Here is a 288,358-nt window from a genome sequence, read left to right as displayed (position 1 = left end):
AGGTGGCCTGCTTCCTTTTTAATTTGGAAACTATTTACGCAGCTAGTCGGGTGACCTACAATAAAGGTTTCCACTGTTATCACAGCGGAAAATCTCGATTTCCATGAAGTGCGCTGTCCCAGCCGTTTATGAGCAAAAACGAACGGCCATAACTGCTGCAGCTCACAGGCTTCCACCTTCTGTCCTCGGACCAATTATAGATCAGTGACGCGCGTGCCGTCTTCTTTACTGCACAGAATTAATACGCTTTTCAAACTTTGAACAGGGAGCAGCAGATGTGAAACAGACTCCAACTTTGGACCAAAATAGAACTAAATTCCTACAATTCTTCACAGTTCAAATATCACCATATATTTCCTCAGGGGACTCACTTATTTTGTACATTTTACATAGTTTTGAATGTGTTAAAAAAAAAAGTACGTGCAAGAGGCCCCGAGTTTTTGCTATGAATCCGCCGTTAGTTATGCCGAATGCCTGGGCTGTTAAGTACTAAGGCAGCTTGGTTTTAATTCCACTTCATGCCTCTTTCTTCCAGTGTAGACACTTCCTGTATCTTTATCGCACTTTTGCAGAATCATTTCATCCCTGCTTTCTCCCGTTATCGCTGCTTTCTTATCGTTTTTTTCTTTCCTTCAGTTATTCGTTTCTCTCTGTTGCTCAGGGGCAAAGTTTGTTGATGAAAAATATGTCTCGGTCCCAGACATGAGTGTGGTGGAGACAAGCTGGAACCACCTACACAAATGAAGCTTTGCTTTTTTAGTAGGAAATCTTGACTAGACCCCTGATGGAAACTAAGCAGGTTATATCTATAACCCTCCTGATCAGTTTCCCTGTTCGTGCAGCCAAATACATTAAGTATACTTGTTTCATGTTTCTTTCTGCTAAAGGCCCTCATATTGTTTTGTATATCATAAACTTTCAGATTAAAGTCGCATAGCATTAGCTAGTTTGCTACTGAGTTTCCTGCCACAGTGGTTCATCTGATTGGTCTGTGGTTGGCAATCACCTCCCTGACTTAACATCCAAGGAAAGAGAACACTACCACCCTCGGCAGTCTGTTTGAACTTCTACCACTGGTGGTGGCAAGGGTCTTTAATTAACAATCCCTCACAAGAAATTAAGACATTAGACATTACACCAGGAAGCGGAATACTGGTACCCCCATTTAATTAAATACAGAATTTCCTTTGCAAAGCTAGAAACGCCTTTATTTTCTGACAAAATTAGAATTACTCAAACACAAAGAGATGATGGATGGAGAGCTGAAACTTTTAAGACACTCCCCCCCAGTCACAGATCTGGGTTGAATCCATCATCATTCTTTCGCTCATTTTCCCACCCCAGTTCAGATTCAGCTATTTGCAAATCAGTCTTGACCCTGTGCCTCACGGGAACAGCCCAGCCCGAACTGCCAAGCCAGGTTTTCCCTGGACCGGAAGCAATCATCCTGGGACTGGTTTTGGGGTAACACCTCTCATTAGCATGCCTTGTGTTTGCAAAATTAGAATTGCATCATGGTTTTTTAAAGGTGTTTTGCACTGGAATTATGCATTATTAGTGACTTGGCACCAACAGTGTTGCAATGATGTAAAACTTTCTACCAGCAACCACTAAAATATACATGCCTTGCTGGTCTCTGCGCCGCTTAGTGGATTTCCCATAAGGCTAGGCTGTGTGGGACATTTGAGTGGGTATGATTGGCTTTTATCCTGATATTTTAAACATGTGCATTGTTGATCCGTGAAATATAAAGTAAAGTAAAGTTTAAGTTCTTGCAGTGATCTGGATATAAAAATAAGACGGACCCGATTTTGGCTGCAGAACAATGAAAAAATAAATACCTTCATATTTTCGTGAAGACATACCACTTAGTTTTTGACATTGTCAAGTGGTAATGTTTAAAAACAAAGCATGCACAGTGTTTCAAATAGTATTACGCAAACAGTCATCCAGTATACAAATTGTCCAATTCTAAATTATCCATACTGTTAAGATGCCACATGTCTTCTCTGGGTGACTTCTTCCAGATGTTCCCTGGTGTCCTGGCGCTTACAGCTAGAGATACTGCATCTGTTATAGCACGTTCATTAGTGCAGTCTCAACTGCTCTGACCTTCCACTACCCTATAAATAACTACCCACCCAGGGCCCCCAATAAGGACACTCCCATTTGCTTGTCAGGAGGTAATATGACAGCACAAAAAATCTCAGCATCTACCCCATGGTGCTTGGCAGTATTGTTTATGCCATTTATTTGGCAAATATGTGTACTACATTGACCCCTGATAACATAAACCACTATCATTACCATTCCCTATCAATTTCGATCTCTTCTCCCTATTCCAGCATCTCCCTGTCTAATCTTACTGCTACTGACTTCTTTATTTTATCTCTTTAAAATAAGTCATATTTGGTTAAACTGTCAGCATGTTCTTGACTTCACCACATCCACCATCTACACTCCACCCCACAACCTCCAACATGGCCCATCTTACTTAATTCTCTCACACTCCACCTGTGTAACTGCCCTAATATTCTGATCAGCTAAACTGGCATGTGCTATATGTGGCCATCTTACTACCAAACTTGACTAGACTGCTAGCCCTTTCACTCAGTGTTCAGAAATGTGTCTTCACCCTCTTCATCCATTACCTCGCCTCTGGAACATATCAGAAACACGTTAGTTCTACATTCGTCCTCCATCTAATTAAAAACATGACCACAGAACCAATTTGCTATCCAGCTACTGCCTTCTCTCTATATTTGCCTTATTCTGGAAAACTCTTGATTGGTATTAAGTTAGATCTCCTGATATCTCTCTCCTTCCAGACTACTTAAGCCACAGTAATCTGGCTTGTAATATTTCTCCACTGAGACAACTCTCCTGTTCAAATAATATTCCATCTGCTTATAATAATAATTCATCTATTTTTTGGCCTTGATCTTTCTGCTTCTTTCCACTATATCAACTACCCTGCCATGCTAACTCTCTTTTCAAATTAAATGCAGGGCACTAAAATGGTTGACTGCTTACCTCTCCAACTACTTGCTTGGGATCTGCTCATCGCCTTTGCTTTCACTGCTGCCACCCATTAGTCTTTCAATAATCACACTTATTCATGGAGCCTTTCAATTTCTCCCTTTACATTACAGCTATCGGTGATGTCATCAGCTCATTTGGTTTCTCTAATAATCTGTATGCCATTATTATGCATGTTTTCTTTTCTCTTCCCTAATGCGTACCTTTCCACCATATAAGAATCTCTTATTGTCTCACAGTACCAAGCACTTGATGTTAAATTGTCCATGAATGTTCAGCTTCTCTAATAACAAGATCATTTGCTTCCCTTCCTATTTTTCCTCTCTCAGTACCTTTTTGTTCATGTACTTTGTCGCCCTCATTTTGCACCAAATGCCATGGAGATCATCTTCTCTCCATTTCCACTGATCCTGCTGCTCATTTCTAACTACTCCATATTCGGAAACCCACCTCCCCACATTTTCTGCGGATAGACCCCTGATCAATACTCTAGTGATGGTTAAACTTGAATATTGCAATAGTTTAATCAACTTAAAAGCCATGCTGTTATCTTTACCCATCACTTATCTACCACATTTAACCAATGTCAATTAGGATGTCTCTTTGACAAATATAATGTCTACCACAAAAAAGTGTACAGAGATATTTGCTGTATTGTTCCCCATTAACTACTTGACCTAACTTCATGTCGCATTCCTCCTTGGCTTTTCTGGTCAACCAAATTTCATCTCCTAGTTTTAACCAATCCCCACTTTGCCTCAAAGTTTTCCAGCCTTCCCAGTCAGTTAGCATTCTACTCTAGAACCCTCTCTCCTACCATCTCTGAGGTGGCCACTTCATTACTGATTTCAAACAGACCATGAAAGCTGACTTCATGACTTTGTTTAATGTGATCTGTTTTTGTCTGCTTCCCCATTATGTGACCACATGCACCCTCCATTAGTCTGTATGTAACCACCCAATCTCTATTTGATCTTAGGCACCAGTTTACCATGTCCAACACTTCCATTTGAAGGCCTTTCAAGTCTCAAGAAATACAAACACAATCTTTGTCAGTATATCATAAGACTTTCAGTGACATCGTACAAGTCTACGTATAGATGGCAAGATATTTGTTAATTAAATTGACCCAATTTCAATATTGTTTGAACATGCTGTGTTGAATATGAATATCTGTGGACCATCAAATGGAAGTATTGGTGCTCAATAAATCCTCCTCGTTCAGTAGCTTGTGGTCAGTTTGATCACACCACTGGTTCCATTGGAGTGCCTCTTCACACTCTCATCATAGTGTGCTTTATCCTTTGATGCACACAGGTAGGGGTGGTTGAGTCTTGGGTAGCTGTGGTTGAGTCTTGCGTATCAGCTGATTACTTTTCCCATGACCAGTAAATTCCAGCCCACAACCACATTAGGAAGGACCGTTTTCTTTTAGAGAAATTCGCTAGCTTTCCTTCTCAGTTTTTTTTTAACCGCAAATCCCACACCAGTTTATTTTGTATTTCACTGCATATTTGTTTTTGATAGTGTGGGGTTCCAGTTTTCACGACGGAATGCTAGGGATCTTGTTTAGCCACCTTTCATGAAGTTACTATTTCTCTTCACTAGGTATATCTATGCAATGGGTCCCTTTCCTCTGTTAGTAACACCTAATTATGATCTGATGCAATAAATCCCAAAAAGCGTGTTTGGTGAGCTCTTAAGCTTTTCACTTTCATTTTAACTCCTTTCCTATGTCAGCACAGACAACAGAATCTATTGGAAGAGACCATGCAGCAAGTTCAGAGCAAGCATTTTTTTGTTGCAGTTTTAAATAGCGCAAACTTGACCCAAAGGTATTGGAGTGCTTTACATGAGCATCAATTACATAACACAAGAGAACATTAATTTTTGGTAGGCATAGGGAGATTAAGTTATTTGCGCACAATCACAGGATGTTAAGCCAATGCCGGGACACTAAACTGTTACCCCAGCTCCAAGCTGGCAGGTCTAGCCGTTACACCATACCCTCATCCCATTGTCTGCAATGCCTTCTGATAAGCCAGAGCTGGATAGTATCATAACTTGTATGAGGTGCAAAATGGTAACATTTTAAAGGTGCAAAGTAAACCATATGGAATCAACTCTTTCTTTTGTGAAACATCCTTAACCTTTCAATATAACGTTTTTCCTGAGCGCTTTTCTGGCACTATCAAAATTACATCATATGAGCGCAGTCATGTAGTGTCCTTCGTTGGTAGCAGTGGTAATCCGCGTTTGTTGGTTTAGTCTTTCTTTGAGATGGCAATAGCATACCATTCAGATAAATAACCTTGTTGGCTTTAAGGTGAAGTTCTGAATCATGGTCTGGTTTTCTTCATTAGCTGTCTAGGACAGAGATGTGAATGACAATGCAGAGCTAAGGGAAGGGAAGAGGTGAATATCAGTTCAGCCTTTCTCGAACAAGTCACCTTAACATTTTTGTATGTTAATGGATTTAAAATCTTAATAATGGAGTTGTTATACTGGATACATCAAGTTCAAGAAGTCTTTATTCGATTAGTTCATCATAAAAGACATAAAATACAGTTTATACATATAAAAGCAATTTAAACAAGTATTAAATCATTGACAAACTAATCAGCTTCTTGTTACATATTTACAAAATTTACAGTAACACTCGGATACAAACATATTTCAGCAGAATACTGGGCCTAGTTGTAAAACAATCACATCTTTTAGGTCCCCGATAAATTGCTTTTAATGAACCTAATTCTAAGCAGCCAGGCCCACCCCAAAAATTTAGCAACCCCCACAACAATTAGCGGGGCCAGATTGGTCTTTAACATTCTACTTGCTTCACCAGCCGAGCTGAAACTTTTCATAGCTAGAAAAAATATTGTACGAAATTCTAATGAAAGAAGAAACAGCATTTTTACGTTGGCCCTTGTGTTCTTGATAACTGGGTGGGTGGAAAGCTCGGATAAAAGTCATGTAAGTCCCAGATACGAATTGGGCCATCCCCCTCTTTATACTCGCAGGATCGTAAGTAAGGGGCTGTTTTCCTTTGCTTGAATCTAATTAGGACCAAGTCCCCTGGAATGTCTTTTGGCAAAGTGCCCAACCACCCCACCCTCCTAACACTTAAAATCCCCCCATCTAGGTCAGGTGGCAGGGGTCTATTAGTCTGCAACCAAAACATGGCCTTATGTAGTAAATCTTGGCGTGTTTCAACTTTTCCGTGAGTTAGTGGAGGAATCCCAGAGACAACGGTCACATAGGGGGCGGCTTCGGGGGGTAAGTTTATTCGTGGCATTCTAATAGGTTCAAGTTTGGCCTCGAAGTGGTTTGTTTGTACCAACGATGTAGTTTGGGAATGCGCATTCCTGCGGGGAATCAGTTTGGGTTTTTCCAGGACAGTAAGGGGGATAGGAGGGTCTGGTGATGCTGGTTTGGTTCCGGATGGAATGTGTGTTTTTAACTATCAGTTCAATGTTAGATATCCTGTCCCCCAGATCGTTGATTTTTTCCACCAATGGTGAAATTAGGGAGGTTAATAGATGCTCGAGCTGGGCCAATAGAGTTAGTTGAGGGTATGATGGAGAGTTTTCCTTTTTTCCATGCTCCATATCCCCCGACACAGAGCTGACATTGGAGTGGTGCTGAGAGGGACTGGGGCATAGATTAGGAGTTTTGGCTGGCTTCCCATTGATGATGGCATCATCGGTCTTTCTCTTGGTGTTAAGCCCACCCGATGGTGCTATGAGTGGAGATTGGGGTTTATGAACGCAAAGAGGTGACATCTGCAGGGTGGCGTTAACATCGGCTGGGTTGGTGTCTGTGCTTATGGAGGGTAAATGGTCAGGGATATATTGAGTTCCACACATGGCATTAAGCTCCTCCCAGATAGACATGGTATGATGCAAAATACCAAACAGTGGGCTAATAGAAATGGTAAGGGGAATCACAGTACCTCTTTGATGAAATAGAATGGAAAGGGTGGTGGCCCGTCCCGGCCTCTTTGTGCCTCTGAGGGCCACAGAGGGCCCGCCCTTTGCCCGGGCTTAGCCCGGCGCCGTCCCGCGCGCGTCCCGCGGGGCAGGAGGTGTTCCGCGTTCTTGAGGCGCCTCCTGGCGCAGCGGGAGCGTCACGAGCGCGCCAGGTCCCGGGGCTGCTGGGAAATGTGGTTCCTGGTTCCCGGTTTTGCCTGGAGCGTCCCTGGTTTGTTGTCGCCTTTGCCGTTTCCCTCACGGCTGGATGGGTGAAGGGTTTTCTTGGCCGTTCCCCTCACGGGTCCCCACTGCTACAGGTAAGGTTTCTGCAATGCCCCCAGGCACGCTCGGTGCTCCGCGTTCTTGAGGCGCCTCCAGGCGCAGTGGGAGCGTCACGAGCGAGCCAGGTCCCGGGGCTGCTGGGAAATGTGGTTCCTGGTTCCCGGTTTTGCCTGGAGCGTCCCTGGTTTGTTGTCGCCTTTGCCGTTTCCCTCACGGCTGGATGGGTGAAGGGTTTTCTTGGCCGTTCCCCTCACGGGTCCCCACTGCTACAGGTAAGGTTTCTGCAATGCCCCCAGGCACGCTCGGTGCTCCGCGTTCTTGAGGCGCCTCCAGGCGCAGCGGGAGCGTCACGAGCGCGCCAGGTCCCGGGGCTGCTGGGAAATGTGGTTGCTGGTTCCCGGTTTTGCCTGGAGCGTCCCTGGTTTGTTGTCGCCTTTGCCGTTTCCCTCACGGCTGGATGGGTGAAGGGTTTTCTTGGCCGTTCCCCTCACGGGTCCCCACTGCTACAGGTAAGGTTTCTGCAATGCCCCCAGGCACGCTCGGTGCTCCGCGTTCTTGAGGCGCCTCCAGGCGCAGTGGGAGCGTCACGAGCGCACCAGGTCCCGGGGCTGCTGGGAAATGTGGTTCCTGGTTTTGCCTGGAGCGTCCCTGGTTTGTTGTCGCCTTTGCCGTTTCCCTCACGGCTGGATGGGTGAAGGGTTTTCTTGGCCATTCCCCTCACGGGTCCCCACTGCTACAGGTAAGGTTTCTGCAATGCCCCCCATACATCATACATTTTGCTTGGAAATTCCCAAATATACATATTGCATGACATCCAGTGAGGGAATGCCCTCTAGCACCGGGGTCTCCGAATTGTTCTATAACACCACCTACTTTTGGTCAATTAAAGATCTTCAGAGCTACTTATGACTTTTACAGTTGATGCCGTAGTGACCACATCAGGGACAATCACAATAGTTCTCATACCATACGGGATTACCAGTTGTGACCACCTAGATATGTTGCAATATTCAGTGATGCCAAAATATCAAGATTTACTGTTCCAAACTGCCAGCACCATGGAAAAAAAAATATATATGTGTATATATATATATATATATATATATATACATATATATATATATATATATATATATATATATATAATGTATATAATCTCGGCACCAAATCTTGCACACATAAAGCAGGCCCAGGCACTCGCAGGGCTTTGCTTGCACACCTTTATTGGATCGCAGACGCGTTTCAGCCGTAGCTTTCATCAGTGCTCAAAGGTGTAAGAGTTCTCAGCGCACGGCGAGTTGTTTAAAAAAGAAATAGTCTCTCCTGATTCGTGCTACAATACAGATAAACGAAGAAGGACTCCGGTGCAATGTACCTGTTCTGGCTGCCATATTGATGAAGTAGTTGTGCCTTTAATCCCCACTGCATAATGGTCTTCACAAGTGGGTAAGTGATATGATTATATATATATATATATACACATTGCAGCAACTCCTTCGTGAATTCTTTTGAAAAAAGAACGAAAGAACCGAGCCCAAACTCCATATGGGTGTGAATATTTTTAATCAATTAACATTGGCAAATCCTTGCCCGACGCGTTTCAGAGCCCAGCTCCTTTGTCACGGGTCAACAAACATTTGTCTCAACAAAGTAGATAAAGAAAACATAAGTGAAGACATTACCAAAAACATTAATATCGACATAGGACTCTTGCACCACATCAATGGGTAAGTAAACATAGTCGCCATTTTGTAATGTGTTTTACATTACCTAGGGATACTGTTTGCACACTGGATATCTTGTGTGTTCAATTAATGCAACAATGTTGGTTCTGATTTTAAATATTTCATCAGTTCACTCAATATGTCTATGATTTATAAATGATCATTTATACGTGTAAATCAAAATTCATTATCACACATGGTATACTTGTGTTATTTGACGTTTTTTTGCGCTTTTTTACGTTTTTTAACGATTTTTTATGTCAATTCTGCCCCAGTGGGCTTACTAATCGTAGATTAACAATAGGCATACAAATATTATCGTTCAGGATTATTGCAGTATACATTTTATATACATTCTTTCCAATTCTGCCCAAGTGGGCGGTTTTGTCTGGCAACACTGGCTTCTTCATCAATTTCCCAATTTTTTAAACAGATGATGGTGTGTGTGTGTATATATATATATATATATATCAAAATAATGGACGAGTTAAAATGTATATACAATGTACCTAAATATACTTACATTTATGCTTTTGTCATAGCATATATTCTGGATGGAATGTTTTGGCCAGATGATATTTAAAATTCGATATTGTAGTAGAACACGAAAATTGGCAACATTATGTCAGAAACAGACTCAATTGTGCCCGAAAAGAAACCCTAATATTTGGTTGTCCAGATACATTTGATGTTCCATGATATCCGGAATGGCTCCTAGGAGAGATGTTTTTCAAGGAGAGACACAACACATGCATAAATGCACACACCACATATGCGTACACACACATACACTGAAACTTTTAAACAAATACGCATACATACGTGAACACACCTATCCCACTTTCTGAAACAAATGAGGCTGTTACCTGTCTCCACCCTAAATCCAGACTTTGCTCTCCTTATAGGATTGCTAATGTATGGTTTGCATACGCTTCCAGTCTGCCTCTGAAAGTCACACACTCTAGCGACTCCAGTCTGGGTATTGCTGGCATTTCTTTTCTGGCCTAGCTTTCACACACATAGATCGACTGGTAGAGCTGGGCTTGCAAAGTGATCATTCACCAGGCAACTTTCCTAACTTGAACTTGGAGAAAAGTGGTCATGTGCAGGTACTGCAAGGCTGCCACAGTGCCTGTAAGTGCCGCCCTGCCAGTGCTTTAGTTGGAGGTCACTATGCCTTGAAGAACCTTGCCCTAGCATTTACCTACATTGAAATGTAAAGAAGGCTTCGTATGGTGGGCTTCACTACTCTACAATATTTAATGTTAAAGCTTCATTGGATTTGCCTGTTTGGAAATGCATTCTTCGATACGTTCATATTGGAAAGCAAATTTAGACTTCCCAGGAGTTCCCGATGAATGTGCTGTTTCAATCACACCTACGTTTAGAATAGATCCGTATCAACCCTGTTAGGATGGTGAGCCTCCTCGTGTTCAGTAACCCATTCACTCTGGCCTCTGCCTTTGGGCCCTTAAAAAAACCTTCTGCTGCTCAGATCGTAACGCGCCTTTTTTACTGTTAACTTGGCTGTGATTCTAGGTCGTAGAATGTGTGTACCTTTCACTTCACATCATTAAAAATCAGAGTATTGTAATAGACCCTGTCAACATGTTGGGGAAACCATTGTTAAGAATTGCTTTCCCGGTAGCCACTAGCAGAAGCATGAGTTTCAAACCTGGTTATTCGCTGCCTTGATGCCAGAGGAGTGGAAAAATACGTTCTGTCTTTTCACTGCTCTGAACACTCAGCAATGAAACACTGAGCCGCAAAGCCTTTCTCTCTGTGATTTTGCTCCGCTGCATCCACTGGGACTTTAGGTCCCCAGGGAGGTTGGAAAAGCAGGCGACACCCTGGTGTCACTGTCCTACATCTCGACTGTCTTCTTGGGGTCTCTGCAGACCTTTGCTAGTGGGGGAAATGGAGGATGAACTGACAAGCGGCTCACACACTGATGTTGTAAACACAATGACGGCTTTTCACTGTCCGTGTGAGTGAGAGAGCCTGGCTTCTGGTAGAGAATGGTCGGCTGGTTGGCCAGGAAATGTTTTAGGGCGGTGGGGATTGAGGAGGGAGGGGGGAGGGGGTTTGCAGGACACAAAGTATTTTTAATTCTAATTTGGTGGTGGGAGTGAGGAAATGGCAAGAGGGTGGTTGGGCGAGTTGTAAATATTGAGGTAACATGGGGAAGTGTAGCTGAAGAGACGAGGGCCTGAGATGCGTCGCTACCTCATGACTCTAACCCTCCACTGCTCTTCTGAGCAGGAGACAAGGATGTTTGGGCCTATCAAACATAACATGGTACGTGGTTAAAAGTGAACAACACATTATTTCTCTTTGAGGTTTGCTCTTACTCTGTATTTGTCGCTGAGAAATCTCGGTTATTCAGTTATCCATCTATAATATTCTATGTTGTGTGTGCCTTTTGTTGAAAACCATCACTGTGACTCTGGGAAGAAAATCCTGTTGTTCTCCCATTTTCTGTCACATCACCTTGGAAGCGGCTGGAGGGCAGCAGCAGATCTGCCATCTTCCTATATTTTCATTAAAGTGGCGGTGCTATGACCTGTGATGTAGTGTGAAGATTTTTCACTGTCGCTACTCCTTTCTGTGTGTTAGTCCATGCCTGTGCAAGACTGTGGATATTTCTCTGTTCAGAAGAGGTCCTAACAAGCCACTGCCAACCATGGTGCCCATGGTGTCTCCTCTGTGCGGAACAGTGGAAGTAGTGTGCTTCGGAAGGGGGAGGAATGCAGTGAAATGTGGTATATAATTCTATGGGAGGCGGCCTTGTGAGAGGTAGGATAGGGAGGCAGGATCTGGTTAGTTAAATGATATATAAGAAGAGGGGGGAAATGTTCTTGGAAGTGTTGGTAGATTGCAGGATAGCAGGTAGATTCTTCATTAAGTATTGCAGTGGATGGTGGCAGTGAGGGTGAAGGTGTTCTTAAGCGGGGGTGCTCATAGATTCTAACCCTGAGCTGTCCATGCAATCCGTACTGGGGCGTAGGAGTGACTGAGAAAACAGGGAATGTTCTTATGAGGTTCTCAATGACCTATCCAACAACCGGAGCTTCACTCTTTTACTGTACGTCACTCGGAACCCCTCGGTGGAAAACATCCATGTTGATGACTCGGAAGGCTGGCCTGAGGTTCTGTTCTACCCAAAGCAGGACATTGTAATCCTCATATTGTGTGCTAATGAGGTTGCTTTCCTGAGCCCTGTACTTTATTTGAAGTGATTTCGTCCAGCCTGGTTTATATTATTGTGTGAAGAAAGGCTCTACAGTTAGGCCATCCTCCCCTACATATTGAAACAGACAAAATGAAGGTATAGACCAGTTCAGAAATGCTGAAGTCTACAAAAATAATAATCGGTATACTCGGCATTAGTTGGCTTTTCATATTCAGTGTCCAAGCAAACTGTTACCCAGGTCTGTCATGGATCGGCCTGACAGTGAACTTTGCTCCGTTCACAGAGTTTGTGGAGTTCTCTGCACTCCGTGGAGCTCGCAGAGTGCAGAGAACTCCACTTGGCGATGTGCAGCAGAGTTTTTCCCCGCTCGCGAACGGTAAGTTCGCGAGCTGCCACTCGGGTAGAATTTCTACCCGAGTGGCAGTAGTACCATCACAAACTGCAGTTCGCACTGCACTCTACCACTCTCAGAACTTCACAGAGTTTTTTTGTAACTTCGCTGAGTTCCGCGTAGCAAAACTCTGCAAACTACGCCCAGGCCTAGTCATGGAGCATTGATCAACTGTCCATGCCAATGACCGGGAGATGTGCTTTACTACGCTGACTCACACCATATTGAGCCATACGGTGCCAAATGTGTGTTACATTTGGATTGTGTATGATTGTGTGCATTGGCGTTGCGGTGATATTAGAACAGATACATTGAACAACTGCGTTCAGAAAAGGAAGCGGTGTCCGGTTTACACTTCCTTTCAGCCCTTCTATAATGGAAGGAAGTAGCTAAAAATTAGAATATATACATTTCAGATCAGTCCATGAGGCACTTCGTTTGTGAAAATTAACTCGGTATGCAGCTGCCATCTTCGTCATTTAAAGGACATTATCTGGTTGCACAGTAGGCTAATGCATCTACCTCAGGGATGTGTTTTTAACCGCATGTTCACACTCTGGTGGGCCCACTCAGCCTATACTCCTTCCAGGGTGCATAATATGATTGCAATTGAGTTGGGGACCAGTAAACTTCTGTTATTTCAGTGACCAGATACTCATTAGGTTGAACGTGCACTTTACAAATACACGTTATGTTATCATTTAACCAAACTGTGATCATTTATGATGGAGAAGTTATTTTGTGTGACTGTCAAACGTTTGTGTGAACATTTTCTCGACCAATGAGCTCTATTTCTTATTATTTTTATTAGGCAGAAAATAAGTGTGCACGTTTTAATCACTGATGTTTCATGCATCAATTGAGGATGAATCTGTGTGGACCAGTTCATTGGTTCATAATTTTCTACAGCCTTTGTTTTTTTGCATTTGATTTCCACTTATTTTATGATGTCATTGTTTTATCTGTGATTCTTTAGTATAAACTATGATCATATTTTTATATAATAGTATTTACTTATTTTTGGTACCTTACCCCAACCGTAATATGAATACGATAAAATGTGCAGCAAAATAAATAAAAATACATCTTTTGGTTTTAAGCCAAAACGTGAAAACCAAATCGACTGGTTTTACTGAAGTGTTGTCCTGGCATGAGAAGGGGTTTCAACTCCATATGCTAGGACAAAAACCCTTGTAAATTGGTGGAATTGTTCCTTTCTTAAACAGTCGTAAAACTCTTTCTTAAGTCAGTGAAAAACTTTAGGAAAGAAGGCACATCGTTCAACACTCAAAGCAGATTGAAAAATGTTGAATGCATCATCATATCTGTGTTTGCTTCTGATTGTGGCTTTGCCTTCTGTTAGAAAGCATTATTGTACACCACTAGACATAGCCAAACAAGCTGATTTCAAATAGAATGCAACATTTGCCTTTCATGAGTTCAAGTTCTGTTCTCCCAGTTGGGGATTTCTCTAGCTGTGCCCTTATCTCTGATCCTGATTGGTTCTCGTCACGGTTTAATTTATGCTAACATCAGTGTCTGTCTTTTGATGCTGCAGTGGATGCAGGCCTCAACAAGGGACCCAGAAGTACTTTGTTCATAGGGAAAGACCAATTATGTGTTTCAGTATGGACACAATCCCTTAGGACACAGCAGGAGATGGGTCACACCATCCGCCCACGTTCAATCTACTTACCTAACTGCTATCAGTTCTCACTTTGCTCATATCTGGGTGTCCTGCTAGGCATCAGTAGGTTGATGCCATCACTGCCTCCCTGCTGCTCCAATGGGGTTATCCCAATCTTCCTTCAAGATAGATGTAGAGAACTTCTGGCCTGCCTCGTGGGGTCACTTTCTCACAGATGGGCCTCACAAATGAAGAATGCCTCCTTATTCTCCCACCACTTCCACTGGGGTTTTCTTTTCCAGGTAGATTGGTGGAGTGGGGAAGCGAGCCCTGCTCCCGTCTGCGTGGCATCTCCTCATGTTTGGCTTGGATTTGGACACCATCTTGTTTATGCTTCTGGAGAACACACCTATGGGTTTCTTCTCTCTCTTGTCCTTTTATGGTGGTAATCGCAGCTTTTTTGGATCTTTGCTCGTTCCTTCTGTCTCTTAATATATTAGGTTATCTACAATTTGGCTAGTGTCCTGCCGGATGATCTGGATTTAGACTAGATCTGGGTAGGCCCCTCAGCCACATTTCTGAGTAGGGTGGCGTCATGACCACACCCTCTTCTTTTGTACCTTTAATTTATTATTTGGGACCTAACTAATTCAAAGAATGCTCATTTGTAACCATCAAATATAAAAATGTTCTGCCACCATGCAGTTAGTAATGATGTGTTTGGCGATCCACCTAAATGGACTCAAAGTTGCATCTGGGAGTTGTTGACATAGCCATGGGGGAGCATTTGGAAGTGGCAGAAAACAGTGAATAAGAGAGAGATCTTGACAACAAAGACCTTTCCTAAACATTGATTACTTCTCGGGCACTAAACGTTAGAGCCATGTCTGTCATACCAATATTAAGGCTGCTTCTGATATAAGCATTATTGTGCACATTGTGCCAAGGGACATATTGTAAGCAAGGAAATTACTGTCTGGATCTATTGAAAAATATAGCAAATGTCACCAGACAGTAGACCCCTCCCAGCCTTGTTCCTCAGTGTTGCACTAATGATAGATGCACCTGTATAACCAAACAAAATATATGGCAAGAAGGGCAATATTAAAAAAAAAAAACACAAGGACCTTTGCCTGAACATTTCTTTGTATTTTTGTAGCACAGGTTGGATGGTGTTTATAGTAGCTAGATAACCATAACTAAATGTGTTGCCAATGATGCTTTGTCAAATCTATCTTTTCTTTCTTAGATATCAATACTTTAGATAAAATGATAGACATGAAAAAAATGAACATATTTGAAAGTATTGTTGCTATTTCTTAATTAAAATGATGAGAAAATATCAGCAAAATGTTTCATATAAGCAACAAATCTCATTAGAAGGCCTAATATTTTTGATATTATCAAATATTGTTAAAATTGCAATTAAAAAAGGCAAAACCTGGAAAATGCAGAATTGGGTAAAAAAAAGTAACTACAGACCATACAAAGTATTCTTTAATTGCCACACCAAAAACATGATTTTTATGGATGCCATTTTTACTTTAAAAGTCTACAGAAATGCAGTTTAATGAAAATCCTAAACTGTATTCACCAAGATAATTTCCAGGAGTACTTTAAAAGGAAAAATTTAAGCAAACTGAATTTCCACCCGGGCAAAATACATGCAGATGTGCATTAGAATGCATGTTTTCTTCACAAGGTCATCCTAGGTCTGAATCCTTTCCCTTACATAGACATTACCTATGAGCAGGTTCCCTGGAATTTTACAATTGGTTAGTTGCGTGTTTTTCCCATTGTTATAGATTTGCCACATTATCCATCATCTGCTACATAATCTGCAGATCTTTACAAAAAAATACAGCTTAATCAGTTCAAAAGTCATTAAAAAACCAGCAGTGCCGTGCAGTGGAAGGCCGTTTTAGAAAAGTTAACTAGTCTCCTTTTTGTTGCCTATTGATTGCTGTATTTGTATGTTAAACTGGTACTAATGAGGTGCAAACAACGTCAAGCCAAGACAATATTAACAAGTGTTAAAATGTCAAAATAATGAAGTAATACTATTACAAAATGTGTTGCATTACACCGCATAATTTGCTTTTTCTTGCTGCATAGTTAACTCAACGCTAACTCATAATTTAGCCCTCCCCTGCCACTTCATTTCAGTGCCCCTGCCTGTGAGTTTGTTGTTTCTGTTTTACAACCCTGGAAAATCACTTACTTTTGTCTTTGACCCATGCAATGTACATATATTTTCAGGTTGGTAAACAATACTCCAGGCCCGTGAATGCAGAACCCTAAAGTTACACGTGTGCTATCACTGCCATAGTGGTATAGGAATTTGTAAGTGCACCTTCCAAATGTAGAATTTTACCAGTTCCCTTTCTGTAAAATAGGATGTGTTATAAAGCCTGTTATTGAGTTCTTGTTAAAGGGCCTCTGCCTGAGGTATTGTCTTGTGTTGCAGGACCTATAGCAAGGAACAGTATGTAACAGCCACTTTGGTGAAAGGCAGAAATCCTTCAATGTTGTTAGAACATTCCACGCACTGAGGGTAGAAAGTAGAAGTTAAACAAGAGAAAGAAAAACAATGGTTTGTTGGCGCAGAAAGTGCATTGCATGAATTTTTGGGCATGCTTCCATCTCTATTGTATTCAACCGAGCTATCCATACTCTGATGTCCTAATTTCCATTTCCAAAGCAGTTTAATTGCATACCTACTTTTATACAGCTTCGGGAATCGGGCCCATGCCGGCTCTCATCTGTAACAATTATTTCCTTGCACCAATACCCCATATGAGAGAGTAGGGAGAATATTTATTTAAAAAAAATGAATGCCAAACTGACTATTTCCTTTGTTTTTTACCCGACTGTTTTATTTTTAACTAAATCTATTTGACATGACTTGGAATCATGTCAAGAACTGTTGCAAAAATACACCAGAAGGAATTATTTAAATGGCTTTGGCTGTCCCGCAGGCGGCCCCGCTTTGTGGCTCTGGTGTAAGGAATTACTCTAAATTGAAACGTTGATATCCTGGGAGGACTTCTGACAGAAATCATTAACGTTCTGCCCAGCGGTGCGCTTAGCTCCTGCGAAATCAGTAATCTTACCAATTTTGTTGAATTTGCAACGGTATGGGCGTGCGCAGCCCCTGATTCGTTGAGGAAAGCAGCTTTCTGGGTTGAGAAGCCTCGCGAGAATAGACGAGATGCCCGTGACCTCTCGAGGCGCCAACCATCGTGCGTGTGTATTGATTATTGACGTAATGAGCTCTCCTGCGGCCCCGCTGATTGCACGCGCTTAGGCTTGACCTAGTTTCCCGTACAGCTTTCCCGCCTCGGAGCCCTCGGAGTTGTGGTGGTTCAGCACAGGCCTACAAACTTGGAGCCCGAACAAAGACGGTCTGGTTTATTTTCACTCTCCTTTGGTTTAAACTTTGAATCTGCACTTGTTTTGATGTGCTGACGTTCTTGCTACAAAACGTTTATTTAAGTGTCTTACCAAAGCAACATTGTTTAAGTTCCACACTTGGCCATGTTGTAAATAAAAACCCTTTCAAAACCTAAACAGAGAATGCAAGATGCAGATAATAGATGTCGATTTAGCTCAACTTTGAACACTTTTAGTAGGAGATGAATATTATTTTAACTTGGGGTTTGAAATTTGCAGAAACGTATGCTCAGATAGTTTTGTTAAGAGTGAACCCTACTTGGTAAAGGTTTATAGTTGAGCATAAGCATATTTCAAAGCAATTATGTTCATACCAGCTGCTACATTTACCTCTCTCTTTGCAGAGAAACCCCAGTTCTTAATAGTTGCTGCCATGATGTGTTTCACACCTACATACTATGCACTAGTCCCCCTTGTAAAATATGTTTCTTTTCCCGTTGTTTGGATTCTGCAGCCTGCAGTCCTGCCAAGTGTCACTCATCAGGTGTGACACTCACGCATTTCAGTGCGGTATTGCGCATCACCGCACTGAAATGCAATGTCACGCATTTTGCTGACTCGCCAGCTCGCGCCACTCAGAGTCCGAGAGACGTGCTGCTGCCAGTACCAGCAGCTGCTCTTAGTTCATAAATAATCATGTATGTTGTAACAATGGCAGCTCTCAGCTTGTGGGCTGAGTGAGAGCGCAGCAGCGCTAGGCAGCTACAAAGTAACGATCCTCGACGGTGCTGGCGCTATAAGTTCCTGCCGCGCCACGGCTTAAATTTGACACACTGTAATTAATTACGATGGGCTGGCCGCCCTCTCAGCACGATGCTGGCTTACACTGCTAGGCACTAACCAGGGGCGCAAACGTATTCTCTCTCGCCCGCCGCGGTATTCACTAAAGAGAGGACGAGTTTAAAAGACGAACTGCACGGCCACGTAGAGCGGGCATACGGCAGTCAGACAGTGATGTTAACTGCCTCACATTCCGCGTTGAGGGCCGGCCGCGTCATGGCCGCCCGCGCCGGGCATCAAAGGCATCGTGGGCGCTCCTCTATGCGCTGCCGCTGCTGTTTTGCTGCAGATTCAATAAAACACCCCGAGCACTGCAGTGAGTGACTGATTACCGACAGGATACTCAAGGCCGCCAGCGCCGGGCATCGGAGGCATCGCAGGCGCAAAGTGCTGCCGGGTGGGGGACGAGTCAGGGAATCACTCTGCTGGGAGAAGAAGAGTGCAGAGTGTATGATCATGCAGTGTGCTGTGCTGCCGCGGGTCCCTGTCGATTCAGAAAAGGGGGTGGTGATGGACAGAGTATCTGAATTAAGCAGAACACTCCTACCCAGTCCAAAGATCAGGGCTTGATCCATCACCGTTTTTTAGCTCACTGCACCATCCCAGCTCAGAACCTGGCTACATGCAAATTAGTCTGTCCCTGGCCCAGTGCATCATGGGAACAGGGCAGACCAAACTGCCAAGCCAATTCTTATACTGGGAAGGAAACAAGCTTCCGGGAACCGGTTTCTGGCATTTCAGCCGTCTTCGGCCCGGCTTGCTTGAATCCTGATGGTGCAGTGAGCAAGGGACTCACATCTGAGTATACCTTTCCACGCTTATGGTGGACAAAACGATTCAGAAAAGGGGGTGGTGATGGTCCAGCAGATGCAGCGGCCGCCAGACAGACCGAAACGCAGAGACAGCAGCAGTCTAAACTCTAATTCATTAAGTAAGTGTTTTTGGCCAACGTTAAGAGCTGCGCGCCAGGCAGTCTTAAAGTGTACATAACGCAGTTTGATAATTAGTGCTTGTGTCCGCGGCACGCACAGTCTGAACATGATCTCTAATAAATTATTTCAGTCACACACAATCATTTTAGTCTCATCATTCTTCTGAGTGCCCCTGGTTTATCTGCAGATCTGATTTATATTGCAGGCTCTGTCGCAGGGCTGCTCTGTCTCCTCATCCTTATCATGGGCGCCCTGACTAACTGTGTATCTTCACAGACTACGGGCCAGTGCGTGACTGTTTTACCAGCCTGGCTAGCTCTCGCTGCTCTCTCGGCAATGGGGCTAGGCCAGGGGGAGGGGGTCCGGGTTTCGGAGGGGGTCCGTTAGGACTGGGGTTAGTGTTCTTCCATTTCTGATGCTCTGAAGCAGTTTCAACAAGCTCTTGTTGCTCAAATGTCTGTAATTTCTTATATTTAGAAGTTTCCCTAGTCTTCATTGCATGTCTTTTGCTCGTGAGAAAGTGTCACTCATAGTCGTTGGAATGTCACTGATAATTTGACTGAAATTTTAAAAATGTCACACATGGCACTCTGAAACCTTGGCAGCTATGAGCCTGGCTTCAATGTTGGGTACAGCACAGCTACCCAGATGGTTGCTTCCTGAATTACAATGGGCAGGATGATGATTTCAGTTTTTGGTAAATAATAGCGAATTCCTGTTTGCTTTATTTTCAGAGTTCAAGGTGAGGAGGTAATCCCCAGCAAATGTTGGATTAATCATGTTTTCTTTTTGGCTATAATTGCTACCCAGACTCTCCTCCTAAACCCTGACTGCATTGGATGATGTATAGCATTCGTTTTACAGAGAGGCAGGTGTGGCTGGTTACTGGAAAGCACTTGCTTCTATGGTTAATAGGTCTAATGCAAACTAAGTACAAATAGTTCATCTCGCATACATTTTTTTTAGAGAGCATGAATTGACGAAAGGTAGCCAGAACTGTTGTGTTGCAAGTTCCAACCTCCTAAAACAGATTAGAAAAGCTTGTTAAACAGCTTTCAGGTAACTGTTAATTCTAATAACAGATTTAATTGTCTCCTGCCATATAGAAACGGTTATTTTTTACCTCTTGTTACATGTTATACTATTCCTAAAACCTAATCCGAGGAAAGGAGTTGTGAGTAAAAGTTGGATCTTCAAGGCCACGTAGGCGCAGAGCGTTGTTGATGTTGGGGAGTTTTTATGAACCATGAGATCACCACTTTGTGGGACTGGACAGGCTGAGCGCTTAGTAGCACATCCTATCCAGCGTGGCTTACTGCAAAGAATATCTCAGAAGTCTAGGCACCACTGAGCAGTAGAGAGCCACCGAGCAAAGTCTCAAGGATAAATCATGAGCTAATCCTTTAGTAAGAAATGGGACAGGAGAGTCTAATCCACATATAGCTTGATGGGCCACGCACAGGGACTTAAAATTCACTCAATGCAGTAATGATAACCACTGCCTTGACTACAGGTCCATTAACGCGCCTATCCAAAGAGTAACTCCCGAGTATCTTTGCTGCTGCATTTTGCAAATGTATACATTTATCACCTAGAGCACAATACCAATGTGCTAGTTGCATTATCCATGCTGGAAAATTACTGGTTGAATACTATGGGGAACATTCAGAATGTGGAATATTGTTGTATGTCACCAGAGACGCAACTAGAGCCACATTTTGGGGGGGGGGGGCTGAAACTTTAAGCAATAGGCAGAGTGAAGCTGCAGGGGCTCTTGGAAGGGGTGACACAACATCAAAGCACCATTAACATGCATATGGTCTTTTAACCCGTTGGCTGCTGCAGTCGGCCAACGGTCGTCGCGTGAACTACCTTGGTAGTGCTGCGCACGTCCGTTGGCCGACGCTGCCCCACCCCTTTTTCGAACATTGAGCACTGGTGGTGAACGTTCGACGCAGCCAACGGGTTAAAGATCTGTGAAGTGTTCGGGTGTGGATGTGTGTGTGCCCGGGAGCCGTCTGAGCCCGGGCTGCCACACACGACGGGGGGCGCTGAAGCCCTTTGATTCCAATGGGTGTTGCGCGCCTGCCAGAAATACTGGAAACTGGTTATTAGAAAGTGCTCTGCTGGGGCGCCTTGGCAGGTCATCATCTATAATTACCCAAAGATCTTTCATTTTAAGGGTGCCTTGCATGAAAGGGAAGGGTGGGCCTCGCAAGGGGGTGCACTTGCAGGGCAACATGGCAGTGTACAACTGCGTGAACAGACGCTGCGGTGGCAGGTCTGAGACATGTTTGCAGGGCTACGCAGGTGGATGGCACAATCCGTGCTGCAGGCCCACTAGTAGCATTTGATTTACAGGCCCTGGCAAACACAGTGCACTTTACTAGGAACTTACCAGTAAATCAAATATTCTAATTATGGATAACCAATCCTATCGCAATTTGACACTGCTGATCAGTGTCAAAGTGCCCAAAGCATCTAAGTCAGCGAAAACAGAATCCAGCATACCATCAAAAATACAAGAGGTAGAGGCAAAATTTAGCGGAAACCACGTTCAGGATGGCAGTTTCTTTTTTTTCTTTTCTTCACCCATCGTGACTAACAAATAAGCATGAGGGCAGAAAAATTACTAGGTGTTCGGTCCTCCTCTTTTCACTGTCTGCGGAAGTAACAACTGGTGGATGCAAACGTTAAGCAAGTCAGGCTAAATCTCAAATTGTATCCTTTTTCTTACCCGTGCATGCGTCCCATAAACCTGAACAACCACGCCACGCCTATGTTTGTAGAAAATTGTAAGGTTTTATTTTTAAACTGCTTAATTTTTTGGGCTTGGGCATTTTGACTCATGGGAGTGAGCATAACAAAAGAGTTCATGTTTGGTGGCCAGCATAAATGACTGCTGACTGAACTCCTGTTTCTTTCTCCTAACGCTTTATGCTTGCTTCTCAGAACAGTTGGTATTTACCCATGTGTGTCGTAACATACCATTGAATGGTGATTTCGGTGTGGTTATATCAATGGAAAAATCAGTCTAACGCAGTAATTATCTACTCCATTGGGTACAAATTATAACTGCACCATACACATGAGATTTTGTTGGGCCTTAACCCTTCGGTGCTCTTGACGAGACCGGCTCGTTATGAGTCACGGTGGAGCTGTGCTCATGACGAGCTGGTCTTATCATAACGGCGCCACTCCGCCCACGCACGAATAATTCCCTGCCTGTGCGGGCGAATTAATCAGTGGGCGGGGTCGTGACGAGACCAGCTCGTCATGAGCACATCTCCATCATGACTCATGACGAGCTTGTCCCGTCATGGGAACCGCGGCGCTGCGCTCACCCCCTACCCTGGGGAAATTACCCCCGCAGGGAAGGGGTTAACGGTACTGTTGCCTCCATACTGTGCAGCTTGTAATTAGGGCCAGAGTGATGTCTTTCTTTGCTGTGCACGTTCATGCCTGCTAGCATGTACCCGTTACAGGTACTCTGGTCCTATAATGTGTCGGGGGGTTACGGTGAAGTCGGCCTTGAGACTGTACTGTAGGTTTCACATAATGAGTACCCATTACTGTTCCTCGCATGGGGTAAGACTCAAAGAAGCCCTATAATCTGGTAGTATGATACATTATGAGGTGAGTTTTGATTAAATCATTTAACTTTTTTATGTTTAGTACATCAATGTATTTTTAAATTCATAGGTGAAGTGATTCCTATGAACCCTGCTTTTGAAGAAACAAATCACAAAAAAGTAATGTTTATACACTTTTACAACTGCATATCTAGCATGACGTCGTAGTTTCAATGAAAGCTTAGAGCACCAGGTCTGTTGCAGCATAGTGAATAATATGAGACATACTATTCCTAAGAATGCAGTGGAATCAGGTGCGACGCTGCTGTTGAATTTCACTTTGCCTGTACATCACACTGATGCCACTGGCAAGGAAAAGGCCGCGGTCTAAATAGTCGAACAAAAGCTCTATAAACAGTGCGCAGACCCAAGTGAGAAAGGTGAACTGGGAAATTGGCAGAGGTGCAGTTATCACTGAATGGAAGATTGCTTGTACGGGCATGCACAATGAGAGAACAAGCATACAGGATTCTGCAAACACAAGGGTGAGCCTTTCTGTTACTGCGGAAAAAAAAACACCCTGTGTTGCTTTGGACTGCGGTGGTTTCTATAGAGGACGCATAAAGAACCGATGTTTACCATGTTTACCTTCAGTAAACATTTGGATTACTGTGGTAGGAAAATCATGGACTTGCCTTTGTAACGTACAAACAGTGTTGGGTCTGCTCTCTGATTGCAAACAGTAGAACTAAAACACACAGAACAAACAAGGACAGATTGTCTGAGAGTCCTTTATAAGAATACATCAAATGCATTTTCTTCCTAAAATGTATTTTTTTGTAAAAGCAGCTGGAACATAAATATCATGCAATTTTATGAATACATTTTGAAAATTGTTTTTGTCTCTTGGGTTTTGTGTTCTGGTTTAATAAATATTCAAGTGAAGTCCCGTTGTTTTTTTCCTTTCATCCTACCAGTGGAAGTTCTTTTGCAATTTTGTAGTCTGTATAGTTCTCGAAAGTGGGCAGCTGTTGCAAGTCGCTGTTGTACACGTACTTCTCAGTGGCAGTGGAGTCGGAGTGTTGGTGTTAGTAGGCTGCTAGTCGTGTGTGGGCCTGGCAGGAGCATTCAAGGATCAGAAATCGGCGGGGAATGCGAAACACACACTTACTCGGATGTAACTTTGTTGTCGTTGACACCATTTGTTAAGTCAAAGTGTCGAGCTGGCTCTGCGTGTTTCGGAGGCAAATCTTCATTACCTGGAATAGAAGAGGTTTAGCCTTCTGGCAGTGGTGACATTCCGACTCCTGTTGAACAATAAACATTCAGCAGGCGGGGAACTGCAAAATCTCAGGGGGAGTATTACCTTAACTAGGACTTTACAGGACCTCCCATTGCACTGCCGATCTATCCCAACTATCTAACGTCTTGCGTCATACACAGGTTAGCGGTTCTAATTCTCTAGCCACTATACATTGAGATCATTCCAAGATGGAGCATTCTACAGCTTCATTCCAAGCACAAGCATACTGCCACCTCATTCCAAGCTAGAGCATGTGCCACCTCATTCCACATCAATCCAAGCAGTAGCAAAGTGCGACCTCATTCCAAAATAGAGCGTACCGCCACCTCATTCCAAACTAGAGCAATCTGCCACATCATACCAAGCTAGAGCATACTGCCACCTCATTCCATGCTAGAGCATACCGCCACCTCATTCCATGTTAGAGCATACTGCCACATCATTCCATGCTAGAGCATATTCCCACGTTATTCATAGCTAGAGTGTACCGCCACCTCATTCCAAGCTACCGCATACTGCCCCATCATTCCAAGCTAGAGCATACTACCACATCATTCCAAGCTAGAGCATACTCCCACGTTATTCATAGCTAGAGCGTACCGCCACCTCATTCCAAGCTACCGCATACTGCCATATCATTCCAAGCTAAAGCATACTACCACGTCATTCCAAGCTAGAGCATACTGCCACATCATCTCAAGATCGAGCATACTGCCACCTCATTCCAAGTTAGAGCATACTGCCACATTATTCCAAGTTAGAGCATACTGCCACATCATTCCAAGCTAGAGCATACTGCCACGTCATTCCAAGCTAGAGCATACTACCACCTCTTTCCAAGCTAGAGCATACTGCCACGTTATTCCAAGCTAGAGCAGAGCATACTGCCACATCATTCCAAGCTAGAGCATACTGTCCCGTCATTCCAAGCTAGAGCATTCTGTCCCATCATTCCAAGCTAGAGCATACTGCCACCTTATTCCAAGCTAGAGCATACTGCCACCTCATTCAAGATAGAGCATACTGCCACCTCCTTCCGAGCCAGAGCATACTGCCACCTCATTCAAAGCTAGAGCATACTGCCACCTCATTCCACATCATTCCAAGCAAGAGCCTACTGCCACCTCATTCCACATCATTCCAAGCACTAGCATACTGCCACATCATTCCAAGCTAAAGCATACCGCCAGTTCATTCCAAGATCGAGCATTCCGCCACCTCATTCCAAGCTAGAGCGTAGTGCCACCTCAGTCCAAGCTAGAGCATAGCGCCACCTCATTCCAAGCTAGAGCAAACGCCACATCATTCCAAGCTAGAGCATACTCCCACATCATTCCAAGCTAGAGCATACTACCACGTCATTCCAAGCTAGAGCATACTGCCACATCATTCCAAGCTACAGCATACTGCCACATCATTCCAAGCTAGAGCACACTGCCACGTCATTCCAAGATCGAGCACACCGCCACCTCATTCCAAGCTAGAGGGTACCGCCACCTCATTCCAAGCTAGAGCATATTGCCACCTCATTCCAAGCTAGAGCATACTGCCACGTCATTCCAAGATCGAGCATACCGCCACCTTATTCCAAGCTAGAGCATACTTCCACCTCATTCCAAGCTAGAGCATACTGCCCCCTCATTCCAAGCTAGAGCAATCTGCCACATCATACCAAGCTAGAGCATACTACCACGTCATTCCAAGCTAGAGCATACTGCCACATCATTCCATGCTAGAGCATACCCCCACCTCATTCCATGCTAGAGCATACTGCCACATCATTCCATGCTAGAGCATACTGCCACCTCATTCCACATATTCCTAGCTAGAGCATACTGCCACATCATTCCAAGCTAGAGCATACCGCCACCTCATGCCAAGATCAAGCATACTACCATGTCATTCCAAGCTAGAGCATACTGCCACGTCATTCCAAGTTAAAGCATACCTCCACCTCATGCCAAGATCAAGCATACTGCTGCATCATTCCAAGCTAGAGCATACTGCTGCATCATTCCAAGCTAGAGCATACTGCCACATCATTCCATGCTAGAGCATACTGCCACCTCATTCCACATCATTCCAAGCTAAAGCATACTGCCACATCATTCCAAGCTAGAGCATACCGCCACCTCATTCCAAGATCAAGCATATTACCACGTCATTCCAAGCTAGAGCATACTCCCACGTTATTCTTAGCTAGAGCGTACCGCCACCTCATTCCAAGATAGAGCATACTGCCACGTCATTCCAAGCTAGAGCATACTGCCACGTCATTCCAAGCTAGAGCATACTGCCACGTCATTCAAAGCTAGAGCATACTGCCACGTCATTCCAAGCTAGAGCATACTGCCACGTCATTCCAAGATAGAGCATACTGCCACGTCATTCCAAGCTAGAGCATACTGGCACCTCATTCCAAGCTAGAGCATACTGCCACATTATTCCAAGCTAGATCATACTGCCACATTATTCCAAGCTAGATCATACTTCCACCTTATTCCAAGCTTGAGCACACTACCACCTCATTCCAAGCTAGAGCATACTGCCACATCATTCAAAGCACGAGCATACTGCCACATCATTCGAAGTTAAAGCATACCTCCACCTCATGCCAAGATCAAGCATACTGCTGCATCATTCCAAGCTAGAGCATACTGCCACATCATTCCAGGTTTGAGCATACCGCCAGTCAGAAAGAAATTCCCTTTGGGCAAGATAACAATAGTACATAAGTACTCACAGGCATACAAACAACCACTTAAGCAACCCACATATCACACGGAAGCAATGTAGACAGGTGAAACTTTCAATGTACGTGAAAACACTCTAAAAATATTTCAAATTATTAAAACAATTTATTAAAGATACATTATATCAAATAAAAACAGAAATTGGGAAACACACAAGGACGGTGCAATAATCAATAAAAACAACATTCAAGTAAAAAAGGAGTATACAGGGAGAAAGAATAGAACTCAAACAAAAGACAGTAATTTTGAATTCCTCCTTAATTTGTATTCCCAGATTTGCTCCTTAGGCGTTGACTCGTTTCGGCGGTGCATTCATTTTAATCCGCCTTCATCAGGACAATATAAAAATAACGTTTCCCAAATAATTTCTCAAGCAAGAGATAACTGTAACAAATATTATAAGGGGTGTTCAGCCTCCTTATCGTCAAGTCAAGATATTCGTCCAGCGAATTCTTTTTTCTATATGTACAGACACTAGTTAAAAGTTAATAGTATAAGGCGTAAACACGTCTTTCAGAATCATGAAGATCTCCAGCTAGCCGGGAAGACGAACATAAGCACGCAGGACGTTCGCGATCAAGACACCTAAGGGCTTACAAAGAGGAATCCCCTCGTACAGCGGGTATCTTTGGACCACAACTCCCTGAACCCATGCTATAACTAATTTGTGTAAAAGCCTGATTTAAAAGAGACCGAAGTCGGAATTGAACATATCACTACTGCGTGCTGACGAACTAGCTTTTTAACTGTTTCTACCAGTCATTTAGCTGGAGATCTTCATGATTCTGAAAGACGTGTTTACACCTTATACTATTAACTTTTAACTAGTGTCTGTACATATAGAAAAAAGAATTCGCTGGACGAATATCTTGACTTGACGATAAGGAGGCTGAACACCCCTTATAATATTTGTTACAGTTATCTCTTGCTTGAGAAATTATTTGGGAAACGTTATTTTTATATTATCCTGATGAAGGCGGATTAAAATGAATGCACCGCCGAAACGCGTCGACGCCTAAGGAGCAAATCTGGGAATACAAATTAAGGAGGAATTCAAAATTACTGTCTTTTGTTTGAGTTCTATTCTTTCTCCCTGTATACTCCTTTTTTACTTGAATGTTGTTTTTATTGATTATTGCACCGTCCTTGTGTGTTTCCCAATTTCTGTTTTTATTTGATGTAATGTATCTTTAATAAATTGTTTTAATAATTTGAAATATTTTTAGAGTGTTTTCACATACATTGAAAGTTTCACCTGTCTACATTGCTTCCGTGTGATATGTGGGTTGCTTAAGTGGTTGTTTGTATGCCTGTGAGTACTTATGTACTATTGTTATCTTGCCCAAAGGGAATTTCTTTCTGACTAACGTCAATTGCGGAACCCTATCCCTTTGGTCTTGGGGTCCCTCTCTCTTTTATTAGAGATTGAGCATACCGCCACCTCATTCCAAGTTAGAGCATACTGCCACCTCATTCAACATCATTCCAAGCTAGAGCATACTGCAGCATCATTCCATGCTAGAGCATACCGCCACCTCATTCCAAGATCAAGCATACAGCCACCTCATTCCAAGCTAGAGCATACTATCACATCATTCCAAGCGAGAGCATACTGCTTCGTCATTCCAAGCTAGAGCATACTACCACCTCTTTCCAAGCTAGAGCATACTACCACGTTATTCCAAGCTAGAGCAGAGCATACTGCCACATCATTCCAAGCAAGAGCATACTGCCATGTCATTTCAAGCTAGAGCATACTGCCACGTCATTCCAAGCTAGAGCATACTGCCACGTCATTCCAAGCTAGAGCATACTGCCCCATCATTCCAAGCTAGAGCATACTGCCACGTCATTGCAAGCTAGAGCATACTACCACCTCTTTCCAAGCTAGAGCATACTACCACGCTATTCCAAGCTAGAGCAGAGCATACTGCCACATCATTCCAAGCAAGAGCATACTGCCACGTCATTCCAAGCTAGAGCATACTGCCACGTCATTCCAAGCTAGAGCATACTGCCCCATCATTCCAAGCTAGAGCATACTGCCCCATCATTCCAAATTAGAGCATACTGCCACCTCATTCCAAGTTAGAGCATACTACCATCTCATTCCAAGAACGAGCATACTACCACCTCATTCCAAGAACGAGCATAACGCCACCTCCTTCCGAGCCAGAGCATACTGCCACCTCATTCAAAGCTAGAACATGCTGCCACGTCATTCCAAGCTAGAGCATACTGGCACCTCATTCCACATCATTCCAAGTTAGAGCATACTGCCACATCATTCCAAGATCTAGCATACCACCACCTCATTCCAAGCTAGAGCAGAGCATACTGCCACATCATTCCAAGCAAGAGCATACTGCCACCTCATTCCAAGATAGAGCATACTGCTGCATTATTCAAAGATAGAGCATACTACCACACCATTTCCCTATATTCCACATGGTTCTCTAGGCCCAGCGTTTGCTCAGATATGGGCGATTACTGTGGTGATAATAGTAGGAATCACAGAGCAGTTCAAGACTTCAGCATTGGGAAACCTAAGAAATGATTTTAGTTTACTTTCAAAGAATATTGAAAAGTCCTACCTACTCATCCTTATAGAAATTCCATTAGCATTTAGAATTAATATGCGATGTTGGGTTGATGAACCTTTTGGCTTATTCAAGTCCTAATACACAGCCAGATAACATATATTTCTTACAATTTTCTAAGAAAACTGGCAAAGTATAAATATCCTTAAATAATGTTCACATTATAAAGCTAGATTTAATAAACATTTCTTAAGCGCCAAACTGTTTTGGAGTATCTTGAAGGTCTGTGAAACATCAGTGCGTCTCTCATTTGCAATTTATTCAGTGGGTCAAAACACTTACTGTCTACAATTAAACCACTATCCTTGGTTTGGGGCAAAACCTCTTGATCAATGCTGTATGATCGCAAGTTGCTCAGGTTTTGAGGAAAATTCCTCAGTAAACAAGTTCAGTAAATGCAATTCCCACTGAAAACGTTTTCTAGGTGTCCTGTACGTCTCAGTTGAAGTTCCCAGCTTTATAAACAAGTTATAATCAGTTATAACTTTCTTCTGTTCAAGCACCCTTCATTCATGAAAAGGGAATGAAGGTATTACGAAAATGTCAACCGATTATAAATCATTTTTGGCTGTAAATAATCAAAAATAGGAAGGAGCGTACTAATCTAAATTCACATTGAATAATTTGAATTCACAATAACAATTCTCCATAGAGACGTCTTCTGAGTTGTTCACAGATTTCTTTATTCTTTCAGTTCAACAATTCTCAAAGTTCACAATACAGATTCTACAGCCGACGCGTTTCGTCCCGGGATGGGACGTTCTCAGGGCTGCAGAAAAAATTGTATATAAACACTAGTCACAGACGTGTTCATTTCAAAATAAATCTAACAACAAAGAATTTTTTTTTACAAACCTGATAAGTCTAAATATGTATCATTTAAACAAGGAGTAACATGAGCAGAAAATATATTCCGTTATATTGTGAATAACCACTTACCACAGAAGGTGAGCAATGGATAATTGTATAGTATGAAATGTGTTTAGAATAATGAAGCTAAAACTGGCTCAATAGTGGAAATATATGTGTAGCCCTTTTTTGTTTTGGGTTCAGAATTTTCATTATGCAGGCTGCATCCGTAAGTGGTTATTCACAATATAACTGAATATATTTTCTGCTCATGCTACTCATTGTTTAAATGATACATATTTAGACTAATCATGTTTGTAAAGAAAAATTTCTTTGTTGTTAGATTTATTTTGAAACGAACACATTTGTGACTAGTGTTTGTATACATTTTTTTCCGCAGCCCTGAAGACGTCCCATCCCGGGACGAAAAGCGTCGGCTGTAGAATCTGTATTCTGAACTTTGAGAATTGTTGAACTGAAGGAATAAAGAAATCTGTGAACAACTCAGAAGACGTCTCTATGGAGAATTGTTATTGTGAATTCAAATTATTCAATGTGAATTTAGATTAGTACGCTCCTTCCTATCTTTGATTATTTGCCTGTTTTCTGGGAGGTTGGGCGGTACCTCTGGAGGGGGTTGAGCGTAACAACATTAGAAAGTTTTGTAAGACTGCTCGTATAGTGCGGCCAACTAGGTAACCCCATTATCACCAAGTTCGTCTTAGTACATTTTTGGCTGTAACTTGAACTATCGGTTGAAGCAGTGTGGATATCACAGGAAAGTTTATTCCTCACACTTATTACAAATCTAGGGATTTGTCTGTTTCCTTCACCTTTCAATCATCTTGCAATGAATCAGCAACATTTCTTTGAGAAGGTATTATTCTTTTTTTTTAGAATAGATGATAATATGGTGCATAGAAATAGATGCTATTTAAATCTTTTGAATGTTGGTATTATATAACTTTGCCATTCATCAGAGAGAAGGTGCCTTATTTGTCATCTCAGTTATTGACTTACTATGTTTTTTGAGTCAGTGGGTTTGTCAATGCCTTCTTTTCACATCATTTATATTGTGCCAAGTTACATTGTGAAGAGTTTTTAGACCTTGTTTTTTCGTTGCCTGAGATGATATCCGACCTTAGTGAAGACCAATAGGAGAGAATGGAAGTTGATATTTTGAATCGCAGCCCATGCCCTCTGTGCCGAGTCCCTTCTCTCCATTCAGGAATCACCTACTTTTAGGCTATTTCTGATGCCACACTTTCACCCACATGTTCATTTCTTATAATGTGAGCTGTAATCGGGTTGGGTCTAGGATGGGATCAGAACACTGTCTAGACTTTATTGCTTCAGCAAAGCAGAGGTCAAGAGACCGCAGAAGCCTCGTGCTCAAGTGCAACATTTGCTCTCCTTGCTGAGACTTTTCTTTTGCAACAGCATGCTGTATCCCATTGTCCACTGAGTTAGTTTACACCTTCTGGGGTTTCATTTTTTTTCTTCTTTAAATAGAATGTTATCACAACACAATGATGTGGTGCAATATGCAGATTACAAAGAAAAAGCGGCAACGGACATGATTACCCCCACTACCCCTCCCCCCAAGACACATATTTTCCTCCCCAATGCCCATATATTTGCGATAGAAGAGGATGTGACTGATTCATGACTCGGAGGATAACATCTCCAGCATCTCGCTCCAAGTAATGGGGCCTGGTGCCGGTGCGTTTCCCTGATATTCTTTGGATGTTCTGCTTCTATGCCCATATACACCTCTTCAGAATCCTACATCCAGGATTTGCTGGGTGAACACATTTTTGAAATTTTTCTAAATCTTCTGGGATTGTCTCCCCTTTCCCTATGTTAATAACATTGTTCATCAATGTTTGATGCAGATTTTTTAAAAATAGATCTATTGGCATGCCTCCTTGCCATAAAGAAATTGTTTAGATTTCCTCTTCATTTAAGCTAGGAAACCCTATTTTTGACCTTTGTTTACACTGTCAAGATAATCCCTAGAAACATAACCCGCTTTGTACCCAAACACTTTTCCATATATAATGTTTAGGCTTTCCTGTTTTCAGTTTCAATTGTTGGTAAATTTGGGTGCAGTTTAACAATGTTTTCAAGTGATTTAAATACCAGTGGTCATCAGTGGTTACATATTTTCGCACCTTTAAAAACAACAGAAACAGGGGTTTTCTCTGTTTTGCTTTTATTATTGTTTGCTTTTTGTACTGATAGAGCATGGTATATAGACCGTGTACTTGCAGTGTATATGAGGTCCAAATATATTTTTACAAATCAAACTTAATGTAGTACACCATACAATACTTCTTCAGTGAGTCTTTGGTCATGCGTTCTCTCTTTCCTTACCATGTAGACTTTTATCTGTGAAAAGGTCTTCTTAGCATTGGCACTTGAGACCGGCAATGCCAGGCAATGTCAAAACGGCCATTACAGAATTTGCTAACTCTGGCCACTAACATACCTTTCCATGCCAATACCGGTGCATCTAAAAATTGTGATTCTCTCGGACAGGGTCTGCAATATATGCGTTGAACTGGGTGCAAACAGAACTTTTGAAACTTCCCCTTAACAGAAGGTATCTAGAACTTGTGCAGTGTACTACAGTGAAGCTTCATTGACTTTGAATGCCATAGTTAATGAATGGACATTTCTATGCATCATTGCAAGCCATTATCATACATTGTAAATTGAGAGTTCAAGAATTGCTCCTCAACATTTCTTTGCTTACCAAGTGGCAATCATTCTAACTCGGAACAAGATGCTGAGCTAGAGTCACTAAAAGTGTTACCCAGTCTACTCTCAAGGAGATGTTTCACATCTACACCAATTAAGCAGAACACTTGGTAGACAAGGGTGTTTTCAGACTCCTAGTTTTTTTTATTATGTTCACTATAGTAGTCCTGTTTTCCTGTAAAAAGCTAAGAATGCAGTAGAGCGTACTTTTTTCACATCACTATTCATATGCAACCAACGATTCTCATTTCTTGCCTTTGGCATCTTCACTCAGCAAAAATTCTGTAAATGGTTGCCACATGGATAATATAGCATTCACTGCCTCTACGACTGAGAACCACCAGCTAAGTGACATAGTTGGGAAGTCTCTTTCTTTTTCCTTTAATGCCACACAAATCACAAAATGAGAAATATTAGCGTTTTAGTTCCTGCACATGACAAAACAGTTCACCAGAATGGACTAAAAACTCAATTGCATTCTTAATTCACTCTGAAGACTGTAAAGATGCTTTCAGCATACCATCTAGTAAGTGGCATGGATTTCTTACAGGGAAGCACTTCAGCTCTGGTATCGATTTTGACAGGCAATCTCACTTTTTTTCATATACGTAGCTGAATCACTTTAAATACAAACAATATCACTCCAATCTTTGGTGAACTTGGTAAGAATTTTTTTGCTTCAGCATTCTTTGTGACAACTTTCCAAAAGTTTGGTGTCATGTTCTCACCACTATCCCAGATGCTTGGTGACACCACATTTTACACATACACCCATCACTACACCTTGCATTGAATGTTTAATGCTTGGGGTGTTTGGCAATTCACCTGCTATCAATATTGACTCACTAGAAAAGGGGGCTGATGTATCAAGGGTTTTTACCCATTCTCTGTGGGTAAATGTGATGGTACATATTGGGAAAGATTCTTTTGAAACCAGCCATTTTACCTATCGGTGGAAAGAAGCAAACGTAGCCAAAATATCAAATATGATTTTGATGTTTCCTGATTCTCCGCAGTTTATAAAACAATTAAGCAAGACCTAAAACATGCTTCTAAACCCTGCATCTTTAGACCAAAGACCACAAAACTGAAAAAAAGCAGAAAGAAGAAACAATGTTTTAGTGACATCCCTAAACAACAAAACTCAAGCAGAATAACGTTAGCCCAGTCTTTATTGCTGCTACCTTGTATAATAAAGTTACATTGTATTGGCCCCTTCTAGAGGTAATAAAAATGACTCTTTCACTCTCCTTTTCCTTTCTTTGAATGGCATTTTGTTTGTGGTTGTACAGGTGTTTTTTTCGGTGTTTATATGTTTACACTGGTGAGCGCTATTTCACTGTTGGTGGGATTTTATCAGTTATTATAGGGTTAAACCTAAAACAGGACAGCCTAATAATGTTTTACAGTAATGTGTAATTTTTTTAAATGTACATTCAGTGTGTCTGCTTGCGTGTAAGGACAGGATTTTCAAAAAGGAGATGGTAAATATGACATTGCCCAGTGAAAGCATTGGAAATTTACCAACTTGGATTCTTTGTTTGAGGTAAGGTGGTACACAGATACTGGTGATAATTCTGACACTGCAGAAGCTTATTTCCCACCCTTATCATTGTAGAAAGAAAGTGTATATTGTGGTGTGATCAGCGCTTTTAATTTGTGCCCATGGTTCCCGGGTCTCGGCACCGGCACTTAATTGTCAACACCAGCTCTCATGACACATGGTGGCACTGTTAGGTCTAATATAGAGACAAAGCAAAACAACAGTTGTTTATTTATTCAATGTACATTAAAAATGGCTAAAACCGAACCTTCCAAGCCATTCTTATAGCTTTGGGGGCCTTAAATAGTTGGAATTGTCACGCTTGAAGGAGTGTGATGCTTAGTAGTTGTGTTGCTACTGGCATTAGTAGTGCTGACACAGGCAATGGGCTGATGCAAGCTGCGATGGGCTCCTGTTAAGGGCCTTGGCACTTATATTTCCCAAAATTAAGCACTGGGTGGGATAGTTTAAACGCATAGATTGTATCAGGAACTTTTATGTGTTTCTATTTGTTATCGCTGTTAAGTTACCATCACATTTTTGTTTTTGACACTTCCCCTCCCTCCCCCTCCCTATCTCCTCCATCCCCCACTCACAAACCCCATCTGTGTAGTGGAACAGGCAACATTTTATTATTATGTTCTTGGAAAACTGTTCATGAAATGCTATGTTTTGAGCAGTGCTATTGTCTTTAATAATTTTACCGTCCTTCTCATGATAAATTAATTTCAAACCTCTAGCTAAGCAATCATTCGAGGTCTTCAGTTTGTTTGAGCCTTGTGAAAGAGCAAATTCTAATTCTGCTCAAACAGCCTAATGCCTCTTGTGAAGAGGTTCTCTCTCGCTGTGGGATGCAGCACATTTTAATCTTTTGGCTTGCATCCCTCAAATCCTTAATTTTTCCAATATTGCTTTGTGTGCTTAAACCATCCTTCCAGTGAAATCCCTATATCGCAGCCTGACAGAAATGGTATGTATAATTTTCCCTCTGATGTGTTCCGTGGATTCAGATGAACTCTGCAATTGCATGAGTAATCCAAAAAAGGAAAGTAACAGCGGCGGGTCCTCCGCTAAGGCAGAGGAGGGTAGCCACACTGCATTAATAGCAGTGTAAAGGAAAAGTGAAATAATGGAATGTTATTATCATTTTATTTTTAGCATTGAGCTTGCAGTTGCAGCCTGGTTAGGATGGGGTGGGGCTGGGCTCTCGTGACCCAGAGGAAGGAGGAGTGGTTGCTGCACCTTAAGTGCGCATGACTGTTCGGCTGGCCATCTTGGGTCAGCCAAACCATCATTCATGCACACTTTCCATGTTCTCCACTGGCTATATTGCACAGCCTGGGTGATGAAGATACTCAGCCTCCTAGCGCCAAACCACGGTGCTCATACCAATCACAATTCTGATGTAATGCAGTGTTATGATTGGCTAGGGGAGTCTGGGAGCCTGTGTGCTTCCTGGTTCCTGCATTGGAGGAAAGGCGGCAGTTGGCGACCAGCAGGTCACATTTTTCTTTTTTCTTTCTTTATTTTTTTCTCGCCACCCCCATCCACCCCCTGCCCCCGCCACCATTCCCTACCAAGCACTACTGGAAATGAAACATTTGGTCTTTCTTATTGACCTGTGAAGAACATTATAAAACAAACTAAATAACTCAGGATATTATTGGCAATGTAAGCAGTTACACTTTTTTATATTTCACCCCAGTCCATATTAAAGAGAGGCAAGCTGGGATTTCAGGCTCTGCGTCTTTTTTTTTTTTAGGCCACTGTGCATTTTTCATGATGCAGTGAACCTTGCTAAACCACCAGGTGGCTCAAAGAACGTAGTTTTTTCTCTTTCTTGCCCCCTCAACTAACATTTTCCCCCAATTAAGAGGTGTCTTGAACTGCTGAGGAGATCGGCCCCGAAAAAGATTTTCTCGGGCAAAATATTCTGATAGTTCTCATTGCACCTAAAAGAATATGTTGATGGTGCAAAATTAGTGTGTGGGGTATGTTCATTTTGCTCCCTTGTGTTTTGTCAAAATGCTTAATGAGGAAATTACCTCAATCATTAAACTTTTTTTTTTTACAAGCGACTCTGTTTTTGTTGTCTGAGCCCCTTCCCTCCTACCTCTTTCTCCTGTTGAAAAACTCTGCATGTGTTTTAGTAGATTAAAAACCATATATGTGGGCTACAATTTGCTATGTTGTCTATCATTCTTTTCATCTCAATATCTTATTCTATTCACTAGCCACTTTTATCTCTGGTTCATTTTCAAGTCTTGCTGAGTATATGATTTTTAAGTTGGGTGTGCACGGAATAATGAGAAAGTGAAGATGTAAGCATTTGTTTCTGGAGCCATAGGTTTCTGTGACAAACCAGGACCATTTTTAACAGTGCGCATTTAGGGCCCGATTCACGAAAGTACTTGTGTGTAGTAAATTTACAAGTGCGTAGTTTCCGCCCTCGAACTGCTGCGTGGAGATTCTGCCCCGAGTATGGAGATTCCGCCCCGAGTGTGGAGATTCGGCACTCGTCACTTTACTGCACATAAGTACCTTTGTGATTCGGGCCCTGACGGTTCACTCGGGTACACAGTGATATGTGGTATCAAAAATAGAGGGGGAGTAGAGTAAAGCTGGGGACAGGAATATACATTATTGTGCTAGAGAACACAGTGTGTGCAATGTGAAGTTTGTGTAAATGGTGCCAGTTTAGGAAGCAGATATCAGATAGCCTCTAGAACTGTAAGGCATTGCTTTGTGTGTTGCCAGTACATACAGATGTACTGCTGTGTACTTTTGGCAGTGAAATGAAAAAGCGCGAGTGCCACTGGTAAGTGACGTTCATACCTGTGCGTGTTATTGCACCGGATGACCTGGGAAGGGATTTCAACCGCTAGCTAAGCAGGGGCAATGCACTGCCCACCCATGGAAAAAGGTAACAATTCTCAACTGTTTGTGTGCGGCATATTTGAGGAAAAAATAATAGTGACTGATTGAGATTATTTCTTAAATTTTCAAACAATAAGTGCTTCTTCTTTTAAGTAACATAATATGTCGATACTATGACTGATTTTAGAACAACATCCCGAATCTTGCAGTCTCTTAAGTCTGAGGCTTTGTGATTTTTTTTTCTTTTTTTCTTTCTAAATAGATTAATTTGCTGCTTTGGCATCAGGTGGAACAGTTCTGTGATGCTGCTCATGGTTGCTTCAACTCTACGCTAAAATACTGGCCACACGGATGGGGAGAATTATCGCGGGCCTCGTCTCTCCCTGGCAGCACGGTTTTATTCCCGGAAGGGGTACTACCGACCATATAAAAAGAGCTATAACTCTGTTTGATATGCATGCAGGGGAAGGGGAGGGGATCGCGATGATCCTCCTCGATGCCGAGAAGGCGTTTGACCGGGTTAAGTGGAGCTTTCTATGGAAAGTGATGGAGGGCAGAGGATTCGGCCCCCGATTTCTGCAGGCAATTAAGGCCATGTATTACACTCCAACAGCTAGTATCCAGCTAATGGGTGAGGGTTCTGACCCGATCCATATTTCAAGAGGGACAAGACAAGGGTGCCCGTGTTCGCCTATCCTATTTGCACTGTATATCGACCCCCTGATCTGCCACATTATGGGCAATATTAATATAAAACCAATTATTACCAACGGATTTGCAACCAAAATCCTTGCATATGCGGATGACATAGCCATCACCACTGTGGATCCTGCTAGAGCTATGAGGGAATTAATTAACATCACCTCCGATTTTGGGAGTGCTTCTGGATATAGATTAAATGTGGCAAAAACACAGGTTTTATGTTCCAGTAAAACAGTCAAATTGGATGACAGATATGTGGACTCTGTTGTCTATTTGGGAATCACAATTAATGCCCAGACACAGGAAATTATTAAAGATAATTTCTCACCATTATTGATGAAAATGAAACAGGATCTAAAGCGAATCGATACTCTTCATTTATCAATTATAGGCAGGGATAATGTCATTAAAATGACAATGTTTCCAAAAATCTTATATAAATTTAGGTCTATCCCCTTTAAAATTGATGATATTTTGATTAGGGAAATGGAGGCAATTTTTATGAACTTTGTCTGGCAATATGGTAAGGTGAGGAGATCAATCAAATTTATGTCTCTACCTCAGGAACAGGGCGGATTGGGTATACCTAATCTAAAATTCTACCACTGGTCTTGTCTCCTTACAGATATGGCTATACTTTTCTTCCCTGCCAACATGATAAATTGCCAATGCGGTATTCCGTCTATATACAAGCTAGTATTAGGGAATGAAGCTTATGGGGTACTATTAAGGAACTATGATAAACGTTTCTTTAAGTCCCAAGGGTATAAAATATTGGAAGATATCCGGGCGATATGGCTGGCGATACAGAAGAACCAGAGTATTCCGAAGTTTAATAAGCACACTCCACTTTGGAACTCAGGGCTATTCCCTCACTTGAGCACAGATGGGTCTTGGAGACATTGGGAAGGACAGGGAATCACCTCATTGGGTCAAGTGATGGTAAAGGATGCTCTGAGGCCCCTCGATCTCCTGATGTCACGGTATGCACTTCAAGGCTCTCAAGAGTTTAAATACATACAATTGACTAATACAATTAAATCCAAGAGACCCATCATAGATGTATCAAAAGAATGCACACTTTTAGATTATATGAAGGGAGGCGGCCGCCGCATAAGGAAAATGTATGCACTATTTTTGGGGACACTGCCAGATGATATGCTTAAGACAGAGGCTATCTGGGTTGGGAAACTGAATGACCCCGATATCGATCTAGACAGAGCCATTCTTATGGATAAAAGGTTTTTACGATCTTCAAACCTAAGAGCGCAGCATTTTAAAACTTTATTTAACTTATATCACACACCGGCAAAACTGTTTGACTGGGGAAAGAGAGCAGATAACAACTGCCCTAGATGTGGTAAGGGCCCTGCCGATCTGCTTCACATGTTTTGTGGTTGTGAGAAATTAGGGCCAATTAAAAATGAAATTGTAAAGTTTTTAGAGGGTCTGCTAGATGTCAGGATTGACCTATCCCCAACACTTTTAATATTCGGGGTTGACGCCAAAATGGGTTTGAGCATAGAGTCGGAGGCACTCGTTTTTATAGCAACAGCAGTCTTTAGAATACTAATTGCTGCCGCATGGAAGGACACTGAGGCCCCAACCTTTCAGATGTGGATTTGTAGGCTACTAGGGATCCATAACATAGAGTCAGAGCTGTATGCACTGAAGGGAGTGAAATCCAGGGATATGGGATTAAGGCTCTGGGCGCCCGTGGCATCATGGAGGTGGTCAAAAACCACAGGCTTATAGCTTTTTAATATCCAAAGTGCTACTTCCCTCTCGATCTTAACATATTTCTTGTACTTTCTCTTATATTAATGGTTTTAATCTGTTCAAACATTCTTATCAGAAGTTGAAAATCTGTTAGGCATATTTATATCTCTGTATGTATATTTATATGGTACTGTCATGTCAGTGTGTGTTTTCTCCTATGTATTTGATATGATATTGTCATGAACTTTCAATAAAAAGAAAAAAGCAAAAATAAAAAGCTCATGGTTGCTTCAAGACACTTAATTAAAAAGTGTGGTGAAGCTGTAGGAGAACTGTGGCTTTCACTTAGATTTGCTTAAAATCCGTTCACGAAGAGCTTATTCAGACACAGAAAGTGTATGCCCCTGTTGGGGCAAGATGTTGAAAAAAGGTAATGTGAGATATGCCATTTTAGAACACATAATGTGGGAGTGTAAATTAAGGACCTCAAAGTGAAGCAGACAGCCTCTCCAAATAATTTTACAGTACTTAAAATTCTAAGCCACACTACCATCTTTATATTTTTTTTAAAAATCGTACTGAGGTAGAAATCCACTCGAAAATAATTTGTGGTTGTTCGTAGTATCCACATTCTTTTATTCTGACATTTCTATGTGTGATGATTTTCTCATTGTTGTGGGGGTGAGCTTGGTTTTATAGTCTGGTAGTAAGAGCTGGTAACTATTCTTCTAATTATTTTCTGTGGAATTTTTATTCACATTTTCTTTTCATATTAGAATTAATTCTCTGCTATGATAACAGGAAAGAAAACACATGTTTGTACGCAAACGCCATTAGTAGAGGCAGAGCTAGACACAACACGATATCTGGGAACTTGGTAAAGTGGATCATATCCTATTTAATGTCACCTTGTAGCCTGGCAGTAATGATGGTGCGTAAATCTTCCTGTTGCACTGCCGGCTCAAGATAAATATCCTATTTTCTGAAGATTAAGGGTAGACATAATGATTCCTGTGCCTTGTTATCCTCTGTAAGTATAACGGGTCAACCCTCAAGAAGTCGGTTACGTTGCGTTCCATTAACAAGTCAGGAATTGGAATGGTGCCACCCCTAATGTGTAGTCACTCAACTATTCATTTCCTAATTCAGACCCGATTTGCATCGCAAGGGGCTATGATGTCCTGTTTGGCCACTAAATTCAGTAGGAACGCCTTCCACACTCAATGCTAGACGATCCAAAGCCCCCACTCATTTGCTGCAACGTCCACCCATCTGATGAGTTCTACCTTCCATTGTTGTGTTTGCGTCACTCTTCCATGAGATTTTTTGTTTGACAAGAACCGCCAATTTGTATCCCATTTTATATCTTCTTCTAAGTAATAACACCATTCACGTTTGTAATGTATTCTGTTTGTCATTTACAAGAGTCTTCTTTTCATAACTTCTCCACTTTTGGGACCTACCAATTGAAGTACTTTAAATGACACAACATTGCTTATCTCTCCTTTGAGACACAAACCTACTGTCTGTGTATGTCAAACTGGTGGTGCTTTTGTGTGTGGGGGGTACTTATGCTGAAGGATATACTTCACAAGACAAAGGCAGCCTTTCTGAGACATTGCAGCCTTTCCACTTTTATATTTTGTGGATTCATCGCAGGTAAAGGTCGGCATTCAGATCTGTCATGTGGGATGAAATGCTTGTAAAACAGTCCCTTCTCATGCAGAACCATTAACGGTCCCATATATTTTATTTGATGTAATGATGGGGTGTTCGTTCCATGGCTCCCCACACACGGCAGTGGCCCCAGTGGTGTCTGGCCAGTAGCACATTGCAAATTGTGTTGTTCAAATCTACCAGTGTATTTGAGAGATTTTTCCCTGAAGAATATTAAGCAAATGATGAAATCTTTCTACCAGCGCCTCCAGCACCAGGTCCTACACCAGTTGCTCATTTAATAGAACAACCAGCTACACACGGACCAGAGCACCAAGCCCAAAAACATAAGATTACTGAGACCATGGGCTGTGATCGTGTAGGATATGCTAATGACAAACTGCGGGTAAAATAAAAAACAGCATTGTAAAAGCAGTTAGGGCTTGCTTCTGGGACCAGTTGGCTTTGCCAACTGTTTTAGCAATAGGTTATTGTATATACATTGCCTATGTTACGTAAGTAAAGCCTTTGATTTTGTTAAGATTTGTAAATTATTTGCTTTAGTGCAATTTTGTAATGTAGTTGAGATTACTAAGTATTGATAAAATCAAGGGGTATCTACTCTAAAATGCTGAGCTATTGAGTTTTCCAATGCATGTATGGTACATGTGAATCAAGTCGCATTTAGGTGTCCGGGTGCGTTCTGATTGTTCGAAAATGTACAAAAAAGGGCATGATCGTGTGCTGAGGCTGAAGGTCAGTGTGTGTCAGTGGCCCATAACAGTGCTCAGATTGCATGCTTATCCAATCCATGACCTCTATCCAGTGCACACATGGTGTTGGTCACTGGTGTACCATTTCTAATTATTTACAAAAAAAATCATTGTTACTCACTTCTATAAAACTGTTAACAAGCCCTCACAAAGCCAATAGGCCTGGCTTGTTTTAGAATTATGTTTGATTGTTGTGTGACATGTCTGGATGCAATTGCGGAACACTCACAAAGTAACTCCTAAATGCTCATCATGTGTCGTTGCTGTGTAAAGCACAGGGTTATATTTCAAAGGTTTAAGACACACCCTTAATTACTTAGGCCATGCTCCTTTTAGAACCCCACCCACTCTTTTTGTCTCACTTAAAGCACTGTGGTCCACAATAAGCTTTTGCCTACAGACAGCTAAAAGTTGTCTCATAGAAAATACTGAAAATTGTGACGTAAAACTGTGGAGTTCTTGAAGTGACTGCTTTGCTCCTCTGTGTAGGGTGACCAGGCGTTCCCGATTTGCCAGGACGGTCCCTGTTTTTGACAAGCTGTCCCAGCAGATTTCAGGAAATTTTGCTTATGTCCAGGTTTTTAGAGAGGGTCGGCTGAAAATGGCGGGAGGTGCTTTTTTATGTTTTAGAAAGCAGGGATAGCTAGCAGTCGTTGCAAGAAAATAATGTAATTAACAGGCAAGCTACTGGGTTTAAAAATTGCATTTCATGTGTGTTCTTACAGCCTGTTCTGTGATTCTCTGCTGACGAGCACTGTCACACTGTGCGCTCGCTTGAAGTAAAATTGTAATCCTTCTATTTTTGTTAAATGTCCCGTTTTTTTGCTTTAAAATTCTGGTCACCCTACCTCTGTGGCTCAATGGTTAGAGCGGCAGACCCTGATGCAAAGGTCTGGCCCGGACCAGGGTTCAATTCCCCGCCTCGGCGGGTCTTGGGCTCAATTTCCCCGGACCTGATAATTCTCGCCTCGGTGCCTATTCTAATCATGGGTCCCACTCTGCAACTCTGGGCAATAGCTTGCTTAATCTCCACAACGGCCCCAACAGCGCTAGGATGCCTGGCTTCACCTTGGGAGTGCCCAGGAGTGGGCACTTCACAGGGAAAGGCCAGGAAGGGTTCCACAGTGGTATGTGCACAGCGCCTGAGAGACCCCTTCGGGGTTGATTTGGGCGCTATATAAATGCACTACATTTACATAACTGACACCCAAAGAGAAATCAAACACACAGAGCAGAGGTTGTTGGCACCAAGAGAGATCCACACAAACAGTCACAGAACTGGGATTAATGGCTCAGAAAGCACAAACTGAGAGCAAACATTAGATGTGACGTTTCGCTGAACTGGCCACTTAAGATCGCTGCGAAGAAGAGTGATGCTGAAGCCGAAAAAATGGTACGCAATGGAGTGCATTCAGCCCTTTTTAGGTCTCGCCCTGGAACAGGGACAGAGACTCTATAGCTGGCGGATGCCGGGGAATGAGGGACAAGAAACTGGCACGATTTTTAGCATTCGGATTTGGCTGCGCGAACGCGCACGTTCCGTCCTGCGCCGCCCTCCCAGCCTACTGCGCATGCGCCGCCCTCCCAGCCTACCGCGCATGCATGCACACAGACACAGACACACACAGACACACACACACACACGTCGCAGACAGACACTCGCTCACACACACACCCCCTCCCCCACAGTCACACACACGCACTCCAAGACACATACACACACGCACGCACACACATACACACACATACACAGGCCCCCCCCCCCCCCGCGCCTACATGCTCCTCTCCCTCCGCCCGCACGCCGCTCAGCAACGCACTCACCGGCTTCCTCTCCTCAGCTGCAAGGCCCGGCAGCAGGACTCTTCTTCCCTCCTTCGGCACCGGGGCGCAGGGTAGGCTCCTGCCTGCTCCGGTGCTCCCTGCTCCCAACACGGCTCCAATCGCGGCTCTTCCGTGGGAGGCGGGGTAGGCTCCCGCCCTCCTACTTCCTGTTTCCGGGTGTCGCGCCGGCCTGCCTGACTTCCTGGTCGCAGGCCAGCAGAGTAACGAGGATGTTTTGCGGTATGTATTTATTTATTTAATTATGCATTTTTATATAGCGCAGACTTTACCCGAAGGCGGTATTTATTTATTTATGTATTTATGCATTTTTATATAGCGCGGACTTTACCCGAAGGCGGTATTTCTTTATTCATGTATTTATGCATTTTTATATAGCGCGGACTTTACCCGAAGGCGGTAATGCTTGCCTTAGCGTAATGGTGTTCCTTCTTAATTTATTGGTGGTGTCCCTGTTAGAATTATTCCCACTTTTAGTCTAGCAATGCTTGGCATGATGTTGGCATCTTTGGCATTATTGAGCCCATCCCTGGTTTAAACAATAGTGTCTTGCACGCAAGAGCGCATGTGCTTGCGCATGGCTCACACAAGCTCTACCCTCAAAATAGCACCTGAAACATGAGCAGTGGGAGACACAAGTAATGCACCATGCCACAGGGGAGGTACAAATACCAGATAAAGGAAAGTCTTTACACGCTAAAGAATAAGAATCCATGAAATGAGAGTGCCAATGAAGACAACCCATGCCAAGGAGTGGATGGACACTTGGGCCAATGTAAACTTACATTATCTTTCACAATAGATAGCACGTGTCCTGTATAGTAGATGAGATCTAACCAGTAACATAACCAAGAAAACTTAAAAAAAAAATAGCAAACCACACAAACTATGATAACAGCAATCTATGTTCAATAAACCAGGACAATAGCTAAAGTGAGTTAACTGTTTGTTGCCTATAACCTCTATCTATAAGCTGTTTGATTTATCCCCTCGAAAACTAATGTACAGAGTAAGAAAATCTCAGTTGCAGCACTGTGGAAAGTCAAATTGGCAGTTGCTTGCTCAGCCTGAAAATAAATAGTATGATTAGAAGCAGATTCTCTGTTGAAAACCAAAATTACATATCTATATGAAATTGCTAATTCAGAGAGCATAGTGCATAGGCCAGTGTCTAATTCCGTGAAATGACATAAAATGCTTATTTCCATTAAGCAATGAGACAGATTTGTTTATGATTTTGACAAAATGTGGAAATTGTGGAGAAAGTCATGCCTAATTCCATAAGACCTACTCATAGAACACTATTGGGCAATGAAGGCTACATCATCATGACTAATTACCATTCTAATGACCACTGAAATTATATTTAAATAGCATCACCCAGAAACGATATATTCGCCAAATTATTAAATTGTTATGGGAAGTTGTTTAGGTGCGCATCACCCGAGAAGAAGCTCTGCTCCTGAAGACATGACCACCGGCCTTATATTGTAGCGTAATTGGACTTTGGTTACATGCTACTCCGTACCCAAGGTAAGTGATTACTCCAGTGATTATTGGCTATTGATGGTTATGGGTATTGGCCTTGTGCTGTCGATGAAGCCCCTCCATGCGTCTGCTATGCTGTTTCTGTAGGACAGTCTGAAAAGTGGGACAGTGCAGATACATTGTCCAAAGGTGCCAGCTTGGAAATCGCGACTGACCATGAAACACTAATGCGCGGTTTTAGTAGATTGCAAAGCAAACCACTTTGGGTATAAAGCTATCTCCAAGGTGCAACTGCATTAATTCAAGTGATGAGAATCAAAATGGGGTTAACTAGAATATGGTAGAATTACTATAGCCTTTTATTGGATCACTAAAATGAAAGCAATTTGTAAAGGGAACCTTATTTATTTTTCTAGAGTGGAGGATGAAAACAGAAGCACATTGGGTTTGTGTCTTCATCTTGAACCATGCAGTTCATCTGCTTGTTTTTACTCGAGCAGAAATTTCTTGAACTTCTTAGATTGTGTCTTCGTGACTTCCTGACTAGTCCTTGCGATCTGTGACTGCCCCCAACCTTGGTGTCTTTTGGGAGAGGTTGGTGCAGTTAAGGTCTGCCAGTTTTTAGAAGCCCCACAGGCTACTGTCATAGCACGGGTCTCATGAACTGTTATGCTAACATGGAAGATGAACACCTATTCCCCCGCTGCGTAGTAAAATGAAATTGTAATTGGGGTGCTGGTCCCATTGCACATTGCATGGTTACATCCCTCCACTCGGCTTCATAAAAGTGTCATAATGTGTGCACATCATCAGGTATTTTCAATACTAAAATTGTTGGGGTAGAGGTTCTGTTCCTTTCTAAAAAGTGAAGTCCCCACTAAAAAATGAGAAGTTGCTCTTCATTGTCTCTTCCATAGCTTTTGTTTAATTTTTTTGTGCTCCCCAAAATGAGATGCATGCACAGCTGCAGAGTAAAACCAGCTGGAACCCCTTTACCCTACACCAGGCCACATCCCATGTGTGCTGCCTCCGGGGCACTGCTCTGTTTATCTACTTGGCCTTCAGGAATGGTAGATTATTCACCTGCTGCAGGACTTTATATGAGGCGTTCAGAAGGAATGCAGTTGAAGCACCACAAAGACATCCTCACTCGTGGGGTTTCAGGTCACTCCTTTCAGGACCAATGGTTAAGGTACTCCTTATTCCGATTCTGAGGGACACATTTTAAGATAGCTCCTAGAAGTTCAGGGCTACCAATTTTTTTTTATATCTTACATATCTAGCGAGGGAAAAAAGTGCTAAACTGTCAGTGTTTGAACCGGTTTAATTTCTTTTTTTAAGCATTTTTTAAATCAATTCTTTATTGTCATTTCAATTGTAACAGAAGTTACATTTAAAGGATGCACCCCGGGATTTCACCCCAAAGACATACTTCAGTTGTACATTTGCAACCTACGTTTATCATATATTTTAGTTCGACCCACGATAACCAAATCCTAGTGCGCACTTGCAGTGTGGACTGCTTATTTTCTTTTACTGCAACTATATGATAGGTGTTCACAGTTACTTGCATCAGGGCTGATAATTATTGCCTAACAATATAAATCCAAAAAAAGAGTATTAATTCCCCCCAAATTAGACTGGATTTGGCCATTTTCAGTGTATGGAGCCAGCTTCAATAGGGTGTGGCCGGCAGGGAAGGGGACAAGGAGGCAAACATTCTCTGCTAAATTCTACTGAGTTTTGAGGGTTCTATGGAGTTCTCGTCAGTAGTTTCGCATGGGCGCATCAAATGTTAACAAAGTGTTATGAATGGGTCCACCCATTTACTAAATCATGAGTTTTTTGTTTTTGATCACCCGGTTTTTGGAACTTTTGCGTGGATGTGTCTCACTACCCAACAATGACTGATGATAATTTCATGGTGATTTGAGTTGGCATGCTCACTGTCACTATCCACCTTTTAATAGGAGGCTGCTGCGGTGCAGCCATGGTAAGGGGCACAAGGTTGGTTATACGTGAATGCATGTGTGGGTTGCTTGTGAAAAGAAATGCTTCTTCCACTCATATTAATTGTAGTTTAAACACCTTTTTTATGGTAAAGTTATATTTTAAATTATTATTTTGGAAATGGAACTTTTAGAAAGTTGATATATGCTTGCTTAAGTTTCTTGGGCCTTTCTGTGAGTGGCCAGGTGCCTGGGCTTGTGATTACTTTTCCAGCGGGAAATGTGTATTTGGGGCCAGACAAGTGACAAAGGGGTCTGGGTGTAGAGGAGAGTGGGTCTTCCTAAATATGGGTGGGGAGGAGTAATGCCCTGCCTTGATTACACTTTAAAGGAACCTGGGACCAACACACATAAAGGAACCTAACACCAGGTCTGCCTCTGCCTTTGTTTAAATAGCCTGGTTGGAGCGAAACACAGGGAAAAGGGAGGAACTGACCAGAACCAGCTTTAGTGTTACACAATTGGGTGTTTCCCACCCACATACTGGCACTGGACATAAAGCTGGCATCCCCAGAACCTGAAGGCGAGCAAGACCCTAGATCTGGACGGCAACAGGGTCTACTCTACACCACCAGGTGCCCTGATGAACTTAGGACCCTGTCTGCAGCCAACCCTCAGGTCTAGATGGGTCTCTCCAGGGGCTAGTGATACAAGTCCCCTTCACCCCAGAGGACTAGTTGGTGGACTTTTGTGCCAAAAGTAAGACGAGAGGAGCACCAGGAGCCAGGCAAAGGAGAAGAGCTGTCGCGAGGAGTCTTTAAAACCACTCTCTACAGATTGTACCCTTTTTAAGGTGAGGCCAGGAGGCCTGCTGATACTGCTCCAGGTGGCAAGTGCAAGTCACCTGGAGCAAAGTGAGCCCAAGATTAGAAAACAATATGTCAAATGGGGCCCGAGATATGGAGGAGAAGAAAATATTTACCTTTGGCCAATGACCGGTTGGGCCTTCGCTGCAAGTGTCTAAGAAAATCCCAGGGTGGCCAATGCCTGGGAGTCAGAACAAGGTTCATTAATGATTCATGTAGGAATGGGGTATGTGTGGCACCCCTCCTCAGAGTCCAATGAGCCCGGGGATCCCATCCCCCAGGCCACACAGATTTGACCCGGGACCTCTGGCTCGGAAGATCAAGGAATGATCCCTTGACCAGAAGACCAGGGCGAGAATGCTGCTGTCATCGCCAAAAGGAAGAGAGAGAGCTGGCTCCTGATGGTGGGAGCCAAAAAGTGCAATGATGGCTCCGGCATTACGTGCTGCTCAAGAGTGCAGCATATGTGGGGAGCTGGCAGGGTCATGACCGCTTTGAAGCTCCCACCTTGATCCCGCAACGATGCTGCCAGCACTGGGCTCCCCAGGGTGGGACCTGTACACTTAAGATGGAAAAAAAAAAAATAAACATGGCAAAGCGGCACAGCAGGAGAACATGCTGCTATAACATTCGCTGCTTTAGTGCTGGGAGCACCCCCGTAGGGCTCGGCAAGGGCCTGTTTATACCTTTTCTGTCCTTGTGGTCCCCATGGACGGGCAGGGGCGCCACCAATGTAAAATGTAAGTGCTGTAGGAGCTGCAGGGAATGCATCAGCCCCCCACCACCACCAAAATAGTTTTAAAACGTAACCCTGCGTCTCCTGGGGTTATTCAATTCCTGAAATCAGGAGAGGTAAATTGTGTTTTTAAGTGTCCTTGAAGCCTTTGCTTTAGTGTAGAGCATTAGGAGTGCTAGAACCTCTAACGTTTGATCCTACGTCTGCATTTTAAGTGGCCTAAAGGTGTAAAAGAGAGACTCAAACATGTTATGTTGATTTTCAAGCTTTACTGAAAATCTATTGCTAAAACATGAATTATTGAGTAACATGGTAATGTCTTTATTAGCATAGAAATGTCTTTAATAACAGTGATTGCTTTAAAACATGATTTTTCTATTCAGTGATAAGATGGCGATTAACATGATTATTAGTTTTACTTGGTGATATTTTCACAAAGCCAGTAGGGTTGCCTTATATTTTAATATGGTAACCTCACAATAAAGTTTATAGGCTTGCCTTATATTTTGATGTAGTGATCCCTTTACAAAGCCACTGGGCTAGCCTGATGTGGTGACTCCCTGACAAAGCCATAGTACTGCTTTACCTAACCTGACACCCACTTATACTGATCTGTTCCATCTGGTATAGGCAGTGGTGTAACGCAACCCAAAATTATGGAGACCTCTTACAAAATGTAATTGGGGGCCCCAAGTCTTCCATAGGTCACAGGTATTCATTGGCCTTCGGCTGAATGGGGCCCACTCACATGGCTGGGGGCCCACTGGAGTGTTAATGGCCCTCCTGCGCTTTGTGTTTAGGACCCTACGTTATGCCCATGGGTATAAGTGGGGTTATTTAGATTTTAGGGGTCATTACCCGCCATGGGTCAAATGGGATATTAGAATGTCACCAAAGAGATTTCAATCTGCCTGATATATATATATTTGTAAATTAATATATAGTATTTACTAATAAAGGTATTGTTTTCTTTTTCAAAGAAAAAGCCCTGACTGGACAATCATTTGTTTGTGTTGCTATTGCTTGACAAGGAATAGTGATTGCTAGCCCACACCACTTCCCTTGAGTATGCCTTGGACTGCTCTGCTTCGCTACCCTGAGAGACTCAAATGCTAAAATGGGGTGGTTGGATCCCATAAAGGAGCCCATAATAGACCCATTACGTATGCAGGCCCCACGTCCTGCTCAACTAGTTACTCATTTTGCTACATTTAGAGACTTTACAGATGAGTTTGTCTGCTTGGGCTGTATATTTTGGGTGCAGAGTCCCCCTATGGTAATTTGTGATCACAAATAAGCCCCTACGGTTAGGAGGAGCTCCTCCCATTTGCTAGCAATCTGAAATTTCTTGAGGTCTCTGGCTTCTTCTCTCTGGAAATTCTATGCTCTATCTAGCTTCAAATCTATTTTGCAACAGCAGTGTACCACTGTTTCATATGGGGATCTGAGCCAACCTTCAGATGCATGGCAAAGGCAAATTTCACCAGTTCCAGGAGCACAACACTTTGTCCCACTCCTTGTCATGCGAAGGAATGTCAATTCTATTTTCCACTTAACCTTTAATTTGCTCGGGAACAGCCCCTCACATGTCTAGCAGATTCCCCTATATGCAAGTGATTAGCCTCCAGCCACAGCCCAATGTGAACAAACCATGTGTGTATTCATGAATCTTCCATTCTGAGTCTGTAATATCCCACTGCTTGTCGAGTCCCACCGTCATGACCCTGTTCTACAAAAATGTACCTGGCGGAAGCCCAGTTGTTTCCACAAAAATATCAAATGGTGCTGTAGTCCCATTTTAGAAAGGGTCCTCAGCATATATATCCAAGCTCCTCAGTTATCTAAAAGCCAGTGCAATATTAAACTGGACTTCAAGAGCATAGGGTTCTTAGCCACACACACGCTGCATTGTTCGACAGTGGCAGTGTTGACCCACCAGCTCTGGATGAGGCAGGGTTTTACACAGCCTGGCAATGGGTAGTAGTTTTCTTTCTGCATCAGGAGTTCTCAGTTTGCCCACAGCTCATCACATAGTTCTTGGGATCACACCAAACCAGCATCTAGCAATTCACTGGTTATGAGCCACAGTATAATGCAGCTCAGTTTCTGGGACTGCAATGCCCATGCAGCCTTCTTGTCTTTTAAACATTCCTAGTGGGCATCAACACCTTCCCTCGCCCCATATTAACTCTAGAAGCAATCTGTTGAGGTTCTTACAGGCCCGTTTAGAAAAAACTAAAGGCAGGTTTGCAAAACCAGTGGCACAACAGCATCACCATTTTTGCTTGGCTATCCTTCCTACAACCATAAGAGGCAGGGTCCTCCAACAAGTTATCGGCAGATTTAGGGTCCTAATGGTGCATTCTATGTTGCATTCCAGGTAATCCGCTTCGGCACAGTTTAGGTCTGTCCCAGATATCTAAAGGTGGTGCTCTCCCAACTTATATATTCTCCTTTACAGCCCACCTAATGTGGTGTGCCCTCTGAACCCATTGAGTAGAAACAGGACATCCTCCAGTCCATTTTTCACCCCAGTAATTGTCCAAAGATGCATAGGACTTTTGCGATGGATCGGAAGTCAGTCCTCACATTCTAAATGTACAACAGGAGTTGTCCACTTAGAGGTAGACAATATTAGTAATTTCCCTATTTGTAATCCTTCTGCTCCCACGTCAATTCTAAGCCATCTCGCAAAAGGTTTTATTGCCAGTGCAACAGGGAGTGGTGAGATAGGGCAGCCCTGCTTTGGTGCTAGATTCAAAAAAGGGGGTGGTGATGAACAGAGTGTCTGAATTAAGCAGACCACTCTTACCCAGTCCAAAGATCAGGGCTTGATCCATCACCGTTATTTAGCTCACTGCACCATCCCAGCTCAGAACCTGGCTATATGCAAATTAGTCTGTCTCTGGCCCAGTGCATCATGGGAACAGGGCAGACCAAACTACCAAGCCAATTTTTCACCAGAAAGGAGACAAGCTTCCGGGGACCGGTCTCTGGCCTTTCAGCTGTCGTCGGCCCTGCTTTGGTACTCGGCTTATGTTATCTTGAGCCAATATCACTTCTCCTGTGCGTACTCTGTGCGAAACCGGAAGTGCGGGCTGACTCCATTTCGTGCATTGCGGTTAGCAGTCTAGCTGCTGATACTGCATAAATTAGGACGATGGCCCCGAAGCGCGCAGCAGACGTGCGCAGCGGGCGCGCCCCAGGCTCCCCAGTGGCAAGCTCGTCTGCGCCTGGCCCGGGCCTAGGGCCAAAAACCCTGGTCGCCCGTCCAGAGACTCGAGGCCTCTCTCTACTCGAAGACTTGGTACCATGGCACAAACTAGCAGACTCAAGTATGCCCCTGAACAATTAACAGCTGTTCCCACACCCTTAAGTCCAAATTGCATTAGAGCACATTCTTTAGAAAATTCAAACTGCGCCGACTGTGGTTTCCATTTTTCCCCCAATCTGGAAGTTAAGATGGGAAAGCAAATATCCAGCTCCAACACATTAACTCCTCAAAATAAACTTTTCTCCTTTATCAGTATAAATTGTCGTTCTTTACCCAAACACAAATCAGACATCTCCTGATCTATTATCAAATGACCAACCTGATGCAATTTTCCTTACTGAAACCTGGCTCTATGAAAGCTCAGGCCCAGATATTGCTACAGCATTACCTGTAAATTATGCCATAGTGAGAAAAGATCAAAATTTGAACACCGGTGGTGGAATAGCAGTTATCTTTAAGAAAGATTTCAAATGCGATTTTGAACATCTCCCTTTCCCTAATTGTGAGGCCGCTTTTTTTAAGTTGTCGCTTTCCCCCAAATTAACTTTTTCTGGTATACTCGTTTACCGCCCACCTACCTCCTCTTCATTTTGGACCTCAACTCTCACGGAACTCATCGCTCCTTTAGCTATGAAAACAGCAAATTTCTCCCTTCTAAGAGATTTTAATCTCCACTTAGAAAATAAAGCATGTAAAAACAGCTTAAATCTTATTTCTGATTTGGCCTCCTTGAATATTCATTTACTAAATTCTGGTCCTACTCATGTAGCTGGGCATTTCCTCGACCCCATTTTCTCCAACCTAACAGAGATCTCTTGCTCCCCGGCCTTCCCAATAAGTTGGTCCGATCACTTTCTTATTAAATTTAACCTAACACTCCCAGTACACTTATCAGTAATTTCCAGCTCTCTAGTTTCACAAATTAGAAATTGGAAAAAGTTAGATATCACTTCCCTTAATACTTTTTAGGACTCCAATCTACCTTGTTCCTCGCAACAAGTAAACCAGCTATCATTTTTAGTGCAAAACTAGTTAGTAGACGCCATAAACATAGGTTTACCCCATACCAACAAAAAAATTGATATCCATCGACCACCGGCTCCATGGTTCAATGAATCACTGAAAATTGAAAAAACAAACTGTAAAATATTGGAGAGAAAGAATTACACTTCCTTATCTAAGTCGGTCTACAAAAATGCCTTAAAAAACTATCATAAACTCTGCAAATTAGCTTGTGCAGATTATGTTCCCACTACCATTGTAAATGCTGTCGATTGCTCCAAGATGCTTTTTAACACCGTCAAGGAACTCGCTGGTTCCAAAACTCAAGCACAGCCTCCCACACTAATTAAACCCAAATGTGATGCCTTGGCCTCTTTTTTTTTTTTTTGTCCAAAAAGTTGATAAAATATATCAAGACATTGTGCTGAAACTGGCAAGAAATCCCCCCGCTGCTCCCTTGCCTCAACTCTCTCTTGGTATTACTGACCCATTCCTAAATCAAGCAGAGAAACCGGATCTCCCGGACCATTCTCTTGTGACCTGGCCTCTACTTACTACAGAAAGCTTAACTAAACTCTTGAATAATATTAAATCTGGAAGTCCAAATGATCCATTATCTGTTTCAGTATTAAAGCAGTTGAGTTCCTCTGCACTATCTGTGGTAACGGATCTCCTTAATACCTCATTGCAAGAAGCCATCATTCCACCAACATGGAAACATGCTATGAATCCATCCCCTTCTTAACACCTTGGCTGCTGTGACTTTTCCCCTCCTGTGCTGAACTTTTTTGAATACTATAGTTTCATGACGAGCTCAGCTCGTCATAAGCACAGCTCAACCGTGCCTCATGACGAGCTGAGCTCGTCCTGAGCATCGAAAGGGTTAAAAAGGCAAATACTGACCCTGATATGTCCAGTAATTACCACCCTATATCTCTACTTCCTGTCTTTTCAAAGATCCTGGAAAGACATATCCACTCACACCTAACTCAGTACGTTACAACACACGGACTTCTTCATCCCTCACAATCAGGCTTCAGAGCTGGTTTATCCACCGAAACCACCTTACTTGGGGTTACTGAAAACATACGTCACCATCTGGACAATGGAGACACCGTTGCCCTCATTCTACTAGATCTAAGCGCCGCGTCTGATACAGTGTCTCATGCTGTATTAATAAATACACTAAAATCACAGGGTATTGACGGACCCGCTTTAAATTGGCTTATTGCTTTCCTTTCAAATCACACTTTTCAAGTCTTCTCACAAACAGCCTGTTCTAAAATCCACTCTTTTGCCCATGGGGTGCCACAGGGATCCATCCTCAGCCCCTTGTTATTCAATCTGTATGTAAGACCACTGGCTGAGGTAGAAGAACATTTTGGGTTATCCCTTTTCTCTTATGCCGATTATTCTCAAATAATTTTCTCCCTCTCCTCACATAACACAAACGCTCCTTCTATTCTCAAAATCGGCTTGAACAAAATAGCATCTTGGATGCAGCAACATTTTCTCAAAATAAATGGAGAAAAAAACAGATATTGGTGTTAGGAAACAACAAAGATCTCTGGAACCCCTTACATTGGCCTTGTGAAATGGGTGATCTTCCTTCCCCTTAAGTTCGAAATCCGGGTATCACGACTGATGACTCACTCAGGATGCACCCCAATCAGTCAAAGTCTCAGCGACTTGTTTCACCATTCTTAAATGGTTAAGGAAAATCTGTTGGATGCTTCCAGAATCTATCAGAAGAACCGTAGTCAATGCCCTAATTACATCTTGGCTTGATTATGGAAACATAATTTATATGGGCTGAAAGAAATCTGTAGTCCACAGACTACAGATGGTACAGAACGCTGCTATCAGACTTCTGTGTGGAGTCCCAAAGTTCACTCTCATTTCAACCTATCGACACAAGCTACATTGGTTAAAAATTGAAAATCGAATAAAGTTCAAGGCTCTGAGCTATATGCACAAAATGTAATCTTGCTGTGCTCCTCGTTATCTTCAGTCCTTGGTCAGTCCTTACTTCCCTAAATTCAAAATAGCCTGGATGGGTGGTAGATCTTTCTCTTATCTTGGCCCCTCATTCTGGAACTCTTTACCCACAGCACTCCGCAATGAGACGAACTGTACTCAGTTTCGTAAGTCTTTAAAAACCTGGCTATTCGACAGATAAACTGCGTTGTCTTTTCTCCTCCTCTGAGCCCAGACTCGTCCTTTGCGTCGGGAAACCCCTTTTGGGTAGCTGTTGCGCATTAAAAATGTAAAAACTAAACTGAACTAAACTCTTGCCACAGATGTTTTTCTGCAGTGCAGAAAATCCTATATCTCCTGGATGTTCCATGTTTGAATAGCCAACTCCCAAGCCAAAAGCATTTTTTAATTTTGTTAGTTCTGCTGCATCAAACTATACTTCGGGAGCAGCTTCCATCATTTTAAATAGTGGCCTGATGTTCTGTGGCATGCTGCACGCTGGGATGAAACAGTTTTTTATCACCGTGTTTGAGTGTTGCCATCTGTGACAGCAGTCTACTGGCCAAAATCGTTGCCCAATAATTCACATTTAGAAGGAAAAGTGGCCGATATGACCATCTCCTATGAATCTTTCTGTACTTTAGGGAGGGAGGGAGAGTATTTAGGTTTTACTCACTGTAGGAGGCAATCTACTAAGTTCAAATGCAATAATGTACAACTCCGCCAATGGGGGTGCCAGTTGGTCTGCAAAGGAGGTAGCACAGAGTTCTTCGGAGGCCATTAGTGCCTTACAGGGCCTCTTTGACTCTGTCTCTGAACCAGTGTGGCATGTGCCTCTAACCTCTGCGAGGTCAGCAACTTTGGAGCCCTGTACCACCACCTCGAAATCTAAGATTCAGATGTTGTTTTTCTTATTTCCTGGCTGAGTTCACTGATTGCTTGTGGTTTTTATGTCTTTATATAGCACAGGCCTTTTGCCAGAAATTTTGTTTTACTCACAATTCGCAGATTGCCTCTTTTCACCACAGTACAATTTTTAGGGATTTGCAGATCAGCCACAAAGAGTGACGCTGACTTGTCCCCCGGCCTTATGCACTACACTCTATCCCTCAAAAAGAGGCAGATAGCAGCCCTAGCTAGTACTGACTGCAGCTGTTGAATGCTATTCATCCTGATAAGCCCGGGTTCCAAAACGCCCCAAAACAGCTATATGAAGGTCCACCACGCTGGTATTATACTGTTAGAAGTTCATAATGTACGTTGTGCAATTAATCCTATCTATCCGAGATGAAACTTTGATAAACCCAGACGATTTTTCGAGAGAGAGTCCCTGAATTGTTATATTGGGTAGACTAACTGACGTACATGCGCCTCATGATGCAGCCTGCGTCTGGTTAAATTATCTAAAGAACTACTTATCTTACCTTGCCAGTGATGCTTCGCTAATCCTGCATTGCTCAGAAATTGGCATTCTTACCCTTCTTCATAATCGAAGTTAGACGTACAGTTCACAATTGTTTTATCTTGGCATCATATACAGGAACAGATAAACCACTAAACCACCTTGTTTCTTGCTCATCGGAAATCTAATCAACTGTGCGAGACTTTACTGCTGAAACAATATGTTACTGGTCTCCCAGTCCTCAGTTATAGCAGTGCATTATTGAAAGAAGGCACCGAGATGCATATTCAGGTGAACATTGCGACTAAGGGTTTTCGTTTCATTGTACAAATACTTTAAATTTGACATTGAGGTCCTATAAGTCTGTCTTTTCATCTGCCACCCTTAAATTTGTATTCGATTATTCTCGCTGACGTTTACGGAGTCATAGTATGAACCAATAATTGCTATGAAAATGTATGCATTTTAAATTTCTAAAGCCAGCGATTGTAAAGAGGAATACTTTAAAAGGTAGCTTAAATAAAAGTAGGGTTGAATAAATGTAACTGCGCTTTTCTTGTCGAATTGAAATAACATTGGCTTATCGGTTCTGTACATATAGCTCAAGATATCTATGAGTGTGTGTCGGAGAGTGACATTATGCACAAGATTGCACATGGGGAAGTGACGTGACATTGTGCACAAGATTGCACATGGGGAGAGTGATGTGCATGACATTGCACACTGGGAGAGTGACATTGTGCATGCCATTGCACACTGGGAGAGTGACATTGTGCATGACCATGCACATGGGGAGAGTGACATTGTGCATAAGATCGCACACAGGGAGAGTGCACGGTGCATAACATTGCACATGGGGAGGGAGATACTGTGCATAAGACTGCATATGGGGAAAGTTACGTGCATAAAGTTTCACATGGGTCGAGTGACATTGTACATATATAAGATTGCACAAAGGGAGATTGAAACTGTGCATAAGACTGCATAGGGGGAAATCGACATTGAACATAATATTACAAATGAGGACAATGACAGATCTGTTCTGATGACAAAGCGAAGGCCAGATCATTCCGGCATTCAGACTTCACTCCTTAAGTTGCTGCCATTCATTGGCTCAGGAAGCAAAACCACCACTCAATCTTGGTTTTCATTTCCGTCCCAACAACAGAATAAAAAAAACCGCACACACAGACTCCTGCAGCCAAAACACGTGTGCACTAACATTTTCAAAGAATGACAGGATATTTCACCCTCGGGCCATTTTGTGCGTCTGTCTGGCAACCATGGCATACTAGACCAGAGCTGTGGCTACTGTGCGCGCGCACAGGCAGTGACGTAGCAGCACCGTTCAAGCAGTGCGTTTGGCCGCGCGGCACAGAGAAGCGTGCCTGTTAATAGTCATTTAACTGCCAGCTTTATCTAGCAGAAACATGAGCCTTTCACGCGTGGGACAAAGACGGGCATTGTTTTCTCGTAGCATTTGATGGTTTTCATGGTTCATTGATTCCTGTCTCAAATACTGCCAGCAGGTGAGATAAGTACTTTGTGGAGTACATTTAGAGACACCTACTAACTCTCTTAACTGAGTGGAACATTTGTCGCATAACTTAAAGCTCTAAATATCCCTCTTGGGAGGTTTGTAGTAAGAGCAGTGAAAGTATTAAAGTTGCTGCAGCATGCGTAGCCACTCCTACTCCCCCCAGACAAGCAGCGCCGGACCTCATAAGGTGAGCTTGGCAATGCTTTTATTTGGCAAGGCCTGTGACATGGCTTTAGGCTGATTGGTGTCATGTAAAGACGTAAAGCTCAAGTGGCAGGGGTTTAGCATTTTTGGCCGTGGGTATTGTTTTGCACTTGAGGTGAAAAGGAATGTTTTGATTTTATTTAGAAACGTACCAAAGTTGGAGTCTGCCAAGAAAACAACACGACATTGACAACGTATTATTGCTACAAAAACATAAGACAAATCCCTTAAAAAAAATCACAAAAAATCGGTAAGAATCTGACAGAATAATATAACACCTCAGTAGAGAATGAAACACAATGCAACACACCATAGTCACAACACACATAACAAAAGAGCACCCAACAATGCAACAGAAAACCAAATATATTAATATAAGGTGCCTTTGTTGTGTTAAGTGTATGTGTTGCTGTCTTGTTGTGATTTGTTGTGTTATTTAATTGTTGTGTTGATTGAAGGTAGTGGTTATGTTCATTTCTTGGTGTCTCAGTTTCTTTTGCTAGTTTGTTATTATTCTGTTGTGTGATTTTTGGGTTGTATTTGTTTGATCTTTTTTTCATTGTATTTCATTGTTACTATTTGGTGCTGGTGTATGTCAACTGAAATCAATCTGCTTAAACAAGCACAAACTTGTTGTCTCAATGTACAACCATTGCACACACATTTTCATGATACAGTGGGTTAAGGTGTTAGCACCAAACACAGCCTTGCTTAGCACCAAGCAGCGGCAGTTGCTGCCAATCCAACATGTGGGGAAAAGGGGTGCCAGAATATAAATAAATAAATATATATACTTATCTTTTCTTCCGGCCACCGCAATCTTCTGCTCTCACTCCGCGCTGCTCCTCTGCTCCCATCCAGGCACTGCAGTTCACATGAGCACAGACTCCCAGACCTCATTAAACCCCAGGACTTCTCTCATGCTAATACTCCCAGCATGAGAGAAGCACTAGGATTGGGCAGAGTTGGCGGTTTCGTGCTCCAGTAGGGACTGGGAGCCTGTGTCCCTGAGCACTGCAGATATCTCCAACATTTATCGGGATTTCACTTGCGCGAGTAACTGTATCTACATGATTAAAGACATACCATTTTATGAGGATTATACAACTAGGAAAATTATTTAAAAATGTGGCGTCCCCTCCACACCCCCAACGAAAAATAAGTCGACCTTAGAGATAGTAATAAGCCGTCCTCTGCCGGGCTCTGTCCCCTTGTATACAGTTCAGGTTCCTAAAAAAACAGCTGCCTTATCCATTAATAAAAAAGGAATATAAATCTGGCCTGGTGAACATCTACGTATCTCCAGATCGGGCTTAAGTGTTTGGAAACGAGTAGAAACACCCTTAAATGCCTGTACGTGTCCTAGAAAGATCTGCACCCCAGGTTGAGAGATCCTATACCATACTGTCTGTTTGGTCCTGATGAAGGTGGTCCCTTATGCGGCATTTCCACCGAAACGCGTCGACCTTTCTTCTCCTTTTGAAATCTAAATGACTTTGGTCATTTATTGGACTACAGTCTCAATGTTATAGGAAATCTCCTTTTTTTGCTGTCTTTGTGATGGAATGGATGTTTAGGAGGATGTCTGTGGTGTGTGCGTGGCTCTTTACCTGGTGTGCTTATTTAATTGATTTCATGTTTTGCATAAATTTGAAGAAATAAGGACAATTTGATTGTGTTGTAAAATGTTTTTTTGTAGCTATTGTGCAAAATGTATATATTTTTTATAACTGATGAATTTTGAAAAATATGATATAAAAAAGGAGTAATAAAAAAAAGAGGAGGAAAAAAATGACTTTTTAAACTGCTAAAATGAAATAAAATGAAAAAAACTTCATCTTGTGTAGACATTGTTGGTATATGCCCTATGTTTGAGAGGTTACTCCTATGGTTTAAGTAGTTATAGGTCAAGAGGGAGTTCTTTTCTTGTTCTGGATGTCAGTTTGGCCCTCCTACGATGGCTGGCCACACCGACATGCGCACTTTCAGTGCCTACCACTCCTCCTCCTCCTCCACCTGCTGCAGATGCTACGGCATGGCCCTGCTCTGCCCTAGAATCCCGACTGGAAGTGAAAATAAAATGACAATCAAATAGTTTGATTGTCATTTAATTTTTCTTCTGTCTGCTGCATTTTAGCAGTGGGGCAACCTTCCTCTGCCATTGCGGAGGAACGGCCCCGCACCCAAGATGTGCGGTAAGGAAAAACCCTTAACATCTGTGTGTTTCCACCAAGAGAGCAGATGAAGAACTCCTAGTCATAGCTGATGGATCAGCAGAACATTATACACATGCAAAACTATCAAACGTAATAGCCTACCTTTTAAGAAATCGAGCCAAAGGAAGACGCTTACAATTGAAATGTGTGTGTGTTCTACATTTTGTTGAGAGGTGGTATTGGTTCCTCAGAGGCAAGCTGGTGACCAATTTTCAAGTGAAAGGGGAAGCTTTGCAACTGTGGGCAACACATGTGAGTCACATTGGGCTCCGTTAACGTTTTTTTCTTACTCCTGGATGTGTGACTTGTGTGGCTGAATTTCCAGGAGTAAGACAATAAAAGTGAAAACACTATATTATATGTACCAGGCTCTTCAAGTCGGTATTGAACAAATAATGTCATCTCAAGGGGATTCTTGGATGTTTATTGCTAGACTAAAGAAGTCAGCAGAGTCTTTCACCCTTCATCATTCCGATTTAAAATACATTGAGTACATATGTGATCGTAACATAACTTATTTACTGTTACATTCAGTAAAACGTTGGTATTAAGTGCCATTTAAACGGATTCTCAGTGTCTTAATACAATACGTCGTGTTGACGTTAGTGAAGATGTGTTTGACCAGGGTGCTCAAACGATTGCAGATTGCAGTGCAGATCCATTGTCAGAACCTGTGGTGCCAGAGAATACGGCCACAGTGGCAAGACCAAAGGCCTATGTTTTTGGACAATCAGCCATCTTAATTTGCAGAGTTAGTGGAAACACTCTTGTCTATGCATTTCTTTAAAACAAAGGAACACTTGTAACACAATACTCCATGTAGTCTAGATGCCTGAGATTAGAGGGTGTGATTACAGGATGTAATGTTTTCACTGTGTGCCTGCATTAAATCTCTGTGAGAAGCAAAAACTAATGGTTGATGCGAGAGACTTTTTAGTGTTTCTTGTTAAAGGGGGGAGGGTATGACAGTACTGTGTAGTTTCCTTGAACCTCCGCTTGCAACTGTGCCATATTTTTCATGCCAAAATAACGTTGTGCCCCATCACGCGACCAGTTTTCACACAGGGTCAACCACTGCGGGTGAATGACTGGGTGGGGCATATGACTGAGGAAGGCTAAAAAGGAGCAGCATGGGTAGGTTATTCCCTCATCTTGCAATAAAGTTGCACATGCTTCAGAAATCCTTCTGCTTCGCATGGGCATGATATAAAATGGAATAAGATACTCCATGCAATGGTTTTCAACTGCGCCATGTACTTATGCTCTCAGACCAGGCTTTCTCCAGGCAGTGCATTATTTATATCCAGAGCTGAAGCTTGCTGCCCTCTGTCAGTGATAATTTAAGAAAGAGCTCATGGGGTTAAGAGGGAGGTGAGACCAAATCCAACCACGCTTCCTACTCAGTGAAAAAAATGCATCCAAAAGCAGCCATGGAGATGCCATGCCCGAGTTGGCCGGGATACCATGGTCATGCTTTATAGGCTGGAATATGTCACATTCAGGTGATCCGTTAACCCCTTCGATGCTGATGACGAGCTCAGCTCGTCATCAGCCACGGGGGGCGTGTGCGGATGACGAGCTGAGCTCGTCATCTAACGCGGCTTTTGCAAAAAAGCAGCGTAGCGCAAAAATCACCGCAGCAGCGATGCGGTTAAACGTAAGAGGGAGAAGCTTCTGTCTGGGCCTTTGTGTGGAGGCAGAAAGGCAACTCAGACTTCTGGCAAGTTGTGGCACCGACTGAGATAGTCTAAATAAGTGGTTTGTGTGAGGAGCATTTTCATATGTGTGCATCATTTATGAAGAACTAAATATCCATATCCTATGATGGCGTTGCTTTTGTGTTTTATAGACATTAGGTCTTTCACTCATTTGTTAAATGGATGGATCACAGATGCAGATGAAGAGAGCATTAGAATATGCCTATGTTCATGTAACCAGACAATGCACTGCTCCAAGAGTAACAAGCATTGGCATATAGCCAATAGGTCTCGCCTTTGGGAGCGTAGAAGTATTTAGCCATTCAGCACATTATCCTGGTGCCATGTGTTTTGTGGGAGACTACTTCCTCAGGGCTGTGGATACCAGAAAATATCAAGGTATATGTTCATATTTACAAAATGTTAATGGTTGATAATCCCCACTACATATTGGGTCTTCAGAAACCAAAGAAGGATGTGCGAATAGTAAACGTGAGAATACACTGCATTTTTCACTATTCTGACCCCTCTTGTGATGATGATTGAAATACAGAAATGTGAAAAGAACACCAAGTTAGTGTTGCTATTGAGAGAAAAGGTCACACAGAAAAGTATATGCCAAAAACGAAGAAATGTAAAAGACGAACCTTTCAGACAAATATAGATTGTGTTGCCACCAAAGAGACTGAAAGACTACCATTAATAGGCGAACTGAAAAAGGAAAAGAAGTGATTTCACACGTTGTGATGTAGCCCAGATGACGGTCTACCACATGGATGGCATAACAATCGATAAAGGAGTACGCAGATCTGGTTTAACAATATGACAAATGAAAATACAATTTGTTTGTGTTTTTTTAAAACCTGGTTTAAATAGAAAAGAATTGACCGGATGACAACAAGTGTGACATGAGTCACTGTACATGGATGAAGTGCACTTACAATATAACAGTAAGTCAACAAAGATAATAGCTAGTTGGTATAGATGTATTATTCCTTCAGTCCAAGTTGAAGTAGTACCTCCGTTGGGGACTGAGTTTTTAAAAGTTCATCCGTACCACCATGATAAGGGGTGCTTTCTGAAAGGATATGAAATATGTAACAAAAATTGTAGATGGCTAATATAGGGACCGAAAAAAGCACAATATCTGATTCAATCGGGCTTGGTAGATTTATACCAGTGTAGAGAGGATGCTTGAGTTTAGAATATTGATGTCAAAAACCTGTACAGAAAAAGAATCATGGATTGCACAAAGACTAATAGGTGCTTGTCCTGGCAAAAGCCAACATGGATTTGTCATAATTTTGAATGAGGTTTGATTGTCCCCATAAAAAATAAGACAGGGACTGTGTAGTGATAACACTAACAAATCTGTTTATGAAGCAATTGGTAAAAATAGATACTTTTTTTCTTCAAAAAGCAGCAAAGGAACTATAAGATCTTGTGCGTGATCGATTCCTTCTGGTAGGTAGTGATAAAAACTATCCCATATAGTTTCGGGATAGAAAGTTTTTTTATGAAGAGCATAAGGATCATCCTAGATATTAGACATATGCAGCAAAGTTGGCAATTTATGGAAATGTGCACGAAAAGGCATTTTACAGTAACGTGGAAGGTCCTACTCTCCTGAATAGTGACTGACCTATGTGTGCACCGGAAGATCAAAATGCAAATCATGCAAGAGTGCTGTTTAGCTGGTACATAATAAACAGTAAAACTTGTAACGCTGGTGTAGTAGCCAAGTAAAGGGACGCTGGTTGTGTGTAGACATAAAAGACATACATGAGTCCCCTCGCATCCATCGCGCGACAACACAACCTTAACATCATTTCTTACGCTGACGACACCCAGCTGATCCTTTCCCTCACCAAAGACCCTAACACCGCCAAAACCAATCTCCACGAAGGCATGAAAGAAGTAGCCGAATGGATGATAAACAGCCGCCTAAAACGTAATTCAGACAAAACGGAAGTCCGCATCCTAGGATCATCCTCCTCTGCCTGGGACGACTCATGGTGGCCATCGGCCCTGGGCACGGCACCCATACCCACAGACCACGCACGTAACCTAGGCTTCATCCTAGACTCCTCCCTCTCGATGACCAGACAAGTCAACGCCGTCTTTTCCTCTTGCTTCAACGTACTTCGTATGCTCAAAAAAATCTTTCGCTGGATCCCCACCGAAACAAGAAAGACTGTCACCCACGCACTGGTCACTAGCCGACTGGACTATGGAAACACCCTCTACGCCGGAACCACAGCCAAACTACAGAAAAAACTCCAACGCATCCAAAACGCCTCAGCCAGACTCATATTAGACATCCCACGCCAAGCTCACATCAGCGGTCACCTAAAAGACCTCCACTGGCTTCCTGTCAACAAGAGAATAACGTTCCGTCTCCTCACCCACGCACACAAAGCCCTCTACAAAATAGGACCCGAATGTCTCAACACACGACTGTCCTTCTACACACCCACCCGCCAACTAAGATCCTCCAATCAAGCCCTCGCCGCAGTTCCGCGCATGCACAGATCCACCATGGGAGGAAGATCCTTCTCCTACTTGGCGGCCAAAACCTGGAATTCTCTCCCCACTCACCTCCGCCTTTCACAGAACCACCTCTCCTTCAGAAAGGAACTTAAAACCTGGCTATTCGATAAATAATGCACCCCCCCCCCCCCCCCCAAGCGCCTTGAGACCCTCTGGGTGAGTAGTGCGCGATACAAATTCCTGAACTTGAACTTGAACAATGTATTAAACGCCCAGCACTAGTGCTGCAATTCCTGCCAGGTGCAGAGGAAACAGATAGCAAGCATGAATTGCTAACATCGCAATGGCTGAATACACAATGTACATATATGGCGTGAACAGGCCAAAGATGTCATGTGTCGCACCAAAAAAAAAGTCAAAGGCAAGTAACTCATGACGATAAGAAAACAGAACAGTCATAACAACAATGTTGGAAAAAGTAAATTGACGTGGCAAGATAGAATGCACTTTAATGGAGGAGGCCGAACACAGAATCCCCCAATGGGAATTTGTACTGGCTAAGCGACAAATGGAAATAGGAGAAAAAGATGATTGAGCGTACCATGGCACACAACTAATAAGAACGGAGCTCTTGTATTGTAAACAGAACACAGGGAAATATGCCCTGGCTGTATTTAAGAAATGATCCATGGCCAAAGAAATAGGACTAGGCTAAGTATGGTGGTAAGGATATCAAATTCATGGGAGCTATCTTAAAACACATACAATGCTGTGGCAAAAGTGTGGCCAATAATGTAGAGAATATGGAAGTTGTCCAAAAGGATAGTATAAAAGCATCCATTAAATCGAATTGTACTAAAAAAAAAATATCTGTGCACTGAACTGTAAGTAGGACGAGATGTGGAAAATTAGATGGTTCTTGTTAGTGCAGAGACCATATCCATAGGACACTCGTTGCCCCAAGAGGTTAATGTTCTGATGACAAGATGAAAAAAGACTGTCTGTGCCGCACAAAAGTTGCACTACTCAAAAGAACGATCCGGTAGTTTTTGTAATTAAATGGAACGGTACATTCATTGGCCCTTTCACAGTTGCATGCCCAAGTCTCTGATTGCATTGCCGCACACTGCCCGTGACACACTTGTTTGTCCCTCACATTTCTGATTCCTGAACACATGGGCAGGCCGTCAATAGATTGTCTGGGTCTCGCGCTGACCCGCTTCTAAGCAGCCTGGGAGCGCATGCCAGCACCAGCTAATAATCTGCGGCACTGAGGGTATGCGAGCAGATGACAGATGCAGACTAATTAGGGGAGCCACCTTAGAGAACATTGTGTCAGGCCGTAATGTGAAACTGGATGGGGGCCAGTCCCACTGAAAACATGCTGAGGTATTTAAGGTTCTGGCAGCCATTTTAGGCACAAGACCATCAGGGACGAGGAGGACGTGAATTAAAGGCGTCAATCATTCTGCTATAAAGTGAGAGCGAGAGAGGTGCTGAAAGAGAAAGATACGCGGTGCAAAAGGGGGTGGTGATGGACGGATCTGAATCAATCAAACACTCACACCCAGTCAAAAGATCTGGGTTTAATCCATCACCGTTCTTTAACCCACTCTGCCACCCCAGTTCAGACATGGCTATATGCAAATCAGTCTGACCCTGTGCCTCATGGGAACAGTCCAGCCCGAACTGCCAAGCCATGTCTTCCCTGGACCGGAAACAAGCTTCTGAGGACCGGTTTCTTGCATTCCAGCCGTCTTCAGCCCGGTTTGCTTGAATCCAGTGGCAAAGTGAGCAAGGGACTCACATCTGAGCATACCCTGCCACACTTATGGCGGCCAAAAGCGGTACAAAAGGGGGTGGTGATGGACGGAGCATCTGAAACAATAAAACACTCACACCCAGTCAGAAAGAGAAAGATAGGCAGAGGTGAAAGGGCACTGCCATTTATAGACCGAATGAAAGAACAACCTAACAAGAGGAACGAGACCACAGAAGTGGCAAAATAAACCTAAACACTGTGCTGCAGAACAAAACGGGCTTTTCAGCTGACCTTGAGACGAGCAGTGAAAGAAACTGAAAGCAAGCATTGGCCGCGCGGCCCTGAAAGTGTTCTACTTAATGAAGAGTTGTGTGCGCGCGCGCGCTAAACCGAAAATAAAATACATGCGAGTGGTAACTCGATCTGTGGTGGGGAGGGAATTGAAGCGCAAGCAAGGCAGAGAGAGGCACGCAAAAACTTAATGAGCCATGACACAAACTCACATCGCGGCTGTGCGTGTGCACGCATGCTTGAGGCCAGCAAAAGCTTATGGTAGCACTTTGAAAAGCCCCTTATTAAATGTCTGGCAGACAGCGCATGCGCTGACTCAGTGAGACCTAAAAATGGAGGAATGGTTATTTAACTTATGTGTACCGCATCATCATTTACTGCTCATAGGTTTGCTGCATGATGCTTAAATGTTCCTCAGTCTTTTTTTTTTTTTGTAAAATTTTTATTTTGCATAGTACAAAAGAACAGTAAACATAATGTACCACAGCGGGCGCATAGATGGTCCCACACAGTGGGAAAAACAGTAGATCAGGACGAGGCAGTAATATAGTGCAAGAAAAAGAAGCAAACTCTAGGCTCAACAGTCGCAGGGTAGAGGCAGTCTTATACGTAGCTCCACAGCTGGAAGTCTCTGCTAAGCAAGCTGGGAATAGGCCAAGAGTCACAAAAAAGGGGCCTCGTCCATGAAGCATAGGCGCCCCTACTGCAGACCAAAAGGAACACAAACATAACTTCCCACACCCCACCCTCTCCCCCCCGTGACGGTGCCACATTCTTTCCCCAATCATCCGTCATGCATACTTAAAGCTGAAAAAGGTGTAAGGTCCTCAATGATGCTGGGCATACTGCCGAGGACAAACCAGTAGAAAGAAAGGACACCAAGGGACCCCATATGTGTTTAAAGTTTTTGTAGTTGCCGAGGAAGATGTCCGCCATTCTCTCAAGACTCAGGAGCCTCCACAGTCTCGCGTGCCAGAGTGAAATCGCCGGTGCCTCCTTCCGCTTCCAAGCTGCAGCCAGCGTGAGCTTGGCAGCGCCTAAACAAAGCCATAGAATCTTCTTGTCCGCGCGTGTCTGGTGCTCAAGGCCGGGGTCCCTCAGGCCCAGGAGGATGAATGCTAAAGAGTTGTCAATAGGATACCGCAAAATATCTTTAATATGTGAGAGAATCTCATCCCAGAAGGGTTTGATGATTGGGCAGTCCCACCAAATGTGGCGGAAATCCCCCAGAAGGCCACAGCCCCTCCAACACCTATCCGAGACAGCCGGGTAGATACGATGAAGCCGGGTCGGGACCATATACCACTGTGTGAGAGTTTTTAAGTGCGCCTCCCTCAGGAGGATCGAATGATTAAATTGAGTCAGATCCCTCCATAGCGCCGACCATTCACCATCTGTGATGTCCCTCCCCACCATCTCCTCCCATTGCTCCATGTAACGCGGTCTAGGAGAAAGGGTGGATTGAAGCAGCAGTTGGTATAGGAAGGAGATGGCTCCCTTCATAGTGGATGTTTGTAGCAGGAAGGCCTCAAATTTGGAGGGAGGCCTCGTGGCTGCCTCCCGCACTCCCGGCGACGTGGCCCAATGAAGTAGTTGTAAATGCCTGTATTTATCAGTTTGCGGCACCTGATAGTCCCGCATGCAATTCTCGAAGGTCAAGGGGTCAGGGCCATGAAACAGATGGAGCAGCGCACGGCATCCTCCCTCCCTCCAAGCATCAAAGGGGCCCTCGGTGAGAGCCGGCGGGAATGCCGGGTTAAAATGCAATGGGGTGAACGGAGATGGAAAGGTCGTCCACCGCTCATCACCTACCAAAGTGTCCCACACTTTCAGTGTAGTCCCCGTGGGCGTGCTGATGTACGCATTCACCGGGCGGTCTCGCTTCGGCCTCCAGGCCAGATCCCAAATGGACCGACCAGCCACGCTTCGGTCCATATGTAGCCAATGTTTCTCGGAGAGTTGTTGCGACCATTCCACCATGACTCTGAGTTGGGCAGCCTTATAATAGAGGTGTAGATCTGGGAGGCCGACCCCCCCATCAGACCGTAGTCGTCGTAGGAGTGCAAACGAGAGACGTGCCCGACCACCCTGCCAGACAAAGTTCAGGATCAACGTTTTGAGCTGGCCAAAGAAGGAAGTACCCAATGGAATCGGTAGGGCCTGAAATAGATACAAGTATTTGGGGAGAAGGACCATCTTAATGGCATGCACCCTACCGAGCCAGGACAGGAATTTCGGCTTCCACTTCTCCAATTCGGCCCGTGTCTTAGCCAGCAGGGGTGGAAAGTTGGCCGCGAACAACCCACCCACCGTGGGGGTCAGGTGGACTCCGAGATAAAGAATCGAGCCCGAGGCCCAAGCCAGTGGTGTTGAGGCCCTTGCCTGAGCGACTTCGGCCTGTGATAAGGTTAAGTTCAGAACATAAGACTTGCCATAATTAACCTTGAAGCCAGCCACCCTTTCAAATTCTAGCAGAATATCCCGAACGCATGGAAGAGAGCTAGCGGGATCAGCCACCGAAAGCAGGACGTCGTCCGCAAAGAGAGAGATTTTGTGTTGCTCCCCTGTGAACGGTATACCCTTCACCCCTTCATGTTCCCTCACTGCTATTGCCAATGGCTCAATGCTGAGCGCGAATAGCAAGGGGGAGAGGGGGCACCCTTGTCTGGTGCCACGCGAGTGTTGGAAAAAGGCGGACAGGTGGCCGTTCACCGCCACTCTCGAACGCGGGCTACAGAAGTTCGCCTTCACCATGGTGATGAACCTATCGGAGAAACCAAATGCTTGCAATGTGTGGAATAGAAAGCCCCAGTCCACACGGTCGAAGGCCTTCTCCGCATCTAGGCCCACCAGCACAGCTGGAATGCGGAACCTATCTGCCTTCTCAATAAGGTGAACCACCCTACGGGTATTGTCGTGCGTCTGGCGGCCTTTGATAAAGCCGGACTGGTCCGGGTGTACAATCGCCGGAAGCAGGTCCTGGAGACGGCTTGCCAGAATCGCCGAATACAGATTCGCATCAATATTAAGTAAGGCTATGGGACAGAACGAAGCACATTGCTCCGGATCCTTCCCCGGTTTCGGCAGGACCGTTATCACCGCCTCCGCCAGGGTCCCTGCGTTCGCACCGGATGTAGCCATGTCGTTAAAGAGGGCAACCAAAAAGTCGCACACCTCAGTCGCATAGGTCTTGTAAAAGACCGCAGTGTACCCGTCCGGGCCGGGGGCTTTATGTAATTTTAGATTTTTGATGGCGGAGAGAACTTCCTCCCTTGAGATCGGCGCTTCCAACAGGTCGTTCCACGCACTAGAGACCTGCGGGAGCGGCAAGCGCTGCAGGAGCGCCCGTTGTGACGCAGCATCCAGCGCGTCGCCCGTGTACAAATCGGCGTAGAAGCGGCCAAAAATGTCCGCCTTCGCCCCGTCGCGATGATGGAGCACTCCCGTGGAATCCCTGATCCCCCCTATGTATTCTCGTTCCCTCTTGTCCCGTAACTGTCGGGCCAAGTGTCTGCCAATCTTATTGCCACTGGAGTATGAGTGCCGCCCTAGTCGAAGAAGAGTAAGCTCGGCTCTGTTGGCATAGTGTGCCTTCAGCTTACCCCTAACCGCCGTCAACGGGCGGAGGGTCACTCTCGAGGGGTTAAGTTTGTGAGCCCTCTCGAGCTCGAGCACCTCAGCTTCCAGTGCTTCACGTTCCTTCCTACGCAGGGTGTTTAGCTGCGAATTGAGGCCCAGGCACGTCCCTCTTATCGTCGCCTTAAAGGCGTCCCACGTATTCGTCAAAGAAGTATCCGACGGGGGGTTGAGATCGAAAAATTCACGGATGGCCAGACGCAAGGCTTGGTTGGAAACCTCGTCCCTAACCACCGACGCCGGAAAGTACCACTTTCGATTCGCGGTGTCAGGCGGCGACCAGCGGAGAGTAAGCACCAAGAGACTATGGTCCGACACCGAGATCGGAAGAATGGCGGCATCCAGAATATTCCCCCTGAGGGACTGACTAAGGAAGATGTGATCCAAGCGAGAATAGGAGTGATGCACGTGTGAGAAGAATGTGTAGTCTTTCGTGGTAGGGTGAAAAAATCGCCAGCCATCTACTAGACCCAACTCCCCCACCCCTTGCTGTGTGGAATCAGAAAAAACCCCTGTATCCGCTCTGCGCCCCCCCGAGCTATCCAAACCCCTGTCCCACACCAAATTGAAATCCCCCAGCAGGAACAAGAGCCCCTCCGCAAAGTCCCCCACCTTTACCAACAGATCCAACAGATCCTGCAGATACTTGTTCTGGCCCGCATTGGGCAAATACACCACTACAAACGTGCACAATCGACCATGTATGTGCCCTTTAACCATCAGCCAACGGCCTTCCCTGTCGTGGCGAACCTCCACTGGTTGAAAGTGCAACGCCGCCCTGAAGAGGAGTGCCCCCCCCTGTGTTTCGTGACAGCAGAGGACCTGTAAATAATGGGGTACGCCCTATGGCGGAGCCTCAACTCATCCTTCCGTGCCAAGTGTGTTTCTTGCAATCCAACTACATCAAGGTGGTGGTCCGTTACATACTTCAGAACCCTCTGCCGCTTCTGTGGCGAATTCATGCCCTTAACATTCCACGTTCCTATGCTAAGCGGCATAGCGAATATACACCCCAGAAACTGCTCTCAGCAAGCCAAGCGCCCCCAACCCCGCATCCAGCCCAGCCCACAAGCAACCGATGATCAGTAGCCTCCAGAACAACCGCAGCAAGACATCTCCAACAGTGAAGTACACACTCAGCAGCAGACACGCAACACACATCCCCTTTGGCCACCCGTCACGGGTCCCCCCCCAACTTCCCGAACCCCACAACACCCAACCCCGCCCAAAAGGACATTCAATCAAAAAACGGTGCAAAAACAAAAACAAAAGTGCAGAAACAATACTCATCATGTCCAGAAGGCCGAAGTCCGTAGGAAGCCTCCCGTACAAGAAACAGGCCGGGGGGACTAACACACTATCCCCCAAGGCCATAGTCGAGGGTGTCTCCTCCAAGAGTACTTTCATACCCCACAACCAGAAGGCCCGGGCCCCTCCGGCGCCGATCCACCAACTCCATGAGGTCACGCCGCTCCAGAGCTGTGCTGCGTGTCGGCCAACGTGACCGACGCCACCGATGCAACTGCTTCACCCCGTTCCTGCAGGCTGGCAGAGAGATCCGGCCGCTGTCGGGTAGGCGAATCGCCAACCCTTTGCCAGGAAGACGAACGGCGGCGCCTCCGGGACGGAGAAGCCGTCACGGCCTGCGAAGGCGGCATATCCTCCAGGCCTAGAAGCTCTTTTGCGGCTTGAAGCGTGCGAATTTGAGCAAGACGATTCTGCCACCTGAAAATGATTCTAAAAGGGTGCCCCCAGGAGTAGGCGATGCCTCTCTCCCTCAGGAATGCAGTTACCGGGCGAAACTCCCGCCGCTTTTGCAAAGTAGAGGCCGCCAGGTCCTGGTATAGCTGAGGTCGATGATCCCGGAACTGCAGCGACGTGAGTGTTCTGGCCTTGCGTAGGATCCGTTCCTTAAGCTGGAAATCGTGGACGCACACTAGGATGTCGGGGGGGGGGGCCCCCGCGCCGGGGCAGACCAACCCTATGCACTCTGTCCATCTGGATCTCCTTCGTGTCTTCTTCATCCAATATGTGAAGGAACAGGTCTTGAACATATCCCCGCAGGTCCCCAGCCTCACCGTCCCACGGCACCGCCCGTATTCGGATGTTGTTTCTACGGGAGTGTTTTTCCAGATCCTCCGTGTGCAACTGCAGATCTAGGTTTTGCTCAGTGAGGCGAATGATGTCCTGCTGTAGCAGGTGGACGTCGGTGGCCACACTCAGATCTCGATCTTCCAAGGTTGCCACCCTCTCGCCTAGGCCATCCACGTCTCTCCGCACCTCCCGCAAGTCGGAGGCCAGCTGCGCTCTAAGTTCGGAGATGTCCTCCTTAATGGAGGCAAAGAGTTCGGTCATGAAGGCTTTCGTCGCCGGAGCCTCATCATCCGACTGCTTCGCTGACCCACTGGCTCCAGGGGATGCCGGCTGCTGGGAAGATTTCGGGGCATTATCCTTCCCCTGGCCCCGTTTGCGTTGCACATTAGACATGGCGGCTCACAGTGCTCCGGCCCAGTGCCACGTGGTCAAGTATAATGGCGGGCCGAGTCGGTCAGTCCAAACGCACTTCAGCTCACGCTCCGCAGTCTCCAGCTGTGCCCAGCCCCGCATGCACAGCAGTACGATCCGTGGGCCCCACCGGTGTCCAGGCAGGACAAAGTCCAGGTGCAGACGACTGCCCCCAAGCACCCTCCAGGCCTCCGTGCGATGCAAGCTTCGCCGGGATCCGTTGGCTAGTACTGCACCCCTACTCCACAGCAGACATGGCGGCTCACAGTGCTCCGGCCCAGTGCCACGTGGCCAGGTATAATGGCCGTTCAGGTCAAACGCACACCAGTCCTCGCTCCGTAGTCTCCAGCTGCACCCAGCCCCACGTGTACAGCAGTATGATCCGTGGGCCCCACCGGAGATCAGGCAGGACAAAGTCCAGGTGCTGACGCCAGTCCCCAAGCACCCTCAGGGCCTCCGTGCGATGCAAGCTGCGCCGAGGTCCGTTGGGCCAACACCGTTCCCCCTACTCCATGCCAGGGCAGGGAGAGCCCCGCCGCTCAAGGCCAACACCTTCGGAGTGCAGGTGTCTCGGTAACACCCCGGGGGCCAGTGGAGTCGAAACTATATCTGCCGCCAGTTCTATTGTTCGTCGGAACGCAGCGACCCTCCACCTTCCACCAGCTCCGACCTCTTCGGACGAGCTTCAGGGCCCCGCCCACTACTCGTGCCGGGCGCCGATGTCAGGAGAGCCCGGGGTCTCGCAGGCCGCGGAGTGCACTGGATCTCAGGAGCAATCTCGGGGCCACACCGCTCCAGCGGTCCCACCAGTGCCGACCGCTCTGTCAGACGGGCTTCCCCACCGCTTTTGAGGTGGGTGCGCTCCCCCAGATTCGTGCTATTAGAAGCTTTGTCGGATCAGCGCCGGAGCGGCACGAAAAGGCGTCCTACTCCGCCGCCATCTTGGCCACGCCCCCCATGTTCCTCAGTCTTTGTATTGGGAGATAGTGCAATCTCACTAACCTCTGAATGGTTTTGTGTGCTCATGGCAAAGGCCAGCTAGGATTGTTTTTTTCCTGATGTAGTACCATCTTTCTACTGAAAACTGGTGTGAAACTGTGCACTACCATAAAATCTCTATGAATTATAAGAGGACGGCACTTTACCATTTGGAAAGCATATCCATTAAAAAACAAAACAATTTTTAAAGCCTGTGGTTGATGTCAAATATTTTCTTACTCTCGCCTTACTACAGCTACCTAAATCCACCACGGCATGTGCTTTTAACGAACACTGGATTGGAGACAATTGATTACGATGAAGTACAAGGAAAACCGCAGAATTATCACTCCTCTTTGGAGGTGTTAATGATTGTCAATTGCCAGGGTGGATGTAGGAGAAAGTTTGAGATAGCAAACAGCAGGAAAGATAAAGCTGGGACCATCATTTTAGGTCTGTAGATGCTTGAGCCGAGTAGAAGATTATTCTGGATGCATAAACATATGTCTAAGACTAACAATACCTACACCCCCAGACTTCTCCTCCATTGTCACCATCACTACTACTACAGGCCATGGCCTAGTTCAATATAAAGCTCCTACATTACCATCACCCCATGCCTTTATAACTCCATGGAGGCCAACAAGTATTGAACCATGATTGCTGATTGGCATAGCTCGATATTCAGTTTATAAAGCAACAATTTGCTTCTTTTTTATATACTTTTACTAAGAAAGACTGGAGAAAACCAGTTTCTTAAGATGTTTGTAGCAGGTACAAAATCCCCAAAAGTATTATACAGTGTGTAGAGCCATTACATCAGAGCTGCAGGATGCTACCCATCCTCATCCAGGGTAGAGCCTTCGCTGTTGCTCCAAAGACCCACTGTCACAGTAGGAGGTAACAGTGCCTTGCTTCTGCAAGATCAGTTTGTCCAGGTAGCTTACCCCATCACACCAAACAAACTTCCCCACCTTTAGGAAGTGGCTCTCAAACAAACCGCCAAACTGAATTTCTTTATTCATGGCAGTGTTGTGTTTGCTTTCCAACATCTTGAAATCATGCATTAAAATAGTAGGGAGATGGAAGGGGAAAGAGGAGAGACAATTATTGAGTTCAGTTCATTGTTCTGTATTTTTGATGGATTTTGTCAATATAAATTCATGATCTGCAAAATAATCCAAGTCTTCATTCAATTTAAATGGTGTGATGTGGCCGATCCTGTGCACATTAAGTCAAGCAGACTAGCTATTGACATAACAGTCTATGCACACCGGGGCCAATTACCATCCTCTTACAACACATCATGTGCTGGAATTTAGAAGGGCTCCAGCGTATTTAATTCAACATTATTTTATATGGGTTTAATTTAAGCCCATAACTGCACTGCTTTCTATGGGAGGGTGTACAGTACCAGTGGTTGGCCATGTGTGGTGCTGGAATTACCTCACTTTTGAGCTGGAGTACTTTACCACAGTTGTAGGTCCTTTTTCGGCTTTAGTAACTTTAGAAGTGCAGTTTGAGAATAGTAATAGGCTTAATCATTTGAGGCGGAATAGACATGCCTCCCTGAACCCCTACTTGAACCTCCCATAACTCTTACCTATTCCCCACACCTTTAGTTGTAAGTATTCCCCATTTTCCAGCCACTCCCTCCGTCCCTCCCACAGTGATCACTAAAATATATGCTTACATGTGTGGAGACTCCCCCTTGGAGGGTAGATCTCTACACAGAAAAAGATAGCGGAAGCTTGGGTGTAAATTCCACCCTTAGGTTTGTGAATAGCATTTTGTAGTATGTTTTGTAGCACTCCACAACGGACTACAAAAAATAGTTTGTGAAAAGGCCCTATGTACCTGCTTAGAGGACATGAGGACACCAATTTCTTTCCCAGAATCTAAAGGTTAAATAAGAATAATGGTTCTGGCAAATTAAAAATGGCCATTTAATTGATCTTTAAGCTAAAATATATAAATATATTTTATTGTTTAAAATTGTTGTTAATATATAGGAATATAAAATGACGGTACATTTTTAAAATGTAATTATAAAACAATATACGTTTTTGTATTCGTAAATTAAGGTAGTAATGCATTTTATTAAATATAATTACATTACTTTTATTTTTATACATAACTTTTCATAATTAATGCGTAATAAAAACATTTTTTTTTACATTTATGTGGGGATGAATTGTTTTATTTTTTTTCATAACCAATTTTTATTATGGGTCCAAGCAAAGCTCAACACAGCCCTCCACAGACAGGAGGAGACTGTCAATGACAGATAGAAAGAGACACATTATTAGCACAGCATCGAACCCAACGTTATATAGTGAATGACATCGAACTACCCCACCCACCCAACCCCAAAAAAACACCAACTAGCCCCGCCCCCAGCTACCCACCCCTTATCCCACCCTAACCCAGTGCACGTGATCATAGTCCAGCAACATGAGAACTTACAAAGGTGGAGCCGGCCAGCGGCCTAGAGTGCGGGATCCACATCCAGCTGTAATGCATCAACAATGTCCACGGGGGGGTCAAGGAGCAGGCCCCGGTAATCCGCCCACCGTTTCCAGATTTTGTAATGTTTACGGGGACATCCCCGGGCTTCAAAAACGGGCTGCTCTAGACCCATGAGAAAATCCAGGCCCGCCCTCCAAGCCCTGAGTGGGGGGGGGGCGCGCTCGCTCTTCCAGGCCTGCGCCAGGTCCTTCTTCGCCACCACCAGCCCCAGCAACAGCAAATGGCGTTTATATATATTGCCCCCAACATTCTCTAGAACATGAAGAAGGCCCAGCCTGGGGGTACGGGGCAGGTCCCAACCCAACACCTCTGACAGGCAGTCCCAAACCCCAGCCCAGAATCGAGTCAGTCTCTCACAGGACCATACTGTATGAAACAGGGTGCCTTCTTCAGAACCACACCTCAGGCATTCCGGAGACGCGATAAGGCCTGCCCGCCATAGGCGGTGTCTAGTATAATACGCCCGATGGAGGTATTTGAACTGGATGAAGCGAAGGCGGATGGCTATAGCAGCACCTCGGGGAGATTCCAAGGCCTCACGCCAGTCGTCATCATCCAATGGACCAACATCACCCTCCCAAGAGGCCCTCAGCGCTGCGAGTGAAGGGGAACAGTGAGTGACCAGAGAGCGATAAATCTGCGAGACCTTCTTGTCACCTAGGTCTCCCATAAACAATTTAGCCTCGATAGGGCTAAAATCAGGGAGCTGTTCCAGGCCCACCAGACTAGGGGTAAGCGCGTGGCGAAATTGAAGGTAACGGAAAAATGTTGTCTTGGGCATGCTAAATTCGGAGCTAAGTTCCTGAAAGGACTTTAGGGTAGTACCAGAGAGGACATGACCTAGGGACGAGATCCCAATCGCATCCCAGCCGTCAAATTCGGACAGAGACGCCAGCGCCGGTAACAGGCCATTGCGCCACAACGGGGTTTCAGCTGTAAGCCGACCCCACCAGCCCACCCGGTGCAGGGCCCGCCGCCAGACAGCGAAGACCACTTGGGTGACTTGCGGAAGCTGTCGCCTCCGCCTAGCCGAGTACAGCAGGGTGTGGAGGGAGGCGCCACCCATCAGTGAATGCTCAAGGGCATAAGCCGGATCACTACGGTCTCCATACCACCACTCGTTGAGCACAAGGACATGGGAGGCCTGATAGTAAGATAAAATATCCGCGGCCGCCAAGCCGCCGCAGTAGGTAGAGAGGAAGCATGTGCGCAGCGCCACCCTGGCAGCACCGCCGGCCCACAGAAACCGGCCCAGCACAGAATCAACAGTACGGAACCACTGCGGGTCAACCTGGAAGGGATGATTCTGCAGTTGATATAGCAGACGGGGCAAAGCCACCATCTTGAAGATGGCCGACCGGCCGTAGATATTAAGTGGCATGCGCGACCATGTCTTGACGTCCAGTTGGACCCGATCCCATACCGGCAGGATGTTCCGGTCCCATGCCACTGCTGGCGAGGCAGAGAGGAAGACACCCAGGTACTTCACACCCTCCACAGCCATCTGAAGGGATGCAGCCCAAGGGCAGTCCACTGTGGCACCCCCCAGCACCCACATGGTTGATTTGCGCGGGTTAAGGAAGAGCCCCGATGTCCGACCAAACTCCTGCATCAACTCCAGGACGCGAGGACCCGTACGCTGCAGGTCGGTCATGAAAAATAGCACATCATCCGCATATAAAGCTATGCGGTCCGAGTGATCCGCGCCCCAGACGAAGCCACGGTAGAGCTCATCGCGGCGCACCCTGGCGGCCAGCGGCTCCATGGCCAGCGCGAAAAGGTAAGGGGAGAGCGGACACCCCTGACGCGTGCCCCTGGACACCGGAAAACGAGCAGACGCCGTTCCCGAGATACGTACCGAGGCCGTGATCTCAGTGTAGAGCAGCCTGATATAGGAGAGGAATACCGGGCCGAGATTCAGCAGCGGCAACAGAGCAAAAAGAAAGGTCCAGCTGACCGAATCGAAGGCACTATCAATATCAGCCAGCAGGAGCGCCGCCGGGTCCTCTGAAGACTCAATCGCTTGTATCGCAGCCTGCGCCCGTCGTATATTGTGTCTCGTTGCCCTGCGCGGCATAAAACCCGCCTGATCCGGGTGGACAAGGGCCGAAATGTGTGGGAGTAAGCGGTTCGCCAGCGCCTTCGCCAGGAGCTTGGCCTCGAAGTTGATGAGGGATATGGGGCGATAAGAGTCATGGCGATCGGGGGGCCTACCAGGCTTCAAAAACACCACTATTTCGGCATGACGCCAGACCGGTGGGAGGCGGCCATGCTCTCGCGCCTGTTCCAGGGCCCGCAAGTAGTGCGGCCCGAGCTGCAGATGGAACTTCTTATAAAATTCGCTGGGGAAACCGCTCGGTCCCGGCGCCTTGCCTACATTCAACTGACCCAATGCATCACCCAGCTCCTCAGCCGACAGGGGAAGGTCCAGGGCCTCGCGCACCTCATCAGATACAGCAGATGGGGGAACAGATGCAATATAATCTGCGATAATGGCAGGGGAGAGAGTCTCCCGAGAGGCATATTGGTGCCCATAATAGCGCGCAAAGCTCGTTGCAAGAGTTGCCGGATCTGTAATCGCCACTCCTGCATCATCAACAAGGCCCGGCAGTGTAAGAGGCTGTAGGTTCTGTTGGCACAGCCTATGGAGCATGGTGCAAGACTTGCCGCCCCACTGGTAGACCCGACTACGGGTGGCTAACCACGCCTGACGAGCCTCGTCCAACAGGACCGAGGAATAAGACTGTTGCGCCTGCAGGAGTAGCCGCAGTGACATATCATCGGGTGCCTCACTGTGCCGAGCCTCGAGCTCCTCCACCCGCTCTGCAGCCGCAGCAATGCCTCCCAGCCGAGTCCGGCGAGCCGACGCACACCAAGCAATATCTATGCCCCGCAGGGTGGGTTTCATAGCCTCCCAGACTGTCACCGCATCCATCCCTCCGGTAAGGTTGTCCTGCCAATAATGGGCAATCGTGCTACGCAGATGCTGGGAATAATCAGGGCGCTGCAGATGCCACGCGGACATTCGCCATCGGAAGGGGGAGCGCGCTTTGCACAAGTCAATTTGTACCGCCACTGGGGAGTGATCCGAGAGCCCGCGAGGCCGAATCGCCGCCCCCTTCACCCTGGCAAGGAAGGCCCTCGGGACAAACACACAGTCCAAACGTGAAAGGGAGCCATGGACAGCCGAGACAAAGGTGTACTCCCGCCGTTCCGCATGCAGATGTCTCCATACATCCACCCAGCCCAGACCATCAACCATAGCCCCCAACCGTGTAGGAGAGGATACAAGTGCCACGCCCGGCCTCCTCTGCCGGTCTAAAGCCACATCCATCACATCATTCCAGTCCCCGCCAATCACAGCCATGGAGCGGGGGAACTCAGCCCACAAGGAAAACAAACGTTCAGCTAAGGCCCACTGCAAGGGGGGGGGGGGGGGGCATACACACAGCCAAACACAACCGGCTCCACCCCGACCTTCCCCTGTACAAAGACAAAACGTCCCTGGGGGTCAAGCCACTGACGCTCATGTACATATGCCAGCCGTCTATGAATAAGAATGGCCACACCCCTGGAGCCCCTGGTAAATCCGGCATGGAACACTTGATGGAAGCCAAAGCGCTGCAAACTCAGGGCTTTTGTACCTAGCATGTGCGTTTCTTGAAGAAGGAGCACATCTGCCAAGTCCCTCTTAGCCCAGCGAAGCACCGCCCCCCCGTTTAATCTTGTCCAATAGTCCTCGTACATTCCAGCTAAGAATACGCATGGATGCGCCATTGGGCGCCAAGTGAGGAACATCAACCATGATCACAATGCTCCCAGCCCCACACACCCCGACCCCCGGCCCATGCCCCAGATCCCACAGTTGCAAAATACACAGAGACCACGTGCACCCCCAGAACCAGAACCCCAGACCCCACAAACCCCGAATCCCCAAACTCTACCACCCCTCCGACCCCGACCCAACTCACAAGCAACCAAACACCCCGGTTCCCCCCACTCCCACCCCCATACCTCAAGGAACAATGAAGTATCTGTCGCGGTATACGGTACTTCAGGCCCAAAACACAGCGCCCAAAGCCAGCCATACCAATGGATCCCAGCTAGTCCCCCCCGAACTAATCAGGCACACTCCCAGAACCACCCCCCAGTCCCAACAGGAGGAGGCAGCCCAAAGTACGTGCCCTGAACCCCAACAAACATACAGCAGAGTCATAAGTAAAACACCACACGAAAGTCACAGCCCCCGAAGGCCCCGGCATTCGCCAAGAAGAAGTAGTCAATACTGCACCAGCCATTGTATGTCCCACCGACCATAGCTCAGCCTCCGCCAGATACAGTCACATATAGAAGGCAACCAGCAGACAGTCCCCATGAAGGGCGATCAGGAGCCTCCATCAGATTGGTCCGCAGCAGGCTGTGTGTCCCCCAGGAGGGGGTCCCGGGACAGGGACCTCCGCCGGGAGCGGGACTTGCGATGACGTTTCCCTTTGCCAGGCGGGTTGCCAGACAGGTTGCTCCTGTCCTGAGACGAGCCACGCGATGATCCAGAGTGCAGCCCCGGTTGGACGTGAGGTCGGATTCTGACTGTTTCATCGGTCCAGTTGAAGACGGCCTCCGGCGTATCAAAGAAGAGGGTCTTGGAATTGAAGATCACCCGGAGGCGGGCCGGGTAGAGCAGCGAGTATTGGATCTTCAGGCCACGCAGCTTGGCCTTGGCATCCAGGAAGGAGTGCCTCTGTTGGTGGACCAGTTTGGTATAGTCCAGGAAGATCATTATTTTATGATTGTCATACAGCAGGGTGTCCTTCATCCGCGCTTCCCGGAGAATGACGTCCCTGTCGTGGAAGTTGAGGAGCCTGGCCATGATCGGGCGGGGCCTTTCCCCGACTGGCGGCTTCTGTGTCAGGGCGCGGTGGGCACGCTCCACTATGAAGCATCGCGACAGGGAGTCCGGTGGTAGCCAGCTCTCCAGCCACCGGGACAGAAAAGCGTCCATAGGCCCATTCTCGCAGTCCTCCGGAAAACCAACGAAGCGCAGATTGTTCCGCCTCGCCCGCCCTTCGGCATCCTCCACACGAAGCGCCAGGCCCCGTTGGATCTGTTCCATGTCGGCAATCTTCTTCTTAAGGGTACCAACATCTCCCTCCACCGCCGTGACCCTGGTCTCAGTCGCGGTAATGCGGGCGACTGCATTGCGAAGATCTTGACGCAGCAGCATCACATCTGCCCCCACCGCGCCAATTTTCGCATCCAGCATGTCGCGGGACTGGGTAATGGCCGCCATCAACGCCGCGTTGTCTGGTCCGGCCGGATGACTCCCACCAGCCGCCCCGGCTCCTCCACCATGGCCAGTGAACTTGTCGATGGGTCCTGTCTTAGTGGCGGCCGAGCCCCTCGTCATGGCGGCCGCTCAGACGGTAGAGCAGTGACACGCACCTGTACTAGGGCCGCTTCTCGCAATAGTCCACCAGCTAGGCCCCGGCCGAGACGTCCCGAACACACCAGGACGCTCGAGAGTCCCTTGCCACCGGCCCACAGATCGGGAACAACCCAGGCAATGTCGTCCCGCCAAGGTGTATGAAGTCGTCTTCGCGCCCACCGGCACTCCTGGCACGGCGCAGATATGGGCCACTCTAGTGCAAACCACAAGTTCTCCAACCGCCGCCCCAGGTACCACAGGAGCCGGATAGGACAATTACTCGGGCCAGGCGCCTGTTTAACACCTCAGTTCCCGGGGGGCCCCGCCGTGTCCACTCACCAGGGCTATGGATCCGGGCTGGTGACTCCGGGCGGGGATCACCAAACTAGAGGTCCCAGCTGCACCAAGGCCAGGCAGGCCGCAGATCTTCCGACACCCTTTCCAGTCGCAGGCCCCACCGCAAACACGGTGAGGAAAGGCAGGGGATCTCACTGTAGGTCGTCAGGAGCAGGCAGCCCCGGATCGTGGCCAGCCCAGGCTGCAAAGATCAAGGTCCCGGCTGCGCCCGGGCCACCAGGCCGCCCCTGCCGCTCCGGCCCCTTCGCCACGTCCACACCACCTGTAGGTCCAGCCAGGCCCCGGGAGGATAATCACTGGTCAAAGGTCCAACGTCAGCAGCGACCCCTTCCAGCGCCTCAGCCCCCACAGCGCCGGTCAACAAGAATGGAGGATGCAGCTCCCACCGGCAACGGAGCCGCCGCCAGTCCCAGTGGAGGGCAAGGTGTCTGCCCGCGGTGGGGGGCGCCGCGCCCCCGGAAGGCGGAGGGTGCCGCGGACAGCAGTACCAGAGTGTCCCAAAACCAGCGTGTATGTCCTCGGGCGGGGGCCGCCAAACTCGAGGCCCCGGCTCCGGCGAGGCCAGGCAGGCCGCAGCTCCTCCGAGGCCCCCCCCCGGTCCAGGCCCCCACCGCCGGCAATGGGAGGATCGGCAGGGCACTCCGCTGTGAGCCGCCGACGGCAGGCAGCCCCGGAACGCGGTCAGGGAGCGGCAGCGCCGGCTCCGTGTCAGGTCCCCACGTCGGGTACGCCAAAATTGAGGTCCCGGCTTGTCCGGCGGGCACCAGGCCGCTCGCGGCACTCACTCGCCCCACGGCCGCTGACGGTCTAGGCGCGTTGTCCCCAGCACCGGACGGTTCCCGGTGTCCTCCGCCAACACCACCCTCGATGCGGTGCACTTTTCGGGGTTCAGGCCCAGGATAAGTCCAGGATAATCGGCGGGCCGGCGGGAGCTCTTAAGCAGCCACGTCCGCCATGCTCGCCCGCTAAGCCACGCCCTCATGAATTGTTTTATTTAACATTATAAAAATAATTAAATATATTACCTTAAAATATTTTAAAGTCAAAATATAGTAAATAATGTGGTATCATTTTATTATTTCGCTCTACGATTAAAATAAATATATAAAAAATTATTTACATTCATATTTTACATGAAAAATTATTTACATTTATATTTTACATGAAAAATATGTTCAAATTTTTCCAAGTCATCTAAACTTTTTATTTCTCCATATACTTTACCTTAGGGAGACTGCATTTAGGTTGGAGATCGATGTATGGTAAAGTATAGGGAAATGATGCCTATATTGTACCATAAATACCTCTCCACCCCAGTAGCATAGTTGTCAATCTGGGAACTTTTACAGAAAAGTTCAAAAACGTTTTTCCAACTTGAAAACATTTTCTGAAAAAAATGCTTGTTAAAAATCCATGTAACTAACTTTATATATTTATTTTAAGTTTAGAACTAAAGAAAGAAATGCTTCTGAGTATTCTTAGAATAGGGGTTTCTGGTTGGCTAGGTTATGCACCTAAGCCTGGCAGAACCCACCTCTCTACTCAGGGCAAGTAAGTTACGTATCAAAGATAACCCGTGCTCACCCTCTGGTAGCTTAGCACAGAGCAGTCCTGCTTATCATCAGAGGCAATGTGTAAAGCGTTTGCACAACACACTCACACAGCAATACCATGAATACAACACAAAAGAGGCTTCACATAGGATTACATGAAATATGTATACAGTATATTATACATAAAACACAACCAAAATGACATGAGTCATAAATACTGAACATTGAAGGGAAAAAACAACATAAATAGGGAAATGCTAAGGGCATGATATGCAGCAGATTATGAAAAAGCACATGAATCACAAAAGATTACAATAAGCACATGAATCAGCAAAAATCATCATAAGGACATAGGACGCAGTGCACCTGCACTCCTACTAACCTTTGCCTGGTAATCAGGGATCCCACATAGGGCACAGAAGCACCTGCACGCCTACAAATGTACTAAGGTAATCCAGCCAAGTTTATAAATTAGGTAGATTCTTAGTGGCGAATGAGAGCCTCTGCTGAGGTTTCATCTCATAATGCCGTTGAGTTTTTTGGAACAAAGGTTCTTAGCTTTTTGGGAATTGAGCAGATAATAAACAGACCACAATAGGCTGCTATAAGTTTACCTTCCTTGTCCAGCCGGGCAAGGAATTTATTTATCAAAAAATAGAAGGTAAATGATTATGATGCATTTCTACAACAATAGCAAGACACAATCCTGTGCTGTACTAGAAGGGAATGGAAAAATAGAAGAGAGTGAAAGGGGTGTTTCGGCAAAAGAAAAGAGCAGACAGGGTACTGTTATAAATAAACAATATTGACAGTATCGCCTGGAGTAGCACATACAACAACAAATATAAATTATTTTCATGTATGCCCACTCATGGTTGTCGACGTTTCAATCCCTCGCTCAACAAATAAAGGGGATCATCTTCAGGACTTATGTAATAAGAATTGCCTGAATTGAGAACGCCTCTTGGTTAGAGGTAAAGGATGGTAAGGTTGGCAGAATGGATCTTAAACAAAACCATCTCATAATGCCGCCAAAGACCAAATACCCCAGAGGTACGTCTCAACTGTGGGACGGGGTACGCACTCTGCAGAATTCAACGTAGAGCCCTCGCTGGGTTCACTGCTTGCAGAGTAGGCAAATGTAGCTGCCCGCAAGCGTGCAGTGCAGCTACCAACAACACACTGGAGTTCAGCCCAGATGTCGGTATTTCTTCTGCGGCGACTTGGCTTCACACTCACCTTTTAATACCATTCAGGGGCAAGGGGAAAGAGAGTTCTGCAGGCACAGGGTCTCCCTTCGTATGGGCACACCAATGTAGTGGTCTTGCTCCCAGCTGGCCCTGCCCTCCCACAGCACAGCTTTGGCTGACGTCACCCCAGCGACGATGCGATATGGGCCTGCACACAAGACTTCTTGTAGCGCTGCAGCTTCGGCCCTCACCCAGGGTGGTGTGTACAATCGGGGCATTGCATAGCAAAGCACTCGCTCTGATGAAAGACTGTTAGCCTGATTAAAAGCCTGGCGGTCCGAGGACTACCAGACTCAGGGTGGCGCCGCGGTGGTCTTACGGCCACTACATTTCGACCCTAGTGGTTGAGCGGCATTGGGACCGCCGACTCTGCCAGGGAACCGCCGTTCCCTGGAGCTGGTGCTGCAGTCCAGAGGCACCTATATGCTTGGTGGGACCGCCGCAGTCTTGCCAAGCATGTTACGACTGCCATCACCACCACTGAAATCATGGAGGTCTTTCCTTCATGAAAAGAGTGGCGGTGAGGACAGAAAGCTCACGCCTTGTGGATGCACTCAGCAGGGCACAACATGTTACCCCCGTGTGCATGCACAGAAGTTCCAGCACGGCATAGACTTTTCAGTCATGAACTTCCTTTAATGTTTCATGGCGTTGCCAATTTTACAGGCACTGCCATGGGAGCGGCAAAGGAAAATGCCCACCTATTACAAAACGTCCTCCTGCAGGTTTGGCGGTGTGGTGGTCGCAATGCTGCATCGTCAAACTCAAAATCGGGCCCTAAATCTGCTAATGCTTGGAGTTCCTATATTTAAGAGGTTGTAGAGGCCACTCCCCCCCCCCCCCCTCTTTCTACAAGAGGCGGCAGGCAGTAAGCTGACACAAAAGAGCAAAAGGCAAAGTGGCAGCCCTCCTCCTCTTCTTTGTAGAATCTTTGGCATTGAGATCCACAAAAACAGGAGGCAAGCAAACAAGCTCTTGGACTGCAGTGGTAGAGCACAATAGGAGGTAGGCAGGCAGCAGGCCAGCACATAAGACAAGTTGCAAGTGGCAGTCCCTCCTGCAGCCCAGCAATCAGTAGGCAACAGGCCAGCACAACAAAAGAAGGTAGTTCAAATGGCAGTTCCTCATGGCAGCACAGCACTCTTCTGTGAATGTGCAGAATATAAACACAGCAGCGTCTGGTTACAAGTCCCATGCAGTGTCTGAAAACAGGGGGTCGGAGCCCAGTACTTATACTCAAAAATGTCCTTGAAGGGGTGACTTTAAAGGAACCCTTACAAATGCACAACAATCCCTTTCAACCCAGCCCTGGCTCCAGATGATAAGTAGGAGGCAAATCAACCCTTTGTGTGAGGGCAGGACACAACCTATACAAATGCAAAGTGTTAACCACCTCTACCTCTCTCAGCCCAGGAAGTCTTATCAGTATGCAGATGAATGCAGATGTATCCCCGGTCACACCTAGCTCTTCCTGTATGGTCACCATATGGGAAGTATGCACCAAATGTAGCTGTCACATAACCCAGATGTGTATTGGAGGCAGGCTGCAAAGCACAAAGAGTCTTGAGCACAGAGAAATGCCCACTTAAAAAATATATTTCTAAAATAGTAATTTAAAAACCAACTAAACCAGTAAGTAGGATTTATCTCTACTCTTCTAAACATACCTAACGTGGCAACCCAACTCCTTTCAGTTCAGGAATTACCACTTACAAACATATAAGGGAATTCCCAATGCTAGCCTATGAGAGGAGTAGGCCTCACAACAGTAAAAAGCTAAATAGGCTGTTTGACACTAACCGGACATTCCACACATAAAGGCACATGTCCTACATTTTACTTACACACATGGAGCTACCTAGGGCCTACCTTAGGGGGTGACCTGTGCATATTAAAATGGGAGTTTAAGGTTTGGCAATAATGTTTAAATGCCCAGTCAAAGTGGCAGTAAACTGCAGTGGCAGGCTAGAGGCAGGTTTGAAAGGCTACTTCTGTGGATGGCACAAGCAGTGCTGCAGGCCCACTAGAAGCATTACATTTACGGGCCCTGGGTATATAGAATACCACTTTAAAAGGGACTTGCAAGTTAATTAGATATGCCAAACAGGTGTAAACCAATCATGCCTTGTTTAAAGGAAAGTTGCAAAAAAACACAGTTGATGGACAGAATGTAGAACAATGTCATACATTCACCCCAGTACAAGGATCTAGGCCTAAATCCATCGTTTTTTTGCACTCCACACCACCCTGGGAAAGACACTGGCTATATGCAAATCAGCTCTGACCCTGTGCCTCATAGGAACAGTCCAGTCCGAACTACCAAGCCATGTCTTTCCCAGACCGGAATCAAGCATCCAAGGACCGGTTTCTGGCTATCAGCCTTCATCAGCCTGGATAGCTTGACTCCAGTGGTGTGGAGAGCCTGGGACTCACGTCTGAGTATACCCAGCACACTCGGGGTGAAAATTGCAAAAAACACAGTTGATGGACAGAATGTAGTACAATGTCATACATTCACCCCAGTACCAGGATCTGGGCTTAAATCCATCGTTTTTTGCACTCCACACCTTTTAAAGGAAAGAGCACACACACTTTAGCACTGATTAGCAGTGGGAAAGTGCCTAGATTCATAATGCCAACAAAAAGAGGATCAGAAAAACAGGAGGAGGAAGGCAAAACGTTTGGGGATAACACTGTAGAAAGGGCCAGTTTCAACAAATATTAACCACATTCTGAATGGTGCACCCTAAAAGTGTGCATTATGTGCATAAGTGTCTAGGATGATGAAAATATGGCTACGTTGCAGATGTTAACAACTAATTTAAAAGATTTATACTATTGAAAAAAGTACCTGTATTAGCATCAGTGTACACAGATGGCTGTTGTGCGGTTCTCATTTTCATTTCATCTTACATAATAAACCTAACGCATTTTACTCTTTAAGCAGATGTAAATATTTGTATATAATCCCAGTTTTCATTTTGCAACTTGCCCAAACTGTGCTGGTTTGATTTGCTTGAAACACGTTTGTATAAGTTGGGCCGAAATGTCTAATTTGATTTCTAACCATTGTTTGTGCACTTAATGTGATTCAAAAGGTCCTCCCATAGAAGACTAATTCTAAAGAGTTATAGTTTAAAGTAGTTATGTTTTTTCCAATGTAGTATAGATACAAATGTGTGGAGGGCAACATGCTAATTATTACCATTGTCATCTCAAGCAGTTAAGCCTCAAGTGAGCTGTAATGCCTTGAGTGAGCCATGATGTCCCTCCCCTCCCTCAACAGTGGTGATTAGTTGCATAGAATGCTCTGCAAATCTACATGTATGGGTGATACAGGACATTCTTTCTTGTGTTTTGGTTAAAGAAATGTGTATTTTCAAACCAGGGATGCACAGCAAAATCACATTCAAGATATATATGACTATTCGGAGGGTTGTTTCCATGTGTAAATGAATCATTGTTTGCATTCTGAGGCAGAAAAACAGGTTTTTTCCGTGCTGCTTTTGGTTTACTGTTATAATGTACTCTAATTTGACCTTCCTTGTAGTATAAAATGTGTGAATATTTGCTTATAGGTACAGTTGCTCTGATATATCCCCAGGGCCTGTAAAGGCATAGGGAGGGGAGCCACACCTCCTGCTTTAATAATTATAAACCAAAGGGGAAAAAAGACCTGCTGGCTCCCAGGATGGGTGCTGGCAGGAGAGCTAGAGGGGCAGCGGGTGTCCTTGGGCTCCCCCGTGATCCCCAGCAAACAATAAGGATCTAGTCTCCTCCTCCTGCTTCCACACCCTCCTATGAAAGACCCTCAACTGGATTCTTCTCGAGTACAGGAAAACCGTCACCCACGCCCTCAGCAGCAGACGGGACGACGGCAACGCACACAAGAACCTTCCCCGCAAACTCAAACATCCAAAATGCCTCCACCAGACTAGTCTGATCCTACCTCGTCACTGTCACATCACTCAACACCGGCAGACACTACATTGGCCCCCTGTTGAGAAGAAAATCACCTACAAGCTTCTCATCCATGCCCACTAAGCCCTCCACAACACCGGACCCGCCTACCTGAACCACCACCTCTCGTTCCATGCACCCCAAAGATCTCTCCGCACAGCCCAGCTCTCCCTTGCAATGGTGCAGCGCATTAAGAGGACCAGAACAGGAGATCGCTCCTTCTCCTTCCTCGTGGTTAAGGCTTGGAACACCCTTCCTCTCCACTTCTGGCAGACACCAGCACTCTCCAAGTTCATGAAGGACCTCAAGACCTGGCTCTTCAACGAATCCCCGTGAACGTCCGGGAGCTGCACCCCCCTAGCATCTCGAGACCATTTTGGATGAGTAGTTGGGCTATACCAACCTGATGATTGATTGATTAGATGTCCCTTGTGGACACCCAGATCCTTTTGGAGCCTAGTGATTTCCCTAAAACCAAGCTGTACCCGGCTGATGAACCTATAAACTAGGGTGATACCAGTCTTGGGTTGCTTGTGTTTCAGTTCAGGGAGGACCTCGCTTGACATATTAGGCTGGACTGTTCCGATTGGAGCAAGGTGAAGACTTATTTGTATATGGCTGTTGTTTTCAAACTGAGGTGACATGGTGATCAAAATAACAATGGATTGGGATGCGGCTCGAGTAATTACCAGTGGTTGAGATTTTTTCAAGCATTCCATCCTATACTTTTTTAAGTACCCTAGAAGGGGTAGGGGCACCACCAAGCATTTTTTTTAATGTGGGCTGCAGGGAGTTCAAGAGCCCCCAAACAACATAAAAAAACAGAAAGTGTCCTAGGTGATTAAATCCATGACCCCAGGAGAGCTTACAATATGTTTTTAAAGCATCCTAGCTGGAGCTGTAGGCTCTTGAGCTGAAGTGCTGAGCCCAATGCGGTGGGTTCTATGGATGCACTTTACAGCTTGACATTTTTTTTAAATGACTCAAACTTGTTTTTGTTTTTTTTAATCCAACTTTATAAATTCTTTTTTATGATAATCACCTTTATTAAACATTGCACTGCATAAATTGTTTAAATAGACGTTTTATAGTAATTATAGATCCTTTTTTAACAAAAACAATATTTGCTTTAATTATGCTAATATCCTGATCGCTTCATAATGCCAATAGGCCCAGTTTTTATATTGTGGTGTTCTGATGCTTTTACAAAGTCAGTGGTATGCATTGCTTAACATGACTCACAGGCTCTGTACTGAGACCCCCCACCCTCTGCTGCCCATGGCTCAGGTGGAGGGGGGTTGGGCACAGGGCTATTCCTGCGGCCAATCCCTCCCCACACCCTAAAGTAACTATGACTCACGCCCTCACCATGAACTGCTAATTTACCTCCCATAGTCTATCACTTGTGACATGTTCTATGGCATCATTGTTAGGATGACCGCAACGTCTGAAATCTGAAATTACATCATTGATGACTACACTGTGCATGGCTGGGACAGAGTTGTAGTTAATTTAGGGCTTGACGTACACTTACTTGAGATAACTATAACTGTTGAATTTCAGTGGTTTTGTTTGTTTAAAGCGGTATGTTTAAACTGACATTTTCACCCAACTATAACGTCCCTTGAACCATTTTTTTTTCAGTGACATAATAGAGTACCAGTATTAGCAACGCAAGATTATTGTCCAAGCCAAGTAAAATCTTTGAGGCACAGAAATGAGCAGACTAGATAGACAGTGGGTCTTTAGCTGCCATAGTGGTTTTTTTTCCAAACTCTTTAATGTTACCCGTGGAGGCATTACATTATTTTCTTCCTTGATTGATTCCAAGAAATCATACATAACAAATGAAGTCAACATAGCAATTTTTGATATGTCCTAAAACATGGAGAAGCTTTCTTTGGGGTAAGGAAGCCTGCTACAACATCCCATACATGATTTTCTTTAATTTCAAATGAAGGATGTCCTACTTTCCATTCCGTAGTTTGTTTACACCAATTTTCAAACCATTGGGTTATAAAACCAGTACGTTTGCACCGGTGCAAACAAATCATTTTTACTCATGTTGCTGATTTTTTGTTATAGTGAGTAGAGCAGACTGTATTCACTGCCATGATGTTTTGTTTAACTTTAAGATTGCACCCAGTAAAAGTATTAAGTAAACATATTTACATATATTTCTGCTGTTTCTGTGATAGAAAAATGTTTATAGTGTGTGCCAACATTTCTGAATTGAAGAAAAAACTGTTTATTCTTTATTTTTTCTCTGGTAGCAAAAATGGTACAAAATCAGTTCTTAGCCTTGAAATAACTTTAGTTGCCAGCCTTATGTTTTCCAAATTGTAATAAAAATACATACAGATATATATTTATTTATTTATGAAGTTTTATATAGTGCAAACCTGACCCTAGGGGGTATCCGAGCTCTTACAGATTAGTTAAATAAGTAGAAAATAGATAACCAAGAAACATAAACATACATATAGGGACCTCTTGTGAGCCGTCTTCATCCATTGATCTGTCCAAGAGTCATTCATATTTTGGTCTCTCAGCCACAGTCTACTGTATGGGGCAGTGGGTCAGCCCACTTTACACATAGACTGTTCACTGAGAACATATGTGTAAAACCATCTCAGTTGAATATTAGGGCTGGTAGGCCAATCTCTGCTTTGATTTCTTTTTTAACTTAAGCATTGGATAATTTTTGCAATTGGCCATTTTTTATTTACATTGTTTGCAAACATACGAACGCCACTTTTAGATATTTCTACCTTTTTACATTTTGCTGGGTACTTCTACGCTTTTAATGTCTATAGCAAACACAAGTTACATATATTTGCAAAAAGAAAATAAATTACAATATTGAAAATTGAATGGTTTGCCAATGCCACATCTATGGACTTTTAAAATACTTCTTCTAACAAGAATTCAAAAAGCATTAACCAGGTTTTTTTTGATATGCGATCACTTACAAATGGATTTTTTTTCTTACAATAAGTTTGTTTAATATGTATAGCAATGGTTCAGCAATATATTTTCCACATTTTTGTCAATGAGAAAATGCTTATGCTGCATTCCTTGTTACAAGAAAATCAAATAGTGCAACATTGATTTGCATTGTTTTTTGTTTTTCTCACGTGCAAAGTTGTAGCAATATTTATATTCTGTTAAAATATCTTGCTGTATTTTTCCGTTAACAATGATTTATGTTTATAAGCTGGTTAATCCTCGAATGTCCAGGGACAGGGCTTCCCCTCTCATTTTCTTCTTCAAGAGTTGTAACTTATTCCAACCATTTTTCTCCCAACAAATCTGATCTTTCCTCAGTTCATCACGTAGTAGAAATAGTTTTTTCCAGGTTTCTATTACTTTACTCTTTTTGGTCACATAAGGCATTTAAATCAATGTTTTTTCCTGTTTTATGCAGTTTGTACAGTGCTCATGGGGGAGGGCCTTGGCGTGGCAGCACTGCTTGTAACTAACGCTCCCCCACCAACTCGCTTTCTTCAGGTAAGTACTGTAAATAAAGTATGAAGTGGGAAATGTACATTAACATACAACATTCTGTTAGACTTTTGTTTGTGTTGGTTGAATTTGATTATGGCTATTGTAAATGATTAAGTGATAATTACCTTTTTCTTAGCTAAGACATTGGAGAACCAGGATGTTTTTTAAAAAACATCTGAGACAGTAATATGATGCAAAAAACTTAATAAAACTTTTAAGAGTAGCCAGTAAAGAAGCTCTGTTAAAAATAGTTTTGGACTAATTGTTATAACATTACTGATATTCTAGAACACTTCCCCTTTTCTTTGTATCACTTAATTGGAAACAGCCTTTTAAAACCGAATGGCTCTAGAAGCATTGGTTTTGAAAACTCTGCCATTATGCTTCCAACATTTAACACAAACCATGCTCTTGTAAAAAAAAGTTAATCTGTAACTGATGTTATTTTTGTAACCTGTAACTCACTGATTCTCATGTGAAGCGCTCTGAGACTCCGGGTCTAGCCAGCGCTATATAAAACTTTTTTCAATTCAAATCTGCCTCGTTTCCTTTTATTTTCTTTCTCCCATAGTTAATTCATGTGGAAGTGTGAAAAATTGCACAGGTACAAAGAAAATATAATTTAAATAGCAAACCAACCATAAGCCCAAATTCATATACTATCGGCGAAATTTGATATAGTATTGCAAAACAAACCAGTATGTGCTGGTCACTAATTTTAGACCTCATTCCATATGAAAATATCTGAGGCACTCCATCAAATTTCTTTGAAATGTATGTCTCGAAGGTATTGTAAACAGTACACACCACCTTATCTGTAATAAAAATAGATTTCCCGGTCACAGTATTGGGAAATGTTCCACTTTATGGTAAGACCGGTATAACAATAGCTGGCTTTAAATACAGTACTCCAAATTCCACTTATGCCATATACCGACCTTTGGAAGATAGAAAGTTGAGTCTGCCTTTCCTGGGAGTCAAACGTCTGAACTTCACATCACTGCAGATCTCATCAGCAAACATCAACTAATTGAACCATCTTATCATATTACTAGAGGTGCGCTTTATCTTTATGTTCAAAGATTATCAATAACATTTATTTATTTTATTTATTTTATTTATTTGATTTGTATAGCGCGTTATAGCCACCGGGGCCTCTAAGCGCAATGCAAAGAAGTATCTTTGTTTGGCTTGAAATGAAAAGTAGTATTAGTTAATGAATTTCACATATAACATGTTATGACATCCTGAAATCCTCCTCATGAAGTTTCAGCTTTAGATGCCACAGTACCTCTGACTGAATGAGTCAAAATATTCCAAACCTTTTCTGGCATTGCTGTCTTGGTTAAAGTAGTGTGGCCACAAAAGACGACAATGTTTAACGTGATGACTTTCTGATGTGAACCTTTCAGATTTGTTTTTGTATTTCTGCAGGCAAATTTCTGCAAAACATGGAAGGTGATGCATGTAATAGATACAAATTGACCCTCAGGAAGCCTTTTTCTGATAAAGTAAATAAACAGATTATACCCTTGGAGATCAGTCTCTGCTTGCGTAACCCCTATAAATCACTTACCTAAGCTTTTGACTTGTGTGGGCCCCCACTTAATCCTTATTGGAATCCAGGACCCCCGGTAAATCATCACTGGGAGCGGAGGTCCCCAGGGTAAGCAATTACAGGGTTTTGAACCTCAAACCAATACAGAACAATGCAGAAACAAGCTTTCATCAAACAAAAATATAAATGATTAAATATTTTATTTAATTCGCAAACAAATATAAAAATAAAATTCTAATTTTAATGGGGAGCTTGAGACATTTCTTAAGTCAACTGAAGCCACCCATCATCCATACTTTATTCTGTTTGATGCATTTGCACTGCTCCCACAAATTAATCTGAGGACACAAACTGAATTTTTGCCTCCAATTTCAAATTCATTCACCTTCATGGAACATTTACAGTTTTACATTTTGCCTCTTTATTTAAAGACACTTTAATAATCTGTAGATATTGTTTAATTTTCTAAGCTGTTGTTGAGCTCCACTGGACCTCCGACAACAGGTTAAGAACCACTGACTCATGTATGGTGCATAGAGTGTGTGAGAAGTAAATATTCTCTGGAATGTATTTGACAAAGCCATCTGAAAAATTGTTTCTAAGTCACTCATTGCATTTAGCAATTTATCTTCAAAGATTTTAATGCATCGCCCATATTTGGTAATGTGTTCTGTCCGTTGAACAGTAAACCATGGATCCCCTTATTAGTGCATCTGAATGTCCTCAGGATTTAACATTTGACACTAATTTAAAATTCTCATTTGGCTCCTCCCTTCCATCCTCATATTGGTTGTCATTCACTGAAAAATGTGCCTTTCTCTAATGCTAGCCATCATCCAACTATTAATCAAAATGAGGTATATATTGTTTTTCCTTCCATTAGTATTACGTATCTCAGGAATAGAAGTCTTGTTCTTCACATTGGTTCCACTTTTTACCAGACACGTATATACTCCTTTTTAGAACATCTGTTTACTGCATGAAGTGCGACGCATAGGTATATGATTTTTCTCACAAGGTGGTTTCACACTCTACTTGGTGAATATTTCGCATTTCCTGCTCGGTGACTCAGCTGTCAGTAAACATGAAAATATTCTCTACACCTCAATTTTCACTAGAGGAAATGTCTCTTAAGTGACTTCTTTTAATAAGTCACTAACCATTTCCTTTCGAACTACATTTATAGCCCAATTTACAGATCTTATAATTAGATTTGCTGTGGATTGTGACCTCTGGTATTTAGCAGATGAAGAGTACCATGTGTCCCCTTCCATTCTTATGGTGAGAAAGATCATAATGAATAGATTACTTTCTTAGACTTTCAGTGAGCTTCACACCAGGGGGCAATAACTCACAATGTCAGCATAATCTAGATTGTACAGGAGATCCCCACTAAAACATTGCTCCCCTGGTTACCTGGATCTGAATAGTTTCAGAGCAGCAGCAAAATACCCACAATGAAGAAGCTAATGGAGTGACGGTCGTTTATTTTGATATCGGTTTCAACAGCCCATTGTGTCTTTTACTTTTAATGTACTTGTCTATCTTTTTGTTCTGTCAACCCTAAGTACAGTGCTCTGATACCCTTGGGCCATGTTCATGCTTTATAAAACATTCTAAATAAAAAATATTGTCCTCGACCGTTTGAGTTTTTGCTGCTTAAAAACATTATCATGACATGTTTTATCGAACTGTATCAAGATGTACCTCATGATCATTTTGTGTGAGCTGGTCATTTTCACAAGAGGATGATGACATCCATCTCACTATCGGTATCAGTGACTAAAAGGGGAACCACAAGGCCAACTTTCCATCGGAAACAAAACCGCAAGTGGGACACTCATGCTTAGGAAAGCGAACTGCACCTATAAGCCCACTGCTAGATTGCATTATTTTTCCTTGCACTTCCACTGACAAAAGTGCATGCTCCCACAGATGCACTCCTACTTCATCGTAAACAAAGTGAAATAGCCAATAGCCAATGACCAAAGGCAGAAAGCAAAGCACTCAAATGCAAAAGGGCAACTGTTCTTTAATCCAAAAACATTGAAACGAGACATTTAACAAAAATTCAGATGTAGATAAATAAAATACATCTCTTTCGAAATCTACTAAATAGCTTTCTTCATATTAACACCAGGAACTGCAAACCCAAAACGAACACTAAACACCAAATTGAAGGTGAAACGAGAGCAGGTATCTACCTTCTCAAGAGGTATCAAACAAAGAGGAAGCATTATGGAATGTTTTTATAGCTGTCGGTTCAAGAACATTTTTCGTGCATATTTATATGCTACTGCTAATTGAATGAATATTAAATACATGTAGTTTTAATCATCTGAACGTTTCACTCATTATTTCTTTCATGACCTCTGCTCAGCGTAGGTCTGGCAAATTGATTGCAGTCTAGATTAAATATCAGAGTCTGTCTTGATATTCATGTGAGCAGTGGAAATAATTATTTGGGGTGCGCATGAATACTATGTGAACCCCCAATATTTAACTTCAGCCCTAGGCGCGATTGGTATATATGAAGACACAGCTCAATCCAAAATACATTTTAGAAAAATATTGCCTGTGCAAATGCTTACCATAGACTTTTGCACCTTCCTAGGGCATAAGGTTAGAGTACATGGACTAACTTGTTGTGTAGTTACTGTTCATCACCAGAGTCTTAATTTTAACAGTGGGTCACTGTAGATTTTAGATGTTGTAGAGCCTCGTTTACATTCATGATGTCTTAAGTTATTTTGAGGCTTGAAACATGCTAAATGAGTTGCAAATGGACTATTATACCTTCCTACTGACTAAGCTTTGTCAGAAGACTGGTGTTCATCTAAATGTGAATCTAAAAATTACATTAGTCATGGCTCTTATTTAAGATGAGCTTGCCTCATACTGTAAGGTCTCCAGAAAGAGATTGCCATGGGCGGATCTAGGCTATTATCGGTGGTCTGAGATCCAAATTCAGGAAAATCGAATTTGAGAGCTGACTGAAGTTGTTTTGGATTCCACAATGTAGCAGTGTGTTTGTGTCAAACTCTTTAATTCTGATATTGACCTTGAATCTCCATGAAGTGTATAATGGACATTTTCCTATAGTCTTCCTGAAATTTGATTAGAAATTAAAATGTTTCTGAGATTTGGGGGAAAAAAAACAAATACTTTCATGTTTAAGTAATTAGAAACTCGTCATTCTCTTGCTAGGTTGACTAACCTTTGTAAATATGGTTCTAGAAGGTTTCTGATTTGATTTGAAGGAGATAGTCCAATTCTATAAGTTTTAATGAATGTAAACATTTGCCTTTCAAAATTGCTTCAAATCTGTGTTCAAACAGACCGTTTTAACCGGAATGTGTGATTCTAATGGTTAAAACACTACTCATGTGCCACAATGGCATTTGTGCTTGCTTTCCTAAAAAGTGTTTTATTTCTAGGGATGTTTGTGTAAAAATATAGCCATCTAAGAGACAGGATGTAGAACGCCGAATATTTTTGACAGGAAGGCCCCTCTATCAGTCAGTCAGAATAATCCCTAAGGGTGGTTTAAAGATCTGTGAGACTGACTGTTTTCATTGCTTACTATATAAGCATTTAAAAAGTTTTCAGCTGCACATTGGTGTCTCCCATTTCTTTTTCAGTCTCCTAGTCTTTTTTTTTCACTGTAGTGTCATTTGCATTTGTTGCACTTTTGATTCTTTTGCTTGCTTTAGGGCTCTGACTGTAATGATAAGGTGGACCTTCTCCTCCGTCTCCCAGGAGAAGATCTAGATTCTCCCAAACCAGTGCTTTATTTGAGCCGGTGGTTTCTGGTGCTGAGCACCAGCACTTAATTGGTTTCCGGTGCTCAGCACCGGCACTTAATTGTCAACACCGCACTTTTGACAGTGTGCCACGTGGTGGCGCTGCTCATCTAATTTAGAGATGATCAGAACAGCGGTTGTTTATGAATACAGTTTACATTCAAAATTAATAATACCTGCCTCTCCAGCTATTCCAATAAGTTTGGGAACCTAGAATAATCTGAACTGTCGTACTTGCAGGCGAGAGGGCTGGTTTGTAGTTGGTTTGGTACCACTATTGGCAAGCTGCAGTGGCCTCCTGGTCAAGGCTCTTGCACATATTATTTTAAATAGTCATCACTGTCCCAAACATGTTACCAGGCTGTCAAAAAGCATGATATTATTCACTTTGCACATTGTTTGTTGACATAAGATTAAACATATTTTTGGAACTTGATTTCAAATGACATTTTTAGGTCGAGCCTGGGCAGCGCATTCGCTACTCTGCGAGGCCTGCTGTATTCAGGTAGAAACTTGAAGCTCTGCCCATTTCCTGCCCAACTTCTCAATTGGCTCCTGTTTCTGGCCTTTCTAAATCATTGCATTTGATTCATGAATAGGTTTAATAGTCCCTCCATGGTACTGCCTTGGCTGCCATTGTAACTGCCCATGAGGACTGGACTTATGTTGTTACACGGTCTACTTTATCTAGTCTGTGAGCATTATTTTCTTTAACAAATTTTCCCTATTCCACCCATGATGTGCTTTCCTACAAGGAAGCAGGCTGCCCGCTTTTATATTTTAATTAGTAATGGTGGTCTCTTTAACTATAGCAGCTGCACTTCTTTTCCTATTTACTTTGGCAGCGTGGTCCGCTTTAAATATAGCAACCGCGCTTCTTTATTTTTTTGATTTGCCATTGCGGTCCGCTGTTACAGACGCACTTCTTTATTGTATTTGTCAGAGCAGTCTTCTTTAACTTTAGCGGCCGCACTACGAAACCATTTTTTTTTTCTTTTCAATGAAAGCACCCCATAACTTGCTTTCACTTTAATGGTGACCACGCCTCTTTCCTTAGATGCTGCTCACCGTATTCAGGTTACAGCGAGTCGTGTATAAACAAAGGGCCGCTGCCACTATTAAACTAAAAGCAAAGCTTTGAGTGCTTATACAGAAAAAAATTGTGAACTTCACAAATAAATGGTTTTGTTGTTGTAAAAGCACCCCATGCTGTGCTTTCACTTCAATGGTGGCAGCGCCCCTTTCTTTAGACGTGGCTCGCTGTAACCTGAATATGGCAAGCATTGTCTAAAGAAAGGGATGCGGCCACCATTAAAGTGGTCTCTCATTTGCGTGACATTGAGCTGTTGGCATTAGAAATGACAATGCCTTTTATATATGTGTTGGTTTGCAAATCACATAAATAAAAGGCAATTTCATTTACAATGCCAATAGCTTAAGCTCTCCCAAATGCGAGACCTATTGAATTTCAAATGTTTGTTCTGTTTTGTTCTTTTCTTACTAGAACACTGGGAAAAATAAGTAAAGTTAGCAATTCTTATAGTATTCATACGAAGTTCAAAATCACAGAATGTTTCAGCTTGCTAATATTTTAACTTTTGGAAAGAAATCTATCTCCAATTGGACTTGTTTTCACATTATTACCAAGACAGACTTAGAAGTATTTCCTTTATTTTTAACTATCCATTTGACAAATAGAAAGGGATAAAATCTGCAATATGGGTCTGAGATGAGATCAGTACAAAATAATATATAGTTTTCCTGTTTTTGCTTAGTCTAGAGCGATCTTTTCTGCCACCAAGTAGAAAAGCCAGGCTTTTCTGTCAAAGAGGATCTGCTAACTTTTATTTTGCTTGACCTGCTATCCTCAAAACTATATGTGGTGCTCCTAAATTTAAGGAAACGCTTTCAACATTTAAAAGCCTCCTTGTTTTCATGCATACATTCAGGCCACTTTTTGTCATGATATATAACGTCAATTGGTGCAGTAGTTTCTTTTACAATACTATTACGGCCTTATCTTGTTTATTCTTGTATATATCATGATCATCCTTTTTAATTTTCGCAACAGAATGCTAAGATATGGCGCTCATCATTTCTGTTCCCATGACCGTGTGCTTTAAGTAATTTCTGTGGCATATTTTATTTTTCAGTTCAAAGTAAATATGCCAAACCCTCGAGCTAAAGCATGCAGATGTTTTTGCCTGAGTAATACATTTCTAAAAATATCTTAATTGCACATATTGAAATGCATTTCATGTTCTAGTGGGAAAATTGTTTATTTGCGCAGAGAAAAAGTGTTATTGTTAAACTCAATATTTCACACCTTAAGGCCATCCGACCTATCTGCTCAGGAATAGAACTGCCATTGAAGGTGGCCAATGATTTATCAGGAAGCCATAACACTGTTGAAGCCCTAGCTCTGAAACCAAATCTTATCAGCATAAGTGGTCATAAAGGGAAGACATTTTTATTGTGTTTATCTTTCTGGACCTGGAATCTATTGACATTTTAGGCAAACATATCCAACATGTTTCTTTTTTCCGTGTTGCTAAATTAATCATATGAACCTATAACCCTCCTTAATGGCAGTTTAACAGTTTACTCGGGCAACTGTGATAAATCTGAGTTTACAGTGAAATCACTTAGGTCTCACCCTTCAATTGTAACCATCACATCTATTTACCTGGGTCTCAGCCCCTCATTGGGTAGTACAGGGTGAACAAAAGCGGATATCCCAAAGCTTCTTCTTTAAGTGTCCTAACAATAGAAATGTGCTTAATGTGGCAACGTTAGTTGGCTTATGTAAATGAGAATCTTAGTTATTGGGGACACAATTTGAATCCTGTGTAAATGGTTGGTGTGTCGGAATCCAGAGGCACATAGTACTGTCCAAGGTTTTCTACTACACAATGAAACTGTTATATCCTATGTCTCCTATTCCTTGCCGCTCAGCCTGTGTGAGTGTGATGTATTAGAATGTGCATGAGTGCATGGTTTGGGTGAGTGGTCAGTTGGAATGAGTGGGGCTGAGCAGCAGGATTCTGTTCCCGGTGGGGCTTGTATCATCTTTCTTGCAACTGAATAAACTACATAATCTACACTACTGGCTACTGGACTGATTACCTACAAGGTACCTACTTTGTTTACAAAAATGACGATGATTTTTAAAGAACTACGCGTGCAGAAACAAGAAATAACCAAGAAACTAAAAAGAAGATTGCCAGAGTCTGTAAGGAAGCTTGAAACTAAGCCTGTGCAATGCCTGAAAGCCCCACCGGTGTCTTATTCAACAGACAGCCTACAAAGATATGTTTTTTTTTTGCCGTTTAACTTTATAAGACTTGAAAGTTGCCAGACTACAGTGAGTCTACTTAATTGAAGATCAGAAGATTTGTAGTATCACCTCATATTTGAAACCTGCCTACCAACAAACTTTTGAGTATTGCGTGTTTAACCTGCCTGATAATTATCTTAAGTCATCCAGAGCTTTTGAAAGTACATTAGGATCGTGTTGTGAACTGCACTTCACAAGGAGTAAACTGGCAGTGTTTGTCAGCAGTTGGCAGCAGGTTAATGTTTGAACAACTTTGATTACTACCAATGTACTGCCTTGGATATGCGGTGCACCAGCAGCGTATGTTTTTGATGCTAGCCATGCATGGACGTTGTGAAGAAATGCAGTTAAAGGGCAGCATGTATTTTTGAAGCTACCCATGAATGGACTTTGTAAACATTGACTGCAGTGTTGTTTGACAGTGCGCGGACTAATCTGGAGGCATTTCGCTGTCGGGGGCATGGGTAGAGCCCGAGGAGTGTTTTGAAAAAAATTTCATGGTATCGGTTGCAGTGCAGTAGCAACTTTAAGCAGTGGAGACAACGGTGGACAGTTGTATCTTGGTGCCTGCCTCTGCATGTGTTTTGATTCAAACACCTACCGGCATTCTGTTAGCGGGCGCGAGGTTGTCCTGAGAGTCGGAGTTACCACGAGCGGAGCCCTCTTTCCGGTCCCAGTCCGTTGTGCGTCATTGTGAGAGACATGCACTGAGAACATAATGCTGTAACCCCGCAGCGCTGATGTTTTTGGCAAGAACGCCGGACATTGCCTTGGCAACCAACAGCGCTGCGTTATTGAAGATGGCAAATCTGCATGCGGCAAGGCAGGACAAAGCTGTTCTTCAAGAAAGTAGTTTTGTGGCAACATATCATCACATCGCAATCCAGAACTATGCCAGGAGGAGACTACATCCGATTCTTGACCAACAGTGACTACCTTAATTGTTTTTTAAAAAAAAGATTGGGTCACGCGCGGCTTGCAGTGTTCTCAGAAACCCGTGCTAACTGCTCCTGCTTAAAGATGATTGTGCATGCTCTGCAAACAGAAGTATCTCTAACATGAATGGCTTTCAACACAAACACGGATGTACACTGCATTTTACTGGGCCAAGCGTACTGGTCAGTTCTGGATATTACTTTCATATCGTGGGTCGAAGTGGACTCATTCTGGTATATTTGTACTGTAGGCTCGGGTGAGAGGTCGCTCACCTAATATTTTGATTGTTTTGACCTCGTCCAAACTGCCGTTCCAGACAGGCAGCTTCGACTATTCCGTGAATTGTACAGACGGCAAAAGCCGCTCTCAACTGTCCAGCATTGTCCCTTATACATGAGCCATCTACAAAGAGAATTTCACCTGGGTCTTCTAAAGGCTCATCAACAATGTCTGGTCGTGGCTTGGTGCATAGTTCAGTCACTTCAAGGCAGTCATGGTCTTCACAATCATCATCTAAAACATTTGGCAACGGCATCAATGTAGCAGGGTTCAAAACCGAGCATCTTTTTAGGGTTACATTCTCTGCAGCCAGTATGACCTGCTCATAACGTGTGAGCCTGTTGTTAGTCAGGTGCTACGTTTTGGTCCTTGTCATTAACAATTCTACCGAATGTGGAACGTGTACCACCAATGGATGCCCCATTACGATGCTCTCACAACGCTCAATGCTGACACCTGTTGCCGCAACGGATTTGAGACATCCGGGCAACGCTGCGGCTACTGGATCTAAGGTAGCCGAGAAATATGCAACTGGCCTACGGGCACCTCCGTGATCTTGGGTCAAAACTGCTAACGTGCAGCCCTCTCGCTCGCAGCAAAACAGTGAAAACAATTTAGTGTAATCAGGCATTCCCAGGGCCGGAGCCTGGCATAAGTCTTTTCTCAACGTTAGGAAAGCCATCATACAGTCTGTGTCCCATGGTACCGGATCACTCACGTCCTTGAGCGTCAGTTTCTGTAAAGGCTTCGCTTTCAGTGAGAAGTTGGCAATCCACTGGCGACAGTAGCCAACCATACCTAAGAACATTCTAACCTCCCTTTGTGTGGTAGGCACCATCAGCTTCATTATTGCCTCTATTCTGTCTGGGGACACTTTTCTTATCCCCTTCTCTATCCGGTGTCCCAAATACTGTACTTCTGGAAGACAGTATTGTAACTTGCTAGGAGATACCTTGTGACCATTCTCTGCCAGATGGTTCAACAACGCAATGGTGTCTATTCTACAGGCATCTTCTGTCTCTGACGCAACAAGGAGGTCGTCTATGTACTGTACAAGAACCGAGTTCTGGGGCAGTACTAGACTTTCAAGATTCTTCAATAATTGATTAAAGATCGATGGACTTTCTGTATACCCCTGTGGGATACGACATCATGTTAATACACGGTTTTCCAGCTTAAAAGCGAAAATAAATTGGCTCTCTTCGTGTAACGGGATAGAGAAAAATGCCTGACACAAATCGATCACGGTGAACCACTCAGCCTGTGCTGGAATCTGAAACAGTATCACTGATGGATTCGGTACCACTGGACAGCATGGAACAACAATGTCGTTTATCTTTCGTAAATCCTGCACAATCCTGAACTTCCCGCTAGGCTTCTGCAAGCCCATAATCGGAGAGTTACACGGACTGCCCATTATCTCTTTTTATTCCCTGTTTGATCATGGACTCAATCACAGGTTTTATTCCCGCAATTGTTTCTGGGGTCAGCTTGTACTGGGGTGTTCTTGGAAATTCTGCATCTCGTCTTACTTGTATCCTGACTGGCTCTACACCTTTGATTAATCCAATCTCTTCTCCTGTAAAATCCCAAACCTCCTGTCTGACTGTCTCTCTCAAGTCCCAGGGGAGTTCCTCCACTGTTAGTGCAGGATACAATTCTATGCACAAACGTGTGTTTGCGACCTTAAAGGCGGCGTCATCGTCATTTGTCTCCATCTCTACTCCCTTTGGTGTACAATAGATAGTGCAGTTGAGTTTGCACAACAGGTCCCTTCCTAACAGACACACAGGACTAGAATCACATACCACGAATTGATGGTTGTCACAGAAGTTTCCTATTTTCACTGGAACTGGCTCGGTCAGTGGATTCGTCATCTTCCTATTCGCTACACCCACAACTTGAATGGTCTGACCTGACAGAGGCAGGTTAGGAACCACTGCTGACCGCATAGTAGAACGAGTCGCACCCGTGTCCACCAGAAAGGTAGTGGGGTGTCCAGCTACCTCCGCATCTACAAAGGGTCCTCTCTGGTCTATCTCTAAGGCCGCTCCTAAGGTGCATTCTTCCTCCCCTTCCAGACACCTTCCTGTTACTGGGTTGAAAGCAGAGTATTCATCTCCATCTATCAGGAGGGGCATCCATATCCTATTTCCTGCTCCGATCTTCAGTGGCTGGGGAACGGGGGCTCTAGGAGCGGAAGTCCCCCCTTTTGCCACTTTGAGCTTGACTATTGTGGACCTCGGAGTTTGGGGAGTCTGGCTCTCCTCTTCCTCTTCCTGTACTTGATTCTCTGGGTTATGGGGACACTCACGCCTCCAGTGCCCGATCTCGTGACACTGATGACACCTTGTTGTCTTTTTCAGAGTCGCCAGATCCACCCTTGGCCTTGAGCCATCCTCACTGTCTCTTTTCTGGCTGTTCGATCTTCTCCCCAGCGTTCCACTTCCTGACTGACCCTGTCCTCCCGATTGCATTTGGACTAGCATCAGTTTATCTTTAAGCTTCTTAGTCTTAGAGTCTATCTCATCACTGCAGTATCTCACGTATCTCAGGATCTCATCTAGAGGCTTGTTTTGCCAGCAAATCAGATGTTGCTGTATCCTTAGACAGATCTCGGGTCTCAAGCCCAAAACAAACTTGGACACAAACTGTCCCATATCCTTCGGATCATCACATCCAGACCACTGCACTGTTCGAATATCTGTAGCAGTCTCTCATAATACTCATGAACTGTCTCCTTTGGTTCTTGTCTAGTTCGATCTATTTTCACCCAATCTATGTCTTGTGCTGGCACCTTGGTTTTCAACCACGTAATCACTTGTTCATATTTTACCATCACTCTTGGTGAAGGTCCATTCGTGTGTGCATCCCGTTCTGGTTCCTCCGTGGGCCACTCGACACTGACCTTGCATGCTACCCACAGATCTCCCGGAACCACAATGTCGAACAGTGTGTTCAGATCGACCCACAGTACTTTTGAGATTTTGACAAACCTCTCTACCTGCTTGTACCATTCCACTGGGTTTTCCCTCAATTTTGGAAAAGTGTTTGTAAAGGCAGCCAAATCCCCCCTACTCCAGGGTACGTGCACATATCCTTCATGGGCTACCTCCCTCAAGGGGTATGCCTCTGCATGCATTAGCCCCGTTCCTGTGGGAGTCTCTATGGTGGTCCGTCTAACACTTTTCTTTCTCGACCACTTTTCCTCCCACTTGTCCAATTGGACCCAAATTCGAATTCCCACTACTAGTTCTCTGATGTGGGTTTTTAATCCGATCACTCTTTTCTCGTCAAGATCTTGGTCTGTATACTGCAACCTATGGCCGCCTTGGAACGCCTTTGTTCTGGTCAAGTCCACTGAATATTTGTTCGCTAATTCTGTTAGTTTCTCGTGAGCTGCCCTAGCTCGACGAGTAACATCTTTCGCGACAAACAGTTCATCTGGATCGTAAAGTTCTATTCTTTCAAGAGGGATTGTACCTTCCACTATCTCCTCTACTTCCGACTTCAGTCTTAGTACATCTATTCTCCTGGCCTTTATCACTGCTCTCAATGTGCCTTGGCTAGAAGTTTCGCTTGGGTCTTTCCCTTTACATTCCTGACTCACTCTTCTGTCTTCCTCGGGGGTGTTATGAGGAACAATCCCTCTCTCCCATCTTTCACAGTCCCATGTTTGTCGCCTTTCTGCAGTTCCAGGGGTAAACGTACCTCTAATTTCCTCACTCCCACGGTCCCCATCTTGTCTACTTCCATTTGACCTGCACTGGGATATTTCCCTGTTCTCTGAACCCCACTGTCTGCAATCGTCCCTTCTCCTGTCGCTCTGGTTATCCACAACCGTCTCCCAGGTTCTCAAATCTGGCCTCAATTCTCTAATGAGCCTGGGCCGTGGTCCTCTCAGATCCATCGGTCTTCTCAAGCCCCCCTGTTCTCTTGAGGAGTCTGCCGATGCTGCCAAAGGGGTGCTCCTTTCTATCGGTCTGGACCATTGATTCCACTCATTCACCACGTTATCCCTAATTTCACTGGCGTTTCTTTCCCTGTCCATTTGTGGCAGACTCTCGCTTTGGGTCTGTTCTGGGTTGTACACTGACACTATAGGACCTATGGTAACTGGTACCGTAAGGGCATCTGGTAACCTCTGAGCATTGGCCCCCTCCTCACAGTGTACCTTCTGTACCGTGAATCTTCCCACTACTCTTGCTTCCGGGGCCAGTTGAGGTACCTCGCTTTCCACCGTGACGGCCCTGTTCCCTACCGGACCTAAGTCACTTTCTCTTAGAATCCCACCGTCCACTGCCGATGTTCCCCTGTCTGTTGGTGGTGGTGAGGTCCCTTCTACTTCTGGATTATATGGAGGTGGTCTGTCCGACAAAAGCCTCTCTATCAGACTATCTTCCGTTTCACTATCATCGTCTTCTGTATTCCTTCTCTGTGCTTCCTTCTCACTAACCAACAATGGGTACAACCTATCCCCTTCTATGGTCTGTACTCCCATCTCTTGGCTAGTGCGTCCCACCTCGCATCCTGCACTGCTCTAACTGATCTATTCACTCTTTCTTGTCTTCTGTCCCTGTTTTTTTCGTGGGCTGCCCTGATCCATGCATTCAATGCTTCGAACTGTGTCGGCCTAGGCAAAGGTCGCAAAGAAGACATAATCGCTTTGAGCTGGTACAACACCTCTAATCTGAACGTCCCATATTTGGGAAACGTTAGTTCCTCATTCCCCTCAGTCATCTTACACCAGTTCTCAAGCCACAATATAGTATGTAACCCAACGTTCGTAGCCATGTAATGAGCTGGCGTATCCTCGGGAGGAGCCTCCTCCCCACCCCGAGGTTCCAGCCTCTTCTCTCCAGAAAAACAACTTTGCAATCCTATTAAACATTTCATGATGAAATCCACAACAATTCCTTGTTTACTATGCTCGTTTACTTTACAATGACAATCCACCAATCCCAGCGCGGCTTCACTCTGGCCGTCCTATCCTAGCACGGCTCTTCGCTGACGTCACTCACTTCCCGCTAACCGCCCTATCTCAGCGCGGCTTCACACTAACCGTCCTATCCCAGCGCGGTGCTTCCTGATGTCACTCTCCTCCGTTTGCAGCAGTTCCCCTCCTTTCTCCGCTCGTCTCTCGGTCATGCATGCGTCCCAATCATACACTTTGAAATGATCACTTCCGACCAAGCAATCACTTCTCTGACTGTACGTCCACAGTCTGACTGTAATTGTCACCGACTGGCAAAGGTCTGTCTGATTAAAGTTCAGACAATCGCCTCTCTGATAGGTTTCATACACACGGTAACTTCCGACCAGCGTCCGTTACCCACGCATTCACACATTCGTTCCCCCTATCTCGGTCCTGCGGGAAATCAATGGTACCTCATGATCCCCTTTCAATGGTCGACAATTACTGTGAGTGTTCGATACACCCGAACCACTTAAACTCTCCTTGAGCCTAAGATTTTCACCGGTTGCGCGCGCTCACAACCTGATCTCCTTTCACACTACAGGCACTCAACTCCGCTAGACAATACAATACGACAACACACTACACACCGCAATCTAACACGCATGACCCTTTTTATACTCACACTCTTACGACCTGCTGCTTTCTGCCACACCGTCACTCTCCGTCATCTTCTGTGGATCGCCATTCTCCGTCCGCTGCTCTATGGACGCACATCTTCGGATGTCTATGGGCCTTGGGGAAATCTTAACCTATGTGGATTACCTTCACTCCAGAAGATAAACCATCCTACTCTGCTACCAACTGGAAAGGCGGGAAATTCAATCTAGAATTTGGACCTCAACTCTAGAATCCCGTCACAGGTCGATTAGACCTTTGTACCTGTCATAGAGTGTAGAAGGCAATCTTTTTCAACAAATCAATTCGGATCACTTCCATTTCCTTCCCCAAAGAACCACTGACAAAAGGTCAAGTTTGAAGATTTATTATAAAGCCAAAAGCAGTTGTGTATATAAACACCTCAGTAAAAGGTTCAGCAAATACACAGGTACTAATACAAACATAATCCTACGGAAAAGTCTCAAACGACTGAGAAACAGCACTAATATGATTTCCAGGACCACTAAGCTTGCAATAATTGCTATGATCTGGGTCCTGGTAGGCATAGAAGAAAAGAAGAAATACATCAGGATAAGTCTGTCCCTACACTATACTAAGTGTCATCCCTACAGCCGGATTCTCCCCTAATAAAAAGGTGTCAGCCGTGGTGACTTCCAAAGAAGTTCACTCACTCAGTTCGGACTTAGCCTCTTAAGTTCATCTCGCAAGCAGCTCTCTGCCTACCCAGCATCTTTCTTCGCCCTTGTGCGCTTCTACTCTGCTCTCCTCCCGGGGTGCTGTCCCTAATACGAAATCCACAATTCAGTTGACACGCCCCAAGAGAAGCCCCCCTTGGAGAGTTGGATTTCAAAGGGTCGTCATCTTGATGTCTTCATCCTTGTTCGTTGAAAAACGGCCTTGGGTCTCACAGTCGTCTCCTCTTGAAGTTGCTTCCCTAAAATTCCACATCCACTCCTCCAGGTCTACAACTATTTCCTAACTTTCACATACAATGGGCCCTTCTTTACTATCTCTGGCTAACCTTGCACCTGCAAAGGAACGCACATAAATTGGTTCACGACAATATGCTACTTGCAATTAATTCTGTAAGGCAACCTTCTAGGAAAGGGGGCAGTTCCATGATTTAAGCTAGCAGTCACATTCCTGACTCGGCCTACACAACCCGTTATCCCCAGCTGGGCCTCTGCACGTTTCGAGATGTCACCCCCTAACTTTGGCGAACAGTTTTACTCATTAGGCCTGCATCATTATAGAAAAAGAAAAGAATACATTTCCCAACTAAACACTTCTATGTCGTTTACATGAATACAATAATGAATTACTAAGCATACATTGGAATACATGATGTTTCTTTAAACACACTTTAACTGGACTAACATTAATTTCACAAATACATTTCTAGATTACATGACATTAATACTTCAAGAAACACGTTATATTACCGCTAGGGGAATTCTGATACATGCGTTCATAGCTTTGGGTCACACTTAAACAGGATTATAAACCTCTATATATGCGGGTGCGAATTACTCGTGAATATGGTGCACACCTACAAATTCTAACACAGTTTTGCGCTCTCTCACTTGTGAGCAGAAATAGTGAGTGGTACATGTGAGTGGTATTTGAGGGTGTTATTTTGGCATAGGATCGTTTTATGTCATTCAGTGGATTTTCTGGTATTTAGTTGTGTTCAGTGTATAAGTGAATCGTCGGTGTGGTTGCACATTTGGATATGTGCAGATTTTTTAAGTATTAGTACGAATTACATTTCAAGGTGCACAGTGATTTCTGTTTGTGTTATGTACCTTGTTCATTTCTAGGTGCACTGTGTTACCAGTTTTGTGTTAAGTGCCTTGCCCAACGTGAAGTGCAGTTGTAGGAACATTAGGGTTTCTTGTCCATCAAGTGAATTTGCAGTAGTGGGAACATGTGCGTTCCTTTGTCCAGCGAGATGTATGCTGTAGTGGGAACATGGAGGTTCTTTTGTCCAGCGAGATGTATGCTGTAGTGGGAACACAAGGGTTCCTTTGTCCAGCGAGATGTATGCTGTAGTGGGAACACGTACGTTCCTTTGTCCAGCAAGATGTATGCTGTAGTGGGAACACGAGGGTTCCTTTGTCCAGCGAGATGTATGCTGTAGTGGGAACACAAGAGTTCCTTTGTCCAGCTAGATGTATGCTGCAGTGGGAAAATGTACATTCCTTTGGCCAGCCAGATGTGTGCTGTAGTGTTCTGCAGTACGTACAGTGGTGCGGTGTGAAGTTGCATCCTGCCTGTATGGGACAATTGCGTTCATTTGCCCAGTGAGATGAGTGCTGTAGTTATTCTGCAGTGGGGTGTAGAGGTTGCATCTTGTTTGAAACATGTGCTTTCCTCTGCATAACGAGATATAGTGTATAATAAGCAAAAGATATATAATCTGTGAATTTATTTAAATGTATAATAAGCAGAAGATATGTAATATGTGATTTTATTTAACTGTAATCCTATGTCATCCTTTTTATTTTTAATTCTAAGAATTTAATGATTCATGCATTGTGACATAATCTTATGTTTTATTATTTACAATTATAAGAATGCAATCATTCATTCAATGTGACCTTATTTTATATTTACAGGATGTATTTTTAATGTGATGTAATGTGATATTTCTTTGGGATTTAGGTTTGGTTACTTACGTTGTCAGCAAGTGTGAATATGTATTCCTTTCACTTTGCTTCCTGTTTTTATTGGTTCCTAAGGAAAGGAGATATGTTGTATCCTATGTCTCCTTCTGCTTAGCCTGTGTGAGTGTGATGCAATAGAATGTTCATGAGTGCATAATTTAGATGAGTGGTCAGTTGGAATGAGTGGGGCTGAGCAGCAGTATTCTGTTCCCGGTGGGGCTTGTATCCTCTTTATTGCAACTGAATAAACTACATAATCTACACTACTGGCTACTGGACTGATTACCTACAAGGTCCCTACTTTGTTTACAAAAGAAACAACTTTGTGTCCTGTGGTTTTTCCACATCACTAATGCTGTGGAACTATATCACCATTGGGGCAATGAGTGGACATTTTCGCCACCTAAGTGCTACTTGTAAATGCACTGGACAGATGTTCAAAAGGGGACAGTATTGGTCCTAGGACGCTTCTGTTGCTTCTCCCTCGGAGATCAGAACTGAGAGGTGAGGCCCAGTGTTAATAGCAATACTGCTGCCAGATTTAACCTCACACTATCGAGAGTGTGCTCCGAGGGAGTGCCGTATATACCTCATCTCTTTGGAGCACTTTTAAAGCCAAGCATACAATATGATAAAATTGCATTACACAATCTGAATTGGGAGACGCTGGGATAGCAGCCTTCCTCACTAGGATAGACTTGGTTGCTTGATTTAGAATATTTATTGTTCACACCTCTTTAATATAAAGTTAATAGTTTCATATATTTTGTGATGCCTCAAATAGAATGTAATTTAACTATTTGTACCAGGATAACTGACAAGATAAATTCTGAATGTTAGTTTCTTTTTGCTTTTTCTTTCTATTATACATCCTAAGTCTACACAGATAAAATAATTATACATGAAATATGTTCTCTCTGTAGATAGTTTTCAAGGTATGCTTTAAATTTGTATTAAAAAGAATTAAGGTTACCAATGTATTTGTCCTCTGAAATCTGGTATGCTCTTATTGGACGTCAGCTGCCTTTGTTGTTCATCCATTATTGACTCTGCCTTTGCCACAGAAGTAATTTGCTGTATTACAAATGTATGCACACAGTAATCTGTCTAGTAGCTCAATAAAGGCACATAGATGCTTTAGCATATTTCACAATGTGAAATCTGCATTCACTACTTTTTGTCACCTTTCTGTAGATATCTTAGTCACCAAGGAAAACAGCATCTATTTTGACTATGGTGAACTGCTATTGCATACTGTGGTGCTATGTGCATGATGCTGGGCCCTGGCTTAACAATTCAGCAATTTTGTCTCCACTGTTTATGGGTACCATTCCTCCCAATCAACAGTCAAATAAAGTCAATTTCTGACTACATGATTTTTGACTCTCACACCCCAATTCTGGGCTGCATCGTCCCCTCTGTACTGGTGCAGAGGTCAGTGTAAAGGTGGGTGCAATCATGTTTGTGTGCAGTAATGACATTCACCAAAGAGAAAAACGTAATGTGATTTTTTTTCAACTGGACCCAGTGTCTTCTCCTGCCTTAGAGTGGTGTTTTTAATTTCTTCCCACTGTGCACTCCACATATCAAGTACAAATTAAACCTGTGTTAAGGACAAACTCACTCTTATTTTTCTAAAGTTTAGAGTGGTAAAAATTATTATGCTACTCTGTAGGTGGCATATCTGGTACCTTCTACTCTCTTAGCCAACCGTTTTGCCTGTTTTGTGTCAGAGTTTGTAACCAGATTCCCATATGCTCTGAACTTCTTTTTAATAAATTTGAAACGGGAAACAGACAAACTCATCAGGAGACCATTGACTCTACTTAGGCCTGCTGGTTAGCAGATATGACTAGGAAGAGCCTGAATACAGTGTCCTGAACAACCAAATACATTGGCATTGTCAGTAAGACCACACCACTACGCTAAAGGCCACATTGATGCTCTTTAGAAGTATTTCCTCTGGATCTAGTTTGGAGAAGCTAACTTAATTTGAGAGGATGCCATTCAAAAGAAAGTTCTTATTTTTATTTATTTACATATATTTTTAAACACTCACTTCCATAAATGCAAGTCAAAGGAAGAAAACTCAATAAATAATAAGTTACATTGACAAAAAGGAATTAAAAAATAAGTATGATCTAATCAACTTATTTACAGAATCCGCTTTATAAAGTAAATTAAGTCTTATAATGCAGTAATTGTTCTCCTCTGGAATATTGGTAGCAACTCTAGGTGTCACTAAGCCATGACACGAAAAAAGAACACGCATCATATAATGTAGGGGACAGTGACACAGAGTACCTGCCCTTGTCACAATTTACCGCACTCCGTGCAGAATCTAAGATTGCAGGTCTTCCCATCATAAATTTGCCATAAAATCCTTTAACTTTTATCTATAAATATGCTGCATGTTAAAATTGCAAATGACTCAGTTACAGTATGAGATAATAAACGTAAACATCTAATAACCACATATTTTGGCAGCTTTTTTTAGCCTCGGATCTTCAAAATAAGGCAGCTGCCTTTCTTTACAATTTGATTCAAATCAACACCCAACATAAAAACAGCAAATTTGTCTAATTGGCAAAATACATAATAATTATTTACCTGTAACGGCGGGACTAGTAAAAGGCAAGAGTCTTGTTTTAGTTATGCCCGGATTTAATCTTTCATATAAAGAATCAGTACATGTCTTCCTATCTGCTCCTCTGCGGGGTGATCTGCTCCTTTCCCGCCTGGTCTTCCTGATCACTCCCTCTTCTCTCCTTCGTACGGGGCTCCTCCTCCTGCTGGGCTCCGGAGGCTCCGTGCTGTCCACCCTCGCCGACACCGTAAAGGGGAAAGAGAAGAGAGGCCGGTATCAGTATGACCGCGCAAGTATTTACTAGAGCTCAGGGGGGGGGAAACCGTGAGGGGAACACCCAGTGATACACACAAACAGGAATCTAGTTTACACGTCTCTGAGAGGGTAGGTGTCAGTGTAGGGGCCCCGGGTCCTAAGCGAAACACAAAGCGTTCTACGTATTGCGACTAATTCGCTTTTTGAACCAGCCTATGAAGCGATTACGCACCTCAGTGAGCCGTACCCCTCCTGGCATACGGCTGGGCGGATCGTGGGGTTGGCCTCCGGGCGTATCCAGTGCTTCCTCGGCTCTCCCGTCTTGTCCGCTTCCCTGTTCCTGTGTTCTCGGCTCTTCCGTGATGCAGTCTTCACTGATCCACGTATAGCTGTGGTCGTGCTCTCGTCCTCCGCTCCTCCAGTCGTCCTCTCTGCTCCCTCGTCCTCCGCTCCTCCAGTCGTCCTCTCCGCTCACTCGTCCTCCACTCCTCCAGTCGTCCTCTCCGCTCTCTCGTCCTCCGCTCCTCCAGTCGTCCTCTCCGCTCACTCGTCCTCCGCTCCTCCAGTCGTCCTCTCCACTCGCTCGTCCTCCGCTCCTCCAGTCGTCCTCGCTGCTTCCCGCCACTCCGCCCTGCACCTCACTGACCGCTCCTCCGGTGAAATAACACACCTGGGTCTTCTCGGATACGCCTTTTAAGGGAGGTTCTGACTCCAGCTCCTCCTCCAGGTCTTTGGTCCAGTTAAAGGGCCCGTCTTCCTCCTCGTCGCAACTGTATCTCTCCAGACCAGGCCATCTCGTTGTCGGTACAGGCTGAGGAAATAAGAGGGGGGGTCACAAAAGGTCAGTTCGCGCCCTATTGCGGGGCTTTTGCTGGGAACCCGGTTACATTACCACAAAAGCAAGCTCTTTTAGAACTAATTTACGAACCTTGGTTGAACGTGTCGAACGAAGTTTGTATGAGTACCATATAATTTGTGAGCAATTCCTATATTAAGTCCTTCTGTACCCAAATCCAATCAAATGACTTACACTGACAGACCCTTTCTAAAAAATAAAAGCATTCTCTAAAAGTGGCGCTTGTGTTTATTTAATCTGTCCAAGAAGATTGAAATACTTTAGAATTATGCATTCACTGCCATATAGAGTTATAGCAAACATTTTGGCAATATAGGTCTATGTGGTGATAACTTGTTCCTACTCATACTGGCAAAGTATAATAATAGACAGTTTTCTTCACAGTTGGCATCGGCAACTTGGTTTTCGTTGTTTAAACAAAAGCAGATCTTAAAAAACAATGCATCAATAAGTATGCTGCCTAACCACTTCTAATTTGTTATTGTCTATTTTCCAATTTCTGAGGGATTTAACTTGTCCTTTAGTAAAAATAATAATCTTCATTATCTTAATATCATTGTCGAATGTAAGCAAGTGTTGTAGCCCTATATGAGTCTTACCAATAACTTTTGTCAAGTATATAAAATGGCAGACATTTGTCTGATAACCAGTTTCAGAGGTTAGGATTGAGTGAGAGCCAAGCCAGAGAAGAAGAAAAGTACATTTACAATGGAAACAATACCTGAAGGAGCACAATTGTTTATGGACATCTTGTATTCTCATTTTTAAAGAGTATTAATTTTGAGCAATACTCACACTGAAATAGGTGGAATTGCGTGATTACTTTCAGAAGCCCAGGAGAATTTTTCATGTAAATGTAAATGTAAATGTACATGTATTTATATAGCGCAAATCGCCCACATCGCAGGCATCTAAGCGCTTGCTTAGGGAACCCGTCCTGGTATTCCCCTGTGAGATAACCCCGGCAGGGTATCCACAAGGTGAAAGTCAGGCATCCCGCCGCGAGGGGCCGTTGTGGAGATTAAGCAAGCTATTGCCCAGAGTCGCAGAGTGTGAACCCGTGAGTCGAGTAGGCACCGGAGCGAGAATTATCGAGTCCGTGGAATTATTGAGCCCAACCCCCATCGATACGGGGAATTGAACCCTGGTCCAGGGCCGATCTCAGCTTCCGGGTCTGCCGCCTCTAACCCCTGAGCCACACTTCTCCACTATTATTCATAGCTGAAAGCATAGTCCAGACGACACAGCAATCTATTTTGTTGAAACAATTCACAAACCAGTAAATACAGTGTAGAGCTTCTGACTTCTTTTCAAGGTATGCTACAAAATTAATTTCAAACCCAGCATACTAACTATTGTACATCATTGGTCCTTACACCGGTTTGATGGAATGTAGTTAATTGGTTTTCATTTACCCAATTCTGCAGATTTTGGTGCTGGTAACTTTAGCAAATAGTTTCCCCGTCGCATCCAGTAGAGCACCAGGGTGATAATTATATTCCTTATTTCTAAATCCTATTTTATAGATTGGCCAATCAGTCTATTCTTCCCTGAAGATGGTATAGTAAAGGTTTAAAAGCATTCTTCAAATAGTCTGGAGAAAATCTTTGCACAATAGATGCATATTGATAGACTGTTATCGCTTTCCCATCTGCACCTTGAACTATTAACTTCTTGGATTTTTGATTACTTGATCAATATCATAATTGCCACCAGATGAGCCATTCTTGGTCCGATGAAACATTCTTATTTATGTTTGCTACTGTAATTTTGTAAGTGGAGGCAGTAGGAGTAGGGTGATACAAATGTTGGGGCTATTTTTGCCATTATCCTTCATTGATCGAAATAGACATTTGAGCACTACTTTTGGTAATCACTCCGGCCACTATTTGCCAAAAAGACAACATTTTGTCAATACACACTGATTTTTGAATATCATTTCAGTTGCATGCCTCGATCAAATCACAAGGTGATGTTTGAACCAATAATTAATTTTCGTGCAGCAAAATATAACCTTGCCAAAATTCTGTCTACATTTTTGAAGGAGCAGGTTATCCGATACAATATTCAAAACTATATTCCTTAAGACAATTGAATCATGCAAAACCAATGCTGTGCATATTCTTGAGGTAGATGCCGATAACTGTTAGATTTTGAACTAAATCAATTACATTTGTGTATAACTACATTTTATAATATATTTATGGCACACTAAATTCCCTGGGCTAAAGGTGTAATATCCAAAACATGACTAATTCGTTAACCATGTCCCATAACAGGCATGGGATCCCATGAGAGGGTATCCAATATTTCATTATAAAAATTCCATATATCATATGGGACAAAAAATGCTCTCTTTACACAGATAGGTAGACTAGCATGTTTCCATTGGGAACTGTTATTCATACAAAAAGGTCTTACATATACCAGTAGTGGAAGATATTTTCACATAGCCCACTCCTGAAAGGGTTGATTATGATGATTTTTGCATACTCCTTTGTTTACCAATATTATTGATTTTAATTTCAAGGTCCCTGGTGTTTAAAATATATTAAACAATGTCTCTAGCTTCATTTGATACCCCCATTTCCTTTCTCTTCGTAGGAGGACAACCTTATAAGCCAACTTATCCTATCAACCGTTCCACTTCAGTTCTAGTAACCTCCAGTAATTCAGTAGGGGACTTTTGTTCAGAAAATGAACTGTTGGATCTTATGACTGTCTTTATCAGATCTTGCTAAACTCCCTCCAAATACTGGAGTGTCCCTCACACTAGCCACACATAAAATGAAAAATGCTTTGTGGAAACCTTCTATTATCTTCTTAAAAAAACAATTGCTTACATTCTCACATTTAGGTTTATTTTTACTTTGTTAGATTAATTAAAAGCATTACAATAAAACCTTATACATAAATCTAAAATAAGGCAAAGGCAACTTCTGGCCCTGAAAAATACAGAAATTAAAAATATGCTATAGACATTGCGGAGCCGGAACTTCATTTTTCAAACAAGAATTTCTGAAATGAAATGGTGTACTGTATATTGCACCTCAGTTGTCTTAGGTGTACATTTCAAGAACGTTTTTTAAACTTCAATCATCCCACTTAAAATATGTTACTATTCCAAGGCTGAATGGGAATCTGTCCCCTGAGACCTAAAGCCCAACACATTCTAATACTGTTCTAACTCCTAGAGCGTGAAACCGTGATCAGAACAGATAATTTGTTTCATTTTTAAATAAACGCATAAAACAAACAGGTGGATGATGGTATCCCTTTTGTAGCAACTTAACTACAGCAGAAGCTACAGAGGGATAGTGTCTTCCTGGATAGCCTAAGTACTTCTATGGGAACGACTATAACATGGAGGTGCAAAACACCTCCCTTTGGTATCCTATCAAGTCAGTCATTATATAATAAATTTGGGTAAATGATATATAAATGCATTAGTTAAGAGCAGTTATTTTCTTTTTTCAACTATGCAAAGTCTAAATCACAATGAATTTATTTTACAATACGTATAATTGTCAACTAGCACCCAAAAAACATAAATAAACATAGGATACCTTTGGCATATAGTCACTTCTAAAGTCAATGCAGCTCAATAACCAGGCTTTCAGGATAACTCCTTGTGCTTGCCTCAGTTTGATTGTGCTATCTACTCCACTCTAGTTGGAACTGTGCCTGGCTAGTTGTATTACCCATTTGGAATGCACCCACTGTGATGCCTTTGCTGACCTGTAGTTGCACCCACCACACTTCCTTTTGGAGAGTTACTTGATATGACCACTTCTGAAATATTGAGACTGAAAGTAATTTATGTTAGCATATTAAAAATTATGTTTCCCTGCCACACTATTCTGAGTATGGATGTGCAAGTTCTGAAATTGTATGTTTGACATTAAAAGAGTCAGGCATGCACTGAGCTGATTATTTTCTAAATGATTGGACTGCTAATGTAATATAGGCCAACGTGGGCCTTTCATTGTTTGAGGAAGTCCATAACAACAGTCAGTGACTGTAATTGCTAATCTAGACCTAGGCAAATGTGCAGGCTGCTCCTTATCCTTCTCATCCAATGTAGAATAGGTACAGCCCGGTCCTCTGACAGCCAATTGTACTATTGCTTTTGGATGAACAGAAATGTACATGCATTTAAAATAAGGTGGCCAATTGCTGGTCTCTGATGACCCCCAAAATATTAAATAGTCAACCTTGAAAAGAGTAAGAAAAACAGCTCTTGGTGGCAGTAGACTTCACAGGGAGGGCAACAGATTGTCAGTTGTGACAAACTCTTTTCTACTAGTATTCCCTCATGCATGATTTAGAAGGGAAGTTCACTGCGTATTCCTTTAAATGGACAGAACATAGGTAATGATTAAGTTGGTGGGAGGGCTTATGTCCGCCCCCTACCGTATTGGAAATGGGGCCGCCCAACATGCAGTCAGCGGTCCCGTAAGAGACTTTACAATGTGAGTGCCACCACGGGAGTCGCACTACCTAGGTTTTGCATTGCTGGGGGTTCTGCTGGCTGCAGCACCCACCACAATGCAAAACGGGGACACCATACATATACCTGCACTACGTGGCAGGCACTATGCTGTGCCTGCCACATGATGCAGGGATATGTAGCGGGCACCATAGGAGCCCCCAGTGTCCATGTACCAGCCCCATAGAGTAAGGGGGGCCCACCATGGGCCCCCAAATCCGTTTCCGCTGTCCGTTTGTTCCTCTGACAGGTGGACTGGTATTTCAGTTGGAGGCCGGACCCCTGGTGGCGGCGGTGGATGATTTCCTGCAGGATTGGTCGGGGGGCAGTGGTATACTCCTCTCCCCTTCGCGAAGATCATGAGATTGTCCACACAGGTGAGATGGCATGGGGCCCAGGTAGTCTAAATAACACCATATTAGAAATCGCAAATTTGGTTTACAGTTCTTCTGGAACGTTTTGGGATTCTCCAATCTGTCTACCCCTGCTCGAGTTCTCCTACGGGATCCTTTAGGGATTCCTCACCCATTGAACCTTCAAGAGCGGCTTCCACTCATGGCTTGCAGGATTACAAGGAATGATGGAGAGCCCCTGGCCTTTTAAGAGAGGCTGAGAAGATGTTGGCCACAGCCTGGGCCTACAGCACTAATAGAAGTTATAAATCTGTATGAGCGAGATGGGGTACGTTGGTGTGTACAACAAGATTCTGATCCCTTTGGATCGGATGTTGTCCATATCATGAATTTCACAGCATCTTTGGCCTCAGAAGGTTTGTCTTATAGAACGGTCACTACCTTCTGGTCCCCTATTTCAGCTGGTCATGCTTCGATTCAGGGTCGCCCGGTCGGGGAGCACCCATTGGTCTGTAAACTGATGCAGGGCATTCATCTCTCACTGCCCCCAGATCCTAGACATTCATCCTTATGGGATGTTAACAAGGTGCTACATCTTTTTACTTGATGGCCACGTAATAATTTTTTGTCTAGGAAATATATTTCTGGTAATTTGGCTTTGTTCTAGGTTTGATTTACTGCCAAAGGGTTTTGGATGTCGGAGCCCTTGATGTGACCGGCAGAGTGTTCACACCGGATGGGGTGACTTTTCACATTTCTTGCAGGACAAAGTCCAACTCTCTGGCAATTTCCTACCTGGCATTTGGTGGCTCGCCAAAAGTGTGCATGGTGCGATGTTTGAAGACATATGAAAGTATGACGTAATAGTTGAGACATCCCAGTGAGAAACAATTGTTGATATCCCTTATGACACTGTTCAAGGCAGTGACTTCCCCAACAATTGCAGGATGGATACGTTGGGTTATGCAAGAGGCCAGTATTGATATCTCAAAATGTTGTGCTCCCTCTGAGAATATCCATGGCCTCGAAAATGTTCAATCTGGTAGCTCGATTAGTCAATGTCCTGAATGCAGTTTATTGGTCTTCGGACTCCATCTTCAAGCGGTTTTACTTTAAACCAGTTTTGGCGTCTTTGGTGGTTGACAAACTTTTAACTGTCATAATTCTCACCTCTGTCCCTGACATAAAATAAAAAATGTCCTAGCATTTATAAAGGAAAGTTTAAATTCTATTTAATACATGCAGGCGAGGATTGTTCCCACTCATGGTTTCTGGGGATACCGCCCACCCATTTGTGCTAGAATTTGTCAGGATATGTCTCTATGGGTTTGGGCATGGTGTTACTCCATGAGGTATAAATACTTGTTGCTGATTTCTCTTGTAATGTTTGTTATTTCCACTGCTGTGGTGAAAGATTGCATCCCTGCCTGCTTTGGTAGTTTCTGTGCTGTTTTTTGAAAAAAAAGCCACGTTATGGTAATCTGGATCTCAGTACATTGCTTGTATTTCAGCTTCTGACAACAATAAAAAAAGAATAGAGAAGGCACTGGAAATGCCGCATGTTGCAATACTGAAGGAGAAGGTATCAGGAGGAGCTACTCATAAGGAAAGATAAAGACTTTGATTGGTTAACATTTTGTAGTCCCTTTCTAGTGGGTGTATGGGGAAGGTGGTTTATTGTCTAAATGTTGAAGTCTGCTGGAGATGAATAAAGGACTGAAAGTTGAGCCTAATCCTCACCTCTGTGTCCTTAATAGAATTGAATCTTTCCTTTACAAATGCTCAGAAGTTTTTCATTTTGCTGGACGACTGGAGGAGTCCAGTGTATGGTATTAAAAACTTCAAGTTAAAAACAATTTGTTAAAACTAAATTTTCATTGGCTTCTTAAAATGAATATGTATGCCTAAAGTAGATTGGGAATCCTAGCTTACCAGTAATGAGAGAAACTAGTTAATCTAGTCCCTGGTTATCGCTACAGTTGATCACTTTGTCTTGGTCCGCACTCAACTCCTACAATATCTGGCCATTGCAGATATAAAAGCCCATGTCTTTACTCAATGCAAAATCAGATTTATTTAGATGCATTGCTTTAAAATGTATAATATGTAATGACACGTAAACATAACCATTTGTATATACAAAGTATCAATTTATCAGAAGGAGAAAAGAGTAGAGCTAACCTGCATAATTGTGTAAATAGTAATGCCTATTGAGGAAATAAACCAACAGTAAGTTCATTATGACAGCAGTGCCCAAAGAAGAATGTTAAACCAAAAGCAGTGTGCCACATTTATTCATTCGACTCTCAAGGTTTTATTGAGAGCTGATGGATAGGCTCCATCAGATCTTAATAAAGTGTGAATTATTTCTGGTTGAAATGTTTGATTTCTATACAGGTAATTTGCAAAGACCTTCATCATGACAGTCAGGAACGCCTTTCTGGTCTACTTTTCAAGTGCAAAACAATTAATGTTGTTTGTGAGTGTGATCCCAATAAAAGACACAACTATATATGCTTAATTTTTTATGTTTTTACCTGTGTTGACTGCTGCCAACCAATCAGCAAATAGGAGGAAAAAGAACACCCATAGTACTGAGCGCACAAAGATCTTTTATAAGACAAACAATGAATGTTTCCATCATGCTCAGGTCTTTAGAAATAGTTCTCCCTTTCACTATATTATTTCAATACAACCTCACATATAATCCTTCAAATGTGGCATGTGAATTGTAGTCCCCAAATGTTATCATGTCCGAATGATTCCTGCTTACCTGCTAATCTACTACCTTCTTTCACCCCACATGGTACAGGAGACCATCTTTTCAACACAATTTTTACATTTCAGTGCCTTTACCAAACAGTTATTATCACACAATGTTTACCACGTAAAGGCCTTTACAATGCATGCCTTTACCAGGTTTAAGGTAAGTATGGGAGTAGCAAGGTCTCCACTCAAAAATATAAAAAGTAAACACACTCGCACACACACACCCATCTATATATATATTACCTACTGGCGGTCGCCAGTAAGTAGTTATAGTTAGGACCTCGTTTCTATTCAAAAAGCATTTTTTCTTTTACCAATATCTTGCTCCTCCAGTAAGTCCCACACAGCAGGATTGCTTAGTTCACATAGCAGGCCACGCCCCCCTTTCCCCTCCTCTCTGCAAACGCACTTCCTGGCACGCTCTTGGATGGGGATTAAAGTCTCCTTCGCTGCAGGGGGTCTTCAGGGGCCAACTAGCCTACCTGATACTCCTTTATATCCCAGATTGCAGACTGGTTGACACAGGCCACGCCCCCTTTCTTCACAACTCTGGAAACGCGCTTACTGGTACATTCTGGGTTGGGGGAATAAGTCCCCTTGCATCCTGAGGGTGCCTAGGGGCCAACTAGCCCACCAGGTACCTCCAGTAAGCACCAAACAGCTGGATTGCTTTGAGTAGTCAGAGGCCACACCCTCTTTTTACACCACTCTGCAAATATATATATATATATATATATATATATATATATATATATATATATATATATATATATATATATATATATATATATATATATATATATATATATCCAAAACCTCCTTCCAGAAAAAGAGCAGAGGCCACAGGAGGGGAAAACCTTATGGAAGCACTTTATTTGTTGTTTGGCGAATGCATTTCGGCATAATCTCTGCCTTCTTCAGCGTCCAGGGATATTAGCGGCCAGCTAATGGTGAGTTCTGCCTCCTGCTCGTTGAAATGACTCAACCGCTCCGCCCCCTGATGATTGCCTGCTCACCTGTGTACTATCACGGGAATGGAAGTGAACTACACAGCCCAGAATCCTGTGTTGCGGCTCCAGGTAGGTGATGCAAGGGGGTGGAATGAAAACCAAATAGTAGTGCGGGGATGCAGGAGACGATGCGTGCAATTAAAATATTCCTGCTTGTAAGTCCAAACAAAGTGCCTCCTCTGGCCCCCTCACCGCTTCAGTCCCTGAAACCAGGAATCCTTGTGGCGGGGGCTTTCGTAGTGCACAATGCCCAGCATGAGGTTAGTCACCTCACAACCGCTATATCGTCTCCCGGTATGCGAGGCGGGCTGCAGACCATCCAACACCTTGGAAAAAGAAAGAACTGCCCCGGCTGTAGCAGAGCCAGTTAAGTCCGTGCCCAAAGCGAAGCGGGGGCCTCCATAACTCGTCTCTGGCTGACGCGATAATATGTCCAAAACCTCCTTCCAGAAAAAGAGCAGAGGCCACACGAGGGGAAAACGTTATGGAAGCACTTTATTTGTTGTTTGGCGAATGCATTTCGGCATAATCTCTGCCTTCTTCAGCGCCCAAGCGTCCAGGGATATTAGCAGCCAGCTAATGGTGAGTTCTGCCTCCTGCTCGTTGAAATGACTCAACCGCTCCGCCCCTGATGATTGCCTGCTCACCTGTGTAGTATCACGGGACTGGAGGTGAACTACACAACTCAGAATCCTGTGTTGCGGCTCCGGGTAGGTGATGCAAGGGAGTGAAATGAAAACCAAATGGTAGTGCGGAGATGCAGCAGACGATGCGTGCAATTAAAATATTCCTGCTTGTAAGTCCAAACAAAGTCCTTCCTCAGGCCCCCTCACCGCTTCAGCCCCTGAAACCAGGAATCCTTGTGGTGGGGGCTCTCGTAGCAGTGCACAATGAACAGCATGAGTTAGTCACCTCACAACCGCCATATCTCCTCCCGGTATGCGAGGCGGGCTGCAGACCACCCAACACCTTGGAAAAAGAAAACTGCCACGGCTGTAGCAGAGCCAGTTAAGTCCGTGCCCAAAGCGAAGCGGGGGCCTCCATAACGCGTCTCTGGCTGACGCGATAATATGTCCAAAACCTATCTATATATATATATATATATATATATATATATATATATATATATATATATATATATATATATATATATATATATATATATATATATATATATATATATATATATATATATATATATATATATATATATATATATATATATATATATATATATATCCGACCTCGGTCGAGGAAAAGCCCCCCCCACTACCAAATGGGGAACAACTGTATGCCATAATACCAACAGTGGCAGGAGGTTCGTATTGCAGATGGAAAGCAAGGCGCAGAGTTAATGGGACAATTTCCAAGCCCACTCCGGGTTTTACAATTCTGAATAATTTTTCACTACGTGCAAGCAGCTCACTGGAGTTAATTGATTGAGACTACCTACACCAGCAGGCTCAGGGAGAGCCAACGCCCACAAGGCGGGTGTTTAAGGTTTGAAAGCCGATTGCTTCACGTAATGCTGTCACAAGCCTCTGAGGAAATGCTCTTCCGAGCATGAAACGCGTCAGGCTTTTTATTTGAATTTGGACTCTGTTCCCTTTGCATTGTGCTGCTGAACTGCAAATTAAAAACGAGGAATTCACCTACCTGCATGGTGGCTTTTCTGAATGAGGTAACTCTTGTGTGGCAATAAATTTCGGCCGACCTCGGTCGAGGAAAAGCCCCCCCACTACCAAATGGGGAACAACTGTATGCCATAATACCAACAGTGGCAGGAGGTTCGTATTGCAGATGGAAAGCAAGGCGCAGAGTTAATGGGACAATTTCCAAGCCCACTCCGGGTTTTACAATTCTGAATAATTTTTCACTACGTGCAAGCAGCTCACTGGAGTTAATTGATTGAGACTACCTACACCAGCAGGCTCAGGGAGAGCCAACGCCCACAAGGCGGGTGTTTAAGGTTTGAAAGCCGATTGCTTCACGTAATGCTGTCACAAGCCTCTGAGGAAATGCTCTTCCGAGCATGAAACGCGTCAGGCTTTTTATTTGAATTTGGACTCTGTTCCCTTTGCATTGTGCTGCTGAACTGCAAATTAAAAACGAGGAATTCACCTACCTGCATGGTGGCTTTTCTGAATGAGGTAACTCTTGTGTGGCAATAAATTTCGGCCGACCTCGGTCGAGGAAAAGCCCCCCCACTACCAAATGGGGAACAACTGTATGCCATAATACCAACAGTGGCAGGAGGTTCGTATTGCAGATGGAAAGCAAGGCGCAGAGTTAATGGGACAATTTCCAAGCCCACTCCGGGTTTTACAATTCTGAATAATTTTTCACTACGTGCAAGCAGCTCACTGGAGTTAATTGATTGAGACTACCTACACCAGCAGGCTCAGGGAGAGCCAACGCCCACAAGGCGGGTGTTTAAGGTTTGAAAGCCGATTGCTTCACGTAATGCTGTCACAAGCCTCTGAGGAAATGCTCTTCCGAGCATGAAACGCGTCAGGCTTTTTATTTGAATTTGGACTCTGTTCCCTTTGCATTGTGCTGCTGAACTGCAAATTAAAAACGAGGAATTCACCTACCTGCATGGTGGCTTTTCTGAATGAGGTAACTCTTGTGTGGCAATAAATTTCGGCCGACCTCGGTCGAGGAAAAGCCCCCCCACTACCAAATGGGGAACAACTGTATGCCATAATACCAACAGTGGCAGGAGGTTCGTATTGCAGATGGAAAGCAAGGCGCAGAGTTAATGGGACAATTTCCAAGCCCACTCCGGGTTTTACAATTCTGAATAATTTTTCACTACGTGCAAGCAGCTCACTGGAGTTAATTGATTGAGACTACCTACACCAGCAGGCTCAGGGAGAGCCAACGCCCACAAGGCGGGTGTTTAAGGTTTGAAAGCCGATTGCTTCACGTAATGCTGTCACAAGCCTCTGAGGAAATGCTCTTCCGAGCATGAAACGCGTCAGGCTTTTTATTTGAATTTGGACTCTGTTCCCTTTGCATTGTGCTGCTGAACTGCAAATTAAAAACGAGGAATTCACCTACCTGCATGGTGGCTTTTCTGAATGAGGTAACTCTTGTGTGGCAATAAATTTCGGCCGACCTCGGTCGAGGAAAAGCCCCCCCACTACCAAATGGGGAACAACTGTATGCCATAATACCAACAGTGGCAGGAGGTTCGTATTGCAGATGGAAAGCAAGGCGCAGAGTTAATGGGACAATTTCCAAGCCCACTCCGGGTTTTACAATTCTGAATAATTTTTCACTACGTGCAAGCAGCTCACTGGAGTTAATTGATTGAGACTACCTACACCAGCAGGCTCAGGGAGAGCCAACGCCCACAAGGCGGGTGTTTAAGGTTTGAAAGCCGATTGCTTCACGTAATGCTGTCACAAGCCTCTGAGGAAATGCTCTTCCGAGCATGAAACGCGTCAGGCTTTTTATTTGAATTTGGACTCTGTTCCCTTTGCATTGTGCTGCTGAACTGCAAATTAAAAACGAGGAATTCACCTACCTGCATGGTGGCTTTTCTGAATGAGGTAACTCTTGTGTGGCAATAAATTTCGGCCGACCTCGGTCGAGGAAAAGCCCCCCCACTACCAAATGGGGAACAACTGTATGCCATAATACCAACAGTGGCAGGAGGTTCGTATTGCAGATGGAAAGCAAGGCGCAGAGTTAATGGGACAATTTCCAAGCCCACTCCGGGTTTTACAATTCTGAATAATTTTTCACTACGTGCAAGCAGCTCACTGGAGTTAATTGATTGAGACTACCTACACCAGCAGGCTCAGGGAGAGCCAACGCCCACAAGGCGGGTGTTTAAGGTTTGAAAGCCGATTGCTTCACGTAATGCTGTCACAAGCCTCTGAGGAAATGCTCTTCCGAGCATGAAACGCGTCAGGCTTTTTATTTGAATTTGGACTCTGTTCCCTTTGCATTGTGCTGCTGAACTGCAAATTAAAAACGAGGAATTCACCTACCTGCATGGTGGCTTTTCTGAATGAGGTAACTCTTGTGTGGCAATAAATTTCGGCCGACCTCGGTCGAGGAAAAGCCCCCCCACTACCAAATGGGGAACAACTGTATGCCATAATACCAACAGTGGCAGGAGGTTCGTATTGCAGATGGAAAGCAAGGCGCAGAGTTAATGGGACAATTTCCAAGCCCACTCCGGGTTTTACAATTCTGAATAATTTTTCACTACGTGCAAGCAGCTCACTGGAGTTAATTGATTGAGACTACCTACACCAGCAGGCTCAGGGAGAGCCAACGCCCACAAGGCGGGTGTTTAAGGTTTGAAAGCCGATTGCTTCACGTAATGCTGTCACAAGCCTCTGAGGAAATGCTCTTCCGAGCATGAAACGCGTCAGGCTTTTTATTTGAATTTGGACTCTGTTCCCTTTGCATTGTGCTGCTGAACTGCAAATTAAAAACGAGGAATTCACCTACCTGCATGGTGGCTTTTCTGAATGAGGTAACTCTTGTGTGGCAATAAATTTCGGCCGACCTCGGTCGAGGAAAAGCCCCCCCACTACCAAATGGGGAACAACTGTATGCCATAATACCAACAGTGGCAGGAGGTTCGTATTGCAGATGGAAAGCAAGGCGCAGAGTTAATGGGACAATTTCCAAGCCCACTCCGGGTTTTACAATTCTGAATAATTTTTCACTACGTGCAAGCAGCTCACTGGAGTTAATTGATTGAGACTACCTACACCAGCAGGCTCAGGGAGAGCCAACGCCCACAAGGCGGGTGTTTAAGGTTTGAAAGCCGATTGCTTCACGTAATGCTGTCACAAGCCTCTGAGGAAATGCTCTTCCGAGCATGAAACGCGTCAGGCTTTTTATTTGAATTTGGACTCTGTTCCCTTTGCATTGTGCTGCTGAACTGCAAATTAAAAACGAGGAATTCACCTACCTGCATGGTGGCTTTTCTGAATGAGGTAACTCTTGTGTGGCAATAAATTTCGGCCGACCTCGGTCGAGGAAAAGCCCCCCCCACTACCAAATGGGGAACAACTGTATGCCATAATACCAACAGTGGCAGGAGGTTCGTATTGCAGATGGAAAGCAAGGCGCAGAGTTAATGGGACAATTTCCAAGCCCACTCCGGGTTTTACAATTCTGAATAATTTTTCACTACGTGCAAGCAGCTCACTGGAGTTAATTGATTGAGACTACCTACACCAGCAGGCTCAGGGAGAGCCAACGCCCACAAGGCGGGTGTTTAAGGTTTGAAAGCCGATTGCTTCACGTAATGCTGTCACAAGCCTCTGAGGAAATGCTCTTCCGAGCATGAAACGCGTCAGGCTTTTTATTTGAATTTGGACTCTGTTCCCTTTGCATTGTGCTGCTGAACTGCAAATTAAAAACGAGGAATTCACCTACCTGCATGGTGGCTTTTCTGAATGAGGTAACTCTTGTGTGGCAATAAATTTCGGCCGACCTCGGTCGAGGAAAAGCCCCCCCACTACCAAATGGGGAACAACTGTATGCCATAATACCAACAGTGGCAGGAGGTTCGTATTGCAGATGGAAAGCAAGGCGCAGAGTTAATGGGACAATTTCCAAGCCCACTCCGGGTTTTACAATTCTGAATAATTTTTCACTACGTGCAAGCAGCTCACTGGAGTTAATTGATTGAGACTACCTACACCAGCAGGCTCAGGGAGAGCCAACGCCCACAAGGCGGGTGTTTAAGGTTTGAAAGCCGATTGCTTCACGTAATGCTGTCACAAGCCTCTGAGGAAATGCTCTTCCGAGCATGAAACGCGTCAGGCTTTTTATTTGAATTTGGACTCTGTTCCCTTTGCATTGTGCTGCTGAACTGCAAATTAAAAACGAGGAATTCACCTACCTGCATGGTGGCTTTTCTGAATGAGGTAACTCTTGTGTGGCAATAAATTTCGGCCGACCTCGGTCGAGGAAAAGCCCCCCCACTACCAAATGGGGAACAACTGTATGCCATAATACCAACAGTGGCAGGAGGTTCGTATTGCAGATGGAAAGCAAGGCGCAGAGTTAATGGGACAATTTCCAAGCCCACTCCGGGTTTTACAATTCTGAATAATTTTTCACTACGTGCAAGCAGCTCACTGGAGTTAATTGATTGAGACTACCTACACCAGCAGGCTCAGGGAGAGCCAACGCCCACAAGGCGGGTGTTTAAGGTTTGAAAGCCGATTGCTTCACGTAATGCTGTCACAAGCCTCTGAGGAAATGCTCTTCCGAGCATGAAACGCGTCAGGCTTTTTATTTGAATTTGGACTCTGTTCCCTTTGCATTGTGCTGCTGAACTGCAAATTAAAAACGAGGAATTCACCTACCTGCATGGTGGCTTTTCTGAATGAGGTAACTCTTGTGTGGCAATAAATTTCGGCCGACCTCGGTCGAGGAAAAGCCCCCCCACTACCAAATGGGGAACAACTGTATGCCATAATACCAACAGTGGCAGGAGGTTCGTATTGCAGATGGAAAGCAAGGCGCAGAGTTAATGGGACAATTTCCAAGCCCACTCCGGGTTTTACAATTCTGAATAATTTTTCACTACGTGCAAGCAGCTCACTGGAGTTAATTGATTGAGACTACCTACACCAGCAGGCTCAGGGAGAGCCAACGCCCACAAGGCGGGTGTTTAAGGTTTGAAAGCCGATTGCTTCACGTAATGCTGTCACAAGCCTCTGAGGAAATGCTCTTCCGAGCATGAAACGCGTCAGGCTTTTTATTTGAATTTGGACTCTGTTCCCTTTGCATTGTGCTGCTGAACTGCAAATTAAAAACGAGGAATTCACCTACCTGCATGGTGGCTTTTCTGAATGAGGTAACTCTTGTGTGGCAATAAATTTCGGCCGACCTCGGTCGAGGAAAAGCCCCCCCACTACCAAATGGGGAACAACTGTATGCCATAATACCAACAGTGGCAGGAGGTTCGTATTGCAGATGGAAAGCAAGGCGCAGAGTTAATGGGACAATTTCCAAGCCCACTCCGGGTTTTACAATTCTGAATAATTTTTCACTACGTGCAAGCAGCTCACTGGAGTTAATTGATTGAGACTACCTACACCAGCAGGCTCAGGGAGAGCCAACGCCCACAAGGCGGGTGTTTAAGGTTTGAAAGCCGATTGCTTCACGTAATGCTGTCACAAGCCTCTGAGGAAATGCTCTTCCGAGCATGAAACGCGTCAGGCTTTTTATTTGAATTTGGACTCTGTTCCCTTTGCATTGTGCTGCTGAACTGCAAATTAAAAACGAGGAATTCACCTACCTGCATGGTGGCTTTTCTGAATGAGGTAACTCTTGTGTGGCAATAAATTTCGGCCGACCTCGGTCGAGGAAAAGCCCCCCCACTACCAAATGGGGAACAACTGTATGCCATAATACCAACAGTGGCAGGAGGTTCGTATTGCAGATGGAAAGCAAGGCGCAGAGTTAATGGGACAATTTCCAAGCCCACTCCGGGTTTTACAATTCTGAATAATTTTTCACTACGTGCAAGCAGCTCACTGGAGTTAATTGATTGAGACTACCTACACCAGCAGGCTCAGGGAGAGCCAACGCCCACAAGGCGGGTGTTTAAGGTTTGAAAGCCGATTGCTTCACGTAATGCTGTCACAAGCCTCTGAGGAAATGCTCTTCCGAGCATGAAACGCGTCAGGCTTTTTATTTGAATTTGGACTCTGTTCCCTTTGCATTGTGCTGCTGAACTGCAAATTAAAAACGAGGAATTCACCTACCTGCATGGTGGCTTTTCTGAATGAGGTAACTCTTGTGTGGCAATAAATTTCGGCCGACCTCGGTCGAGGAAAAGCCCCCCCACTACCAAATGGGGAACAACTGTATGCCATAATACCAACAGTGGCAGGAGGTTCGTATTGCAGATGGAAAGCAAGGCGCAGAGTTAATGGGACAATTTCCAAGCCCACTCCGGGTTTTACAATTCTGAATAATTTTTCACTACGTGCAAGCAGCTCACTGGAGTTAATTGATTGAGACTACCTACACCAGCAGGCTCAGGGAGAGCCAACGCCCACAAGGCGGGTGTTTAAGGTTTGAAAGCCGATTGCTTCACGTAATGCTGTCACAAGCCTCTGAGGAAATGCTCTTCCGAGCATGAAACGCGTCAGGCTTTTTATTTGAATTTGGACTCTGTTCCCTTTGCATTGTGCTGCTGAACTGCAAATTAAAAACGAGGAATTCACCTACCTGCATGGTGGCTTTTCTGAATGAGGTAACTCTTGTGTGGCAATAAATTTCGGCCGACCTCGGTCGAGGAAAAGCCCCCCCACTACCAAATGGGGAACAACTGTATGCCATAATACCAACAGTGGCAGGAGGTTCGTATTGCAGATGGAAAGCAAGGCGCAGAGTTAATGGGACAATTTCCAAGCCCACTCCGGGTTTTACAATTCTGAATAATTTTTCACTACGTGCAAGCAGCTCACTGGAGTTAATTGATTGAGACTACCTACACCAGCAGGCTCAGGGAGAGCCAACGCCCACAAGGCGGGTGTTTAAGGTTTGAAAGCCGATTGCTTCACGTAATGCTGTCACAAGCCTCTGAGGAAATGCTCTTCCGAGCATGAAACGCGTCAGGCTTTTTATTTGAATTTGGACTCTGTTCCCTTTGCATTGTGCTGCTGAACTGCAAATTAAAAACGAGGAATTCACCTACCTGCATGGTGGCTTTTCTGAATGAGGTAACTCTTGTGTGGCAATAAATTTCGGCCGACCTCGGTCGAGGAAAAGCCCCCCCACTACCAAATGGGGAACAACTGTATGCCATAATACCAACAGTGGCAGGAGGTTCGTATTGCAGATGGAAAGCAAGGCGCAGAGTTAATGGGACAATTTCCAAGCCCACTCCGGGTTTTACAATTCTGAATAATTTTTCACTACGTGCAAGCAGCTCACTGGAGTTAATTGATTGAGACTACCTACACCAGCAGGCTCAGGGAGAGCCAACGCCCACAAGGCGGGTGTTTAAGGTTTGAAAGCCGATTGCTTCACGTAATGCTGTCACAAGCCTCTGAGGAAATGCTCTTCCGAGCATGAAACGCGTCAGGCTTTTTATTTGAATTTGGACTCTGTTCCCTTTGCATTGTGCTGCTGAACTGCAAATTAAAAACGAGGAATTCACCTACCTGCATGGTGGCTTTTCTGAATGAGGTAACTCTTGTGTGGCAATAAATTTCGGCCGACCTCGGTCGAGGAAAAGCCCCCCCACTACCAAATGGGGAACAACTGTATGCCATAATACCAACAGTGGCAGGAGGTTCGTATTGCAGATGGAAAGCAAGGCGCAGAGTTAATGGGACAATTTCCAAGCCCACTCCGGGTTTTACAATTCTGAATAATTTTTCACTACGTGCAAGCAGCTCACTGGAGTTAATTGATTGAGACTACCTACACCAGCAGGCTCAGGGAGAGCCAACGCCCACAAGGCGGGTGTTTAAGGTTTGAAAGCCGATTGCTTCACGTAATGCTGTCACAAGCCTCTGAGGAAATGCTCTTCCGAGCATGAAACGCGTCAGGCTTTTTATTTGAATTTGGACTCTGTTCCCTTTGCATTGTGCTGCTGAACTGCAAATTAAAAACGAGGAATTCACCTACCTGCATGGTGGCTTTTCTGAATGAGGTAACTCTTGTGTGGCAATAAATTTCGGCCGACCTCGGTCGAGGAAAAGCCCCCCCACTACCAAATGGGGAACAACTGTATGCCATAATACCAACAGTGGCAGGAGGTTCGTATTGCAGATGGAAAGCAAGGCGCAGAGTTAATGGGACAATTTCCAAGCCCACTCCGGGTTTTACAATTCTGAATAATTTTTCACTACGTGCAAGCAGCTCACTGGAGTTAATTGATTGAGACTACCTACACCAGCAGGCTCAGGGAGAGCCAACGCCCACAAGGCGGGTGTTTAAGGTTTGAAAGCCGATTGCTTCACGTAATGCTGTCACAAGCCTCTGAGGAAATGCTCTTCCGAGCATGAAACGCGTCAGGCTTTTTATTTGAATTTGGACTCTGTTCCCTTTGCATTGTGCTGCTGAACTGCAAATTAAAAACGAGGAATTCACCTACCTGCATGGTGGCTTTTCTGAATGAGGTAACTCTTGTGTGGCAATAAATTTCGGCCGACCTCGGTCGAGGAAAAGCCCCCCCACTACCAAATGGGGAACAACTGTATGCCATAATACCAACAGTGGCAGGAGGTTCGTATTGCAGATGGAAAGCAAGGCGCAGAGTTAATGGGACAATTTCCAAGCCCACTCCGGGTTTTACAATTCTGAATAATTTTTCACTACGTGCAAGCAGCTCACTGGAGTTAATTGATTGAGACTACCTACACCAGCAGGCTCAGGGAGAGCCAACGCCCACAAGGCGGGTGTTTAAGGTTTGAAAGCCGATTGCTTCACGTAATGCTGTCACAAGCCTCTGAGGAAATGCTCTTCCGAGCATGAAACGCGTCAGGCTTTTTATTTGAATTTGGACTCTGTTCCCTTTGCATTGTGCTGCTGAACTGCAAATTAAAAACGAGGAATTCACCTACCTGCATGGTGGCTTTTCTGAATGAGGTAACTCTTGTGTGGCAATAAATTTCGGCCGACCTCGGTCGAGGAAAAGCCCCCCCACTACCAAATGGGGAACAACTGTATGCCATAATACCAACAGTGGCAGGAGGTTCGTATTGCAGATGGAAAGCAAGGCGCAGAGTTAATGGGACAATTTCCAAGCCCACTCCGGGTTTTACAATTCTGAATAATTTTTCACTACGTGCAAGCAGCTCACTGGAGTTAATTGATTGAGACTACCTACACCAGCAGGCTCAGGGAGAGCCAACGCCCACAAGGCGGGTGTTTAAGGTTTGAAAGCCGATTGCTTCACGTAATGCTGTCACAAGCCTCTGAGGAAATGCTCTTCCGAGCATGAAACGCGTCAGGCTTTTTATTTGAATTTGGACTCTGTTCCCTTTGCATTGTGCTGCTGAACTGCAAATTAAAAACGAGGAATTCACCTACCTGCATGGTGGCTTTTCTGAATGAGGTAACTCTTGTGTGGCAATAAATTTCGGCCGACCTCGGTCGAGGAAAAGCCCCCCCCACTACCAAATGGGGAACAACTGTATGCCATAATACCAACAGTGGCAGGAGGTTCGTATTGCAGATGGAAAGCAAGGCGCAGAGTTAATGGGACAATTTCCAAGCCCACTCCGGGTTTTACAATTCTGAATAATTTTTCACTACGTGCAAGCAGCTCACTGGAGTTAATTGATTGAGACTACCTACACCAGCAGGCTCAGGGAGAGCCAACGCCCACAAGGCGGGTGTTTAAGGTTTGAAAGCCGATTGCTTCACGTAATGCTGTCACAAGCCTCTGAGGAAATGCTCTTCCGAGCATGAAACGCGTCAGGCTTTTTATTTGAATTTGGACTCTGTTCCCTTTGCATTGTGCTGCTGAACTGCAAATTAAAAACGAGGAATTCACCTACCTGCATGGTGGCTTTTCTGAATGAGGTAACTCTTGTGTGGCAATAAATTTCGGCCGACCTCGGTCGAGGAAAAGCCCCCCCACTACCAAATGGGGAACAACTGTATGCCATAATACCAACAGTGGCAGGAGGTTCGTATTGCAGATGGAAAGCAAGGCGCAGAGTTAATGGGACAATTTCCAAGCCCACTCCGGGTTTTACAATTCTGAATAATTTTTCACTACGTGCAAGCAGCTCACTGGAGTTAATTGATTGAGACTACCTACACCAGCAGGCTCAGGGAGAGCCAACGCCCACAAGGCGGGTGTTTAAGGTTTGAAAGCCGATTGCTTCACGTAATGCTGTCACAAGCCTCTGAGGAAATGCTCTTCCGAGCATGAAACGCGTCAGGCTTTTTATTTGAATTTGGACTCTGTTCCCTTTGCATTGTGCTGCTGAACTGCAAATTAAAAACGAGGAATTCACCTACCTGCATGGTGGCTTTTCTGAATGAGGTAACTCTTGTGTGGCAATAAATTTCGGCCGACCTCGGTCGAGGAAAAGCCCCCCCCACTACCAAATGGGGAACAACTGTATGCCATAATACCAACAGTGGCAGGAGGTTCGTATTGCAGATGGAAAGCAAGGCGCAGAGTTAATGGGACAATTTCCAAGCCCACTCCGGGTTTTACAATTCTGAATAATTTTTCACTACGTGCAAGCAGCTCACTGGAGTTAATTGATTGAGACTACCTACACCAGCAGGCTCAGGGAGAGCCAACGCCCACAAGGCGGGTGTTTAAGGTTTGAAAGCCGATTGCTTCACGTAATGCTGTCACAAGCCTCTGAGGAAATGCTCTTCCGAGCATGAAACGCGTCAGGCTTTTTATTTGAATTTGGACTCTGTTCCCTTTGCATTGTGCTGCTGAACTGCAAATTAAAAACGAGGAATTCACCTACCTGCATGGTGGCTTTTCTGAATGAGGTAACTCTTGTGTGGCAATAAATTTCGGCCGACCTCGGTCGAGGAAAAGCCCCCCCACTACCAAATGGGGAACAACTGTATGCCATAATACCAACAGTGGCAGGAGGTTCGTATTGCAGATGGAAAGCAAGGCGCAGAGTTAATGGGACAATTTCCAAGCCCACTCCGGGTTTTACAATTCTGAATAATTTTTCACTACGTGCAAGCAGCTCACTGGAGTTAATTGATTGAGACTACCTACACCAGCAGGCTCAGGGAGAGCCAACGCCCACAAGGCGGGTGTTTAAGGTTTGAAAGCCGATTGCTTCACGTAATGCTGTCACAAGCCTCTGAGGAAATGCTCTTCCGAGCATGAAACGCGTCAGGCTTTTTATTTGAATTTGGACTCTGTTCCCTTTGCATTGTGCTGCTGAACTGCAAATTAAAAACGAGGAATTCACCTACCTGCATGGTGGCTTTTCTGAATGAGGTAACTCTTGTGTGGCAATAAATTTCGGCCGACCTCGGTCGAGGAAAAGCCCCCCCACTACCAAATGGGGAACAACTGTATGCCATAATACCAACAGTGGCAGGAGGTTCGTATTGCAGATGGAAAGCAAGGCGCAGAGTTAATGGGACAATTTCCAAGCCCACTCCGGGTTTTACAATTCTGAATAATTTTTCACTACGTGCAAGCAGCTCACTGGAGTTAATTGATTGAGACTACCTACACCAGCAGGCTCAGGGAGAGCCAACGCCCACAAGGCGGGTGTTTAAGGTTTGAAAGCCGATTGCTTCACGTAATGCTGTCACAAGCCTCTGAGGAAATGCTCTTCCGAGCATGAAACGCGTCAGGCTTTTTATTTGAATTTGGACTCTGTTCCCTTTGCATTGTGCTGCTGAACTGCAAATTAAAAACGAGGAATTCACCTACCTGCATGGTGGCTTTTCTGAATGAGGTAACTCTTGTGTGGCAATAAATTTCGGCCGACCTCGGTCGAGGAAAAGCCCCCCCCACTACCAAATGGGGAACAACTGTATGCCATAATACCAACAGTGGCAGGAGGTTCGTATTGCAGATGGAAAGCAAGGCGCAGAGTTAATGGGACAATTTCCAAGCCCACTCCGGGTTTTACAATTCTGAATAATTTTTCACTACGTGCAAGCAGCTCACTGGAGTTAATTGATTGAGACTACCTACACCAGCAGGCTCAGGGAGAGCCAACGCCCACAAGGCGGGTGTTTAAGGTTTGAAAGCCGATTGCTTCACGTAATGCTGTCACAAGCCTCTGAGGAAATGCTCTTCCGAGCATGAAACGCGTCAGGCTTTTTATTTGAATTTGGACTCTGTTCCCTTTGCATTGTGCTGCTGAACTGCAAATTAAAAACGAGGAATTCACCTACCTGCATGGTGGCTTTTCTGAATGAGGTAACTCTTGTGTGGCAATAAATTTCGGCCGACCTCGGTCGAGGAAAAGCCCCCCCACTACCAAATGGGGAACAACTGTATGCCATAATACCAACAGTGGCAGGAGGTTCGTATTGCAGATGGAAAGCAAGGCGCAGAGTTAATGGGACAATTTCCAAGCCCACTCCGGGTTTTACAATTCTGAATAATTTTTCACTACGTGCAAGCAGCTCACTGGAGTTAATTGATTGAGACTACCTACACCAGCAGGCTCAGGGAGAGCCAACGCCCACAAGGCGGGTGTTTAAGGTTTGAAAGCCGATTGCTTCACGTAATGCTGTCACAAGCCTCTGAGGAAATGCTCTTCCGAGCATGAAACGCGTCAGGCTTTTTATTTGAATTTGGACTCTGTTCCCTTTGCATTGTGCTGCTGAACTGCAAATTAAAAACGAGGAATTCACCTACCTGCATGGTGGCTTTTCTGAATGAGGTAACTCTTGTGTGGATATATATATATATATATATATATATATATATATATATATAATATATATATATAATATATCCAAAACCAGTCAGGACAATGAAGATGATTTGCATTTAACACTGCCACGTTTGTTATGAAATAAATCTTTGGGAACTCCGAGATGGCTTCCGAGCAATATATATGTTCCCAAAGATTTATTTCATAACACGAACATGGCAGCGTGCAAAATGCAAATCACTTTAAGTGTCCTGACCGGTATTGGCTCCATTTTGAGCCATGCTCACAGGTGAAAACAGGTTAGAGTAGTAACCATGTGGGTGTATGCAGGCTGCAATTTGCCCTGTACTTTTAAAACACTACACTTCCCAACATCCCTTTGAGTAAAATACTTAAGTCACGGTATGTGCACAGTGAATACATAATCCAGGTTTAAAAACGTTCCGAGCATTTGGAAACATAGTGTCAAAGTTCATGATACTTGAAAGGAAAATGACTATTTGCATATTTATATTGAAATCTTTTGCGCACTATGTCACGTTTTAAAAAGCAAAAGTTGCACACAAGGGCCCACGTCGGTGGGGTGAATTGATCCCAAGTTGCACACTTCCTTCTTGTCACAGGCTGTGACAAGAAGGAAGTGTGCAACTTGGGATCAATTCACCCCACCGACGTGGGCCCTTGTGTGCAACTAGATAGAACACGTATAACCAGGTTTTTGTGGATAGGCAGGCAGTTGCTTTCCTCCTTGTATTCCGCCTGTCCACCGGTATTCCATTCAAAGGACTGGTTTCATTTTGATTTTTCATGTTATATGTTCTTCATTTTCAATTGATTTGGATTATATGTATGGAATTCTAAGCTGTTTTATGGTGTCTATTTAATGTATAATGATTTATTATTCGTGCCTGTATATTCTGTATTCATGGTGCACACAATTGCATGTTTTTGTTTTTTGATTTAACTGTCTTGACGGTGTGTTTTTCCTTTGATGTCATGTTCTCATGAACTTTGAAAATGTGTCTTTCCACTAAAAATAAATATTTTGCTAAAAAAAAGGCGTGGCCACGCAGCACTTATTGGCTGTGTGTGTTCTAATTGTAACTTTAAGCAGTCTGGCCAGCCAATTGCTTTTCTGTTTTAATAAAAAGCAGGCAGAGATGCGTGACAGGAAAGCCAACCCATGGTAAGCAACGGGTAGTACTAACCCCTTGTATGTTTTTGATGGATGTACCATGTTACAACGCATACTATTACAACTACCTACCGTTACAACGCGACCATTACAACGCATACCATTACAACGCATAGCGCTTTGAGGTGCTGGATAGTGGTAAGTATAATTTACTATCCTAATCCAGTCCCCGTGGACCCTAGGGAAGGTGTTGGATAGTAAATTATACTTATTCCCTATCCTAGAGCGCCCCCCAGCGCAATGCGTTGTAATGGTATGCGTTGTAAAAGTCGCGTTGTAATGGTAGTGCGGAGTAAAAGATGCGTTGTAACGGGTGTATACCGTTTTTGATATACCCACAGTATGTCTCCTAACAGACAATGCATATGTTGTTTAGTATGCTCAACCTTAATATTAACATTGCTGACTGCACCAGTAAGAAAGTGAAGGAAGAAAGCAGTTATTACAGAAATGGCTTCTGTTCAGAAGAGATTTTAACTGTACAAATGCAAAATACACGGACATGAAAATGGAGCATCAGAACTGCCTGTGCTTTTTTTCTTGTCTGAATGCCATAAAGGAGAGCAGCATAGGTTGTCTACAACAAAGTGTTTATTGACTTTGTTCTGTCTTTTTATGAGCGGCAAGTTACTGGCCAACTGGACTGAGAAGTTTCCATACAGAAATGTTGCACTGGGTTTTTTCTTGCTGTACAAAATGTTCCATTAACTGGAGTCAAACCTTATTGTAACTGAGCGCCCCTTCTTGACTTAGTTGATGACCGTGTACCTGGATCAAAAGAAAGAACTGTTAAAATGGCGCATTGACAAATTAAATGAGAAATGTTATTAGACTCAACCTGTAAAGCGTTATATTGCAGACAGTCATATATATATTCTGGTCATGTACGTGTTGCAAAAAAGTTTGTCTTTTTTTCTCAAACCAAAAACCTAGCTCCGTTCCTGTAGCACACATACTCACTAAACCTAAAATCCCCCACCACCCAAAGAAGGGTGTAATCCCATAACAGAATTCCCTCATTCTAATCTACTCTTGCTGCTCTCCATGCCTTATGACCCCAGGATCCCTGTGTGTTGTAACCTCCTAACCCCAATGGGCTTGTGATTCTTAAACCCTAGCTGTCTTTTGACTCCAGTCCTCCAGTGCCTTTTAATACTTATAAACCAAGTATTTGAACACATAGGTGTGCTTCTGTGCTCTACTTTCCATTGTGTATACTCTAAGTAGAATACATTCTGGATAATACTGATTGCCTTCCTAGCAGGCTGGTAGAACTACTGATGCAGGCACTTTTTGCTCCGGTCACCACGACTCCTGGCCACCGCATTCCAGGGCCCATGTTGTTGTGAACGTATCTAGGACCCTAATTAAATATTCCCGATTTATGCCCATATGTGGTTATAACAAATCATATCCTTATAAAGGCATAAGAATCCATATTTAGAAATAGCCAATGCAGTCCAAATATGGCAAGGCTACTTCCTTAGACTCCTAGAAAGTACAACAAGTTCTTTAAACAAACCAAACCTCCAGCAACCTGGAAATTCCCCATGCTTTTGTTTTGATTTGTCCTAGAACTCCTGCGAGCCCTGAAAGAACTGCCAGTTCTTAGTGACATCTTTTATTGACGTCTTATGTCCAACCTTACGTCAAACACTGCACCTTCCAGGTATAAATATACCAGCGTTTGCCTTAAGCAACACACGGTGGTTTGGAGCAGAGCGGCTATCTACTTATACGAAGCCCAGCTGATCCGAGTGCCGAAGGAAGCCGTCCCTCCCATTTGACGCACTGAGAAAGACGCTGTCTTTTTCTGCTGCAGAGAAAATCCAGCTCCAGTGTTTCCAGTCACCCTTGCGGGTTACTGGGAGATCGAGTCCTGAAAACGAGATACAAGACCTCCTTCATTCTAAAAGCAAGGTACGGAGCTGATTAGACCCTTAGAGAATTCTTGATTCAGATTCTTGGCAAAACTAACTTAACTTAAACTGCAACTCCCTTACTCCTTCCCACGTACTAGGCTTAGGTTAGGTACACTGGGGTAGGAGTATTTTAGAAGCACCAGTTGAGTACGTTTAGTCAACTTTTATCATTGTATGTAATTGTATATATTTTATCCGTTTTAAGTATCATATGGCTCAGAAACCATATCAATGCTTTTACAGTATTTCATGATACTCCTTTTAATGTACGCACTTTACTTTATAACAAGTATTGCAATTGTGGCAATTCATTTCTCTTTCATGAGAAAGAAGACTGCTCAATAAATAACACCTTTTATTGAAAACGCCCGTCTCTCTATTTCTCTGCACTCTGGTGAAAGTAAGTATGCACGGTTGACTGAGTGAAATAGATATCTATTGTTTTCACATGACTCTGGAGATATACTCCTTATTCTGGGGGAGCAAAGTTGTCATGTTTATGCGGTTGTCAGAAGCTAATCCCTTCTTGTCTAATCAGGGAAGTTAACTCCTCCCTGTTAATTCGAGAAAGTTTCTAGTGATCTCTGAGCTAGCTGGCATACCTAATTAAGTCTAACATATTCAGTAGAGACCTAGTCGACCTCAGTCCTACTTCTAAACTGCCTTTTATGTTATTTTAATGTGCAGAGCCTATTGGGAATATAGGAACTACACTACATGGCGCCCAACGTTTGGTAAGGCGATAATCTAACGCAAGATACTAGAGTAACTCAGTCGTGCTTTTTCACACAGACCCCATTTCCCGTAAAAACTCCAATAGACGTCTGGAGTGGGTGAAAGGTTAATATCCGCGAAACTTAGTAGGAAGAGATTCCTATGTATTAGTTTTCGGTATAGTCAATGTTGAAGGATACAGTGTTCCAAAATATTTTGCACCTATTCTTTGTTTCCTCAAAATTTGCTCTGCAAACTTTCTGTCAGTAAAAATGTCACAGTGAGGACGAAAGAGACAGAGCTAGACTAGTAGCTCAACTCGTAGCGGACGACACACTTGTCCGAGATAATGACCCGGATGCAATAATCTTCCCGGTCAATATAAGAAATACCATAACTATAAAACTTATAGAAAATGGAGTAACATCAAGAGGTGGTACAGTCGTATTTGTGGTAGAGGCACATGAATTTCGGCAGACAGAAGTATTCTATTCCGGTATAAATTTTCCAGCAGCACATGCTGTAACACATGAGTTCCACTGCTACAAAATAGCGGAAGCTCCAGCGGAATACTCTCCTTTCGAGGAAGTTGAAATTCCACTAACATACCAAGAGCACCTGCTCTGGTTGAAAGGCGCCCTAAAACATCAAAATCACTTTACCAGGCTTGGTCCACTAGGTAGACCAGGAGCCACATGGCCGGTTCTAGCCAGCTACACACCACATCCCGACATTAAAAAAAATGTAAAGTGAAGAACTCTTAGTTAAAATAAAAGAACTAACAAAAGCACATAGAGATTTAGTTCAATTAACATTAGACGGTACAACATACCGACTATAACCCCAACTAATTGAAAATCCTGAAAAGACTTTCATTAAAAATAATCTCAATTCTAAAAAGAAGTAGTGGGAGGGTAATAAACAAACCCCTCCCAGAGAAAAACAGTTTCAGTCCAGAGGAAGGTCTCCCCAATGAAGAAATAGATCTCCAGAAGGGGGGGGGGCAAGTCTCCCCAAAGGGAGCCCTCTGAAAAAAGATACAACCTTAGAAATAGGGACAATTTGAGAAAACCTGACAGATATCAAGATATTGATACACGTCCCTCTCGTCTTTTCAGACTTCCCCAAAGAAATCGAAAAGAAGAGGACGGTCAGAACATAAAGAAGAGCACGTCAAGTCCAAAGACAAGGAACCTGCTCCTCAAAGTAAAAAATTACAATTTCCCAGAAAGAAGGTAGCCAGTATTAAAATAAAACATGCAGAGAATCCTGAGGACACAACTAAAAAACGGAGAGTGGGCCCAGACAATGCTAGACAGCGTGGCGGAAGTGACCATAGCTCGCAAGATCCTGATGAATCGTCTGGAGACAGTGGACACGAATGAATACATTCAAGTGGAAACTGCAGACACCCGAGTTAGCGTGCCCCATAAACTATATGAAATAACATTACGTATAGAGGGAGATAAAACTAGGAAAATAAGAGGTCTCTTTTGGGAGAATCTATCTAAAGGCTATGATATCCTTCTAGCAGAGAAAGACTGGCCACCAGAGTTTGTCAGGGAGTGCCCACATGGCGAAGAAATGATTATGCCTGCCTTCTCAAATCACATTCCAATTCATAAAAAATACACACTTGCTAGAAAATGGGCAGTGTCCCAAGCTCCTGCTTTATATAAAAATCATGTAGGATGGGATGAAGATTCTCCTCACCATAAAATCCAGTTAAAAAAACAACCTACTGCGCAGAGGCAGTATCCTGTAAAGCAAGAAGCTAAAAAACAAGTAAAAGAAATTTTAGATCAACTTGAATATCCGGGGGTGATTGAAACATGCACCTCACAAATAAACAATCCTTTGTTTCCTGTCTCCAAGCCAGACGACTCATATCGTCTAGTTTTGGACTACAGACACTTAAACTCCTGCTGTAAAACTTTTGCAGTACAAAACTCACACAGTGCAGCACTAATGAATAACGTTGTGCGGAAGAAATATAAAACAACATTAGATATTTCAAATGGTTTCTTCTGTCAAATCATAGCACCTGAAAGCAGATATTTGACCGCTTTCTCTAGCATGGGGACCCAAAAACAATGTTGTCGTCTCCCACAGGGATTCAAGAATAGCCCAGGCTTATTTTCAGCCAGGGTAACAGAGTTACTAGAAATTTATGATGATGAGACATTATCTTATGTCGATGACATCGATCTTACAGACGATGACCTGGAGATTCACTTGAAAAGAGTGAACACCATAATACTTGGGTTCACATCTGAAGGGTACAAATTTAACTTTAAAAAATCACGAAATGCCCATCTAACTGTCCTATTTTTAGGATATGAATTATCAAGTGAAGGCAAAAGCCTAGCAGACAACTTCTTAGAGAAGGGTGCAGTACTCCAAGCTCCAAAAACGCTGAAAAACTTACAATCAATACTAGGTTTCCTGAATTTCGGAAGAACATACATTCTAAATTATGCTGAGAGGGTTAAACCTCTCTATGAACTAATAAAACCTGATTTTAAATCAATTAATTGGACTCAAAAACACACAGAAATTTTAAGATCATTACAGACAGACATGTTAACTAAAACAAAACTGCAAACACGCGCAAACGAACGCAACCTTGTAATCCGTGTCATCCCAGGAAGATGCGGATTCACATACTTGACCTCTAATGAGGGAGAAACTGTACCAATAGCTTACAAATCACACTTGTACACACAAGCTGAAATTAAATCAGTTCTACTGAAAAAATTCTAACTGCGGTTCAAACTGCTGTAGCAAAAGAAAGAGCCCTAGCCCAAGGGAAGAGGGATATCTGTTTTAACAGCAGTATCAGCCCTTGAGGCAGTAACAAGACCTGGCATTCCAAATGCTATAGCTCTAGATCCAAAATGGATACAATGGGAAAATTCTCTTGCTACAGAAGAAGTGAAACACGCTTTTGATCCGAAAATGTAAAAACTATAAGATCTGGAATATGAACATGAATGCCCTCTGTCAGTAGAAATTCTGCCTCTCGAACAGTACACCTGTGTAATCTACATGGACAGATTTGCACAACACTATGTTGTGGAAAAACAGATTTACAATGCAGCGTGCGCGATTGTTAAAGGTCGCTGGCGCTTAGGTAAATTCAGACCGATGGTCACTAAAATTGAATCACTCAGAAACTGTACAGCTCAGTGAGCTGAAATAAGATCTCTAAAGATGGCGCATGAAAATGCTGATTGCGTCAAAAAGGTTTCATATACGTCGGTATATACGCAGCTTACAATGAAGCTTGGAAGGTAACACAAATTGAAACTGCAGAAAAATTACGAGAAATTGATCGTATTAATTTGGAAAAATCCCTTTCTGTAGTGGACAATGGGTTAACAACTCTGTTCTCCAGAATTTATTCACTGGACAGCATTGTATCATCAGCTATTGATATAATAGAACAGTATATGATAATGTTACAACACGGTCAATCCCAATTGCGTTCTATTGTACAGCTAGGCTGGACGTGCCATGACGTCTAATCAACATAACGTCATTATTTTCTATCTTTAACCTTACTGATAGACAAATCTTGTTGGCACAAAAAGGAGCAGATTATACAGTGCTGAGAATTGAAAAACTAGAAAGATTACCATTGACAATGTCAGAAAGACCTGTCCTTGAATGGATAATACATGGCACCATTACAATCCTGATAACAACTTTTCAGTTTCAATGCTGCCAAAAATATATACCAGCCGGCCTGTATGAAAGGTTGGGTAAAAGATACATCAAATCAACCTGGAATTTACCTTTTACACATAAATGTTATAGTGAAGGGAAAAATGAGGTATTTCTTAGTGGTAACAATTGTAAAAAATCACTAAGCGGTACACTTCTGTGTCAAGGTATAAACTTGCATGGAGCCTGCGAAGGTTCATCAAACAACCTTTCATGTCATCTGCACGGCACCCCACCAGATAGAGCCTTTTTTCAGACAACTTTCCAAAGGTAGCTACGTTATATTAAGTGACCATAGCTGTTGTGGCATGATGCCAGGAAAACCCTATCCCGTGAGCGTCACTTCCAGGGACATTTGTTGTATGCAAGTATTGTATCCAAACAGCAATCCAGACATGGAGGCAGCATTATGGCCTTCTGTGAATATCTCTTCTATTCGAATTGATACTTTAAGCAGAATGAAGTCTATTCTTTTACAAACAACTGTGCCTTTAACCTCATCCAAAGAAACGTATGACCTGCAAGTTGCTAGGACAGCGGCAGAGATACATACCCTATTATCGACAAATTGCCCCGTGCATTTCGTCGAAATGTTAAGCCAAATCTTAAACAGGTCAGATACCAGTGGCATCGCACATGTATTTAAGACAATTTTTTCAGGACTGTTAGCACCCTTTAAAACAGTTCTGGGCATCTACCTGAATTTTGTGCATTCTCTTTTCGGTGGCCTGCCTCTTATTTTGGGACTCGTAGCAGGAATTGTATTTTTGTTCCTTCTGCTCCGATATGGTAAGCCAAGTCACAGACAAAACTCAGGCTACGATGGAAGAAACGATCCTAGCAATACGATACCGAGACCGTATCACTAAGGTCCTCGGATTGACCCGGCTAAGAGATCTGAATACTACCTGGTTTCTTTCATTCAGACTGATCTGGCAAAATTGCATCTTACCTGTGCTACGATGTCTGCTATGCGGAGAAGAATGCGTGTTGGACGTCTGTCTTACACTACCATCAGCAGTACAAATGGACATCGACGCATTGCTTTGTCCGGTAACGACTCATGCAACGTGTTGTCCCCAGCGGCTACCGATTCTGATGACGGCATTCGTTGAGACTTCACCATTACGATTAGGTGGCGGTGAAGTATGAGATGAAAGCGGCACCACACAGGTACAACCTTCTGTGAACATTGCTGATCTGAACATCGATGATGGCAATGCATCGCATATATGCACTATTTCAGATTTTTTAGCGTTGGCCCAACTTTCATCTACTGTTGTAGACAAATTTTTTACCGGTCTAGCTGAGGTAATGTTCTCTCCTAACAACGAGAATAACATTTGAAATAGCGAGCACACAGCGTTCCCTGAACTCTGAATTCGGCCTTCCGTTTTTATAAACAGCACTGCTGAAAACATTTGGAACTATTTGTTCCCATGAAAGCGAAAGTATTTTTTCCCAATTTCCAAAATATATATATATTTTTTGGCACATGATACTCTGCTTAAAGTAGAACTATTCTTAGAGAACAGAACTTCTATTCTTAGAGACTCTAGAGACAATATTTTTTAAATCAGCCTCTATCACATGTACGATCTTGTATGAATATGTGATGAAATGGTCTTGACCTTTTTTTCTGTATTAAGAGCCATTTCATGAATGTAAATTTCGTGATTAATTCAGTCAACATTCTAAATGTACAAAATTTTATCTGAATGATACCACTGCTTAAAGCGTACAGTATAATACTCATTTTCGTGTATCTATACCATTTCAAATGCATTTGATGTATTTTGGGGTGGGCTGGAAAACACATGCATAATTATATGTTTATATATTGCTTAGTATTTAGTAATGATGGACATTATACCCGGGGTGAGTGCTGTGAACGTATCTAGGACCCTACTTAAATATTCCCGATTTATGCCCTTATGTGGTTATAACAAATCCTATCCTTATAAAGGTATAAGAATCCATATTTAGTAATAGCCAATGCAGTCCAAATATGGCAAAGGCTACTGCCTTAGACTCCTAGAAAGTACAATGAGTTCTTTAAACAAACCAAACCTCCAGCAACCTGGGAATTCCCCATGCTTTTGTTTTGATTTGTCCTAGCACTACTGCGAGCCCTGAAAGAACTGCCAGTTCTTAGTGACATCTTTTATTGACGTCTTATGTCCAACCTTACGTCAAACACGGCACCTTCCAGGTATAAATATACAAGCGTTTGCCTTAAGCAACACACAGTGGTTTGGAGCAGAGTGGCTATCTACTTATCCGAAGCCCAGCTGATCCAAGTGCCGAAGGAAGCCGTCCCTCCCATTTGACGCACTGAGAAAGACGCTGTCTTTTTCTCCTACCAAGAAAATCCAGCTCCAGTGTTTCCAGTCACCCTTGCGGCTTACTGGGAGATCGAATCCTGAGAACGAGATACAAGACCTCCTTCATTCTAATACCAAGGTACGGAGCTGATTAGACCCGTAGAGAATTCTTGATTCAGATTCTTGGCAAAACTAACTTAACTTAAACTGCAACTCCCTTACTCCTTCCCACGTACTAGGCATAGGTTAGGTACACTGGGGTAGGCGTATTTTAGAAGCACCAGTTGAGTAAGTTTAGTCAACTTTTATCATTGTATGTAATTGTATATATTTTATCCGTTTTAAGTATCATATGGCTCAGAAACCATATCAATGCTGTTACAGTATTATTTCATAATACTCCTTTTACTGTACGCACTTTACTTTATGACAAGTATTGCAATTGTGGCAATTCATTTCTCTTGCATGAGAAAGAAGACTGCTCAATAAATAACACATTTTATTGAAAACGCCCGTATCTCTGTTTCTCTGCACGCTGGTGAAACTAAGTATGCACGGTTGACTGAGTGAATTAGATATCTATTGTTTTCACACGACTCTGGAGATATAATCCTTATTCTAGGGGAGCAAAGTTGTTATGTTTATGCTGTTGTTGGAAGCTAATCCCTTCTTGTCTAATCAGGGAAGTTAACTCCTCCCTTTTCATTCGAGAACGTTTCTAGTGACCTCTGAGCTAGCTGGCATACCTAATTAAGTCTAACATATTCAGTACAGACCTAGTCGACCTCAGTCCTACATCTAAACTGCTGTTTATGTTCTTCCAATGCGCAGAGCCTATTGGGAATATAGGAACTACACTACAATGTATAGGGGTAAGGAACCTGGACTTAATATCAAAAGCATTGATAATTGCATCCTGTGTCCTAAGGCACTGTGTGGACTGAGAATGAGATCCCCCATAAAGCCTCAGTACAGTAGCAGGGGATGGACTTTGGTGTAACATGCTGCTAATAGTGGGATAGTTTTCTGAAACAATTTTGACAAACAATGATTCCTCTTGGACTTGCTCTTTTGCAATCCCTTTTATTTTGGAACTTCGATGCAGTTGATTAAGATCCTAGCCAAAAGCCTGCATTGCCATATTACTTTAATGCCAAAGGGGTGTGCGTGCTTTACCTCATCATCTATGTGTCTGTTTCTCCTTTTCACTACGCATCTATTAGCAGAATGAAGAAAAAGTGAGTGGAAATGTGCAAAACATTGTCATTACCTGTCACTCCTAGAAATTATCAATTTTACTTTTATCACTTTACTTTTTTCCCAATTAAAATTGAGAGGAGCCTGTGAATGTATACCATTCAAGCTTAGCACGAAAGAGAACACGTTCCATGAGTATCGATTCAAGATGTCTGACCTTTACAAATCCTACCTCTAGTGCTTACTTTAGTCAAATCTTGCCACCTTTAGGGATATCCTACTGTACCCGTAGTCATTCATTGATAATTCAAACAAGCAGACATAATGGAAGATGTCAGTGCTAAACGGTATCTTAGACTCTCCGTGTACATTCTGCGGAAAATCATGTGATAAGCCCCCATAGACAGGATTTTACAGAACCTAGCCTATTTATTGAAGCTTGCCTATGAAAGATAGTTAGGTCATACGTCTGTTCTTTGATACACCCGTGTGTTCATAGTGATGGCTAAACCATCTCCTACCAGTATTGGCTGTAGCTTAATTTTACTTTTCATTTTTGTATGGCAAATTGATGCATTATAGAGCTCACTTCAGTATTCAGCAGACCACTACCACGAAGAAACAGAATCACAACACAATTCGTGGCACCAGAGATGGAGAAGGGGAATTATGTGATCATTGCGTAAGTGGTTTTAGCTTTAGAGAGGATACTATAGTTAGAAGGAGAAGATTGAGCTATGCTTGTATTGCTTGGACATTGAAATTCAAGTTTTAGGATATTGTTTTATTTTGTAATTATTATTCTTATGAAAGTGTGGGTGATTTTGAATGTTTGGGGTAATGAAAGAACAGGAAGCATTGATGTGGCTGTACTTCTCTTTTGTTTATATTAGACGTACTATTTATTACAAGACTGCCTGAAGTGCGAAAGGGATGTGTCAAGTCATAAAATCTTTATTTCGGTTCCCCAGGGGAACCATGAAAATACATCAAGATCACATTAAAATACTCACAATAGGTCATTACAGAGAGATAAATACATCAACAAATATATAACATGGTTTTAAAAAATGCTTCCTTCTCACAGCTACAGTAATAGCGAATAAAGTGCACGTGACAAGTAACAAAGGGTTACAGGAGACGACCCAACTAGCATATGCCAATAATATTTTTAGTAAAGAAATAAAATGTACAGCATCATCACAACAGTAATAAAAGCAGTGGCCAATACATTGCCCCTTCCGATAAAAAAGAAAATCTAGGGGCCACCCAAAAGAAATATCCTCTTCAGTTAAAACAACATTGTTTTCCTTCTGTTAATAGCACATTATTTAAAAACTGCAAATATTTACACAATTAAATGGTGAATCAAGTTGTTGCGGATAAACAAGGGCTGCCACATTGGCTTCTAATTCTCCTGTCCCTGGTCATAGGTATTTAAAAACCTTTTAGTATAATCAATATAAAATTGCCAGAAAAACGTAAAATGCAACAGACTCTATGGAGAGGATTAATCACAAGAGCAAATAAAAAATTTGTTTGAATCAGCCTCTGGAGGCTGTGCCTCTCTGTTATCTCCTTGGTGAAGGAGTTGGACTGCTGGCCCTGGCTATAGTGCTGGTCCACTTACAATCCTCTTTGGCGGCGTCTATTCATCTGAGGTGGCAGTCCCACTGCACTCTCTCTCACAAACTGCTTCAAGTATCAGCTTGGCAGGTGGGACTAGTAGGTGCTGGCCTTCAGCAGATGCAGCTTATGGGCTGGGCACCCGCAGCAGATGTGGCCTCTTTCTGGGCATACCTGGCAATTGCTACATTTGGGCTGGGGTGCACTTTTCACTTCAGTGGTTACTAGACCCTCCTGGTTTTTCTGCATGCTGACAGCGATCGCACCATTCCTGTGATTGTAGAATTGCGGGGTGTCATGTAGTTATGTTGTAGAATTGCGGGGTGTCATGTAGTTATGTAGTTGCAATTCTTTATGTAGTTTACCACCAGAACTGTGCTGGGGAGACCAAACAACCTCTTAAAGCACAGGCCAATATTGGCAACGCTCCCACTGGATTGACATTTTCAACTGGGTGTCCGAGCAGCAAGGGCACAGCTTGGCTTCTCCTCCTGAACAGTCTCTCCTCCTGCAGAGCCAAGTACTTTCCTTCCCTCTATGAACTGGAAGACTGGCTTCTGGGAGCTAGGCAGATCTCAACTGTGCAAGCAGGCAGCAAATTCAGATGAGTTTCCCCTCATTTTGTGGAGACTGGCTGTCATGTAAACCCGGGGTTTGGTCTTACAACAGCTCTTCATGTAATCTGTGGAGCACTCCTTTCTTTGGGCAAGAAGGAACTGGAACAGAGTGGTTTCCTCATTTATCTTAATTTTCCAGCCTGGGAATGAGAAACCACTGTCTAAGGCCCTGGAACCCATTTAAGGTTGTTCACCACAGGTGTCAATTTTGTGGCAGCAGTGAAGTTACAGTTGCAGTAGTATTCAGAACATGGGCACAATGAAATGTGAAGGCCCTGCACCTCGCTGTTATCCGTCTTATTGTAGTAGCAATCGGGGACAGACAAAAATGCAGGCCATGCCTTGGAATTTCACCACCTTTTAACAACAGAATTCACCGACTGCCCCAGCATCTAACAAATGAGAGAGTACAATCCCTTGCTATAAAAGGCCTCATCTAATTTATGGGGTTAGCTTTACTCTTTCCTCCATCACTACAGTTTCTGGGTCTCCACACTCTGGCTTCGGAATGCAAGTAATCCACTTCCACTGTGTAGGAGAACCTGTGCTTGTCCTTCATTTTGCGGCAAGCTAAACCATGGGCCTTCCAAAATGAAGCCCACTGACCCCAGCAAACCAATGCGCATCCCACAGTTTCACTATCATGTATTTGCCACATATGCACTGTGTACACACACTATCAACACACACAAACTGGAAGCCAACACAACTCATTTCTAACTTAGAAAAATATTTTGTCAAGGCTATTACTTCAGAAAACATTTGTATGCTACAACCACAGCTTCATACCAACAACCCAGGGCATTGTCCCATGTGATTCAATGGAGGGCACTCTTGGTATAAAACACCGGGTCACAACCATTTGTGGGCTTTGGCATTACGAGGGACAGACCTAGGCAGCCTCAGTGTGCATGCTAGATTAGTTTGATTACTTAGCCAGTAAAACCCAGAACACTAAAATAATATCTTTTCTAAATTCAATTGAGGCTACTCATTGTTCATACTATATTCTGTTTCAACTTGCACATTTCCCATGAGTCACTCTCAGAATACTAACTTATTATTTATCCTCCAATTTCAAATTCCTTCACATTTGCAGACTGTTTTAAAATGTCAGTTGTACATTTTGCTTCTGTATGTGCACTTTATTAATCTGTTATTATTTGTCTAGTCACGGACACCCCAGGGGTCACCGGACCTCAGGTTAACAATCATTGATCTAATATGTCAAAAATATGTGCTACCTATTTGGTACTGCAGGGCAAGCATATTAGGGGCACACAACTCTATACCCCTCTGACTTGGATTATTCTGCAGTATCACTCAATTTCAGAATCTGACAACAGGCCCCATTCTTGAGTCTTTGCCAAGTCTTTGTATTATTACTGTCTTGTAGTTCTTTAAATTTCATATCTCATCTCCGTCTTTACCACTTACCAAAAAAAAAAAAATCCTTTCAGTATCAAGATGATGCCCTGATAGTTGCCTGGGAGCTCTAAAGTAGTATCCTTTGTCAACCAAGGTGGTACTGGCCCAAGCACCTACACTCTACTTTCTCACATGGGGTTGCTGGTGATGTGCTTTAGCTGCGTACAAATGCCCGTGGGAAATAGTCTCCTTTAGGATGTCCCAGTGAGTTGTAAGACTCGCCAGTTTTGAAAACATTTTAGACAGTCACTCTCATTAATTTTACTAATAACTTGAGTTTTTCCAAAAATGTCACTTTTATCAGTTTTGCAGCATCCACCCCATTCATTTTCGTAGTATGAGAGATTCCCCGCACAAACGCTCTTCAGAATCAATCCGAATTCCCTTTATTCGTCTGCAAACAGCCATAAAAGCATGGTGATGTGCAGAATAGCAATGTAATACATACAAATTATTGAATAACCACGCAAATAAAATACATAAAATCATCAAGTTTGGGAAACTGACCAACAATCTAAATAAAACAGGCTAGGGTGAACAAAACCAAATGCTCTTAAATCTAATGGCGGGCAGTCAGACATCAATTTTGGAGGGATTCTTTGCTGAATATCAAGTCACACGTTCAGGTAGTAAGAGGGAGTCCCAACTGACAGCCTCTATCTTGATCAAACAACCCCTCATTGACTCTAGGAGTAGCGTTTCCATTCTTCAGTTTGGGAAAGGCTGGAATGGAGCTGTGAATATACTCTGTGGTGTGATATTGTCTGATTGTGTATACCTACATGGCCAATAATATTGTTGTATGCGATCCAGGGCAGAGGCATAATCAAAGAATGCAAATTGCATCACTTCTAATTTATCTGATGATAGAACCACCCCTATCTGATGATAGAACCACACCTTTCATCTAGCATTACCCGTTATTTCTTTCAGTCAGTCTAGTGAGTTTTAGAACAAATGATTAGAGGATGGAAGATTTAGGTAAAATCCATGAAAATGTTTTCTTAGTTTGTTGTATGGGGGGAAAACACTGGTGCATTGCCACACAAAAATAAATCAAACATACGAACAAATATTCTGTTAAGATTACATTTTCGATTCTGCTCCCTCTGCTGGAAGGTCTTTATTAAAATAGAACACAGTATCAAGATAAATTAAATATGTGATCCTTCATAGAGCGAGTCTATGATCCAAGCAGAACATAATGCTAGATCAAACATGAAAAGGATCGCACTCTTACCAACGAACCATTGAAAGCAAGTAACTAAGGTTATAACTATTTTTCGGCCATCAAAGTAGCAGTAGGAGAACTTGTGTGAAACTTAGTGTATTGTTCAAATGCTCCATCGCAAAGTGGCAGACTCTCCCTTTGCCCCATTGCATTCTCATAAACTCCCCTCAGCCTGTGGCTCTTGTCTAGGGACGAGGGGTGACTGAAGAGCGGAGGGAGGATGAAAGCTTGTGCTGCCTTGTTCTAAGAGCAGAGACCTCCCCCCTACTACTCCGTAAACAAGTCTGTGACGATTTTCTAATGCAAAGTGCTGCAAGTTGACAGAAGGTGCCCTGTGTGAATTTGCCTTTACTACCAGTTTAGATGACCACTATTTGGTGGTCAGTAAAGCCAAGCCATAACAAGCACTGGCAGAGCAAATAGATCTTGCCTTGTTGACCTATTGTCTTTGCCAATGCTTTTTGTCAATACTCCGCAACATGGGGGAAAAATGAAATGGATTTTGCCGATGTTATACAGCATTGGGCAATAAAATGCAAAATATAAATGTTAACAAATGCAATGATGCGTCTTCAGTTGCATCATGGTGCTGCTGCACATGATTGACCATGCACTTATGTGCCACCATCTTGAAGCGATTGTCGTTTTATTGCATTTATTAATTGTCCAATATGACATATGCCCCATGAATCAGTAAATAGAAAAAAAATCATTTTCTTTATTGCAAAAATGCTTGCACTGTGTAGTGACCTAGTACCAAATAGCAGCTACAGAGCTTGCCAAAAATAATTAAAAAAAATAAGTGAGAGGTCCTTGGGGATTTCGAGATGCCATTGAGGAGCAGTTGAGGGGAAGCAACGGGGAGTGGGAAGAAGGAAATGAAATAAAACTAAAGGCGGTTGGGGAGAGGAAGAAAATGGCACACAAGGAGGAGAGCAACAAGGAGTATGGGGAGAAGCACACGAGGGGGTTACAATGGGGGCGAGTGCAACACATCGCAAAAGGAGGGGGGAGAAGCAACAAGGGAGAGAGCAACATATAGCACAGGAGGGGAAGGACATGAGGGAGACATATGGGAAACCCATGCACTTTCATGAAGTGTTAAACCAAAAAGAAAAAAACAATTCTCTAAAAGGGAGCAGGGAAGGACACAAGGGAGCCAATCAAATGGACAGTAAAGAGGCCGTGCTACAGGAGAGGGACAACCACGGGAACTAACAAGATGGACAAGGAAAGCCATTGAATCAGAAGCAAGGATTGGATTAAACTAGAGCAATTCAATGGTAAGAAATGGACAGGCTTTAAACCCGCTGTACCTTCTTGTTAAGCCCACAATAGGTCTTTTGCAACCAGATAGTTTTCACTATCTAGTAGGAAAGCCCTAAAAAGTGAGGTTTCTACCATCTATAACAATGAATAAGCTACATCTCTAGTAAAGTTAGCACAGTTTAAGTTTCTGTATTGTCTCATTGTTTCATGTCATTTCTTGTCTCCAAGTTATTCTTTGAGCATGTTACCCAAACGATATGCTACTTTGTCAGTTCTGGGTGGCAGTGATGGTTGTATGCATGTTTAAAAAAACCCACAAACATTACATACCTAGCAAACATACTTTGGTGGTTCTGCCTTCATACCTCCCAGCTCAATGCTTTAAAACTTGATTTGCTTGCTTAATCAAAATACCAATTTAACCCACAACCACCACTTGCAAGCCAATTAAAACCTAAACCTAGGAATAACACCTGTCCTGCACAAAATACACTTTTAATAATTTTAAGACCGTTTGTTCCACTTTACAATAACTGTAAATTAGAAAAGAGAGGATCCAGAACTGTAGAAAATATTGTTTTGCCTCTCAGTCCGTCGGCAAACAAGTGAATAAAACTCAAATATATATTTTTTTAAACAGCCTTCTTCCGTGCCAACTTTAGGAGCAAACATTGATTTTGAAGTTTCTGACATATTTTTGCTTATTTTCATACTTTGACAGTGGAGGTCCACAATCCTATCAAGGCTTTCAACATTTTTCGTTCTATTTCAAGTGCAGGTGTGCAGCTGCTTCAGATGCTCATGTGATGTGTCACCAGCATGGCTGCCATCTCCTGAGCCTCATCTGGATCTTGAGACAACAGTAGTTCTGATAAAGGCATTAAAGCAATGCTCCTTGATAGTATTCTGCAAATGGAATAGAAGCATGTTTTCCAGTTGCATAGGATGCTACTTTGGTAATGGTCCACACAGGCCATTTGTGTAAAGTGTAATCTTTTTAACAAACCTCCAATTATCCAAGTGTTGTGTCATGCTTAAATATAATGTATTTGCAGGGAATGAAATCAAGCTGAGACTCTTACCACTTAATGTAAACTGCATTTTACAGGAATTAAGTGAAATATGGATATTTGTACCAGTGCGTTTTGTGCACGCAACCAAGTATGAAATATGTAGTGCATATGCAGGTGTGCAAAGTATATTACACATTTTCTTAACAGTTTTCAGTGAGGGAAGGGGGTCATAACTCATGAGGCGATGTCTGGGGGACTTCATAATGCTCCTCCTCTCCTTCAACAATGGTAATACATTGTATATTGCATTCTGTGGCTCTGCATATATATTGTATATGTGTAGGCATTTTTTTGTGTTTATTTGTTTTAAATACTTTATATTACTAATACAATGATGCACAAGGTTAAATGTGTTCAGCTCGGTAAAAACACATTGAATAAGGCCTTGAATCCATTTACATATTTTTTTCATAAAGTAATTTGTATATGTAATGTTTGAGGCAGTTAACAGTGTTATCCCTATATAAAGTTCACTCTACTGTGGAAATACTTTGTAATTTGACCTTTGCACTTTAGTAATAAATGTGTGAATGTTGTCATTTGTGTGTCATTTGTTTTTACTGCCATGGCATAAACATATATATTTTATACAGGGAGTTAGTGTAATAATCGGTTTGATGTGAGTATTGAGTGTGGCGAGTTCCCATGACCCTTTTGGTGAGTTGAGACAGAAGCCTAACTTAGATTTTACCTGTCTTTTTCATTTATTTTTTTATGAGTATTTTTTGTAATTTATTGTGCATAGGCATTTAGCTCTCCCCTTCTATGTCATTTTTTTCTCTGGCTCTCAATTTCTCTGTATCTCACTGCCTCACACCCTTCAACTACTTAAAAGGAAGGCTCTCACGATTGCGTTTTGAATCAAAAGTCACACTCTGTTTTCTAAAAAGAATTCCTAACCTTCTGCCCCAGTTTTCTATGTCATCTCATCTCATTGCTCTGGGGTCAAACACTTGTTATCATGTCTCCCCTTTCCTGTGGAAATTTTGCACCACAGCACGAAAGTCCAGATTTGAATTCGAAGTTTCACCAGCCAATTACATTTTTTTTTTTAATTCAAATATGGTTGACATTCATTACAAATCACCGAATCACAACTAAAATACTAGAATTACACAAACTGTTAACGATTTCAAGCCCATTTGGCACCTTTTTCATGTGGCTATTTCTCAGAAACTGCTCAACTGGTTTTAACCAAAGCAATGCATGCATGCTTTCTGAAAAGTCCTACTTCTATACCAATTTTATTCCGGGTGCAAAATTTCCTACTAGAGCTAAAATGGGAAAACACATATTCAACCACCCCTCTCTTATCTTTTTTGTCCTTGCACACAAGTGCATGAAATTTGGTATTCCAGAGCTTAACTGACTACTCTCATCGATTGACAAATTTCATGCAAAATTAGTTGTCTGGAAGAGTTATAAGTGTGTCAATAAATAACTTTTCAATGGAAAGTGTTGAGTGAACCGAACAATATAAAATAAAATATGTAAATATATATCCTCCACATTGGTGGTTGTCACTGGGTAGTTCTAGTTGGGCCATACTTTCCTTAGGAACAGAATTGTTTGTTCCGCTAAAAAATGTCATGATTTTCAAAGAATCTTCACTGAAATTTCCAATAAAAAGTTCATCCAAGTCAGCTCCTTACTGGAATGTTTTGGGTTGATCTGTCAAGTGAAGACCGAGGAAAAAGGGGAGCCCTGAAACCAGTTTCTCCATCCAATTTCCATAAGGAATTTTACACTGCTCTACAGCCAATGCAGCTGAAATAAATTACACCAAATTTGTCAGAAAGCTAGATCCCTACCCAAAAAGTGTGCTTTTTGCGATTTGGTGTAAATCTGTTCAATAGTTTTGTGGAACGTAAGGTACAAAATTCCTACAGTTGGGCTGAAATTCAAAAATTCAAACCTACTGATTGACTGAGGGGGCTTGTTTGAAACAAACACTCTATTTGATTGGCTGGCCGCAATATAAACAGAAATGGTACCCTGGGCATTACAGGACTTACATTTTCACCTAACTTAAACGTCACTTTAACCTTTTTTTCTTCAATGAACGTCTACGTTTTTTAAACGTAAAGTAAGCTATTATTACTAGACCCAACTATAATGTCACTTTAACCTTTGTTTTATTTTATATACAAACATTGTGGCACACAGGGAGGTGCCGATAACTGAATTATAATTGTGTTGGCCACATTGTTCTTAATATCTCTTGCACTAAGATAAAAAGTATTGGTGACGTTTTATAAAATATGCCATTGTCATTTGTTTGTCACTTATCAGCAGCAGGACCAGTAATACAAATAAACTGACAATGGTTGTGCTGGAGCATACCTTTCCCAATTGAGGGGTAGGCAGAGCTTCATGGGGTAATAAGTCAGTTTCTCTGGAATCCTTGGGCTAGCTTCTGCTTCCACACAGGCACTGTCAACAGCCACAGCAGGGGTCAATGAACTTCACAATTGTTACTATCCAAGATGTAATGTATAAAAATCAGGTCCACGTTACAGAAGATCAAAATCTGCAGAGTCCATGCATGTTAAGCCACAAAATATTTTCGACAAGCTAATGTCAACCCCAGCATAAATTTCCAAATTTAGGCAGCCAACCAATGACTCTCTATCAGAGTCATTGCACTCCTTAATTCAAGTGGTGCAGCCATCCAGGTTAAGTACACTTGTTCCCCTCTTCTAATGTGGGCTTGTCCAGAGACTATGAATGGGGCAACCTCGTTCAGACTTCCTTGTCATGGTTTACCCTGAGAAGCATCAATTGCTCTTTGAGGGATCTCCGTGTCAGAAGTCGATGAGTGTTACGGCACCCATAGGGGTCTTGGCACCCTCTCACTATTTTTAACTAAGCAACCCACCTGACTACTAAAAATTAAGAGTTGAGCTCCTCTGCTGGCTGCAAGCAATCATAGCCCCTGCTTCACCTGGCCTAGTTTTCCTATGCTTGCTCCTGTCCTGGCCATGTTTAGTGTCAGATCCTATTCCACAGAGCACGCCTCTTCCAAGACTGCAAGCACTGGAATGCTGCTTGCTACATATAAAGTATACTGTGTGTCGTTCTCCTGGGACAAGAGAGAGTGATGGAGAGTACAGTAAGCCAGGTGGGGAAAGTAGCATTTCAGACCTGGCTATAAATCACCTAAAGATAGAATTTTCGTCCTCTGGTTAGTGTTTCAGATATGTTCAAAGTCCAACAGAAGGTGACATGTTTATGTGGCTTGGACTCCAAGGTTATTGTAAGCTAGGCCAAATTAATGCAGACCGAAACGTGTGTCAGGGTTATGTGGATTGTCACGAATTGATTCACCTTTATTTGCATGCACTAACCGTCCTAGGTAAAACTAGGGTACATGACATGAGAATGAAAAAAGCCAGGCTTGGTTTTTATTATTTGGAACCACATCTTTCAAGCTCACAATCAATGCAATAATGGAAGTGTGTTATGATGTATTATATGGTATGTTTCTCTGAGGAAAGCAAAGAGCTTGGAGGCGTTTTCTTTTCTCTAAAATATTTAGGCTACCGACACTGCATCATTAAAATGGTGAACCTTGTTTCAAACCGCCCTCTAAATCATTTGTGCCCGTTGAGGCCATCTTTGGTGTTTCTGAAGGATCTTCGAGGTGGTGAACATGCATCAGCTCGTACAGCATAGTCATGCTGGTGATAAAATAGCATACTCGCAGGTAATGAGGTTGCAGTATATGCACTGATTTGCCCGACAGGTGGTACACATTTAGAATATCTTACTGTGGCACATTTTTACAGGTAAACAGAAGTCGATTTGTTCCCCCAAATGTATATCCATGTTTGTTGTGTCCTCACCCACCTTAAAAAGGTAGATTGGTCTGCTACTGAACCAACACATTGAGGTAGGGGCATGCTGCTGGTACCTGCATGTGCATATCGGCAGACTTCAAAAAGCTTCTTAAGGAGGGCCACATTACCACTCCATGGTGGACGCCATTTTAGAATGGCCTTACCAGCATGAGGGCTTTCAGAACATCATTCAAGGAACCAGGTGTTGGTCCGCACAAAGACACATTGCAGACACTGGATCTTTACCTTATAGGCTCTTGCATGTGGTAAATTTCTTAATAATTGAGTTTTAAATACTGCTACAAAACATATCCCTTCCATTTCCAAGAGCTAGAAAATGGATGTTATTACTGCCCACTTTATCGACCTGCAGGAGGATGGAAGGCTGAGTCTGCCTTGCTGAGAATCCAATTGATATTGATCCAGCGGGCCAAAGGAAATTCTGTCTCATAAGCACATCTCTACACCACGATACCCACCATTATTCACAATTTTAACACTAGGCCCATAAATGACTGAGACATGAATTGACCAACTGAATCATATGACCTAATTAATCAAAACTCTTAAATGAACATTTAATTAAGTCAAAAACTTTAGGCAATGGATTAACTAATGGTAAATTAATACGAAAAGAACAAGTCCAGCTTGTCATTTCAAAATCTATTTTATTAACTTTATTATCAAGCAAAGAGCATTTTCAAGAAATTAATTCTTTTATTTGCAATTAATAAACGTCATTTTATTTAGTAAGGCACATTGGTCTGTCAGCTTAAATCAAAATCAGCATGAGAAATGTTTAAAGCATTTCGAGTCTCATCCCCTAAACCTATTTCCCTGTCTAGACTAATGAAACCTAAAGGGAAAATATAAAGATCAAAGATGTCTTACGTGAGTCAAAAGTCCGACAGCATCTCACGAGAACAGGAATGAGCCAACAAAGCTCCTTTCCAAGGCACCAAGTTTTATACCTTTTCTCTATCTAAAACTAACTAAAAGAATACAAATTACAGACCAACTCGCAAAGTGATTGGTCGTCAAATGTCAGTCCATGAAGTCATCGCCTTCTCATTCAAAACCATATTCTTAGAAAGCGGCATTGTCCTTTGTCTACGTGTGACACAAGCTCTTCCGAAGAACTTGCAACATTTAATAAAAAATCAGTTCGTTGCTTCCTCAGCTCAAGCTTTTCCGCCGCTATGTCCTGTCCTTGGCAATGAAAGTTATACAATGCTAGGCACATTCCGCACAGTTCAGCTTCCACGTATTTGCTTTTCGAAGATTATGAACAGAACACTTTTTTTTTATTCTTTGTTGTGCATGGCCCATCTCGACAGGACTTCGGACATCCATTTTACAATAGGCCACAGGCCTCTTTTACCGAGACTCTAGTATGCAAGGAAACACAAGACATCAATTAATTCAAGTAATGAAGAATATTCTGTTACCAACCTTCCTTACTAATGTTAACACATTAGTCTATGTTACCTAGCTTTAAGCACAAGAAACGAACAAAACTCTGTCACATAAAAAGACACAACATAAACAAGAGCACATTTAAGAGTAAGCACATGCTATTATTTAAAACAGCCGCAGTTAATGTTGACAAAACAGAAAGACAAAGTTAATATATTATTCAAACGTAGTGACAAATACAACAAGAGCACATATTATTAGTCCCGCGTGTTTATGAAGGTGCACATTATTCTAGGTTGAATTAATACAAAAACATGCAACACTCATTAATATATTAATAATTATGGGAGTTTAAGTCTGCTAACGGAAACTAAATACATTTTAAAAGTTCGCTTCATCAACTCCCTCTGGCACACTGCTGGTTTGTGGTATATGTTCCGCTCAACGAGCTACCCTGTGACTTAAACTTAAAGCTTCAAAATTATCAGTGCTTCAAAAGGGGGATCTTCAGGATCTTCATAACAAAAGCAGCAGGTAAATGCAGGTTAAGATAAAATCATATTCAACTAGCTAGAGGAAAAACACTAGCAATATGCGTCAAAATTCAGGCAACGAGGCAATGAGCTGCTGCCAAAACCGGAGCAGTCCCAAATTCAAAGGATTCAGCCCTCTAGGCTGGTTACACAGCATCCCTCCTGTGAGTAGTCTTGTAAGGTCTTTTCCCAGTAATGCAATGCAATGCATCAGTCACTACCTGTGTGCAGATGATCAGGTACACTCAGAACTCCATTTGTAAAAGAGAATAACTGCTAGGGCCCAAAATTTGACTCAGAAGCACCCATTCAGCACTATTGAAAGTTGTTATGTAGAATCCTAAGGCTGCAAACACTTGAGTGCATCTCGTGGCTCTTTCATCCACCATTAGACACTTCCTGTCCCTTTGTCTCACTAGTTCAGATTTTTTTCAATCCTGCTTTCTTTCTTTGTCACTATTTTTCTTTCTCCTGCTTTTTCCCCCTTTTGTAGTTTTCGCTCTCCTGCTGTGGAACAAAGTCTGAAGAGGAAAATTAAGTACTGGCCTCCAGAAATGAGTGCTGGCGGGACCCACCTTCAGTCTCTGTCTCAAATTCAGCACTGGGTACACCTTCTACACGGCTCCTCTATAGGAAGCATTATGTGTTCTACCCAGACTCCCCTGGAAAACATAGAACCATAGAGGAAGAAGAGGTGAATGATGAGGTTGTCAGTTTTACGTGCAGCACTGAGCTCCCCACCTTAGTAACCAACATTTCTTACCTTCATTACAAGTGCGCTGGCAGGGTTCGTGAATCATTTACTACGCGTTCATATTCCAGTGACCGATATCAGTTATTGCAACCGTGATACCCAGGCCCGATTCACCGATAAAATTGGAAATGTAGTGGGGGAGATCTCAGCCTCCCACTGCATGTATTTTTCTGACTTTATTCAATTCACAAAACATCTCAAAGAGTACTCCTGGAAATCTGCACCAGGCCCAGGTTTCCAGGCATTCTCCGGGAATGTCATGGGACTGTTAAATCAGGGTTATATTCTCCCAGTACTGACTGCTCCATTGAGGGTAACTCCACAGAGGGGGCATAGGACCCCCTGTGTGAATGTGTACTTGTATCTCCAGGACAAATATTTGTCACTGTGGAGAAAGCCCTTCATCTATGCATCTTGCAAGTGCTGGGGGATCATTTACCTTCCAATCCTGGAAATGGATTGACACCAGCACCGTGCTGGAGTAGGAATACTACCATTTCACATGCGAAAATGTGAAGTTTCTGAATTTGGACAAACACACTTGTTTCGGGTGTTGACCAGCTCCCAAGGATATATTCATGCCTTGGAGCACCCATTTAATTTGAGTGAGTTTTACAAGTGTTCAGAACTCGGCACTCTTGGCTGAGTTCTTTGCTTTGCAGGCTTACACCTGCCAGGAATGCTTTAGTCAATTACTGGCACGTGATAAAAGGAAACTTGATCATAAACCTATGTGCCTGTCCAAATTTATCTTTGTGATAAGTGCCTATAATATTTGGAAACATCTCAAACATGCAAACAATAATAAACTTGAAGGGGCCACTGTCTGCCCCAAGCCTCTGGACTTAATTTGCAAGCAGAGGCCCGTTGACAGCACTCCGATCTGCAGGTAAGCACCTCAAAACATATAGACATGAGGCCATCAGTCCAGACTTGTGCAGAGATTGTGAAGAGGGACACCTCTTTCAGGCTCCCTTGTCAGGGTACATCAGAAGCATGATTGCATGGTCCCAAGAAGCACCAATTTGCACTTTAGGATTTGAAGTTCTAAAAACTGATTTCAAAAAGCTAAAAGACGGGGTAAATTTTTGAAACTTAGTATTGTTAGAGAATAAATAGCTGCACTTGTAGGGGACTTGGCACCTCCTCACTTGCATTGACTTATGCAGCAGACATGACTCTTAAAAAAGGGAGTTCAGCAGCTCTCCTGGCTGCTCGGGCACATGTTAAAGCAACCATCCACAGCCCCAGATCCAGGATGGCCTAGTGTTCCTGTCCTTTGCTCCTGTCCTGCCCATGTTTTGTGTCAGATCCTATTCTACGGAACACACCTCTTCCAAGACTGCAAGCACTGGAATGCTTCTTTCTACATATAAAGTATACTGTGTGTCGTCCTCCTGGGACAAGAGAGAATGAAGGAGAGATCAGTAAGCCAGGTGGGGAAAGTAGCATTTCAGACCTGTGTATAAATCACCTAAAGATAGAATTTTGCTCTTCTGGTTAGTGTTTCAGATATGTTCAAAGTCCAACAGAAGGTGACATGTTTATGTGGCTTGGACTCCAAGGTTATTGTAAGCTAGGCCAAAATAATACAAACTGAAACGTGTGTCAGGGTTATGTGAATTGTCACGAATTGATTAATCTTTATTTGCATGCACTAACCTTCCTAGGTAAAACCATGGTTCATGACATGAGATTGGAAAAAGCCAGGCTTGGTTCTTATTATTTGGAACCACCTCTTTAAAGTTCGCTATCAATGCAATGATGGAAGTGTGTTATGATGTTACTATGTGATATGTTTTCAGTGAGGGAAGCAAAGAGCTTGGAGGTGTTTTCTTTTCTCTAAAATATTTAGGCTACTGAGACTGGATCATCAAATTCGCGAGCCTTGTTCGAACAGCCGTCTGGATCATTTGCAGCAGTTGAGGTCTCCCTCTGGATTACCACAGGGCTTCAAGGTCCTTCTGTCACACTGAACATGCACCAGCTCGTAGAGCGGGAGCACATTGTGCATGCTGGTGATACAAATGTATGATCACAGGCACTGGAATTAGGCGATTTTGCCGTCTCAGTATTTTACGCATAATTATGGATTTGAAGCAGTTGCCACATTACCCATCGTATGCTGCATAATCTGGATTTTAACCAAAAAATGCAATGTCTAGCTCAAACAGATGAAAAGTTACTAAAAATACAGCAACATGTGTTAGGTGCGCAGTGGAAGGCCCTTCACAAAGGTGGACTGGTCATCTTTCTGTAGGTTATCCTGCAAAACTGGTACTAATGAGGTGAAATCCTTGCCCAAATAGAGTAAAAATGACAAAATAATTAGGTAGTACTATTACAAAATGTACCATATTTTGCCACAAAATTTATCTTTTCTTGCCACATAATTTAGTATATCCAGCTGAATAATTTGGTCCTTCCCTCCACATAATTCCATTGGCTATGCTCTTGGGTAATGAGGCTGCAGTAGACGCATTCAGTTGCCCGTAAAGTGGGACACATTGAGTGCATCCTACCATGTTGCTTTATGAAAGGAGTACAGAAGTCTCTTCAATCCACTACTCTTATTCCCGTTTGTGTGATGCCCTCGCCCACTTAAAAATGTAGAAAGGTCTATTCATGAACAAACACATTGTGAGTAGGGGCATGCTGCATATCGGCAGACTGCAGCTAAGTGTTTGAAGGAGGGCCTAACGGCACCAGAAAGGTGGGTGCTGTTTTAGCCTGCACTTTCCTTCATGGGTGGCTTTCAATGCATTCGTCGATTCCGCTATTGGGCCCTTTAAAGACAAGCTGCTGTTGCTGTGTATACTTTGCAGTCTCCTGCACATGTAAACCTCGCAATAAGTTGTGTTGTATATAGACCTTCGTACAACACTTAGCATTTCTAAGAGCTGGCAATAAAGGATGGTAATGTTACCCTAATTATTGTACTCAATTTAAGGAACTAGGGAAGGATTGAAGGCTAAGTCTGCCTTGCCAGGAACACACTGATTACGATGTTGGGCGGACCGCCTCCAACAGGCCATCTGTGGCGATCCACCCGACATCCAGTGTATCGGTCTTCCTGCCGGATTATGATAACGGCAGTCATAGTGATTTGGGCGGGGGGAAAGACCGGTGCCTTCGACAGGCTCAGGGAGCACATTGGGTGGGGATCGGAGCCTAATTCCCTACAATAGAGACAGTGCCTGAGGAGGCACTGCCGTAGGGCTTAGATGTCAGTTTCCGACAGCCTTTTCATGGCGGTCCGACTGTTTTGGAAAGGCTGTCAGAAACGAACTTTGGGGACCCCTCGCAGAACCCTTCTCCCCCGTTAGCCTCCATGATGTGGCCTGAGGGGCACATGTGGTGCCCCCCAAACATCCTTGCACTGTGTGCCAGGCACCAAATGGTGCCTAGTGCATGGTTGTTTAAAAACATCCCTTTTTCTATTGTGGCTCATGCTGCGGCGCTTTTCTGGGCCGCAGCACAAGCCGCAATAGAAAAAGGGATGTTTCCAAGCACCCACCCAGTGGATGCATCCGAATCTGTCCATGATATACCCTGCAGCGCCCCATGTTATCTCAAGCATTCTCGGTGTGTGTATTCAAAGCTGCACTGGATGTGGAGAACTAACCCAGCCACGGATATGGCGAACTCGCCCTGCTTCAGGTGTGGAAAACTCGCGCAGTTTCTGATGAACTCACGCTGCTTCAGGTGTGGAGAACTCAGTCTGCCCTATCAATTAGTGAATTGCAGATAGGGATGGACATCTGCGTCCATAACCGCCAAGGTGATGTAAGCAAGTAGGGGTGTACACAAATGCACAGAAAGGTCTGACTGAAAAGGTTCAGGTACTTAAAGTTATTAGTGCTGCCTGCATAATCTATATATGGCACAGTTTCATGTTATCCTGCAGCAAGATTGCATTTGTTTTCGTATTCTCTTGGGACAATCAATCAAAAGATGGATTACAAAAACCTGCACTGGATAATTAATGACAGCAAGCCCTCTGATATGAGCAAATAATTATAAAATGAACATATAACTGCTGCATTAATTAAAAGAATTGTGCCGAGTCCTGCCCTAAATAATAGGTCAATAATAGGTTGCCAGCTTGTATTCTTTATGGGTTCATTTCGAGTTTCATGTAAATATATTGTTTTTGCCTCCAAATCAGAACTTTTAATATTTGAAGTAGAATGAAAGAAGCACAGTTTTAAGCTTTTATACTTTCCTCCTCTCTTATTAACAACAGAGGGATTTTGGAAGATAGTTAAACACTTACAGGAAAACAGTTTTCATATACGAATAAATGGGACTATGAATGTGGTATGAAGTGATTGCCTACTAAACTAATTTCACAGATACAAAAATAGAAATTAGCTTTTTATTATCTTTGTTAAATAGCATGCTGACTAAGTAGGTGTTATGGCTGTCTTTTTGCCAGCCCTCTGGAGAAGGAGAATGATGGAGAGTGACTCCAGCCTATCACCCCCATAGCATAGGGATTAGGCCGATAGACAGGGACCCTGTCTTATAGATATAAAGGCATTTTCGTGCCATTTCCCTTAGAGTAAGGCTTATGAATTTAAGTGAGGGGTTAGATATATAAGTATTAGTCATGATTTACTCATTTGCTAACATGCCGATCTGTTTCTCATGGAGCTATGCATATTATGGACTCCGTAGGCCTTAAGCGAGACAGACTCCATTTTGCTTTCTGCCTGGTAGCTCGAGAAGGCTTTCTAGGTTAAGAGTGATGTTTTAGTTTTAAGCTGTTGTTCGCTTGGAGAGAACCGGTTCAGGCTGACCCTTATCGAAGGAATGTATTTTTCTCCACTCCGAAGACACAACTTCAGGCTGGCCAGCTGGGAAAGTGTCCTTGGTACGGGGAGGTACAAGAATTTGGTGGGCGGCAGGCTACTGGCCGTGAATTTCCATGAAGGAACGGGCTTTGATATTAGCGAAGGTGTTAGTCTTTCAGTCAGTCAGTCCGTAGGCGGCATCTAGCCGTTAGCATCTCTGCCATTATTCATTTTCATGGTGGACAAGTCGCCATCTTTGAAGTCGGGGAAAGATTTAAGACCGAAACTCTCTGAAGATAGACTGAACGAGAAGTGGCGCGGAGCGCACTAATACAGAGAGAGAGAGAGACGGTAGCTAATAAACAGCAAGGTTCCGAGGTCCTGAGGGAGAGCAGACGAGATTGAGCCTAGCAGTGCAGACGTGTACTTGTGACGGCTGAGGGTGACTGCAAGGCGAGCCAGGACCCAGAGACGAGACAGGAGCCTAGATGACTGCCGAGTCCCGATTTCCCATTAACCAGGTGAAGTCCGACCGATTCTTATAGTATGTGCACCCTAACCTTTATCTTTTATTCCCTTTGCAAATGTAATGCTGCATAGTAATGTGATTTATGTTTATTGTTAATAAATACCCTAATTCATATAGAATTATCGTGTACCTGGTGCTTGTGTTCAATCTTGGTAAATGCCATTTCTAGTTGGGCACTGTTTAGGCGAACGGATGAGAAATCCCGATCAGACGAATGGTAACCAAATAAAGAGGGAGTGAGTGGACCTTTGATGTCATGAGCACGGAGTACACTATACAATCTGAATCCATATCCAAAGTTATTATTTTAGTTTTATCCTAAGTAGATTGCTGAGATATCATCCCAATAATGTTTCATAGGAATGTGGTCGTCGTTGATATGCGGCGTTAATGAGAGCGACGGGAGGGACACCGTCGTGTAAATCCACCAGATTGTGGCTTAAAATAAGTGAGAGCGTCAGGAGGGACACTGACGTGTAGGTTTCGCAGGATCGCGAACGATTTGGAAAAGGGAGCATTGGGTTCTGCAGGCCCGTGTGTAGACACGCCGGATTGTGTGTCAGATCTGCCCTAGGGTAGAACGGTCTGGGTCGGGGTGACCGCGAGGCCAACTGATGTGAATAAGATATTGTAGAAAATCCATATATGTATATTGTCATTCCCCATTCTTAGGTGCAATCTGTATATTTATCTGTATAGCTACTCATTGTGAATACGATCTAAGAAGGGAAGGTGAGTACGTTTTGGCTGGGTCACAGGGGCCCCTGGGGGCTGATCCCATCTAGACAGAAAATCCAGTCATTACAGTAGGATACCATGGCAAAAACAGTTTTCTTCACATGTTTGGCTCTCCCCTGAGACAGAGCATACGCTGTTCCATTCAAGACATTTTGTTAACTTACATGGGGTGTAGAGCCTGCACATGGCTTACCATTAGTTGGCTTCATCATCACTATCATTTCCTGGTTTCGTTTTGGTCTACACATGCCGGCTTCACTTCCTTTCTGTGTGTTTGTCCCTCCCCTGAATCATAGCCCAATTACTGCTTCCTTTCAGTGCACACTGTCCTTTTACTGCTCACACACCTTTGGGGGTACTTTTTACACTTTATTGGTAGCCCTCCATGAGTGCATATGTTTGCAGGTTGTCTCCATCACCCCTTACACACCATGTTGTTGTTGCTTGGCCTGTTCTTTTTTCATTTGCCCTGTTGTTGCAGCTTGCCCCCTTGTTGCAGTTGCTTACCTCGTTGTTTGTTGTCCAGTTTTTGTTTCCCTTTATCCCCCCCTTCTGCTTTTTTTGCTTGCACTATAACTCCCACCATCCTCCCACGTTGTTGCTTGCACCACCCCCGCATTCTTGCTTCCCCTACCCCTTCCTGCTTTGTTGGTTTCAGCATCCTCTCCTTCCAGAAAAAACAATCATTGGCTAAGTCAATAGGTCTCGCCTTTTTTAAGATCTATTGCTTTTGTCAATATTTTTCCAGCCAGGTTGTGTGGCAGGACGGCTACTGTGCAGTATAGCTGAAAAGTAAACAAGTCATCACTTTTAATTTTCAACCTGCTGGAATCGAGGGTTGTTCTGCCTCCCAAACTGTGAGCCATGAATGAATTGTATTCTTTAAAAAAGGTGCTGGAAGTTGCATGTTTTAGAGTTCTCTGGCAAAGTCACCCAGCTTGGCTTGCTAAATTCTGGCTGTTGTTTTCTGAGTACAAGCACCTGGAAGCCTTGGTGTAATTGCTTCATAAATTAGGTTCGTAAGTAAATATTGAGAAATTGTGATTAAGAAAAAGAGAAGCTGTTTGAGATGTACTGCCTGCTGCCCTTTCCTACAATGAAGCGTGTTTTGGCAAGCTTTGCTGTCATTCATCCAAGGCTTCCATAAACAGCATCTGCCACTGTAATAACAGCGCGGTGCCCCTATTTGGTACTATGTCCTGGGTAGTGCCAGTGGCTCGTGTGTACTCCTGCTTATTGTCTTATTGCAGTTATTGCTGGTTGGTTCCTAATCATGTTGCCATTATCGTGGTTGGATTTTGAGAAAAGCGTGAGAAGTGGCTGTGGAGAAATACTGGTGCTAGTGAGGAGTGGAATAATCAGGGAAACCGGAGCCATTTATAAGGCTAACGCCTTAATTGTTGAAGAAAGATACTATACGTAAAATACCTTTTTCCTTTTCACGTATGGCTTTGAAAAACCGCAAATTGATAGGAAATTGTCTCGTTAGGTATGCTAATACGATTTTATCATTTTATACATTGAGTCAACAACTGCTTTTGAGTACTTTTCTTTTGTCTACGCAGTTTAACCCGCCTTATTCGCTCTTATTCAACCTAAAACCATCCTATTACCTACAATTCAGCGTGTGTAAGAATGATCAGGCTTTACAAAGAGATACATTGCACAGATACACATTAAGAAGTGAAGGAAGGTATTTTTGTCTGGATTCTGTGTATGTTGCCTCGGGATTTTATGCACCGATACCCGAGATAATGCATAGGTAGAAAGTGCAAGCACAGGAATAAATATGACAAAATAATTGCAGTGGGATATTGGCAAGTCTGTTCTCTATTGAGTTCATTTCACAGTTTAAAAGGGAGGTTCACAAGAAGCCTGAGAGTCAGAAACACCCCAGTGAATTAGTGCGGCTAGAACAGTTGAACACTCATGAATAATCAACATCCATTTGCAATTACAGCTCAGCCAGGTCTTCCACTATCTTTGAAGATTTCTTAATGTGCATGGAATTGGGTATCTGTGTGTGGTGGGCAAGAGACGTTCCCGTTAAATTGAGAAGAGATGTGTTTCATAGCTGAGTTTGATGATTTAAATTTTATTTGGCGGCCATTTGATAAGAAACAATAGCACACTTTGAGGCCTGTTGCAGAGGTGTCTCAGCCCAATTTTCAAGGCATTTCACTCAGGTTTTGTGAGGCACCATATCATAGGCATGCTAATATATAACCATTCTTTTTCAAGTATGGTAGAGCTTTTAACTTCACCACAACATGCGCAATAAAGTAATATCTTTATACTTTTAGGATGTTTTGTAAGAGCTCAGTGTGATCTATCCTAGATAGTTATTTTTTTGTTATGAAAACTTGCTAATAAAATCTTGTTGAAATTAAAACCTGTTATTTTACCACATGGTTTGCACCTCTCACTCACCAGTTTTTGCTGATGTGTGCATTTATCATTGCTAAAATCCTAAGTGGTTTAGTAAATGGCAAGCTCTAAGTCACGAGATGAATATGAACTTCAAGATTTGGAATGTATGTTTTTTTAAGTCTTCTTGACATGTGCGCCAGTTGGAAAACCACCATATGTCCATTATCTTTCTATCTAAAATTTCACAAACAGTCATCAATTTTCTAGGTTATTTGGACAGCATTGTCATTGGTCATTAAACATAAATTAACAGTTTTCTTGCATTCCAAACGACATTCCAAGCTTATCACTCACGTAGGTGCATTAACCCTTTCGCTGCTGATGACGGAACGGTTCCGTCATGAGCATCGGTCGAGCTGTGCTCATGACGGAACCGTTCTGTCATGACCGCACCCATTTGCATGGGGGCCCAGCACCGGAGGGAAATATCCATCGTAAGGATGAGGTTAAAGTGATATTTTGAAGTGCCTTTGATGATCACCATAGACAAAGCATGCACTTTAGCACATGCAGATATGTATTCACATAGGTGCTGTGTTCAATCCCATGGACGTACTCTATCACCAGCACACCCTATGAATTCTAGAATCTAAAATAGTTATGACAAAGTAAAATAATGAATAAGCTCCAGAACAGATTCCAAACTGTCACACTTGCTGTATACCTTCCGTCTCCCCTACTCCCTCCCGAGCTAGGAAATCATTATATATTTGCAAACTGACTCTACCTCATTGAATCTCGACAAACCTCAGTTTAGTCTCCAATCTTCAGTGGGTCCACAGCTCACCAGCCACCCTACAATTAAAGCTTCACTCCTGATAGTCTTCATTGCACATCAAAGATGAAAAGGAATTGGACAAAGCTTGTTCAGTAAACGTTTTGTACCTACAGGCAAGGCAAAACCTTTGCTCAAATTTCCTACTGCAGGTGGAAATTCCTCTTTCACACAAGCCTCACCTAAGATGCTCCACCTCCCATGTCCAAGTAACCAAATTATACAAATGCGTGCTCGAAAAAAAAGACCATCTCACCTTCCAGAGAGCTATGAGAACAGAGTTGTTTCCCTGCTACCTAATGAATGCCTCAGTGGCTTTTGTATTTCAATCGTGGGATAGATTGATGTGGTTGCTTAGCTGGCATTCATAAAGACTGAATACATCATCATTATAGAACATAGTGCATCACAATTTGTTAACATTTTACTCCTATAACGGGTGCAATTGTAATGCATGCACTTATTGGTAAATCAGAATTTCCCAAATACTAATCAGCAAAAATGTCTTCAAAGTTCCCAAATATTATTGGAACTATGGGAATTAAGTTAACATTTCTGTTTAAATTCACTTTACTTTGTGTCAAATTTAAAAAAAGAACACATTTTTTTCCTGTAAACAAAAACACATTTGATTTTAATTTAAGTGTAACGATGAAAAAATATTTTTACATCAAACAAGTTTGGGCTGCTACAACAAATGGTGGGTCCTCCTTAAGTGCCTTGAGATGTTTGATTCAAATAATGGTTTCACAACGAACTGAAAGCCTGGAATCTGGGCATTGTAAACTACAGATGGATCAGAATGCAAATTAAATCTTATTTTTTTAGAATAGTACTCTGCTTATCCGTGTTTACTCCAATAGATGATGCACAGCTGAAAATAAGGTGCAGCTCCTCAGTAAGAAATAAGTAATTGGGCGAAATGTGGAAGTTGTGTTCCCTATTTTTTTGTATTTGATACTTGTTGCCTTCTTTGTGGAGTGATTACATGTTTGAAAACCTATAGTCTTTCCGAAAAAAGAGGTATTTGCCTCATTGATATGCCTTAAAAAGGGAAAGGTTCTCAAAAATATAGTGGGACCGATTCAGAAAAGCATACAATAGGTTGGTAAGTAACTATGGTAATACCACTTTATGTACTCACAAACTTTTGTAAGACACCTTCAGAGTTCTAGAATGATTGGAAATATATAGATGTAAAGTCAAATATACAATGCTCGAAATAATCTGGGAATATTAATAGTCATATAACAATTTAACAAGCTTGAAGTGGGGAAAAAAAAGGATACCATAAAAAGGTATGTTTTACCCTAATGAAAACAATCCCACAATGGCCAACTTTTTTGGTAGCTGCAAGTATTCTTTAATTTCTACCCACCCTGGCTTCTGGCACGTCATTGAAATGGAGTATTAACGGTATGTTTTTTGTGAAAATGCCATTGTGTCGTATGATATTCCCAGAGTTTGATTCCTTGGTAGTAACCCAGTTCCCAGATATATTATTTTTATTCTGCTGTCCGAGTACTGTTTTGTCACTGTCCTCTCTGTCCCAATGAACCAAGGGACTGTATGCAGGCTTCCCTGTTTCTTTCCAGCATTTGCATCACTCTGGAGGCAGTGTATGAAGGTTAGTCAGGGGTCACCACGAATTGCAGCTCTTACATCTAGCTTGCCTATTGCGACATCTCTCAACTTACAACTCCTGGCCTCAGAGGTGGCAACATTCTTGTCAAGAACAGAAAGTACACAGTGTCTTGATGAGCCTTGTTTGCTTTCTTCACTGCCACTGAGACTGGAACGTTACCTTTTAGGGTCTATAAAATAAAGTCAGCTGTGCAATGTGTACTCTTCTGATTAAATACAAAATTAACAAAAAAAAACACATTTTTACCCTAGTTGTTGCCACTTTTAGTATTGTGAATGCATAAAAAATTATATATTTGAAAAAGACCTTTACTTTGTGACATTGCTATATAAATGAACATGAATCAAAATGTATTAACAATAAAGAACAATAATAAATAATAATTTCAGCCAGTAACATAATTCATATTCAACTTTAATGCATACCTTTAATTTATAATATTTTTGTTAGATTTTACAATTTTGGTATGAATATTCTACAGGAATCTATGCATGCGATCATTGAAGATCAATCCATGTTCAGCATTGTTATACATTTCAAGAGATTGTACATACAATTTACCATCTTCTTGTAGTAAAATACTGTGATTAATACCAAGAGGAAAGGGGGCACCCTCAACATCACCTCATCCAACCTTAGTATACTCAAGGCTAACTTTCTACTTTAGTAAATGTTGAGAGTATCTTTATCCACATATCCACCAGGGATTAGGAGCATATCAATTAATATAGGTGGACATAACTGCTATTTATTTTTAAACCTTATTTTTCCTTCTCATTGTGCTGTAACAATAGATTTATCATTGAGGTATACGACGCAATTAAATAAATAGTGTGATAGAAATAATTAAGGTTTACGGTGCTGTACGGCAGTTTGGGCAGTATATCTTCCTCTTTAAACGAACACATAATTTTTCTTCTGAGACAGCCCATGGCATACATATGCTCCTTCCCTTCTCCAGTAGGAAAACACTAAAAATTTGCCTCTTCTAGCACCCAAAGAACAATTGAGCTCCAAACAAATTACAGACTGACACGAACCACCACAACAAAACCATTCTCCCTCAGATGATTGTTTGTTTATGGTGTGCATGCCACGCTTTTTGGAAATAAATGAAATATATGAATATATGCATCCGCAAATTAATACATAAACACCAAAGTCCACAGTTTATGGAACATGCTGCATGGCTTACTCCATGCCTTCAATCACCACCGGCGGCAGATCATTCTCCTACCTCGCCGCCAAGACATGGAACACTCTTACCATCCACCTGTGACAGACCAAAGGTACCTTCAGAAGACTTCTTAAGACCCGGCTGATCGAGCAGTAACAGCATTCCCCCCCTCCCCCTTCTCCCAGCACCTTGAGACCCTCACGGGTGCGTAGTGCGCTCTATAAATGGACTGATTGATTGATTGATTGATTGAATCCCTAGACAACTTTCCTGCAGTGAATTATGTGATTAAAGTCTATTCAACCCATTCCACTTTTTAAATTAAGTAATTGTATATTCAACCAGTGGCAATGCGTCCTTTAGGACGCTGGGGCGTTGCCCCACTACACACAATCAGGGTGCTGTCAGTGTCACTAAATTAACTTAAACAACAGTTTAAGTTAATTTAACTTACTTACTCCAGAGAGAGTCCACTCGAATAATTAATCCATCCGAGCCGGCCGGTCACCGGGCCACGCCCGAGGCAGTCAGGAGTGCAATGGCTCTGAAGGGGGTGGGGCACGCCCTGGCAGCAGGCACAACAACATGCAGCAAGGGTCAGTGGTGGTGGTTTAGTGCACATGTTCGGTTTTGGGCTGATATTTTTTTTTGACCTGCCCGAACATGCACACTAGTCTGCACATTAGGAGACCAGGTGGTTGTTTCACGTCGCAGCCCTCAGTCTCCTAATGAGCGTGGAGTATCCCCTGCTCAAGCCAATCCTGGTGCTGCTGGAGCAGCGTCTGGATTGGCTGAGAGGCAAGTGTCGTTTGCCAATGCCAGGCCTCTCTGGCGCCGGCGCGCAGTCCAGAGCATTGGGCGCTGAGGCAGCATGAGATCCGGTAACTGGTAAGTTTCTAAAAATGTTAGTTGTAACCCTCCACCTTACCCGCGACCCGAGTCATGCCGGCCGCAAGTGAGGTGCCTTTAGTTTGTTTTCTGCCGTTGGTGTTGGTAATACCAAATACGCATGAAGAAGAGTTATACCAACTTGGTATAACTCTAATTCATCCGCATTTGCCACCGTGAGAAAGTAAATGCTAGCTGACTCTCTTAAATTGCCAATATGGACTGCTGATTGTCCCCAGAAAAGCAGAAAGGAGAGAGAAAAGTTTGATCTGGAGACTTGTCCGGGGGCCAGTAACAGACGGCAGGTCCTTTGAGAAAGCCACACGCCCAGATCCCCAGAGGCCGTGCAAGCCATGAAACGTCCAGTTAGTGGCAATTTATCGGTCAATTCGGGATGGGACTATTTTGACTGTCGGCTGACAAATGATAAGGCAGCAGTCTCTGGGGGCCTGGAGGCAAGCTGGGGCATAGAGGCCTCACATTGCTGAAGGCTGTGAATAGGCCTTTCACCTGAAAAAGGATCCTGCCGGGCCTATAATGTTACCCTCAGAGAAGTGACCGAGATTGGGTTTTCGGCTTGGCTCTTTTCCACCACAAGGACATTGTTACTGGTGCCTTTAAAATGGCCTATGTATAATCAGACCCGTTTAATTTCTCTCTGTCGTGACTAAATAGGCTAATAGCTGGATAAATGCCGTGCACAAACGGCTATCACATCGGCCGACCTTGAAGCTGGCTGGGGTTTAAGGGTTCAGATCTCGGCGGGAGGCTCAACATCCTGTGGTTCCGGGCAAAATCAGTAAGGTGATATTTCAGTGATTTGAAATCACTTAAATCTCTCTGTGCCTAACAATGAATGTGCCAACCTTTAATGGAGTGCAGTTGGGGGTTATGTAAAGTGCGCCGATACCTTTGGGTCGAGTTTGTGCTATATAAATAAAAACATACATTGGCCCCCTGGTTTGTTTCTGCTGATGGTATGCTGCTCTCTTTGTCAAAGAGACTTTCTGCCATTATGCGTTTACCAGCACCACGTCATTCCACTGATTGCAGTGAGCCAGGGAGAGGAATGCACAGGGTGATCGAGGCAGCGAGGCATGTAGGAATAGCTTGATGGCAGTGCCCCTGCTAAATGACATTGCAACGTTAACTTAGCATGCCTGTTTGTGCAATCCGTTTATTATTTCTGTGCTGGTGAGAGGAGTCGGTATGTGTTTATCCTGCTGAGAGCATGTGTGACTGTGGATCTGAATACATGAATTCACGGAGTGTGCAAAATGTTTCATTGACTAGCGTGTGTGGGTTACTCTGTGCTGTCAGGTTTGCAGGAGAATACCTGAGCACCAAGGGATCTAACTAGCACAACACAGTAACTGGAGCCCATCAAGAGGTTGGTTGGCATATGACGTGCACATGGAGTATATCATGCCATTAACTGGTATAGGGAAGAATATCTGTAGCATGTTATGGCCATTGATTACCTGGAGCACATCACAGCTTTAAACGTCATTCCAGGCTAACGCTGGCATATTATATCCATATAATGGTTAAAAGGCGATCCTTGGAGTACACTATAGCTCTAGGGGCTAGATGTAGGTAAATTAGATTTACCGATTCATAAATACCGAATTTTACCGATTCGGTATTTATGAATCGGTAAATCTAATGTAGGTAATCATTCGGTATCAAATACCGAATCGGTATTTACCGATTCTGTAATTACAGAATCGGTATTTGCCATTGATTCCTATGGGCCTTAAAGCCCAAAGGAATCAATGGCAAATACCGATTCGGTAATTACAGAATTGATAAAAATACTGAATTGCCAAGAGGGACAGGGTGTCACTTTCACACCCTGTAGCACCCCTGTTTCTGGCTTGTGTGCCATGTGACACACATACATGCCCTTAGGGCATGTATGTGTGCCACATGGCACAGGTGTACATGCACAGATGGGCATGTACACAAGTATTGGTAATGGAAAATTATTTACCTCCCACAAGTATTGGGTGGTAAATAATGAATTCTTAAGGGCCTATGGCACTGTTTACTGTGCCACCTACATCTGGATTTACAGAATCGGTAAATTTATCGATTCAGTATTTTACTGATTCGGTAAATTTACCGATTCTGTCAATTTACCGATTCTGTAAATCTCAAGCCCCCTACATGTCAAACACCGAATACGGTCCGTAACGGCCGAAATCGGCCGTTACCGACCGATATTTGGTCTCCTACATCTGGCCCTAAGTGTTGTAAGTTAGAGGTCTGAGGCACATTATTGCACTAAATGGCAGACTGGGTATGAGGGGCACACCATGGGGTTGATTGGCAAATGGCAAATCACTTGAGTACATCATGGCATTGGCGGAATATGTGGGAAATATGAGACTCATCCAATGGCACCGATTAGTTTGTGGTGGTTAATTAGTTACATGGAGTGTATGTCTGCCATATTATGGGGTAACTGTGCATATGATGACAATGACTAGTGTGTGATGTGCCACTTTAGTATATAAAAGCAGTAGCAATCATTGATGCAGGCTGTTACTTATTAAAACTAAGTAGCATATGTTAAAACAAATTTGAGTGTATATCCTAGAGAAAAGTGGTGTCATTCTGTGGTTATACTAAATAAGCAGCTACCTATATCATTTTCATGTGAAATCTTTTTTATTGATGTCATCACTACGCTTTCACAACTGCCTTATTCACCTTCTTACTTTCTGAAATATGCTTGAAAATGCCCCATTTGCCCAACCTTTTTTTTCTAAATGTTCTCAGGGGAAGAACACCCCTCCCTCAACCAGGCTTTATGACAGTAGGGCTAGCTCGCTATGCCCGCTTGATACACATCAGTCATCCGTTATTTTAATCCTCACAACTTTCAAATGTCTCCACCTGCCAATGTATTTAACCTAAATTTAATTTTCCCAACAGTGCGGTATTGAATAAGAATCGTACAGCAACATATCCCTTTTGAAAATCTCTGATTCCCCCCTTCGCCCTCATATGAACAACTTGCTTTGTCAGGAGAGATTCACCAAGAGATTTCAGATCACTCGGATGTCCTCCTTGGATCACTAAGGATTTTGAGGTCTGACTACAGCTATGAAGTCAGAATTCACATTAATAGCATTTTGCATTTCAAATTGGCTGTGGATCACTTCTCCCAAATTCTCCAGCAGAGATAATTAGGAATATCCATATTAGACTGGTCCCTGGGTTGGTGTCCTAAAGACGGTGTCTGTCGAGAGCTGTGAGTGAACTCCATTTACATGTCGGGGTGAATAATGCTCAGCTTCCATTCTGCCGCAAATTGTCAGTTCCTATTCTCCTTCGGCTGTCCCACACCTTTTCTAAGTGTGGTTTATGTACTTGCTACACTTGCTACCCATCACACACATTTACTTTCAGGGATGGTACTTCAGAAGGCGGGAAAGGGCAAAAGAGTTAGGGTGTCAACTTGTGATAGCATTCAAATTGCAACAAAAGCTAAAATAAATCTCGTTTAATCAGTGTGTGGTGAGAGCTCCAGCAAGCAACATGCTATTGACTGCTTAAAATCTTTTCACCTGTGTAAAATGGTCTCCCCACTCAATGAAAATTCTCTCAGGTTTGTGTAGGGTTTTGAAAAGGTATCCAACCCAGAGAAGATGCTGGTGGCAACCCACTAGTTTTACAACGTGAGGTGTACCAGTGGTGCCTTGATGACGTCATTTCAGGCGGAGTCTCCTCTATTCATGGGGCCATCCCACTTTATTCACTAGTCTGTAGGTATTCAACTGTGCTGGAAGACATGCAGGCAAAGGGGACCTGCTGTTCATGCGGGTTCCCGCTCTGTCTGATTGATTTTTTTATGTTGTGCAGGTCTTGTAGTGTGTTTCTTTAGTTTTACCATATACGCAGGCCTGCACTCCGGTGCTTAGCACATGGATGTGATACCCGAAATGCTTCTCCGTAAAAGGGGATGCAATTACACTCTTTCAGAACAAGCACTTCGTGTGGTCATTAAACGAGTGTGCCTGAGGACAGGGCATTAGGTAACGCGTTTGTTGTTTTTTTCCCACCAGAGATCATTAGTTCAAGTGCATCTAATTCCGCTCTGTGGGCCGGTGTTGAGAGCAGAAAGGATAATGCAGCATTTGTTAATGAAAGCAGCTACTGTTCCAATGAGACTTTGCTTTTGTTCTCACAGAGGGCCGGCTTTGTGTCCCGACAGAGGCACATGCTCACATCCCACCCAGCAGTTTCCTTTAGTGCTTTAAAAATAGTTCAGGTCATGGCTGTGGTTGTCGAAACCATTAGCCCTGGAGCTGCTGACTCAACGTTGGTCACTTACACACGACACTGCTAAGTGCTTGTCACGTCACGTGTCTGTTACTCACTGCTGTTAGGTAGCAGGCACCCAATCTTTTTATGCAAGCACGGAATACTAACTTTTCTGCCTTTTCTTGTAAAACACACCCATGTATTATTTGCCTCTCTTATGCAGGGGCAATTCATTGATCTAGCGGTTGCATTAATGCCAAGAAGGATACAGTGCCTACGTTTAAGCATTTAATAGCATTCAGGACCCGATGTAGGTAATTCCTATTTACCTACTCTTAAATACCGAATCATACCGATTCGGTATTTAAGAGTAGGTAAACAGGAAGGGGGCAGAGGTAGGTAATTCTTATTTTAGAATTACCGAATCTGTAAGATTCGGTATTTACCGATTCTGTAAATACCAAATCGGTATTTCCTATTGATTCCTATGGGCCTTGAAGCCCATAGGAATCAATGGGAAATACCGATTCGGTATTTACCGAATCGGTAAATACCGAATCCTGCAAGGGTGAACCGGGTGTCACTTTGACACTCTGTAGCACCCCAATTCCAGGCTTGTGTGCCATGTGGTACACATACATGCCCTAAGGGCATGTCTGTGTGTCACATGGCACAGGTGTACATGCACAGATGTGCATGTACCCCTGAATTCGGTAGTTTACCACCCAATTGTATTGGGTGATAAAAAACCGAATTCTGAAGGCCTGTAGCACTGTAAACAGTGCTACCTACATCTGGGATCTACCGAATCAGTAAAATTACCGATTCGTCATTTTACAGAATCAGTAAATTTACCGATTCGGTAAATTTACCGATTCAGTAAAATAATCGCCCCTACATCTCAATCACCAAATACCGGTCGGTAACGGCCGAATTCGGCCATTACCGACCGGTATTTGGTGACCTACATCGGGCCCTTGGTGCTGAAATTGCCATGTTCTATACATTTTCAAAGCTTCAGTTGAAAAATTATCAAAAGGAGGGCTTCGCTCAAATTCTGGCTTTATTAATAAGGCACATTGTTTGACCTTGAGAGCATAAATGCTTCTACATACATTGCTGTTCTCCTTTCTGGTAACACTGTGAGCCCGTGAAGAAATTAGCTTTGTCCAGAGTGTAATATTAATGTGTTCTAACAAAGCACCCTATCATCACAGAAGCCTCTTGCCACTACAGATTGCTGCGTGAGAAAAGGCAGGGGTGCTTGAGGATCAGAGGGAGCTAGATGAAAGATGTGTCTTCAAGTGCTATCTAACTGTAGTGTGAGAGGTGATATTGCAGAGCTCCCGAGGGAGAGAGTTCCACAGGGAAAGACAGTGGAGAGAGAAGCCAGGCCGCCACATCTAAGCTTATGGAACCTGTGAATGCACAGAAGGTTCTTTTTACAGCTGCAAACAGAGCATGGGGGAACATAAGGGACATTGCATTCAGAAATAAACAGCAGGACAGAGCTAGAAAGAGCGGAAGAAAAAGTGTATAGAGTTACAAAGGCAATCCGGGTTCAAACAGGCAGCCAGTGGAGGTGTGCAAGCCCCTTGGTTTTGAAAGAATTGTAGTTGATTAAGCACAGCTGCATTGGTTACAAGATTGATGCTATTGCTGTCGTCAAACCAAGCCCCTGTTGTGGGAGCAACCGTTGCACATCTGCCATCAGTGGTCAAGAAGGGAGGGTTGTTTCCATAATTCACATGGGTGACTCGTACAATAAGATGCAAATGAGGAGGTTTGAGGGTACAGGTGAATGGTATGATCCAGTTTGACTGTGAGGTGTTTGAGTGAGGTAGATTAGCAGAAACAAGTTCCAAACTCCGCAGGACAAAGAGAGGGTGGCTAGAGAATGGGGTTATTGCTGATCACCAGGAAAGCTTTCAGGAGGAAGGTGCACCCTGATAATGGGGTTACATTGTTGAAATATGGTGCACAAGATGTGCCGTGAACGCTAATTAGCACGTGCCAACCATCCTATAACACAGTCATATCTCCAAACTAGCGCAATTGTTTTCTTGTGGCTTTTGGGAAATGATGTCCGCCATTTTGAACTTGCAATAAAAGATGCCTAATCATAATGTCAAGATTAAGAGCTACTGAAGAAATTAGATGTTAATTAAATCACTCTTAACAAATATAAATAGCCTGAGGAAGCGGTATATTGGGCCCTGCGAAACATGCAATGGCTGTTTCTTTCTATCCTTTCATGTGATTTAATGAGCCACTTTGTACAGATAGAACTTTGAATCTCAGGAAAATGGGCTATTGAGCAATACTCTGGATTGTGGCATTATCAATTGATCATTAATCCATTACAAAGGAATACTTGCAGTGATTCTTGTATGAATACAGAATATTGGTTCTTCTTCTAATATACCTGTTTGAGCCACTGATTAATTGTGGTCTGCGTGTATATATTTGTTTGATATTTTTTATATTATTATTTTTTTAATATGACCAGTTGTTAAATAATAATAAAAATGTATCACAATTTTATTACATCATTTATTTGATATTATTTATTTTGACTCCCACAAATAAGAATACCAATTTGTTGGTGTTGGTGAGGAAATATTGAATTAATCTTGCATGTGTGTCTCTTTCCCTGTATGACCCTTGATGGAATCCTGACAGTAAAGTAGATTTTCATGGGAGGGGAGTTTGGAAATTGAAACAGTTGATGGCTCGGGGAAGGTATGATGGAAAGCTACAAGCTCTTCTCTGGGATTTATAGTCCAGTTAATAAGGTGTTTTTCAATTAGGACCTGCCTTGATGAGTCCAGACAGGCTTGCTCTCGGCTTGCTCTCTGCAGGTGTCTGTTGCAGATGCTGCATAAAGATGCATGTGGGTGGTGGTCATGTAAGGTGTAAAGGAAAAGGAAAAGGAAGAAAGTGGGGTAGCTCTTGGTGCTGCCTGGTTGTGGCCTCTCACACACTTACAAGGAAAATAACATATAATCACATTAAATTAAATAAATATAAGGAAAGTTAATAAAAAAAATTGAAATTTCAGTCCGAATAAGGCCAAGAAGCCAGACACCATTAAGTGTAAGAAAAAGAAAGAGGGTTCAAATAAAATGTATGCAGCTTAGTGCATGAACTGGTCACCCGAGGTGATAACAGCACTGGGCTTACTATATGTTTAATGTATTTCATATGGATGATTTGCATATTGACTAAATTGTAACATATATAGACCACTCCGGCAAGAAACAGGTGTGACCGAGTGGCATTGTGTGATGTTTAAGAGTATCTATTAATAAAAACATAGATCAACCATACTGATGTATGATTCACAATTTTTCTTTGTTTTTAGGTCTCGCCTGTCGATGTGCATGCGCATCGAGCAAGCGAGACTATGGGGGCTTATCCACTCTTTATCCAACTTGCAAGGAATCGTGGCGATTCCTTGCAGTGCCCGTGACTTTTAAGCTCAATGCGCATGCGCATTGAGCTTAAAAGCGCGTGCACATCAGTTCCCTCAGCCGCACTAGGCCCCCGCTCCGCCCCCTCCCCTGCCCGCCGTGTCGCATTTCTCCTCCCCCCTCCCCTTATCTGCCTTCCCTCCGTCTGTTCCCTCTCCCCCCTCCCCTGCCCGCCGTGTCGCATTTCTCCTCCCCCCTCCCCTTATCAGCCTTCGCTCCATCTGTTCCCTCTCTCCGCTCCGCCCCCTCCCCTGCCCTAACTACCATGTTTGCCACCTGCCTAACATCAACATTTACGATCTTGTTGCAGTCAGTCACTCTTTCCGTATCACAGACCTGAATCAGTGCCTCTTTCCTCCCTGCCACATTAAGTATACATGTGCCCTGTATTGCTCTCTCTGCCCTGACTTCTCTACAACGCCTCCCCAACCTCTGCTGCAACTCTGCCTCCTGTTCCAAATTGGCACACTTTTCTATCCGACGTATGTCTTCGGTATTTCTAAATCCCTAGCTCTCCTGTACCTCACTTACCCTCCGTTTACTCAATCGGTTAGCGATAACATCCTACGCATTAACTTTCCGGATCCAGGCGGAATGTTCCTGCATGTAAGCCTTACCTGAAAACTTCCAAATGAAGATCACAAACATCCGGGCGTCTCTACTTTAAGTCCATTTCTATTAAACTTCAATTTCCAAAACAAGAGAAGATTATCGGAAAACTGGTGTTAAACAGATTGACAGGATGATAGGCGGAGCTTGGAGAGTCTTTGTGGCTGTATTTTCCAGTTTACCCTGCCATTGGTTAGAAAACACATAACCCGCCCCAAAAAAGGTGGGCCAGCCAACCTTTCTGCAGCGGAAGAGGTCTCTCTCTAGCTGCCCCGGAACTGACCCTTGATTATCAGGAAAGAACGACCCAGCCGCACAGGGCCGGCGCACGCTGAGGTCTGCGCTGCCACGCACCACTTCCTGACGAATGGCCCTGTGGACTCTGGCATGCGGGAGGGCATTGGGCGTTCTTGTATAGAGGTCGATTAACTCACCGCAGCGAGGCCTCCTGTAGTGCACTGGGAGCTGCTGGCTTCCCGGTGCTTCTCTCGTTCCCTCGCTGACATGGTAGCTGGGGCAATAATCCTGTAAGCTCCCAAAGCGTCAGTGATAGAGTGTCTGACTTGGGACTAAGAGCAGTGTTTAATTTATTTTAAAAACAAAGTGTCTATGCCCGAAGCTCTGCTCAGAAGCCCACGGTTGTACGAGTAAATCTCGTCTCGCCTGATATCGAGGCGGATGGTCTTAAATACAGGTCATGACTCATTAATCCACTGCGAGACACCTTACATTCCAACCCTCCCGGTTCAGATCGAAGACTACTGATTTCAAAGCTACCCCCCAAAAACCGATTTGAACCCTCACTCACCCTCACTCACCCTCACTCACCCTCAACCCCTCACCCTCACTCACCCTCACCCTCACTCACCCTCAACTCCTCACTCACCCTCAACCCCTCACCCTCACCCACCCTCAACCCCTCACCCTCAACCCCTCACTCACCCTCACCCTCACTCTCACTCCTCACTCACCCTCACCCTCACCCCCTCACCCTCACTCACCCTCAACCCCTCACCCTCACTCACCCTCAACCCCTCACCCTCACTCACCCTCAACCCCTCACCCTCTCACCCTCACTCACCCTCAACCCCTCACCCTCACTCACCCTCACCCACCCTCACTCACCCTCAACCCCTCACCATCACTCACCCTCACTCACCCTCACTCACCCTCACTCACCCTCACTCTCACTCACCCTCACTCACCCTCAACCCCTCACCCTCAACCCCTCACTCACCCTCACTCTCACTCATCCTCACTCACCCTCAACCCCTCACCCTCACCCTCACTCACCCTCAACCCCTCACCCTAACTCACCCTCAACCCCTCACCCTAACTCACCCTCACCCTCACTCACCCTCAACCCCTCACTCACCCTCACTCACCCTCAACCCCTCACCCTCCACATCAACCCCTCACCCTCACTCACCCTCACCCTCACTCACCCTCACTCACCCTCACCCTCACTCACCCTCACTCACCCTCACTCTCACTCACCCTCACTCACCCTCACTCTCACTCACCCTCAACCCCTCACTCACCCTCAACCCCTCACTCACCCTCACTCACCCTCACTCACCCTCACTCACCCTCACTCACCCTCAACCCCTCACCCTCACACAGTGCAATAGGTCTCGGAGCATTTGAGTTAGAGCTTTTAGAAATGTTTATGGCTTTTTTTGTAATTCTTTAGCATTGGCTACAGGAAACAAAAATGCTAAAGATTTACAAAAAAAAACCATAAACAATTCTAAAAGCACTAACTCTAATGCTGCGAGACCTATTGCATTTCCAATGCTTGTTTAGTTCTATACTCTATAGCACTAACTCAAAGGTATCAGAGCACTTTACACGAGTACCAGTTGGCTTACAGATATACACATTAATTTTCTTAGGCACGTGGAGAATAACTGATTTGCTGAGAATCACAGGATGTTGAGCATCCCTGCCGAGACTCGAACCCGGTTCCCTAGCTTCGAGGTCGACCACTCTGTTAGGTTTTGTTAAGGATTGCGTATGAGAACATGAGAAAGGTAGTCCAAAACCGTGGCCACGTGCTTTTCAGGTGCTTTATACCACCGTAATATGCAGTATAAAAAGTGGACATTTTTAAGCACACCAAGTTAATCAACTTTGACCCAGCACATTTATGAACACTGAGATATCAGAGTGAGGTGGAGAGGAGATGCATAGAATATTAGTTTTCACTAGGGTTGCCACCTTTTCTAGAGAAAGTATTTCTCAGTTCATTTCTCATTTCACATTTTACGTTTTTGCAAAGCTCCAGCCATGATGCTTAAATAAAACTTTATATAAAATCGTCCCTTTTCCCACTTGTCACCTGTAAAACAAATTTTAAAGTGTTTTTTTTCATATATTTATTGTTTTGAGTATGTACCGACAAGTGGGAATAAATGCATTCTTGCATGATTGCAGAGATGTGTCTAATGTTTGGTCCGGCTGGGACATTAAAATACTGGTCATGCTGTTAAAAAACAAAAACGACCATGTAGAAACCCAAATTCTCACTTGTAATAAGCTATTACACGTGTGTAGTGAGATAATCTTATTATAGGCATGTTCCGATGTCAGAACGTGCCTGGAATAAGAAAAAAAGGTACTCCTGTTTATAAAGTGATTAACCATTCTAACTTATTATAAAAATAAAATAAAACAAATAGGGCATTCTCAAGCTGACGGTCATGGATTTTGGGCATGTAGGCAGGAGTATTAAATAGCTTAGATCTGCAGACAACTTATCCTTGTCTTTGCAGTACCTTGCTTACATTGCCAACTTTTTCAAATAATTAGGTGATTTCTTGAAAATTACCTCCTGAATAGATTTTATAGGGATACTGAACCAAATAATTCCGAATAATGAAAAACTAAAGGAAAAAATATAATTTGACTTATTTAATATATATCCTTTGGCCATCTTGCAGTGCTCCACATCCCAGTAACCTCTCTATAAAACATCTCCTCATACAATAGATATTTTATTCAGAGATGATGAAATGTAGCTTTAAGTGGATGCATGCCTCCAAGAACGGCACTGCACTAAGAGCTTTCTGGTATTTTCTGACACATGCCAGATTCTGTCTGTGGATATCAGATGCCAACCCCTTAAGCAGGTTCCTCTCAATTGCCAAGCACAAACCGACGCCAACTATTGAACTTCTCCAGAGAGCACCTCTTTCCACTTTCCTGTACCGTGTGCTATTTTGCATAGCTTTTCTCAAAACATATTTTTAATGTAAGATCCGGTCACCAACTTAACTCTAGTTTCATATTGTTTCACGTACCCAAATTCTGTATTTATTTATTTATTTATTAATGACATTTATAGAGCGCGAACAAATGCCCTTGGGCGTCTCGGCGCTATGTCTGCTTATTTTGATCTAATATTATTGGCCTTATCTTTTATAGGAATAACAAATGTGCGTAGAAGATAAAAAAAAAAAGTTTTATGAGCGTTTTTCCCAGCAGCAGTCTTCGCAAAATTGTTTACATGTGGCAAAGACCACTAAAAATGTACAGAGCGCAATATGTGTTAAGTAAAATCCATATAGGGTAACATAGCAGCATAATTTAATGGACCATCCTTCTGTTTAATTTATAATTATGTTCTGTTTAGCATATTTTTTTGCAGCTTAACAATAATGGCGTTTATAGTTGCCATTGAGTTACTAAAGGACATTTTACTGCCCACTGCAAACGTCAGTAAACTTCCCAGTCTACCTGCATCCTCCAACCTTGTCCCTGTCGCTCAACCTTGTGTAAGCCTTCACCCCGGGTCCCTTCCTACTTTTCTGGACATCACCTAGCTTTGTGACTGGTTTTCACCTGCTGACGTCTCATTACCTGCAGTACACAGGTAACAAACCCACGTTTTGCGTTCCTCCCTAACACCACACATTCAAACATGGATCTTGTATCCTAACAATGGATTGCCATCCACATGCTCATAGGAAATGCTTCTAAAAGGGATATTATCTCTTTCCATACATTCTACGATCCTACAATTCTACCCATCTCCATATATTTTTTCCCCAATCCCTTTCTCCCACTTGGCTGATATTCTTGGCACATAGTTTATTCACACTTGAATTTGGAATCTTCCATCATCAAGTAAGGTGGCTCAGTGAATTAACTCTCATTACCCGCGTTTGCAGTGATTCGAAGGTTACCCGTTTGAATCCTGATGAGGCTGATTCAGCCTTTTATTCTTCGGAGGTTGATAAATCGAGTACCATTACATTAGGTAATTGGTTGTTTATTAGTAGCACCTGTTATTATAGAAATATGGTATGAACAGTATATATAGTCACTTTGCTGCTATCCTTTTCCCTGAAGAATGCTTAGCCTTTTTCTTTAAATTTGGGTGAGGCCTCCATTAAGCCTCTACAACCTTTTTTTCCTAGATATATATAAAGATATCCTGGCTAAATGTATTTCCTTTTTTTCTCACATGGTGATAATTTTACAGGTTATCAGGGTTTGTAGATTTCCATGGAGGTACATAGCCAAAATGTAGCATTTAAAAAAAAAAAATAGGAAGAAGTGCTGCTCAAGAAAGTGTGTGCTATTTCTGAAAATGTTATCAGCAACTTGTTTTCTCTGCTGATATTACAGACGTTACAGTTTAAAGAAGAGACAGTTTTTGAGCTTGGAAGTGAATTTTCCTATTTTTGAGATGTCTGCCTACTTGAAGTTTGTAATAGCAAGAGGTGTGAAACAAATGGGTGATCTCTGAAAGCCATTAATTTCTGAAAACTAGAGAAAATTCAGCAATACATTGTTGGTTTTCACTAATAATTGAATTAAAAAACTAATAAAAGTAAGGAGGAAAATATTAAAAATACGTGGTAATGTTTTCATCTTTAATATTTTGCCGCCACAACTGACGTACAAAAGTAACATACCATTAGTTGGATAGATTCTTCTAGTCCCAAGGACATGTTGTAATTTGTTGTCAAAATACTACACCCAGAGCCATCAACCAACCTGGAGCTTCTAATGATTTTTCAATGTATATCGACCATGTATCAATTCATAAGGCAAAATCTAATGAATGAAAAATGGATATGAAGGAATGCTTGGCCTTTGTGATATGCACCTTGGAATCTGAGTTTAGGAATAGTTTTGGAATAATGATTTTTCTTACCATACAGATTGTGTGGTTGTTCATAATTTCATGTAATTGAGAGGGTGTTTTGCAAAATGTGTTGTTTCATATATACTTACTTACAGTTATTTGAAAAAGCCAACATAAAAGAAAATTCAATAAATAACAAATGTTTTATGCATTTGGGAGCTGGAATAAAAGAAAATTCAGTTAAGAAAATAGAAATTGTTCTACAATTTCGTGTTCTCTATTCAACCTTTGACTTTGTGCACACAACAGGACTGAAAGGCTATTAGACCACCAGGGAAAAAACTCAGTTTAGAAAAAGAGTGTGTGGCTGACAGACATTCTTTCTCTCCTATTCGGAGGGCAGATTGGAGGATTCACATCTAGTATTCCTTCCTCTGTGGGGTGAAAGGCCACTAGACACCACTGATTGATTGCTAAAAAAAAGGTAAGGTGTAGGGTTTCCACCCTCCTTGGCATTATGTCTCACCCCCAGGCACCAGATAGTCTTTCTGCCACAGGGCGGCGGGGGCAGTATTAGCAGATAGCCTACTCTTCACTAGCTCATATGTCAAGGATAGATGTTCGATTGGCTGCTCTGAGGCTGTGAAGTTGTGCACTGCAGGGAGCTGCTATTTACGGAGTCACTCTGTTTTTAACCTCATAATTTTTAATTATCTGCACTTACTCTTGGTTGCTTAGGGGTGAGAGTGCTTTTCCCCCACCTGCCACGTTCTTGCCGCGCTCCTTGCTTTGAGGGGTCCGTCCGTGCGAGCGGACCCGCCATCTTGGAGTCAGCGGTCTAGTTCTTTTGGGATCTTCACGCCTGGGCTCTATAAAGATAGACGCTGGTGCATGCGCGCCAGCGGCGCACTGAAGGCGTGCCGAAGGCAAGCCCATCTGCACCCGCTCGCGCTGAGGACGCACTCAGCGCCAGCCACGCTGCCCTTTTTGCTGCCGGTGTGGGACCGGATGGGGGGTCTCACCCTAGAAGCTATACCGCAGAGGAGCTTTATCATATTGGGGAACTCGGTAGAGATAGGGGGTTTCTTCGGCTTGCTGAGGCTGCTTTTCCTATCGCGGACTTTCTGGAGAAAGGTCTGTTATCTTGTGGGCTTTTAAATGTTAGATCTTTGCCTAAGCACAGTGTGGAAATCCAGCTATTGCTGGAATTTCACGAACTTGATGTCCTATTTCTGATAGAGACCTGGACTCACTTAGATTGTGAGGTTGACCCCGGATGGGCTTGTCTGCCTGGCTAAATAATTAGTCACAAACCAAGATTGAGTGGGAAGGGGGTGGGGTTGGGGTGATTTACAAAGAGTCTTTGAACGTGGTTGCTATTGATATTGATAAGGTGGTATGATTTGAACTTCTTGGCCTTGCCATTAAGAATGACCATGGTCATATTTTAACGGGTATTATTTGTTATACACCCCCTGGGGCTTTTACTGTGCATCAGCAGCAATCAGTGTTGGAGACTCTTACTAATATGGCAGCTACGCACCGTAGATTGGTGATATTGGGTGATTTTAACTTGTGGTTAAATGGCTCCCTTGATTCTGGCTACTGTAATGTTCTCCACCCTTGTGAAGGCCTTGGCTTTTTTCAACAGGTGTCCAAAGCCACCCATAAGGGTGGGTACCTTCTTGACTTAATTTTTTCAGAAGCCCATTTTCTTACTATGGGGGAAACGTTGCCGATGGACTGAACTGACCAATTTCTGATCAAATTCTTTGTGAACTCCAGTATTCACAATACTCAGGTAGACTGCTTCAAAAGGAAATTTGTTAGTAGAGACTGGAAGGCTCTTGTACGTAGGGGAGACTTGGCCCCCCTCTTTCAGGTTGATGATTGCTTCTTGTTTGATAAGCAAGTAGAGGAGAACTATGCTTCTCCCTGCCTGAAGATTACTTCGGTCTTGCATTCTTTAGCCCCTTTGAAAAATCATAGAGGCAGGGGTAGACCCTCGGCCCCTTGGTTTAGTGACAATCTAAAAATGTTGAAATTAGCATGTAAACAGGTGGAGACGAGGCTATAAGGACAGGGATAAGCATATGTGGAAATCTAAAATTGTGGACTACAAAAAGGAGATTAAAAGGGTCAAGGCGGAGTATTTTTTCACTATGATTCTTAATGCCTCTAATAGCTCCAGAAGTATTTTTAACATCTTGAATAGCCTCACCAGCCCAGAATGTTCTAAGAATATGATTCCCCCTCTCAAGAACTTTGTGAGAACCTGGCTAGGTTCTTTCACGATAAAATTAAAACTATTATTGATGACTTGGGGGGGGGGGGGATGGGCCTCATCAGCAACATGTTGCTGTAGTTACAGAGACTGTGGATACTGCTGTTACTGTGGAGAGTGGCTTAGAGGCCTCTGGCGCTATTTATGAGCGTGTGACCGTTAACCATCTATCGGAGTTCACGCCCTTGGCAGTGGATGACTTTGGCAGGGTGGCAAGTGGTATTCTCTCTGGCTGTCCCCTTGATCCTGTGCCTTATAAAATCTGGAAAGAGTTTGAGGGAGAGCTGTTTCCTACACTCCTTTTGGTTTGTAACCAGTCTCATACTAACTGGGTGGTTCCGCCTCAATGGAAACAACCGTTGGTGACACCTCTGCTAAAGAAGCCCTCTCTTGATCCAGAGTGCCCTATGAATTATAGGCCTATTTCTCTGCTGCCTTTTCCAGCAAAGAATGTGGAACGAGTGGTTAGTAGCACTCTTTCTAAGTATTTAAAACAGCACAATTTGCTGGATGAGGTTCAGTTTGGTTTTCGGTCGTCCCATGGTACTGAGACGGCCTTGGTGACCGTTATGGACGAACTGCGGATGGGGGCAGACAGGGGGCAGGCAGCTGTGCTTATTCTGCTTGACCTGTCTGCCGCCTCCGATACGGTTAACCATGGGATTCTGCTGAGAAGATTGAGAGAGGTGGGAGTGACGGGTTGTGCTCTTCAGTGGTTCCAGTATTTTTTACTGGGTAGACAGCAAGCAGTGTCCCTCTCTCCTTTTCAATCTGCCTTCACCGATATTTCGCATGGCGTGCCACAGGGCTCGGCTATCAGCCCTATTTTATTCAATATCTGTATGAAACCCTTGATTGCGGTCATCAAAGTACACAATATTAATATTGTAAACTATGCCGATGACACGCAACTGATTCTCTCCTTTAAGGGAGATCAGTTGACTTCAGTGGAAGTGTTTCATAAATGCGTGTGTGATACGGAGGGTTGGTTGAAGGAAGATTTGCTGTAATTTAATGCTGGCAAGACTGAGGTGATCTACTGCTCAGCGGACAGGGTTCCTCCTGCCTTGCCTAGTAATTTCTGGCCCACTGATACTTCGACCGCTGTTCTGCCAGTTAAAACGACCCGCAACCTGGGCTTGATGCTTGATAATAAACTCACTATGGAGGCTCAGGTTACGAAAACGGTGGCTTGCTGCTTCGCTATCATTAGATCATTGCGGAAACCTTTTCCTCTACTGCCCCCTCAGGTGCATGCATTAGTGGCACGTGGCACTATCCTTAGTAGACTTGATTATTGTAATGCTCTTTTACTCGACTCTCCTAAATTTCCTCTGGATAGACTGCAGAGGATTCAGTCAGTGGCAGCCAAGTTAGCCCTGGGGTGGCCCAGAAGGTCTTCGTCCTCCTCGGCCTTGGCAGAAAAGCACTGTCTCCCGCTGAAACAGAGAGTTCAGTTTAAGTCCCTTTGTTTAGTATTTAAAGCCCATCATGGGCAGGGGCCTGCGATTTTGCAGAGAAAGTTTGAGTGGTATGTGCCTGCGAGAAGTCTCCGGTCATCATCAGCGAACCTAGTCAAGATACCGAGGTTCCGGAGAGTCAGGTCTGGCGGTAGATCCTTCAGGGTGGCAGCTGCCTAACTCTGGAATGAACTCTCATTGGAGCTCAGACAAGTCACTGACCTCCTTCCTTTTAGACGGAGATTAAAACCTTGTTGTTCCCCAAAGCTTAGTTGCCATCTGCTGTAGGCAATTTTTTTCTGCTTCACTCGGAGTTTGCTAAGCGCCAGGATGCCTGTTAGGTTGCAGTGCGCTTTACAAATTAAATAAATACATAAATTATCCCCCAAAACCTCCAAATTTCCTCTCACTTGCTGTGCTGCTTGTCTGCAGAATTAAATCTCTGGGTTGGCCAACAACCTCAAAACCAGAACTACCCTGTTGTTTCTGCAAAGGGGTAGCTGGTGGGGGGGTGGGGCAGCCCTGTGCTTTGAAGGCACCAGACCTCATTTTTAATTTTATGTTTTTCTGTTTCTCTTGTGTCTAGTGGTGCTTTCTGCACCCCGTTGGAACAATATTGGGAGCAAATAAACCCTCTGTCCCAAAGCAGGCAGAAAAACTGTAATTAATTGAAAGGGGATTGGGATATCAAAGAATGCTTTGTGGGGCCAGCCACCATAATCCCATATTGTATTTGCTTTTTTTATCTGTTGTATAATGGGACTTTCTGCTCCTCGTGGAGTCAGATTAGAGACCAACCCCCATTATGCCCTTATGCATGGACAGCAAAAGTGGTGTGCAATGGGGCGACTCTTGTGATGGGGCTGTGTCCCTCAAATGAACCCCCCCCCCCCCCCTCCGGTGCTCTAGTGGGGGATTCCTGCTTGGGATCATCGCTGCTGCAATGATATTCTAGCAGGAATACAGTTTATAGAGGTACTGTTGGAAATGGGAGCGCCTCCCGTTCCCAACAGTACCTCTCCCATCCTCATAGATTTTCTGGGGGATGAACTGTGCCCCAGACCGACCTCAGAAGGGTGAAAGTTTGAGTCGAGCTTCCAGGATTTGAACCTAAATCCAACACAGATGCCTGGAGTGGATGCAATAAACAATCAGAGCTGGCTAGTGTCTCCATCCCATTCTGGGATTATCTTCAGAATAAATTCAACATTGCCTGTGATGTCATTTTAATAAAGAATCCCCAGACAATCTTTCAAGTGGTTTGGTGTGTGATAGCATCTCTACAGATTACACCTTCCTCTGAAGGCTATCTCATGGTTTTGGTTTACATTGCCAATTCAAATGTATCCTGCTAGACCCTTTACCACCGGCTTATCCAAAGAGTAGCTTGAGAGCTACTGGTTTCTCTCTGGTTACCTAGAAGTAGCTCTTCTGTGTGCCGCCTAGCTTACTAAAGTAGAAACGTGCTTGGCTGAATTAATAAATGTGTGTTTTTACTCTTAAGCTGATATTTGGGGGAAAAATGGTTGAATATCTAAAATATACATAAAGCTTACATTTGAGTGATAAATCATGATGTGCTGGGGAGAAATATTTCTGTGCTTAATTTGAGTAAGTGGCTGCCAGTGGGAGCCACTGGCACTCAGTTTTGGAGACTAGCACTTATTTTTCCTCTTCATACATTTCCTGAAAGCGAAAGAGAGAAAAGAACTCAAATGGTATAGAAGGAGGAAGGGAAAGACGGGCAAATTGCCACAAAGGGAGAAAGCCGGACCATCTAAGAGTGAGACAAAGGGCAGGGAGTGTCTGGCAGTGGATTAAAGAGGTCTCAGGAGGGTTAAGGACAATACAGCCTTGGTATTCAGTGGGCTGACATGTATTAGCATTGGCAGCCCGGGCTGGACTTGGAACCCAAAGCAGCTCTGGTAATTTTGTTGCCCCCCAAAACACCCCCCACCCACCCCTGAGTGGGTTTGCGGGCAATCGTGAAGCAGTTCTGCTTTTGTTACTGGTGACCGATATTGCAGCATCACTGCAAAATCTGCCCCCACCACTCCAAAACTGGCTGCACCCCTCCAGCCTCCCAGTCAAGCGCCCGATGCCCGCTATGGCCAGTCCGGCCTTGATCGTAGCTATAGTTGTTGTGTATTACCAGCAGGCATTCTGTATTGACAAAGTCTGTTTTGCATTACTGATGGCCACCTTGCGTGATGAACTGAAGTGATCTCTAAGATAATCTTGTCTGATGTGTTCACTATAACATGTAGAGTAGCTAGGGATGATTTTCATGGAGTAGAAGTAGATCTCACCACAGAAAAGGCTGGAGGCACTTGCTTTAGAGTGTATGTGCATGGGAAAGAGTTTCCTCTTTTTTCAAGACCAAATGGATTTTTGCCATCCTTTATTGCTTTTGCTCAGTGCCTATACTTTGTGGATGTTGTTTCCTCAACCCACATTTTCACCTGCACCCCTGACGAAGTCAGTGTCTGTTCCTGAGAATGTTATGTTACTATTCAATGCATTATATGCCGTTTTTCCAGGTAATAACTCAAACATTTTCTTCCGGGAAATGTTGACGCGCTGAAGGGCTTGTAGGTTTCGAATGTATCGAACACGACTGTTCCATTTGAAAATAAAAGCGTTCCCTTATAATGACACGTTTGCTCTACGTCCGTCAGCGCGCGCGCTTAGTTCTCCCCGTTTGAAATGAGGCTGCGGATGCCAGAAACATTAATACCATCAGCACAGCTGCGCCTGGTGTTCTCAAACAAGCGTGCCCTCGGACTTATTTTACTGTCAGCCTCTTATTTTAATACCAAATATGTATGTGTTGCAAGTGGCCCTGTGAACCCAGGTGCCTTCCCAGAAATAAACCTCACTCGCCCTGGATTAATGTGGACGAGGTTTGGACATGGGGCCAACCCGGTGTGCTGGGCAAAAGGTGCTTGGTTGCTCATTTAATTGGCACATCAGTGGCACAGCCTGGTCTCTTAAATCTGCTTTTCTTGCTCTACTTAACGTTTTTAAATCCACTCTCAAGTATGAAGAGAACTCAAAAACAATAGGCATGCATTTCGATGTTATATTTTATTTATGCTTCATTAGCAGAACAGCAACCAAAGGTGAAAGGAATGTATATTCTTAATTCACAACCTGTGCTTTTCTATGTTTTTCATCTGCTTATACACTTCCTATTTGTGTCTGCATTCTTTGTTTTGGTTACCAGCATCACAACATGACTTTATCCATTTTAGACCTAGGAAAGACCCCCCCCCCCCCTATATATGTCCCTAGTGGGACTTTTCTTTCAACATGATAGAAGTGTTAGAAACATCTTGACATGTCTGTTGGTCCTGGTTGTGACGTCACTGGCCCCGAGGGCACAGATGAATCACCGATCACAGCTCCCAGGAAGTGACATGGTTTAGGCCTAAAGGACTTTCAAGTGCTTTTCGAACCTTACTACGGCTTAAATATATCTATATAAAGAGCACTGCGGAGGCCGTGAGACTAAGGAGTGTGGTTTGTGGAAGAGAAAAAAAACCCTCCTGGAGTAAAGGGAACCCCCTATCTTTTTTCATATTACAATAATCTTGGGCACAACCTCTCTGGTTCTCATTAGGTTGGTGGTTCTCATGTTTAGGAAGTAATGAAAACTATGCCAGCACTAAAACAGTAGCTATAATACTTGGAGGTCGGTAGCTCTTTCTGAAAGTGTTACCCTCAAACTAGAGCAAATAAGTACGAGCACACGCAAACACAATGGTAATGATGGCTGAATGCAGTATCACTGTGAACAGCGTCAAACATAATTGTGTGACGCTGATAACCATTTATAACACAACTTGAGAAGTGAAATGCTGAAATCCAGGTACTTTGAACAGTAACTCCTTTGTTAGTAAAAAAAGGAAATAAATACAACTTCCAGAAAAGTAAGTACATATCATTTTTTTGACAATCAAAGGATTTCTATTTTATAGGAGGTAGTTTATCTTCTAGTGTTCTGCTACGTTACTTACTAATAAAACATGACAAAGAAAGCTACAGCTTAAATATTTTCTCTGGATCAGAATTGCATTTTATGACAACAAGCCTGGAAGCTGTTACAAAGTTACTCAGATAGAACTCGTGCTTCTGTGTTTTTCTGTGTGCGAGTTTTACACGGAGTTTGAGATTTTCCACAGTTTAAGATTCGTGCTGGCAATAATGTAAACTTTTTAGAACGTGCTGTTTGCTCTTGCATCAGGCGGTTTTAGCAGCTAAGAGTTTGAGCTCCCTGTTGCAGTTCAAAAACCCAGTTTCTTTGATTCCTTTTGTAAAAAGAAGTATTTCTGTCTCAAGGCGTGCTCTGTTTCAGTTGGCAGAGCAACAGTTCTCACATTGAGCCCTCTTGGGTTATTTTTGCTGTGGGTGTGTTTGCTAAATGTCAGCAGCTTGGCCTCCTTAAGAATGATGTAAATCGGCTTGAGATAAAGTTTGATGCTGGTTTTTACATGAAATATTTCATGTATTCTTGGTTTGGAAAAACGTATAAATGAAGTGGTTGTTCGCGTGTTTAGTCACATACATACAAGGGTAGCTCTATAATGCATTGTAAGTCCATACATCTAAATACAATTGGATATTTATTGATTCTTCGTGTTTTCTGAAATTATTTAAGGATGTTTTAAACTTTCTGGCCTAAAGATGCTCATGTTTTGAATTGGTCCTAAAGGAGGTGAAGGGTCGAATACTTTTGGTGAACATTGGATACTGGCTGGGGGGCTCCAGGGGCACAAGTTCAGCCACCAGTATGCAGAATTGTTACACCTTTTCAAAGTCCACTTTTTAAGCACTTGATAAAACCCAAAATAAAAACAATTTTTTTTCTTCCTCTTTAAGTAAATGTAAGAGCATGGCTAAAGATGTTGGATATGTAGGTCCAAGTCATAGTCCTTGCGTCGCTGACTGAGCAATTTTGCACCAGTAACTAGGCAGTATTGCTCCTGCATCTACCGACCAGGAGAAAATTACACTTGTACTGATCAAGCAATGTAAGAAGGGCATTTGCACTGATTTAATATTAGATGTATTAATTTATAAAAATAACAGGCCATCACCCACAGGTGGCTATCTAGATTGTAATTGTATTTTAATTGCATTTATATAGCGCTTTCTACCCCGTAGGAGTGCTTTTTTGGAAAGTATCACGCTACTTAGGAACCCATAAAGGATTAGTGTTTAGATAGTATAGTAAAATATGAAAGTAATTTGAGTGATGGATAGGTTAGTCAGTTATTTGGATTCAGAAGAATAGCGGAGGGATAGAAGAGGGAAAGTGGTTTGCATTTATATGGCGCTTGTTACCCCTGATGGGGTGTTAAAGTGCTTTTTTCGGCGAGTAGCACGCTACTCCGGAACCCAATAAAGGATTAGTGGTGAATTAGTATAGTGAAATATGAAATTCATTTAAGTGGTGGATATTAGTCAGTTGTTTGGATTGAGAAGGATAGCAGAGGGATAGAAGAGGGGAAAAAAGGTTTGCATTTATATAGCGCTTGTTACCCTAATGGGGTGTTGAAGCGATTTCTTGGTGAGTAGCATGCTATGCCAGAATCCATAAGGATTAGTGGTGAATTAGTATAGTGAAATATGAAAGTAATTTGAGTAGTGGATATTAATCAGTTATTTGAATTGAAAAGGATAGCGGAGGGATAGAAGAGGGAATAGGTTTTAATTTATGTAGCGCTGATGGGGTGTTGAAGCGTTTTTTTTTTGGTGAGTAGTTTGCTACTCTGGAACCCATTAAAGGATTAGTGTTGAATTAGTTTAGTGAAATATGAAAGATGCACAAAGCAGATCATAAGACAAAACTACAGAAAGATGGGACAAGGCCAAGACCAAATAATAATGAAAAAAACAAAAAAGAACTAAAAAGTCAGAAATCCAGTTTTTAGATAATCAGAACGCAAGCTAGCCCAGAAAAAAACTGTCCCTAACAAAACAGAAAGGTTTTGAGTCTTTTCCCCAAACAAGAGATTTTCAGTAGTATTTTTTAGGTAGTATGGGAGAGAGTTCCAACGTTTAGGTAACACAACTCCCAATGCCCTACCTCCAGTTCTCTATTTGTTTAGGCCTGGAAGTGTGCGACATTTAGAATCCATAGATGAAAAAGTTCTATTTAGGTTATACATTAAAATATACACTTTACTAGAAGAAACATTTTAGATCATAAAACGTCCTCAGCATTTAGCACAGATGCATTTAATAGAATCCTCTGCTTGACGCCCAGCCATTGAAGAGTCTATTTTTTAATATCCGGTTTGTTTGTTAAATGTTATAACATTTAGTTTAAGTAAATCTGGGATTGATTGCTAAACTGTTAGTCAGTGTATTAATATTTCCCAATCAAATCCTATCTTTTTGAAAGGTTTTAGAAGTTATTTAGGTCTCTAGAAGACAGGAAGAAGTGCTTACTGAGGACTATAAAGTAACTATATAAAACTTTAAAATACTCATATATTCAAATGTGACTAGGATAATCCCAGACCATGATACTTATGATATAGATGAAAGGTGTACATTCAAATTTGGGAAATAACACATATCAATCATAGTTATAAGAACAAGAGCAGCGGCGGTGCGTCCATTGGGGCGTTGCCCCCCCCCCCCCAATGCGCACTGCCGCCATCCGGGACCGCCAGTATGCCTAGTAAAATAAAACATTATACATTATTCAGCAACTAGTTTCTGGTCGGCCGGTCACCGGGCCGGACCAGAAACCATCGGGAAAAGGGGGGGTGGGGCTGTGCAGGGGCGCTAGTGCGCGTGTCCTCTTTCGGACAGGTCATTTTTCTGCCCGGTGGGAACATGCGCACTAGCCCCCCCCTTTGCATACCGGGGGTTGCCTCATGCCGCAGCCCCCAGCCTCCTAATGGGGCGGGGAGTTTGGCTGCTCTAACCAATCCATTCCATGACCTGCTTGATGACGTCTGGGATGACGTGACGTCACTCACCTCCTTGGTTACTCTCACCCGCACCCGCAGCCACTTCCACACACAGTGCTGCTGCCTGCTTCAAACGTGGTGTGCCTGGCGTGCTCCTCCTGTCCTCCTGATGGTGACTACCGTAACAACATCTACACGACAAGGAGAACTACTGAGGTGAGTCACAATGGTGATGGTGGTGATTACCGCCCTTTTGAATTTTATTTCAAACTCCCACCCGTTACGTATTACCCATGATCCCACAGCTGTACCCCCCTGAGAGTGCCATGGCGGGTTTGGCCATCCGGCATCGTTTCGGTCTGTGTAAGTATTTTTTTGTAAATACAGCGCCTTCTATGGCAGCTGGTTTGATGTTTTCACTAGTGCCACTGCCGCGACTCTTGAAGTCATGCCAGTGCGCAGGGAATTGAGGGGGGGCGGGGGTGGGTGGGAGGAGAGTGAGTGAGTGAGGGAGAGAGAGTCTGTGAATCTGCTGCATGCATCCGCGTGATCAGCTTTTACTACTCGCGTGCAACCAGGCGGCCGTTAGTCCTCACCCGAGTGTGATGTGTAATTCCGCCATTGTAGAGAGCTGCATGTAGGAATGAGAGCTCAGTAGGTCCATGCACCTTCTGCTCAGATTTGAGTCAGCCTTTATTTCGTTAGGAAGGTGTCCTGGTTAGTTTGCAAGCGAGTCGTGGTAGTGTGACCAGATTTCACGGATTTGCCTCGACATTCCCGGTGTTCAGAGGACTGTCTCGGTGTTCTCTGTAATTGTTAAAATACATGGTTTTGGGAACAAAGGCCAGGTCGTCCTGCAAATGAGAGTTGAAAGGTATACTCTCTTTAAGTAATGTATCTGTTTCAGGGGCGCAGGAGGACGCCAGCTGCGTGCACGCGGCAGCAGAGGGGAGACAGAGGGGGGCTCAGGGTGAAGGACGTGCCATAGGTAATGTTATGTACGCCGCCGCGTAGCTGGGAATACACAGCTTTTCAAGGCAACGCAAAAATCGGGACAGAAGTAAGTCTATTTTTATGTCTGGATATTCATAGATGTTGCTTATCAAAATCTGTTCCCCCTAGTCGTGGGCATAAAGTTTTAAGATGGCCCTCACATCAGTAATATCGGGAGGCACGTACATGGTTATTGATGACATCTACCAAAGGGTTTCTAATTAGCTACTTAGTCCCACAGTGTTGATTTTAGTACACTTTCCTGTGCGTAAGTGTGTTTGTGTAGCCCAGGGCATTACACATGCATCACATCCTCTTTCATATATGCGCACATTTGGTTAAATGTGTTATTGACCACAATGCTAATTGACCAGTACGTAATGCCTCACATCCTCTTTCATATATGCGCACATTTGGTTAAATGTGTTATTGACCACAATGCTAATTGACCAGTACGCCTGCTGGGGGCATTTCTTCGTAGTTGCCCTGGTTGGTCCTTTTTATGGTGATTATTAGATTGTATTTCTGCTAAATGTTGTGGTAACTTGCATTAATCTATTCACAACTGCAGCGGGCTGGTCACATTGCAGCTTGTTTCTTTCTGCTTGTTACCTCAGTGCAGTGCTTAATTTGTCAAATATTAAGTGCAGGTGCTCCCACATTTTTTTAACCTGTCTTCAGAGCCGTGACTCGGTCTTTAGGCACTCAGCGCCAGCTCTCACAGTAACTGGCATAGCCGCCAGCAAACCTCCGAAAGCAGAAGGGCACTCAGGGCAGCACATGTCAGGAAGGGCATGGCTGTTCCTTACTGCAATTCCTCTGGCTGCAGCAGCAGTTCCTGGTGGCAAGAGCAAGACAAGAGTGCTCGTGCATCGGCCTGTGCCCAGCCACAACAGAGGCCTGAGGGGCTGGCAAACCATGACTTCCAGGGGCTGCTGCAGCAGCAGGCCAGAGAGGAGTGCATGGTTTGAGGTGGCAATGCCCAATCTAATCAAACTGGGTCGCAAACAGCACAACTTGTCCGGTCAGAGGCAAGCAGCACTTAAGAAAATTGTGAATCCAGCCTGAGACTGCCGCCTGGACATTCAACAGGAATGTGCGCTATTCTGTCTCTGCATCCAGGGAAGAATTCACCCAGTACTGAATGCACCGGAACCACTTGTCCCAGAGGCTGGGGTCGGCCGGAGCAATTTCGAAAACAACGTGTCAAAAGACACAGTTCAGATCCCTGAGGCCATCTACTGTGAACTCCGAGGCAGGTAAATGAATTGCACAGGGAACGCAGCAGCAGTGCTTTTCATTCTAATTATGTGCCGGCCGCAGTGCTTCATTCGCATTCAATTTGTAGATGTGAATGCATGACTAATGCATTTTAGTGCAGTGATACCAGCTCTAAAATGCATTAGTCTAATCCCTGATGGGTGGTACTTGGTAGGGCTACCCAATGCCCAGTGAGGAAAACTGATTCAACAGCCCCGGCCCTGGGAATTATGTGCCGGTGCTGAGCACCGGAAAGCATCGGCACAAATTAAGCACTGCCTCAGTGAGGCAGTCGGGCAGCATTGGCGGTGGCGGGAGCAGCCTATTTTGGTGGGGGCAATATCAGGGCGAGTTTTGCATCTTGGGGGGCGCGTCACCTGGGTTGGTAAGCACATGCAATGGCTGGGTGAAAGCCAAGCAGCTTTGGGCTGGGTTAGTACCTCACTAGGGAACCAGGTTCGAGTCGCAGCAGGAATGCACAACATCCTGTGATTCTGGGCAATTCACTCAACCCCCACCCGTACATGACAAATAAATGGGTCAAATATGTATCAAAACTGGTGCTCAAGTGAAGTGCGCAGGTGAGTGAGTTAGTCAGAAATGCATTGTATCTCAAAGTCTGTTATGAAGCCACATATTGAATAAGCAGGTAGCTTCCTATGTTGTATGACATCTCTTTATTACTGTCATATCTCCACTTTCACAATTTCTTTATTAACCTTCCTTCCTTCTCAAAATTGCTTGCAAATGCACCATTTGTCCATTCGATTTTCAAATTTTTCTCGGTGGGGGGGTTGGGTGGGGGTGTTTGGGCACGCGCGCCGCGCTCGCGAGCTACAGTGCGGAAATCATTTTCCGCCCCACCAGGTTCAAATGTCACCAGCCGCCACTGAACAAGACATCATTCGGTTGTCCTGTCTGAATTCTAACTTATATCCTGTACTGTGTAAAATATCTCTTCAATGGTTTCAACTCAAATTACCCTTCTGTACTGGTTTCACTTTCATTCTTTGGCCTACTGATGAGTGGTGTGAGTCAGATCCAGTTATTTACGTTTTTTCTGGGAGCACTAAAACTAGTCGTTGGGTGACTCTTATTTTTTGCTGCTCCCAACCAGGCGCGATTTGTTATAATAATAATCCACATTTGTAAAGCGCACAATCACACGTAGGGGTCTCTAGGTGCTGGGGGCCGTCGGGAAGATTAAGCAAGCTATTGCCCAGAGTCACATGGTGCTGGGCTAATCTGCCGCGGGTGCTGGGTATCGAACCTTGATCCCCAGATTCCGGAGTCAGTCGCCCTGCTGCGGCGCATTACATATTGTTGCAAATCTTTCAAGAAAAGATTAAATTTAACTACCTTTTGTTGCATTGTTCTAGCCCTTTCTCACAGGGTAATGATGCTTTGTAAGTCGTACTGCCATAAAACGTTTTAACCAAGAGTTTCCCTACCCTGCTTTTCTCCCTCCACATCACGATTTTGAATTTATAGCATTATATTTTACCTCTAATTCTTTGTGTTAAATTTATGCGAAGATACAAAATAATCTACGAATTTTGACCTCGAAACTAGAAACAGTCCTTGTAAATCTTTTGCATAGAATTATTACTGTTTTATAAATAATGTACAATGAGTTGAATTTGGCATGTTGTACACCAGTGGGCGTGCATTTAAAGCTCGAAAAGTGGAGCATAGAACGGCACCACACATAGATAAAAGATACATCTCAGGACACAAATTGGCATATTTAAAGTATGGCAGATTGTACTCTGTTTTGCTAGGTCACTTGTTGGGTTGTGCTCGCCGTATGTGTATTTCTCCGCCAGACAGGATGATTGATATCTCTGTGCTCTCAGCAGAACCATTACCACTACAGCTCCCCTGAAGACACTGAAGCTTTGCTTTAGAGGGCCATAATCAAATCAGAGTAAAATGTTTTTTTCTATGAAATAAGATCCCATAGTGGAAGCTTGTAGTCGGAAAACAATAAAATTAATGGTCCTTATGCGCTTGTTTTTGTTGTTCCAGGCCAAGTGTTTGGACTGGAGGCACTAGTCTTTTTTTCCTGTTCAGAAGTACCAAGCTGTCTCACTGGTGCTTCCAAACATAAAAAATGTCAGAACTTTACTCTCTATAGGGCCGGTGAGCTGAAATCTATTTACCAATCGCCCAATGTGAGTCGGACAATTTAGTCAAAGACTTCCACCTGTAGAAGCAGTGTACCTCTGTCGGCAGCTCTTTTTACTCTATAAAGAGCCACAGAACCCTGAGTGTGGGAAATAGGGCACTTTTTTTAAGGAGGCCACGCTCCACTCTACTGTCTCCAGTCTATGCATTCAGGTTTGGGCTCAGAGGCATAAATGAACATGTGGCCCCCTTTGCACGAACATGAGCTGGCATTAGATAGTTCTGATCCGAGCTTTTGCCAGGTTGTAGTCCTTGCATTCCCCCTTGTCTACTAGAGGTTCCTGCCAGTCCTATCCTCACTATTCTCATTATCAGGGGCACCGTCCAAGTCAACGGTTGACCTTTCACAGTTCCCTAGTATCTCTGACCATAAAACTGAAATTGGGCGCCTATACACCCCTCTCTTATCTTCCCTAATGAGGGCTCTCTTTCGCCCTGGCCCATGTCGTAACGTCCCACACCCAGCCATCTAATCGGGGGCCCATTTCAGATCACCATACTAGTATTGTCCGTTTCCATGCCATATGTCTATAAATTGGGAATCCACTCTCTTAGGGTTGGTGTTGTGAATAATCCCTACTAGCAGACATCTTAAGAACAAGCAAGTTGATGACCCAGCATAGCAGTCAATCTACGCACCACACCCAACAAAATGGGCACAGTCTGGGGCAGCTCCAAGTCATGTGCTTGAAGTATGCGTCCAACACAGCACACCTAGGACACCGTTGAATGTCACCCCCGCAGGTGACTTCAAGCTTATGTGGAATCAAATAAGGCATATGCAGGTAGTTAAACCGGATAAACTTCAGCATATTCCTAGAAATCCGCTTAGGGTGTGTCAAGACTCTACTCCGTTCCTGTTTGACAATTTGAGCCCCAATCAAGCTTCCCACATAGTCTTAAGGGCTATACGAGGCCTTCTGATCATAGCCAGCAGTGCTCTATTTGTCCATTTCACCAGTTGTCTGGCATCTCCCATGGTCAACAATAATTGTAGTACACTATGCATCTTGGGTTCATCCTGTCAAGACTTCCAGAACCATAGCCAGCATTGGATCAGTGCCTACAAAACCTCAACGGTCATTACAGCAGAGCTCCAAGTATCCACGTTGGCGAAGGCAGCATAGAGTCACCACGTTGTTCCTGCGGCGCTGTGTGCAGAATCTGAAGAAGCGAGTATCCCAACATGGCCGCCGCAGGGTATTAGAAACAGCGAGGAGTGAGCGCTCTAGTCTTCGAGAGCGCGCGAGCAGCTGTGGAGATGAGGCGCACTGCCGCTCAGGAATCTGCGCACTTCAACTGACCTCTTCACCGGAGTCACGGCGCAGCTCTGAGTGAAGTTCTTGTTCTGAGGAAATTCCTGTCAGCGCTTCTGTTTGGTTTGTTCTTATCGCATGCGCAACGTGGGATTCTGGCAAGTGACTTCAATTTTGTAGAATTCGTAGCTGTATTTAGTTGGTCCACTTCACGAATTCCAAGTTATTTACCTCTGTTATCAGAATTGGGGTCCGTACTCCTTCACAGTTCAGTCTGTTCAATAGGACTATATTAGTTTACTCATAGCTAGGGTTTTAGTCATTTTAGTGCCTACTTCAGTTCATTCCATTGAGTCGGGACTTGCTTCATTAATTCCTCAAGAGGGTTGTCATTCATCCTACAATATTCCTTTGCTTGACTCTTGTGAGGATAAAACAGAATATTGCCTGTCATCAATCATCCTCCTGGGGACTTGTGCCGACATCCTGAGGGTAAGAGACACCGCCTGTTATTTTCCAATTAAATCACAGCAAATAGTCCAGAGTGTATCTTGAGTTCCTTTTCAGAGGTGGTGGGCATAGAATTAGGGTTGACTCCAGTGTTACTTGAAGCTTCTGACAGATTGAAGTGCCAATCTTTCACTTGAGTCGACATGACTGAGGGATTTGACATGAACTCCTTGGCGGGAATCCTAGAAGGGTTACAGGCCCAACTTACACGTTCCACAGAAGAGAATAGAGTCCTGAGGGATGAGATAAAAAGGTCCCAACAAGAAACTCGTCACGTTCAACAGAAATTAGAAGAACTCTTAGCGGGAACTACTCCTTTACCTAGCTTCGACTCCTCTCAGAACTCGGGTGCAGAAGTGGCCACGCAAGTAATTCATTCAGTGGCACCTATTGTCCCCTTAGCCAATCCAGAACGCTTTAGCGGGGACCCCCATAAGGCCCAGATTTTCCTGACCCAATGTTCTCTACATTTCTTGTGCAGATCAGTAGTGTTCAAAGAGGATCAAGCCAAGGTCGCATTCATGTTGTCTTACTTGAGCGGCGACGCCGCAGCCTGGTCTATGCCGTTGGTCTCTCGAAACGACGCAGTTCTGTACGATTTCGACCGTTTCAAAAAAGAATTTCTACGAATATTCGACAGAAGAACGGCCAACCAAGCCACCGACAATGAACTTCTAGACCTCAAACAAGGCAATCGAGAATTGGTAGCATATATAGCTCAGTTCAACAAACTAATCGTCGAGACAGATTGGCCCGAGAGTAAACGTGCGGCGATATTCTATCGTGGCCTCAAAGATGAAATAAAAGATGCATTGGCGCAGATCCCGAAACGTCCTCAGGAAATCTCAGAACTCATTGATTTAGTTCTTCAAATCGAGCATCGGTTGTTTGAAAGAAGATCAGAAAAGAAGCGAGACTACAAGCCGTTTGTGCCACGCCTAGACCGCATGAGACCCGAACCCTCAAAACCTGATACGGGTACCGGAGAGGAACCCATGCAAATAGGTTCCATCAGGGGCCCTCTCTCTCAAGAAGAGAAAGATAAAAGGCGAGCAAATCAGTTGTGTTTGTATTGTGGTACCTCAGGACATTTTGTGCGGGAGTGTCCGAAGAGAAACAAGAGTAACCAGGGGTTAAAAGATCGATCCCACCAGTAACAGGAGTTGCCCTGGTGGGATGTTCCGAACAGTCAACTCATGAACCTCAGCAACTGATCAACACATTGCAGTCAGCGGCTCCCCATCTTACCGTATTTTTTACAGTCAAATTTGGAACCCAGACGTTGGAAGAAGTTCCAGTCATGATTGACTCGGGGGCCACTGGGAACTTCTGTGACCTGAAATATGCGCAAGAAATGGGCATAAAGGCGATCAAGAAGAAGAATATCGAAGTCGTGAAGGCAGTCGACGGCTCCAATTTGACTTCAGGACCCATCGTAGAAGAAACAGAGACCTTAGAATTGGAAGGGTTGCAGGGTCATCGAGAATTCATTAAATTTAACCTCATAGACGCACCCCAGTTCCGGCTAATTTTAGGGTTGCCATGGTTGACCACGCATAACCCGATGATTGATTGGGAGAGGAGAACGGTCAAGATGAACTCGGAATTTTGTCAGAGGAATTGTTTTGCTAAGAACTCAGAAGAGTGCGAGGGATCGCCGGCTACGGAGTTGGCCAAGTTGTCGCTCCACATCTGCACAGTTAGCGCAGTGGAAATACCAAAAGAATATCAAGATTTGGCGAGTGTGTTCGACAAAAGGAATGCTGAGAAACTACCCCCACACAGGAGCTATGATTGTAAGATCGAATTGGAAGCCGGTGCCAACCTGCCCTGCAGTCGAGTTTACGCACTTACTGAAAAGGAGAACAACTACCTCAAAGAGTATCTGGATGAATTTACCAGGATGGGATTCATCAGACCATCACAGTCTCCAGTTTCGTCTCCGCTTTTCTTCCGGCCTAAGAAGGATGGGACTCTCCGCACGTGTATCGATTACAGAGCATTGAACCAAGTTACAGTGAAAAATCGGTACCCGTTGCCACTAATCAATCAACTATTGGATCAAGTCAAAGGAGCAAGGATTTACACCAAGCTTGACCTGCGTGGAGCTTACCATTTGGTGAGAGTGGCCGAGGGTGATGAATGGAAAACAGCCTTTCGGACCAAGTACGGGTTGTTTGAGTATCAAGTGATGCCCTATGGGTTGAGCAACGCCCCAGCAGCATTTCAAAACTTTGTTAATGATGTTCTGAGAGAATTCTTGGACCGAGTGGCTGTCGTCTATATTGATGACATATTGATTTTTTCAGACAACATGGGAGATCATGTCAAGCATGTGCGAGCTATACTCCAGAAGCTTTTGGACAATCACTTGTACGTGAAATTGGAGAAGTGTGCTTTTCATGCCGAGAAGGTAGAGTTTTTGGGATTCATGTTGTCCGCAGCTGGTGTCGAGATGGATGACTCAAAGGTCCGTGCCATTCAGGAGTGGTCATCGCCAGGAAATGTGAAGGAAATCCAAAGTTTCATTGGTTTTGCCAACTTTTACCGGAGGTTCATTCCTAATTTCTCGGCTAAGGTCACTCCCATCACTCACCTGTTAAAGAAGGGACAAAAATTTGTGTGGACTGCCACTGCAGAACAAGCCTTCCAGGACCTGAAGACGGCCTTCATTAGCGCCCCCATTCTGATGCACCCTGATCCGGAACAAGCCTTTTTCGTTGAAACTGATGCATCAGACTTCGCAACCGGAGGAATTTTGTCACAGAGGAACAAAACTACAGGGCAACTGCATCCAGTGGCCTATCGGTCCAGGAAGCTGTCAGACACGGAACGCAATTACTCCATCGCCGACAAGGAATTGCTGGCTGTTCGAGAAGCATTCCAAGATTGGCGGCACTACTTACTGGGGGCCAAGCATACGGTCACGGTGTTCACAGACCATCGCAACCTCCAATTCCTAAAGTCTGCTAAAACGCTGTCGCCCCGTCAGTTGAGATGGTCTTTGTACTTCTCGGAATTCGACTTCGTGATCACGTACAAACCAGGTGCGAAAAACGGTAAGGCCGATGCGCTTTCGCGCATGAATCCCACAGCCGAAGAGAAACCTTCAGTTGAAGAACCCATAGTTCCATTGAAACAAATAATCGGAGCCATGCAAATGAAAGAGTTCAATGAACAAATTCAACAAGTCTGCTCAGAAGAGGATCTTCGTAAGTGGGCCGAGGCAGATGGTAAAAGAAACCTTGTCGAAGGACTCCCATATCATGAAGGCAAGCTATATCTTCCAACCAGAAAACTCCAAGAAGAAGCTTTGAGAGGTTGTCACGATGATCGAATGGCAGGCCACAAAGGGGTCAAGAAGACCGAAGAACTGGTCCGGCGACACTTTTGGTGGCCAGATCTGGCAGCCCAAGTAAGACAATATGTTTCGACCTGCGAAATCTGCATCAAAGGAAAGCCCAGTCGTCAGGCCCCACAAGGGTTATTGCAACCCTTACCAAACGCACCCTACCCCTGGCACACCGTGACATTAGATTTAATAGTGGATTTGCCCTCTAGTCAAGGTAACACAGTGGTTTTAGTGGTGGTGGACTCATTTTCCAAAATGGGACATTTCATTCCTTTCAAGACTGTACCCACAGCTTCGCAATTAGTACAGACATTCAACCAACACATCATTCGGGCACACGGAATTCCTCAAGTGATCATTTCCGATAGGGGGTCACAGTTCATGTCAAAATTCTGGAAGACCTTCATGCACAATTTAGGGATAGACGCACGTTACTCCACTAGTTATCACCCCGAGACAGACGGTCAGACCGAGAGGTTGAACCAGGAGCTAGAACAATATTTACGTCTGTATCTGTTAGAGCAGGATGTTGAATGGTCCGAATTACTGTGGACTGCGGAATTCGCATACAATAACGCAACACATGATTCCACAGGGTTCACTCCATTTTACTTGAACACAGGCAGACATCCAGCTATCACACTGGGGAAGCAGATTGGGGAGGTTCCTGCCGTGGCTAGCGTGATGGAAGAGCTACAGAGCGCCTACAAAAGAGCCTTGAGCAATTTAATCAAGGCCAAACAATCCTATAAAAAGCAGGCAGACAAAAAGAGAAGGCCAGGCCCACAGTTTAAAAAAGGTGACCAGGTGTGGCTATCCACAAAACACTTGAGATTAAAGGGTAATCGGAAGTTTCAGCCTAGATTCATAGGGCCATTTAAAATTCAGAAGATCATCAATCCTGTAGTGGCGAAGTTACAACTACCAAGGTCATTGAAAATTCATCCGTCCTTCCATGTTTCCCTTCTGAAGAAAAGTCCAGACCAGGTCAGGTTAAAACCCTCTCCACCCGCCATAGTGGTAGAATCAAGCGAAGAATACGAAGTCAGCAGAATCCTAGATTCCAAGGTGGTGAGAAACAAACTGTATTACTTGATAGAGTGGAAGGGGTACGGACCTGAGGAGAGGTCGTGGGAACCAGCAGTCCATGTAAATGCCCCACGACTAGTTGAAGCCTTTCATCAGGCACACCCGAACAAGCCCGCTGTGGAAGGACCATTCTTGAAAGGGGGTACTGTCAAGACTTCCAGAACCATAGCCAGCATTGGATCAGTGCCTACAAAACCTCAACGGTCATTACAGCAGAGCTCCAAGTATCCACGTTGGCGAAGGCAGCATAGAGTCACCACGTTGTTCCTGCGGCGCTGTGTGCAGAATCTGAAGAAGCGAGTATCCCAACATGGCCGCCGCAGGGTATTAGAAACAGCGAGGAGTGAGCGCTCTAGTCTTCGAGAGCGCGCGAGCAGCTGTGGAGATGAGGCGCACTGCCGCTCAGGAATCTGCGCACTTCAACTGACCTCTTCACCGGAGTCACGGCGCAGCTCTGAGTGAAGTTCTTGTTCTGAGGAAATTCCTGTCAGCGCTTCTGTTTGGTTTGTTCTTATCGCATGCGCAACGTGGGATTCTGGCAAGTGACTTCAATTTTGTAGAATTCGTAGCTGTATTTAGTTGGTCCACTTCACGAATTCCAAGTTATTTACCTCTGTTATCAGAATTGGGGTCCGTACTCCTTCACAGTTCAGTCTGTTCAATAGGACTATATTAGTTTACTCATAGCTAGGGTTTTAGTCATTTTAGTGCCTACTTCAGTTCATTCCATTGAGTCGGGACTTGCTTCATTAATTCCTCAAGAGGGTTGTCATTCATCCTACAATATTCCTTCGCTTGACTCTTGTGAGGATAAAACAGAATATTGCCTGTCATCAATCATCCTCCTGGGGACTTGTGCCGACATCCTGAGGGTAAGAGACACCGCCTGTTATTTTCCAATTAAATCACAGCAAATAGTCCAGAGTGTATCTTGAGTTCCTTTTCAGAGGTGGTGGGCATAGAATTAGGGTTGACTCCAGTGTTACTTGAAGCTTCTGACACATCCCTACCGCTAGACCACGTTGTCAAATTAGCACATAAGTGCTTCATAGGTCAATAATTGACCTTGGTGCAACTCATAGCTCCCTAGCAGGTCCTCTAGCGGAATGAACGTTCCCAGAAGATTAACATTCAGCTATTGTGAGAAAATGGTTTATTAATTGGGAAAGGGGCACCCGTACCAACTTAATAACCAGTCCCTGGCTTGGGCTGAAAACAAGCCTTGGTGAAACTCTTCTCAGTAAAGCCAAGAAAACACCTCACTAAAGTCCCAAATCAATTTCGGAAAATAGTGGGAAAAAAATGTAAAAGGCACTAAAACAATGACAACTGGACAAAGGGTCAGAATTCTTTCAATTTTGAGACAAAAACCTCCTAAGAAAGAGAAAACGCCAAAGAGAAATATCAGTTGTCTAGCACCTTGGCACAATTTCAAGCTGACCGTAATGGATCTGATTTCGGATACTTGGCTACCCTATTCAAATTCTTGCTCGTCAGTAGTCAATCTCATATTTTAAATGATGCGTTCTCTTCTCTGTCAGGATAAAAAACGTGTCTTCGATCCTGCTGGAGTTTTAGCCAGAGTGCCTTGGGTCATCCTGGAAATGATTTAGCATCATTGTGTCATAAGAAGACGCATGCATGAATAAGAAGACGCATGCATGAATAAGAAGACGCATGCATGAAGTATGTGCTTTTGCCAAATGTTTCTGTTCCCCTCTCAGGTAGCTAACACTTGTTAACCCCTTTACTGCTAAGGCATTATTATTCTGATCATTTAATTTCCATTGAAATCAATGGAAAGTCCATGACGAGTTACCCTTGTCATTAGCAGCCAAGAGGTTAAGGGACCAGCAGTTGACAACACCCCAGCCTTTCTAGGCCCAGGGGCAAAACCATTGGTCAATGGGACCAGGATCTTTAATGTCAGTGAGGAATGTGTAGTGAGTCTCTAGGGTGGCCTGAGATGCAAACTCTTTTTCTTTCACTCAGACAGCAGAAGATGTGGGTTTTTCCCCTGAATATTTCTAAAGTCTAGTTTTTACCATTAGTTAACATTTTGAAAGTAAGTGGGAAATAACTTTGAATCAACTGCTGGCATTTTTCCAAATAAAGATATAAAATAAGGATTTTATTTACACCTATCCTAGTCATGAAAAGTCTAGCCTTAACTATGAAGTGAAAACAGCTTTTGGGTAATTTCACTGTGTCTGCATACTAATCTCAATATGTATTATGCCACGTTTTTATTTAAGCCCCCGGCCATGTGAGCTAACAAGGCTTATTTAGGTGTGACATAAAATATATAAAGGTGGGTTTTCTACATGGCAAAGGCACTCTCCCATGCAATGTGTCACTGCAGTGCTTCTAAGATGCTGCCCAGCCAGACCAATATGGTGGTCCAGACAGCCATACCGTAGCCATGCCATATATTTGAGTGGTATAAATACACACTGCAGCCCACATATGATATTTAACAGCCACATTATGCATTTCTTATGCCATCTGTTTTGGTCTTACAGTAAAGGGAAGTAAACAAATTAGGTAAATCTAATTCACAGTAAAAGTGTGAGGAGAAAATCACAGGTGCTATGCCACTGTTTAGTAGAAGCATAGTGTACACTCTTAATACAGCAACAAAATCAGGCAGGGAAAACATGGGGTCTATGACAAAATCGATGTCCTTTTTGTACCTATGCTATATTATTTTATCTTCAATTTAATTATTTTTCACTTTTTTTATTGTGCTTGTGAATGCGGCAACCAAGTATTTCAACGGCATACACTTTAGCTGTCATTATGAGTATGAGTCGGGTGGACCGGTATTTCCGTGAGCAGTGGGGATACTGCCACAGCCGATTCTGTGGCCACCATGTATGTGTACCTGAAATGACTGAAGAATACTGGGCATACATTTTCCAAGTGTTAAAATGCAGCCCTTGAAACCTCTGGGGTTATGGGAGAGTCGGAGGGCAGAGAAGTGGAGTGGTTCCCCCGGTCCCCGTCAGCAACACTGCGAGAGCCCGCCGCAGCACAGCAACTAGCTGTGTCGGCTGCTCATATTTACCTTCCTGTAGTTTTCACCCAAAAGCCTGTGTCTGCATGTTATTCTGAAATCGAGGGACTTTAACTCTTGAGGCCTGCAATTAGGGATACATAATACCGGACTGAATGGGCATCTCCAACCTGGTATCACCAGCCTTTCATTTTGAACATCTTTTAATGAGGTCTTGTATGTATACATAGCAGGATGACATTCATGTCATTGGCAATACAGGGAGCCAAATAGCCCATTCCTCACCTTTCTGCAATGTCCACCTTCTGCTGTCAAATCTAATGTTACTTTAATAGTTAAATCAGTGGAGGCTCGAATCTGTTTTTTCCTTCTTTTTAAACAGTCTCAATATATGTACCCTATAAGTCTCTGTGCAACCAAATCTTCTACAGGAAATAACATTCAACTGAGTGCATTAGACATAATACAAGCCACACACCTAACACAGCTCCAGATATTCCACTTAATTGGGTAACACGTATCTCACAAAAAGTACTAAACATAGTAAACAAAAATCAGTGCCACCAGCAGAACACTTTGGACAGAAAATATACACCCAACATAGATGCTTCATACAGGTTGGAGGTATCTGAGCCTGCAACAACAGCTTACTCCCCACAAACAATCTAACACTCCAAAACAGCATAATAAGCACTAACCCTTATACACTTTCCACGGTTGATATGGTTAGAAGGTTACTGAGGATCACAACAGGACTACCATACTCTCAATTACCTCTGAATGTATACTTCAAGCCAGGCAGTATATATACATATACATATTACTCTAGATGGCACGTGACCACATTGGTAAAGTTGTGCGGCTAACAAAGTGAACAGCCACACAAAATGTGTTTATTAGTGATACTCACATAAATGTTGTTGTTCAACAAAAAGAACCATAGAAAGACTATGGTCTTTGAGTGAACTCTGGAGATAAGGGCTTGGAGGTACACAAACCCCTGTAGCAGAATAATTTCCATTCAATTTACTTAAACAAGGCATACATAAATATATCAATTTCATCTTCCTGCATGCATAAATATAGCTCGCAAGTATATTTACACTTTATAACCTTACACCCCTGATATCTTTGGATTTAGTTCCTCATGTTTTCAACCTTGATAATAGATTTACCACTGGCTTTGAAAGGAGCCCTTTCATCATGGCAACTGCAAACAAAAGGTTGAATACCTACCAAGCTCAGGCTTGCTCTAGAATACCAACAACCTTCCAAGTTAAGCACATTTAGTTGCTCTTAAATGTTCTCCATAGTGGTTTGAGTATAAGCAAATGTGAGTAAACACATTTACAATGCCATTTTGGTTCTGCTAATCTGAAATACATTTTTCAGTTACACATTTACAATTTTTACCCCAGAGTTACGCTTTCACAGATAGTTTTGTGAATGGGGTCAAGTGGCTCCTGATGATTCTGCTCCAACTCCGTGATAATATCCTGCAAAAGAATTCAAAAACTGCAGAATTGAATCACATATTTCTTTTTTTTTTTGTCAGCTTATCGTTATTGAAATGTAATTTAATGTATTTGGAGACCACCAGCTACGGCTCGTGGAGGGAGCTTCGGTGAGGCGGAGAGGCGGGGCGGCTGGAGGGGCAGGGTGGGGGTGCTAAAAACCGGATTATGGATAATTGAAGCTAAGTAAACAATTTAATACATAAAACGAATTTCGTAGCACACCCTGCATCATATTTTGCGTTGCAGGGTACGCTACGAAAATCGTTTTATGTATTAAATTGTTTACTTACCTTCAATTATCCATACTCCGGTTTTTAGCACCCCCCACCCTGCCCCCTCCCCCGCCTGCCTCTCCGCCCCGCGGAAACTCCCTCCACGGGCCGTGGCTGGAGACCACGTGTGGCATTAACAGCTAACCTATCAGGATATTTTCATAATCATTAAAGCGTCACCCAAATCCGGGGCCTATTCAAATAGCATTTCTTCTCGCCTCTCTCTGACACCTAGTCTTAAACTTAGCTCCGAATGAAGGTGTTGCTGCTTCACAGTAATTGTGAACTTTTAGCAGCACTGCTGGCTATGAGAATTCCTATTTTCAACATCTAGTTGATGCATCAACAGGCTCAGCATGTGACACACTTCTGTATCCTCCCGAATGGTATGCTTTTCTTGTCCTCTAAGTCCTATTGCCGCTCCATCCTGCCCTCTTATGGATCTGAAACTGCTTACCTGCAAATCCCTGAACACACCGCTTCTCTCAAATCCAGAACTACTTACCCACTGCAACGGCTTCTTGCACTGCTGTAGTCTTTGGGCATATGCCACCAGAGACGTTTTACACAGGAAGTGTTCCTCTTCTGAATACATTTATTTCCCTGTTTGCTGTCAAAATAGCCCTCAATAACCACCTCATGCAAAAAGAAGTACCTCAATGATCAAACCAACATCTACGCTCAGAAACACCAACACTGAGGAGGGAGAGCACACTGCAAGTGTGTCTGTCTGTTTACCCCAAGTCAGAAATCTTGATTTATGCTATCTTTCTTTCCCTTATAATGATGTCGATTGGACCGCCGCCAACATGCCGGCGCCAGTCGTGGTCCACCCAACATACAGGGCTTCTGTTCGATTGCCGCATTTCGATGCAAGCGGTCAGAGTGATAATGTCAAGGGGAAAGACAGCCTTCTCCAACAGGATCCAAGATCCTGGTGGGCCGGTGTTCCTGTAGGGATTAGGATGTCCCTTTACCACTGCCTCTTCATGGCGGTCCCACTGCCATGAAACAGCAGATGGAAGAGACTTTGGGGGCCACCAAGCAGGGCCCCCATTCCCCCTAAGTGGTCTGGGGGGCACATGTAGTGCTCCCCCAAACATGTTTACACCATGCCAGGCACCTCATGGTGCCTGCGACACGGTGCATGGATGTTTACAAAGTGACTTTTTTTACTGCGGCTTGTGCTGCAACCTTTTTCCTGGGCCGCAGCACAAGCTGCGGTAGAAACATTTACTGCCCGAAGTGATGGCGTTCGGTGGTCCTGACAATCACCGTCATAATAAGGGCCTTATTATTTGTTCAGCCTTTCTGTACAGGACCCTAATTGGTTATTGAAAGTGGAGGTGTTAATCTAAATACAGCAAAAGTTTAAAACTTTATTTATCAAGGAGAACCGATATTATATGATGTTGAATATTATTCTATTACATAACGTTTGTTTCTACTACTGAAATCTCATTTCTTGTTCTAACAACTGGATAAAGTTTGTGGTGGTGTAGTAAAATGTATAAATACTTGACAAGAATTTTTTGTAAAATTCACATATTGCATGCACTTCAAGGAGCTGATCTCATTAATTGAGATTGCCTTGTTTTTGGTGAATATTTTTTATTGACGGCACTTAGAAGTTAGTTTGTGTTCCCCTGTAGCATGCTGACTATGACGTTTATCTCCCGGAGCCAAATTGCTGAAAATTGCTTTTGGCTTAGGCATCAGTTAGTTATTGAAGTTGACAAAAAAGTCGCACTTTTATAGTGTTTCTTTGCGCGTCAATGTCTATTTTGCTACCATTTTAAAACTCACAAAATACAAAGATGGTGCTCTTTTTTGTTTTCTGGACCACATAGGAGTCCGATAAATCTCTCAAGTAAACATTTGGAAAGGATATATTTTCGGTCATAATGCAGTGTTACAGTGTTGAGCTCTCAGGTGTGCATTTTTCCTCTGTTCACACTTTAGTTTAAAATTGTGTACCTTGTGTACAGGTGCCATCTCTCTCTTTGTGTAAACCTGCTTACGTGCCAGAAATTAATATTAAGGTTAGTTTCGTAGATGAAAAGATGGTCTGCTTCATATAGACTTATATCATCTACTACTATGTAACAAATACCCTTATTCACAGAATGATATAATGAATATATTAATCATGGTTAAGGCTGAAAGGAATTAATTAAGAAACTATTTGCTTTTACAGTTTGGACACTTACAATGTGGAATATTTTCCCTGTTGATATGCAACATTTAATCACAGTCAATGTTTTTTAAAAGTCGCTTTGTAAAATGCCCTAACTGTTCAAGGCATTTTTGAGTATTAGAGTTTTGTTGTAAAATAACCATAAGCGAAGTTCTAGAGATTTCATTGTGCACTCTGTTTATATTTAGAGCTTTCTTTTGCCTTCCAATTCTTGAACAAGATTTTCTATGGAAGAATTGTATTGTTTTTAGTTGCTTGCAACTAGGACATTTTCCAAATGATTTCAATTATAAGAAAATTGATTGTAAAAGTGATATTTCCCGGTATATAATAGTGCCTAAAGCAGCACCGTCATTTCATTAGGTCTCGCCTGTCGATGCGCATGCGCATGCGCATCGAGCAAGCGAGACTATGGGGGCTTATCCACTCTTTATCCACTGCAAGGAATCGTGGCGATTCCTTGCAGTGCCCGTGACTTTTAAGCTCAATGCGCATGCGCATGCGCATTGAGCTTAAAAGCGCGTGCACGTCCGTCTTGTTTTACCCGCTCCGCCCCCTCCCCTTCCCGCCGTGTCGCATTTCTCCTCCCCCCTCCTCTCTCTTCCCTCCGTCTTGTTTGTTTATTTTACCCGCTCCGCCCCCTCCCCTTCCCGCCGTGTCGCATTTCTCCTCCCCCCTCCCCTCTCTTCCCTCCGTCTTGTTTGTTTATTTTACCCGCTCCGCCCCCTCCCCTGCCCGCCGTGTCGCATTTTTTTTTAAATCCCCACGTCCCCCTCTTCATACTGCGTACAGGATGTTGTTCACTTCATCCACTGCACTGATCTATAAGGCTCCGTTGCCCACATACATGTGGAAGCCCCCTCTATCCTTCACTCCCCGCCTCAGTTTCCGTCGACCCTGAACCCGCCCCCTGATGTGTCCATGTCCGTGTCCAGCATGTCTAGCTGCCCTTCAGAGAGGTTCGTCTTCACGTTCTTGGCTCTGTGCTTGGTGCGGTAGGTGTTGGCGAAGATCTCTGGTTGTAAACCGGGATGGCCACTGTGCCTGTCTGAACACACTGACTTTCTTCCGTTATGCTTTGCAGTCCTAAAGAGCTTACCGTTCTTTTTCCACTTTAGCTTCTGTGACTCGTAAAGATAGTTCTACGTTTAGTAGTGAGTGAGTAGTAAAAAGTACACTGTGTTACTGCTCACCAACTCCTAATTAGCAGGTTGAAGTTTCTGCTACTCTTGGTAAATAGCTTTGTGCATCCGGCCCCGGCTCCTCCTTTGACGCGCGTCATTCATTTTGGACTGTCCGGTACTCCGCTGCTGCGCTCTTTTGCCATTCGAGACCCACTCCGCACTCTTTAAAACTATGAAGTGCAATGAGTGTTCCGCGAAGGGAAACGACGCGCATAATTCATGGCTGCCTCCTGTGATCGACTATGGTTCACGTGTGTCGACTGCCGGATTCTCGCCCGCAGCTGCAGTGTAAGGTCAGATCACACGGCAGAAGGACGTGGAATCGATTGAAAATGTGTCCCTGCTCAGTCGGTGTCCAACTCTCAAAGCATTTCCTTTGCAAACCGCTGGGAAGACAAGGCAAGGGGAGGTCGACGTGACACGTTCAGCTGTTACCATGACCTCGCTCTGAGCACTGTCTCCCCACTCCAGTGCCCGCCGCCTATTCATGCCTCTCAGTTCACTGAGTACTCTACGCTCAGACATCATATGTTGACCACCTCACTCACCCTCAACCCCTCACCCTCAACCCCTCACTCACCCTCACTCTCACTCATCCTCACTCAACCACCCTCAACCTCACTCACCCTCAACCCCTCACCCTCACTCACCCTCAACCCCTCACCCTCACTCACTCACCCTCAACCCCTCACCCTCACTCACCCACCCTCAACCCCTCACCCTCACTCACTCACCCTCAACCCCTCACCCTCACTCACTCACCCTCACTCACCCTCAACCCCTCCCCCTCAACCCCTCCCCCTCGACCCCTCCCCCTTAACCCCTCACCCTCACCCTCACTCACCCTCACTCACCCTCAACCCCTCACCCTCAAACCCTCACTCACCCTCAACCCCTCACCCTCAACCCCTCACTCACCCTCACTCTCACTCATCCTCACTCACCCTCAACCCCTCACCCTCACTCACCCTCACCCTCACTCACCCTCAACCCCTCACCCTCACTCACTCACCCTCACTCACCCTCGACCCCTCCCCCTCGACCCCTCCCCCTCGACCCCTCCCCCTCGACCCCTCCCCCTCAACCCCTCACCCTCACCCTCACTCACCCTCACTCACCCTCAACCCCTCACCCTCAAACCCTCACTCACCCTCAACCCCTCACCCTCAACCCCTCACTCACCCTCACTCTCACTCATCCTCACTCACCCTCAACCCCTCACCCTCACTCACCCTCACCCTCACTCACCCTCAACCCCTCACCCTCACTCACTCACCCTCAACCCCTCACCCTCAACCCCTCAACCCCTCACTCACCCTCACTCTCACTCACCCTCACTCAGCCTCAACTACTCCCCCTCACCCTCACTCACCCAAAACCCCTCACCCTCACTCACCCTCACCCTCACTCACCCTCAACACCTCACTCACCCTCACCCTCACTCACCCTCACCCACCCTCAACACCTCACCCTCAACCTCACCCTCACTCACCCTCACTCACCCTCACTCACCCTCACTCACCCTCACTCACCCTCACTCACCCTCACTCACCCTCACTCACCCTCACTCACCCTCACTCACCCTCAACCCCTCACCCTCACTCACCCTCACTCACCCTCACCCTCACTCACCCTCACCCTCACACAGTGCAATAGTTCTCAGACCATTTCAGTTAGAGCTTTTAGAAATGTTTATGGCTTTTTTTATTTGTAATACTTTCGCATTGGCTACAGGAAACAAAAATGCTAAACATTTACAAAAAAACCCATAAACAATTCTAAAAGCACTAACTCTAATGGTGCGAGACCTATTGCATTTCCAATGCTTGTTTATATGTTGTTATTATGTAGCACAAACACATCCCGGAGGCCAATGGAACATCTTGAATGAGATAGAGTTTTTGCAGATGTTTTCAGAAGAGCTCTCTATCTGGAGTATATTTTCAGTAGTAATGATGTGCAGTTAGTTACACAGTCTATGCAGTAGTACTTGAAGGAGAAAGGGATAAAGCGTGTAGGTTTAGCACTGCAGCACTCACATACTAATGAACAGGTGAAGTGATTAAACAGGGCAATAGAAGTGCAAACAGTGGGACAATCACTGTGGCATGTATGTAGAGTGGATCTACAGCCGGGTTCTCCAGCAAGTAGCTCAGGAGCTACTAGTTGCTCTCCATGTACCTGTGAGTTGCTCCCATATGTGTAGCCCAACCTAGTGAAAGAAAAGCTTTTGTTTGGTTGAATTAGATGCAGTTCCAAAACTGTAAAGTATATATTCCATGTTGCAATTGTCTTGTAATCAGCGATCATTCCTGTTTTTACTCCTACTTGATGTAGATTTTACATTCATGTCCTTCCTTCTTCCTAATGTAAAGCGCTCTGATATCCTTCGGGATCTTGTTCGCGCTATATAAAACTTTATAAATAAATACATGGACAGCCCTTGAGTAGGTAGGTAGGTGAAGCCTGCCAATGGGATCCTTGTACAATTGGAGACTTCACGTCTTAATTAAAGTTGTTCTTTTAGCTGCCAGTGAGCAGTGAAACATTGTTTAAACATTTACAAATTTCAGAACTTTCCTGACTTCAGAAACACTTGATCTATGTGCGGAGGTAGTAAAAGTCAGCTGGCGCATGTGGTCGTTTGTGCAACTCATTTGGCCCAAATAGTTGCTAGGTGGACTGAGAATCTGTTTTGGTTGAGATACTTGAGATACCTTGAGCTATATAGTAATATATGTGCTCATTGAAAAGATCCAGGCCCTCTTAGCCATTATATCCTAACAGTCTCCCCCATGGTTCTTCTTTTTTCAGGTTATTTACCCCTGCTTTGCTTTTTTCTCGTTTTCTTTTGCTTCAATTGTACATTTATCCACACAACAAAATATTCCTAGGCTGAAGACCATTGTGTCTTTTATATTAATCCAAAACAGAGTGTGCTTAATTTGGAACTTCTCCTGGAAGGCGTGGTCGTTCTATTGAGACTTGCATGGAAGTTTATAATGTTTGCCTAAAAAAGAGGTTTCAAAGATACCCCTGAGGGGTTACATGTCCAAGCTATGCACATGTTGGCGATCCGGTTTCTTTTTGGGTTGGTTGTTTCTCCCCAGTTTCTGTTTGTCAGTAAAATTACCTCTCTCTCAACATTGTGAGCTGATAGAGTTTGTACTTTTTCAGTTTATTCCTTCTCTCAGGTTGTAAATATACTAGATATTTTTTGGCGTGGAAGAATGTAGTGTGCATGTGCACAATTTAAGATGCTGAGTCACAACATCAGTTTCAACAGAGATTTACACCTGCAGATAGAACTTGGTGCTGGAGAACATCTAGAGAATGGAGGATATGTCAGATGTTCTGCAGTGCTAAGAAGGGAGTGTGATTGTACTAGGTATATAAAATAAATGTGGCACCCACAAAATTGTAAGCAGTTGCTTATTTACATACATTCTCCATTGTATTTCCTGAATGGCGTAGAGATAAAAAAAAGAAAGGGTTTCCTCATGAAAAAAAAAATCACAGAGAGAAATTGTTGTTTTAAGTGCATTTCTGTCCTTATGCACTCATCATCTAAAAATAATACTGTGAATTGTTAGCCCTACAAGCATTATGTAGGAGTAAGGTTACTGGTGCAGGAGAATGCGTAAAAAAAATATTGAGCAAAATCTCAATTTTCTATAGCAATAGTCAGACAAATAGCAGAAGGTATCATTTAGCAGATCCACAATGTACACTTCGATATGACCCGACTCTCAATGTGCGATATAACCTAAAACCCCAGCATTCTGGATACATTATTAAAGCTACCAATATGCAAGCTACCATGGCACAAACATTCTCACCAGTAATAAATACTAAAGTGGTACTTCTTATTTCTAGTACATCCTCCAAGAGATATGTGCATACAATGGGGAACAATAACAACCTTCTCCCTAAATATCTGTGCAAAACCAGCAAAAGTAGATATTTAAGAGTCTCAACTCACCTTTCCTAATACTCCTTCATAATCAAGTGCTAAAGTATTTAAAAGCTAATGTGCCATAGGTTAGAGCCTCTAAATATATTGCACACTATACATTTCAGAGTGCTGAAGATATATATCATCTTCTCATTCTACTAAATCTCACAATGTTACAAGATCAAGAATACTTTATAGAATCCATAAGGAACTGCCACTCCTGAATCCCCATTCCCTCACACTAGGATGCTACCACATGCTGGACTATATCATCCAGTGGTTCCCATAAAGCAACATTTTTTTTCAAACTTCCAATCCTCCTGGCACACACTTCTTCAAACATCCTTCTCCTTTGCAGTTTCTCTAGCCACATCTTCAATGTCAGAATCATAGTTGTTCGCCAACATTGTAAGATCAGTAATTTGGCTAGTGATAAAGATGCTGCACTAAAATTTGGAATATTTGAGTCCAGCTGTGAAGTTCAGCCAGATGCCCCAAAAAGGACCAGTTTTGCTTCTGGATTCATTGTAGCATGTACACCCTCATTTAATGCCTGAAAAACTGCCTCCTGAAATTGTGACCGCTTGTAACACAAGAAAAAGATTTGCAGCCAATCCCCTTTTCCATCGTTGGCACTTCAAAAATATTTTCGGGCGATGAATGTATACATTTTATGAATTACCTGTGGAGTATAGTATGCCATCCATTATGATAGAAAACTCATTCTCTTAAAGTTAGCTGCTCAGAGGGATTTATAAACTAATAGTCAAATATGCTCCCATTCTCCACGTGAGAGCTGGCATCCTTTCTCCAGTTCTAGCTTTCCCAGGAATCTTAGTATTTCCGAAGAGACCTATACCAATTTCCTGTCCCCATCGATTGAGTATTATACCATAGTTTTATCAAAGCCCCGTGGAGCGATTTACTTTTTGCAAGCAGCTACTCATAAAACCTTTAATCTGAACAAAGTTATGGCAAAACTTCTAGTGATCCATCCCCACATGTTGCTGTATTTCTTTACAGATATCAGATATCCTTGAGAGATCCAGAATCGACATCTCTTTTTCTATAAAAAACAATCCTATCCCCTGACATTCTTGCAGTCTTGACATACGATGGCACAACGGGACTTGTCTAGCTCTAAAGAAACGTCACTATCCAATTAATATCCCCAGCACCTTATTTCTAGATCTTTTCATCAATCTTGCCCTCTTTAAAGATACCGGAAGGTTGCCTCCACTTTCCTGCACCATTCTCTCAATAGAAAAAGTTGAACCCACACTCAGCTGTGCCGATTCTAACCATAATATCCAACTATGTTGCCTTGTAATACAAAAAACATCTGGGAAAGCCAGAAATTCTATTAGGAGTAAGTTTAGCTTTATAAAAATATCTTAATAACCTTAGCTGGGAGGTTTGCAAATAGAAACAATAAACAAAGGCAAAATGGCCATTTTGTATTAATGACACAATCCCAATTAATGTGAGAGGCACCACCGACCGTCTGCTCAATAGGCATCTCTCCATCTCCAACATCTTATCATAGTTCAACTTGAATAGGTCAGTATACTTTTTGGTCACATAGATCCCAAGATAGCAAATAGGGTGACTACTATTATAATGCTCTATTGTACCTGAGATGAAATAGAAATGTTTGCCTATGCCTCCACACTACTTGAGGTACACACTGGTTCATGTACAAGTAAACCACAACCTGTTAGTTTACAAAAAACAATTTATGTTTTCAATTTTATACTTAGTTTACAGAATTTTTTTTCGCAAGAAACAGAACTAAGACCACTATCGACCTCATGTCTTAGCCATGTGTAATTTCAAAACACTTAATATAAATGTGCAATAAACCAAACATGTGATAAACAAATAGAACTACAGTGATTTTTTGACATAAAAAAACATTAACATGAATACATGGACCACACAACCTTATGCATTTATGAAAAAGGTGCTTTTGCAAACAATTAGGAACACGGGGAGAAGGTAAAACAACTAGCCAAACAAAACAAAGGGGATGCCGACGCGTTTCGAATCCTGATTAGCGACTTGCAGAATTCTCGTCAGGGCAGACTGCCATTGTTATTTGTTGCAGAAATTGGCAATGCTCCTGAAAATTAATTGATTAGCTCATGCTCAGGTCGTGGGAGTGTAACTGTTGAAAAAGTTGTGTTTTACCTTCTCCCCGTGTTCCTAATTGTTTGCAAAAGCACCTTTTTCATAAATGCATAAGGTTGTGTGGTCCATGTATTCATGTTAATGTTTTTTTATGTCAACAAATCACTGTAGTTCTATTTGTTTATCACATGTTTGGTTTATTGCACATTTATATTAAGTGTTTTGAAATTACACATGGCTAAGACATGAGGTCGATAGTGGTCTTAGTTCTGTTTCTTGCGAAAAAAAATTCTGTAAACTAAGTATAAAATTGAAAACATAAATTGTTTTTTGTAAACTAACAGGTTGTGGTTTACTTGTACATGAACCAGTGTGTACCTCAAGTAGTGTGGAGGCATAGGCAAACATTTCTATTTCATATTGTGTGGCCCTGCCTACCCTCCTTCCCCTTGGGCCCAGCCACCCTTGTCTTTTTTTACTATTGTACCTGAGGGCAGATCAAATGGCTGCATGTTAAAAACCAAGGTCTCCATTTTAGCTTGGTTAACCTTACAGCCCCCAATCTTTACATATTCTTGAATAACATTCAGAGCACACTTACGTTTACCCTGGTCAGCTCTTAAATACAAGGCAATATCATCTGCGAACAACATAAATTTGGACATCACTTGCAACAGAGCAACAATACTAGCTACACTACGTATTCTCGCTGCTAGTGGCTCAATGAATAAAGCAACACGTCTAGGAGACATTGGGCACTCCTGACTGATGCTGCTTTTAACGTGAACAGTACCTGATACTTTTGCATTAATGGTTATCCGTGCTTCTGCCCGTTGATATAGTTTTTTCAAGCATTGTCACCATTCTAGCTGGAAACCCAAACCTCTTGAATGCAAATAACAAGGCATCTCAGTTGACAAGTTTAAATGCCTTTTTACATCAAACATTATAATGGCAGCTGTTTCTTGACAACTGTAGAAAAAAATCTATAGCCTGCAACAAATACTGCATATTTACTGCTATTGTTCGATTTGGGAAAAAACACATTCTGATACTTTTGGACCAGTGTCTTGCCAACGGTATCTATACTTGATGCCAAGATCTTTTCAAATAACTTGTTGTCAACATTGAAAAATCTTATTGGCCTGACTCGTTAAAGGTAGATGGAATGTCCAGCCTGCCTTCTATTACATTAAAATAATTGCACCAGATGTGGTAGCAATAACTTCTGAAATGGTTTAGAAACCTCCACGGGGATTCCATTGGTGCCAGTCATCTTAGCATTAGACATCTTTTGTAATGCCCGAGCAGCCTCTTCGAGAAAGATAGCCTCCAGCAATGACTCTAACTGCACCTCGTTCGAATACGAGAGCTGAATCAGCCCATATATTCCTCACGACTAGATCTAGCAACTGGATTTGCGTTCTCGTAAATATTTTCATAGTGCTGCAAAAATAGCTGCACAATTTTATGATCATCCGTTTGCCTCACGTTCAAGCTTGGATCCTTAATCTCCCCGATATGTGCTATATCTTGTTTAAGGCGTACTGACCATGCCAACAGCCTCCCCACCAGCTGTCTCACCTTATACTGCTTCTGCTGGAATGTTATTTCATTATGTTCTCCTTGTGAACAAAAAATCCTTCCACCCTTTCCTAGCCTGATCAGGCCGTTCCTTTAGCTTTGCTCTTGCGACTACCCTTCCCCGGGCTAGTGCATCCTGCACCTTATCGAGAGTAGTTTGCAGCTTGATAATTTGAGCTTTTCGAGCTCTATTCTTTGATGATTTATATGCAACTGCCCGACCTCTAAATGCAGCCTTGAAATTTTCCCATATCCCGAAGGGGGCAGTACCTTCATTGGTTTAAAAAACTTTTGAATAAAGTAACGTGTGGCATCTAACCACAGCTGGTTTAACAAAGTAGTTCTATCGAAATGCCATTGGGCCTTGGGGTATTTGATTCTCCCAATTCTATTGTGACACCCACTACTGAATGATCTGAAAAAGCATTTGCCCTAATGTCTGTTCTGCACCACTTCAACGAATTTAAAATTAGAAAACAATCTAATTGTGAGTCCGTACTATAATGACTAGTAAAAATTGTATATTGCACATGATGTGGATGGTCTGAGTGCCAGGGATCCACCAGATTCAAGTTCTGTTTCATGGAATCAAGAAGATAAACAGTTTTGGGCTTCAGCTGTTTCTTTGTTCTTTTTGAGGTATCCTGTTTGAGGTTCTCTAAAAAAGTTAAAATCCCCTCCCCATATTATAGGCCCCTCTCCCCCGCTGCAACAACAAACAATTCCCTTAAGTGGGTAACTTCATCTTGTATGGGACCATAATAATTAAGAAGATTAAAGGAAGCTGCTTGAACCCAAACTTTTAACAAGACCCATCTGCCCTGTTTATCAATTATTACTTACCTCACCTCCCATTCCACTGATATAGAAAGAGTTATTGCCACACCCCAAACCACCAATCCTGCCGATGCAAAGGAGGCATGTGAATATTATCTGGGGATACGAATTTTTGGATTATTTTCCTTGAGGTGAGTCTCCTGTAAATATATAACATCTGAAATTCATTACATTCCCCTATTTTTGCTTGTTTAAGATGCCATTTTCATTACATGAAACCTCAATCCTACACATTCACCTTGCCCTGTCTTTGTCTTGCTGCTTCTCAAAGTATAGTTCACTGGTTAATCTCCCCATCCCACCGCTCAATAACTCTTGCTAATTTACTTTAGAGCTGATCAAATTCCTTTGGATCTCATCTTCTAATGGAGTCTTCTGCTTCCTTTAAGGACACAATCAAGTTCCTGCTGGTGCATCTGCACTTTTCTATTAATAATCCACCTGACATGCACCCTCAACACCACTTTGCCCACCCCTCTTTGAAGGGGGAATATCCCACACTACACCCACTACACCCAAAGAGCCAACCAATATAGACCCCTCACCCTGCTCCATCTCTAGCCTTGATTGGCATAATCCACATTCAAAACAAAGAGCCATCCCATATAGAGCCAAAAATAGTTCCATTATTCTCTACAAACCCCATCAGGACAGAACCTTCCACAATAGGCTCTGAGCTTCTTCAAGTGAAGAACACAGAAAGTATTGCCCTTTAGACAGCACTTTTAGGTTAGACTGATGTGCTAAGGAGGCTGGGCCCCGCGGCTCTGAATTGTCCTATCAGTCCTACAAAGTCTCTCCTACTATGTGCTGATGATACTGACATATCGGAAAATACTCAAACCTGTACTTTTTGAGCCAGCAAAAATGATTTCTTTTGAATTGCTTTATTAAGAATCTGTTCCTTTATTCTGTAGTCTGCAAAGTTCACAATGATTGTCCACCTGGCATGCACCCTCAACACCCCTTTGCCCACCCCTCTTTGAAGGGGGAATATCCCACACTACACCCAACGATCTCTTACTAATTGAGGTGCCCTGGAATAGAACCCTGACACACTCAATTGGGAGAAAGAACCTCCCACCCCCCTGCTCCATCTGTAGTCTTGATTGGCATAATCCACATTCAAAACAAAGAGCCAACCCATATAGACCCAAAAATTGTTCCATCATTATCTACAGCCCCCGTCAGGACAGAACCTTCCACAATAGGCTCTGAGCTTCTTCAAGTGAAGAACACAGAAAGTATTGCCCTTTAGATAACACTTTTAGTTTAGACTAATGTGCTATGGAGGCTGGGCCCGCTGCCCTGAATTGTCCTATCAGTCCTACAAAGTCTCTCCCACTATGTGCTGATGCTACTGACATATCGGAGAATACTCAAACCTGTACTTTTTCAGCCAGCAAAAATGATGTCTTTTGAATTGCTTTATTAAGAATATGTTCCTTTATTCTGTAGTCTGCCAAGTTCACAATGATTGTCCAAGGATAGTTTGTATTTGTTGACCTTTGAGTGGGAATAAGATGGGTTCCCATGGTCAATAAATTCTCTGGTGGGTTCTCCAAGATGCAAGTTTTTATCAATGATTCTATATATTGCAGCACATTCTGGGGATTTCACCTACTCCCAGCTCCTTCCGGTATCCCCACAAAATGGAGGTTAGACCTTCTAGCATAGTTTTCAATTTCTTTGATTTTATTCTGAGACTCAAGCAGTTTTTTCTGCACATTACTCAACTCCCTATCCTAGACATGAAAACGATCTTCCAGATCTGACATACTTTGCTCTAATTCTTATAAACGTGCTAGAGTTTGCCACATCACCTCTTCTATTTTGTCCAGCCTCCGATGAAGTGCAGCTGTTTCCTTAGTATGAGTTTCCTTCACCTCTCACAATTCACGTACAATAGTCTCTAGCAAGAGCTGTGCCTGGTCAACATCATCCTGCATTTGCATTATTTTAGACCTCTCCTCTAGTCGAGTGTTGAAGGCAATACGGAGTGAGTCCTACTCAGCCCTCTCCTCAAGTTGCAGACTTAGCTCAGGCTGTGACTCAAACAATTGGTCCTCTACTGATTGTTCAACAGTTTGATTCTCTGGGCTCTCATATCTCATCGGCTCCTCTAGTACCTGCTCTGGTACTTTCTCTAGAATCTACCTGTCTCTATAGCACATCCGGAGATGCAGCTTCAGGAACCAGCAAGTCTGCCAAAATGTTTGGTATTTTTAGCGAACAAAATGGATAGTCTTGCTTGAAAGCCCTTGAGGTACTCTCAATAATTGGGACATCTCATGTTTGTTCCTGCACCTGGGATCCCCTTCATCTCCTCCGACCTTCTAGGTGGCTCCTGCCATCCATGTTCATGGCCTAACAACACAGGAAAGTTGGTTACTAGCTGCTTTTAATTTAGAGCCTTATTCATTTGTTTGCTGTCTATGCCCGGCTTTGTACTGGCCGACTGATTTACTAGTTCCATAGGCGAATTTGCCTTTGCCATCATCACTGACTGAAGATTGCAAGCTGTTTTCTCTTTTTGCAGAGCAGGAGGACGCATTACTTTTCTTTTGTCCTTCTGCAGCTGAGGGGGCGAGTCAGCGGCTGCTGTATTGGAACCCCTGGTGTGTGGCTGCTGCATATTCCACAAGAACTTTGCTTTATCAAAAGCAGGGCATTCCAGGGCAGGAGAAGCCGCTGGCATCCACTCCCAGGAACAGCCCAATACATTGCACAACAGGGAGAACAAGGGGAGCCTTACCCAGCGACCCTCTACTGGAAGTTAGAGTCTGCACTGCGCCAGCCTAGCAAGGCGCTCACTTACCCCTGGCGATAAAACTGGCAGTTCCCCCGTATGCCATCTATTCTGCGCTTTGATAATCCTCGAAAGGATGAACCTCCCAGATGCCGCACACATCGTGGCTTTTCTGCAAGGTCAGTCTCAGTATCCTCCACCGCTGATGCACCCTCAAATCCCAGACTGCAAGCTGAAGAACTGTTCCACATGAACACTGTCTTACTTGCTGCCCACCCCAACCCAGAAACAATCTCTGCAGACGCTGTGCATAGTGATGGGGGGGGGGGGGGGTTCATAGGGTGTATCTACCAGTAGATCATGCCCACCGGTCCCCCTTCTATGCAGGAGTATGCATGAATAGATTTTCCTCTCTACTCATGAAGATTATTGTGAATCTCACCAAAGTCATACATTTAAATGGATTTATTAATTTCTACCTACTTACATATTACATCCTCCTAGTAAATGTTGATGGATGGAATAGCTTTATCAACCCATACCACTTATAATTTATCTAACCTACTAACTGTTTTGGTAACATTAAAGAAAGGGTCAACCATAAACAAATCAGCCCTACAAAAGAGACCGTTCAGAACAAACATTTACACCATGCCCCATCTGAATATTAAACCCAGAAGTGGTACTGCAACAGACTAGCTACAAAAGATAGGACAGGAATGTGCTACTTTATAAAGCATTCACACTTATTTTCCAATTGAAATACTTGTTCCCTGCTATGTGGTAATAAAGCCACCCACCTGTCAGCTGATGACAAATTAGAATGCGAGAATTCTGTCTAATATTCAAAGCCACCACCAACAAAATGGTACATTATTTTGAAGGTTCCTGCTTTACATTCATACTAATTGTGTTGCTTTGTAGTGGCACAGATTGAGATTAGTGAATTGAATTTTAAGTTTTTGGAATTCTCCTTGGTGGCTTCAGGGATTCTACAAAGCAAAACAGCGAGCTTGTTTGATTTGACTTCCATAGTTTGAGCCCAAGCTTTTTTTGCACATTTTCTGACATTATTTTGCTTTCAGTAAAATAGACCGCTAACCGTCAAGGCAAATGTCGGAGTAAAGTCAGCAGAAAGAGCCTTCTGGACAATGAAGGTAATCCCCAGCATGCTCCTGAGCTGGGGCTAAGTTCTAAGGTGAGATTCCTTCCAGTAGAGCTGGACACCAAAAACTTCGATATGTGCATAACTCTACAGCACACCTGGAGATAGCGTTTAATCCTCAATTGACTCTGAATCACTCACACTGGTCTTTCTTACATAGTGGAAGGATTTAAGTTAAAGCACTACACCCCCAGACAAACACATGTAAAGGAATACTTTTCTTCCATATTGCGGCTCAAAAAAAGGAATTGGTCTTTCAATATGAATCGATTTTGCAATTGATATTAAAGAAAATGAATTTGCATTTAGGAGATGGTTTCTCTGTCCATTCTATGGATTTACACATCAGCCAACGAGGGTCAATCTGAACACAAATAAAAAATGACTTTCATTTTTCCAATATGGTATGTTGGGATATCAGCATCTCTGTATGCTCTTCTACTGTTTGTATAGCATGTACTGTTTAATACACGCATTTGCATCCAAAAGGTTTCACTTTATGTGGGATTAGGCTTTAGTGCCATTTTGTAATCGCTATTTCACTGAGATTGTTTTAATAGAATTGTGTATTATCTTATTTCCCTATTTAAAGGGTAAGCTTGCTTAATCTGACCGGTTAAGTAATTAATATGACCTCGTCACTATTGGATAATCCACAAATTGAAAGTGGTATGAAAAGGGTTTTATGGGCAGGTGTCTAGATAGACAAAATTGGGACCTGATTTAGACTTGACTTTAGCAGACAGGTACTCTGTCAAAAAAGTAACAGATACACTACCCATGTTATTACAAGAGCCATAGGATAGATTGCACTTGTAATAAGGCTGACGGATATCTGTCATGTTTCCGACCCTGTCCGCCAAACTCTAAATCAGGGCCAAGCATTTCCCTTGTGTTCTGACTAGATTTTTCTTTGTTGACTGATAAGACAAAGCTTTTGCATAATATTAACTTTCAGTTGTGTCTTAACCAGCTTCTAACCACCTTAATACAATTGTATATGATTTCATAGAATAGTGATTTCATGGAATGCTACTACTGAGAAGCCATTTCACCTAAACTATTAGATGCAAATTTTCAGAATCAATGGCATTTACCATTTCATAGAAACCAATTCATAGACTTTCCTTATGTTAGAAAATGGCTTTTGCATGTTTATTTTTTTAAGGTGTAACTACAATGGTTGCATGTTCTACTTATAGAAACTGTGCTGTTGTAGGTATTTATTTCAGTGCTTTATGTCAAGGGACAATATTTCAGATTTATATCTTTTACCTGTCAAAATAATTACTCTGGAATAATTTGGTAACCCCTCAGCGCCCCTAAACACCATCCATCCCTGCCCCCTAAAAGCCCTTCACCACACCCAAGCTAAAGTCATCCCTTAACCCTAAATTCCTTTTCACAACTAAACGCCACCCATTCCAGAAACTTAGAAAGCCCTCACTACTCTCATCCCTGACCCCTAAACTACAGCCATTCCTAAACAACTAAAAGCCATTTCTACTTCTACATTCCAACCATCCTTTAACTCTAAAACCCCTCACTACCCCTAAACTCCACCAATTCCTGTACCCTAAAAGGCTCTTTCATGCCTAAACCAAATCCATCCATGATCTCTAAAAATCCTTCACCACATCCAAACTAAACCCTTTCCCTGAACTCCAAAAACCCTTACCACAATTACACACCACAAAGGCATGCCCCCTAAAAACCTCACATCACCCTTAAACTCTATCCATCCCTGAACACTAAAACAAGTTTCTACATCTAAACTTAACCCATGCTTGAATGCTTTAACCCCTCACCACCCTAAACTCCATCCAATCCTGAACATTAAAAACTGTTCACCACCCCAAACATCTACCCATCTACCCATCACTGAACCTTAAAACCCCTCACCAGTTCTAAACTCCGCCCATCCATGAACTCTAAAACCCCCTCAACACCCCTAAACTACACCCATCCCTGAATCCTAAAACATTTCACACCCCTAACTCTACTCATCCTTGAACCCTCAAAATATCTCACCAACCCTAAGCTCCATTTATTCATGATGCTTAAAACGTCACCACCACTAAACTCCATCCGTCCCTGAATTCTAAATTCACCTTTGTGTTTGAACTCCACCCATTCCTGACCCCTAAAAACCCTCAACACCCCTAAACATTATCCATCCCTGAACACAAGAATGCCTTACCATTCCTAAACTCCACCCAAGTTCAATGTAATTTTGCAATCATCCTTAAAAAGTTATTTTACCTGTAAAATGTTTCCTTTAAGGTTTGATTTATTTGTGTTTCCTTAAAATTGTCTTTCCCTAAAATTGGTTTTCCATGATTTTGTTTTCACCAATGTGGTTTTTCACTTTTTGTTTTTCCTTTAATTCACATACATCACCTGAATACACATGCCTTACAAGAAATTGGTATTATATGACAATATACTTCTAATGATATGGAAGTTTATCTTAGAAATTAAGCGTTCAGATAGCAGCTAGTGCACAACATACCTACTTAAGTGGCATGTCTATTATAGTCCAGAATTCCCTATTCAATTAAATCTGAAGAAATTAGCCCGCCATTATTATATGGATGTGCCAAGATCATTTTTCGATCTTCTTACAGGCAGTTTTAGCTCTTTGTTGTCAAAAGTCTTCTAGTGAAACATGCCACAACTTAAAGTGTGCTTAGAGTCCCGGCCTATTGCTTACTATTCACCTGCTTTATTATTATTTACTTGTTTATTGTTTCTTATTCATTGGCTTTTCTTCATCTTGTATCATTCCCCTGAGCACATAGCTTCTTTACCATCATTTTGAATGTACCACTTTTATACTTTCCCACCTCTCATACGGGAAACAACTTTTTTTCAGCACTCCATGAGAGTACATACCACTTTTATACTTTCCCACCTCTCATACGGGAAACAACTTTTTTTCAGCACTCCATGAGAGTACATGTGTTTTCTTGCTCCCTCCTCGTGTGCTGCTTCCCACCTCAAATAACCATCCCGTGAGGGCTCTGTGTTATTCATTCTGCCACCACCCCAGCTCATCCATTTCTTTTCCTGCTTGACTTTTTAAAAATAATGTTCTCATGTTACTTTACTCCACTGCCACTACCCCTCCAACCACTTCCTGTTGCTCCCATCGCATTTACTTCTCTTCCACCTGCTCCTCCACCAACATTCATCCTTCTGAATGCATACTTTAAAAAAAAGGAATTTGCGAAGGCCTAACAGCTGCTGTGCTGCTTCATTTTAGTTCATAAAAAGTACTTTAGAGCATGAACAAAGTGATATTCATTTAACAAATGTTTATTATAGCGTAATGCTAACCCCAACACCCAACTATTATATATTATTGTATCTGTCAACGCTGTGGTCGTCCCCCCTTAACGAAAAAAACTTAAAGCAAACAAACATGAGAGTACAAAGGAAGAATTTTACAGCATTACGAGAAGAAAAATACTAGAAGATATGTGTTCTGTTCATTCTTTTTTAATAGGGTTGTTCAGTTCTACATAATATCTTCTTAATTTTGTGTAAAAAAATTTCAAAAATACAAAGCTCTTTCATTATAACTTTACAACATGGTGCACAGCAGCCACACTGCTCTACTCCATATCTTAAAAACATTGACAAAGCCAATAGCTCTGGCTAAACACTTATAAGGTCCCAAAGGCGAGACCTATTGGCTACGCCAATGCTTGTTCTTCTAAAGCATTCGATTACCAGAAGGCATCTTGGCGCTAGCTGCGATACAGAAAGAACATGTGCCAAAAGAAAAACATATTTAACTGGGAAGAACCAAGTTTTTAAGGCCAAAAGATTTGGCATAATTTTAATCTGAAATGGAAGAGCAGTCCAAGCTTTCGCTGCTCCGCCTCCCAGCACAAAACCTCTGCCGCCCCAGGACATGTGATGAACCCTACCAGTGCCAGCAGTTTGGCAGAGGCTGATCAAAGTGACCCACCTTGAGTGTACCAATTAAAACTCTTTCTAAGAAAGTCAGGACCTTGCCCGTACACTGCTTTGTAGGTAATACAAAGCGCCTTAAACATAATCTTGTGTCTGACCGGAAGTCAGTGCAGTTTCTTACCATAATTAAAGCTGAATAATATTTGGGAACTTTGCGCAATTACTGGGCCGCCGCATTTTGCAAAATTCGTAGCTTGTTAATAACATGCTGATGGGGCACTCAGATACAGCCCATTGAAGTAATCATCTTTGACATAATAAAGAAGGTTACTGAAAGAAGGTTACTGCCGATTTCTGCAAACAAGCTGTAATATAAGGGAGAATCTTCTTGAATAGCCTAACCGAGTAAAAAGCCACCAAATTGATTGCGTTAGCCTGATCAAAGTAGGTCAGCTTGTCATTAATCAAGACTCAAGTCGGGTCAGTCAAGATTCTTGACTGACCCGGCTGGAGTAGAAGGTGACCCTAGATCAGATGGCCACCAAGAAGGAGACCAAAAAGATGTTTTAGCCCCAAAGATCATTGAGTCAGTTCATAGACATCCACTGACTGCCAGCCTGCATACATTCGCAGAATCTCAAACTGCTGTTGGAATCCCCAGGAGCCAAGGAGCCAAGGAGATGATGATTTGAGTATCCACACCGCAACACATGTAGGATTGGGAGTACTCTCCCTTTTTGGTAATTTGCTGCTTACTGCAATCTATTTATTTTGTGGTATATGATTATGGCGTTACTGAATTAGTTATCATGATTCATTTTCTTGCGTCTGATTCAACTATTCCTTGTGGATCAGCCCTGACGAAGTCGAGTTAGTATTCACCTGTTGATGAAACACCTGTTGGCTGAATTCTTCACTTAAACCATTTGTGTTTGAATTTTCATTGTTTATGTAAAAGTGTACGATTCTTGATCTGAAGACTTTTTGGATTACACCTCCTTTTGGCCTGAAAATGGATTAAAGTGAACTTATATTCCTTAACTTTGGATGGACATTATAATTTTTTCTATCTTTTATGTGCTTGGATCATTCTGTTGATTTAGTTTGCTCCTCTGATGATGAGCAATTTAGGGTTGTATGGTAACCCTGTTTTCCAGTGAACACCATTCAAGATACTTGGGTTGTATTACTTTCTCCAAACTCGTTGCAGAGTGCCTATTGTTGTTGTGACCTGGTTACCAGAATTATCATAAACAAATGTGTAACATATACATTAAAAAGCGTTGGGCTGATCGAGGACCCCTGGGGGACTACCCCAAGGAAGAGAGAAAGAGGGAGAGGTACTCACCCAGTCTGACTGACTGCTCCCCATCACTAAGGAAGGAATTCAACAACTTCCACGCTGTTCCTGACACCCTCATCCTGCCCAAGCGATCCATCAGCAACTCAAAGTCCCCTGATAGATCAAGCAGTACAAGGACGGCTCTTTCTCCCTGGTCCAAAGATATCCTGATCTCCTCAGTGGCTTTTTTACGGGCCATCTCAGTGCTGTGGCCAGCATGGAAGCCAAACTGAGTGGTGTCCAGAAAATTGTTAGCCTGTACATGTTTGACCAATTGCTTCAATCAGCCTTTTACAAGCAGCTTAACTGGCAGAGAAAGACAGGAAATGAAACTGCACAGGCAAACCTGTGGCAGCCATGAGCACATTAGACTGCATTCCAGCTACATGGATCAAAAGAACTACAAGTCACCAACCATGGTGAACGCATTCATTGTTTGCTTATGCAGAAAAATAACGCTCCTAGATTTTTGTGCCAGACCCTTCAGTATTTCCTATGTTTCTCTTAAAAGTTGCCTGTTAAAACCCTATGGCTTTTTAGCCCGTATGTTTTGTAATTTTTTGTGTGGAATTAATTGATTTGCCCCTTCTGTGGGTGGGTGATACTTTCCCCAAATTAGAGGGATGGACAATTTCAATATTATTATGCAATGTATGCCTTTTTGAGTACCTTTTCCAGGGCTGCTTACAACTCCCCATCACTTTTCTGTCTGTCAAAATGTGGCCCTACATAATGCTTCCTATTTAATCAGCTATTAGGAAGTTTTGAAGTGGAGTTCAAATGTCGCTCAAGGCCCGTAGACACCATATTTCCAGTCCTTGAATTTAATTTGAAAGTTTGATGCATTTTGGGATTTTGGGATTGTAATTCTGGTTTGCTTCAGTTGGATCAATAGAATCAATTGAATTTACACCAATAATTTGTAGCAGAAAGCAGAAACTTGCTGAAGATTAAACACGTGGGGTCATTTAGACATAGCGGCACCCCTGTCCAAAGTGCTATATTGTAGATTAAATCGAACAATACAAAATGTTAAGAAATCCGTAAGGGATGCCTAAAAAGGTATGTTTCACAGTATTTTCCAAGGGACTCGAACTGAAAATGCTCGTTGTGAGGCATGTTCACCGTTTAGGAAACATTACACCCGTCCCGCATGACAGTTCTCATTTATGAGGCATGCACGAAGCCTTCATAAAAAGGAACCTGTTGGACTATGACGTACATCAAGGTTTGGACCATACATGGGGTCTTTCTAGGCAATTTCAAGTCACACTTTAAGCTTCTTGCTGTGGGGTGAGCTTAAAGTAGTTTGCCACTCAACAACTGGAAGATTTACTCTAAGGTTACGCACTTCCATGATCCTTATGCTCTATGGGTTGTCATGTTTGTAGAGTGGTGTAATACATAATGTTGGGGCCTCCCTGCAGAATGTCCCTGATGCTCCTATGTATGAGAAATATTAGTAGACCTTGAGATGACTTGGGAGCTTTATGAAACATTGTAGGTCCCCGCTGCACCTCAGGGGCTGTAGGGGTCTGCACTACATCCCTACAGTGCTTAATTTGATCCAGTAGTTTCCAGTTCTCGGCACTCGCACTTACATCTCAACACCTGCTCTTATGACAGTCTGCCACATGCTGGCCTGTTTGTTTAATTTTGAGATGAGCACACCCACAGTTGATTACTCATTCAGTATACATTAAAATGGAATAATACTTGCCACCCGCACCATTTTTATACCTCTAGTTGGCCTGGAGTAGTGAGAACTGTCACACTTGTAGGAGTGTGTTGGTTAGTAGTTGTGTTGATACTGGAGGGCTGGCAGGGGCAATTGGTGGTGCAGGTTGCATTGGCCTCCTGTGAAGGGTTCTGGCTCTTACCTTTTTTTTACAAATTAAGCACTGTGGCTCCTGTGTGCATAATCTCCCCCACTAATTCTTGTGTGCCCTTTCAGTCCTGTGAACTGCTGCACTTCACCAGAACTAACCCGTGCTTCTAGTGTGCCCAAGTAAGAGCACAACCATGTAAAATTAATTTAGAAGCAGTTTCGCGAACGCGCTGCATAATGGAAGGCTCAAACAGAGCCGCTAATTGAGCTGACACTCCGGAGACTGCTCGGGAGTGCTGTGAAGCAAATGATGCGGAGCCCCAGGGCTGCAGGGCTCTGCACATAAAATAGGCCGATGCCGCGCGCTAGAGGCTAGTATCAGAAGTGGTTACTGAATCATGCCTCATGCCAGCAATGTGACTAATCGCAGCCCCTTTTGCTCTAAAAATAATATTACTGGAGCTAGAAGATTTTCAGACGTAAGAAAGGGATTTTGTTAAGTTGTTTTGGTAGATGCTAGAATAAAAGCTTTTATAAAGACAACTGTTCCCCCAGCTCGGATCTTACTCCATTGAGTTTATCAGGGGCGGCTCTAGGCTCATGGCGGCCCTGGGCAGCGAGTAGAGAGGGGGTCCGGGCGGGTCAGAGCGCGGAGGCCAGTGAAGAGGGGGGTCAGGGTGTTTGGAAGTGGAACAGAGCCGGAGGCCGCCAAATCCCTGCCAGGGGCCGCCACGCAAATATGTATCCATCCTCAGAGGATTATTATATTAACGATATATATTGGCGTGGTGGCCCCTGGGGTTTGGTGGCCCTGTGCAGCTGCACAGCTTGCACACGCCTAAGGCCGCCCCTGAGTTTATCTACACGTAGGCTTATTGGTCACCGATTTTCAATTATTAAATTCTTCCATGTGTTTAATGTTAGAATTGATTTTAAAAAAATCTACCAAAGATTAAGAAGTTATGTTGCAACCATCGCTTGTTCATGGCCTTTAAATGAGCATGAAATAAACACCATGATTATGATGATAAAATCACTATTTGGATGTCATTTTAATTTCAGTCAGTTGGATTTCATTTTTTATAAATTTTAATGTTAACTGAAGAAGCCAAGACGCTCTTGTTCTGTTGAGACTTCTTCTTTGGGTAGAAAAGATGCAACAAAGAAGACCCCGAGTGTGTGCCATCCACCTCAGCCGTGCTCCAACCCTCTCCAGACAGTTCGTATCCAAACCTTCTAGGATTCCTTCCCACATTACTCCAATGCAGGAAAGGATTCCCCATTAGAATACAACAGTAGTGTCAGTTTTTCGTCCCACGCTTTAGCAAGTCTCATATCTCATACTTTTTAGAGAATAGTTATTTATGGATGAAGGCATGTAGTGTCAGTATTTGGAGTCACTTAGGTTGGGGCGAGTTGAGGACCTCCAAGAGGGAGGACCGCTCCATATCCACTGTGCTCCCGCCCATCCATTCCTGCGTGTCCCCTGCTCTTGCTAGAGTAGGGTGAACTGCCGTGTTTCTGACCTATGAGCCTCAGCTGGCTCTGCTTTTGTATACCTCTCACCTGTCGGCCTGGCTACTAAAAAGGCACTGGATCACAGTTGGGGTTGCTCCCTTGCTAAGGCAGAGGAGCATCGCCTCACTGCTCTCAGACCAGAGCAGCAAAAATAAAATGACAATAACATAATTATTATCATTTTTTTTTTGTATCTGCTGGGCGGTGTTGGCACAGGGGGAGGAGTGGTTTTCACACAACCTAAGTGCACGTGACTGTTTGGCAGGTCCTCTTGGGCCGACCAATCAGTCATGCGCACTTTGCATGTTCCCCACCAGGCTGCATTACACAACCTCCTTGTCCCCGCCTGAGTGCCGAATCACGGCGCGCAGACCAATCACAATGTTATAATTGGGCCAGGGGGGCCCGGGAGCCCGGTGCTTCCTGCTGCCAGGACTGGAGGAAGAAGGAAACTGAACAAGACGGAGGAGAAGGGACGGCCAGCACAAAGGTAACTGGTATTTCTTTTCTTTTTTTTCTGTTCTCTCCCCACGTCACCCTGCCCATCCACCGCCGTTCCCTGCCAGCTGCGACTGATCACAGTGACAGTAATCCCATCATATTATAAGCTGGATGACAATCACTTAATTGCCCTGCCTGCATCCTTCATATGATGACTGGAGGACAAGGGCAATGAAAATATAGAATGACCCGATATGCAGGGAGAAAATTCCCAGGCCATCATGGCAATTTAAATTTTTTTTAAAGAAAATAAAAACATGCTTTTGGAATTTTCTCAATAATTTAATATTTGCCAAGTTGGCACTTTAAGCATGGCACACACTTGGCAAATCTGCATTGCTGTAAGGAGTGTTGCCATAACAGTAACTCTATTTACAACACAGTGATCTGTGTCAGGCAGGCAGCATCGTTCAATAGGCAGATGGTCCTCCGGTAACCTGGTGGGCTGGGAGGCCATCCCCCCCAAACATAAATATCCACCATAGTTTAGTGTAAGCGTATGTAATATGTTACGGTGCCTGACTTTTATATGTAAACTAAAATATTTCTTTATAGATTTTTGCAATGTTTTGCGTGTGGTGTGCGATTTGTGAGTGGATTGAAGAAGATCTGTCTTGTGAACTATTATAGTTCTTCACGGGCATTATGATAACTTTGTTGCCATTGTTCTGTGAGACCACCTAAAGTTTATTGCATTGCATTGGAACAACCAGCAGCAGTTTGGACATTTTCAGGTCTATTTACAAAGGTAAATTACACTTTTGAGTAATCTACATATACATTTACTCTTTTGTAAAAGTTTACTACTTTTGGCTGTTCACCAAATTAGGTGTAAAGTTACTCAAAACTGAGACTTGCATGTCTTCACCCCATGAAGAAGGGATCGCGGAGCCTAATTTACAGGTTTAAGTTACTATTAAAACAAGCATTTACAATGCAATGGTCTCTGCATTATTAAAGGGAGAGCTATTGGCATTGCTCATGACATTTTTTTTCATTTTTATTTTTTTAACCATCAATAAATGGTATTGTCATTTACAATGGCAATAGGTGAGCATTAGAGAGTAGTAGAGAGTATTTGTGGACACAGAGCCACACACACAGAAACCCACACACACACACACAGAGCCACACACACACAGAGCCACACACACACAGAGCCACACACACACACACAGAGCCCAACACACACAGAGCCACACACACACACACACACACACACAGAGCCCCCCACACACACACACAGCCCCCCACACACACACACAGCCCCCCACACACACACACAGCGAGCCACACACACACACCCAGCGAGCCACACACACACACACACACACAGAGCCCCACACACACACAGAGCCCCACACACACACAGAGCATCACACACACACAGCGAGCCAGACACACACACAGCGAGCCACACACACACACAGCGAGCCACCCACACACACACAGAGCCACCCACACACACACCGAGTAACGGGGGGGCAGAAAAGCAAGCACAACAAGGCAACAGGGGGGTGGGGGGGGGGGTAGAAAAGCAAGCACAACGAAGCAACAGGGGGGTGGGGGGGCAGAAAAGCGAGCACAACAAGAAACAGGGGTGTGAGGGCAGAAAGCGAGCACAACGAGGAACAGGGGGGTGGGGGGGCAGAAAAGCGAGCACAACAAGGGAACAGGGGGGTGGGGGGTCAGAAAAGCGAGCACAACGAGGGAACAGGGGGTGGGGGGCAGAAAAGCGAGCACAACGAGGAACAGGGGGGTGGGGGGGCAGAAAAGGGAGCTACTCTCCTGCCACTTTGCACATTAGGTCTACTTTCTCTCCCCCATTAACCTAGTTGTTAAAGCAGTGGACTCAGTGTCTGACGAACTGATCTTGACGTACTTTGCACTTTAAGTCGTTCATACTTCCTAACAACTCATTGATGAAATTAGTGCCCCGCTGACCTTACAGTTTGAAGAAATTTTAGATTGCAAGGAAACTTTGAGATGGTTGTTCTATTCTCTTTTAGTACTGTATAAATGCAATTATGTTTCACATGAGATGGGTACTATAGAGTGCCACCCAGACTTTACTATACTTTGTTTCATGTGCTCAACTGGAGGGCCGGGTACGGCCTAAAGGTATAAATAAATGCTGAGAGATCGCTCGTGTTTTACTCGGCCACCCCCAGAACCAGTCTGTGTCTCTGTACTTTGTATGCTGTGTGTGCCGTAATTATAGCAGCCTGTACCCCCGTTGCAGGACTCCACGGGTACCAAGAGTCCTTTTTAGGCCAACTGCCGATAGTGATCTTTGTATCTCCGTAACCAAGACATGAATACATGTATACTCGTATTATACTCTTATATGTCACATAGAAGACCTGGCAGACAAAATTAGTGTCTTAGAGTTGTTGGGAGGATTCTTGACAACCAATGCAAAAATGTACATTTTGTTTCTAAAAATGGTCCGATTGTTTGTACTAGTTCACTGCATTAAATTGAAAAAACCCACAGATGCTGTTATGAACATGTTAATACTAATTTACCATTTACAATTGTCTGCATGAGGGTAATGAGATATTTTGCTGACTCTTCACTTAATTTTGTCGCTGAAAATACGAATCGCGAATTTTGTATTTACGATGAAGTGCGAAGAAAACACCTCTGGTGTAGTTTTGACTTATAACTACGAATGCTGTCTTTGTACGGACTCCCACAAGAGGTGACAGAAATAGCTGGAAAATGTGGTCCCCGTGCAGGAAACTTTCAAAGGTCTCGAGGCTTGAGCGGCCTGCGACCTCACCTTGGGGGACTTCCTCTCCGTGTTTCTGCTCACCAACACCGGGTTGTCATACCGTAGAAGGGAGTCTGCAGGGGGTATCATTTTGGCAACTCTCACAGGGAGTCGAGGCACCTAACTCTCGCTGGCTCTCGAAAATACTGCTGCCACGGAGACCTGGAGAAGCCGTGGACAGTCACTATGGTAACCAGACGCCATAAAGGGAAACTAAGGAAACAGAAGCAGGACTCGGAAGGGGGGACAAGTCTTACTAGGTGGACATAGTAGGTAGGGAAGCGAACCGACATTAGGTGCTTGTGTCTGGGTGTGATAGTTGACGGTCTGTTCAAAAATGACCATTGTAAATGATATAATACGATAAAACGTACTACGTATAATTTGTACAAAAGATCTAGGGCCATATGTAGGTAAATGGCATTTACCGAATCGTAAATACCGATTTTTACCGATTCGGTATTTACAATTCGGTAAATGCCATGTAGATAATTATTATTTAAATATTACCGAATCGGTAATATTCGGTAATTACCGAATCGGTATTTACGGATTCGGTAATTGCCATTGATTCCTATGGGCCTTGAGGCCCATAGGAATCAATGGCAATTACCGAATCGGTAAATACCGATTCGGTAATTTTACCGATTTGTTAAGGGGGACAGGGTGTCACTTTGACACCCTGTTGCACCCCTGATTCTGGCTTGTGTGCAATGTGACACACATACATGCCCTTAGGGCATGTATGTGTGCCACATGGCACAGGTGTACATGCACAGATGTGCATGTACACAGAAATTCGTTATTTACCATGCCATTGTATTTCATGGTAAATAACGAATTTCTAAGGGCCTGTGGCACTGTTTCCAGTGCCACCTACATCCCAAATTACCGATTCTGTACATTTACCGATTCGGTAATTTACCGATTCGGTAAAATTACCGATTCGGTAAATATACAGAATCGGTAATTTTCAGGCCCCCTACATCTGGAATTACAAATTATTTGTCGGTAACACCGAAAATGAGCCATTTTCGGTGTTACCGATCGGTATTTGGCCACCTACATATGGCCCCTAGTTCGGAAAGCGTGCCGATATAAAGCCTCTCTTTCAAACTGGGTGATAGTTGACGGTCCGTTCAAAGATGGCCGCCATAAGATATATTACGATAAAACTTATTACCAGTACAAACGGTGTCGCGAATCACTCGCGCTACGCACATAACACAACCACCGCCTATCTCCATAGAGGTCTATCACTCTTGCTCTCTTCTCTTATTGGTCAAGTTGGAAACTCGTTGCAGCAGCTTATTGGCAAAGTAGCGCACGTGATGCGTTTGGCGTCAGAGTGTCAAGCGGAGTCGGCGGTAGTTTAAATTTGAATTGCAAGCAGATTTTGGCGTAGTTGTACCTGTGGTAAGTGAAGTGGCTGAAATCTCGGGGTGCATTATAAGCAAGGTTTCTCAATGGAGAAGAGGGGCTGGTTCAAGCCCCCTACACTAAGAAACATAAAATCTCGGAGCTCTGCCCACTGCTTACGCAGTGCGACGGAGTCCTCGACCTAAAAAGGAAACAGGTGTGAGTCTAGCACTAAACATAGCCAACTCTTGGTAGTGCAACATTCTCTCATAAAAAATTATGGAAGCAGGGAATTCAATATAAACTGCAAAGTAAATATGGGTAAATTAAATTAATTACAATAATTCAAAATATAAATGCATATAATATAATGTATAAATATATACAAATAGTACATATTTTTTATGTAATTATAAAATATGTTCACATTTTAACATGTAAAAAATGAATGTAACAGATATAACTTGAATATGTTTAATTATTTCTATTCATCAGTGTTAATAATTATTAATGCATTTTTTTTTTAATTTAAGTGGAAATATTTTTTTATTTAAACTTGGGAAAAATAATTTTAATGTAATGTCTTTTAAATCTAATTTTTAATTCTGATTGTAGTTAATAGTACTGCAGCAGCATTTCTTTAGTTCAATGTTTAACATAGATATATATATATAAATATTTTGCATTAAAACTTTATCGTAAAAGTATTTAAAAAACTTTTTCCAAGTTGAAAATTATGTTTTACTGTTCCCTATACTTTGCCATGTGGCGTTCACTGCCACTAGGGTGGAAATCTACTTATGGTAAAATAGAAGTCGTTTTTCCCTATACTTCACGATACAGCAGTCTCCGTCCTGACTGTGGAGCCTCCCTGTGGTAAAGTATATGGAAAAGTTAAAAAAAAGTTTGTTTAGCTTGGAAACTGTTTGTAAAAATGTTTTTATGTAAAATATTTATGTACATTATTATTTTATATTTAATTGTAGAACTAATGAAAGTCTCCCCATTTTTTTCTGCAAGTTGACGTAAAAATATAATTAATTAAAATACATTGCATTAAAATAATTCTCTCAAGATTAAATTAAAAGATTAATTCCCACCGAAAGTATTTTAGTGTTCATTAATAATTATTAAAAGTGTTGTATATAATTAATTATAAGTAATTTAATTAAGTAATTTAATTATGTTGAATAACATTTATTGTTACATTATTTTTAAATGAAATAAAGTTATTAAAATATTTTATAATTGAATTAATTGGGGTTATATTTGAAGTCCCTAACTCCATTGATTTCTATGGTAGGGTGTGCAATACCAGTAGCTGGCCATGTATTCTGCCAGACTTTCTCCCGCTCTGAGCCTTTTTGGCTGTAGAAGTACAGTTTGGGAATGGGTTTATTTTTTTGTGGGTCAGAAGACATCCCTCCCTAAACCCCTACTGTACCCTTCCTTAGCCTTACTTTCTCCTCCATAATCCCCTCCTCTTTATTAGTAAGTATGCACCATTTTCCTGCTACTCCCTTCCTTCTATCTCACATTTACTAGTAAAACGTATACTTACTGGTGCAGAGACTCCACACTCAGGGCAGATTATTCTGCACAGAAAAAGATAGGAGAGATAGAGGCGTACACTCTGCATGTAGGTTTGTGAATTGCATTTTATAGTGCGTTTTGCACTACAAAAAGTATTTAGAAATAAAAGACGTAAAACACGTTTAAATTTGTTCACTGTGGCCCATATTATTTCTTTTAAATTAAGTGCTTGTTTCACCTACACAATCCCTCTGCTTTATCAAGTTTTTAAATTGTATAGTTTTAGCTCATGCAAGCTTTTACTAGGTTATGTAAAGTTATTCACTCTCTTTTTAATGTAATTTATGCACAGCGTAGAAATCCATTTGGGAAAGTAGGGTTTCTACCACGTTACTTTCTATAAGCCTATAATGTTTCTTTCTCTGTGGGTTTTTGTTTCAGTAAATCTGGAAAGTCTATAAGACACTTAATCAGTCTAGTTGGAGAAATAAGCATCAGACAAAGGAGACAGCAAAGCACTCTGTCCATTATAGGCCAACTGCAAAAGGAGCAGGGGCGGGTGGGAAGGAAGTACATTGTTACTGGCAGACTATGTTAGCAGCACATATTCCAATTAATCCCCTGCAAAACACTGCTAAATATGACTCCCTATAAATTCATAAAACTGCAAAAAGGGGATACATACAGCCCACATGTTGGAGGGGATTTACCACACAAAATATCCGATCCTCAACAAGAGATCAGTGCATAAAATATAAGACCCAACGTCAAATGTGTGTCTGTTTCTATGTAACATGATTTCAGATGCAACACATAAAGTCCTGAGGATGACAGGAACTGAGATTAGAGGTGAGGTCCACTTGGTATTATCAGATGCAGGAACTTTCACTGTCCTGGAAAGAAGGTGTCACATTGGATCAGAAAGGACGAATGTCATGTCAGTCAGGAATTATGGTGCTCATTAGTGCATCAAGGAGAGCAGAGAGCATAATAATAGACCTCCCTCCTAATGAATTGGGGCTCAAATCAGCACATTCTTGGTGTATATTAGAAATATGTGAGCTCTATGAGGGCCTCAACCGTTGCTCTATTAAAGCAGCATTTATTTATGTATTTATTTACATATTTAGTCAGATATTTTGTGAAGTGATTAGAACTTCTGAGTTCTAGGTCATTTAGAAAAATAAAATGCGGGCCCACAATGTCCTTTGCTCAAGCAGCAGGCTGCCTGGAGGAGAACTACTGCTTGACAATCTTGCTTTGCTGGCTATAGGATGTTTTCATGGACGTGATTTCTTGAAAAGTTGTGTTTTAAACATCTTTCTGGACTGAGGTAGTTTGACTGGACTCTTAAGTTGTGATAAAGAAACTGTGCTCACGTGCGAATTGAAAGTCTGTAAATATGTATTAACAGAAAGATAAAGTCAGTCTGTGAGTCACAGAGATGGGTTACAGTGACACGTCCCAGCACCCCGAATGAGCATAAGCTGCATAAACAGAGGCAAGATTTATATTTCTTGGTTTTCGTATACATGGCTACAATGGAGATCATGTGATGCAGCAGAAACAAAGGAGTTACACAGGCGCGGGATCTGAAGCCATGGGAGATTTTGGAGATGACCTTCAAACAGATACAGAAATGTAAACTTTCAGGGCTGAGCAAGCAAGGGAATCAGAAGTTTCTTGCTATCCAAGACCTTGAAAACTCGGCTCCTTGCCACCCCTGTTCCATCTTAACTTTCCCTTTTACAGTTCACTCAGACTACCATTAGAATCATCTGAATAAAGTTTGAGGTTGCTGTTTCCCTATATAAATTTAATTTAAGTCACTTATTCCAAAATTTGCATGTGTCCTTCTTCTGAATCCTGGCATAGTTTATTACACACCAAGAGCTCATGTACATGTACGGGAATTTATATAGCGCAAATCACCGAGCAGTTTCTAAGCGCTTGCTTAGGGAACCCGTCCTGGTATTCCCCTGTGAGATAACCCCGGCACGGTATCCGCAAGGTGAAAGCCAGGCATCCCGCCGTGAGGGGCCGTTGTGGAGATTAAGCAAGCTATTGCCCAGAGTCGCAGAGTGTGAACCCGTGAATCGAGTAGGCAACGGAGCGAGAATTGTCGAGTCCATGGACATTTTAGGACTCAAGACCCCGCCGAGCCGGGAATTGAACCCTGGTCCCGGGCTGACCTCTGCTTCCAGGTCTGCCTCCTCTAACCAGTGAGCCACACTTCTCCGGTGCGTGTGGGGGTGCTTGTGTGCATGTCTCCCTCCTGCATGTGAATCCTGTGCAATGCACACTCTGGGAACAGCTTGCCATTGCCCACAGTAGTCATAGCTTCATCATATGGGCGGCTTACCATAGGTGATGAGGCGACCACTGTCCGAAGGCCAGGGACGCGACTATTCCATTAATCATAGAAAGAACCAAAAGCATGAAGTAAAATATATCTGACATTCCTTCCCTTTGGTAAGATGTTTCTATGTGAAGCTCGCCTATCTTTTCAGACTTTGGCTGTCAGAGTAAGTTACCACATTGCATGGCATTTCTGGGAAGACTGTTTTGCTTAAACTTGAAAATCCACCTCGACGAAATTTAATTAGAAGCCATCACAGCGTTTTGAGAAACCTTTAAAAGTGCTTCTATGGTGGTTGTTATTTCTGTTCATGGCGACGTGTCAGAGAAATGCGTGACGATTTTAGTGATTTGATTTGGCTGACTGTGAAAAATTGTTAAACACCCTCTCTTGGCACAGACGCATTGAAATGTATTTTGAGGTCTTGTGAGATTTACACTTAAATCGTATTTTTCGAGGCATTGCCATGTACAGTTAGGGTGATTTTCGAAGCTTTTTGTGAAATGTTTTCCTGTTGGATGGTAAATCTAAATTTACTTTTCCATTTTGAAGAATAACATGCTCTTTACCCCTCAGATATGCTGCTCTCTTTGCTTCCTGGCTCTTGTGAATGCGCCACGGTTAGATTGCTGCTTGTCAATTATCTTGCTTGAGTGACTGACCGCTTATATCTGTTAGGATAGTAGTCTCCGTATCTGATTGGTTCTGGAGAGCTGCACGCGGTTTGTGACAATATGGCTGACACATGCTCCTCCCGCCACCGATGTCGGTGTTGTCAAATCATCGATATATTACTTTCTGGAATTTTGTTTTGTTATAAATTTTATTACTATGTACATATATGACACCCTTATAGGTTTTTTTATGCTAACACGCTATAAAAGGAATCTTTAAAAATATACTTTATTATTTTCACTCTTTTATGAAGCAGGAAGTCTTAATTATATATTTTACAGATCTTTTAGGTGTTTATTGCCCTTTGCAGTTTAATTCATTTTCATATACCCAACAGATAAAATGTCCTCAAAGTGTAAGTTAATTTTATTTTTTGAAAAATACCTATAGATGTACACAGTTGGCAAGCTTTTCGATGAATACGCAAATTGCTTTAGCATCGCAATATAGCAAATTGCGCTTGTGAAAATGCTCACTTTGCTCTAAACAATCAATCTGTAAATGCAGAGGAGATTAACTGAATTGTGCTAGCCAATGGAATGAGTTACTGCTGAATATTTGCAAAACCAAACAACATAGACTTAAACACAACTAAAAGCACACATACACAACATTGTACAAATATGAAATGTTCAAAAGACTAAGAGGCTGATTCCGATGTCGGACAGACTGGAGTCCTTCAGACATCGGTTAGGAACTGGAACCAAACGACCTCCTGTCGTCAGTTCCAGCCCCGCAAGTAGGATGCAACCATACCCTGTTCGGTCGCAATCCCATTCTTTACAATGGGAGCATACATTCCAAAGGGCCAGTCTGGGCCAGTGATGATGCAAATGGACCAGCAGGCATTGGCTGTTCTAGACCTCATTGCTGTCATGAATTGAATCAGTCATGAGATCATAAAGTGCATCATGCCTCAAGATCATAGAACCTCTACATAGATCTGCACAACTTGCATGCATTATAACTGAGAGAAAGAACTGCTTAAAATTGAACTCTGACAAGACAGCAGTCTTGATAATAGAAGGCCTCTATCAGTATGAACAATGCAGTGGTGACCAGCACCCTTAGGAAACTGCCCAACACCTGTAAATGCTGTCCACAATCTTGGGTTCATCGTTAACAATAGAGTTCTTAAGCGCACATTACAAAATGAGCCTCTTCCTGTTCCCTTCATCTGAGGCAAAAGAAAAAAGTAATTGCCTTCACTATCACCTAAACAAGGATTTGCTGCCATGCAAGCCAACGCTGGTATGCGGTTGAATTACAGTAACTTTTGTATGCAACATTCACAGTTGTGGAACAGTCGATGTGCAACTGTGACCCTTAAAAATGTGTGATCCTGAGGAAACTACTAAAAACATATCTGTTTAAATAAATTACAAATGAAGCAGTACATAGAGCCAAGACACTTTATTGGTGTAATTGAAGGCTGTTAAACCATTTAACATAGCACAACATTAGGCCAAAGCATGGACAAGCATGAGGTGCACAGAACATTAAAATACCCCCACTTTGAATCAAACCTCTGATGGCACCAAGCAAGTCAGCCCAACCCTCCCTAGAAGAGCTCCCTTGCCCCTTCCATCCAAGCATCTATCATTCCTCCTTTCACCCTTCCATCCACCTGCTAATTTCTACCAATTCACCTTTACATTCTGGCATCCATTCTTTCTTTTATCCATCATTTAATCTTACCATTATCCATTGGTCCTTCCATCCATCTGTTCACACATCCATAAACTATGCATGCATCCATCTATTCACCCATACATCCCTCATTTGACTTACCCATCCATCAATAAAGCCTTTCATCCATCGATTTGATCCTTTTCTACATCCATCCATTCATTCGTCAACCGTCCTCTCAGATTTTCTTTTACTCTGCCCTCCATTCATCCTCTCTAATTTCCATTTACTGTACCATGCTTTCACCCACTTATCCATCCGCTGAGATTGCCATTTAGTCTTCCATCCTTTCACCCACCCATGCATCTTCTGATTTCCATTTATTCTACCATCCATCTATCCTCTCAGATTTCTGTTTTGCTTTGCCTTCCATTCACCTACTCATTTTTTCACCTACTCATACGTACTTTCAGTCACCCATCCATCCTTTCAGTCACCCATCCATCCTTTCAGTCACCCATCCATCCTTTCAGTCACCCATCCATCCTTTAGTCACCCATCCATTCTTTCAGCCACCCATTCATTCTTTCAGCCACTCATCCATCCTTTCACCCAACCTTTTAACCACGCATCCACCCTTTCACCCACCCATCCACCCTTTCTCCCATGCATCCATCCTTTCACCCACACATCCATCCTTTCTTCCACGCGTCTACCATTTCACCCACGCATCCACCATTTCACCCACGCATCCATCCTTTCACCCACGCACCCCCCCTTTCACCCACGCATCCACTCTTTCACCCACGCACCCACCAACGCATCCACCCTTTAACCCACACATCCACCCTTTCACCCATGCATCCACCCTTTCACCCACGCATCCACCCTTTCACCCACGCATCCACCCTTTCACCCACGCATCCACCCTTTCACACACGCATCCACCCTTTCACCCATGCTCTACCCTTTCACCCACGCATCCACCCTTTCACCCACGCATCCACCCTTTCACCCACGCATCCACCCTTTCACCCACGCATCCACCCTTTCACCCATGCATCCACCCTTTCACCCACGCATCCACCCTTTCACCCACGCATCCACCCTTTCACCCATGCTCCACCCTTTCACCCACACATCCAGCCTTTCACCCACGCATCCACCCTTTCACCCACGCATCCACCCTTTCACCCACGCATCCACCCTTTCACCCACGCATCCACCCTTTCACCCACGCATCCACCCACCCTTTAACCCATCCCATCTACCCTTTAACCCATCCCGTTATTTAAGTGCGCTCATCTGCCAAGATGCAGACCGAAGAGGTCCATAAATACTCCTCTCCCCATACCCAGAACAGATAAAACAGGGGACCTTCATGCTTGTCCTTTCCGCGGCTTGAGTGGGGGAGGACAGGGGGGCTTAACAGCTCGGAACATTTTTAAAAAGAGTGTTTTTTAAATGCACTTTTGCGAACTCTTTTTGGCTTCTGTTACTTTTTTGAAAATATTAAAGCAGCACGTCTCGAGAAATATATCATTACTGTAATTGGCACAAGTGGGTCCATATTATCAACATGCTAATCAAAACATTGTGTGCAGGCCTTTGTGTGAGCGTCTCGGATGGATTTGACGTTGATTTGAATTTAGTGCCGGCCATCATGTTTTAACCAATAATCGTTTACCAACTGGGGAATGTAGTTCTTTCGACGAGGAGAATGATAATGTGGATTTATTGCAGCTGGGGAGCGCGAGCGCTTTCTCAGCAGAGCATGGAAATCAATGAACCAGTTAATGCCATGACTATTATAACATTTGCTCTAATGTGGAATGGCGTGAGCAGATTGTCAGTCCCCATCAGTTTTGCTAATCTCATGGTACAGTTTACCGAAATCAGTAGGCGTTTTACGTCTGATTTCCATTTGCTAATCCTGTTTAAAGCCTCGCCACAGATACAGGTGTTTACAAAGACCGGCCGTGAAGGCTTTCCTTGGTATTGCGTCCCAGCAGTGTGTACAGTACGCTGTGTGCGTGGTGCGCGCTACCCCCACGCTCCACGCTGGCCTGACGCTTAACGCTCAGATTTAGTATTAAAAAAACAAGCATTTCCAATGCAATAGGTCTCGCATTTTCGAGAGTTTAAGCGCTTGGCATTGTAAATGACAATGCAAACACAAGGAGATGATGGAAGGAGCACTAAAACTTTTCAGACACTCATGCCAAGTCACAGATCTGGGTTGTATCCATAATCGTTCTTTAGCTCACTTTGGCACCCCAGGATGCTTATTTCCGGTTCAGGGGAGGCCTGGCTTGGCAGTTTAGGCTGGACTGTTCCCATGAGGCACAGGGTCAAGACTGATTTGCATATAGCTGGGTCTGAACTGAGGTGGCGAAGTGAGCTAAAGAATGATGGTGGATTTAACCTAGATCTGTGACTTGACATGAGTGTCTGAAAAGTTTCAGCGCTCCCTCCATTATCTCCTTGTGTTTGCATTGTAAATGACAATGCCTTCTGTTTCTGTATTCTGATAAATAAAAGGCATTGTCATATACACAGCCAATGGCTTAAACTCTTGTAAATGCAAGATTTATTTCATGTCAAAGAAGCGGCTGCCATTGACCCTGGCTGCTCGGAAAGTGAAAGCACGCATGGCCACCTAATGTTGCAGGAAAGCATGTCGTGCCTGCAGTTGGAGCAACTCATTAAAGAAAATAGTGCCTACAGACTAATTAAGACATTCCGTGTAACAACAGAAGTAAAAGGGCCAGTCCTCATAGGAGGTTACAAATGAAGGCAAGGCGGTACTAAGGCGGACTAACAAGCCTATTAACGAATCAGAAGACAGCATTTACAAAGGGCAATGACACAATCCAATGAAAAATATGGGCAGAGAGTGGGCGGAGCTTCAAATCCATTTTCGAATACAGCATGCCTCCCACAACAGTGCATGTGCTGGCCAGGCTCGACCTAAAAAACTGTTCTAAGGGTGCTGATTAGGTTTTCTGAGGGTTATGTTTAAAGTTCTAATGAGATCTGCCATTTAGCTCTACAGCAATATAATTAACTGGAAACATGGCCAGCCTGGGGTTGCCTTCCCTGTATGAAGACTCAATCGTTTTACCATTAAATGCCTCTTGATTCAGTGGTTACATCTAATTGCCCCATCCTCCTCCCCCACTGCAGCTTAAGGTCAAGTTATCCAACTTATTCCATTACCCACAGTAACTGTGGAACAGAAAATATACTTTGATTCTCCACCCTTTGCGTTGGTACCTCTACATTTTCCTGTTAGTTACCCTTCCACAGATGGCCCCCCTCCGAGCCCTTCCATGTGCATTTCCTCTTGAGGCGTAGTGAACTGCTATGCTACTCCCCTGAAGTACTTCCTCCTCAGCGTCTGTCAATGAGGTGGCCTATCTATTATCCGCTTCCAGCAACACTGGTCACTCCGGGAGCTGGTGGAATTACAGGCTGGTTCTATCCCTCAAGCCATCTTTAGAACCTCAGAGATGTTTTCACTATCACTCCCATTTCAAACTTCAACCCAGATGGACCTCCCTTTGCTTTTTTCCTTTCCAAGAGGCACCTTCCATCGCCTAGCATCCTACCCGCCAGCAGGAGCCACTGTTCTCACATCTCCTGATGCTCCCAGCACACACTGCTTTGTCGCACTGTCTTACAGTTCCAATATTAAAAGACGTTATTAGACCGGCAAGGACTGCATTTTGCCTGATTATAGCATAAAGGAATTAATAAATGGTACAAACACCTATCCCTTTTATGACTTTGATGAATATTTTTTTCTATATCTGCCCAGACTTTGGGTGTGGACGTTTAAATCAGTCAGCCTGTATGATTACAGTGCATGTACTTCTAGGACTTCTACGTAAGTCAAGGACCTTAACTTGTAGGTCTCTAGTGTTGCAGCTCATGAACGTCTCCCAAGTCAGGTGGGCTGCTCCCCATATCTTCCCTGGTGAAACTATTACTCACTCATCTCACACAAGCGTGCGTGCCCCTGCCCACTCTCCTACCAGATTAGTTATTTCCATCACCCATTGAGGCTCTTTACCCATCCTCATTCCCCGAGCATATAATTGCCAGGGTAGCTGAACTGCAGGTAGCCGCTGCCCATACAAAACCCTTTACTCAAGAGCAATGTGATGCTTCCTATGCTACTGAGGATCTACCATATATAAAAGAACAATGATACGGAGGAATAGATATGTAATTTTTATTAAAGTGTAGGGAACAATCAATTTCCCTCACTAATTGTTGAGCAGTCCTATAGACATGAATTACCTAAATTGATATGGGGCACACAAACATTATGGGACCAATCTTCAACTGAAGATAGTAAACAATTGTACATAAAATAAAAAATATACATACATCAAAAATACATTAATAAACACAACGTAATGTTACCAATACCCTAAAGTCTGTTTCGTGTCTGACCATTTATTTAAGGCAGTCCACTGAAGGTAGCCCAAAGGTATGTGCACAGAGTCAACACAGCCCTTTTTCCGTAGCTCTCTAGTGTCACACAACGTGCTTTGTAAAAAAATCTTTTTAGTTTACAAAAAAAGACTCCTCCATAGAAGTATCGTCGATACGGACGCGTTTCAGCCTCTGAAAACTTATCGGCCTCCTCAGGACGAGGGCAAAGGAACAATAATCATCCAGTTCTTTCACTGTCTTATAACTTAAAGACCTCAAGGTGCGCCTCGATGGCGCCTGATGGGCGATAAAGCTCGGAATGAACTCCCTTCACTCTCGTGATGGTCAGTCTTTCCCAGTTGAATGAATCTTCCAAAATAACAACCGCCTCCCGGTCAGTTGTCAAGAACATGAGTCGATCAAATATAATAGTCCCTTTCACCACTACTCCGCGTTTGCAAGCCTACCAACAAACAGCATCACAATCCATCCATGTGTAGGTTGCCTCTGTAACACTATTTGTACTGGGGTTGTGTGTTTGTACTGCAGATTTTAGTGCTGGTCATCACCTTCACTTTCACATCCATCCACAAAGATGCATCTGTTCTCAAACACTAGCCTTTCTCTCTTTCCACTCTATCAAATCCTTCCAAAGGCCATTCCCAGATATGTTGACTGACAGGCGCTAACAATACAAATTCTTGACACATGATAAATAGTGTACCATATTATTATTATTATTATTATTATATTTAATTTTGTAGAGCGCTCAGCTACCCGTAGGTTTCCCGGCGCTAAAATCAACATAAACAGAGGGGAGGGCAACGGGAAGAAAGCTTACATATTGAAGAGCCAATGTTTCACTTGTTTACGGAATTTGAGATAGTCAGGTTCTTTTCGTGACTGAAGGGGGAGATAGTTCCAAAGTGAAGGGGCTAGCCAGGCAAATGACCGGCCTCCCATTCTGGCTTTTCTGATTCTAGGCACTGAAAAAAGGTGTTGATTAGATGAACGCAAGGTGCGGGGGGGACAGTGATGATGGACCAAGGAAGTAAGATATGGTGGGGCCAGGCCATTGTTTATCTTGTGCATGATGCAAAGAGCTTTGAATTTCGTGCGATTTTCAATCCGGAGCCAATGTAGTGCGCGGAGAGAGTTAGAGGTGGGGGAAGTGTTGGGTAGTTTGCAGAGCAACTGTGCTGCCATGTTTTGAACTGTTTGAAGTTTTCGGGTTATCTCTTTGCTGGCGCCCAGGAGAAGGATGTTACTGTAATCCAGTCTTGAAGTAATTAGAGCCTGGACAACAGTTTTCTGGGTATCCGTAGGCAGCATCCAGATGATCTTACGTAGCCATTTGATAATTGTGATGCAGATGGAAGAAGTTTTGATCACATGGCTTTTCATGGATAGTTGATCATCAAAGATCACACCTAAGTTGCGAGCTGATTTAGTTCCCTCTCCAGCTGATTTAGCAGGAGAGGGTGGAGTGCCCATTTGAGCGGGCCAGTGTTGGGGGCCCCATAAAGTAGTATTATGTTAAGTAGCCTCTGTATGATAACATGCAAACATCTCTGTATCCATGTGCACTCTCTCATAGATGCACTGAAAATAAATATGTGCATCTTTTTCCTTAGCTGATAAAGTACAGAGTGCATGTTCACATATTTTCTCGACCTTATCAGATATGTGCTTGTCCTTCACCCACCACCCTTCCTGTATTCTTTAGTCACATGTTTATCTAAGTAAAGACGTAGACATTTATTTGAATTCAAGAGCTCAACACATTTTAATCACCTCACTATCCCCCTTCACTCTGTTCCCATGAGAAGCACATCCAGTCTTTCTCTCTCTGGAACTTTCTTTCTTCGAGTTTTTCCTTGATGTTGTTTTTCCAGATGCCTTGGTCATGGAGAATTTTGGAGATACCCAGGCACCAGAGGCTGTGAGTTGGTGTATTAACTTTCTAGTCTTATCCTTTGCGCTGGGAATCTTACTGCTTGTGCCTGCTGTTCTTCCTGGTGCTGTGGGCTGAAAGGAGTAGGTTTCTGTTTGAGTCCTCTTTTGTGCCCCTAGTGCACTATTAATGAGGCACACATTCTGGGTTAGGACACAATTCTGGTGTGGCCAAAATAACTGGGTTTCTAACCTGAATAGACATGAGACAGCCCAGTGTCAAGCTTTGACCACAACACTACACTCTATGTCACTCTGCAACACTCTACAACACTACTCCACTCTATGCCACTCCACAACACTGTACTCAATGCCACTCTACCACACAGTACTTCAGTCTACGACACTCTACGCAACTCCCTCCATGCCACTCCAATCTATGACACTCTACTCCGCTCTACTGAACATATGCCACTCCACTCTAAGATACTCTATGCCGTGCCACTCTGTGCCACTCCACTCTAGGACCCTCCGCTCTGCAGCACTCCACTTAGTAACATTCCACTTGATGACACTCCAGTCAACGACACCCCATTCTGACCCTCCACACCAATCTATGACACTACTTCACTTTATAACCATTCATGCGTCCTCTAACCTTAGAGAACGACCCTCTGGGCTAATCAGTCTTGATCGCATGAGCGATTTTACTAAAGTTTGAAACAAGTTATCCAATTCTTGAGATGAAAAGGTAGGCTTTTTGCTGCTGCATGAAAACTTTATTCAATCCTCAAAGTTATATTGCTTTTAATTGAACGATGATCATGTCTTCATATGGCAATATCTACCTTAATCGTAATCACTGATCCCAATGCATTTCGGGCTCATAGGGGGCCCTTCATCAGGGGAAATCTGAACAAGAAAAAACAATGAACTCAGGGGTACCACGTCCTGAATGATCAGTCTCATTCCTTATTAAATGAAAATGTGAATGTACCGGCAGGTGCCCAAGGTGAGAGATGCCATACATGCATAACAATGAGTGCATGCTTTAAGAGATGATATGGGTAACCCTGAAGTTACACCATGAAATTAATATAAAAAAGTGCATATACGTATAAAAACATTGTATGGTGAGTTAACACGCAAAAGTCACAGTGAGAGTGGCCACAGGATTTGTGAATGGTGGTCTAAATCATAACGTGAGGAACGTTCAAACCGGTCGCTGGTTTGAAAGCAAGTCAGAAATGCGGATTAAATTGCTGGTGAAACACCATTACAGGAAAATGGTGATTTTAAGAGTGCTCAATGGTAGTTTAAAAAAGTGTCATTCTCAGGTTAAAATAACGGTAATTCAGAAAATACGCAGTGATTGTTAGAAAAGTGTGTCATACGCGAGTGCCATTAACGTGTCATGCACAAAATTACGAGCAAGCTGTAGCATGAATTCAAGAACGGTATCCTACCTTCCGATAGTGAGCAGCGTTAGTAAAGCGTATTTCTTGTGCTCCGTGCATGCTGTGACCGCGTAATCGGCATCTAAGTTAATGAATGGTGAAAGGTAGTGAAAACTGACTTTCGGTCTTAGCGTGAACACTGGGCTGCTTACGGGTGCACGGAGTGTCACAAAAATCGAGTGCCATATTGTAAGTGTATTTCCTTCAATATGAACAACTATTGGTGCCAAAAATATAAATCGTGAGATATGTAATACACATGTGGTTCAAAGAAAGAAAGTGAATGAAAAAATAAAAACAAAGTAAAGCTGGTGACAGATTCAGGGTTCAAAAAACTGGTAAACAATCACAGATAACATGCGAATTCCAAGTGATCATTGAGTCCCTTGGGTTTCATTGAATCCAATTGGTAAATCCAGTAATTCTCCCTCTGCAAGAGAATATTGTTATGGTCGCTTCCTTCTCTTTTTTCCACCACCTCCAAAACGGTAAACTTCAGTTGTGCAATATTATGATGATTTTCAGTAAAGTGTGTGGCCACTGTAGACTTGGTTTCATTTGTTCAAATATTGCTCTTATGTTCGTGAATCCGAGTCTTTATTTTCCTGCTGGTTTTGTCCAGGTAAATAAAGCCACACAGGCATTTCAAAAGGTAAATTACATTCGCTGTATCACAAGTGGCTGTAACATGCAACCTGATCGGTACCCCTCGCATGGGGTGCATAATCGTGTTGCCTTTAATGATGTTGTGGCATTCGCTACAATTATGACAAGGGATAGTCCCTTGATACGATACTGTATGTAGTTTGTCACAGGGTCTGATGATTTCCTTGACGTTTCTACTTCTGGTATAGGCAAATCCGGGTTCATTGCAAAAAATACCATCAAAATCAGGTTCATATGCCAATAATGGCTAGTGTGCTCTGATGGATTGCTTGTATTAATGGCTCATGTTGGAGTATGTTGATACCACAACCATTCTAGTTTGATCAGATCTCACTGTGGGCTGCAATAATGATCTACGTATTTTTCTGGTAACTTTCATGACCGCTTGCTTAAGAATTTCTTTAGGGTATCCCCTTCTTGGAAACGGCATATCATGTTGTCAGTCTGCGTTTATAGTTCAGAATGCTCTGATACAATTGTTTTGACTCGTAGAAGTTGCGAGTAAGGTAGATGATTTTTCAATGGGAGCTGATGAAAACTTTGATAATGCAGCAGTTTCTATTCTGTTGCTCCGTCTGATCAATAATACATCTAAATATGCAATTGAGGTGTCATTTATGCTGTGAGTGAACTGTATGCGGTCATTGATGGTGTTCAAATGTTCCAAAGCAGCACTTAAAAAAGAATGCATGCCTCACCACAGTACAAAAATGTCATCAATATTGCGCAAAAATAACCAAGCATGTTTATTTCAGGTATCCAAACTCAAAATGTGTCTGTTTTCAAACACCTTCATGAAGGTGTTAGCGTAGACGGGGCTGCACAATTGCCCATCGAAGTGCCTGTTAGTTGCTGATAGTGCTCGTCATCCCATCTGAAGTAACTTTGGTAAAGTGTGAATGTTAGTAGCTCCATGAGAAAAACTTGAAAATCATGGTTACCCATATCATCTCTTAAGGCATGCTCTCATTGTTATACATTAATGGTATCACTCACCTTGGGCAACAGATGGTACATGTACATTGTCATTTAATAAGGAATGAGACTGATCAGATCATTCAGGACTTGGTTCCCACCACCCCCCCCCCCCCCCTTGAGTTCATTGGGATCAGTGAATAAGATTATGATAGATGTTGCCATATGAGGACATGATCATCATTGAATTAAAAGCAATGTAACTTTAAGGATTGAATAAAGTTTTCATGCAGCAGCAAAAAGCCTACCTTTTCATCTCAAGAATTGGATAACTTGTTTCAAACATTAGTAAAATCGCTTATGCGATCAAGACTGCTTCGCCCAGAGGGTCATTCTCTAAGGTTAGAGGACGCATGAATGGTTATTCACGACTTCTACACTGCATGGTTCAAAGAGTGATACCTCTGTGGCACGCGCAACCCATTAGAATATATTACAATAATAAGCTTGTGCGCAATCAACCTCTATTTGATACTTTATGCAACTCTCTCCATGCCACTTCACTCTACGTCACTTTACTATACTCCCTTCCACTCTGTCAATCTGCACCACAACACTCTACTCCATTCTATGCAACTTCCTCTATGCCACTCAATGGCACTTTTCTCCACTCTAGGCAACTCCACTGTACTCCCCTCCACACAACTTTCTAATCTACTGTACACAGCTCCCTCTGTGCCACTTCATGCCACTTACAGCGCTGTACTCCACTCCATGCCATGCCACTCTATGCCACTCCACAACACTCTAATCCCCTCTGCGCCACTACACTGTACGACACTGCACTCCACTGCACACCTCTGTACTCTGACACTCCACTCCCTCAATGCCACTTTATGCCACCTCATACCACGCCACTCTACAGGCACTGCCCTCCTCTCTATTACCTCAAATCTATGCCCATCTACCCTTCCCCCTACCACCTCCAATGCTGTCTATGCCATAACACGTCACTCCACTATACTCTATGCTACACCACTCCACACAATGCCACTCCACTCTGCAACACTCCTCTCTAGAATACGCCACTCTGTGACACTTCGCTTAATGACATTCCATGTGATGACATTCCACCCGCTGACACTCCACTCTACAACACTCGACTATAGCACTCCGCTCTATTCCACTCTACAACACCCTGCTCCACAGTATGTCATTCCACTTTACGTCAATCTACTTCATTCTACTCTATAACACCATACTCCACTCTGTGCCATTCCCACTCTGCCACTTTGACACCCCACTCTACGACACCCCACTCTACGACACCCCACACTACGACACTTCACTCCACTCTCCTCTGTGCCACCAACTTTTAGCCATGCTGAACCGCAGCCACCCTGTTGGACGACATAACTAAAACACATTGGTAAAACCAATAGCTCTCTCATAGGTGAGAACTATTGGCTTTGCCAATGCTTGTTGAGGATTGATGCGTATTTTTCCTTCATCAGACATTGACTCAGGGCAGGAGCGGGGAAGATAGAAAAGGGGAAAAAATAGTAAGATGGAAAAACAGTGATGTGGGGAGAAAGCAGAGATGAAAAAGAACTGCAGAGTAAGATAAAGAAGTAGGAAATGTAGAGGTGGAAAAAGAGGTATAAGGTTAAATTAAAACTAGGTGGTTTGAGGTCTGGTTCCCCAGAATTCTTCAGCGTTAGCAGTGTCCTCCTGAGAAAAAAACGGGATCCCTCAAATTATTGTATGCTTTTATTTGTTTATTTATTCACATGGCAATCACTTATTTAACACTGTACTTCGATACATTTTTGTTTTAAGTCTATCGTCCTTCTTGCCCTTTGCTTTCTCTAGTAAAGCAGCATTCCTTGCATTTTCTTTGAAATTCATGTTACCAAGTACAGCCGTTTTGTCAGGAGGTAGCAAGCAGCACACCCTGTTCCTAGGAACCGTTAGTGTAAAATGACGGTTATCTCTCCGAACTGCACGCTGCAACTGAAACCGGATCCTACCCTAGCAACGCGCTATCCCGGAGGTAGAAGAAAGAGGTGGGAAGCCTCGTTTCGCCATGGCTCCAGATGCTTCTAAGATAATTCCTTGACACAGATGTGTAAATATTGTTTTGCAACTTTCTGATGTATTGCGCTAGGCGTTGCCTTGCACACATCACGAGACTCCCACATCGCACGGAGGCCCGCCAGAACAGCCTCACATCAGCTCCTATCATTACTGAAGTGCAGGAAGCAGCACGTGCATAATTCCGGAAGCCTTGGTGTGTTTTGAACTTCAGAGTTAGTTGGAGGGGTACACACAAGCAAAGTGCCTTCGTTTTTAACACAAAGCTTTGAAATCATCACCACTTTTGTTTACTTTTTTGCAGCGTTACGACGTGTGTGAACATAGAAGCTTAAAGCAACTTTACAGGGCTGTTATTTCTGTTCCTTCAAAAAATGCAATAAAAGCGCCAAGATGACGTAGTCGGGCTAAAAACAGACATCTAGGGAAGATTTCTCATCGCGGAGGAGGAGCTAGTGTAGAGAGGGAATGGATGTGACGAGCCCATTTATGGTTTCAGTTATCCAAAGCTGTCCTCATGTGGTTTTGGTTTAGTACGGAAATAAAGTTAGTTCGTTCCTAAGCTGACAGAGGCTGACTAGAAATATTGTGTCGTCGTGTCCACAAAAACGCCATAAATAGAGCGCAGACTTTGCACACGGTACAGCCACAGGTAGATCTCAAATGCTACCTCCAGATTTAGAAAAATCCACTTTCCATATGTATGTTTTAATTTTTTCTCTTGAAACACTGCGATCTGCTTGGGGAGGGTCGTAGTTGTTTTAAAGGTTGGAACTTTACTGGAGGGTTATAGAATTAAGCGCTCACTGCTGCTATCTGTGTGACGTGCAAGTCTCAAGATCCAATCCCAAAGTGGTCACTTGAGCATTTCACCCTTCGAAGGACAATATCTTGCGTATTGTTGAATAAGACTATAGTGACACTGCAAGCGCTATGCGCAATCGGCCAGATCGGCTGACTTTGGAACTTGGGAACTGGGTTAGAGTCTTTGTGTTGGCTCAACATCCTGTGATTCTGGGTCAAAGCACTTGAGGCCAGATGTACAATGCATTTTGCCGGTCCCAAATGGCTGCTTGTGCCCAGTAAAATGCATTTTCAAATGTACCAACCCTATTTTGCGAGTCAGTAACCTATTACCGACTCTCACAAAATAGGGTTTGCGAGTCGCTATTAGGAAGGAGCGTGCCAGTGGCGTCCCTTCCTAATAGCGAGTCGCACTCGTATGTTGGAATGTTTTGAGACCATGAATGTGGCCGCAAAACATTCACAAGACATTTACAAATGGGAAGGCGGTCTCCGAGGGATCTCTTTCCTTTTGTGAATAGGGGAGCCAGCAGCCACGGACCACTGCCCACTCTAAAAAAATGAAAATAAATCTTTTCATTTTTATTTTTGAAAATCATCAGGGCTGCATTCTTTTTTTTTTTTAAATGCTTTATTTAGAAAACAGTCATAGATCTGGTGGTCTGCTGACCACAGCAGTCCACCATCCCTGTAAGTGACAGCCATGCACAATGGGTCGCAAATTGCGGCATGCCTCATGAATATTAGTGAGGCAGGTCCCTTGCGACCTATTTGGGAATCGCAAACAGTGTCTCAGGTTTTGAGACTTGCAAATTATGAGTTGCTAAAAATCACAATTTGCGAGTCACAAACCCTGATGGTCATAAGTCTGTCTCTTAATCTCCCCATGCCTTTAAAAAAAATCTGTCCTTGTAGAATATAATCTGGTGCTCCTATACAGCTCTCTAAAGCCCTTTTGCCCAGTCCCACTATGTAAATTTACAGCAACAAAATACATGAATATTGTTGGTCAAGTAGCGCATTACCTAGCTACTAACCTAGGATTACATGTTGCAAAAATGACAAACGTGTTGACGGGGCCTTTCCTTAAATTTGGGCTGGCTCAAGGATTTTCACTGTCCTTGCTAGAGTGAAATATTGTTAGTTCTGGGCCACAATTGTTTCTTGTTCAACAATCTGACTTCTCACTGTATTGCTTGCATCCTGAATGAATTATCATAGATCCATCCAGCCAAACCCTAATTCTTTCAATACTATTGATCTGTGGTACTGGTCAGCTACTGAAGGTTCCTTGTTTGTAAAAGAGGAACTGACGTCAGTCCGTAGATCAATGGATGTGAACCATCGTTGGATTAGTACTTGGTGTGAGAAGAGTTGGATTAGCCTAAACGGCAGGTATAGTAAGGATTCATTTATGAGAACTGTGGAACATACAGTGGTCATTTTGTCTTCCTCTTCAAATCTAATAAGTATGAAGTGCAGGGTAAGAGGGGGGGGGGGAGTGCAGGGGCAATTCCCGCCACAGGTAAGGAGGGTGCTGCTGGCGATTCCCGCAGCGGGCTAAGAGAAGCGGGGGAGGCCGCTGCCCCCTTGCTACGCCACTGTGAGATACTCTGCTAAGTGTCAGGACCAATTCTATGATTTTCAGCGCCACTTTAAAAAAGTCCTGAGATGAGGAATATTTCCAACTTCCAGCTGCAGTCTGGTGCTTGTTACTTCCTGCTGCTTCTGGCACCGTTTTATAGTATCACTGGTTCTGGAACGTAGTAATAAACGAAGGACTACAAAGCCAGCACAGAACCTGCTTCTAATAGTCCAAACGATAATTTCCACTTTTGCTGCAGCTTTCCAATTCAAGTGAACTTTATTTCTCTCACTTGTAACATCAAAAGATGTCCTTCCGCCGAAGCGTAAAGTTAGCCACACAGCGCAGCCTCTCTCAGACAGGGTCAGGCCGCGCAGTTGACCTCATGACAGGAAACTGTTTTCAGTAAGGATAAGAGTGCAGCTCAGGGCAGGATTTCCTGTGGAAACTATGCATAAATCGAGACCCATAGTCAGATAGTCAGAACTTCACATCAAGTTGCCCTTTTAAGTGCTGCATCATTACTTTTGGTCCTGTTCTAAGAATATCTGATATGTTTAGCAATGGTCGGTCACAGTATTTATTCCAGGACTTTCAAGGACCTGTGACAGGATCTTTTTAAGAGGCATCATGTTTTTTCTGACAGCATGCAAGCTCATACAAGAGAAACCCGGTCAGTTGAAAAAAAAAATTGGAACTTTCTAGCCAGGTGATAGAATCAGTTTCAAATGTGATTGCGAAACATGCACCGGGTACACAGTGGAAACGGGTTTATCTTATTTTAGCCTCAGCTCCTGCCATGCTTCAGTTCTTAGAATACATTCAGTGTAATGTTTAATTATTTACTGGTAATTCCAAACTGTGAGTCAAGATTTCTTTAATTCATTTGTTTCCCATGAGGTGTGTGTTACTTGTTCAGACAGGCATTCCCAACTTCCAGATCCAGTCGCGAATCACGACTCATTAACCCGCCCTAATTACATGGGTTACATGTCAGGACTGCCTCCCTCCAGCACACCCTCTAGAAGCTCTCATTAAAAAACAAAAAACAAATACTCCAGCAATCCATTAAGTGGGCCCAGTGCCTAAAACCAAAAGGGAGGTAGGGATGGAATAAATCTGGATTCAGAGTAGTGAAATTGGTGAATATTGGAAACAGCATTTCCGGAGAAGTCTTCATTACGGTCAGGAAAGGATACCAAGAGGCGTGGGGCTATGCCATAGCAATCGAATACTGGGTATGAGGGAAAGGCAAAGAGGAAACCTCAAAGCCATGGGAAAGAAAAACATGTATTACTCAGTATTGACCGAGCAATAATTGGAAAAGGGATTTTTTGACTGGTAAATTTATCCGCTACCAGTTTGCCCACTTTTGACACACAATTGTGAACAAACACTTCTAGACAACAACCCGGAGGCGAGTTAATCTTCCTGCTCAGATTGTCTGCAACACACTCTCTCCAGAATACCCTGAATGTGAATTGTCGAAAGGGATAACAGGACTTACTCTGCCCAATGTAATGTTGAAGTCAAGAACTTGCATAGATAATAAGTCCCTAAGTGTTTATATTGGTTTAAACATAATGCGGTTTGTTAAAATTAGAACTACATTCCCCACCTCAAGAGGAGCGAATCCCAGCAAAGCCTGACAAATCACTTCCAGCTGCGTCTAGCTGGAGGAACATATTCCTTGGTGATGCAACTATCTTCCCTGCATTGTTTGATCACCCATTTAGCCTCTCCATCCTTGGCCGCTGGCATCCGTAGTTATCACTGTCCAAGCTGAGGGAGTGAGAGAGAGGAACATCTTTCTGTATAGCTGCCATCTGAGTACTTCCTTGATCATCTCATTCACTGAGATCCTGTGATAAAAATCTTGCGAAGTCAATTCCCAATAGTGAATAATGTGAGTCCCAACAAATCCTGAAAGAAAGCTGTTGCTGCCATGTCCGTTAGAATCTTTAGCCCAAATCTTACTTTCGGTGCCTCCTGAGACATGATGGTCAATACATTATTACATTTTTAATACATATTCATATTCATTACAGTGATATCATATTACATATTACATTACTGTCTTGCAATCTGAGAAACAGAGACATTAATGTTCTAACTTCCATCACCAAGAATAGGCTAACATGACCAACCTGGACGATCTTTCTGATAACTACAATAGCTCCTTGACTAATATTTTTGTCACTATTGCGCCAATGCAACTCAAAAGGATTCCAGACAAACAGTCCAAACCTTGGTTTAATGGTGCCCTAAATGATGAATGTTGCAACCTTAGGCTCTCGGAGAGGCTTTGGAGAAACTCGCCCTCGACCACTAGCCTCATTCAGCTAAGGAAGGTGAGAAGTACTTAGAACAAAAACATCTGCATAGCTAAAACCGACCATTTCAGGGCTCAGCTAAAATAGACCTAAGAAGCCCTTTGAAATCATCAAGCAACAAGCTAACCACTCTTCCAACCCTATCTCGACACCCATGATCTCGCTTCCTAGTGGGCAGCACTTCTCAGTGCACTTTTCTGAAAGAAACAAGAAAAATTGAACTGGAGATGCAACCTGGCACTACCATTTTGCAGCCTCTGAACTACACCGCATCATCGTCTGAGCTTGCCGAACATGCTGCAGTGTCTTTCCACATTGGTTGTTCTCCCAAAAACGATGCCTCTTGGAATTCCTTTCTGCTTCCAGATATCTTGGAGCTGCTCCACGCTATGCCATTCTTAATACCCTCAAATCATTTCAGCTGTCCACTACCTGCTAAGTTTTGTAAAGATCTCAATTCGGCCATTCTCCCTCTTTGGTCCCGGATCATTCATGAATCTCTCCTGCAGGGGACTATCACCGATTGACCCAGGGTGGTGTGGAGTGCAAAAAACGATGGATCTAGGCCCAGATCCTTGTACTGGGGTGAATGTAAGACATTGATCTACATTCTGTCCATCAAATTGTTTTTTGTAATTTTCTCCCTGAGTGTACTGGGGTAGCTCAGACGTGGGTCCCAGAGCCTCCACACCACTGGAGTCAGGCTAGCCGGGCTGAGGAGAGGTGTTACCTCGAAACCGGTCCGGTCCTCGGATGCTTGATTCCGGTCTGGGAAAGATATGGCTGTTGTAGTTCGGACTGGACTGTTCCCATGGGGCACAGGGTCAGAGCTGATTTGCATAAAGCCATTATCTGACCCAGGGTGGTGTGGAGTGCAAAAAACGATGGATTTAGGCCCAGATCCTTGTACTGGGGTGAATGTAAGACATTGATCTACATTCTGTCCATCAAATTGTTTTTTGTAATTTTCTCCCTGAGTGTACTGGGGTAGCTCAGACGTGGGTCCCAGAGCCTCCACACCACTGGAGTCAGGCTAGCCGGGCTGATGAGAGGTGTTACCTCGAAACCGGTCCGGTCCTCGGATGCTTGATTCCGGTCTGGGAAAGATATGGCTGTTGTAGTTCGGACTGGACTGTTCCCATGGGGCACAGGGTCAGAGCTGATTTGCATAAAGCCATTATCTGACCCAGGGTGGTGTGGAGTGCAAAAAACGATGGATTTAGGCCCAGATCCTTGTACTGGGGTGAATGTAAGACATTGATCTACATTCTGTCCATCAAATTGTTTTTTGTAATTTTCTCCCTGAGTGTACTGGGGTAGCTCAGACGTGGGTCCCAGAGCCTCCACACCACTGGAGTCAGGCTAGCCGGGCTGATGAGAGGTGTTACCTCGAAACCGGTCCGGTCCTCGGATGCTTGATTCCGGTCTGGGAAAGATATGGCTGTTGTAGTTCGGACTGGACTGTTCCCATGGGGCACAGGGTCAGAGCTGATTTGCATAAAGCCATTATCTGACCCAGGGTGGTGTGGAGTGCAAAAAACGATGGATTTAGGCCCAGATCCTTGTACTGGGGTGAATGTAAGACATTGATCTACATTCTGTCCATCAAATAGTTTTTTGTAATTTTCTCCCTGAGTGTACTGGGGTAGCTCAGACGTGGGTCCCAGAGCCTCCACACCACTGGAGTCAGGCTAGCCGGGCTGATGAGAGGTGTTACCTCGAAATGCTGGAATAGGCATTCTCATAAAAAACAAAGAAATGTCAATCCTTGATACTAAAATTATACAGCCAGGCAGGGCTATGATGGTCACCATACAATACAGAAACACCACCTTTAAGGTCTGTAATATTTACGCACCAACCGACAAGAATGAAAGAATGTCCCTGTTTGAAATGCTCCCACTTTTTATTGCAGGTGCAACCCCAATGGTGTTAACAGGGGATTTCAACTGCATCATAAACCCCACAGACAGATGTGGCAAGAAAAATTGTTACGAAATTGATAAGTCTGCAAAATGTCTCAAAAACATGTGTAAAGATCTGCAACTGTCAGATACAGGGGCAACATCAGGGTCAAAACAAAGGTTCACATGGGAAGCAGAAAGTGGCAAAGTCAAATCAAGAATTGATTTCATTTTCACCTCTAAAAATATAAAAGCAAGGAATTATGAAACAAACGAGAGTGGTATGTCAGACCACCAAATCTTGAAAGCAACCGTTGAAATCTCAAACATGTGTCAAATGGGGAGGGGTGTGTGGAAAATGAACACCTTGTTATTACAAGACGAAAATATATGTAAAAATTACAGTGATATGTACAACAACTTAAAAACCAGAAAGGAAAGTTTCCCATCCTTAGCAGAATGGTGGGAAGAGGTAAAAAAACAAACAAAACTTTTTTTCAGAAAACAGAGCATGATCAAAAGCAAGGAAAAGTTTCAAAAATTTGATGAAATACAACAAAGAATGATCACACTAGAAAACCTGGAAAGGGGTGGAATGGAAGTAGGGGAGGAAAGAGAAAAAACAAAAACAGAACTGAAAGAATGGCTGAAACAACGAGGGAAAGAACACATTTTTAACTCCAGGGTCAAGATCTTTGAGGAAGATGAAAAGTGCTCAAGGTTCTTTTTCAAAAAGGCACAGCAAGTGCAAAAGGTAATGAATGAACTGAAAGACACAAATGGACAAACACAAAAGGGCACAGAGAAAGTAGGGAAAATAACAACAGCCTTTTTTTCCCAATTGTACAAAAAAGAGCCATCAGATATAAGTGCATGTGAAGATTTTCTAGGGTCTTTGCAGAGCTCTTTATCCCAAGAGGAACAACATTTTCTAACCACCCCCATTTCAGGAGAAGAACTCTTCCAAATCATTCAGGAAGCCCCAAAAGGATCAGCCCCTGGGCAAGACGGCCTTCCATGGGAGTTTTACAAAGCTTTCTGGGGGCTTATTGCAAAGGATTTTTGGAGTCTGTTGAAAGAATGCTTGGAAAAAAATGTTTTACCCCCCTCCTTTCCACAGGGCATCATCAAACTGCTGGAGAAAAAGGGGGACAAGCTGGACATCAACAATTGGAGGCCAATCACCCTCTTGAATGTGGACAGTAAGATCCTAAGTAAAGTCCTGGCAGGAAGATGCAGAAAGATGCTGGCCTCCATCGTGCACCCAGACCAAACATGTGCGGTCCCAGGAAGGAAAATCTGGGACAGCTTGGCCATCATTAGAGACACCTTGTGGTTAGCGAAAGACAGGGGGAATCCACTAGCTATCTTGGCCCTTGATTTCCAGAAAGCCTTTGACTCCCTAAGTCATGAATACCTTTTTAAAGTGCTCAGGAAAATGGGATTCCCAGAAGGTTTCATCCAAACTATTGGCTTAATATACACTGGATGTGAAAGCCAGGTCCTTATAAATGGTACACTATCTGAGGGGTTCCACATTGAATCAGGGGTCAGGCAGGGATGCCCCTTATCACCGGCACTCTTTGTATGTGCAATTGAACCTCTCCTATGTGCCATCAGGAAGGACAAGTGCATAACTGGCCCTCTGGTACCGGGCAGCCAAGGCAAACAGGTCAAATGTGTAGCATACATGGACGATGTCACCATTGCTTGCACTGACGCTAGATCCATAAAAAGAACTTTCCTTATAACCCAACTCTTTTCCCTAGCAGCTGGGCTACAGGTGAATGTGGAGAAAACATACTGCATGACGGTGGGACAGTGGGACAAACTGTCTCAGCTGCCAGTGAAACCTTCCAAAGACCCAGTAAAAATACTGGGGATTCTTTTTTCACAGGACATGAAGGGAGAAATAAACTGGGAGAAGATCCAGACAAAGCTCAAGCAGAAAATGGCGCTCTGGACGACGAGAACACTTTCCATGGAAGGGAAAGTCTTGGTGCTGAAAGCAATATGTCTACCAATCCTGATGTTTATTGCCATGATCTTCCCTCCATCATACAGGTGGACAAAAGTGACACAAAAACTTTTTGCAAACTTCTTTTGGGGGTCAAAAATTGAAAAACTAAAAAGAGAGACAGTTTTCAAACTACCCACAAAAGGAGGGAAAGACCTGCCAAACCTCCATGACTTCCTGATGTCACATTTTGTTAAAAACGTACTGGGGAATGCAAAGAAAGACTCACATGTGGCTGCCTACACACTGTTTGCTACAAGCTTCATCTTATCAAGAGAGGGAATATGTAAACTGGACAATACAAAGCCTTTTTTACTAGAACCACCCCCTGCGTACAAAGGCATCAAACCTTTCTTCAAGAAGCTGGAAGAGAGGCAAATTCAAGCGAAGGACATCACACCCCAGATGGCCTTAAGCAAAGAACTGAAAGAAACGGACTCAGTGACAATGGTAAACAACTTATCAGAGAAGCAATCAGGGAAGGTTTGGGAGATGGTGAACCACAAAGACTTGACAAACTCCCAGAAAGACTTGGCATGGATGATGGTATCCAAATGCCTACCAGTGAAGCAATTCCAACATGCAAGGAAACTGGCAAAAACAGCAAGATGCCCAACACCAGGCTGTGCAGCAGATGAATCACTGATGCACTTCATTTGGAACTGCGGCGGAGCACAAAGCATGTGGAAGGCAATGGGACAGCTCATTAAAGAATTAACAGGACAGGCATCCCTGTCCTATGAACTGGTTCTATATGGGTTGGGCATGAATTGCAATGCAAATAAAGAAAGGACACTATGGAGAATAATAAACTGTGTGAAAGAGGCGATGTGGGAAAACAGGAACCTTTCCTTGTACAAACACCAAGCAATCACGGAAAAAGAATGCCAAAAACTTGTTTTCACTAAAATGTTCTCTTACATGTGCATAGACACCCATAGATTTGGACAAGAGTGGGCAAAGGAAACCTGGAAAATCAGGAGTTGGTCTGGATGGGTAAAATGAGAAATCTTGATGGAAAACCACCAAAGATAGCCTGATGCGCTTCTTTGAGAATGGTTAAATGTACAGCACCCAAATATAAGGGACTGCTTAAAATGTAAACCTGACAAATAATTTTAAATAAAGTATATTTTTACAAAAAAAAAAAAACCGGTCCGGTCCTCGGATGCTTGATTCCGGTCTGGGAAAGATATGGCTGTTGTAGTTCGGACTGGACTGTTCCCATGGGGCACAGGGTCAGAGCTGATTTGCATAAAGCCATTATCTGACCCAGGGTGGTGTGGAGTGCAAAAAACGATGGATTTAGGCCCAGATCCTTGTACTGGGGTGAATGTAAGACATTGATCTACATTCTGTCCATCAAATTGTTTTTTGTAATTTTCTCCCTGAGTGTACTGGGGTAGCTCAGACGTGGGTCCCAGAGCCTCCACACCACTGGAGTCAGGCTAGCCGGGCTGATGAGAGGTGTTACCTCGAAACCGGTCCGGTCCTCGGATGCTTGATTCCGGTCTGGGAAAGATATGGCTGTTGTAGTTCGGACTGGACTGTTCCCATGGGGCACAGGGTCAGAGCTGATTTGCATAAAGCCATTATCTGACCCAGGGTGGTGTGGAGTGCAAAAAACGATGGATTTAGGCCCAGATCCTTGTACTGGGGTGAATGTAAGACATTGATCTACATTCTGTCCATCAAATTGTTTTTTGTAATTTTCTCCCTGAGTGTACTGGGGTAGCTCAGACGTGGGTCCCAGAGCCTCCACACCACTGGAGTCAGGCTAGCCGGGCTGATGAGAGGTGTTACCTCGAAACCGGTCCGGTCCTCGGATGCTTGATTCCGGTCTGGGAAAGATATGGCTGTTGTAGTTCGGACTGGACTGTTCCCATGGGGCACAGGGTCAGAGCTGATTTGCATAAAGCCATTATCTGACCCAGGGTGGTGTGGAGTGCACAAAACGATGGATTTAGGCCCAGATCCTTGTACTGGGGTGAATGTAAGACATTGATCTACATTCTGTCCATCAAATTGTTTTTTGTAATTTTCTCCCTGAGTGTACTGGGGTAGCTCAGACGTGGGTCCCAGAGCCTCCACACCACTGGAGTCAGGCTAGCCGGGCTGATGAGAGGTGTTACCTCGAAACCGGTCCGGTCCTCGGATGCTTGATTCCGGTCTGGGAAAGATATGGCTGTTGTAGTTCGGACTGGACTGTTCCCATGGGGCACAGGGTCAGAGCTGATTTGCATAAAGCCATTATCTGACCCAGGGTGGTGTGGAGTGCAAAAAACGATGGATTTAGGCCCAGATCCTTGTACTGGGATGAATGTAAGACATTGATCTACATTCTGTCCATCAAATTGTTTTTTGTAATTTTCTCCCTGAGTGTACTGGGGTAGCTCAGACGTGGGTCCCAGAGCCTCCACACCACTGGAGTCAGGCTAGCCGGGCTGATGAGAGGTGTTACCTCGAAACCGGTCCGGTCCTCGGATGCTTGATTCCGGTCTGGGAAAGATATGGCTGTTGTAGTTCGGACTGGACTGTTCCCATGGGGCACAGGGTCAGAGCTGATTTGCATAAAGCCATTATCTGACCCAGGGTGGTGTGGAGTGCAAAAAACGATGGATTTAGGCCCAGATCCTTGTACTGGGGTGAATGTAAGACATTGATCTACATTCTGTCCATCAAATTGTTTTTTGTAATTTTCTCCCTGAGTGTACTGGGGTAGCTCAGACGTGGGTCCCAGAGCCTCCACACCACTGGAGTCAGGCTAGCCGGGCTGATGAGAGGTGTTACCCCAAAACCGGTCCGGTCCTCGGATGCTTGATTCCGGTCTGGGAAAGATATGGCTGTTGTAGTTCGGACTGGACTGTTCCCATGGGGCACAGGGTCAGAGCTGATTTGCATAAAGCCATTATCTGACCCAGGGTGGTGTGGAGTGCAAAAAACGATGGATTTAGGCCCAGATCCTTGTACTGGGGTGAATGTAAGACATTGATCTACATTCTGTCCATCAAATTGTTTTTTGTAATTTTCACCCTGAGTGTACTGGGGTAGCTCAGACGTGGGTCCCAGAGCCTCCACACCACTGGAGTCAGGCTAGCCGGGCTGATGAGAGGTGTTACCTCGAAACCGGTCCGGTCCTCGGATGCTTGATTCCGGTCTGGGAAAGATATGGCTGTTGTAGTTCGGACTGGACTGTTCCCATGGGGCACAGGGTCAGAGCTGATTTGCATAAAGCCATTATCTGACCCAGGGTGGTGTGGAGTGCAAAAAACGATGGATTTAGGCCCAGATCCTTGTACTGGGGTGAATGTAAGACATTGATCTACATTCTGTCCATCAAATTGTTTTTTGTAATTTTCTCCCTGAGTGTACTGGGGTAGCTCAGACGTGGGTCCCAGAGCCTCCACACCACTGGAGTCAGGCTAGCCGGGCTGATGAGAGGTGTTACCTCGAAACCGGTCCGGTCCTCGGATGCTTGATTCCGGTCTGGGAAAGATATGGCTGTTGTAGTTCGGACTGGACTGTTCCCATGGGGCACAGGGTCAGAGCTGATTTGCATAAAGCCATTATCTGACCCAGGGTGGTGTGGAGTGCAAAAAACGATGGATTTAGGCCCAGATCCTTGTACTGGGGTGAATGTAAGACATTGATCTACATTCTGTCCATCAAATTGTTTTTTGTAATTTTCTCCCTGAGTGTACTGGGGTAGCTCAGACGTGGGTCCCAGAGCCTCCACACCACTGGAGTCAGGCTAGCCGGGCTGATGAGAGGTGTTACCTCGAAACCGGTCCGGTCCTCGGATGCTTGATTCCGGTCTGGGAAAGATATGGCTGTTGTAGTTCGGACTGGACTGTTCCCATGGGGCACAGGGTCAGAGCTGATTTGCATAAAGCCATTATCTGACCCAGGGTGGTGTGGAGTGCAACAAACGATGGATTTAGGCCCAGATCCTTGTACTGGGGTGAATGTAAGACATTGATCTACATTCTGTCCATCAAATTGTTTTTTGTAATTTTCTCCCTTAGTGTACTGGGGTAGCTCAGACGTGGGTCCCAGAGCCTCCACACCACTGGAGTCAGGCTAGCCGGGCTGATGAGAGGTGTTACCTCGAAACCGGTCCGGTCCTCGGATGCTTGATTCCGGTCTGGGAAAGATATGGCTGTTGTAGTTCGGACTGGACTGTTCCCATGGGGCACAGGGTCAGAGCTGATTTGCATAAAGCCATTATCTGACCCAGGGTGGTGTGGAGTGCAAAAAACGATGGATTTAGGCCCAGATCCTTGTACTGGGGGGAATGTAAGACATTGATCTACATTCTGTCCATCAAATTGTTTTTTGTAAGGATCTTTTTAAGCGGCATCATGTTTTTTCTGACAGCATGCAAGCTCATACAAGAGAAACCCGGTCAGTTGAAAAAAAAATTGGAACTTTCTAGCTAGGTGATAGAATCAGTTTCAAATGTGATTGTGAAACATGCACCGGGTACACAGTGGAAACGGGTTTATCTTATTTTAGCCTCAGCTCCTGCCATGCTTCAGTTCTTAGAATACATTCAGTGTAATGTTTAATTATTTACTGGTAATTCCAAACTGTGAGTCAAGATTTCTTTAATTCATTTGTTTCCCATGAGGTGTGTGTTACTTGTTCAGACAGGCATTCCCAACTTCCAGATCCAGTCGCGAATCACGACTCATTAACCCGCCCTAATTACATGGGTTACATGTCAGGACTGCCTCCCTCCAGCACACCCTCTAGAAGCTCTCATTAAAAAACAAAAAACAAATACTCCAGCAATCCATTAAGTGGGCCCAGTGCCTAAAACCAAAAGGGAGGTAGGGATGGAATAAATCTGGATTCAGAGTAGTGAAATTGGTGAATATTGGAAACAGCATTTCCGGAGAAGTCTTAATTACGGTCAGGAAAGGATACCAAGAGGCGTGGGGCTATGCCATAGCAATCGAATACTGGGTATGAGGGAAAGGCAAAGAGGAAACCTCAAAGCCATGGGAAAGAAAAACATGTATTACTCAGTATTGACCGAGCAATAATTGGAAAAGGGATTTTTTGACTGGTAAATTTATCCGCTACCAGTTTGCCCACTTTTGACACACAATTGTGAACAAACACTTCTAGACAACAACCCGGAGGCGAGTTAATCTTCCTGCTCAGATTGTCTGCAACACACTCTCTCCAGAATACCCTGAATGTGAATTGTCGAAAGGGATAACAGGACTTACTCTGCCCAATGTAATGTTGAAGTCAAGAACTTGCATAGATAATAAGTCCCTAAGTGTTTATATTGGTTTAAACATAATGCGGTTTGTTAAAATTAGAACTACATTCCCCACCTCAAGAGGAGCGAATCCCAGCAAAGCCTGACAAATCACTTCCAGCTGCGTCTAGCTGGAGGAACATATTCCTTGGTGATGCAACTATCTTCCCTGCATTGTTTGATCACCCATTTAGCCTCTCCATCCTTGGCCGCTGGCATCCGTAGTTATCACTGTCCAAGCTGAGGGAGTGAGAGAGAGGAACATCTTTCTGTATAGCTGCCATCTGAGTACTTCCTTGATCATCTCATTCACTGAGATCCTGTGATAAAAATCTTGCGAAGTCAATTCCCAATAGTGAATAATGTGAGTCCCAACAAATCCTGAAAGAAAGCTGTTGCTGCCATGTCCGTTAGAATCTTTAGCCCAAATCTTACTTTCGGTGCCTCCTGAGACATGATGGTCAATACATTATTACATTTTTAATACATATTCATATTCATTACAGTGATATCATATTACATATTACATTACTGTCTTGCAATCTGAGAAACAGAGACATTAATGTTCTAACTTCCATCACCAAGAATAGGCTTCAGACACCACCTAACATGACCAACCTGGACGATCTTTCTGATAACTACAATAGCTCCTTGACTAATATTTTTGTCACTACTGCGCCAATGCAACTCAAAAGGATTCCAGACAAACAGTCCAAACCTTGGTTTAATGGTGCCCTAAATGATGAATGTTGCAACCTTAGGCTCTCAGAGAGGCTTTGGAGAAACTCGCCCTCGACCACTAGCCTCATTCAGCTAAGGAAGGTGAGAAGTACTTAGAACAAAAACATCTGCATAGCTAAAACCGACCATTTCAGGGCTCAGCTAAAATAGACCTAAGAAGCCCTTTGAAATCATCAAGCAACAAGCTAACCACTCTTCCAACCCTATCTCGACACCCATGATCTCGCTTCCTAGTGGGCAGCACTTCTCAGTGCACTTTTCTGAAAGAAACAAGAAAAATTGAACTGGAGATGCAACCTGGCACTACCATTTTGCAGCCTCTGAACTACACCGCATCATCGTCTGAGCTTGCCGAACATGCTGCAGTGTCTTTCCACATTGGTTGTTCTCCCAAAAACGATGCCTCTTGGAATTCCTTTCTGCTTCCAGATATCTCGGAGCTGCTCCACGCTATGCCATTCTTAATACCCTCAAATCATTTCAGCTGTCCACTACCTGCTAAGTTTTGTAAAGATCTCAATTCGGCCATTCTCCCTCTTTGGTCCCGGATCATTCATGAATCTCTCCTGCAGGGGACTATCACCGATTGCCTAAAGATTGGTTAAGTCACTCCCATCCCTAAGAAGCCCAACACTGATTTATCTGATACAAACAAATTCCTAACTATCACCAGCATCATGACTCTAGCTAAATTGTTACAGAAATACGTCCACACACAGCTCTGCAACCAAATTTCAACTCCTTAACCTCTACCGGTTTCAGAGCGGGGCACAGTACTGAAACAGCACTAACTCACATTGTGGATGACGCCCTAATATCCTTTGATCAAATTGTCCCTTGTCTTCTGATCCTTCTTGACCTGTCCTCAGCATTTGACACCATCAAACATGGAAACTTGATTGCTCTTCTTGAACATAGGATGGGTCTCTCTGGCCCGGTCTTAAATTGGTTTGCCTCTTTCTTACATACCCGCAGACAATCAATCAAAGTTAACCATTCCCTTGCAACCAGTACCCCTGTCACGATTGGAGTTCCTCAAGGATCCGCATTCTCGCCCACTTTCTTTAACCTTTTTATGAAACCACTTACCAACATTCTGAACCGTTTTAACATTCATTACCATATTTATGCGGATGACCCGCAACTGTACTTGAACATCTCCTCTCCAGAGGACATACAAACTTTAAATGGTGCACTCTCACAAGCTCAACAATGGTTTGTCCAGAACCATCTTTTGTTAAATACTCTTAAAACAGAATTCCTTCTGATTTCCCCTGCAACCATTCTGCACCTACCCTGGACTGGCTTAAACAACTCACTGCTCTTAACTGTACCCTTCATGTGGTGGACCCTGCTAAATCGTTAGGCATTACCTTGAAACAATACCTAAATATGCAAGCTCACATCAGTGCAACTATTAGGAGGGCCAATTTTCAACTCAACATCCTTAACAAAAGCAAGCCTTTCCTTCCACCTGAAGACATCCGGCCTGCAGTACAATCACTGTTTATCTCTCGATTGGAATAGGGTTTGGTGACCCTTGCTGGGCTTCCTAAAGCTAGTTTGACCCTGCTCAGAGCCACTCTAAACGCATCGGCCAGGCTCATCACAGGCTCCAGAAAGCATGACCACATCACTCCTGACCCTTTGTAACTAAATTGGTTGTCTATCGAAGCTAGGATACGTCTCAAGATAACTTGCTTGACGCATAAAGCCATACATTACAACACCCCGGTTTACCTGGCGAAAAACGTTGAACTATCTGGCTCATGTCAGAACTTGGGAACTACAGCCACCCTACTTTTGAAACCTCCCCAATTCAAAAAGAAAAAAACATACAATCGTGCTTTCACTGATCGTGCTCCAAGAATTTGAAACTCTCTTCCTACTGAGATTAGATCCAATCCTTCCACTGCATCTTTCAAGAAACATGTCAAATGGCTGTTCTTTAGTGAACATTAACGGCATCAATATGTACTCTTTCTCAAGCCCCTCCTCTACAGATTTGATACTTATTTTACACCTTTGTTTATTTTATGCTTGTCTGTTCAATTGTTATCTCATTCTTTGGCCCTTCTGAAACTGTACTGGTCTCTCCGTCGGGCCAACCCCCCCTCCCCCTGAACTTGATTGTTTCCCCCCTTTACTTGCCAGTGTGTTGACGTAAATACATAATTTGTGCCATTCTGTTTGTTCTATTTGTGCTTTCGCCACTTTGTACAGTGCTCTGATGCCCGTAAGGGTCATGTTCGTGCTTTATAAAACTTTTCAAATACAATAAATAAAAATAAATTATACTGGATCTTGTGAAATCCTTTTTGACAAAGTACCACAACTTCCAGATTTGTGTTCAACCCAACTTCTATGAACTATCTGTCCTGTGCTGGTTTGAGTTGAGACTAAATTGATTCATCTGAAAACCATGGCCTTGCAGAGTCTTGGCCACTGCTGTTATGTCCTGCAACAACCAATACTTGGATGGGGAATGGAGAGAAATAGTGCTTTACATACGGAGACATTGTGGATACGGCATACTAAGTAGGTAGTAATTTAAGACACAGTGCCATTAAGAAAACTGGCAAGAAGATGGTGTTTTTCTTGTAAGGCAAACACTATAAGATGATGGGCAGAGCGCTGAAACTTTTCAGTCATTGTCTGGGTTAAATCCATCATCATTCTTTTGCTAAGTTCGCCACCCCAGTTCAGACACACCCATATGCAAACCAGTCTTGACCCTGTTCCTCATGGGAACAGCCCAGCCCAAACTCTCAAGCCAGGTTCTCCCTGGACCGGACACAAGCAATCCTGGCACCAGTTTTGGGGTAACACCTTATCAGCCAGGCTAGCTTGAGTCCAGTAGCAAAGTGAAATGAAAAGAACATTTATAGAACGCGGTAGCTACCCTGAGGCGTCCTAGCGCTGCAGACAATTGCATGAGGGGACAAAGGGGAGCCTGTTCTAGTTGTTAAACAGCTGAGTTTTAAGCTTTTTCCTGAAGGACAATAGGTTGTGTTCCGCACGCAGGTGAGGGGGAAGGGAGTTCCGGAGTTTGGCCGTGTTGTGGGAGAAGGAGCGTCCACCACATATAGCTTTCTTGATTCTGGGTATTGTGAGAAGGTGAGAGGAGGTAGACCTTAGCTATCTGTTTGGTTGGTAGGGAGTGACAAGGGTGTGATTGATGGTGGCGCCTGATTTCCAAAATGCTCTATGTGCAATGCACAGGCCCTTGAATACAAATCTATCTTTGACAGGGAGCCAATGAAGCTTTCTGAGTTCTAAATGAACTGAGGTCCGGGGTGGAATCTGGAGCAGTGTGCGTGCTGCACAGTTCTGGATAACCTGTAGCTTGTTCAAGGTGGACTGTGGCGCCCCTAGATAGAGGGCATTTCCAAAGTCCAGACGTGATAGGATTAGACCTTGGAACATGATCCGTCTGACGTTGAAGGGGAGGAGGGGCATGATTTATCGGATGATCCTGAGTAGGCCAAAGCAGGTAGCAGATAACTTTGCTGCTTGGTAGTTAAAATTGAGGGACTTGTCCAGCCAGATGCCAAGGCTCTTGATGGTGTCTTTGGGCACAGGGTGGGGTCCAAGACAGGTGGGCCAGAGTTGATTGATGTTGAGAGTGGGGCAGTGACCTAGTAGCATTAGCTCGGTTTTGTCTCTGTTTAGCTTGAGACAGGAAGATGTCATCCAGGAGGTCACTGCCTCCAGGCAGTCCCTGAGACTATTGGGGACAGTGTGAGAGTGGCTGAGAGCCACCACTAGCTGATTATCATCCGCGTAGGTGACTATTTTTATCCCAAAGGGACGGACGATCTCAGCGAGGGGGCTCATGTATATATTTAAAAGTGTGGGACTTAAGGAGGAACCTTGCGGTACCCCACAGTCGAGAAGTTTACTGATGGAAGCAGTTTCACCCTCAAACACTTGGAAGGATCGCTCCTTCAGGAATGATTAGAGCCATGAGATTGCTGTTGATGAGACTCCTAGCTTCGTCAGTCGCTGTAGTAAAATCCTGTGGTTTACAGTGTTGAAGGCGGCACTTAGGTCTAGCAGGATGATGGCTGCCATACCTCCCTGATCCGTGATCTTCCTTGACTCTTCTGTGACATTGATAAGGGCAGTCTCAGTTCTGTGCATAGGTCGGAAACCTGTTTGAGTCGAATCAAGTAGCTGATGCGTTTCTAGGAACTCCGTCAGAGTCTTATTGACGTGTTTCTCCAAAATCTTACTAAGCCAGGGCAACAGGGATGTCGGTCGGTAGTTTCCTGAGATGTTTGGATCTAGGCTGAGTTTTTTTAGGAGAGCCTTGACCATGGCCCATTTCCAAGGAGGCGGGATAGTTCCGGTAGTTAGCGAGGTGTTGAGTAGTTCTAGGATGGTGGGTAGGATGTGCGGGGTAACTGCCTGCAGAGAACGTGGTGGGGCTGGGTCGTTGGGAGATCCGGATTTTACTTGAAGCATGATGGAATTTAATGTGGGGGGGTCAAGTAAGGGGAAGTTTGCGAGTGTTGCCGGGATTTGGGGTTGTGACTCTGGAGGGATGATTACTGAGGCTAGGACTTGAGTGAGGGGGAAGGATGTGTATATGGTTTGTATTTTATTGTGGAAGAATTCTGCCAGGTCGTTACAGCAAGATTGGGGATTGAGGGGGATTTGGATTTTTTCAGGGAGTTTAAGAAGGGATTTTGCAATTTTATAGATTTCCTTCGGTTTGGATGCTGCCTCGTTGATCTTACTCTCGTAACAAGCTGCTTGCGCAATTCTAATTCCATTTTTATAGTTTTTTATTGCGGTTCTGTACGCAGTTTTTCTGGCGAGGGAGTAGTCTAAGTGCCTGTTTCTCTCTAATTCTTTGCATTGGCGTTTCTGGTCTCGTAGGTCCTGGGAGTACCAGGGAGCGCTCTTGGTGATGCCCTTTGGTTTAATAACTGTGATGGGGAGAACGGAGTCTAGAGAGTTTAGAATCCATTTGTTAAAGTTCTTGTTGGCTATAGAGGGATCCCCATTGAAAGCTGGTCTGGAGGAGTCTAGAGATGTTGCCCATTCTGCTTGGGGGAGTTTGGACCAGTTGCGTTCCTTCCGGGTGGCGATATTGGGTGTTTGGTGGGGGGTTGTGCATCCCCATGAGTCAGGTATTAGAAGGTGGTCCGTCCATGGCAAGGTCAGAGGGTTTCCCACTGAGAGGTCTGGACAGTTGGTAAAAATGGGGTCTAGAAGATGGCCCTTGGAATGAGTAGGTTTTAGCACTAATTGTTGGAGCTGTAGTGCAGCGAGGCTAGTGGTTATTTCTAAGGCGTTGTTATCTAGAGCATTGTCAAGGTGGATATTAAAATCTCCTAGGAGAGTGAAGTTAGATGAACTGCAGACTAGGTTAGCTATGGAGGATGGCAGGGAGTTAAGGAACTGTCCTGGGGTCCCTGGTGGACGGTATATGAGTATCCCTGATAGGGTGCTTCAGTGGCGTCACTAGGGTTGGTGTCACCCGGTGCGGGTAACTCATGGTGTCACCCCCTCACAACTTACCGGATGGAGCAACTCACCCTCTGCTTGCACCATGTCCCCTCTGCCTGCACCATCTCTCCCTCTGTCCGCACCATCTCCCCTCCACCTGCAGCTTTTCACCCCCTCCCTGCACCATCTTTCACTCAGCCTACACCATCTCACCCTCTGCCTGCACCATCTCCCCTCTGCCTCCACCATCTCCCCTCTGGTTGCACCATCTCTCCCTGTATCCACACCATCTCCCCTTCGCCTGCACCATCTCTCCCTCTGCCTGCACCATCTCTCCCTCTGCCTGCACCATCTCTCCCTCTGCCTGCACCATCTCCCCTCCACCTGCACCATTTCTCCCTCTGCCTGCCCCATCTCTCCCTCTGCCTGCACCATCTCTCCCTTTGTTTGCACTATCTCCCCTCTGCCTGCACCATCTCTCCCTCTGCCTGCACCATCTCTCCCTCCACCATCTCACCCTCTGCCTGCACCATCTCCCCTCTGCCTGCACCATCTCTCCCTTTTTCCACACCATCTCCCTCTCTGCCTGCACCATCTCCCTCTCTGCCTGCACCATCTCCCCCCCTGCCTGCACCATCTCCCCTCCGCCTGCACCATCTCTCCCTCTGTCTGCACCATCTCCCCTCCGCTGCACCATCTCACCCCCACCTGCACCATCTCTCTCTCTCTGCCTGCACCATCTCACCTCTGCCTGCACCATCTCTCCCTCTGCATGCACCATCTCCCCCACCTGCACCATCTTACCCTCTGCCTGCACCATCACTTTGGAGATAAGCGTTGCCGATAGCACGCTATCTCTGCGATAAAATGCATAGTTGGCCGGCGATAATTATCCTAGCGCTAAGTGCGCTGAGCGATAATTATCTCCTGGCCTTGTTAATATGCCCCATAGTTAGTGACAACTTAGCTAAACTCTCCAGTGGGAACTTGTAATCTCGCCGCTATGGTTTAGCCTCTGACAATTGCCCTGGTATTCACTGCTCCACCACCATTGTATAAGTCATTTCACTGCCGCAACTCACACTGCCTACATCCTCAAACAGTTGTAATTCTAGGCCTAACATGATCTGCTGGTTTGCAAATTTGAAACATTACCACCTTATGTAATGATTGCATATTGTGTAAATTGGGGCCCTTATGTTACGAAATATGTTTTACTGTAAATACCTTATCTAACCAAAGTGTGGGCCTTATGGAATGACCTATGTTTATTTTAAAGCGCTCTAGCACCTTAAGGAAATGTCTGCGCTGTGTAAAAATGCATAAATCAAATAAATAGGAATATTTTAGTTCTTTTAAACATGTCCATCTGTGCAAGCGAAGCACCCCCTGCTTCCAAGCCTTCCTCGTACTCAGCGCCCAGACAACCTGTTGTGGCCTCGCAGTTTTCATCATCCCCAGCGCCTAAACACCTGTCGTGGCACCCAAGCGCTGATTCTCTGGCCCTGCCTCGTGTGATATATGGGCTCTTTGGATATCTAGTTTCCCCTCTAGTTGACCGTGGTGGCGTGCGCTTGCGGCTTGCAATGCACTCATGTCACACACTCTCAGAACTGACTGAGCTCTCCTCGTTCATGTAACAGTCTAGGCAGAGGGCCCCGGCCCACGGACCATATATGACTAATGTCAGCTCTGCCCCGGCCCGCGGTTTTAGAATAGGTAGGCAGGCTCAGGCTGCACTGCAGAGCGAGCCACGGAGCCAGCCAGCGTAACTAACCAGATTGGTGTCACCCCAGATGGGGTGACACCCGGTGCGGTCCGCACCCCCGCACCCCCCTAGTGACGCCGCTGGGGTGCTTGTGGGGGAGAAATCTAAGGCGAATGAAAGACTTTCGCAATAGGATATTGGGTGGTCGGAGCTGCGGCAGCTATAGCATTCTTTATAGATGATGGCTAACCCGCCTCCTCTACCACTTGTGTGGTCTTTTCGCACGATTTGGTATCCTTTGGGTAGGGCCTGGACGATGTTGGGGTCTGACTCAAGATGGAGCCATGTTTCGGTTAAAAATAGGACGTCGGGGCTATGTTCTTCTAGTAGCAGAGAGATTTCAGTGGTGTGTTTGGGGAGGGATTTGCAGTTTAGTAGGAGGATGCTTCGCTGTGTAGTTATTGTTGGGAGGAACGGGGGGGCCTGAAATCCACAGTGAGGGCATGATAGGTTCTGATGTAGTAGATTGCACATAGTTGGGGATGGCGGCGGGGCTTTTCCTCTAAGTTTGTACAGTGCCTCAGGGCTGTATTTTCTGAATTGTGTAGGAAAAGGAGCAGGGGTCAGAGCCCCTGGCCCCGGTCGGCCGCGGACTGGCCCAGACGGGCTTGCCTTCTGCGCGCCAGCATCGCGTGGCTGCGCGCGTCCGCTGCACGTCTTGATATGCATGGGTTGATGTAGTGGATGGGCTGACAGCTGCAGGCAGCTGATTGGTCGTCCTGCCAGGAAGTGGTGAGTCACTTCCTGTAGCCCGGGTCTTTGTCCCGTCTCCCTCCACACAAACCAAACAATTGGCGGTGGACCGGGGAGTATGGAACTGTGAACAATATACAGTGAGTTGTTATTTTAAAAAGGCGATTTTACCCTTGTGCTTTTTTAAAAATCATCGTGAGCCCTTCCCAGGCGCTCCGAGTGGTCTCAAGCACGTCCGCGTGAGCAAGGGATTCACATCTGGGCATTCCCTGCCAACTTAGGGCGAACAAAGCAAACACAAGGAGATGATGGACGGAGCACTGAAACTTTTCCGACACTCACCCACAGTCACAGATCTGGGTTGAATCTGTCATCGTTCTTTAGCTCACTTCGCCACCCTAGTTCATACCCAGCCATATGCAAATCATTCTTGACCCCAGTGGCGGCTCCTCCACTATGACAGAGGAGAGTTGCCCCACTGCTTTTGAGCAGTGTAAAAGAAAGAAAATATAAAATGATAATAACTTTGAGTTATTATTATCATTATGAATTTCCTTTGTGGGCGGAGCGGGGCTGCTCTGCTCATGGAGCGGGGCTGCTCTGCTCATGGAGCAGGGCAGGAGAGCAGTGTTTGCCCACTCCTAACTGCCCGTAACTGTTTGGGCGGCCAGAGAGGTCATGCACTCTTTTTCTGTTCTCCATGCAGGCTGCATTACAGCCTGCATGGAGAACAAGCCCAAGCCCCTATTCCCTGGTTGAGCGTTGAACCAGGACGCTCGAAACCAATCACAACTCTGCAATGCAGTGTTGTAATTTGTCTGTTGAGCCTGGGTGCTTACCAATCACAACGCTGCATTGCAGTGTTGTGGCTGGTCAGGGGAGCCTGGCTGTTCTTCCTGGCTTCTTGTCCCATGAGGAGAGCAGGAGCAAGGAGCAGAGATGCAGGACCCAGCGCTGGCAGCAAATATTGTGTAATATTTGTTTTTGTTTGTTTTAAGTTGTTCAACCTTGCAAGCAGTATCCCCCTCCCACAACCCCCACCTCACCACCCGTGAGTCATGCTGGCTGCCACTGCTTGACCCTGCTCCTCATGGGAACAGTCCAGCCCAAACTGCCAAGCCAGATCCTCCCTGGACCAGAAACAAGCATGCCCAGATGTCTTAAGACAGGTGTGTAGAGAGCTTCAAAGTCAGCATGTCAATTTGGCCCGAGTAAAACAGTTGGTCAAAGTAAACAGTTGGTCAAAGTGACAGGCACACTTTGGAGCATCCAGTCAGCCTTCTCTGCTGCCAATCTGCAGCACAGGACACGCCCAGCATGGGTCTGGTCTTGGAGCTGGCGCTGCTGCAGTGCTTATTATGCCAGTAGGAATAAAATGGTTGTTAAATCTTTTCATAGCCATTTTGTTTTTTGCTGTGTGACTTGCAGCGGGCGGGGGTGGGCCGATGCTTCCCCGCCCTCAAGAAGAAACCGCTACTGGGTTTTGGGAGAGCAACACAGAGAGCATGGTGGTGGGGATGTGAAAAGGAAGCAGCACACATGGAATGAACCCCCACTCCATGGAGCACAGTAACAAAAGAAATTAAGTAATTCTCTAAATGTAAGCAGTGGAAGGATACAAGTCACCCAACCAAATGGTCCAAGGAAGGGGCAAACACAAGTAGAAAAAGAAAAGCCATTGAATAAGAAGCAAGAAAACAAAATTGGCAAGAAAGCTAACTAATGATAAGCAATGAGTTGACCCAAAGCCCAATATAAATGTTTGTCTTATTCACAATGGGTCTTTTGATAGTTTACAGGTAAAGCTGTCTGTAGGTGAGACCTAAAAAGGCCTTGCAATAATGTTTTACATACGGGGGTTTTATGGATATTGGCTGGATTGTGGCACTTTGCCTCCTGCAATTTGGACATTATCTAGCTGTGGCACTTTACATACTGAACTATTAGCATGTATAATTAGTTCTCGGTGCCAAAGTGCATCCATAAACTTGGCCGCCTTTTCTTATGGTTCTATTATTTCTATCCATATATGGTGTATAGTTTGTATCGTTTTATACCTAGCATATTTATTAACTTGTTTTGTAAAATCTATTGCTTGGTCCAATTTTTAGCACTTTTTTAAAGGTGGCTGAACTCTGCAGATGGCCAGGCTTACTTGCCTTGCTCCTGCTAAACAATTTAATGATGTTATTGTATTTTGTTGGTAATTATATAGCACTTTCATCATGATAAAAATGTGCCTTAGGGTTTTATAGTGAGCAGGACACTTGGAGTTCACGTTCACAAACGTCAGCTTCCACTTCCTGGGAGTTCGAATACGATGAAATGTTCCAGAGTGGTTTTGCTTGAGCTGGGATGAAATTAAAGCTTTTTTTATCATCGATGTAGTTCTTAAATTTTTCATACAGATAGCCAAAAGTCTTGCTTCACGTATTGGGTTCAGTCGAAAAATATGTTAACTATGTATTTTCATATTCGCTTTAGCTCTCGATTTCATTTGACAAGATGATATTTCTCATCGTCCATTTTTTGTGTTCTTGCACCCTGATTCAAATTTAAATTCAAAATGTTATTTGATTCAGACCTCAACTGAGGTCAACAAATACGAATACATAATATAAAATAGCTGTATTTAAACTTTAAGGATTGCTTTACACCTTGTTATAGGCATAGTAAATTAAAATTGGCAAATACAAATTATTGAATTTACGATTGTTAAATGTATGCACTGTTTAGTACAGCTTTAAAAAAACTCTTAAAAAATTTAAACAAATCGAGTTAAAATAACATTGTGTCTAGAACAAATAGGTTTTATAAAACGTTGCCGAGCCTCTACTAAGGTCGGATTTGGACAAATTAAAAACACGTGGAAAAGATCTTGTACTCCACCGTTACACAAGTCACAAATGCCTGAGGGATGTTCAAGGGAGTTCAATGTGGAGAAATAAACTTTTAATGCGAGGATTCCTAGTTGCAGAAGAAGAATGTAGCGCCTTACTCTATGTTCTAACTGAAACTGTAAGTAATGCTCAGGAGTTTTATTTACTATATTTTCCTGAAAGTATTATAATACTTTAATTTGGAACAGTGTTCCTTATCTGATACAAAGCTTATTCTCGGCATCATGTGTTTTCAAAAGAGCTTCAGATGCGCAGGAGACCAGGCCTGCAAAAGTGCTAATGTGCATTGTGATGCCCCAAGGGCTACTTTTAGGGTCCTATTGAAAGTATTCAGTGCTGATTCGTCTCTAAAAGTCTCTAATTTTAATATATGTCTTAGGGAGCTGGGAGCTGCCCACCTTATAATATTGGATACGGCTCTGGCATATATGCTCGTTAAAGAAAGCTCGAGATGTAAGGCTTGTACGGGGACTGATTGGTGACTTTTAGCAGTTTCTGTAGGATAGTCCCTTCTGTCACTTTTATTGGTTGCCAGGTTTTAATCTGTATATATTCCAAGGCATGAGATATAATGGGTGGAATTTTCATACTATAGACCTCCAGCACGGATTTAAAATGTCTATTTCCAGTAGAGGAATAAAATCTCTGTGATGCTGCAGCATAGGAGTCTGCCTTTCGCCCAAGATGCTGAAAATGAGAAGTATTTAGCGTATAAGGAGGTTATGCGAAAATAATCGCCCCAAATAAACGTATTCTTTCACTCTCTCAATCGGTTTCCCTCCCAGTGTCCATAATAAAAGGCAGAATTTTCTTTCTTGCTCTAAAAGGTACAATTTTGATTTTAGAGATATTAGGAACCAAAACGTTTTCTTTTGTGTATCTAGTTAATTCGATTATATTTCTTTGTAGACCAATTGGGGTACGACCGAACATGACAATGTCATCTGCGTACATTAGGCCATGGATATCACTTTGCGCTCGTTTTGCAGGAAA

The sequence above is a fragment of the Lissotriton vulgaris genome, chromosome 5, assembly GCF_964263255.1.
Source record: "Lissotriton vulgaris chromosome 5, aLisVul1.2, whole genome shotgun sequence".
Taxonomy (NCBI): Eukaryota; Metazoa; Chordata; class Amphibia; order Caudata; family Salamandridae; genus Lissotriton; species Lissotriton vulgaris.
This window is presented reverse-complemented; position numbering follows the sequence as displayed.